General features: G+C 47.3%; 4 protein-coding genes across 14 annotated transcripts; 2 read left to right on the top strand and 2 right to left on the bottom strand.

Moving 5' to 3' along the window:
• Nucleotides 1-2,780: 2,780 nt before the first annotated feature.
• Nucleotides 2,781-43,736, bottom strand: CLMP (CXADR like cell adhesion molecule). Its single transcript, XM_005528470.3, has 8 exons — nt 43,614-43,736; nt 42,555-42,899; nt 11,205-11,362; nt 10,366-10,567; nt 9,315-9,482; nt 8,827-8,949; nt 6,799-6,940; nt 2,781-5,862 (listed from the first exon to the last, which is right to left on the bottom strand). The coding sequence occupies exons 2-8, from the start codon at nt 42,580-42,582 to the stop codon at nt 5,568-5,570; spliced, it is 1,116 nt and encodes a 371-aa protein (XP_005528527.2). The 5' UTR covers nt 42,583-42,899; nt 43,614-43,736; the 3' UTR covers nt 2,781-5,567.
• A 24,070-nt stretch (nt 43,737-67,806) lies between these two features.
• Nucleotides 67,807-189,695, top strand: GRAMD1B (GRAM domain containing 1B). Of its 11 annotated transcripts, none has more exons than XM_088066936.1 (23): nt 67,807-67,858; nt 106,486-106,560; nt 152,390-152,600; nt 153,968-153,988; nt 157,332-157,355; nt 159,828-159,848; nt 160,768-160,791; nt 168,086-168,170; nt 169,730-169,833; nt 169,956-170,051; nt 170,382-170,462; nt 173,162-173,277; nt 173,705-173,861; nt 174,463-174,652; nt 175,480-175,623; nt 176,228-176,346; nt 177,516-177,658; nt 178,238-178,341; nt 179,081-179,284; nt 179,447-179,537; nt 181,742-181,849; nt 182,826-182,943; nt 183,586-189,695. In XM_088066936.1, the coding sequence occupies exons 1-23, from the start codon at nt 67,848-67,850 to the stop codon at nt 183,673-183,675; spliced, it is 2,337 nt and encodes a 778-aa protein (XP_087923062.1). In that variant the 5' UTR covers nt 67,807-67,847; the 3' UTR covers nt 183,676-189,695. The 11 variants fall into 11 exon arrangements, with proteins under 11 accessions (XP_087923062.1, XP_087923059.1, XP_087923058.1 ...); XM_088066933.1 differs by lacking the exon at nt 67,807-67,858 and adding an exon at nt 96,147-97,107 and having other exon boundaries at nt 106,489-106,560; XM_088066932.1 differs by lacking the exon at nt 67,807-67,858 and adding an exon at nt 96,147-97,107.
• Nucleotides 189,696-189,701: 6 nt separating this feature from the next.
• Nucleotides 189,702-197,762, bottom strand: SCN3B (sodium voltage-gated channel beta subunit 3). The gene is made up of 6 exons (XM_005528468.3): nt 196,976-197,762; nt 195,377-195,540; nt 194,002-194,227; nt 193,008-193,146; nt 192,419-192,515; nt 189,702-191,957 (listed from the first exon to the last, which is right to left on the bottom strand). Exons 1-5 carry the CDS (start codon nt 197,028-197,030, stop codon nt 192,452-192,454), a joined length of 648 nt encoding a protein of 215 aa, XP_005528525.1. The 5' UTR covers nt 197,031-197,762; the 3' UTR covers nt 189,702-191,957; nt 192,419-192,451.
• Nucleotides 197,763-223,634: 25,872 nt separating this feature from the next.
• On the top strand, nt 223,635-243,782 carry ATP12A (ATPase H+/K+ transporting non-gastric alpha2 subunit). Its single transcript, XM_005528467.3, has 23 exons — nt 223,635-223,877; nt 225,560-225,706; nt 227,049-227,108; nt 227,889-228,092; nt 228,694-228,807; nt 229,320-229,454; nt 229,977-230,094; nt 230,623-230,891; nt 231,621-231,819; nt 232,251-232,360; nt 233,094-233,228; nt 233,484-233,676; nt 234,272-234,447; nt 235,458-235,594; nt 236,226-236,376; nt 238,228-238,396; nt 239,064-239,218; nt 240,010-240,133; nt 240,445-240,590; nt 241,207-241,340; nt 242,384-242,485; nt 243,015-243,106; nt 243,304-243,782. Exons 1-23 carry the CDS (start codon nt 223,869-223,871, stop codon nt 243,330-243,332), a joined length of 3,108 nt encoding a protein of 1,035 aa, XP_005528524.2. The 5' UTR covers nt 223,635-223,868; the 3' UTR covers nt 243,333-243,782.
• The last annotated feature ends 464 nt before the right edge of the window (nt 243,783-244,246 follow it).

Genomic DNA, 244,246 nt, shown 5'->3' with positions numbered 1-244,246 from the left:
CAGGGCTGTGACCTGCACCCAGTGCAGCCAATGTTTACATGGAATAAAGGCTGAGTGGAAAAGCCAGGAGCAGGGAACACAAACACAGAGTCCTGGCCAGGCTGGGCTATACTGGGAAATCAGGCAAAGGAACTTCCATTTAAAGGGGTAAAAACTGCACAAAAACAGCATTTCATGTTCTCCCAGGTTGACTTTAGACAAAAATGCTCTTGGTAGCACTTAAAAGTCCAATACAGGAACAGATGTTCCTTGTGTCTCTCTGTGATAATTTGCTGTGTGCAAGCCACATCCTGAGACAAGGGCGGCCACATCGCTTTCCGTGGCAATTTGGGGTGACCTCGGTGAGGGGACGTGATGCAGAGATCTGGCTCAGCTGGTGACCCAGTGCCAGCCGCCATCCTGTACCCCAATAACACCCTGCACCCCTCTGACACCATCCTGCACCCCAATAACACCATCCTGCACCCCAATAACATCCTGCACCCCACTGACACCATCCTGCACCCCAATAACATCCTGCACCCCACTGACACCATCCTGCACCCCAATAACACCATCCTGCACCCCAATAACATCCTGCACCCCACTGACACCATCCTGCACCCCAATAACATCCTGCACCCAAATAACACCAGCCCTGTACCCCAATAACATCCTGCACCCCACTGACACCATCCTGCACCCCACTGACACCATCCTGCACCCCACTGACACCATCCTGTACCCCAATAACATCCTGCACCCCACTGACACCATCCTGCACCCCAATAACACCATCCTGCACCCCACTGACACCATCCTGCACCCCAATAACACCATCCTGCACCCCACTGACACCATCCTGCACCCCAATAACATCCTGCACCCCACTGACACCATCCTGCACCCCAATAACACCATCCTGCACCCAAATAACACCAGTCCTGTACCCAAATAACACCAGTCGTGTACCCCAATAACACCATCCTGCACCCCAATAACACCAGTCCTGTACCCCACCAGTGGCACAGGTGCTGGCCCCATGGGAGGTCACCGCTGTCGAGCCAGTTTGTGGCTCCTGTTCCTGCTCTGCCATGCACAGGGCAGATTTTGAGGTGACATCGAGGACAGGGTTTGGAGCTGGAATTGGGGTGCAGAAGGTTGAAGGCAGGACAGGGGAAGGGGTGCTGTGTCAGGGAGCACCAGCTGTGCCTCTCGTACAAACCGTGGTACACCTGGCCAGGTAAGGCGTGCAAAACTTACTCCACCCTGTCCAGAGTCCAGGCTCCTGTGCTATTCTGCTCCAGGGTTACTCCAGAGATGCTCCTCAGCGTAACTCGCACTGAACCCATCTTACTGTTGGCCTTTGGGGTGGTTTTTTGAGGTTTTTTTTTTTTAAAACCATGGGCAGAATTCCGGTAGGACCTAAGAATAGCACCTTGGGATGCCACAGTGACATTTAGATGTGCAAGCACATTTCACAGAGCAGGCTGAGAGCAAGGGGAGGCAGCCTGAAACTGCAGTGAGTCAGTGCAGGGAGGAGGGCAGTTTGCAAATGACTCATTCCATCAGAAATTAGAGGCTGTTAAACTGGACAAAAGGAGCTCATTAACTTGATATCACAAACATTAAAGCTTGGCAGGTTGGACGGGGTTTACTTTGAGTATTTAGTGTGGAGTTTTTTTTCTTTCCAAATTGTGGATTGAAACGTTACTTTTGGGAGTGAATTTAGGATATTAAGGATCTAGCACTGCTTCTCCTTTCAGTGTTTAAAACAGAATTGGGAGGAGAAGGGAGGTTATCAAAGGCATTCCTCCTGCTCACCACAGCAGCATTTATTTATATAAAACTTTTGCATCTGCTGAAGCTTGAAAATCACACATTTCCAAGGCCCTCCCTTCCCTTTCCCACGGGGTTCCCCCTCTCTCAGTGTGTCAGGACAAACTGCTCGGGGTTAAGAATAACCCCAAATTCCTCATCCTGTACAAAAGTCTGCAACTGCACCTCTCCTCTCAAAACGTGTCACCTAATCAGGGTTTTTAATGTCATCAACTCCACCGGGAGCAGGAGCAGCGTTTGCTCTGGAATTAGGGACACACCCGTGAGACCACTGTGTTATCACCCTGCTTTGTTTTAAATACTGCCTCATTAATGTTGCAATTTTTGCTCCCAGATTTCAGCAAGGAGGATTGCTGATGTCTGGGCACTTCTGCAAAACACCCTGGGGGGAAAAGAAGGCTGAGACAAACCAACCACCAGCTCCCTAAATCCCATCCCCAGCTCCTTGGCTGGCTCCAGAGGTTTATCTGCAGGGATCTGAAGTGGCTGAGCACAGCTCAAGGTTTCCTCCTCACCTCAGAGCTCATGAGGAAAGCCAGGCACGTGGGCTGCTTCAGCAGGAAGGTCACAGCAGGGCGAGGATGAAGCCACCAGGGCTTGTTTTGCTGGCATTATTTATTTACCAGGTTGGCTTCCAGCACCTGCATCCTCAGCCAAAATATCCCAGGTGAAGTGGCCTCGTGGAAGATAAAACCACTTTTACTTCCATGTGTCACCCCGGGTTTCACATCTTTTGTGAAATATCACCTAACTTAGAGTGAAAAATATCCAGGAAAAAAAGCCCAGCTTCCCCACGCTTCCCATGCAAATATGCACATAGGCCTGCTTAGCTTAAAAATGGTATTTTTAACTCCATCTTTTTTTTTCCCCTTTGGATTCAGCTTGACAGCATGAAGTACATCACACCACAGAAAGTGGTACGAGTTGAGTTGAGCTGCAGCACTTCAGCTGCAGCACCTTTATTTATAAAACAACCAACCAAAAAAAAAAAATAATAATTATGAAATCATTGATTCGAAGGAATCAATAATAAATATTTGCTTTCCTCTGAGTTGTTCAGACACAGTACAAGTACACCAATCGTAGCAGGTAGCAGAGATGGAAGCTTGGTTTAGCTGCTGCGAAACAAAAAGCTACATAACATTGTAGGCATTTAATCACACGAGTAATAGCTGGTATATGACAGTAAATGCTTTAATACACTATTTTACAAAACGGGGTTTGGCTTATCTGCTTCCCTTGTGCAACTCCTGATCAGCTGGAGCTTGGAAAATAAAACCTTTGGAAAAAAAACCTTTGGAATGATCCCTTTCTCCTGTTTCCTTCGGGTGACGAAGTCCTCCCTTCCCTGTCAATCCCTGATGTGTGGGCTGTAGCAGATACCTGGACAGCTCCTGCATCCCAACAGGGTTTGGAAATTCCAAGGCAGCAGGGTTTGGAGCAGCCAGGATCCATCCCCCAGGCCAGGCTTCAGCCACTGCACCTCTGCCTGACCTTGCCCAAAGCTCTCAGCACAGGGAGGTTTAACAGCAGGAGAGGCTGCCAGGGCTGCCCGAAGGCTCCAGGAAAACCTCCCGGGGTGAATTCTCCTCCCTCCAGGCTGCAGAGCCTCCTCTCTGCTAATTACCAGCCCGGGCTGTGGCTCAAAGCTGCCCCAGAGCTTTTGGCTGAGCTGTGGCCAGCTCAGCTGCTGGAATTGTCACCCTCGGTTTGTGGTGAGGAGCTCCTGGAGGCTCAGGCACGGGAAAAGCGCTCCTGGGTCTCTGCACAGGGTGAGGATCCTCAGGTGCAGCACAGGGAAGGTTCAGCACAATGAGCACCCACAGAAGAGCCCACAAGCTGTTTTCACCATCCTGTTCCTGCTTTTGGAATTTTCCCAGCTCTGGAGTGGCTTGGGAGTGCTTTGGAGCCTTCAGGGCTCAGGAAAGAAAAACAAAGCAGAGGAATGACAGACACCCAGAGCTGCTGCTTCACACACAGCTGATCCAGGGATGTGCTCCTGGAGGATCCACCACCAGCAGCTGTCACGGGAGGAGCAGCTTATCCAACACCTCAAGGTCTCACTTGTTTAAAACTGGGATTGCTTTCCCTCCACAGCATCAGCAATTTGTCCTGCCAAGGGTTAATCCGGGGTAGAGAAAGCAATGGAATTTTGAGGGACTGCTCCTAGGAAGAGAAGGTCTCATACAGTGTAGGGCAAGTTTGAAAACTCTTTCCCATATGGAAGTAGCCTGAGCACGGCTTGGCTTTGATGAGGATGTCAAAGATCTCAAGTAAAGAAATTAGAATTCTGGGTCTCAGTCAGAAAAGGAGAATAATGACGATCCTGGAGTGAAAGAATTATAGATCTGTGGTTCTTCTGTGCTCATCCATCTTCTGTAGGCTCTTCCCACAAACTGGAGAAACCCTTTTCCTCCCTCAAATGGGGGAAAAAACCCCAAACACCCTCATTCTTTAAACAGAAAATCACCAGGAATACAGGAATCTAGAACCTCAGTGTCTTGTGTGTAGCAGCAGTCAGAGCCAAATCCTTCAGAGGAAAATATCAACAACAGAATTCTGCATCTGTCCCTACCTCCCATCCTTTCCTAACTTCATATTCCATGGAAACGCTTAACCTGGCTGCTCACAAAAAATATTTTTTACAATTCTTGCAATTCTTTAAGAGTCTTGCTAAAGGTTTAAGCCTCAGCTCTGGCACATGGCCCAGCATTTGGGGTGGGAGTGGGACAAAGCACACAAAGATTTCCTAATGGGAGCAGCGCTTGGTGCTTGTTTACCTGTCCCAGGTGTGTTTTCCTGTCTGGGAATCCTTCAGGCCTTCCCTGGGGGTCAGCTCGGGACTGCTGCTCGTTCAGCCTCGGGAAGAACTTTCCATGAGACTTCTCCCTCCAAACCTGGCCAGTTCTCCAGCTGGCAATAACCAAGAGCTCTTCCAAACTCTCCATCCTGTTTTTGGTACATTGGTGGCGTTCCCCGTTCGGGCATTGCCTCCCTGCTGGATTCAGTGCCCAGTTCTCCTCTCTCTAAGGCTCATTAGCCATGGCCACCCCTCCAGTGGGGCTCCCGTGGCTCTGCAGTGCTGCCCATGGAAGCAGATTCAGGCTCCTGGCCCTAAGTTTATTCTGGCAACTAAAGCACCTCTGTTTTCTCGACAGAAAAGGTCCTTTCCCTTTAGTACAGAGTTCAGTTCAGACACTTTAATACTGCATCTCTTGTCCTTTGGGAGTGATCCTTTAGTTGCAGCCTCCAGTATTTCACTGAATGCAGGAAATGTGAAGCGCCTGTCAGTTCCCTTTGAGGCTGGACACCCTCAGCCCCAAAATCTTCACTTAAGACAACTCATCTTTGAGACACTTCTCCAAAACCAGCCCCAGGGGCTCCTCCCTCCCCACAAAACCTGTCTGGAATATTATGCATCTTTAAGTCTCTGTTGATCCCTTTTAAAAAATCCTGAGGTTTGGCTTCTTTTTACTCGTACAGCACTTTGCTGTCGTAGGTTTTAAATGCTCAGTCAAAGGAAAAAAAAATAAAAAAGATAATTTAAAAAGAAGCTCCCTTTTCCCTCCAATATATCTGTCAGTATCAGAACCTCAGAAGATGTTCAGAAAGAATTGAGTGGGAGGGCTTCTCGTGGTGTGAATAATCCCGAGTGATTAAGATTAAGCTGACCAGGAAGAGAACTAGCTACCCTAAGGATGCTAAAGTGGCTGGTGGTGTGTGAAGTGTTGCTCTGGCTCCCAGGATGCTCACACGGTCTGGAACGCCCGGCTCTGCGCGGGCACCATCACCGCTGGCGCTCCCAGCTTCACCAGGTTGTTGTAATCGACTTTCTTTGGCTCGGGGTCTTTCCTGTCCAGCTGCCTCTGGCTGTACTGGGGAGGGGTCAGGTGCGGAGTGGCCTCGGTGGACAAAGTCCGCTGGCTGCGGGAGGCACTGTTGGCTGTGGACCTGGTGGAGGAGGAACCCGAGCGGGAGCTCCTGGAGCCGGAGGAGGAGGAGCTGGGTTTGACGAGGTGTGCCTTGGGTGCCTCTGCATCTTCCCTGCAAGGGAACACACACGGGGCTCAAACACCACGAGAAAAGCTCGCCCCTCGCTCCACGCTGCTGCAAATCACCCGGAGTGGGGGAAAGAAGGGGGAAAGGAAGGGGGAAAAGCAGGGGAAAGAAGGAAGAAAGAAGGGGGCAGAGAAGAGGAGAAAGAGAGAAGAAAGAAGGGGGAAAGAAGGAAAAGAATGGGAGAAAGAAGGGGGAAAGAAAGGAAAAGAAGGGCAAAAGAAGGGGGAAAGAATGGAGAAAGAAGAGGAAAGAAAAGGTGGAAAGAAAGTGGGAAGAAGGGGAAGAAGAAGGAAAAGAAAGGGGTAAGAAGGGAAGAAGAGGGGGAAAGAAAGGAAAGAAAAATAAAGAAAAAAAAGAAGTGGGAAGAAGGGGAAAGAAGAAGGAAAAGAAAGGGGTAAGAAGGGAAGAAGAGAGGGAAAGAAAGGAAAGAAAAATAAAATAAAATAAAAAAAGAAGTGGGAAGAAGGGGAAAGAAGAAGGAAAAGAAAGGGGTAAGAAGGGAAGAAGAGGGGGAAAGAAAGGAAAGAAAAATAAAATAAAGAAAAAAAAAGAAATGGGAAGAAGGCAAGAAAACCACCTCCAAACCCTCTCAGAACCACAACTGACAAGCAGCTTCAATTTAACACCACAAAAGAATATGCAAATAATTCAAAATACCGAAATTGCAAATGTGAGAGAAAACAGTTGGTTGAGGTCTGTGCTAATTTACCAGGGGAAAGAAGAGGGGACTTTAATCTAATTTTCTGGAAAGTCTTCACAAAGATTCTCACAGAGAAATTTGTCGGTGATATTTCACCGAGACTTTAAAAGCTTTTTAGAACAACCTTTGAAGAGACTTAAATCTACTTCCAGTTAGTTAAAACCGTGGTGGGAAACTGTGAGAAGGGAGTGTGGGAGGTGGGATTAAATAAAAGGCGTTACCTGATTTCGTTTGGTGCCTCCTCTTCCTCGTATCTCTTCTTTTCTTTCCTCCTTATCGTCAGCCTCACCACCAGGAAAAGGAGGGAGAGCCCCACCACCACTCCACACACTGCCCCGGCGATCATGCTGATATTTTGTGCATCTGTCGACCAAAAAACAAATTTATTGGTGAAGCCTTGTTGGTGTGGTGGGGTTTTAGTCCCAGCACTGGGAATAACTCAGGACAGAACGCTGGAGGTTATTTTTTTAGGTGTGTCTCCACACAGAAGTTGAACCAGTTTATCCTCAGCTAAAGCTGAGCTGGCAGGGAGTGAAGCACTCACCTCTGCAAAGGTGAAACCGCAAGTGCTGGGCCTTCAGCTGTGGGGCAGAGTTGAAATAAGAGGGAAAATCCCCTTCTAAGAGCATAAAAGTGCAGAAAATGCCAAGACAGGAGAGCCCACATGTGAAACACGGCAGCAGGCAGCGCCCCAGAGGAACAGGAATATTTGATCTGTTAATGTTTCCCCATGAGGATTTTTATTTTCCCCCTTCAGCTCCCCTTGAATGATTAGAACCCAGTTCAGGACAGAATTATTCAAACGTGGAGAAAAAGTGACCTGACTGAGGAAGGCAGAGGAGGAAAGGAAACCATCCTGTGCAGGGCACTTTTCATCCAAACCAGCCCAGATAATGAGAGAACATTTCCCAAGGGTCATGGGCCCTTTGCTGATAGCTCATCACAACCTTTTTTGATAAAAGAATCAGGTTGGGCTTGGCTGAAAGTTGTTTCTTTAAGGCTCAGTCCCTCTGGAGGGTTTAGCAAAGCCAAGTGAGGTTTTAAAACTGTTTTAAAAACCAGTTCAATTGCCATAAAAGCTGCCTGGACGCTTTTACTCCACACGCCTCAGGCAAACCGGTTTTCCTTATTCCATATTCCACTCATTTCAGGCTTGGCTGTGCAGAAAAATTCCAAAGCTTTGGAATCTCCAAGAGGAGACTTTTTTTTTTTTAGTTTTATCACAGCAGGTCCAGCTTTGAGAGGGCTAAACTCCATTGTTTGTGTTTGGGTGATAAACTCCACCCTTTTCCTGGTATGCAGATGGAAAGGACACCCTGCCCAGAGCTGCATTCCTGGGGTTAATCAGGGAATTTTGACCTCTGCTGTTCAGGACACAAATGGCTAAACCTGATTAAAACCAAACTGTGACAAAAGTTACCTTTTTATCCTGCAAAATTATCTGCAGTCAGCCTTTCCAACTGACTTTAGATATTTTGCTGTCCTGAGTGCAACAAAAATTTGGATTGCTGTAATATCCACAGAGAGAAATCATTCCTGAGAGTCACCTCGTGCAATCACTCCAGCCAGAAGAACCTCTAACTTACCATTTTCCCTGCTTGTATTTCATGAACCATTCTGAAAATCAAGGTTTCTAACAGATCCAGACATCTAAAATGATGAAACCATCATTTGGGCTCAGGTTGTGATGTTATCATTTCAGGTGAGGGCTGCTGTGTGAATCAGAAGTGCAATAAATAAGAATATTTGATGTGGTGGAAGTATGAAAGGGCAAAGCACAGAATTTTCCAGGTGGGAGAGCTGGGAGGCAGCGTGTCCCCCCTGGAGCAGGGACACGGTTCTGGGTGAAAGGAATGAGGGGTTTGTCTTTACAAACAGACTGCTGATAAATAAAATTGGATGCTGAGGATGAAAGAAACAATGGGAAGAATTCCATAAATTCCAGAGGAATTCCATTGATTAACACAAGGAAAAGAAAAGGGGGGGTACACATTAGAAGGGGTCTGTATTGGGTGATTTGGGAAGTCTGTACCTCCCAAGTACCTCAACAAATAGGTGAAGAGAGGGAAATGTGGCTGGGAAATTGGGATAAAAAGGAGGCTGAATCCTCTAAAAATCTGAGAGCCCCCAAGAGAAATGCCCCATGGCCTCTCCCTTTATTCCAGCAAAGTTACAGCTCCTCTGTCTCGTTTTTGCACACAAATTCTCGGTGTTTGTGCATGAATTCAGCTGCCAAGGGCGGTACTTACGCTGCACTGTCACCTGCAGCACGCAGCTCTCCTGCCCCGCCTCGTTGGTGGCCACGCACTGGTACAGCCCCGTGCTCAGCTGGGTCAGGTTCTTCAGCAGGACCTGCCCGGGGTTCGAGATGTCTGGAATGGGAAAAACATCCCTGGGATTAATCACATGGAGTGAGAAACTTCAACTGTGGGTAGCGCACAATGGCACAAATTGATCTGTGGGGTCAAGTCAGCTCCAGGACAATGCAAGGGGGAAGGAAAGAAGAAAGAAGGGGGAAAGGAGGAAGAAAGAAAGGAGGAAGAAGAGGGAAAGAAGAGAGAAAGAAGGAATAGAAGGGGGAAAGAAGGAAGGAAAGAAGGGGAAAAGAAGGGAGAAAGGGGGGAAAGGTGGAGCATCCCCCCAGGTGCAGCCGCAGCAGTGGGAGGAGTGCTGGAGCCTCAGTGTCGCCTCCAGGCAGTGTTCCCGGAGCTCGGAGGGAAGGAATGTCCCCACTCACTGACTCTGGAGTTGGGAGGGAGGTGCTCGGCTCTCTCGTCCTCCTCGCTGATGCGCTGCCAGCGGTACGAGATGGGGGCAGTGCCCGAGGCGGAGCGGCACTGCAGGGACAGCTCCTTCCCTTCCAGCATCTCCCCCTCCAGCCAGCACTTGGGCTTGGAGGGTTTCTCTAGAAGGAGCAGAAGACAGGTCATGCGGACACAGCAGAGTCTGTCACTGGAAACCCTTCCTTTGGCATTTAAACAGCTTCCAAGAGCTGCCTTCCGTGGAATGCCTTAAGGAATCACACCAGTGATGGTTTTTAGGGGACTAAAACCCCTTTTCTCCTTCCTTTCCCTTTCCCTTTCCCTTTCCCTTTCCCTTTCCCTTTCCCTTTCCCTTTCCCTTTCCCTTTCCCTTTCCCTTTCCCTTTCCCTTTCCCTTTCCCTTTCCCTTTCCCTTTCCCTGCCACCCCACAGAGGAGCAGGCTGCCTCAGCCCTGGCACTGACATTCTAACACTTTTTGCCTCGTTCTGTGCAGCTCTATCACCTTTCCTCTTCCAGACACAATTTGGAGAACATCTTTCCCTCCCTTTACTTCCCCAGCTCTCCCTTCTGCCCACAGCACCTGGCAGGCCTCGGGATTCTTCCATGGGATCACAGAGTGTGGAAAGCTGAGCAATCAGGGCAGGGAAATGCCAGCCCCAGCTGCTCATTTGTCACCTCCCCTGGCTGGGATCGGCTCAGGGTGCTGGGACATGAAGTGCCAGTGCCCAGCAGGAGGTGATGGCCAGCTGAGATAGAATATCAGCCTGCTTTGGGTGATGAGCTCATAGCCATCATTTGGAAAGAATGGCTTTGCATTTAATCACACCAACCTCAAACCGGTTCTTTAGGCTCTTCCTGTGGCCTGTCCTTTGCCAAAAAATGCAGAGGCAGATACAAATTGGGCACTGAAACCTGATCTTGAGGTGTCTTTGTGTATTTATACCCCTCTGAAACAAATCCCTCCCCAGGAAAGTGAGTCTGGATTTCTTTTTTCCCCCTCTGGGAGAACAAGAAACTGTCCTTACCTACAACCTTGAGGGTGATGCGAGCCCACTCGTACTGCCCAGCGTTCTTGACCTTGCAGATGTATTTCCCTGCATCGCTGGACTGCAGGGAGATGATCTGTAAGGAGGCATCTCCTGCGAGGAAGTTGGAGGTGAAGGAAACCCGTCCCTTCTGCTCCTCGTTCAGGTCATCATAAACACGGCCTCCAGAGTAGGTGATCACCTGGGGAGCAGAGCAGACATGAGCTGGCCTTTTATTTTCACATGAAACAGCAAATCTGAGCGTTTCCATCCCAGTTAATCGATTCGTCAAGGGTCACACAGGAAACCTGGCGCAGCGTGGGAAAGCAAACCTGGGTTTCTACCCTGAGCACGGTGCAAGAAGTCTATTTATTTCTGCTTTATAGTAATAATTATATTAAAAATAGATTTATATTTATATTGGGCACTTACACAAGGCATCAAAGCAGTCTGGAGGTTTGGCTGTGCTAATTTAAGTCTCTGCAGACCTAATTTTTATAAGGACTAAACTACTGAGTTTTGTATTGAAACCAAGGGTTTGAAAACCAGGCCTGCAAAATCCAAAGTTATTTTGAAAGCCTTAAGGCCACTTCTGGACTTGATCTAATGAGGACTCAGTATATTTTAAAAAGAAATCCATTGTAACACAACCCGTTCCAACACAGCACATGTGGATATCAAATAACTTTTCCACGTTCTCAATCTCTCTAAATCAGCTCTGTTTTCTAAACACTGCTCTCATCACCAGAGGAACCTGCAAAGCTCATCACAGGCGTGCTGTTAAACCGAGGGCTGGCGGCGTGAAGGCAGAAATAAAGTGATTTTCTCGGCAAACCCACCGCTTTCTGCACGGTCTCGGAGATGTGCAGCAGCCACTCGATGTCCAGGCTGCCCTGCTCCAGCAGCCCCAGGCGGTGGTGGCAGGGCAGGGTCACGTTTTCTTCAGCCACTCTCTTGAATTCGGTCTGAGCCTCACAGAGCCAAACGGAGCAGGAGGCTGGAAGAGAAGGGCTGGAGGTCAGAGGCCAGGCTGCATCTTTGCTGTTTTGGTTTTTTTTTTTGCTGGATTCTTCCTCATTTTCTTCACAGCAGCCAAGCAACCCCCCCAGCTCGGCTCCCTGCACAGGTTGCAGCTGATTTAAGGAGACATTTCTACAAACCCAGGCGTTTTCAGTGATGCTGAGGCACGAGCAGATGGCTTCACACTCCCGAGCTGTCAGTGCTCCCGTAGCACCCACACCCTCTGCACACTCCCAATTTCAAATAACCTCCCCAGCTCTGCTCTCACCTCTTATTACCTGATTTCTGAAGTATTTCCACATAGAAAAGCTTAAATTTATCCCTTCATCAATCTGACAAAGGCTTGGAGTCTCTTTCCTAACACTGGATTATATTTATGTATTTCAGAAATAAGAAACCAGCCTGGGAAGAAGAGGGTTAAACTTCAGAAAAGCGTGGAAGAAGTAGGATTGGGAAGGAACTTTGAATAGCAACACCCTGAAATAAAAAAAAAGTTGTCCAAAATGGTTTGTCAGGATCTAAAAATGAAATAAAATTGAAGTGCCAAGCGAACTCGCTAGAGGGAAGCAGAGCCTTTGGAATGTGAGACAAAATCCCCCAAAACGGACGTGAACGCCCTAAAACGTGGCCCAGGAGATGATGCAGGGCAGGGAAATTGGATGTTCAGCCAGTGCTGCGTTAGGCACTGTCTGCTCCATGTGAAAACTGGACAAAAACCCTCCATCAATCCTTGTCTTTGCCCATCTCCCACTCGTAAATGTGGACTCAGCATGGGAAGTTCAGACTCAGTTAAAATTGACCCAGGAGATCGGAAGAAGGGAAAGTTACAGGCAGATCCCCCAGGTCAAAATCAAACATTTCCCCACTCAATCTCCGTGGGGCACCGATGCCATTTGCCTTTGGGGTGTAAATCTTCACGGGGAAATTGAGTTGTTCTGCAGTTTTGATGTTCGAGACAAAACCCTAAAACCGTTTCTTTTTTCCCCTGTGAAATGAAGTGGGAGGAAATATTCTGCTTTCTGGGCCAAATATTGCGAAACTGCTGAAAACTGGGGAAGTTTCGAGCACTGGGAAGTCCCACGTGTGACTGAGCACACAATCCTGGGAGGACAGAGCAGGAGCATGAGAGGTTCCAGTTACACAGGCTGGATTTATCCCTATACTTTTAATATTATTATCCACTCTTTATATACTTTTATGCTATTTAAACAGCGGATCCTGAACCTTCAGGTGAAAAACAGACAGAAAATTTGCATCCAACGCGATGCTCTCTCATTCTTTCTGTTTCTTCAGGACCAACTTTCAGAAGGTTCCTTCTCCCATTCTCAGCTCTGCCTCTGAGTCACCATGACCATCCCTCAGCTGCTGAGATTTTGATATTTAATTTATCCTTCCCAAAAACTTTATCAAGAATTATCATCCCCTACATGAAATACCCAGAATCTTCGGACGGGTGGAGCCTTGCCAAAGCTTCAGCTCTCCTCCTGAGCTGCTGGCAGTGAAAGCTCCTTTCCAGCCACGTTACCTGCTTGCTTTAAAGGGAAAAGTAATCCAGTTTATCACTGGATTCGCTGCTCTCAAAGCTCCATCTGCCAAATACAATTAGAATTCCTGCCCAGGACGAATCCAGCTTTTCCCTGGAGCCTGCTTTGCTTGGGGCTGCCCTCATTAGCACAGCTAGCTCCATCGCTGATCAATAACCTTCATTTAGGCACCACAACAGGGATGTTCACACGACATTTGCAACATTTTCCAAGCCCTGTGGAGCTCTGAGGGTTCCTGCACAACCTCGCAGGTGTTCTGAGTTTTAAAACTTAATCCTGCTCCAGGCTTTTCATGTAAAATTAGAAATATTTCGCGAGATTCTGAAAATTTTTGTTCCTTTCTGGCTTAGACAGAAAGGATTTTTGGTTTTTGTTCCTTTCTGGGTTTAGCAGAGCTCACACCTTCGAGGGATTCTTGCAGCTCTCAGGAAATAGCTGTGGATTTGAGGAAGAGCCCTGTCCCTATAAACTCATCATCTAAATGGGGAGAAAAACCAGCGGGAGGCATCCAGTGGAATAGTGACAAATTCCTACAGCACCCTTTATTTTTTAAAAATATCAGAAATAATTTGGAGCTGATTCACTATTGAATCAATAACCAAACTCACACCCCATGCAAAATCTTATTTAAAACCCCCTGATTTGTCTCTTCATTCCTTATTGATGCTTTACCAATGCTTGAAAACTCCCACAGGAGTTTAAGTTTTGCAGGTTCTCTAGACAGGAATCTCACTTTATTTCCTTCCAGTCACCCATATGTTGAAAGGAAGATAAAACAGCCTCTTGCAATAACCCAACAAAAGAGACAGGTGAAGAAATTACCCACAAAAAAATCCCAAGAGACCTCAGCATGAGCACATCTCAGAGTTTGGGTAGGGCCTGGCTGCAGCCAGCAGGGATGAAATGGTGATTTGGGTTTAGTGCAGGAACTTACGGCACATGGGAGAAGGAAGGAGCTAGAAACAGATACTAGGCTTAAAACCTTCTGGGTTTTATTATTCAAAGAAGAATAAACCCTCCCTGAAGTTGTATTTGTGTAGGTGAGACCTTGCAGGGCAGTCCAAATAAATGAGATGGTTTTAACCATTTTTCCCATGTCTGCCCCTTCCTGCAGCACTGCCCAGGACACAGGGGCTGGGTTACAAAGGGATTTATTTATCCCTTTGCTCTTCCAAACCTTCCCTCACACAGCTCCACAGCCCTGGCTGGCCTCAGGGGCTGGATCCTGCACACAATGGATGAAAAAAAGGGGATGATTTTCCCAGAAATCACATCCAAAAGTAATGGCACATTTCTGCAGGCTCCGCAGTTCTTGCCCAACAAACCCTCTTCCCCCTTCCACATCCTGTGGGCAGCTCCGTGTGCTGTCAGGAATTCGGGAATTGCTGCTTTTGGCTTTGCTCAGCTCCCATCCCATGACTCCAGGAGGAGGTGGGATTGGTTTTTCTGCTTATCCCAATTTTTTTTTTTTGGTTGTTTTTTTTTTTGAGTTTTTTAATTTATTTTTTTTTTTAATTTACCAATTTTTTAATTGTTTTTTTCTTTTAATGCTTTTGGAAGCGTTGGCCTGAAGGCCTTGGGTGGCACAGCAGAGGGGAGGAGCAGTGACCCTGTGTGACTGTTCCCTGCATTGTTCCGAGCACAATAACTCACCCCACACCCTGCAGACCACCACAACCATCCTCTCATCCCTCCCCCCGTTTCAATCTCCAAGGGAAACACAGCCACAGAGATTTTAATCAATCCCAAAGGCATCCAGACAGTGCCAAGGTTGACCAGGGGAAGGACTCCAAGGGGTTTTTAGCCCTCTCAGCCTCTTCTGCCTTGCACACATGGCAGAGTTTAAATTAAAAAAAAATAAAAGAGGACAACAGGCTGGATCCCTCAGCAAAGATGTCAGGCTTGAGGAATTCCTCAGAACTCATTTCAACATTTTAAAGACCTCTCATTGTGAGTTTATGTCATGAAAGGGTTTGAATTTCAGCAGAATCAGCCCTTTGAAATGGTGCAGGGGGAAGGAGCCGGCGCAACACAGCGAGCAGCAAATGCTGAGTAAACCGAGACCGTGTTTGGCCTTATCACAAATTCTGTCCCCCCAAAAGCAGTGTTTCCATGCCTGAACCCTTCCAGGATCCCACATTTTCATGCCCATGCTGTTCTGATGCCCAGAGTATTTCCATACCCTTTACAATTATATGTATGTACACACCCCTACCACATACCCCAACATCAAATATACATTACCAGACAAGCAGAATCAAAGGGGAAATAAATGCTTTGCTGACGTTTTTATTTGTAGGCAAATTCTCATCCTAAAAGCTAAAGAGCTTCCAGACTTAAATCTTTCATTAGGTTCAGAAGGTTTGAATTAGGGAGCAATGCTAAAAATAGATTCTGCTATTTAAAAAGTAATAGGTTGTGCTGTATCACTTAACTGCTGGAATTAGGAGGAACAGCCTAGAAAAGATTCAGAGAATCAAGATAAAAGAAATCCACAATAATACTTTTTTTAAGTTTAGCCCAAGCTAAACTTAAAGCTTTTAAGGTTTTTTTTAAGCTTAGCCTAAGCCATACCTACACCAAGCTCACTCAAAATGTGAATATCCAGAAAGGATTTTCCAAAATTTCAGCTTCTTCAGGAAGATCAGTGCGGTTTGTCCTTTAGCAATGCTTTTTATGAATTATTTTGGCTTTTTATCAAAGATGAGATTTGCAACAGAATATCCCTGATGTCCAGGGAGGAGCAGAAATGCAACCTGTAATTTTCCTGCAGCTCCAGAAGTGACTCAGGAAACGCCTGGAATCTGCTGCTGAGGAAAACTTCCCTCCACACAGCAGCAAGAGCAGGAATTCCAGTGGTGTCCACACACACAGTTTGTACCCTGTCTGAACAATTCCCAGCTCCCTGTGATGGCTGCTCTGCCTGCTTTTGTTCATCAAGATCAAAGCGTTTCCTGGGTGCAGGTGTGGCAGGAGCAGGGGGCCAGCCCTGGTTTCAGGGCACATCTCGTCCTCCCTGCAACAGGAGCTGTCCCCTGCGGATGAGTTCTCCACTGGGATCCTCCTCAAAGTCATCCTCACATCTGTGTGACTCCTCCGAGTGGAAGTGGGACCTTTCCAAGGAGGAAGGTTTGTCCCTCTGGTCCTGACTCACCCACTCTTCCCAAAATCCAGGCTGTTGGAAAAAACACAGTGCGTGCAGAAATCCTGTGCTATAGCTGCTCTCAGCCAGACCTGAACTGCTGAAATGCTTCATTTTAGTCAAAACAACCCAAATAAGCAAGAACTTCCTACTTAAATCAGCCCAGAGAGAATAAACATCCACAGAACTACACTAGAGTGTTCCTTCAGCTGGATAATCCTTCATTTGCCTCACTATTTTGTGCTAAAGCATCTGAAAACAGAATGTGTCTAAGTCAGGCATGTGCAGGAATGACATGTTTGGGAGTTAAAAACAAAAAGGACAGCCTGCCATGTTGCAGCTCTGAACCACTCCCTCACGCCAGGAATTTAAGATGTTTCACATCTGTTGCAGTCTCATCTCACTGGAGTCCTTTAGGAAATGATTTACTAAGTTTCTCTATGTAAAAAAAAAAACAAACAAGAGCTTGCCCCCCATCCAGTGCTAACGAGAAAAAAACCCCGAGCGTTTTGCAATCAGCAGATTCAGAGTTTGAGCTGCTGGAGCAGGAGGCCGACAGTGACTTTTATGGCCAAGGAATTACATCTTGAGTCAAACTTGCAGGGATGCTTGCGTGACCGGCGAGTTCAAGCAGTGAAGTGCTGAAGACACCGCAGACGAGTTCCACACTCATGTAAGGCTCAGTGGGCCTTAAAATTAAACTCTTGAGGAATCAAACATCTTCCCCCACTGGTGCTGTTCAGGGTGATGACAGACACAGGCACACAGAGGCTTTTATGTCCCCCTGGACTCTCTTCCCCACTTTTTGCTGCGGCCGAGGGAAAGCTGCGTTGTTTTATCCCAGAGTTATGAGGAGAACCCAAAAAGGTCGCCAGCTCAACTCATGCTCAGACCACACCAGCCCTAACAGTTACCCTGACAGCATTTCAGGCCAAAATAAACACCAAGCAGCGTCTTCTTACAGACAGCTCTGCTGCATTCCTGGCACGAGGGAGGAGAGGCCGGAGGCGGCCGCAGTCTCCTGAGGGTCATTAAGGGAGCGCAGGCTGTGCCCTGGGACATCTGCTGCTTGTGTCCCTTGGCTGGCACAGACACACAGGCCAAGGGCTGCCTTGTCCCGTGGGCTCCAGTGCTCCCAGTGACCACGGCTGGCCCCAGCACGCCGCCTGCAGCCGCCTCCCCTCCGCCAGCCTTCGGCTGCGGGAGTTTGGTTGGGAGGAGAAAGCATCCCAAAGAGGGGCTCCCCCTCCCTGAAACAGGCCAGGGGGGTCAGGCCAGCCCCATCCCCATCCACGCCGCGCTGCAGAGCCTCTGGAATTGGAAGCACATGTGCTGAGCCCGGGGGAGGCTGTGCAAACAGAGAGCAGGGGAGAGGCCTGCCCGCGGCCGAGCTTCCAGGCGGTGACGTGAAGCGTTTGGAATTGAGGCTGCAGAGGCCCAGGGAGAGCAGCAAAACCAACATCTCACAGAGCAAAGCCTCTGGTTTTAGGGGTTTGCAACAGCTGAGCAGGAGTGGGGATGGAACTGGGCTGGTGGTGCAGAAATACCAGCAGTGCCCAGCAATCCTTCCTGTGGAAATCCTGGATAGGGAAGGGATGCGGGATGGCTTCAGCAGCACAGCGTCAGTGCACGCCCTGTGGGAGTAAATTCACAATTCCTGGTGTCTAAACGAGGTGGTTCATCAAATGCCTCCAGCAGAAAAGGTTCAATATTCCTCAGGGAAATCTTAAGGATTCCTTTGTGGATTAAAGACAAGTGGAAAACAAATCCTGCAGTACCCGGAGACCACATGCAACTAGAAATCCTACCTGCGATAAAAAGGCAAAATGCTGTCTCTGAAAATGCCAGAGTTAACTTTCAGCACCAACCCACATCAAATCCAAAGTTTAGAAAAGCTTGGGAATATTGAAAAAAACCCCAACATTGAAGCACTTCCTTAGCCAAGGAGCTTCCCAGGCAGCCAGCAGCTCTGGATGTGCTTTCCCTTTTCTCATTGCACTTTTGAAAAATCCAGTGCAAGCAGGAGATTCTGGCTTTCCATCCCTGGAGACTCCAGAACAGAAAACAAGGCACCAGCGCTGCATCTCCCAATTTCATGGTTCAAGGAGTGCCTGTGCACAGGAATGTGTGAAATCCTTTTGTCTTTAGTCCAGGCAGTTTTATCAGGGAATTGGTGCAGGTGTCTCCTGTTTGCAGCCAAGCCTTTCCAGCTTGGGCTTTGTCAGTGCAGATCTCAGACTCCTTGGAGGGAAGAAGCACCAGTGGCTCTCTGAAATTCCCTTTTTTTCCAGGCATCTTTGGTTGGCTTTGTGTACCTTAAAGATTTGAAGGGAAGAAAACCAAAACATTCCATCCCTAAACATTAGAAATTTCACCTGGTTTAAAAAAGATTAAAAGAGGAGGATGATGGTTTCAGTGATAATTTCTAGGATTTCTTTTGTCTGAGGGATATTCTTAGGCCTCAGTCTCCCAGGGAATCTCTTGTTGCTGTCAGTTCAGGGACACACAAATGAAGGCACACAGAAATGAAGTTCTCTGCCCAAGGCAGACACGGAGCAGAATCCAGAATACAAATCCAAAGAGACAGCAACAAAACTGTTTTCAAAGCAGTATTTGTCCATCAGATCTTTCCTCACCCATTTTGAAATCCAAGGAGAAGGTTGCATCAGCTAACTCTAAAAATTGAGGAGATTGGAAGAGACTTGAGAGATTGATAAGGATTCCCAATAAAAATGTTATTGTGCTGAGGATTCCCTCTTCATTTTTTTATCCCTTTGCATCAAGGTGTAAGATTTTAATCAGAAGGCAGTGAACTGATCTGCTGCTCAGTGTCCTGGAAATTCAGCTTGTTCTAAACTTGCCCAAAAAGGGACCAGGAAACTCAAGGTGTTTCACAGGTGAGCTTCATCCCTCCCTGCAGGAGGGAATTGAGGCAAGAATTGGGGAGCTCAACCAGCCCTGTTTGCTTCCTTTGGCTCTTTTCCCTCTTGTGATCCTGGAAATGCAAATAACCCCAGGTTTACATCTACAAACCCCACAAAATCTGCTTTCCTGCAAGGAATTGGTATTGTTGCAATTTACTGCTCCAACAGGTTCATTTTGGCTTCGAAAATTCCCAATGTTCTGGGGCCAGAATTAAACTCAGCTTTCCCTCAGATCCCATCCCCAGCAGGGTTGGATGGAGTTTTAAGGCCCAGCCTTCACTCCCTGCTCAGCCCATCCCTGTTACCTCCACGGGATGTTCAATTGTGGCTCCTAATTGCACATAACAGGCTCTGACATCTCGCTTACCCACTACAAGCACCACTAATATGATACAAAATGAATGCCTAATGTATTAACACTCTGTCACTTTTCATCTCCACTCAGCCTCAAACCCTCGGCCACAGCTGCCCTAAGGCACTAAATGAACAGCGGCAGCTCCTCCCCATCACCCCCAGTAGTCTTGTAAGGGAGAAATCAAACTCTGCAAGACTTCAGAGATGGAGCCAAGGTATGACCTGCAGGGGCTGAGCAGCAGCAGCTTCACTCAGAGCTGTGATGGTCACACTGGTGCCTTTTTGGGCTACCTAAAAACAGAGGCCAGACAAAATTCAGAGAATAAAAAAGCAGTTTATTTATATTTATTGAAGGGCCTTCAGGTACATTTAGGGCAGACAAAACTCACCCAAAAATGGCTCATGGGTTTTGACACTTTTCTAAGTTTGTTCCATTTGCACACTGGGGGTTCATCCCCCAATTCCAGCTTCAGGGAATGAAGGAATTTCCCCCAAGTTTGCTGCCCCCAACTCCCTTTTGTTTCCATCTCTGGGGCCTGAGGCAGTGAGGTGTCCTTGATTGCCAGGCCTGGAGAGGAATTGTTGTGTCTGCCCAAAGTGGGGAAGCAGCAGCTCCCAGTGTGTGTGGAGTTTGGAGTTCCACACTGAGGAATGGCAGGATTACAAATGTGTGAGAAACAGAAAAGCTGAAATCCTGAGGCATCAACACTGTCAATCCACTGCTTGCAGCCTCTCCTCAATTCTACTGTAGGCAGGATCAATTATTTTGTATTAATCCAGAGGTAAGAAAACGAAAGGGACCTCATTCTTTAATCCTCATCCTTCACTGGCTTTAGTGTGAACCAGAAATTCAAATAAAAGATGGAGATTTTCATTCTCATCACGGAGGTTCCCTCCCTGCACTTTCCCTGGAGCTGGACACAGCCCTGTCCCAGCTGCAGATTCAGAGGGCATGAACAGCTTTGCTCTCACTTCTTCCACTGTTAGCAGGGTTTGAAGCATCTGGACACCACACCGAGCTCTCAGGGTGGAGGTGGAGCTCTCAATCCAGTTTGTGAATCAGCACTGCCAGTGGGGATTACTGAGGAATGCAAACCCCACTGGAAAGGCTGGAAGAGACCCCCAGCTGCATTTTAGGGGTTGGAATCTCACAGGGAATTCACTGCAGCTCTGCACAGCTCTGTGTGAGCTCACCTGGCATTCAGAGAGGCCCCCTGCTCCAAATGATCCCAAATTTCTTCCCAGTAACATTTACAAGGCAAGGATTGGACTGAACACTGCTCCTGAGAACTTCAAAATGAGACAAAACACCATTTGGAAAGAATTCTCCCTTTCCAAAGGGGAGCACAGCAGCTCTTTTAACTGACAGCACCACACAGCTGCTGCAAATGATCCCAAAATCCTGAAATTCAGGAAAACTCAGACACAGGAAGCAAGGAAATGTTATTTAACACAAAGTATGATAAATTCCTGCATGTTTATATATATATGCTTTTGATTTCGGTGTCCCAAGGTGTTCTCCTGCAGTGACAAGAGCCAGAGACAAAAGTCTGGGGGGGATTCTGCTCCCCACAAAGTTCCAGCATGGAAGCTCAGGGCCAAATTCCAACTTCTGGATCCATTCCACTTGACAGCAGCCCACAAACCTAAAAAGGATGTGACCATACACAATAAAAAGTGCAGCAACACTGCTGCAGCCTAAGAAAATGAAGAAATAATAATTTTTATTTTTTGCATCTGTCAAAATTTTGGGAGATTTAAAAACGTCTGGGAAATCGTGTTTGTTGGGGTTTTTTTTATGTTTGTTGGTTGGCTTTGGATTTTTTACTTATTTACTTAAAAACCTGCACAGTTTTAGTGTAGAGGTATCAAAGTCCTGATCTTTACAAGTTCAAAGCATGAGTTAAGTCACCAAGTAAGATGTCTGGAAAAGGCATAAGGACTAAAGCAGAAAGCAGCTCCATTTCCCTTCCCTCACAAAGACTCTCAAATTACAACATTTCAATCCCAGTTTTAGCAGCCTGTCAAAAATACAGGTGGGAAGATGCAAAATAAAGCTTTGGTATTCCTCGAGGTAAAATAAAACCTACAAACAATTGGAGGGGACAGAGAGGGACGATATTCCAGAGGCAGAGAGCTCAATCCATCCCTCTGAACTCATTCCTGGTGGTCACATCCAACTGTTTTGGGTTTAGGGATGAGGTTGGGAAGGAAGCAGATGTTCCTGCCTGCCCACCACGGGCTGCCCTGCCAGCAGCTGAGATGTTACACAGATTTTTCGTGTTTGCAAATACCAAGGGTCCTGCAGAGCCACCGGGTCTGTGAAAGCCCAGGGCCATGGCTGGGGGGGACCCCGAGCGAGAAGATTTTGGGCATCGCGCCTGCCAAATGTTCCTGTGACCTTTGCTGGGAAAGAGCAAAGCAGTTCCCTGGCACGGGGCCCTCCCTGCAGAGAGGGATGCCCCGAGTGAGGCTGGAGAGGCAGAGCTCTTTGGAAGGACAGGAATTGGGGATCAGCCTAAAAAAGCCCTGGCTGAGAGCTACAGCACGTCACGGAGCCCTGGAGAGCCAGCACGGAGCTTCCAGGATGCTGGTGGGGTTTGGAGGGGAGGAGGAGGAGGGTGAAAGTGGGATTGAGGCAGAAGTTAAACCATTGTGCTGATTGGATGTGAAAAGGTCAGGCATCTGATGGGGAAACACGCTGGAAAGGTCGGGTGGAGAGGGAGGAGTAAGGCCGGCAGGAATGGGGGGATCTCAGGCTCCACCACCAGGCTGGGTCTCCGTCCTCCTTCCCAGCCCATCTCCCTTGAAACCACGAGTGAACTTTTCCTGTGGCCTGAGTCACACTGAGGTCCCCACCAGGGCTTGGCCAACTGATTTCCTCACCACCAAGAAGGGTTTTAGCCACAGCCCTGACCTGTCACAAAGGTGATGCTGAATAAAGATTGGAAAGCGTTGGAGAAAACCAAACCCAGACTGTGCCACGCTCTTCCCCTCTCGGGAGAAGCTATTTTGGATTCTGTTTGATCAAAACATCTTTCAGAGCCACTTTTTGAGGACAAGAGAATACCTGTGACACAGCTGGTATCTCAGTTTTACCAGAAGTGCTTTAGAACCTCAGGACAGAAAGAACCTCCCAAGAAACCCCAACCCGAAGTCCTGCTCCAAGATCCATGATCACTCAGTCCCTTGTGATCATCTTTGTGGCCTTTGGGACTCATTCCAGCATTTATCTCACATTGGGGAGCTGAAACTGGCCAATATTTTAGCTCAAGTTAAAAAAGAACTTTAAGCCCTGATGCACAAGTTGGGTTTCCTGGACAAGCTGCAGCTTCTCTGATCTCACTTCTGTCCTTTCCAATCTGTGTAAGAAAAGCTGCAGTGCCTCAGGGAGGGAATGTGTAAAAGCTGACAGAGGGAATAAGAAAATTAATCAGAGCCAGACTTCTCAGAGGTGGATGAGAGAAAACCTAAACAGGGGAATCCCAGTCAGATTTTAGGGGAAAAAAGTCAGAATGAGAGCAGTCAAGCACTGGAATAAGGACTCACAGGTTGTGGAATCAGCATCCTTGGGACTGCCCCGAACTGGACTGGCTGAGCTGATGTGAACTATCCCTGCTTTGGGCCAGACACCCACAGAAATCCCTTTCAGTTTAATTTGTTCTCTGTCAAGCTCCAAGTCTGCATCCATGAGAGTCAAATCCCACTCTTTAAACCTTCAGCTTTTTCTGCAACTTCTAAACCTCCCCACAAAAGCACAGAAAGCTTTTCTCCTGCTGCAGAGAAGTCCCTGAAGTGCCCCAGGGGTCTCAGCCACAGTGGCAGCTCCCACCAGGGAGGAGGGGGCTCCTGAGGAGCTCCAAGCCCAGCCTGGGTGGTCTTTGGGATGGCTGAGCTCAGAATGTGAAGAATTCAACCTCTTTCCCCACTGAAATTTGATGACTTCAACCTCTTTTTGTGCTGACAGTATCTGTGAGCAGGTCCCAGCTGTCCCCACTTTCACTCCAGGACCAGCTTTTTCCCATCTCGTGGAGAGAAAAATAAACAAGTCAGTGATCAGATCCATCACCTGATATTGTTTTATGATTCTGCAAGTACAAACATCCAGGAAATACTGGGGTTTTACTGGTATTTACTTGGGCAGCATGGAAATTTCAAGGTGCCAGAAAAATGACTGCTAATAAATCACAGACTGGCCACAAAGCAGGACAAAAAGGGGCACAGAATGTGCAAATATGAAGGTTTTACCTTAGCAGAGTCTCTGATATTATTCAAAGCTTTAATTTGGGGAATTGAGGCAAGAATTGGGGAGCTCAACCAGCCCTGTTTGCTTCCTTTGGCTCTTTTCCCTCTTGTGATCCTGGAAATGCAAATAACCCCAGGTTTACATCTACAAACCCCACAAAATCTGCTTTCCTGCAAGGAATTGGTATTGTTGCAATTTACTGCTCCAACAGGTTCATTTTGGCTTTGAAAATTCCCAATGTTCTGGGGCCAGCATTGCCACGAGAAGCCACCCAAATATTTGGCTGCTCTCTGCAGCACTCCTGGGGTTTTTTGCTGGCTTGAATTGTCTAGGAAAACCCATTTTCTGTAATAGGAGCTGACACAGCTTCTCCCCTTTGCTTTAAAAAGGCATTTTCAAGGAGAAGAAATCCCAGAAGAAAGCACTGAGCACTCTGGGCTCTGCTCTTCACCCTCACCCCCTTCACCCTGGGCATCCCCAGCTGGAAATCTCCAGCAGCTCTGCAAAACAGCCTCAAAAAAAGCTCATCTCTAACTGGTTTTTAATTCCCAAATCCAGGAGTTGGGGGTGATCTCTCAGGGGGGATTGGTGGGGTGTCCTGTGCTGGGCCAGGAGTTGGATTTGATGATCCTGATGGGTCCCTTCCAATTCTAAGCCTCTCTCAGGGATGTGGGGAACACCAAAGAGTAGAAAATTGCCCAGGAAAGGAAATACTGTGTTCAGTAGTGTCATTATTTACTGTTCATTATTTACTGTTCATTATTTTCTGTTCTAAACCTCCTTATTTTCACTTTTCCTTCTTGCATAACCAAAGAACATCCCACAGGGCCACCTGTGCAAAAAAGGACAAAAATCACAACAAATCACAGCTCCCCCCTGCTAAAACCACCCTGTTCTCTTCCCTGAAGCTCCCAATTCTCTCTATTTACAGTTTGCAAGGGAAAAACCAGATATTGAAAGCATGGTGGATAACTCAGGAAGACTGACCAAGTTTGGGAGGAATATGGGGCAGATTTTGGGATAAATCTACAATCCACAAAGTCCACACAAAGGAAACCTCTCACCTGGCTGCTTGCAGGGAGCAGATTTCAGTCCCCTAACCATGAGGCCAAGTTTTAACTCCAGATTAATTTACGGCACAGTCTTTCTGCTTAAAAAATTATAAACTTTATGGAGTTTCATGCAAGGTACCCATGGGAAAAAAGCTGTACCCACACAGAGATTGGCACCTTACACAGCCCACAGTGGAAAGGGAAAAAAACCCCAAATCAGCTAATTTCTTCTGGTTTCCAGCTAGGAGAGCAAGTGTAGCCAGCCCCAAGCTCAGGCTGTGAGGAGGTACCTGGCTTCCTGCCCAAAACATCCCTTCCTTTTTCTGAGGCCCCTCCAGCTCCACATGGCTAAAAAAGGCAGTTGGAAAATGTCCTGGAAGCACAAAATGCTGCATCTCTCCCTCTCTCTGTCTCTCCCTGCCTGGAGGGAGCAGCTCTAGGTGAGCTCTGGGTGAGCTCTTCCCACTTTGGAAGAGTTTTTTTCACACAGTCCTTGCCCCCAAAAATAAGGAATTCATGACTATTTCTGGCAGTCCTGGCTGTAAAATCCAGGTGTCAGGTTATAGCACGGCCCCTGCAGCTCTGAGGAACTTCAGGCTCTGAAGAAAAACAGCAAAAAGAAAAATTCCTTTTTCACTCTGTGCTGGTGCCACAGGAGCTGAGCTGGCAATGTTTCCTCCTGAGCCTGGCACCCAAGTTACAGGAACAAAATATTTCCCCATTATTACTAAAAATGGCAACAAAAAGGGCACTGTTTACACTGCAAGAGCCAAGGGGGGTTTTGTTGGGATTGGAGGGAGGTTTTTCCAAGGTTTTTTCTGCCTGGAATTGTCACAGCACAGGGAACAAAGGCTCCACGGCAACTCCAGCAGCTCTGCCCCAACATCCCAAGGATGGATGGAGCAAAATGATCCCTCCTGTCTTCATCTCATGGTGCTAATTAAGAACCCAAAATGATCCTTTTTATCTTCATTTCATGTTGCTGATTAAGAAACCAAAATGATCCTTTTTATCTTCATCTTAGTGCTGATGAAGAACCCCAAATGATCCTTTTCTCCTTCATCCCATGGTGCTGATTAAGAACCCAACGTGGCCATTTCTGTGCCAATCCTGGATGTCTGACACAGATTCACTGGATGGGGAAGGAAAAAACTCTTCTACCTCACATTCCCACGGAATGTGGAGAATTTTCCTTGGAGAATTCCAAGGAAACCCCTTCTCCTTCCCCACCCAGCCACCCCTCCCTCCAGGAGCTCCCAGTTTCGGGACCAGTGGTGGGGAAAGCAGTTACATAAGTGCTGCAGGAACTGAGGGGGAGAATGAATGTCAAAGCTGGCTGGAACATGAACCCGGGAGCCTTGTGGATTCAGTCTCTAACATCCATCAAACATGATTAATTTTAATGTCACAACATTTTAATGTCAATTACTTTTAATGTCACAGCTTCCTATTTACTACCGCAGCCACAGTCCCGAGCTGATAAGAGATTCCCCCAAAGAACTTTTAAGATCAAATAAATAAACAATTCAGGATAAATGCTACAAACAAGCAGCAGCCTCCCTGCTTTTGGAAGGATGTGGGGATTCTATTCCAAAGGCATTGAGAAATGGAGCATCTGAGGCTTTTTTAAGGCCAAATTACTACTGAGTGAAAATTCTTTTTCTGGCTATAAATTTGGAAAATTCTAGATGCCAGCTGGAGATGTGGCTTGATAATATTTACATTAGCCAAGGATATCTTTTATTTAGGTGCTGCATAAAGAACAGCAAATTTGTGATTGTGGCCTCTTGAAATTTGTGTGCAAAAAGAGACACCAGGCAAGTTAAGACTGATGAAGAAACTCAATAAAGAGTATTTGAGGCTTGAAATCTTTAAGTTTTCAAATGACTGGGGGAAGAAACAACAGCTGAAGGGTTTTTTTTTGCAGTGCAACTCCTCACAATTTCAAACCCGTTTAAATGCCACCCATTTAGCAGCCTGGACTTGCATCCCAGTTCCTCTGGCTTTATATTTCTCCTGAACTTTTGTTTGCTAAATGTTATTTTAAATAGCTGGTGAGGTTGACAAAGCCTCAAACTCCCTGGGGTTTCTCATGAGAACAAAAGCAGCCTTGTGGATATCTTTAGAACAAATTATAAGACAGAGGAGAAGTCAGGCCTCTAATATGAAACTGAGATGGGTCATAAAAGATATTTGACCAGACAAACTAAAATGAAACAGGAAAGTGAGTCAGACACCTGCATGGCCTTTTTTTAGAGTTTTAAATTAAAATAAACTTCTGCACCTATATTTGCATTTAAAGGTGGTGCACGAAGCAGCTTGATCTCAGAAAAGGGATTTTAAGCCTGTAACATTTTAATGGGACCTTCTAAACGCACGGTTCCACCAATAATCAAACTGCAAAAATGAAGAGCACCATTTAGCAATAGGCCTGTCAAAACACAAGAGGAGATTTTGATGGAGATTCAGCAGTTTTTAGTGCAGCAAAGGAGGAGATTTTGATGGAGATTCAGCAGTTTTTAGTGCAGCAAAGGAGGAGATTTTGATGGAGATTCAGCAGTTTTTAGTGCAGCAAAGGAGGAGATTTTGATGGAGATTCAGCAGTTTTTAGTGCAGCAAAGGAGGAGATTTTGATGGAGATTCAGCAGTTTTCAGTGCAGCAGAGACCACACAACATCAGCACGGTGTTTGCAGCTTGACAGCCTGCAGTTCCAGCAGGCTGGAAATTCAGATTTTCTCCTGCATTTACCAAACTTCCAGAGCTTAAAGCCCCTGATATTCCCATTCTGAAGAGTTCTCAGAGGGCTCTGCAAAGGCAGCAGGGGCTGTCCTGATCCCGGGGAGGCTGAGCATGAACCAGCCTCAGCTGTCAGATGCTGTTACGATCCAGGACTCATTAAGAAGCGAGGCTGGAATCTGCATGACTCCATGAGTTTTGATTCCCTGAAAAGAGGGAGGATTATCCCAGCACTCTCCATCTGGGCTGGCTGTAACACAGCCTTGTGTTCACCTGGACACTCAGCCAGGAATATTTGCTCTAAAAGGTGAGCAGGTAAAGCACGAGGTGCCAGACAGCACAATCTGACAAAATTCTGTGTCTGACAGCAAAGCCAGCCTGGAGCCATCTCCAGCCTCATTCCTTGAGCTGCTGAGAGCAGCCCAGGGTGTGCTGCAGGGACCTTGCCCTGACCCAGACTGAGCAAGGGCTCTCCAGGCACCAGCTCCTGAACAAAGCCCCACATTCCCATTATTTACACATTTCTTCTGTCCTGAAGCAGCCAGAGATAGAGAGCATGGCTAGGAGGCTGCAGGGAGATGAGGCAGAGCAGCTCTTCACCCCACAGCCAAAGCCCAAACCCCTCAAAAGGTTCCTCACACTATTTTTGTTTCAGGGTTCTGATTGCTCCAGGGGTTTTTTTTTGGGTGGTTGGAGGTACCAGCATGGCTGGAGCAGGCAGGACAGGGTGTCCTGAGCAGGGTTTGGCTTGTGCTGAGGCAAATTCCCCTGCTCAGAGCTGCTCCTGGCATCCTGCAGGATCCAAACTGCTCTGGGGGGTGTGCAAGGATGGAGGAGGTGGCCATGGGTTTGCTCAGAAATGTTTTATTCAGGCTGTTTATCCTCAAAAGAGCATTTTCCTTTTAGATTAAATTATCTGGACTCTGTTTATTCTAAACACAGGAGACAGCACTCAAGCATTTCCTCTTTTAGGAAGTATGGTTGAGTGTATTTCCTACAAAATTTATAAAGAATTCAGGCAAGGGCTTGTGTGGCTCCTTGAGATTTCAAACCCTTCTTCCCTAAATGCTGAAAGAGCTGCCTCTGTCAGGGCACAGCTCCATCCCAGTGACACGAAATACAAATGCAAGCAGACAGCAGCTATCAGCTCTTTGGAAAGGGCAGCCTGATAAAAACCATAATCAAATTATTTACCAATACTCCCCATTTCGTCTCAAGACCATAAATTCCATTATACAATGAGACATTTCCCTGTTTTTGTTGATTTTTACAGCTGGGGAAGCCAAAGCTCCAAAAGGACTTGTTAAAATCACCTCCTGGGACTGGAGGTGAGATGAATTGATCAACAACAGAATTGAATTTTAGCAGGGAAAATGTTCATCCAGTAGATGACAGAGTCACCACTGGAACTGGGAGAAAAACCACAGATTTCTGTCTTCCCATCCCGTGTCCTTACAGAGAACTCTGATTTTTTTGCCATAAAGATACCACATTTTAAACACCATTTTCTGTTCTTTAGTCCATACTGCTCCTGCAGGAAGTCTCTACCTCCACCTGAAGCTCGAGGGAAGTTCCCTGCTCGGTTTTCCAGGGCAGCTGAAGGCCAGATCCTGCTCAGAGCTCCAGTTCTCCAGGAGAACCTGCTGAGCAGCCAGAGCACAGCCAGGCCCGATGCTCCAGGATCTTGCATCTCTCCCAGCTGCCCAGGACATTTTCCTTGGCATCTCCCCAGAATGTTCATCTATTATGCACAGCTCCTGGATCAGAGAGGACGGGAGGTGATGAGCAGTGGCTGCTGTTGGAAGTGGCTGCAGGAATAACATTTATCTGCTCTGGGTTCTCCAGCAGTGGGGGAAGCTGTTTGGGCACTGCCACCATCATCACCTGCTCGATTGCTGCTCTCAGAGGAGCTTCCCATCCTGCTGCTCCACCAGCTGCCTCCACCAGGGGAATTCTTCCCGGTTTATTTTTAATTCTGCCTCATAATCAGGCTCTAATTTTATGCATATTGGCTCAGGATATTTTTTCCCTTTCTTCTACATTGTCAGTCTGCTTGTCACATCCTTGCTGAAGGGGATTCCTCACTTTAAGTCCTTCTCTTGCTAGGGTAGGATGGCCTCTTTTGCTTGAGGATTATAGGCTCTGACAGTGCTGACACAGAAAAATAAAGCCCCAGAATGATTTCAAACCATGAGCAGGGCTGTTTCCTGCAGAGCAGGAATACAGAGCTACTCCTGCCCTTTCCTCCCAACACCCAGACCCTAAACCCAGCTCCTTCTCCTCACCCAGAGCAATCCCAGACCCTCTGACAGCCTCTCCCTCACTTGCTGATAAGATTCTCGAGTTTTGGTAACAAGGAGACCACACACTGTGTCCCCTCCATGAACTAAAGCTCTCGGTGCCACAGCAGAAATTACAACAAAGCTGGGACATTAAATCAGCAAGGGAAGAAGAGAACTGGATATCCTCAAAGGCAAGAGCATCACAAACCTCCTAAATCCAGGGCAACAAACTCTCACTGCCAGGCAGATCCTACCTCCAGGTGGAAGACATCTTTTCTAGGGGAGAGAGTATTGAGTGAGCTCTGTTCCATTCCCCACACAGATATTTTAGAAAAACGGAATTTATTTGGTTTTTTAATCTTTGGAGTTTTTTTCACCTCTGTTCTGCTTTCACAGGATGACCATAAAAAATGAAGCAGCACTTAAATCAGCAGCAAGGGTGGAGGAGCAGCGCTAATTCCTGCCTGAATCAGCTCCCTCCTTGCAGGAACTGCAAACCAATTTGCCTTCCAGGAGCTGAAGCTGCTCCTGAGCTCGACTTGCTAAACCAGGAGCTTGCAGTGTGGAGAGATGAGAGACTCTGCGAGAATCAGAGAATCCTAGACCCCAACAAAGGCTTCCAAAAGCTCCAAATCCCCAAGAGAAGATGAGCACACAGAGTTAAAAGAGCTCCAGCACACTCCCAGCCTGTCTCATCAGCACCAAGGCTGCCAGGAGCTATTGGAAATGCTGTTTTTTCTGGGCAGGCTGGGTTTTCCACGCTGCAGAAAAGGAAATATTGAGAGGACAAGCCCGAGGCCAGGAACTCGAAGGAAAAGCTCCAGCCAGCAGCAAAGGGATGCTGCACACATGGGTTTGCATCACAGGGTGGGGGAGAGGCTCCGAGCCTGCTCTGGGAGTGGGGAAGGCAGGCAGGAGTGGCTCTGGAAGGGGAAATGTTCCTGCATATGTCGTGTGCCATTGCAAAGTGATAAAAAGGATTTGCATTCCAAGGGTTCTCCTCGGGGAAGGCAAATTTTGTTGGTCAAAATAAAGGACATCCTTCTGCCCAGCACAGCCTCTGTTAGGTGATGGTAAAAAAGGGTATGAAAGCACGGTAGTAAACCACTCACAGCAAATAATTAGCTTTTAAATTCATTTAATATTCACTGAGGTGGGATGGAACAAGCCCTGCACCACCATTATAACCCTTAAAACCAAGCAGGTCATGCTTGATCAGAGCTTTGGTGCCTGTGAACAAAGAACAGTGCTCAGAAAACCACTAAGGAGGCAGGAAAATGTCAATATTGCCTAAGTGGATAGTTAAAATCGTTCTGCATGCATGGATAACCAGCTTCTCTTATCAGCTTTGGTTTATCCCCCTGCATGTTCTTTGATTAAAGGTGTTTCTCAGGAGGAAGGGAAGGAAGAAAAGTATTCATTTAAGATGGATATCTTCATTTCCCAGCTTTTCTGCAGGAATTTACTCCAGAAGGACACCGAGAGATGCTAAGCAGGTGTCTGGATTGTTTGGACAGCAGGCAGGGACAAAACCAGGTTTAAGCCTGGTTAAAACTTAGGATTTCCATGCAAACCTTGAAGACTGCAGGGTTTTAAGGCAAAGAAACAATCCTTGCCTCAGAGCACTTAAAATCCAGAAAAATATTGATATAGGCAGGAAAATATAGATATATCCAGGAACATATTGATATAGCCAGGAAAATATCGATATAGCCAGGAAAATATTGATATATCCAGGAAAATATCAATAAATCCAGGAAAATATTGATATATCCAGGAAAATATCACCCTAAATACTTCTGGCTGGTGCAGTAAGGCCAAATTTCCTCCATTCATGTCCTGGTTTTGGCTTCTCTTGTGGAGAGGTGAGGATGCCTGTGACAACCCCACAGCCTCCTGCATTCCTGGCCTTTTCCTAATGGGAATTCATTCCTTTTTGCCCCACAATGGGAGCAGCACGCTCGATAGGGAAAATGCAGTCATTAGAGGAAGAAGCCTTGTGTAATTCAGCATGGTTATCTGCAGAGCAGGAGTTTCCAGCCTCCCTCCCTCCTACCAGGTCACTCTGGATGCTCTGCCTGCTGCAGGATTTTGTGGTTTTTGTTGACTCCAGGGGTAGCCTCGGGCTAAGAGGAAGGAGCTGACAAAGGCAGAAAAGCAGGGATGCATTTGGCACATCATGGGAAGCCTCTTCCCCCATCAAAGCAGTGGCTGCCAGGTGGAACAGCCTGGCTGGGCTCTCCAGCCCCATTTCAGAGCACTCTGCAGCTCGGGAGGGAAAGGTTGGCACGGTCTGAGTGTTCTCCCTCTGCAGAACGAGCTCAGAGTGTCAAACTCAGCCTTTTCAGGTCTCCAGTGCACCCCCAAAACTTGGCATGATTAAAGGACACCTCCTTTGGTGTGACCCAGCCCAGGTGTCCCCACCCCCACAAATTCCAGAGTGCTCATCCTTTATAACACTGGAAATGGAGACACTCAAAATGAGCAGGCACTTAAAAATGAGGCCTGAATCACTAAATCATGAATCACTGGCAAAATCCAGGCTGGAACCTCAACATCCTGAATGCTTCTTTGAGCAGAGGACACCACTGTTTCAAATCCCTCTTTGAATAGAAAAAGAAGAAAAGAAAAAATCGTGGCATTTGTCAACACAAAAACTCTGCTTTGTCTGGTTAAAATTCCCTTTGTCTCCAAGCAAGAGCTTGAAACAATGGAAACAGGAGAGGTTTTGCCCAGAGCACAGACAAAGCTGCACTGTGGGAACTTCTCCATGGCATGGGATGGATTCAAACAGCTCCTTCTGTCACATGCTGAGGCTCCTGGGGCACCCAGCTGTCCCAAAGTGTCCCCTCAGGGACACTCAGCCCGCACTGGAGCCACCCTCACCAGACAGAAAGTGCCACAGAAGCATCAGAGCTGATGAGCAGGAATCCTTTGAAGGTCTCCACACAGGCACCATGTCAAATTGCTCAGGTGGAATTGAGCTCCTGAGCTTCATGGACAAAAGGTTTGTGGTCTGCTCTGTGCTCAAGTGACAAATAACTCGTGTTTGAATGTCACAGCAGCATCCATCCTACAAAGACACGCTGGTTTTCCTGCCAGGAAGGGATGGAGCTGGCACAGGGGGCTCCCAGTGACATCCAACACCTGCAGACCTGAGTACACTCAGGAAAAGCCACGCTCCCAACACTCCAACAGCAACAGGAGGTGAAGGCAGTGAGAAACAATCACCAGAACACCCTTCAGCCAGGTCACTGATAAATATCATTAGTACTTTAAAGGTTGTCAGTCACCACATAAAGCTAAATTTCATTTGCTGCTGTTTTGGCAATGTTCAGGTCCAGTGTCCTAAATTAACTCAGGTTCTTCAAATCTGGCTCTGAACACCGTGCCAGGTGCAAACAGTAAACACACAATAATACAATATACAGTTAGTAAATAACCATGAATGCAATGGACAAATGGTAAATAAACATTAATACAGTGTCTAAATGGTAAATATACATTAACACACTATAAAAGCCCCTTTGTGCAGAGCCCAGCTCTGCAAATGAAGCAAAGAGCTGCCAACACCCAGCAGAGCCTCATGGCCCATCACTGAGGCAGGGAGAGGCTTCAGGAGTGTGACTGAAAGCTCTGACACCATTTTAAAACTGCTTTGATGCTCGAGGAGTCCCAAGTGAGGCTGCCAGAGATGTCTGGAAACTGGGAACTGCTCTTGCTTCATTTTTTGAAGGATGCAGCAGCCTGGGCTCATCTGGGCCTAACACGCTGCACCAAATCCTGGGTTTGGTGTCTCTGGAAATCACTCAAGCTCTCCCAGCAGATTTTTGGTGTCCCTGGGCCAAACACACTGCCCCAAATCCCAGGTTTGGTGTCCCTGGAAGTCCCTCAAGCTCCCACAGCAGATATTTTGTGTCCCACAAGCTCTCCCAGCAGATTTTTGGTGTCCCTGGACCAAACACACTGCCCCAAATCCTGGGTTTGGTGTCCCTGGAAGTGCCCCAAGCTCTCCCAGCAGATTCCTGTGTCCCACACAAATCCTGGGTGCACCAAATCCCGGGTTTGGTGTCCCTGGAAGTCCCTCAAGCTCTCCCAGCAGATTTTTGGTGTCCCTGGACCAAACACACTGCCCCAAATCCTGGGTTTGGTGTCCCTGGAAGTGCCCCAAGCTCTCCCAATGGATTCCTGTGTCCCACTTGGAGCTGCTGCCTCTCCACGAGCAGCTCCTCTCTTAGGAGGGGCAGGGAGGTTCTGCAGCCTGATGCTGCTGCTCTGAGACGAGTGCTAGTGCCAGCCAGTGCCTGGGGAGCGTGAAGCAATTTCCTCCCTCCTGCTGGACGAGGCAGATCCTCAGCAGCATTCCCAGCACCCCTCCAGACACTGCCTCTCACTCCAGCAGATTCGCTCCGGAATCACCGCGGCTCCAAATCTTCTCTGCGCCTCTCCCTGCCCAGCTCTGAGAAACATTGCTTTGTTCAGGGAAAAAGGGGAAGAAAAGGAAAGGGGGGGAAAAAAAAATAAAGCCCTGATGTTGGAGAACGTGGTTCCTTTTTTTCCCCTCTTGTCCCTGGAATTGTGATTGGAAATAATTGGAAGTGTCACTGGAAGTAATCAGAAGTGACAGTCCCTGGGCTACAAGGCTTTTGCTTCAAGTCTAACGATCCCCCCGCAAAACAAAACCTAAATTTAAACAATGAAGTCATAAAGTGATTTGCCTTCAAGGTTGAAAACCCTGCAATATTTTTTTTTTTAAATTAAAAAAAAAAAAAAAAAAGGAAAAAAAAAAAAGAAGTGCCTGACTGTGGTTCAGTTCAATATTCCAGGCTTGCTGTGTGAGATGAAAACACAAAACACACACAAAGACACCCCGTGATTCCTGGCCCCACCTGGCCAATAAAGGTCCATATTTACATTAAACATTCCTGTGACCTTTCAAATTCTATCAGATCCGTAAGGAAAAACACAGACTGAGTAATCTGAGCTGTGAGACTCATCCAGCACCCAGCTCAAATATTCCAAATACTGGGAAACCACCTCATTCCAATATTTTGCTGAAGCACAAAGGGAATGGAACGGTGTCAATATTTTTTTTTTTTTTACATTTCTGAAAAGGCCTCCTCACAGCCCATCCAGGCACTTAGGGAAAGAATCTGTTCAAAAGACCTCTCAGCCACAATAACTCCATGCATTTCCTAGACAGAAAAGCCTCATTTTCCTTTTTACATGTGCAGCACGAATTAATTCAGAGACCCAGCACACAGAGCCCAGGATTTCCCTTCTGTGGGGTTCCTCTGAGAGCACAGCAGCACTTCACACCACGAGTGGAGCACAGAGCTACCAGAAATCCATTAATATGTGATAAATATCCCACTAGAAAATAAAGATAAGGCCCTCCAGGTGGCAGGTGAAGGATTTCAGCTTGGCTTCAGCTGTTTGATGCACATCACCACTGTGCCCACATTTGGGGGTGTAGCAGGAGGAACAGGGCTTTGAAGGTTTTAGCCGTGTTCCAAGTGCTCCATCACCACCAGCAACGTGCACCCACCTGTGTCTGAGCTTCCTCCTCTCCCAGCTGTGCTCTAAAGTGTTCCCTGTTATAGATACATTTGATATTGTTGGCTTTTCGCAAATATTAAAATGAATGTTGTGTGTATAAGAATGAGAAATTTTGTTGTATTAATATAGTTTTCTTTATTTCTGTTATTGATGAAATTTAGAAATAGTAGTATAATACACGTATGTTAGGCTATGGCATAGTATTAAAATAAAAACTGTCTTAGTTTGTGTAACCCAAAGACTGAGAAAAAAAAAATAGCTGGAGAACTCCTGCATTTGTAAACTCTCTTATCCAGATGAAGACAGCAGTGACCAGAACTCTGGGGGAGGAATTTATTGCATTCCTGGTATCAGAGAATGTAAATCTCGATGGTGCCAAGAAGATTGATCTGTTGGGAAGGGGGCAAGAGAAAACTAAACAGAAGAACACCAAAGATCCTAAGAAGAATGTCTGAATATGTGAGAATTTATGGATATGTAGCAGGGTTCTGTTTTTAAGGGACAATCCTTTGTCAGTGAGGTGAATGCAGAGACACCCGGCCAGATCTGTATAATTTATTTTATTCTCCTAATTGTCTTTTTTATTAAACTTTTAAATTCTATAAAAATGATGTGAACCTCGTTTTTCACATTCCCTGTGCAATATGGCCCTGCTGGAGGCAATAAAAGCTTTCTCTCAGTGACCCAAGCCCAGCCCAGTGGTCATCCCTCGCCTCTAACCCCGCACGCTCCAGTTCAGAGCGGCCAGGCAATGTCACAAGCACACCCCAGTCCTCGCTGACCTTTTCCCTCCAAAAGCAATTCAGCTGCAGGCACTAAGCTGAACTCCAGCCTTTCCACCCAGTCAGTCACATCTGGACAGGGTTCAGCCCCGTTTTCCTGCACAAAAAAGTGAAATAAAGTGGCAGCTCCTCGGCAGGAGGAGAGGCTGGGAGTGTGCTGGGATGTGAATTGATCCTTGTGGGACAGCAAATCTGACACCGTGGGGCCAGGGCTGGGAAAGTGGAGTTAAACATTTGCCTTTTTCAGCTGTCAAATGATTTCCTGGAGAAAAGGAAGGAGCAGATGAGGACAGGATGGGTTTTTGTGACCTTCTATCGCATCCAGCACCTTAGAGCTGCTCTGTCCTCTTTCCAACTCATTGCAAAGAAGAGACAGAGCTCATTAAGGAGTCAGATAAATAAACCCAGGTGCCAAGGTGTGACTGAGGAGAGCCTGGCCTGGAGCCCACCCTTCTCTTCCAGGGCTGGGATATTTGTGGGACGAAGGAGCAGCTTTATTCTGGGTTGATAACCCAGTGCAGAGCTCCGGGTTCCTGCTGCATTCACCTGCCCTGCACTCTGGCCAAGGAAACACATTTTAGCCCTGGCTGGCAGAGGTGGCTGCAGGAGAGGGCCCAGGAGATGAACAAGTTGGAATTCAGCACCGTGCCTGTTGACTTTTCACACATTTTCCATTGTTGTGCTTCCTGCACTGTCCTGTCATTTGAGGCTCTATTTACAGACCTCCCTGACCTGACTTCACCCTTGACTTTTTGCTGGGCTGCTTCTGTAAACCAAGCATTTCTAAAAACGGATGAAGACACAGCTTTGGGGGAAAAAAAAAAAAAAACCCCAAAAAAAAAGAACCCAAAAAACAACAACCAAAACAGACCCATTCATCTTTTCAACAAGGCACCACCAATCTCCCTCTGCTCCCAGAGCAGCCTCTTCTGTAGCACACAAGATGTGCACATAAAACACATTTCAGAGGCACAAACACTGCCTGCAGCCTGGGCTAACACAGGGATTGTTTAATTAGAAATTTAAAATGTATTTTGACTAAAATTATGGGGGAAAGGCACAGAAAACAGCTTGCAGCACCTCATTCTATTGCTGTACACACAGGTTTTAGTCCAGCCTAACAAGGAATAAAAGATTTTTCCAAATGCATTTAAGAGTGGCAGAGGGAGCGTTAACATCTCTTTCAAAAACAAATCCCAGATTGCAAACCTGCTGAATCCCCTACAAAACCCCGTGTTTGCCTGGAGGAGAACAGGGGTGTTTGTTGTGATCCTGAGGATAAACACCAGGATATCTCCCTGCCGGTTGTGCCATGGCATTTCTGGGAAGAAACTTGTGCTGCTCTTACACAAAATATCCAAAAACCACTAATTCTATGTGGAGGAGACAAGGCTAGGGTGGGTACAAAGGCAAAACACCACTTGTTTCCCATGGGAAATTCAGGAAAGTTGCCTTCCCTCTGGCTCTGCTCCCCATAAAAATGAATTCTTCTCCACAGTTTTGGCATGCTGTTTTTCCTCACTCTGGCAGGTTACTCTTTTCTTCCTTGTGGTAAAGTGGAAAAAACAGAAAGGACAAAAAAAAACCTCCTCCAAAATAAACTTCTTTTGTTTTTAGATGTTAAAAATTCCAACTATTTCATACAAAACAAAGCACCACTAGAGGAAAAACAGGCAATATATCATCAAGGGTTTAGAATGGAAATATTTGATGCAAACCATCCTTGGCTTTGGAAGAATTGGAGTGTCTCATGAGGAGTGTTAACCCTGATATTCTTCCAGAGAGCAACTCAGATATGTCTGGCTCCTTTGAATTCCCCCTGGAGTTCCAAATAGATCCTCTGCTTTCCTTTATTCCCTTTTTACTCAGGTATTCCCAGAGCAGCAAGACTTGGAATAAAATCCACTCTCCTCTAACAGCCTGAATATCTCACACAGTCAATGTTTTGTTGTCTGCTCTTGGAATTTGAGAGGAATTATTATCAATTCCATGAAGTCCTGGGGAGAACAGTACTTTTTTAAATCTAAATACACCACTGAGTTCCCTGCATTCCTTCAGGAGCCAGTGACAAAGGGGAGGTGAAATCAAGACACAGAAATCACACACAAAACCCCCTTTCACAGCTGCAGGTTGGTTTTTCACACCACTCCTGAGCCAAGGTTTGTGATCAATGTTATAAGAAAGTGAGGCAAAGCCCTTGTGCCACCAACCTTCAACACCATGGGACAGTCAAAGGCAAGAGAAGGAGCCACAGAAAACTGGAAAATAGCAAATACATTTTAGTTATCACTGAGAAATTCTGGAAATACCTGGAAAATCAGCAGAAATAGACCTTTGTTTTTGGCAATTTGGAAACAGTCTCCTTTGGTTTCTTCTATTTCTGGGAAATCAGCAGTAATAGAGGTCCACAAGCTTTGTTTTAAACAACCTAAAAACTGTCTCCTTTGGTTTTTACTCCTGAAAAATCAGCAGGAGTAAAGATCCACAAGCTTTACTTTAAGCAACCTGAAAACTGTCTCTTTTGGGTTTACTCCTGGAAAATCAGCAGGAATTAAGGTCCAAAAGCTTTCTTTTAAGCACCCTGAAAACTCTCCTTTGGTTCTTTTACTACTTCTGGAAAAGCAACAGGAATTAAGGTCCACAAAGTTTGTTTTAAGCACCCTGAAATCTGTCTCCTTTGGTTTCTGGGAAATAAAGGTCCACAAAGTTTGTTTTAAGCACCCTGAAATCTGTCTCCTTTGGTTTCTGGGAAATAAAGATCCACAAGGTTTGTTTTAAGCACTCTGAAATCTGTCTCCTTTGGTTTCCACTACTCCTAGGCAGCAGCATCCCATTAAATTCACAATTCCCTGAGAGAGGAGGGCACTCCTTTAAAAAAACCCCAAATATCCCAGCGGGTTTTGCTTTGCTGTGGCACAGGATAGGAGGGTTTAGGGAGCAGGATGCCAAGGACAGGGTTTGTAAAAGGGTTTTCCACCAGAGCACAGCCCCGGGCAGCCCCGGCGCTGCATCATCTCGGATTTCCCAGTACCAGCCCGTGGATACCTGGGCAAATGCCTGCTGTCAGAGGCAATTCCTCACTCCAGCAGCCCTGCAAGGAGCTGCTCCATAACCTTTTTCCCTGTGCAGTGAGACAGGAGGAGGCTGGGTGCTCAGCACCCTGGGACAGCGCTGAAAGAGACTCCTCGACCTCAGAGCTTGCAGGGCAAGGCTGAGCTGCTCAGGATTTCTGCTCTCAGCACCACCCCAGCTCCCACAGGTAATGATAATAATAAAAAAAGCACTAATCAGATGGTTATTTTGTGGTGGAGGAGCCCTAACAGCGCTGGGGAGGGGCGCTGCCCACAGCAGGAAGGTGGGTGAGTGGGTTGGGGTTGGCACAATTCCTGCTTTGGTCCCCAAATCCAGCAGTTCCTGCAGGGCAGAGCGCTCACACCAGCCAACAGCTATGGGAAAAGCACATGGAACCAGTGACAAAGCCAGGCACCAATAATCACCCCTGCCAGCTGCTTTGATCAGGAGAAAATCAGCTTTTTCCTTGAATGGAAGGGTCATTAAAAACTCATCATTTACTTGGAGTGGGGGAAACGCAGAGGAGATTTCCCACCCCATCAAATTTAAACCAATTCAGAAACACATTTCAATGAAAGCATTGGCTACTTCCTCATTGGGTGAAAAATGCAACATTCTGTTATGAACTTCTACTCAGAAGTGAAGAACAGCTTCAAAATCTTGATTTTCAAGGGTGCAGTGTGTTACAGAGGGAGTTTGGGACAGCTGATTCTCACTCCTCAGCCGGTCACACTCATGTCACACTTACAGGTAGAGCCTGGGCTGCCTTCCCTTCCTCAATTCCCTGCCTCAGCCTCTCCTGACAAACTGAGCCTGGCCCTGCTCTTGTCCACACTCAGCAAAGTCTTTCATCTTGTCTTGTTTTAATAAAGTCTCCCTCAGACAGATTGGCTCTCGTTTCCTGTCTCCTCACAGCTGCTGGTGTGCCCCAGAGAGGTAAACAGTGCACAAGACAAGAATTCTGCATATTAGCCATGTTATTGGGATGTTCAATGATGGAAACACAAACTTTCCTCTCAAGGCTTCTCTAAATCCCATTTTTTCCACATTAGTTTTCGTTTTATCGGGGAAAAAAAAAAATTAGCAAGAGAGCACTGGCAGTTCTGTAGATTTTAACTGCAGAAAAATCCAGGCTTTAGCCAGCAAATCAGAGTCCCCAGCCTCCTCGTGTTCAGGAGGGAACAGGGAACATTTCCCTGCTTTTCCCTGGACTTGTTCCTAATATTGGTGAAGCTGCACAAGGAGCAGAAGGACCCAATCCTCTGCTGGCAAGGCAGGTAAAGCTCAGTGACCGCTGCAGGACCAGGAAACAAAACATTCCAGGTTCTGCTCGGGGCTTTGAACACAATTCTCCCCTCACCAGTGCTTGGACAGGAGAGGCTGAGAAACCTGACTCCAGGTGAGGGCAAAGTGGCTTTTGTTGGGCATTCCTGTGTTCCTGTCATGGTGGAGATGCTGAGGATACCTGGATAAAACCACTTGTGTTTTATAGATAAAAGCAGCAAAGGTAAGCTGTCATTATATCCCAAACAAACCCACCTTTTCTGTGGCAACAGTTTGTTCCTTCTGTTATAGATACATCTTGTATTATTGGCTTTCTGCTGATATTAAAATTATTATTATTATATGTATAACATTGGAAAAGCTGGCTGTATTAATATAGTTTCTATTATTTCTGCTGTTGATGAAACTTAGAAATAGTGGTGTGATACATACATATATTTCTTAGGCTGTAGCATGGTGTTAAAATAAAGATTGCTTTTGTTCATATAACCCAGAGAATGAAAAGATAGTCAGAAACCTGCCCTACATTCTTAGATTATCTTATCCAGATGAAGACAGCAGTGACCAGAGCTCCAAGGGAGGAATTTATTGAACCTCTGTTAGTGGGGAGTGTGAGACTGCAAGGAGCCACGAGAAAGATTGATCTGCTGGGGGGAGCAGCTGAAACTAAACAGAGGAACATCTAAATTTAAGAGGAATGTTTGAATCATGCATAAGAATCTATGAATATGCAAGAGATCGGTGCTTTTAAGGAACAATCCTTTGTTAGTAAGGGCTGCTCTTGGCTGAATGCTGAGGCACCCAGATGGATTTGTTCATTTTGCTTTATTTCTGTTGCCTAATTGTCTTTTTATTAAACTTTTTAAATGATACAAAAAAAACCTGAACCTCTTTTTTCACACTTCTGCTCCAAACCTTCAACATACTGGAATATTCAGGATCAAAGGCTGCAATTCCCATTGTCTCCATCGGCAAGGTGAGCGACCAACCCTTCTGTGTCCCAAATTTCCACTTTTGGAAGGGCTGAGCAGCCCCTGGCAGGAGCTGAGCTGTTCCTAACCCTGCTCTCTCCTCTCCTGGAGTCCTCTTCAAGCACCACAGAGAGGCACAAATGGCCAGAGCAGATGTGCAGGGCACAAAGTGCTGCCCAGATCCTCCAGCACATCCAAACCCCATCGCATCCCTACGGATAAAACCTTTGCCAACAGCAATCCCCAGAGCAAAACCACTCCTCCATTTATCAGCAGCCGTACAAACATCGAATTTGGTCACCAAACCTCCCTCTCTAGCCCCCATTCCACACCTGGGAGGCTGGAACTGGGCTTCTCCTGCCACAATCCTTTAGAGCTGCTGGAAAACCCTCCTGTGCCTGTCCCGCAGCTCCTCCCAGGGCAGCCGAGGCCAGCCCAGTTCCCCACACCTGGAGCCAGGTTCCCAACACCCAGGAGCCCTGGGATTGCCAGGCTGGGCCCTGCCAGAGGGCTGGGCTGGTGCCTGGCAGCAGCAGGGAGGCTCAGCTCACCCTGCAGTGTCCCTGGAGGAGCAGGAGCCTCCTCAGGGCTGCCAACTCTTCTCACAGCCCTCCAGCTTTCCTTCACTCTCCTTTTCCTTCCTCTTTTTCCATTCTCTGCTCCTCTCCTCCTCAACAAATCTTTCCCCTCCTTTCAGCCGCCTTTTCTCACCTTCCCCCCTTCTCCCATCCTTTTCTCCCCCAACTCCTCCCTCCTGCGCTCCAACACATCTGTTTCTAATCTCAGCCATCCATTGGAAACAATAACCCCTTTTTATTTTCAAGGTCTGAACACCCAGTGCCCAACAATTCAACACAGTTGCACAAATTTGACACTCTGCCTGAAACAAAGATATTTTATTCACCTTCTTTTGCCCCTCTCTGGTTTATCCCTGAAAAGCGCTGCCCTCTTTAAACAAGAAACAAACATTCCCAAACGAGTCTGTTTGACTTTTTAAAATTAATCTGGATAATCAGAGGTCTCTGGCTGTCAACCTGCTCATAAAGAGACCAGGAAAGGACCAGAACTCAAACACCACTGAAATTCCAGTTTTCCATCAAAGTTTCCTCGTTACAAACCCCTTTTCTCCAGCTCACCAGGAATGAATCTCAGGCACACGGAGCAGGCTCGTGGAAGTTTGATTAAATAAAAACTGAGCAACACCAAAAAAGCCAACCTACCTAAGAAGAGGATTGAGAATGCAGACATTCCGTCTCCCAGCAAGAGGGATTTTTCCTCCCTTTTTCTTCCTCTCTCCCAGGGACGGCAGGCAGACCTGCACGGGATTCAAAGGAACGCCTCTGGAATGCACTGAGCGTAATTGCATCCATGTGCCAGAAAAATAACCAACTTCACCCTTTCTTCCCTCCTGCTATTCATCCCCTGGACCATCTTCCATCCACATCCAGCCAGAGACGCTTTAATTTGGGATCTCCTGCAAATTCTGGGAGTTTCTGGGCGAGAAGAGGCAGAGGCAGCGCGGCAAGGACTTCACATCCACGGCAGCACGGAACAATTTTGCCTGTCTGGAGAGGAGAGGAGAGGGGGAAAACACTGAGCTCAATGTTCACCACATGGCTGCCTCCCACCAGAGCCCCTCCCTGCCATCAGCTGGGATTAATAGTGAAGACCAGTCATGTGGGTGAGGTAGATTTCCAGCAAGAATACAGATATTTAAAAGAGAAACATGAGGATTTCTCCCGTGGCAAAACAGTTAAGTTTGGAGGCAGCAAAAAAAAAAAAAAAGAAAAAGAAAAAAATCCAGCATGGAAAAAAAATAAAATAAAATCTGATTTGTCACTCAGGGGGTTGGAGGGAGACTCTTGGAAAAAGCTTCTCAGGAGGATAAGCACACTCCCCTGGATACATTAGCTTTGGGCTCTTTTCTGCACTGGAAATTGGAGATTTCAGGCTTGCTGGAGCACTCTCTCTGCCTGCTGCGTGGTTTTCTTCTTGCGTTTTGAGGAAAGAAAGAAATCCCCCCCAAAAATGGATTTAATTTCAGGTTGTAGCCGTGCTTCACCGATGAGGGAAAGCTCAACCAAGCAGAAATTGGTGGCTCTGGGCTGTGAGTTTTAACTCCCTCCCAAAGGGCATTTTAAGGCACACAGAGAGACTTTTACAGCCCATCTTCAGCTTCACCCTCCTGCAGGGGAGCAAGTTTTAAAAATTACCTCAGGTGCCCCATAAAGAAATAGCCAGCACATGCAGCAGAAGGGAAATTAAGCAGATTTACCCACCTCGGTGCCTCGGAATCCAGAGCAAAAATTCTCCCCTTTAGAACAGTTATGAAAGTGTTTGTAGAGCCTGGAGGAAAGCAGCAAACCGTGGGCAAGGCTGCCAGCCTGTGGTTTGGGACATCACACTCCAGTTTTCCAAGCTTTCTTTCCCCGTGTAACTCCACCCACACACCATTTCTCTACACTCTCCCCCAAAAAATCAGGGGTAAAAGGCTGCTCTGCCTCTCCAGGGATGAAGACAAACCCTGCACAGAGCCAGGAGCTGGATTTGGTGATTCTTCTGGTCACCTTCTGTTCAGGATATTCTATTTTTTGTGAAATACAGAAATATTTATGGAGCTCTCAGCGAGGCCACAACTCTTGGAAGCTCTGAAGGAATTTGGGACCTTTGGTGCTCATGACAGAGCTCTGTAGGTATTTATGGGAAGACAACAAAGAGTGCTGCCAAAATCAAACCCTAGATTTGGGCAGATCCAGAGAGAATAAAAGGGATAAAAATCATCTTTCTGCATCCAGTTTCATGAAAGTTTTATTTGCCCCTCCCAGGCTCAGATGGAGACAAGAGCAGCATTTGGCTCCTCCTCTCCAGAGCTGATTTTCTCTCTGTATCATGTTTTAAACAGCATTTTTATCTAATATAGACTATCCAAACCCAACCTTGATTAGGTGAATATCACAGCTCTGTCCATCCCACATAACCAAACCCTGAGATTCCTCCAGAACCTTTCCCCCCGTGCTTGACCAGACCTGCTGCTGGTTTCCCTTTGAATGGGCCTAAACCTCTCTTGATTCTCAGAGCAGGACATGAATCAGTGGAGAAAAATTCATTTAATGCCTCCCCTGCTCTGCAGGCCAGGCAGCACCGAGCTTGTCTCTGTGCATTACAAGTGTGACAGAAGATGTCCCGGGCTCTGCTGTGAATTCCCAGCATCCTGATGGATTTAATGGGATCAATTCCTCCCCAGGGAGATGGAGAGGAGTGCTGGCACCCTGCACTGCCTGCCCAGCCTCCCCCAAATAAAGATTTATTTTTTTAAATAAAAAATATTTTTACTTTTTAAAAGCTGCTCTCTGCAGCACTTTGTTTTCCCAGGAGGGGAGAATTCCTTCCAGGGGGTTTGTGACAGCTCTCACCTGGAGCTCCATGGGATCAGGAATTCTCACCAGGGAGAGCAGGGGAAGGGAAACTGGTGTTGGAGACCAGCATTAAAGCAAAAAAAATTGTTAAAAACTCTGATAAACTGAATTAGTTTTTCAATATTTCAGAGTTCCTGTACTGCTGGTGACAGAACCCAATTTTTAAGCTCAGATTAAAACACCTGGCTCCAAAAATCTGCAGAAATCCTCTTGGGCCACAGGCCAGTTTATGTGCAGCTGCCCCTGTTTCGACCCCTTGACATTTGGATGATCAAACCTTTCAGAAAGCACACAAATCTTCAATCTTCAGTCTTAAATTTTAAATTTTAAATCTTGAATCTTCAATCTTGAATCTTCAATCTTCAATCTTCAGTCTTAAATTTTAAATCTTAAATCTTCAATCTTCAATCTTTAATCTTCAATCTTCAATCTTCAATCTTTAATCTTAAATTATAAAACTCTCCCATTCCAAGAGCCTGTTTAACATGGTTTTATACCCCAATTAGCATCTGTGGGGACTCTCTCTAATCCCAACTGATTTTTTTTGTTGGTCAATTGATTCCTTTCACTTTGCTCTTCCTCCTCCAAGGAAACACCTCCTTGAGCCTGAGTTGTCTCCCAGTGCTGCTCATTCTCTTCTTAGTGGTGTTTTAATGTCCCCATCACCCAAAACATATCCAAAAGCTGCATTTTCTCCCCAAAACTCCCACTATTGGTGCTGGTTCATTATGGTCTCTTCTCCAAGATCCCCTGTTATCAGTTTACCTCTCTCAGTTTAAATTATCTGAGCAGCTTCTTGAGAAAGGCACTAAAAGAACAAAATTCATTCATCACGTTGAATCTCTTGAGCAAACACCATTTCTGTTCTGTTTTTGGGCGTGCAGCACCCAAATGGCACAAACAAACCTCAAAAAAATGTTAGGGGAGGAATAAAAACCCTTCACACAGATTTCTTTTCACAATCAGCAACTGGAGAAAAGGCTGCCTTGTGTTTTGTGGGAGCCAGACTCTGCTTTGTGAAGTTGCTGTTGTTGAAGGAGCTCTCTTCTCTCAGCCAGGCTTCAATAATTGATTATAAAAGCACAATTTGTCATTTAGTATCAGTAGGAAAATATCCCTTCAATGAGGCTTAGCGCTCACAGTGTCAGTAAATGTATTTGAGGGAAAAGAAAACAACTAAAAAGCTCTTTAAAGCTCCAGCTCAGGATCTCAGTGCACACAGCTCCGAGGTTTATTTTTGTTTGAGGGGAAAACACCCCTATTATTCTTTTATAGTCTTCTTTTCCCCTGTGAGGCTGTAACTCAAGAGTCAAGGTAAATTGTTCCTCACACAAAGAGCATTTTTAACCTTCTAACTTCACTCTGATGCTTCAAAAACCAAGAAGTGAGCACAAACCACTTACATTGAATCCTTACTAGAAAGCAAACCAGGCCAAAACCTACAAGGTTTACCTTTTATCACCGTAAAAATCTTTAAATATTTTTGCAATACAAGACCTTTGTTTACAAGCCAAGCCCTAAAAACACTCCTGAGAAGAAAACATCACCCACTGGCCTAAAAAAAATGCTCCAAGGCATCATAAGCAAACAATAATTTCTCTTTTATTTCAAGTTTCAGGCCCCAGCTACAAGGGAAAAATGTGAGGGTACAGAGGAATGCAGGTGTGGTGTTCAGGGGATTAAACAAGGGGGCTCAGGGACAAGTGACAAAGAAAATTAATGGCTTGCAAGCCTGAAAATCTTCATTTTTTGATTAATTTATTCATGAATTTATATGTAATAAGAATAGAAACTGTTGGAGGAAAAGCTGAATGAAGTGGCCAGGAAGAGGTATTTATGTGGAAGTAACGGCTCTGAAAAAGACAAATTGTTTCTTTTAGTGCAAGGTAAAATCTCTGGATGTTTTAACATTTCAAAGTGTGGTCTTTTAGTGCTGGGGAGGGGTTTGAGTGCACAAACTGAGCTTTATTGAGAGTGAAATACAGGAAAACAGCAAGAAAGATGCTGAAGGGCTGAAGAAGGTGTCACTGGGCCTAAAGCTCAGCTTTAATTGTGCTGCTTACCACCAATGTAACTGCTCTATTTAATTACTGCAAACCCTCCTTGGAGTCCTGTTGCACTAATAAATAAAGGATGAAAACTCTGTGTAGGTGACCTGAGGTATTTCTTTTAAGATTTCCTGAAATCCCCGAGATTTTTGGGTGCAAAACTCCGATTTTTGATATTTAAGGGAGGTGGCTACAAATGGGAGGCCTCCAGGCTATTTAAAAATTACAGTATCCATTATAAAATCCTGATTTTCCTGTTGTTTGGGTGTCCATATGCTTCAAAAACTGCTGGACCCATCTCCACATGCACAGATGTTGTTGTACACTCATGCATAGCTGAGCTACATCATCCCTCAGCTCCTGCTCCAGGCAAACGTCCTGTGAGGTTATGTTTAAATAATGCCATCTAAGATCATCATTTAACAGCTATTACTAATTTAATGTGAAGTGGAAGGAGTGAGGGATCCCAGGCCTGCTCTTTCAGCTCCTGTCAGGACGCCAGCGTGGTCACTGGGGCTGTGACGCTGACTCTGGGTGGCTGAAGGACACTTGGGGAGCTTCCTGCTCGCTTGCTAAACCTCTCCTGACAGTCCCATTTGCACCAATCAAAGCCATTTAAACCCAAAGGACACCGGAGAGGAGAGAGGAAATGAGCACAAGGAACAGGACCATGGGATCTGTGCTGTGGGTGATGCTCTCAGTTTCCCTTACAGCCCTGCCTGCGCTTCAGGACTGGGTGAAATTCAACCCTGGCCCTCAGAGGAGCTGGAACACTGGAATAAAAAGGGCAGGAGTAGAGTAGGAAATGTCTCAGCTCTTCCCTCACGCTCCCATGTTCTTCTCTGTGCTCTGAGCAAATTGTGTGGAGGAGGCAGGAGTGTGTAAATGGGAATATTGGGATATGGCTCCAGGGCACCAGGGAGCAGCTGCTTTTCTCTCAGGAGCAGGACAGGAGCTGCCCCTGCTGCCCCTGCCAGGCTCCTGCTGCTCTGCCTTAACAGGAACATCTCTTCTGACACCTGATCTGTTTCTCAGTCTCTGAGGCACTGGAGCCAGGTTCTGCTGGAATTTTCATTTCAGATCAGCGTGTTGGACTGATCCATCCAGTGCCATTCATGTTTTGTAGGAATCCTGTTCCCTCTTTTTGCTTCTTAATATGGGGCTGATAAATCACCCTCAGGAGTTCCTGTTCTGTTCCTCTCCTCCTTCCACCTCCTGTGACCATTCCTGGGTCAAGGATTTGGAAAAGCCCTTCCCACGCTGTGAATTAGTCATTATTAAATGAATATTTCTCCAAGCTCTTCCTGCCTACTTGAACCTGGATTTCTGTGTTTACTCAGAGCAGATAACCAGGGTGAGTTTATTTCTTGGTATCCAAATGACAATAGCCCAGCATCTCAAAGGAAACCCATTTTTTCATGGTCCCAGCAGAAAGGCAAGAAGCAGAAGGATCTCCTTCCCCTGTGCACAGAAATATTCATGAAGATGTTGAGATTGCTAGGCTGGAGTGAGAGCACTCCATCAATAAATAAAGAGCATCAGTATCTTATGACATTAGTGAGGAAAAAAATGACATCTCTTTTGCTTTTATTTCCTTCCATTTTGGAACATTCAGGTTGTAATAATTCAGCTCCAAGTGGCACTTTTGGAGCACTGCTCTGAGGACTGGATTAAAAAAGGGAATTTGTGTTGTGCTAAAGGAATCCATTAAGCTGAGAGAGGGCTGGGACCTGCCCTGAACCCTCTCCATGGGCTCTTCCATGCCTGATTTGGGGCACCCAGACCTGCCAGGGAGCTCAGCCCAGGCTGGAGAGTCCTGCAGGGATCCAGGGAATGCAGGAATACCCGGTGAGCCCAGGCAGGGAAGGGAGCAGAGAGAGCTGGTGGATTTTCCATGTGCTGCCAGGGATGGGAGCTGTGGCAGAACTTAAATCCAATTTTTTTCAGAAGGCTCAAGGTTTTTAAAAAGTAATTAGTCCAGTACTAATTAGGAGATGAGCCTTATTTACTGTGCTACCTGCTAAAATCATGCTCTAATCATGCCACAACAGTTCTTGCTTGTACAGACAATGAGGGAACCATTTCTCAACTATTCTGTTGCTGAGTTTCCTTCAAGAATTCCTTTTTCTTTCCAGATTTCCATGTCTGAGTGATCTGATTGTTGTCGTGGTTTTAAAGCATTAGCTAAAAAATCACTAGAAAACTTACTCATTTCTTGTTGTGAGATATGGATTAGAAGAAGGGCAAAACAGGCTTAAAACTTAAAAGGAATAAAGATATAATTTAGGCATCCTACAGGCTTTGGATTGAGCCCTGATCAGAAATGCCTCACCTCTGAGGCAGCATTATTCTGATTTGGAATTGCCTGTTTTTCTTGTAGGCTGGCACAGCCCTGATGATTCTGTAGCTCCTTTCTGAGGAAGAATTCTGCCCTGTCAGCTCTTCAGTCTGTGCCTGCTCTGCTGGGCTGGAGGTGCTGGACTCTCCAGGGAACTGAGGAGGGGATCCAAGTGTTTTCATGTTATTCACTTTCAATCCAAATATATTTAAACCTAAAGCTGAGCAAATGTGGAATATACCAAATAATTTTCTGGCTCTAGGAAGCTCTAATAGAGCCTTAGATGCCTTTTCCTTCCCTGGTTTGAAGCACAAAAAACGCTCTTGAAGTGCTGGTGTGTAGAAGAAGAGGAGGCTGTTCATTTATTATTACTGCAGCCCAGCCTGGGGAGGGCTAAAACACACAATCCTATAGATTTGGGAACAAACCAGACTTTTTCCTAATGAGATTCTCCCCTTGAAGACTGAGAATGGCATTTGAGACCTGTTAAATACCTGTGGAGGTTCCTGCTTTGGCATCTCCTCCAGCTCCAGAAACGAGCTGGTGTTATTGGGAAGGAGTTTCAGAGAGGACACTCTGCTCTGTTCCTGGTGAGGAGAATCCCATCAGGATTGGGTCCTGTCCTCACAAATATCACCTGAGAGCAGAAATCCTCTCCTGTCCTCTTCCAGCTCCTGAAATGAGATGGCTTTTCTTGTGAAGGATTTCAGAGAGGACACTCTGCCCCGTTCCTGGTGAGGAGAATCCCATCAGGATTGGATTCTTGCAGCCCAAATTCCCCCTGAGAGCAGAAATCCTCTCCTGTCCTCTTCCAGCTCCTGAAATGAGATGGTTTTTCTTGTGAAGGAATTGCAGAGCACACATCCTGCCCCATTCCTGCCCAAGAGAATCCCATCAGGATTGGGTTCTTGCATCCCAAATTCCCCCTGAGAGCAGAAATCCTCTCCTGTCCTCTTCCAGCTCCTGACACGAGCTGCTTCCTCTTGTGAAGGACTTGCAGAGGGCACAGTGGGATCCCACCAGGGCTGGTTCCTGGGCTCCCAAACACCCCCTGAGAGCAGAAATCCAGGCTGTGGGGGCTCCCCCGTGGAGGATTATCCCTGGAAAAGCCGGAGCTGTGGAGCAGGGGAGGGAGGGGTTTGGCAGGCAGCTCCTGTTCCCAGTGACTTTACCTGAGGTAATCTTTTCCGCCAGGCTGGCTCTGACATTAAAAATGGAAGAGGCCAGGGACATTTTCCACCCAAAGCTCAATGGAAAGTGGCAGGTGTCAGATTTTTGCAAATTTCTTTCTCTTGACTCAGAGGCTTCTGCTGACAGGGACGTGAAGGCTCCAACCTGGAAAAGCTCCAAACTCCAAAAATTTTTTTCGCGACCAACTTAAAATGCAAAATATTTTTAAAATAGGGGAGGGGAGGGGAAAAGGACAGAGAGGTCAGGAATGGAAATTGCCCAGCGTGGGGGAGAAATGTGGTTTGTACACTGCAGTCAGCTGGAGAGGCTCACTGCTGGTACAGCCTGAGAGCACGGTGCCTTTGCCAGGAACACGGAACTGGGAGCAGGATTTTCCTTCTCCTGTCACTGGAGCACAGATGGAGCTAGCTGCTCACCAGCCAGGCCCTTTGGCTCACCCCTCCGGGGTCACCAGCTGCACCTCCCTGTGTGTGCTGGATCCAGCCTGGCGTGTCCTGTGCGTAAGATGATGCTCGGTATCACTGCTCTGCCCTCGGATGAGGAGCAGATGCTGCAGGAAAGTGGATCCCAGATTTAGGTGACTCATTTCCTGCTTCTAACACACGCTTGACAGATCTGTCTGGGGCAGCACTCGTGTCTTTTGTCATGGCAATGAATTTCAGGGAATTAATCAACCCTTCGAACCATGGCTTGGGTGAGATGGAGTCTTTTAGGGCTTGAGGCATGTGCTGAAGGTGATGTGCTGTGAGCAGCTGAGGGCTCCCGTGTTGTGAGCGCAGAGTTTGGGCTGTGCAGGGAGGCTGCAGCCCCTGGGGAAGCTCAGAAAGCAGGGCAGGCTCCATGGCAGCTCCAGCCTTGGAAGGAGACTGTAAATCCCCACCTGGGAGGGAGCGCTCTTCCCTCTCCTGCTCCCACCAGCGCTGCCTCAGAGGAATAAAACCAAACATTAAACCTTTGATTTAAGAGATGTAGAAAGCTGAGGTGTAATCTGGAATTTTTTCTCCTGTGTGTTGATTGTTTTGCTCTGAACCAGCAGAGCTTACAGCTAATTTCTGTACACTGCCTTTAGAGACTGGAAAAAAATTAAAGTATTTTCACTCCACAGAGCTTGGGATATTAAAGATAAACCAAATTATTTTGATCTGGTCTATTCATGGCTCCATTTTTTATCTCCCACCCCACGCCAGCACTCTTGAGGAATTTCACCAAGCATAAACAGTGCTGAGCTTTAATCTGAGTGGCTGTGTGCTTGTAACTCTGTGTTTAGATAAGGTGGCCTATCACCCTCTGCCTGTGTCACAGGATCAAGGACTCCTGTGCACAACTGAATTCCTTGAAGCACCTCGTGTGTGTTTTTTGTGCTGCATTATTGCTGTGCTTGAGCAGCTTTCCCTGCTGTGTGGAACATCAGATGATCCGTGATCCCTCCTTCATGGAAATCTCTCTTTTAGCTCCAGTCTGTGTCCAAAGCTGAGCTTTGCATGTTCTTTCAGTATGTAGCTCTGAATTATTTATGAGTGACCTTCAAAAAGGGGAAAAAAAATAAAAATAAAAAGAATAAAAAATAAAAAAAAAGGAGGAAAAGCTAGTTAATGGAAATGCTTTCAAAATCTTTCCCCAGAACATTGTGTGTCTCTTTGGAGCTGAAGACAAAATAAAATGTCTGGGAGATGATGAAGCAAAAAAGCTCCCGGGGAGATAAATTGTAGGAAGTTGTGCCCTGCTGTGTCTGAGCAGGGGGATGCTGGGTGGTCTCACCCTGGGGAGGTGAGTTCTGCCTCCTCTGATGGAGCCTTCTCTGCTGCTGGATGCCATTCCTCACAGAAAAACAGGGAGAAAATTCAGCAGGAAGTTCATTTTCTGGGAGAGGGGGACACTGGATTACTGGTGCTGCTGTGGGTACCTGAAGGGGTTTTGCTGACAGATGGGACAGGCCATGCTCTGCCCTTTGCCTGGAGTTTAAATTGATTTTAGCCTTTCAGAATAAAAGGATATCAGCTCCAGCTTTTCTATCACATTTACCTGGCTGTTCTGAGTCTTAGGATGGATGTGGCTCTCGGTGCTCCGTGCAGGTTGATTCTTGGCCAAAGAATTAATTTAATGATCCTTGGGGTCTTTTTCAACCTTTGGTGAGCTTTTCCTGCACCACCACCCATAGTTTGGCAGATGATTTTGATCCCCTCACTGCATAACTGGAGTTGTGAATCCTCTGAGTTTGGGAAGAGAAGTCAGAGTTTACTTTGAATTCCACCCCGAGCTGGGGCAGAGAAAGGTTGCAAAAAAGCAGCTGTGCTTTCTAACACCTGCTAGGAAATGAAATCTGTGGTGGGGCCTTCTGCTGAGACAGCTCTCACCTGTCCAGGTGATCATAAATGTAATAAAATCTCTTTTTCTTCCTTCCCCTGCCCCGTGTTTTGTTCAGTCACGTCCAGGTGAAAGCTCTGCTGTTGTTGAAGGGTTGAGGATGAGGATGGAGCAGCAAATATCCCTCATCTCTGGGAATCAGAGAGAGCTCCGAAACAGAGACTCGGCCCTGCTCAATTTGCTGTTTGTTCTGGTGATTGATGCCCTGAGAGTGGCTGTTCACTCCAAATTCTGCACTGACAGCTCTGCAGCCCTGGATTCAGCCACTCCTGGCAATAATTTGGCACAGATCTGACAGGACCTGGCTGCAGAGGGATGGATGGGTGGCTGAGGGGCTGAACTGGGCTTGGAGTTATGGAATGGAGCAGGCAGGCAGGGAATTAACTGGAATGTCTCCTGTGCTGATAACCAATGGGGATTTCAGGCTGGATGTACACCTCAAAAATTGGGTTTCTCAATGTTTTTTGGGACTTTTTGGGAGCTGTTCCTTGGTGCCTGGGTAAAGCTCCCCACTCTACTGAACATGATTAAAAGCCTGTTAAAATGGAAGAAGTGTTCCAGCCAGACATGCAGATTGTTGCACATCATCTGCCACATCCTGTGGCTTTTTCAATGCCACAAAAAGGAAAGGAAAAACGTTGCTTGGTGAATAATTCACCAAGTGCTGTGTTAGGATTAGTGCCTCTAACCAGAGAAATGAGCGTCAGCGTTGCTGTTTCTGCAGCCTCTGTTGCAATCTTGGTTCCTGGATGTTAATTTTTATAAGTTTCAGGGTCAGATGGAGGAGCAGTGAGGAACAGTCAGGAACCAAACACATCACCCTCATTTCTGAAGGAGCTGAGTTGTTCTGGTGAAAGACAAAAGACAGAAAATTCCTTTATCTTCCAGAACTTCTGATGAACAGATCACGGACTTGAGAACTGCATGGAAACCACCCATCAATGCAGCATCGGTTTGACTGAGATAAGTTTTGACTTGAAGATCCCCAAGGTCTATTCACACCTAATTCAATCCTGTGATTCTGTGATCCTGTGAACATTTTTAGCTTCTGCTCCACGTGTTAATTAGAACTCCCAGTTTTTACAAGTTAATCCTCTAATTTTGACCAGAGGGAAAACTCTTCTCCCATTTTATTTTATTGCCCTCAGTCTGGCATGAGAACAGAACTCAAAGCTGCTTTTTCAAAGCTGTGTCTTGGCATTAACTCATTTTGCCTGATGAGAAAGGACAGGTAATTTTTGGGAGAAGGGATAGCACTCTCTTGGAACAGCTTTTTGGCCTGGCTGGGGGCTCTTTTCCACAGGAGCTCGGGGAAAAGCTGTTCCAAAGTGGAAAATGATGGGGAGGAGACACGAGGAGGTGACCGCAGCCTGCCTTGCAGTCAGGGGAAGGACATGAGGTGAGGGAAGATTTTAGTGGTTGAAAAAGAGGAATTTGGCACAGCTGGTGAAAATCTGAGCAGGTTTTGGGCCTGGTTTTGTCATTCCTCTGGAAGGAAAGCTCTCCCAGCAACTTTCCGAGGGCTTTGCCATCCGTGCGTGTGCCCGCGCCCCGCCTGCGGCGCCTGGGATTTCTCTGGATGTTTTCCCCTCAGCTGGAAAGGTGCTCGTGGTAATTTGGGAATGCAAACCCACTCCTAGCTCGTGTTTTGCACAGTGAAGTAGAAAATGTCACCTTGTTTCAGCTTCTCCTCTGTCACATCGATTACAGCCGGCCTGGAGAAGGGCAGGGTGATCTTTAGCAGCACAAAGTCAGGATTCCTGCAGCTTTCATGCTCTGCAGGAAACCCTTGGAATTGTTCAGCCTGGCTGGGAATATCCAGTGGAGTTGAAGTAAAATAAGACCATTTATTATTAGTTTTTATTTTGTTACAACAGTTTTGTTAATTGGGGATAAATTCTCTTTTAGTGTAATATTGATAAATAAATCACCCAAAATAGGAGTTACCTGTCCCTTGTGCTCAGAAAAATGAGGTGAAGGCAAGAGCTGATTTTAACTTTGATCTCAGCTCTGTATCAGCTGAAGGTTTTGAAGGTGAGGTTAATTCAAGGGTGGCATCTCATGGTTAGATTTTCAGGAGTTAGGACATGTTAATTAGATGTAATTAATGCAGGCTTTTAAATTCTCTCCTTATCTGTAAATTTGTAGTGGGGACAATTTTATTTTCCTGAGACACCTGCAGGAAATGGTCTGTGGGTTCTGATGTTGCTAAAGCACTCCTGGGAGAGGGGGAAAAAACTGCATTATTTTGCAAAATGGAAATGCAGCATTTCTCAACACTTGTTCAGAAAAATTTGGGGGCGTATTTATCATTTGGAGATGGAAATAGGCAAAAAACCTGAGGCTTGGAGTGAGGGACAGGAAGATGGAAGGCTGGGGCCTGTTCCACTCATTAAATATTGAGGCAGATGTCAAAAGCAATGGAACTGATGAGGGCACCTCTGTTGATGTTATTGTTATGAAAATTAGGGCTGGAGAGGAGATGCACAACAGGAGGAGAGCTCTGGGGCACGACAGGCACAGGTTTATTAAAGCTGGAGTCCAGGCAAAAACAAAATATTTCTATTCTAGATGCTGAAGTGAGGCTCATCCTGGCCCTTGGAGGGGGTGCCTGAGTGTAATTTGATTTTTAGGAGCACTGAAGAGCCTCTCTGAGCTCTCTGCTGACAGGAGCTGCTCTGGAAAAGCAGAAAGGATAATCTGAATTTTTATTTATTTCTTGGTGTTGGTTTAAGGGAAAAAATTGGATTTAAAAGCTGTTTCGCTGGGTGAAAAGGCAGCTCCCAACTTCAAGCAGAGCTCGGGGGTTGAGTTTGACCGCTGGTTAATGGATTATGAAATAATTAATGCCTGAGCTTTTATTCTTTTAGTAACGGTGCCACCTCGTGGGCTCTGCCGGGAGGAAGGGGCTGGAATCCAGGGAGCAGGGGATGCTCCCGGCTCTTTAATTCCCATTTTACAGCCTCATCTTGCAACAATTTTCCCCTTAACAATTATTTTTTACTCTTCTTTCCAGCTCCTCGCTGCTGTAGCGGCACAAGAACTATTTGGTAGATTTTAATTTGCAGTTTTCAAAGTATTTCCTGGGCAATTCTATCAAATTGATATCAAAGAAATGCAGTGCCAAGTGCAGCTTATTAGTTGGGAATTTTAATAACACAGATTTCCCGGGCACTGAGTCTTTGCTGAAGATTTCAAAGCGTTTTTTAACTACTTTAATCAATGTAGTTCCATCCCACATCCCGCTGAAATGGATAAAAACGAGGCATGGAGAAGGAGCTCCTTGAGATTCCCAGCATCTGGGTCTGTCCTGTAATGCTTCCCCTCCCCAGGACTGATGAGATGCCTTTGAAAAGGGAAATAATTTGATTTTTTTGTGATATTTTCTAGAAAGAAAATCAGTTTGTGACAAGAATGAATGTGTATTTCTTCATCCTTGTGAAAATACAATAATTTTTCATCGTATGTCTTTCATCCTTGTGAAAAAATAATATAATATAATATAATATAATATAATATAATATAATATAATATAATATAATATAATATAATATAATATAATATAATATAATATAATATAATATAATATAATATAATATAATATAATATAATATGATATGATATGATATGATATAACATAATATAATATAATACAATATAACATAATATAATACAATACAATACAATACAATACAATACAATACAATACAATATAATATAATACAATACAATATAATATAATATAATACAATACAATATAATATAATATAATATAATATAATATTTAATATTATTATTTATATTATATAAAAAATAATTTTTAAATAAATAAAATAACTCCTCAAAGCCCCTCAGCATTGCTAAACCTCAAGACAGAGGTGATAGAGGCAACACCTCATCTTTCAACCTTTATTCCATATTTTTAGTCTGTTAGGAACCCATCTATGCCTCTCAAGGGATGAACTTCTTGTTTTATATTTATATTTAAATATATTTAATCTCTTTTATATTTATATTATTATATATTTATTTATATATTTATTTATACATTTATATTTCTTTATATATTTATATTTACATTTATATTTATATTTATATTTATATTTATATTTATATTTATATTTATATTTATATTTATATTTATATTTATATTTATATTTATATTTATATTTATATTTTGATTTGCTAATGTGCTGGGGGTGTGGGGTATATTTATATGATTTTTATTTGCAAGCTGGATCTCTGTATTTCTCCTACAAAATATCAGATACATATATATGATATAATATAATATCAGATACATAAAATATGTACAAAATACAAAAATATGGCAACCTGGAAATGTCCTGGATGTTCCTATTACAAGATGAGTTTGTGGCCTGAAAGAATTCTCTGCACAACCATTTTTTAAAAATACATTTTTAATATTTTGATTGATTTTTTTTTTTAGGATTGGGGTGTTTTTTTTGTGTCTGGGGTTGTTTTTTTTGTTTCATTTCTGCAGCACAGTCTGGTTCTGGAAGGAAAAATGTCTGTTAAAAACTTGTATTTTTACCTGAATGCTGGCACAGAGAATTAATTCCCTTCAATGTAAAAGGGTGGGAAGAAACCACAGGAATTCCTGTTTATCACTCCCTGCTGCTGCTGGAATCCCGGATTTCCCTGCCAGAGGGAAAAGTGCAGGTGAGGGAACCTGTGGGATGCAGAACATCCCTCCTGCTCCCATCCCACAGGCAGAATTCCTGCAGGAGCCTCCAGCAGCTCAACTCCAGCCACAATTAATTATCCTGGAACACCCGAGGGGGAAAACCTTGCTGGAAAATGTTCTTGGAGCAGGAAATCCGAGTGCTGAGAGGGGTGAGGCTCAGAACGGAGAGGATTCGCTGTTCCAGAGGGGTTTGCTCCAGCCTGGAATCAGGTGTGGCCCTTCCCAGCTGGGATTTGTTCTCAGCTCCCACTCAGGGATGCTCCAGGGAGCAAAAAATCACAGGGGAAATGGGATTTAGAAAGGCCCAGAGTCTGGATATGGACAGGATACGGAATTTCTCTCTCATCCAGGTGTCTTCTCCTTAAATCTGCAGCTCTGTGAGATAAGAAAAGTCTGCATGGATGCTGCGACTTCCAGAGGCTCCTGAATTTCCTGAATTTCCTCAGAGCTCTTTTGGTGAATCCAGAGCCCAAGACACTCTGGGAGGGGTTTGCTCCAGCTCTTCCCAGCTGGGATTTGTTCTCAGCTCCCACTCAGGGATGCTCCAGGGAGCAAAAAATCACAGGGGAAATGGGATTTAGAAAGGCCCAGAGTCTGGATATGGACAGGATATGGAATTTCTGTCTCATCCAGGTGTCTTCTCCTTAAATCTGCAGCTCTGTGAGATAAGGAATGGCTGCACCCATGCTGTGGCTTCCAGAGGCTCCCACTTAGGGATGCTCTGGAGAGCACAAATCACTTCAGGGATGAAAAGTGGTCTGGATATGGGCAGGACATGGAGTGTTTTTCTCATCCAGGTGTCTTCTCCTCGGACCTGCAGCTCTGTGAGATAAGAAAAGTCTGCATGGATGCTGTGACTTCCAGAGGCTCCTGAATTTCCTGAATTTCTTCAGCCCTCTTTTGGGGAATCCAGAGCCCCAAACAGTCTGAGAAGGGTTTGCTCCAGCTCTTCCCAGCTGGGATTTGTTCTCAGCTCCCACTCAGGGATGCTCCAGGGAGCACAAATCACTTCAGGGATGAAAAGTGAGATTTAGGAGGGCTCAGAGCTTGGATAAAGAACGACATCCAGTTTTTTAGGAATGTCCACATGGATGCTGTGACTTCCAGAGGCTCCTGAATTTCCTGAATTTCCTCAGCCCTGGCTGGGGATGTCAGAGCCCGAGGCTGTGCCGTGTCCCAGCAGATGGAGCCCCTGCCGAGCCTTCCCATTCCCAATCCTGCCGAACACATCCGGGGAAGCAGAAAGTCCGGGAAGAGTCGCCAGGCAAGGGTTAGTGGGGCAAGGAGGAAAGGGCAGGAGCTGAAGATTATTTCTTGGCAGGAGCTGATCCAGGGGATAAAGGAATCGCTGCATGGGGCGAGCAGAGATTCAAAACAAGAAAATAAATAAAATAAAAATTGCCTTGGCAAACAAATGCAGTGCACTTCAAGAGCTGGAGAAAACAGAAGTGGTTCTGACCAGAGCCTGGTGCTGCATCCCTGGAATTCAGGGAAGAGGATGCAGGAAGCTGGATCGTGATCTAACAACCATTTATTAAGTCTGCACATGTCATCCCACATTAAAGCTTAAACGTGTTTCTCCCCAGGCCTCCAAAGAAACTTAATTCCTTTCCCCAGTGCTTTTATCTTTCCTTTCCCTGTATTTCAATTACGAACATTGCTGCTTCCCACAGCAAAAATCCTTTTCTAGGTCACGATTTTGATCTGGAAGTGGAAGTTAAGCAAGGCTAGCCCGGGTTAACAAGTGAATAAAGACTTTTAAATGAAGCCCAGAGAGTCTAAGGATTGATTATTTGTGTTGGATTTCTTCTTCATGGCTTTGGGTGAGCATGAGATGCATTTGTGGTGTTGATGGCTGGTGTTGATGGCACTTCTGAATGGAGTTGGTTTTGGCTTTATTTCAGAGATTTTGTCTTGTCAGCTGGGTTATTTCACCCAAAGGAAACTTTGCCTGGCCTCTCTTTGTCCTGCAGAGTTTGTGACCTGCACTGGTGCTGGTTAAAAAACCTCTGAGGGGTGCTGTGGGTGCAAAATGTGCTCTGATTTTGGTGCCAAACGAAAATTCCTGGGGTGCAAAGAAAATTCCTGGGGCCCTGCAAACCCAGGATGAAGATGTTCCTGGAATGGCCACTCCCTGCACAGGGAGCAGATGGCAGGGAAAGCAGATGGCAGCCTCAGCTGCTCCCAGATGTCACAGCAGAGCTCTGCAAGCACCTGACAAAAACCCGTGCCCGTGCTGGATGCAACAAAACCCCCTGCAGGCAAAAAAAACAGGAGGCAGGACTTGTGGTTTAACAAGATCCATGCAAACCTTTGCTTTTTGGGCCAAAGTCCTTTGTGTCAGCCTGGCTGGGAAGGCTGTGAGCAGGAGAGAAAAGCAAATTTGAGCTGGAAGGTGATGATGAAGGGCAGGTCTGGCTGTGTTGGGTGCTGCTGGTGGGGAAAGGACATTTTTCTAGTGAAGAGGAATTTCATGCAAGTAAATACCCCCTACTCAGACAGGGGAGTGCGTCTGCACTTTTTTTTATTATATTTTTTTTTGTATAAAAAGGGAAATTCAGCCTCTGGGAAAGCACCGGCTGTGCTTATGTAACAAAGCCTAGCAGGGCACAGCTGCAGCAGGAACACAAGTCTGGGTAATACCAGCAAAAAGAATTCATCCTTCTGTGTTTGATGCATCCCCTGTAGCTACAAAAAGATGGTTTGGCACGGATTTTTCCTTGGAAGGTCCATAATTTACCGTAGAACTGGAAATAATTGTGATTGTTCCAGGCTGGCAGACCTGCTGCTGCCACAACCTTTAGGAGTCAAAGCAAGGGATGAGCTGCTGGCCCTGCCTGCCACAAATTCTGACCCCCAGGGCTCCAAATCTCCTCCTGATTTTCCTTCTGCTCTCTGGAGACTGGCTGAGCACATCTACTTTTTGATTTTAGCAGACACATCTTTATGCTCCTTGCCATCCAACCTCCCGTCAGCCAAGAGTCTGCTCTGGAGCTCCCAGAGCCTGGAGGAAGGATGGTAAAAAAGTGAATCACGGCAAGAAGTCTCAGAGTGACTCTGTCTTTGCCTTCTGTCTCCGCTGACAGCTCACACTCGTGTTCTTTGGAGCATTTCACCCAGAAAAGGGCCTTGGGGAAGGATCAGTGTGACCTGAGTGGGCATAAAATCACAGCAAAGGAGCCTAAAAATACAACAGAAAATAGAGGGTGAATAAAAACTTGCTAGCCTGGCCTCTGTGTTTTCTTAGTTTAGGTTTGATTTTGAATTTGTCAGACTGAAGGGGAATGCTGGCAGAGGCCAGCACATCTTTCATCCTCCCCGAGGCTCTTTGCTGATGGATCATCCCAGAGCGATTGCTGTGAATGTTTTACTTTGCTGTTCAACAGCCTGAAATGCTGTTACCCCAGGAAACTGTGCAACATTAACATTTTGGATTGGGTGAACAATGAATAAATCATCTCAGATGGGAGGTGCTCAGATAGTCTGGATCTAGATAACAGAAGAAAGAATTTGCATGTAAATGTCTTGTACTGGAAAGCTTAAAATCCAAATCCTGCACTTCATCCTGGAGGAACTGAAGGGAATTTTTCCTGCCAGGCTTCTCCAGCTTTTTTATTGAGATAGGCAAGAGTTTTCTCTCTATCAATTCTCCCATGTAGGAGCTTGTCTCTTGCATTGGATTAGTAGAATCCTCAGATTTCATATCGAGTTTTCTCTGACTCCTACTGAAATAATCAAATCTTTATCTCCAGAAGAAACAAATTTGCTGCTGCATTGGATTATTTGTCCCTGATATATTGTGTTAAGGAATGACAGGATTTTCCAGCTTTCCATAACTAGGGCTGCCATGCCTCTCTCATTACTTTTTCTTCAGTGACCGAGTTTCAAAGTTTGTTTAAAGAATAATTTTGGGTTTGGTTTTTTTTTTCCCCATAGTCCATCTCACAGGAATGTTTGCAACAGGTTCAACATTTTCTGCCAAGGCATCTCCTCTGTGTGTGCCAGGAAAAGCCAATCCATAAGGAAATGAGGGTCAGAAGGGAACTTATCCTGGATTTCAGCTTATTTGCACTTCACTGATGCTCCTGAGAAGCACATCTTGGAGTTCAAGGAATAAAGAGTTTTTCAGCTTTTTTGCCAAGTCTCATGTCTTGGAGTTTGAGGAATAAAGAGTTTTTAAGTCTTAAAGAATTTAAGGGGTTTTTAAATTTTTAAGGTTTGGGGGCTTGGCATCTCTGTAAAAAACAATTTTATTCCCGAGGCCAGGCTGGGGAAAGTTTATTGTGGTTTTATTCCAGAAGAGCAGGGGAATTTGGAGCTCTGAAGGCAGCTGCTCTCCCCATATGCTCCGTGTGAATCCTCCTCTCACACTGGAAGTCTCTCATCATCTTATTTTGAAGAGGAGAGCTTTTATTGCTTAGCAGGAACGACGCCCTTGATATCCCGGTGATTTTTCACTCTCTTTGTTCTTTTTGCTGCTGCAAAGATCTTTTTCTAGCAAGGTTTTGGTAGTGGAAGTGCTGGAAAGAGGGGGGAAGTCATAAAGCTATAATTGGGCTCCGTGTTGATCCGTGTGGGGCGGCTTTGGGATGCAGCAGACATTGGGAATATTCTAAATGGCTCTAATAAAATCAGAGTTCTCCCCCAGGGCCTGCCCTGCTGATGGAGAGCTGTATTAATCTCCCATTTATTATTAAACACCCCAGCCCTTGAAAGAAGAAGCCTTGAGGCCTCGTGAACTTTTATATCTCTGGTATTTATTGTTTGCTGCTGCCTGCCTGTGCCTGATGTAATTTCAGGTTTCTGCTTTTCCCAGCCTGGATGGAATGACCACTGGGATGGGGGGACAGGGCCACACTGGAGATGTTGTGACTCTTTTCTCTGCCTGATTTTAAAGCAAAAGTCCCCAGTTGTGGCCATGACTCTGGAAAATAACTTGGATTCTGCCTCAAGAGGTCAGCTCCTAATCCTGCCCTAAACTGGGATTTATTTTCCCTCCCCAATGCACAACTAAGCAGAATCAACTTTTTGGGCACGGAGTTTAAATCTGGAGTCGCACCAGGCTTTTATTGGTGTGAAACTTGGCACAAAGCTCTGCCTTTTCACAAAAAAAATGAACTTCAAAAAAGGTAAAAATTGAGGATGAAGGGCTGGAGCTGCAGCCCCAAAGCTGCCAAAGGCTGAGGCGTGATTGGAAGTGTCTCAGATCTGACTTGTGTCATCCTCTTGGGTAAGTCCAGACAGCTCAGCCTGCTGGGACATGGGACCCTTCCTCAGGTGTGTTTTTTGCAGCTCTTTTTATTGCTGGGAATGTTGGAAGGCCCTGGCTGGGATATTCAGTGGCCTTGGCTTCCAGTGCTGAGCCCAGTTCCTCATGAAATGGGAGAGTGAAGAGGTTCCTCAACAATGCATGAGGTAATTCACTTAAAAATCTCACTGTTACTATTAATAGGAAGAGAAAAATCCTTTTCAGAGGTGTAGTGAGGGAAAACATCTGATTTGATCACCCCAAGGAGCTGAGGCTACCCCTGCATTTATGGGACTAGCACATCAGATTGGAATCTGCAAGTGTGATCTCAGGTTTTTCACTGTTGGAAACAGGTAAATGAACAATCTTATCAAACCAAAAGGGCTGTGTCAGACAGCCTGTCAAGAGCTTGATTGCCTTTATATCTTTGTTTATTCTCTTCCTGGAAGTGTTGGGGATTGCAAGGGGAGCTGATACTGGAAATGTTTCACTGATAAGGAATGTGCCAAGTAAAGACAGAGGCATTTACAGCATGCAAGGCTTAGATAATGGCTTTATTTCCTGAGAAAAGAAACCTCAAAGCTATCACAGCCTTTTGCTGCCAAGTCTGTTTTGCCCAGCCCTGTTGTCAGGGCATGAGGGCTTTTCTTGGGGATTTTTTTTGCCTCCAATTTCTCATCTGGGCTTTTTTCCTTGTTTTAAGTGGGTAGACTGAAGTAAACATGAGTTCAGAGCAGCGTGCAATGGTTCACTGGAGAAATTCTGAGTAGCTCTACAAAGAGTATTGAACTGGAGAAAATATAAATCTGTTAGAAGTGTTCTGACAGAATCAAATCTGTCCTGACTTCCACAACCTGAGGAATGTTCAGTTTTTCTGTGGAAAATGGCATCTAAACCAAGAATGCTGCATGGAAATGGTTCAGAGGGAAAATTAATATTTGTGTGTTCAAGTCCTCCACAGCCTAAATGTGCTTTAATTTCTCTGCTTCAGCACTCACAGGTATTGGGGAAAATTTTGTCTTCTGATTTATTTGAAACTAAATCTGGTCATATGGCAAAAAAATACAGAAGGAAATGGGAACAAAACCTGGGACCTGATTCTTTAATAGAAACACTGGGTCTCAGAAAAAAAATCCCATTTCTGAGGAACTGCTTTTATGTTTGTGTAGCAATTATGAGCTGACAGATTGTGAATTCCACCTTGTGATCAGCTGAACAAGGTTTTTCTTTCTGTGCAGGTGTTTGAGCAGTTTAATTTTATAATATGGGCCAACAAACAAGAAGGTTTTTGGGGCAACATTGTCCAAGAGCAGGGTGTGAGTGCACTGTTGATTCCCAGGAGAGGAGGTGAATCCAGTTTTGGTGTGAAAGGACACGGCCAGACCCTCCTGAACACTGGATTTACACATTCCACCCATCCCCAGTGGGGATAATTCTGCCCAAGGGGATCCAGTTGATGTCTAGTGACCTCTTAAATCATATAAAATCACTCAGATCCCCATCCCAAACACCAGAAGCTGCTCAATTTCTCTTGAATTTCCTGTTTTTCAGGACTCTGCTTGCCTTTCTCCCTGCTCCAGTCCTCACATTCAAAATTATTAATTTAATTTAATTTATTTTTATTTTTATCCCACTGCTCTCCTGCTGGAATGAGAGCCCCAAATTTCACTTTGCTCAGGTCTCCCTGAAGAACTTGCAAGCGAAGAATGAAGCTTTTTTATTTATTTTATTTTATTTTTTTTTTAGCTTTTCCCTCTAATTGGCAGGTGAGAAAGTAAAAGTGAATGCCAGCAGTTCCTGGCTGGATGGAGCCAGTTGGAGCTGGGATAATTTAGGAGTTGTACTTGCAGTGCTGAGCTTCCAGCTGCGTTCCCTGCTTGCTCCAGGACAGAAATGAACCTGTGGCCCTAAAATAACCACGTCTGAAAAGCAAAGCCATGGGATAACTGGGAGTTCCTCAGCATGGCCAGGGGTTTGCTCCTGAATCCTAATCCCATCTCTGCCAATTTGTTTTCTGCCTTTCTGGGGTGCTGCACTTCTGCCTTGAAGAGCTGCAACTGCAGCATTTTGTGATGATTTAAGTGCTAATTCTGCTCAGAGAATAAAGAATATTCTGGTTGTGTAGTAATAAAGCAGCATTTGACTTGATTTTTTTTTTTTACTCATTTTTTTTCCTTTGTTAAAACCCAAATGCTTGGGTTTTTTTTGTTACTTTCAACTTGAGTCTTAGCAAAAAACTCAATTTTGAGGGGAATAAATACAAACCTGTTGTGCAGACAGACTTAATCCTGTGTCTAGGTGGGCTCAGTTGAATGTTTGAGGTTTGGGGTTTTTTTTCCTGCTTGTGAAACTGTTTTTCTTTTGTAGTTTATCAACATCCACATGAGTCTCTGAGGTCAAATTCCTTTCTCAGAAGCCCTGGGCTGGCTTTGTGTTGACTCCCTGCTTTGCAGAAGAGAGATTAGAGCCTGGGGGAGTTAAAACGGGACACAGATTTTTTCCCTTTTCCAAGGGAAGAGATTTAGATCTGAAAACAGGCGGGTGGAAACCTGATGTCCGATTTCCTACTGGCTGGGAGCACAAGAAATGTGATTTTTGGTGCCATTACTGTATTTTCCACCTCCAAAAGTCACCGTGTCTGCTCCCATGGAAATCCCCATGTAACTCTGTCATCCTCAGAATATTTTAAGCTCTGCATTGACAGCTGCCTTCAAGGATGTTTTTCTGAGCTGGCAGGTGTTGCATGAAGGAGTTGGCTTCTGCAAAGGGTCAGCTTTGCTTTTTATAGAGGAGCACACAAAGCGAGAGGGATGGAGATAACAGAGCGAACACGCCGGAGCGAGGCTTGTGTTTGAATAATGGCTGCATTTCCCTGATAAATTTTGGCTCCTCGGCACCATTTTTTATTCATGTCTGGGTAGACTAACCCAAGACTGATTAAAATGTGAATTTGCAGGGTGGCTGGATGGTTTCTTGCAGACAGACTGATGGTTTTGCCTGTAGAACAGAGTGAGGAGTGAGGAGCCATCATCCTTTTGTAAGGAGTCCAGGCAAAAAGTTTGCTCAGTGAGACACCAAGGGATGGGGCTGTGCTGTGTTTGTTGTTAATGCTTGGTGCATGGGATTCATGTTGTTTGTTCTCCTGAGAAGGAGAGCAGGAAATTCACAGGAAAAAGTTCATTAAGAACTTTTTTATTTTGTCATTAAGAATGTTTTTCTGGACTAACATCTCCGGAGAACAGCTTCAGTGAGGTGTTTGGGGTGGGTGTGCTGCTTGCTGAGCGTGTCAGCGTTCGAGGAGCCAGAGGTAATCCCAGAACTGGTGAATCTTGGCTGGTTTTCAGCATTAAATCCCAGCAATGTGGAAATCCCACCCTGTGTGAAGTGGGACTTTCATCCTGGGAATCAGAGACTCTCTTTTCCACTTGGAGGAGTTGGGGAATGTCAGATTTTCCTTGTTCTGCCCATGAGGATTGCAGCAGCTCCAAAGGGTCAGGCTGGGCAGGGTGAAGGATCCTGCTCTGGCTGCTCTTGGGGGGCATTTCTTGCCTGAGATAACCTTGGGATGTGCCTGCAGAGCAGACAGGACCTGCAGCCCCTGTCTGCAGCTTTGTCTGACGGCTGGGATGCTCCTCTGTGCTGGACAAAGTTGTTTTCCAGGAGATCTCTGGCTCCAGTCTGCTCAAATCCTCACAAAACCGTGGCTGCACCCGGCCACGTGCCCCCACAGGCATCAAAGAACAAACACTGGAGTTTGCCAATGTCTGCCTTGAAACTCTGAGAGGAAGGCTGAGGTTTGCTTTGAGAGCAAACAGGAGAGAGGAAACCCTGAATTAGACTGTCTTGGAGGGGAAGGATGTGATGGTTGGGGTTTGCTTTGTGAAGGATTTTTTGCCTTCACCATGTGCTTTATTTCCCTGACCGTGGTGTGTTTGTGGTACGAGTTTGGTCCTGAGCAAGTCCCTTTGAGGAAATGTGCTTTTTAATTTTAATTTTTTTTCTTTCTCTGATTAGTGTGGACCGTGCCAGCCTGCTAAAAACCAGTCTGTTTTCTCTGACATGGTACAAGTCAGGCTGTCCCCTGAGACTTGGCAACCCCAGGACGGGAGCTGGAAGTCTCAGGTGTTGTATTGAGCCGTGGTTAAAAGCAGGACCAGGCAGCTGAACCTCAGCCCCCACCACAGATTTTGATTCATTGCAGTTAATGAGAGCTTGGTATCCAAGCCCCCAGGGCGTGTTTTTAAGCAAGGAATATTTGGTCTTGTCACTGAATTAAGGCAATGCTCAAGGGGAAAGTGATCCCGGTGGGGAAGAGAGGATCAGTCCAAGCTCTGAGCTCATGCTGGCAGCAGGGGTGGTGTGCTCCAGTGCCAGGACCTGCTTACCATTAACCGCATCTGCTCCAGCATCGGCGGCCCCTCTGACATTTTTGCCAGGTACTTCTCAGGTGTTGCCCTAAACCCTTTGATTCTGGGAAGAAATAAATCCTTAAACTCCCCAAAAACTCTTTCTTCTTGCCGCAGATGGTGATCACTGATGCTCAAAACCTCTCAAATAATGCTGTGAAAGGAGGAAATATAAATATTCAGACCACTCTGTCAGATCCAAGTCTCCTTTCCACCTCCTGTCCTGTGTGTTTGGGATTCACTTGGTCCAGGCACCCCCTTTCCATGGGTGGAAGCAGAACAAGGGGTTCTGCTGATAATGAGGGGGTTTGGGGTTTTTTTTTGGGGGGGGTTTGAAGGGAGGCTGGCTGGTTTGACAGCTTTTAAACCTCCGGACTGCCACATCCCAGCTGCTGTGGAAGAGGGGCGGCTGCGAGGGGCTGGATTGGGCGGCACGGAGGGAACATCCCCGGAGATCGGGGAGCCCCCGCTCGCAGCGCCGCAGCCGGGGGAGGGTTAAGAACCTTCCCCCAGCTCTGAGCCGCCGTGCGGGCTCTCTGCGTGTCCTTGGAGCTGAGATGAGCTCCGGCACGGGGACCTGTGCTGTCTGGGCTGCCTCTCGCCCCGAGCCCGCATCTCCCCGGAGCGTCCGCGCATCCTCCCGGAGCGTCCCCGCATCCCGGAGCGTCCCCGCATCCCGGAGCGCATCATCCTCCCCCTCCTCCTCCTCCTCCTCTTCCTCCTCCTCCTCCTCCTCTTCCTCCTCCTCCTCCTCCCCGCGATGGGATGCCCAGCTCGCCGCTGCTGCTGAGTGAATGAGAGCCAGGTAAGAGCCGAGCTCCTGCTCCATCCTCACGGCAGGCGCTGCCACAGCACCGGGAGCCGGCTCTGCTGCCGGAACGATGGGATAAGAAGTGCAGATCTTTGTGCACCGTCCCCTCCGGAGGGTGCAGGGAGAGCCGTGCCGCTTGTTTGGGGCATTGAAGTTGCTGCGAGCCGCTGGTAAAGCTATTAACATGGACTGAGGAACAGGCTGTGATGGGGTTCTTGTGGAGGGGATGAGAAATTCGGTGGCTTTTGGGCTTTGTTCATCCCGCAGGGTTTCAGTGTCTGAGACAGGAATCAGAGCAGTAAAATCCTGCAAAGCAAGGGCTGACACAGGAGGGATGGGGTGTTCAGACAACTCTGATAACAGAGTGGTTTTTGGACCTCTTATTCCAAACCACTTGTGCAGCTACTCAATTTTAAAACCAAACCTTTACCTCTGCTCTTGTGTCGGTTTTCCTCTGATTTTCTTTTCTTGAACAGCTTTTCTGTGTCAACAAGTATTCTCAGCTTCCTTTTGGAAGTGATTGCCTTGGAAATAGCAGCTAGATGGGAGTTAGCAGGCTTAGGTTGGTCCAGACCTCTCATTTGAGTTCTCAGAACAGCTTTTGCCACCAATCGGTGAGACCACACTTTTTACAGCCAGTTGTTTGTGTGCTTTCAGAATGAACTCAAATATATTATATAATTCACACAAATATTGAGAGGAGGCATCACTCAGAGCAATAAACAACTGCCAAAAATCCTTGGCTGGAGTGTGGGCTGAGCTGGCCCAGGATTTTGGCCATACATTGATTATTCTGTGAGCACACCCAGCTAATCTCATTAATAGTGATCCTCCTCAGGAGCAGGCATTAGGCCTGGAATAAAAGATGACACTGTTAATCTTGGGGTTTTAGCCAGCTGGGATTCTCTGGATGCTTGACAGAAAACCTTTGTAAAATATTAGGAATGCAGGAATTGCAGACTTGCTATGCTGCTGGGATCTGGGTACAAATGTCAAACTGAAAGGATAAAGCTTGACTCCAGCTCTAGGAAACATTCCCTGTTTTCTTCTTTTGAATCTTTTCCACAGCTTCGTGTCCTGTTGCTCAGAGCAATTGCAAGCATGTAAATGGAATATGAGAACACTGATTGGTGACCACAGCTTGTCTTTTATTTATCTTAAACCAAAATTCTCTCTAATTTGATGTCTAATCCATTATGCTTTTGCGTATTTTTCATGAGAACACGCTGAAGCAAAGAGGGAAAAAGAAATTTAAGGTCAATATGGAGATATCAGGTGCTGTTACCATCATCTGCTTTTGACCTTTTCCATAGAAGCCTGAAACTATTGGGAAAATGTTAAATAAATAAGAGCTTTTTACAGAATTTCATTTATTTATGGATGACCCTCATCTGTATCTTGTTTTATCTGGATTAGATGAGCTCTGAATAGTTGTTTTTCCTTTCACAACTTATATTTTTTGAATATTAACAACAAGGCTGGAATTTGGTCTTGGGAAATCAAAAGTTTGAGCCCTGAAGCTCCTGTTGCCTTTTTTTTCATCCCTAAACATAGAAGCAGCAGAGTTGAATAATTCAATTTTTGGCTTATCCTTTAAAAGAACATGGTCTCAACACCTCAGAGCACCAGTTTTCCTTTGGGATATTAGAATCCATCTGCCAATTTATCAGCTCCTTGCTAGGAAGGCAGAGATCAAGGGCTCCCAGACAAAAGCACATCAAGAGGGAACACAAATCAAGCTCTTGAAGGTTCTGAGTGTGCCAAGGAGTCAGGGGGAAGTCAGGGGGAATTCTTGGCAGAGAGGGTGGAGGAGGAAAATGATGTCAAAATGGATGGGGCAGCAGCAGGGACAGGAGCCTTGAAGGGGTGGAAAAAGTTGAATTTCTTGGGAATGTGTGGGGTTTGCATCACTCACCTTCCAAACATTGTGCTTTCCAACTCATTGTGCTGTTGGCTTCAAGTCTTCATTCCTTTTAATTTCACAAAATAAAGAGGATTCTGATCTTTCATTTGAGAAGCAGGAATGCATTTGGAGCCCTGATCAAGACCAGGATAACCAAGAAGTGATTTTTAGAATAATGAGCTGTTTTGGAAAGGCTTTGGAAAGCAGCAAACACAGGAGTGATTCCCTGGTGTCTTCCAAAAATTCTGAGCCTTGAGGGAGACCCTCAGGAAGAGAAGGAAAGAGTGAAACACCTGAGAGGGAATAATCCTGTTAAGGTTCTGCTAAACTTTCTGCAAAGCTTCCATTCATAAAAGACAAATAACTTGCATTCATTACTGTGAATAAAGTGGGTTTTAGGCAGTGATGTGCAAATGTCAGAGGAGAATTTAAGCAATGAGTTTGAATTTGATCTCTTTTAAAGAGAACTCAAAGCATCTGTTGCTCTTTAAGAACATGAGTAACTTGTAAATAAATCTTACTTAAATACAACTATTCACACTCCTCTGGGGTTTTTGGGGTGTTTTCTTCATGATTTTTTTGGTGGGATTTTTTTGTTTGTTTGTGTTATTTTGAGGTTTTTTTGTTTGTTTGTTTGTGGTTTTTGTTTGGTTTGGAATTGTCAAGCTTTTCTTTTGGACCAAATCTGATTTATGCCATAAGGGCTGAGGTGGCTGGAGTTGTGGGCTCTTGGTTAAGGAAATTAAAATCTCCTGTTGGTTTGGAGATGAGCAGAAATATGAAGCAGCAAAAAGTAAAAAGCACAGTTGGAAAAGCAGAGGGAGGAAACACAGCCATTCCATAAGGAATTGTCACATTTTCAGCGTTTTTATGGCATGTTTAATTTTTTTGAGCCAAAAAGTAAAATTGCTGATTATTACACTTTCTTTTCCAAGTTTTTATATTCCCCTGATCCTGCATTTTGGAGCTCACCTGCCCTGTGCACTTTGCCTGTCCCTAAGGATTGTGGTGCACAAGTTTATTCCAGTTCTGCCCTGGGATCAGAGCTGGAGCTGCAGAGTGCAATAAACATCCATGGAAATGAGATGCAAATCAGGAACTCTCCTGTGCTTCCATGCTCTGATAAATCTTCATTGGGATGCAGGTGTGGAGTGAATTAAAAACATTCAGGTTTAGTCCTGGAGTCTCTGAAATAATTTATTTCCTTACAGGAGAGCCCAACAAAACTCGAGTGGGTCAGGTGTGCACTCCCTGGGCTCGTGTGGGGAATTCTCCTCTTTCTAAACCTGCAGATTAGCAAGTGCTTATTTGTAATTATCTGAACAAATAATATGAATTTGTAATTATATGTATTTATCTGAAATTCTGGCCTTGATCTCAAAAGCCTGGGGTTTGTCTGCTGTCTGTCCATGAGCAGCAGGATCCACCTTGCTGCTCGAGGGTGGGATCTGCATTTTAAACTTCTATTTAAAGATAAAATAGAGAGACAAAAGGGGGAAAAAGGGTGTGGAGCTCTGTCCTTGATCCACCACAGATTCCTGCACTGACAGGAACTGGATCATTTAGGGTCAGGCACTCGATGATTTGGCTGGTGCTGATTTTGGGGCTTGATTTAGGGTCAGACACTCGATGATTGTGCTGATTTTGGGGCTGTCTCAGTGCTGAATGAAGGGGGCTGTGCCTGTGGCTGCCAGCACCATTCTGGAGGATGCTGGAATGATAAACACAGACAGTGTTCCGTAGTTTAGTGGGAACCAGACTGGCACTACAGCTTTTCCTTTCTCCTGTTCTCCTCCAGATTTCCTAAATTTGCCTGGTTTAGGCACATTCTCTTCTCTTACTTGCAGCTAAACCAACGACAGTCTCTAAGACCTAAACCCTAAACCCTTTTCCTTACCTTTGGATAATTCCAGACCTCTTGCTGTGCCATCCCCATGTCTGGTTGTGGGACGTGGCTTAAAACCTCGATGGGACCATGGTGGTCCCATGGCCTGTGCAAGCTCCTGCAGTTGTTCCTTTACAGAGAATTATTCTGTCCCAGTTCCATTTCAGCCCTGGCTTTGTGGCTGTTTCCCTGCTGCTGCTGTGGGATGCTGCCCTGCTGTGTCTGAGGGTTCTCCTGAGGTGCTGTTTGATCCAACTCTGGAATTGTAGCCCCCAAAACGGGGGTGGTGTGTCCCACATGGTGTCTCCTGTCTGCACACCGAGGAGAGCTGCTGTGCTTTTCAGCCTATCCAGCTCCTGTGGAGGCACAGTTTTATTTCTGTTGTCGGCTCTGTGCAGTTTCCAGCACTTCTCACAGCTGCCCACGCCTTTCTGCATCCTCTTCCCAGCCTGTCCTCCTCCCCTGGGGGCTTGGCAGGATGGGCACCGAGGAATTGTACTTTTATAAAGGCTGGTGATACCTGGCTGTCTAAGCCAGGTGAAAACGGAGTGACAACTGTAAGGGATGGAAAATGCTTTGGGCTGCTGACAAGGGAAACTTGGGGCTGGAGGAGCTGGGAGTCTCAGATCTGTTCCCACAGGAGGCAGGAGGGATAGATGGGGTGCTATGCTGGGCTCTAGTTCCGTGCTGTGGTGTTTTAGGCTTTTCTGTGACCTACCCCCAAATTCTGAGCCGAGCTTTTCCACCACCTCTTCCTCGTGAAGAAAACCTGCTGCTGCCCGTGTCCTGTGCCCGCTGTTGTGGGGAGGAAGAGGGGCTGGAATTCCTGCTTGGAGACACCTCCAGCCCTTCTGTCTGCTGTGGCTGCCCGAGGTGTGACACTCCTGGCTGTGACACATGGCACAGAGGACAGGGCAGGGATCCTGGAGCCGCAGAGCCCCCTGCCCTCCTGCCCCCCGCGGCAAGAAGGGACCCATCCTGCCGGGAAGCCCTGCCTGCTGGGACAGCCCGGCTTTCCCAGCTCATGGCACCGAGCATGGAAGGCCCCACACCAAGGGGAGCAGGATGGGTCCTGCCCTGAGCTCTGCTGGCCCGGGCAGCTCCTCAGGACCCCGAATTCTTGGTGCCTTTTGGGGGACAGCGAGGTGAGAGCCAGGGCGGGAGCGCTGACGGAGCGGGAGATCTCTGCGGCTCTCTCGCTCACATTTCCATTCCTAACTAGGTCATTCCCTGCACACAGCCACAGGTTTGCTCTACCCCAATCCCCCAATCCCCCCAATAAAGTGTTTATTTGAAGCAGCTCTTGTGAGAGTCTGCAGCCTGCAGCCGGGGGGTCAGGAAGGAGGGACATTGGGTTATGTGATGACACCACAGGACAAACTCACTCCTGGAACTGCGTGTTGCTCTTTGTTACGCTTTTAATTAACTCTGTGGCAGGGAAAATGGACAAATAACCTCAAATATTAACAGATAATCTGTGTTGAAATCAAAGATTAATCAAGGAGCTGCTCTGGTGGAGCTGCAGAGTCCAGCTAATGACTTACTCCTTGCCTGAGGCCACAGTCCCAGGAGGGAGCAGTGCTGGGTTAATATTCTTTCTGTACCCAAGTGATGAATGATCTCACAGCTTCCAGGATTTTCTGGCAGAGCATTTGTAAGAGCTAGGAAGGGAGGGAGAAGGGTGAGGAGGGCTTATTGTGCCCAAAGCTCCTCGGAGCACTTCTCCACCTGTAAGGCACCAGCTGGGTTTGCACTTTCCAGAAGCTTCCCCAGCACAATTAATTGTTGCAAGGGAGGGCTCAAGCTCAATTAAGTGATGGGTCTAAAAGTGGCTACTTCTAAAAGAGGATCTGAATTTCGTGGTACACGGAGTGGGTGCTCTTCCTGTGGATATAAATATCTGTGGAAACAACTTGTTCTAATCTGATGTTGTCATGTCCATATTGAAGGGGACAATTCCCCTTTTTACTTCCATGGTGTCATTAAGGATATACTTGGATCCTCCTGTCAAAGCCAGAGCCTTGCACCCCGAGTTTGGATAGCATCCTGAATGCCTGGAACCTGGCAAAGCTGCAGCCAGGGGGATTTTGTGACACAGCCTGGGCTTTGTGAGAATTTGTGTCAGGGATTGTGGCCTTGGAGCAGCGACTGGGAGAATTGAAAGTGGGGTTTTGGTGGAGTTCAGGCAGCCCTGGCACTGTGGGGCTGGAGATGAGATGCTCAGGGTACTTGTGAAGCCAAAAATAGGAACTCTATGCCCAGTGAACACTTCACAGGCAGAGGAACAATCAGGCTGGGGCCGTGGGTTGCTCTGAAAACTCCTTTTGTTGAATGCAGCTCCAAGAGAATTAAGAAATACATCCATCCAAGGTGATTTCTTGTGCTGAGAGCTCTCAGTAACGTCTTTATTGCAAACAAAATAAGAAACTCACCCAAGCTATTTTTACAGCCCTGGCCCCTGCTGCCTGTTCCCTTTTGTCCCTGTCCCCTCACTGATCTTCCTTTGAAGCTGAGCACACCTTTCCTCACACTTGGAACGTGCTTGGTCTGCATTTGCCTGCCAGGTGCAAACCCATTTTCTGTTACCAGTTTCAGTCCTGAAACCCGAAATTCTGCGGAGGGAAATGACAGCTCTGTTAGGCCTGGATCAGCATTGCCTCTCAGTGGGGGTGCTTTGACCTAGAATTTATGGTCCTGATGCTTTTTTTATGCTTTCTCCCTTTTACAGGTGAGGAAATCGGTGGAGAGAGCATTTAATTTGTGTAATTTCATGTTAAGGTGTCCACAGGCTGTTCTCTTTGGGGTATGTGCCCTTCTTTTAGTGGATTCTCTTGGGATTTCCCTTGTGGGGTGCTTCAGAAGCTCACAAAAAAGTTAATTTAGTAATTCTTACCTGCTTTAGTGCGAGTTCCGAGATTCCACTCAAGAGGGAACAGAAATTGGATTTGCTGTAACCCCATTCTGAATCTTCAGAGCACAAACACTGGTAACTACTGAGGGCCTAACTTAACTAAAGAGCAAGAGATTAGTGGGATTAACAGAGATAAAAATGAAAAGCTTGGTGACAGCAGCGTGCTCAAAACCCCTAAGCCAAACCAGGCAGGTTTGCCACCAGCCCTGCTGGACAGAAGCTTTCAGGACGTGTTTTCAGGGCCAGGGCAGGTCTTTGATCCCACTTAGGACTGAGAGACCCTGTGCAGGAAAAAGCTCTGGGAACAGGACACCTGGAAAAGTTGGGAAAACAGGATGGAGAAAATCAGCAGCTCCTTCGTCCCACCCATGTGAGTGTTTGCTGTTTTCCATGCTTGTGGTAGGACTGGCCAGCCCTGATGAAAATCAGGGAATAATGGCTTCTTCCCACAATGAGACCCACCCTTTGTGCTGGGAAGTGGTTACAGAATAATCTGTTTCAGATCACCAGGCTGGGAATTGCAAACTTTTATCTGGATCCAGGTTTAACCAAAGGCCTGTAATCCTTGTTTGTGTCTCAACCCACACACCTCACCCACCCTCCCACCCTCCACTTGAGCTGTGTTGTGACTGAAAGAAACATCCACAGAATTGTCTTGCTTCGTTTTAATTCAGTTTTTCCTTCTTTCCCTCCCTGGAGACCTCTTCAAACAACTCCATTGGCTGGGTGATGTTTTATCTCATGAGTCACCCAGCCCAGATGTACACATGTAAACCTTTTATTCTAACCCAATTTATCAATTTCTCCTTGCCTCTTCCTGATTTTTCTTTCTTCCTTCTGCCATTATTCTTTTCCCTTCTAATATTTAACTTTTCCTGCCTCTGGGGTGACCAATAATTAATCAGGATTTCACACTTCGGTTTCTGAGTCTTATGAGTGGCTGGCAAGGTAAAATCAAGGGAGTGGAACCAAGTTCCTCAGGCCAAGGTAATTTTTGAAGCAAAGTTCCTTGGTCCTGCCACATTTTCAGCCTGGTGGCAGATTTGGCCAGTTTCTTGTCACTTTTAGCAGCAGAACCAGTTATCAAATCTGAGATCTTCCCCCTTGACTTTCATTTTAGTCTCTACCTTTTCTTTTACAGGATTGGGAAAGCAATATGGAACATTTCCCTTTAATCTCACCTGAACTGAACATCTGCTCTTCCTTGCCTTTGCCAGGGAAAGCTTTGGGGATCTAGGCTGGATAGAGAAAGGGGAAATCTAATTATTTAGTCTTAGAGAAGCCTAAGTGCTGAAAGAATTCTGCCCTGTGCCACAGGGAGGGGAAAGTCAGAGAAATGCCTGGTGTGTGCAGAGGCTCTGGGCCACCTTGGTAGCCTGATAGAAACTTCTAATTTTATTTTAATGAGACCTTGGGGTGCAAAGGCAGCTGGAGCTGATCTCCCACGTAACAAATCTGGGCGAGAGCAAAACAAGGCCGTGTCCCTAAAGCTTTTGGCTCCAAACGTGTGTGAGGCAGTGCTGCTCTGGACTGGGAATGTTCCAGTCTCTGCCCTCGTAGAACACCTTCCACTTGTGGTTTTTGTCTGATTTTGAGAGTGTGTGGCACCTCAGGTCTGGAAATTCTCTGTCCCCATCTGCACCAAGCACTGCCCCCAGAGAAGGAGCCTCAGAGAGATCAGGGGTCTTTATTCTCCTTTTCAAAACCCCCAGAGAGCTCAGGGGTCTTTGTGCTCCTCTCCAAACCCTCAGAGAGCTCAGGGGTCTTTATTCTCCTTTTCCAAACCCCCAGAGAACCCAGGGACACTTTGTGCTCCTCTCCAAACCCTCAGAGAGCCCAGGGACACTTTGTGCTCTCTTTGCAAGCCCTTCCACTCCCGAGGCTGGGGTAAGCAGCTCAGGCCAGCTGGATGTTTACTATTTGTGTAGATAAGCCTTTTATCTCCTAATGTGTCTCTGAGGAAGGGCCGGGCTTTCAGGAGTGGTTAAGATTTGAAAGTGTGAGGCCCTGGCCTGGACAGGAGCTCCTTGTCACAAACCTGGTGTCCAATCCATCACACATGGCACTGTGCTGGTGACATCCCTGGGTTTGGATGGGCACGAGGACCTTCCTGGGGAGCAGCACATCTGAGATAAAAACGAGCTTTTTGATCTCATTAGCGGTTTCTGCTCCAGCCTGTGGTGTTTTTCCAGGAGTGCCCTTGCAGCAGAGCACGGCTGGCCTTGGGTCTGAGCTGGGGACAGAGCCTGCTCCCCACTGCTCCTCACCTGCCCATGATCTGCTGGGATCATGGAGCTGCTCCATGTAGGGATGCACTTTTTCATGCACTTTTTCATGTGTTTTTTAATGCACTCCTGCAGGCCTCGTCTGGCACTGTCAGGCTGTGCTTTCATGTGGTCACATCCTTCCATTCCTCGTCTCCTCCAGCTGGCAATTCCCAAAACTGAGGGCGAGCCGAGCAGCCAGGTGGGATCCTGGCAGTGCTTTATGGGGTGTGAAGAACAAAATGTGTGTGGGATAAGGGATATGTGCCCTGCTTCCTTCCTGCAGGCATTGCAACTGAAGGCAGAAATCGTTTAAAAATAGTTCTGAGTGCTGCTCCTAAGCTGATTGTGTCTTAGACTTGTTGAAATGGCAACAAACAGCAAACAAAGCTTCTTAAATTTGGGTGTGAAAGTCTCAAGATCTATTTAAACACAGAAGGGTTTAGACTGTCACTACAAGGACAACACAAGGAACCTTCTGGATGTTTAAATCACAAAACTGGAGAGGCTTTTGCTAAAGCTGGTGTCAGTGAAGTGCCATGGCTCAAATTGAAAGCCATTCCCAACCCAGAGCTGCTCTGTTTATTTCTGAACTTGGGAGAGGTCCTGCTGTGGCTGCTGGAAGCTGGATGTGGTTCAGAGGCAGCTCAGCTCTCCAAGCAGGGCTTCTGCAGCTTCCCCTCCCCATTTTATGGGGCTTTCATGGGGAGTTCAGCTCTGCTCTGGTGTCAGCCTGTCGTTCCTCCCTGATGTTTATTGATGGTTTTTATTTCTCCCGTTAGTCAGGGAAGGCCTAAACAAAATTATTCTGGGATTAAATTATTATTTGAATGCCAAGTGTAATTATGGCTGAGATGATCTGCTTACTAATGCTCTGCTCTCTCTGGAGACATCCCCTCTTCCTGAAGGGTGGGCAGGAACTGAGATTTGCTGAGGCCAGAACCTGTAAACCCAGCCCAAGAGCGAGTGTTTTCTTTTGCTGTTTTTGAGACGTGCTAAAACTCTGTATAAAACTGTGTGATTTGGGGCATGGCAGCAGCTGAGTCTCTGGGTTTTGGCACAAACCCTGCAGGAGGGCTCAGGTGAGCTCAGCACAGCTGGGGTTTACAGCAGCATTTTGGGATTCAGCATCTCCTGGGTTATTCCCTTCTGAAGATGAGTGTTGGTGACTGAATGGATGATTTTGCACAACTCTGGGCTCAGAGCAGATGCTGCTGAGTTATTTTTTGGAATAAAATTGCTTGATAAAACCCAGAAATTCACATATGTGTCCTATCCCTTGCTGCTCTGGCAGCTGGTGGACTGCCAGCTCTGCTTGCTCAGTAAAAACCCCACTATTCATAAAACCTTTTGTCTTAGTTTAGGGCAAATTAGGAAGGAAAACTCCAAGTGGCTTTTATTTAATAAGCGTATTTCAGTACTCATAAATTTGACGTATTAGTGCTGTGGAGTGGGGCTGTGCTGGCTGCAGAACTGCCAGGGAGGGTTTGAATCTGATTTTAGAAGGGGAATTGGGCATCTTCATTTGGGAAGAATGAGGATGGCAAAAAATGAGGATGTCTGTGGTGTGCAAAGAGAGCACAGGACTGCTGGATCTGTTCTTACAGAGCTTTAACAACTTGGCAGAGGCATCTGAAAGTCACTTCAATCACCACTTCCAGGAATAAAAAGAATTTCTGGAGGGGTCTGATCCTTTAGGTCTCCTCCTCATGGGTTTGCACACTGATTTCCTTTTTCCATTGGCTTCTGGCTCCCTCCTGACTCAAGAGGGAGAGGCAAAGTGATCACAGCAACATCCAAATCCATGTTAATAGTTTTACTACAAGCATGCTCAAAGATCTGGGCTGTGGGTGCGTTGAAATATGAAAATAAACGAGGCAGAGTTTTGTTGGTGGCAAAATAAAAAAGAGAAAAAAAAAAAAGCAAAGAAAAGAGAAAAAAGAAAATAAAAAGGTCTGAGTAACAGCTTGGGGTATTCAAATCCAAATGTGCTGCTTCCAAAATGTCATGAAATGTGTGTGTAGCATTTGAGTGTCTGTGTACCATCTGTGTGTTTGCTGGGAGAGCTCTGCAGAGCTTGCTGATCATTATTGTGTGTTGCTCCTTTCTTTAGCACCCTTGCACCCCAAGCAGAATCCCTGAGATGATATTTATTTTTTTTATTCTTAGGGGGGTTAATTCAGCTGATTGTTCTGCTTTACTGGAACTCTGATCTGAGGAGGAAATGAAGTCAGGAGCTCCTACACCTCCCTGAGTGTTGTGGATTAAGGAATGAGCCCATAAAAAAGCCCCAAAAGGTTCTCATTAAAAGGGGAGAGCTCAGGTTTTACAAACGAGCAACAAAAGGCACAAGTTCATGTATCAGCATCAGAGAGAAATGGAAATAATGAAGTGATTGAAGGGGAGAAATGAGGAGATAACGCAATGTGGCAGCCTGGAGAAGATGGATTTGGGGCAGAACAAATAAACACTCCCACACAGTCTGGCAGGGTCATTCGGGGTTGGAAACTCAGCCCTGGAGGGTGGCTGCTGCTCCTGGGCTGCAATCCTGATTGTCACTGCAACCTGGGGACAGTGGGCCCTGCTCGTGGCTCTGAGCTGCCACCTCCACGGTAAAAATGCATTTGAAAATGGCATTTAATGGTAATTGTGCAATTAAATTAGCAGATACACGGAATTGCAGTGCTGGCCCAAGGAAAGTGGGCAACAAACGGAAACATTTGGAATAAAAGAGGGGATTTCCCCTTAGGAGAATTGGGTGTGTCTCAGCTGTGGAAGCACCGGCTGGGGGATGAAGCTGTGGAATAAAAATCCTCTGCTTTGGAGACTGGGAGTAAAAAGGATGATTTTATATCTGTATTTCTTTCCAAAGAAATGTTGTTCTGACAACAGCACCTTGTGTCATTCCCCTCCAGTGCTCGGCCCTGGTGTTTGTCCTACACACTGAATTTCACTTTTGTGAAGATTTACATTTATTCAACAAGATATCTTAAATTTTCAGGTGTAGATGGGCATAAATACTTGGGAAAGAAATATCCTGCTGAGGTCTGGGGCAGAGTAAGCAATGCTTTAATTATCTTAAATTCTTTTCTGTTTAAAGCCACTTTTGAGTTTTACAAGCTCTGGGAAAAATGGGAAAAGGGTTTGGTGAGCAAAGTTCAGGCGAGCTGGAGAATCTGAAACATCCCACCAGGGAAAATGTTTCTTTAACTCCTGTAATTGTGTCAAGGAGAGAAGCACAATAGCCCAAGAGCTGGGAATGTTTTCCAGCTTCCTCTGGAGGACACTGATATCCCTCCTGCCTGTTTATCCAAAAAATCCTGTGGCTCTGTGATTGGCAGGCCAAGATAAACGAGGTTTGTTTGTTTGGAGCTGTGAGAGGAGCACAGGTACCTCCTGCAGCTGCTCACAGCAGGGATGGATCTGGGAGGTGTTTGCTTGGAACTGATTTGTTTGACTGATGAATTCATTCCTGGTGATGACAACAACTCCTGATTAAAACTGTTTGTCTCAATGAGGCCTCCATGGAAAATGTAAAATCCTGAGTCTAGCTCTTGCTGTAACAATGCTGGTCCTGAATCCAAAGCTCAGCTTTGATTCCCTTCACAAGCACATGGTGAAAACCAAGTCTGAGATGCCCCATGAAAAAAATAATCCTGGAATTTTGATGGCTCTGTTCCAGTGAAATGATCATTTGCCTTTTGGCTTTGTGATGCCTTTTCCCCATAGGTTTAACTTTTTGCAGAGGAGAATGCAGAAATTTCCAGCTGTAAATAGCAAACCTGGCTGGAGAGAGGGGCTAAAACACTGGGTCTGCTGATGAGACAAGTAAGGCTATTCCTGAGCCTTGGAGAGAGGGGAATTTTATAAATCAAGTGTTCTGTGAGTTAGGTTTTGGCAAGCAGTGGGGAGAATGTGAAATCAGGGCAGGAAGAGGTTTGAGGGTTGTGTGGTGTAAGATTGCAGAGCCATGAACTAGCAGGGGCTGGAAAGCTGGGGCAGGGCAGGAGGTTTGTGTGCCCTGGAATTCTGGTCCCAGAGAAGCTTTGCCTGACTTTAACTCCATGAAAAATAGGAACAGCTCCCGTGGAGCCTGGCTGGCCCTGAGCTGAGGGGCTGTGGTTTCACAATATCCACCAAGCTCAGGGTTGTGTCCTCCAGCTGGAAGGAATCCTGTGAATCCCCAAATCGGTGTTTGGATACAGAACTCTTTCCAGGGAAATATAACCCGAGAGAAAGAGTGGGAAAAGGGAGACAGAATGGGAAAAGAATGGGGACAAAAGACTGGAATTATAACACGTGTCTGTAACTCAGTACCTTCCATAACCACACAAAATGCTCCTCAGTGATAAAGCAGCCAAATGCTGCAAAAGCTTTTTTTTTTTTTGTATCTGGAAGGATTTTTCAGGCACTCCCATATCTGTGTGGATGTGTTCTATGCTTTCCTTACCCTCATCAAAGCTTCATGAATGAAACTGGCTGGGACCAGCTGGGGAGGGGAGCTGCAGATAACCAGCTGCTCTGATAGTTTCAATAAACAGCATTAAATAATTTGTCTGGGGTTAGTGAACTAGCAAGTGCTGATTAAGGATTAGATTTGACTCATTTGCTGGAGGCTCCTGATCTATTTAAATGCTTATTTCACCATGAGAGAGCAGCATATGTTTACCTCAGAGTGTCATTGAGGGAGCTCGGGGTAACAGCATCAGACTGAGATGTTGAGGGTGGCTGACTCTTGGCCTCGGTGACTTCAGCACCATCTATCAATAATACTCATGGTTGTGGTTTAATCTTCTGGTTTATGCAGCAAATGGGAATTTCCAGAAGGTTCCTGTTCCAGAGCCTGCACTTCTAACATCCCCTTAAAGAATAAATTTCATGTTTTTCCAGAGAGGCTGATCTGGTGATATTTGTAGACAAGTGGGATGAAAATTTACCAGGAATATCTCGAATTCCTTTCAGTGCAGACTGGTGTGTCTGTAAGGCTGAAACCAGTCAGGGCTGTGGTGTGAATTGACAGACTTGTCCCAGTCCCTACCCTTTCCAGCCTGGATCACCTTTGACTTGTGCCAGGCTGCTCCAGGTTTAGGGGAGCTGTGGGAGGTGTTTTGGGCACATGGGCACCGCAAGCCTGGGCCAAAGCTGATCCCCAGCGTGCCAGGAGCTCCTGTGCCACAAACCCTCCACCCCAGGCACGGATCAGACAGTGATCCCAATTCCCAATTTCCTCTCCTGGCTGCCAGGGCTGGCACTTTGCATATTTAGCTGATGATCTTCTCGTGCCTTCCCACACAAACTCCCTCCCTTCATTTCCTCTGACAGCCAGGGCTGGTTTCCATGGAGCTGCTTCATCCATACCTTTAGGAAACCTTATTTTTCCTCTTCCCCTATAGACATAATTCGAGGTTTCTATGGCAACACCTCGGGAAGGACGGGCTGTGATGTCTTCAGCAAGGCTGGAGTGATCCCTGGTACCCCCGAGTGTGGCTGTGTGCTCCTGACACACATGATGGCACTGTTCCCTGCCCTATCACTTATCCTGGAATTCTGCATCCTCTCTAATATGCTGGGAAAAAAACCCAAAACAAAAACCTGAGGGACTGCCTGGCTTAATAAATCTCAAACTCTGAAAGTCACCGTTCAAAAAGAAGGGGAAAAAAAAAAACCCAACAAAAAAAGGAATTTCAAGATTTGAGCTCAGCTGTTCCACGTGTGCAGCCATAAAGATGTTTGAGATGGAAAAGGAACGGTGTAACAAACTTCATTCAGTGGCAGTGGATATTCTAGGAGGCCAGTGATTCCTTGAGATAAGTTTTGGGTTTTAATATTTAAGGACATCTGGAAAAAATAGATTAAATCTGAATGAATTAAATTATTTTAATTGATTGTATATCTAGAGAAAAAGAGTTTAAAAGGAAAACTTCCAATATTTTTGGGAGGAGGAAGAAAGTAAAATATTCAGTGTAAATTCTGCAAAGGCCAGAACCAACAGAATTGTGTAATTTCAGGAGAAGCAGGAAGTGGAGCTGGTTTGTGTTGGAAGCAGAGCAGAGATCAGGAAACGACTGGAGCTGAAATGTCTGATTTGAGCCTCTGAGAGTGATGGGGTTGATCTGGAAAATCTGGAAATCTGGTGGAAAATCTGTTTGGGAGCTGATTATAAAAGGATATTACACATTTTTGGGAGGAAACAGGAGGGCGGGTCTTAATCTCCCTAAAATAAAGGTTGGCCACATTCCTTCTTACAGCACCCAGCTTCTTGAACTTTAATTTGTGCTGATTGGGGAAAAAATTGTATATTTATCTTTATATAAAGATATTTAATTTATATTATATATATTTATTTAAATATAATATTTATTATTATTAATATAGAATATATAATATTTATTATATTATATATTATATTATAAAATATATTATATTATATATTATCTATTATATATTATCTATTATCTATCATATATAATATATAATATATTATATATTATATATTATATATTATATATAATGTATTTTATATTATATGTTATATATTATATATTAATATTATATATTATATATTAATAGTATATATTATATATTATACATTATATATTATATATTGAACATTATAGATTATATATTATCTATTATCTATTATCTATTATCTATTATATATTATATATAATATATAATATATAATATATAATATATAATATATTATATATTATATATTATATATTATATATTATATTTATATTTATATATTATATTTATATTTATATATTATATTTATATTTATATATATTTAACAAAAACTTCTGATCTCTTATTCGTGTCACCAAAGACAAAGAGTCAAGAGCAGCCACATTCATATTCCCACATTCTCCACAATTCCAGGGATGTTTCACTCAGTTCTGATGGGGGAAAGAGAGCTTTGGATGCCAGCAGGGATTTCTGAATCACATCCTGAGGCTTTAATCATGCAAGATTATTTGAAGAATTCTAGAGAAAGAGAAAGGGGTAGAAACTCCCCCGAGGAAACCGGTCCTGCCTGTGTCACTCCAGTGATTTGGGATTGTATTCCAGTGGAGTTAAGTGAAGGTGGAAATGCTCTGTTAATGACTCATCGGTAGAAGGGAACCTCTGTCAGGTTTGGTGAGTTTGGCTGAAGTGCTGAATTCACTGGAGTGTCTGGAGGTGGATCAACAAACGCTGCATTAAAGAAATGATGGAAAATGTGAGCCTTGAGTCTCCTGCTGGAAAACCACAGCTCTTTTGTGTTCTTGTCATCCAGATGTTCTTGTCATGGCTTTTTCTGGAGCTGGAGCTGGAAGGGATCAGCTCAGCACTCACAGGTGGATGATGCTGGGATTGCTGCTCTGAGAACCTCATCATTTTCAGCAAGTGAAGAAACTGCAGGAAAGTCAATCCACAAACACCAAAAATTTGTGTCCAAAAAGGAGACAGAGGAGCTGTAACTTTATTGGAATAAAGGGAGAGGCCATGGGGCATTTCCCTTGGGGGCTCTCAGATTTTTAGAGGATTCAGCCTCCTTTTTATCCCAATTTCCCAGCCACATTTCCCTCTCTTCACCTATTTGTTGAGGTATTTGAGAGGTCCAGACTTCCCAAATCACCCAATACAAACCCCTTTTAATGTGTACCCCCCCTTTTCTTTTCCTTGTGTTAATCAATGGAATTCCTCTGGAATTTCTGGCTCTTCCCATTGTTCCTTTCATCCTCAGCATCGAATTTTATTTATCAGCAGACCCACAGTTCGTTTGTAAAGACAAGTCCCTCATTCCTTTCATGTAGAAGCCAAATTCTTGCTCCAGTCCCACTGATAATTTCGGGGAGGTGGGAATAAACCCCTTTTTTTGAAGTTTTTACACATCTATACTCAAGCTGCTGATCCCCCTGCAGTGAGAAAGGATGGGTGGAATTACTGCTGGCTCCCAAAAAATCGTGTCTTTTAATATTCTTTGTATCAGATGAGCTCCTCTCACATCTCTTTGTCTTGTCCTAAAAAACAGCTGCTGGGGACGAGGGGCTCCTCCTGGGGGGACACACCAGGGTGTCAGCAGGACATGTCTGAGACCCTCCTGCAGCTGCTCCTGCTGCTCCTGGCAGCTGCAGGAGGAGCACTTGGTGCTGCACTTGCTTTCTGAGCTGGCTGGAACTCCAGGGCAGGCCCCTGAATTTCCTGCAGATCAGGGCCAGGGTTGTTATAAATGTGAATTTCCTTGGTCACAGCCTCGTTTGGTGTCTCTGGCTCCGCCACAACTCCTGGGGTGCTGCTGGGAGGGGAATCGTGGGATCTCCTGCCTGGTTCTCCTGATTCCCATGAGCTGCTGATGCTCCCATTTCCCCCCTCCCTGTTTTCTGTCCTGCCTGAGTGTGCCTCCCCTCCAGCATCCCCCAAAGGGGCTGGGGTAAATAACCCCAGTGCTTTTTGGGGGGGATAAATGATCCCAGTGCTTTTTGGGGGGGATAAATGATCCCAGTGCTTTTTGGGGGGGATAAATGATCCCAGTGCTTTTGGGGATAAATGATCCTGGTGATTTTTGAGTGATAAATGACCCCAGTGCTTTTTGGGGTGGGATAAATGATCCCAGTGTGTTTTTGGGAGAACAAATGACCCCAGGGCTTTTTGGGGGATGAATCATCCCAGTGTTTTTTGAGGGGTTAAATGACCCCAGTGCTTTGTGGGGATAAAGGATCCTGGTGTTTTTGGGGGAGGGTAAATGATCCCAGTGCTTTTTTTGGGGTGGGGGATAAATGATCCTGGGGTTTTTGTGGGTAAATGATCCCAGTGCTTTTTGAGGGATAAATGATCCCAGTGCTTTTTTGGGGGAGGATAAATGACCCCAATGTTTTTTGGGGGATAAAGGATCACACAGTATTTTTTGGAGATAAATGATCCCAGTGCTTTTTTTGGGGAGAACAAATGACCCCAGTGCTTCCCTAATTCCTGCAGATTCCCCACTCCCGGGGGCAGTGCTGGGTGTGTGCTCTCAGGACTGGGCTGTGTGTTCACTCCCCCAGAGAACAGCTGGAGTTCCTGGAGCTGAGATTCCCAGCTCTCCATGAATCCCTGCTGCAGAGACTCCAGGCTGACAGATGATGATTATTTTTATTTGTGTGACAGGAACCTTCTGGATGTCTGGAGCAGATGCTGTTGAATCCTCACTTCTTGAGGGGGAGAGACTCAGCCTGCTCATCCATCTGTCTGGGCTTCTGCCTCCTCATTAGGGGCTCTGAATCTGGGGATAAATGGGCAGATTGTTGGGATCTGAGCTGCCTGGGCATGCATTTTCATGGCTTAAGCTCACAGCTCTTTGTATATTCAATTTATCTGCCTGGAAAAATCCTGTAACAACTCCTGCACAGTGCTGGATTCCACTGAGCACAAGGCAAGAGCAATTAGCAATTAGTCTGATCCTTATTTTGGTTCCAGCTGGGATCAAATTCTGTCCTAAAACCAGGACAATCCCAAAAACTTGGTGTGGAAGTGGAAATTTCAGTGATACTTGGTGAAAGTTCTGTAAAATTCAAGGATTATCTGAGCTATGACTGGGCAGGAACCAAGACTGGGAGCACACACAAATCTCTTTCCCCCCCACACCCCAGTTTTTTTAGGTAAAAGATGGTAAAATTATTAATTACTTTTACCGTTTAATGAATTATTAATTACCTGTGCTAGAGGGGGAAGCTTAATTCACCATCTGCAAATTCTCTCTGGGATTCTGATAATAATCCTTTGTATGGTCCAAGCAAATGCTCGAAGCTCCTGAGCTGTTTTCAATGTGGTTAAACCCAGGGATAACTCATAAACACACTTAGGAGTGATAGCAGAGACAATTTAACATCTTTATGTGAAGATCAAAGATGCAACAGGTCCAATGTCTTAGGGATGAAATTTAGGATTATTCTCTTGGAAGTGGAAGAGGAAGAAAACCAACAGACCCCCCCAAGAAGTGAACAGATTTGCTGCTTTCTTGGTACACCAATTAATATTTAAATAAAAAGTTTTATTTATAAAAATATTTATATATATATTTATTTATATTTTAAATAAAAATATAAAAATAAAAAGTTTTACCTTTGAGAAGTGCCTTGAGCAATTGGAAGCCGCCCTGCTCTCAGCACCACTGTAACTATGCCTACTTATAAATCCACTGGTTATTTTAGACCCAAATCAGCCCCTCAGATCAGCTCTGTGCCTTAGATTTAATTACTGGATGTTATTCACGCTGATGTGTGAGGTAATTGCCAGATTCCAGTGTATTAAAAAAGACATTTATCTGATGCTTCACTGAGCTTCCACTTAGTGGGGCTTTTCTTTCTCTTTAATATCTGCTTTTTTATTACAACCTTGCAAAGGTGTCATTGTGCAGCTCAGCCCGAGGCGAAGTGACGAGAGAGCCCAGGAAGATGATTTTTTATTTTTTATTTTTTTTTTTTTAGAAAATAATCCTGTAAATGTCATTGTTTGCTCAGATCTAATAGTGGCTGGCTGGGAAGAAGTGGGAGTGAAAGAGCACGGAGGCAAAAATGAATGGCAGATGTATTTATAACTAATGAAAAGATCCTGCGAGGAGCTCGGCGTTCATCCCTGCAGAGGTTATTGACTCAGATGCTGAGTCTGGGCTGAATAATTTTGTAACTTCGAGGCAGAACTTGGGAAACCTGAATTCGTGGTTCAAAGATTTCATCCCTGCTCCAAATGGGGTGGCATCGTTTGGAACTGGCTTTTTCTCCCACACCTCTCCTTGCGGGAGCTGGAATTTGAGCCTGAAAAGATGTTCTGCTTGTGAATTATTAGTTCAAACATGAAAATAGCTTTATGTAGAAGTTAAAAAATAAAAATCCAAGCACAATAACATCTTAAATAAGACAAGTTCAAATTAGGGGTGTCTTGGAAGGATTGTTCTTCCACACAGGTATCCACACACCCTCCCTGAGTCCTCTGTTCCTCCTGCTCCACGTACAACTCCAAAACGAGCAGTGGTTCATATCTGGAACACCCAGAAACATCTCTGCTCTGAGAAAGGAGCCCTCCATTTCCAAACTGAGCAGACTGGACCAAAAAAATGAGAGATGTGGCTGCTTTTGAAAGCTCTGAACCAGCTGATGTCCAGCCAAAGATGCCTGAGGCAGTTGGTTGAGAGGTTTCTTGAGGTTAAAGAGATGATTTTTATGGATGGCTGGTGAATTCATGGGAGAAAACTGTCCAGCATGAAATCACCTGGCAATGTTTCATAGCAACTACACCAGCTCAGGGTCTGGAGATGCTAAAAGTAATATTTAAATTATTCAAAAATAATACCTGTGCTTAACAGGGTGGCAAGGCAAGCGATGCTTGTGAAGGGATCCAGTCCCAGCTGGGTCCCAGGAGCTGTTTGGGTTCTGCCAGCCCAGAAGGGTGGGGTGGGGACTGGGGTGGCAGGAAATGCTTCTCCTTTTTGGGGTTCAGGACCCAGCCCTGGGTGAAAAAGTGATCCCCACAGGAGCCCCAGTCACCATTTGGATGGTGAAGGAGATTTGTAACGTGAATTCCAGACCTTGGGATCACAGAATATTCGGGGTGGGAAGGGACCCATGAGGGTCACTGAGCCCAGCTCTTAAAGGCACTGACCCCACAAGTTTTGGGATTTTAGCTCTGACCAGTTGAGCCAATCCCAGAGATGCCCCTTTTCAAAAAACATCTGACAAATAAAAGCTCCTTTTTAGGTGGATGAAGGAAAAAGCACAACCTCTGTACCGGGGGGTGTTTTGTTGCTGGGACATCCGGCTAATTTGGATTATTTTTAAGATTATCTGCTTTTCCTCTCTTCACACAGAGTTGCATGAAAGAGCATCACCTTGCACTTGGCAAGGAGCTTGGTTTAAGATAGAATTTGAACATGAATTTGTGTCCTTGCGTTTGGGAACTTACCCATGCCTGGAAATCATGGTAAACACACAGCAGTGGCCATGAAAGTTGGCAGGAGCTGTAAATCAAAAAAGCAAAAGCAAAAATAAAGAAGAGACAAAAGCAGCAGAGGTGCAATATTGAAGAAGCCAGATTTATGTTAAACTTGAGAATATTTTCCTGCTCCCTGCAAATTGAGTTATGTTTCAGACAGGGTAGGAGAGAAATTGCCATCATGTGTATGGCAGAATTGGAGAATTCTGAGAATTAAAGCTCAGAAAACACTGGTGGCACCCCCCCTGCCCAAATTTAATAAAGAAAAAAGGAGATTGTCAGGCACATGAATTATTCATTTTCAGCAAAACAGATTTTCTGGCTCACAAGCAGTTGGATCCCAGTGTCTGCCTTAGCTCTGATCAGGAAGGAGAAGCAATAAAGAATTACTTATTTTCTGTTTTCCACCTTGAAATGGGTGCTTGTTTTTCACTGAAGTTGCTCTCGTTGGTGACAGGAAATGGAATTTTCAGCTCCCAGAACTCTGGAGATCTCCTGGACTGTACATTCTGAGAGACTTTGGAGATCACCACGTGCCTTATGTTCTTTCTTAAATTAAACTTGCACAGTTCCAATCCATCAGGCAGGGCTTAATCTCAATGTTATCTGCAAGGAAATTGGAGACAAAATGTGAAGTGGCTTTCCCTGAAGGACAAAGGAGTAAAATGCAGGAGCCCTGATATTCAGGCTCTCAGCAAGAGTATAACCAGACCTCATCTGCCTGGCTTTAAGGAAAAATAAAGCATTTTTTGGGGTAGTTCTCAGAATATTCACAGGGCAGGGCAGGTGGTGTGTGGTGCTCCCTCTGTGCTCAAACGAAACATCATTTCTGGGTACAAATCTTGGTGTATAAAGATAGGAATTGTGATTGTTTAATGGGATTTAAAACCCCAAACAGCTGGAGAAGCATCACCTGTTGGCTTCTGTTGCTATTTGTATGTTAAAAGGGAAGAAAAGGAGAAAACAAATGATTTTGGGTGCTGGATTGGTGGAGTTTGTAGCTCTGGGGATGCTTGGAATTGAATCCTGCTGGGCACTCAGTGACTCCCCAGAGCTCCTGACTCTGACTTTCACCAAGATTCTCTGCAGAGTTTGAGCTTATTTTCCCCAAGAGCCTCAGTGGGACATAAAAATGATAATTTTGGGGAAAAAAAAGCAGATTTCTGGTGACACAACCTGACAGCTCCACGCTGTTCCATTAAACAATGACCATTCTGTTAAACAATATCCTCAGCACCTGCTGGGATCTGGGTCACAGAGACATTCCCTTCCCCGAGATTTCTGTAGGACAAAGATGTGTTCTTCCTCTTGAAATTCCACAGAGGAAGATGATGCCACTCGTTTCAGGATTGTTTTTGTCTTCAACATAAGACAGAAAGCAGAAATACTCCAGAACACTCCACTTCCAACCATGCTGTGTGAAACCAGGACCCAGAGGTAGCAGTGATTTATTCTCTTTAGGCTCTGCTGTAGAGCACTGGGTTTCCTGGATCTAAATTTCCTGGATTTGGGTTTTCTGGAGCTGAATTTCCTGGATCTGGGCTTTCTGGATCTGAATTTCTTGGATTTGAATTTCCTGGAGCTGGGTTTTCTGGATTTGGGTTTCCTGGATCTGAATTTCCTGGATCTGAATTTCCTGGATCTGAATTTCCTGGATCTGGGTTTTCTGGATTTGAATTTCCTGGATCTGAATTTCCTGGATCTGGGTTTTCTGGATTTGAATTTCCTGGATCTGAATTTCCTGGATCTGGGTTTTCTGGATTTGAATTTCCTGGATCTGAATTTCCTGGTTCTCAATTTCCTGGATCTGAATTTCCTGGTTCTCAATTTCCTGGATCTGAATTTCCTGGATCAGCCAGGGCAGCAGCAGGGAAGGCACAGCCAGGAACGGGTTCCGGCCCTGTGCCAGACACGAATGTAAATTGGAGTCAGGCCATCCCGAAAGGACAATCCAGCATTGCTGAAGCACCTGGTGGGTTTTGTTCTGAGCTGAAACAAAGGCTCGGGTGGTGGCAGATCCTCACCACCGCTGTTTATGGGATGCAGGAATTGAAATTCCACTCCCTGCTGTGCTGGGCAGGACAAGCACTGGCTTCTCTTTGTACAAATAATTTGCTGCATCTCCCTGGAATGAGAAGTTATGGATATGGTGAGAGGCTCAGTCGCTGGCCTGGAGGGTGTTCTGTAACAAAACCTTCATTTTTAACTTGGGAAGTGTTTGTTTTGTCCAGGTGCTGAATGGAAGCAAACAGCCCAAGCTGGGTGCATCAAACCAGCCAGGGTTTGTGGAGCAGGGGAAATTTTACCTGGAGAGGGGAAATTCCTTGCTCAGAGCCTGTTTGTAGCCCCAGGCTTGTCCTCCTGTGCTTAAGGGTGTGCTGGGAGCTGTGATCCATCGAGTCACTGCTGTGCAGGGAGAGGAATCCCATGGAATTCCTTCACACACTGCACACCCAAACCCAGGCTCCAATGGAAATTCACTCTAATGAATCACCCATTGTCCTGTGATGGACTGAATTTAATTAATCCTTGATCCCCTCGTTAGATTTAGGAGGAGAAATGAGCTTCCCTTTCTGATGCTCGAGCAGAATCTCTGGATCAGTGTGAACAGGCAGTGCCAAATAGTTCCTTTCACTTCTGAAACGTAAAGAGAACTCAGACTGTCAAGCAGGTTCTGAAACCTGTGCCCTGCTGCTGTCTCCTGATGGATTATCACTGCCAAGCCATGACATTGATTTAATTTGTACTGTTTGCTATCTTTGGCTCCACTGTCCCCTTGAATTTGGAGAGAGAACAGCGCCTAAAGAAATTAACTGTGAAAGTTCTGCCCTAATGCTGAGAAAACGCTCCGTGTGCCCTGCTGCTGGAATCACATCTGACAGCTCCCGGAATTCTGGGGGGTGGCTGAAACATCTGGGGGCTGCTGCTGGGCATGAGGTCAGAACTGAAATGCCTGGTGAAGGTGGTGCTCTCTCAGCAGCAATTCGTGGTTTGGAGCCTTTAATGGCTGTTGCTGACATTTGAATTGTTTCTTGTGAAAGGCACAAATAGATATTAATCTCTGATTAATTCCTTCCATAAATACAGAGTTTCTATATAAAATAACCCCAGAGAAAACCCTTTTTCCCCATCTTTTCAAGTTTTGTTAAAATGGCCAGGGACCAGTGTGTGATAGAATAAATATTCCTCAAGTTCTGGCTCTCACAGCAGAGAAGGGACACAAATTGTTGCCCACAAGGTTGGGGATGGCAAGGCTGTGATCCCAGTAGGACCAGATCCCAATTTTTTGGGGTGGGGGATGCACTTGGCACTTGTGGGCTCTGGAACTACAGGGATGTGCACACCTGCTTTTAATTCAGAGGCCAAAACCCAGATAAATTCAAGTTCTACAGCAGAAAGAACTGATCTAATTTATCCAAAAGCTGATTTTCCCACCGAGTGGAGTTTGAATTAAAAATATTGCACCGAGGAGGGAAAAAGGGAGGTGAGGATGAGCCAGAGGAATGTGTGAACCTCTCTTTGTCCCAGACTGTGGCTGGTATTTCCAAAAAACAACACGTGCAGGGATCAGGTGTCACCCAGCCCAAACCAAACCAGGGACAGCAACTGCTGGCAGGGAGAGCGCTGAAATAAGAATTTACTCAACAGGCACTGCTTGCAGCAGGTTCTCATCTGTCAGATTGTAATAGAACTCATCTCATTTCATGTGCAAAGAGCAAAATGGGGCTGAAGGCGCTGTCTGAGATCCAGCTCCAGAGACAATGTGTGTTCTTGCAGAAGGATGTTAGAATGTGAAAGTAAATGTGGATAAATGTATTGAGTTTTCATTCAAAAATCACAAAATTACTCCAGATTTTTCACCAAAACATCCCCCAGCCACCAGCACCCTCGACACCATCAAAAAAAACCCCAAACAAAAACAAAAAGAAAAAAAACCACAAAAAAAACCCCAAAACAAAAAAACCAAACCAACCAACAAACAAAAAAAAAACTTTCCTGTATGTTTTTGAACTTAAAAAAAATCAGAGTTTTGGCTTAGCAGGGTCATGCCTGAGTTGCAGATTCCTCATGCAGAACCTGCCACTCTCAGCTGTGTGCACAGGAAGGGAAATAAGTTGAAAATGATGTTGAACTATGGGAAAAAAGGGAATTCTGCTTGAGTTCCTCCCAGGCTGTGAGTGCTCCAATCCCCCTGCCTGGCCTGGCAGAGCCTCTGCAGCCAGATGTGCATCTGAGTGACTTGGTTCAACTTCTGACAAAGCTGTAATGTATTTCCTGTGCTTAAAAATAACTGCTTTTAATTAATAAAACTGTTTTCTTACTCTCAGTGCCAGCTACTACTCTGTATTCATCCCCTATTTTGCTATCCCTTAAACCCACGGGAAAGCCCTTATGGAAAGGTTTGCCAAGGAGTCTGGGCTGCCATTAGTTCATGTTTTTCCTTCAGGGAAGGGATTTTAATTTTTTTATAGGATTTTTCCTTTCCTAATTGCTTCATTTGCAAGCCCTTTTCCGAGGGCACTGGAGCACCCAGAATATCTGAGGAGGAGAAAAGCTGTTGATCAACCCGAGGTTGTTGCTGGAATGAATCCGTCATTAGACGGATCATTAAACTGCAGGAATAGTCATTAACCCAGGCTCTGGAGGGGGTGCTGCTGTGGCTGGGACAGAAATAGTCCTTGCTCAGGCTGGAATCTCTCACTCTGGGTCAGGTGCTGGAGCTGGCTCTCATGGCACAGCTTCTCTCCTTTCCCAGAGCATCAGGCAGGTGCCCGGCATCCCTTCTCCAGGATAAAAATGTGCTGGAGTGCAGATGGGGGCTGGTTACTAATCCCTGGATGTTTGGAGTTAAAGGGGCACTCACTGTGCTGGTGCCTCCCCCCAGAGCAGAAGGAGTCCCTGGCTACAGAGAATTATTTCCTTTTTCACGTTTAAAGGAGGTGGGAAAAGGTCTTTCAGTGGGAATCGGGGTGAGAAACCAGCCTGGTGACAGCACCAGCTTTTCCTTGGGTAACAAAGTGGCCACCAAAGCTGCTCTGGCCCGTGGATGAGTCTCTTGTGGATTAATTAGATAATTTCTGTGGGCATTCCGAGGGTTTGCAATGCCCACTGTGCTAAAGGATGGTGCCAGAGTGCGAGCTCTGACCCTCATCTGTACTTGTGGCTGCAATTAAATGAGGCTCCTGTGCAGCTGATGAAAGATTCCACGGGAGCTCAAACTCACCAATGCATGGAATAAACCTTCATGATAACCCCCAAAGGGCTGCTCGTCCCTTCCCCAGGGCAGGGGGGTGCTTGGGTGAAGGTTCACGTTCTCCTGGTTAAAATTCAGGGGTGATGCTCTGGGGGTTTGACTCGCAGGTGCCCTGGGGAGAAGGTGAAATGTCATTTTTGGGATTATGAGGTAGGCAGGAGCGCTGCTGACCGTGTGGTGACAAGGTAGAAACCACAGCAGGATGTGGGAGAAAAGGGACATGCCCCCGAGGCAGAGAAGAGGCAAAGCCACCCAAGCTCCTTTTGAAATATTGACATTTTGTCTAAACTGCAGACTTTTGTTTTTTGGACTTAAAAAGAAAACAACATTTATTTTGAGTTTCTCTTTTGAAGTGGGTGTTTGTGGAAGGCATTCTGTTTGTGTGTGTGCACCTGGTGCATGGATACCGAGGTGACAGATCCTCCAGAAATCCATCTGAAGAGCTGTCAAGCTATTAACTTACAGAATGAGCAGAGCAAAAAGGACAGTGCAGAAATTAAATATAGCACTTGAGCTTTTAAACTGCTCTGTCATTTGATTGAAATGTTTCCTTCCCCCTTGTTCCTGCTGCTATAAATCTTCCTTTCCTGACACATTATCCCTGTCCTAGATGGAGTTTCTGATGTTCACAGTTCCTGTGAAGTTTATTTTCAAACAAAACCGAGGCAGTCCGTGCAAGAGTAACTATTTGGATTTGGGTTGACAAATATTTTCTAACTTGAAGCTAATATTTTTAAAGGTCCAGGCTGTTGAACAATGAAAACTAAAGCTGTGTCAGGTTGATTTAGAGATGTTTTTGTGTTTTTTGTTTGTTTTTTTTTTCTTTTTAAAGCACGCTCGAAATTCACACAGAGGAGTTTTAGTGCCTGTCTTAGAGGATTTTAATTTTATATCCCCTTTTTTCACATGAAAATAGGGCCTCATGCAGGATCAGCCAGGGAAATTCAGAGGGTACTGATGGAGAATCTGTCACAACACTTTCTCCTGATTTGATTTCATCACCAGAATTTTTCAGGCCGTGTCCTGTGGCTGCTGCTCCGAGTGTCTGACCCTCGCTGGGGCTCCCTTGGTGTGTGGATGCCTGAGAATTTTCCCTGCAGCGCTTTTGTCCCGTGTGAAACCTGTCCTGCACCTGTCCCTGTCCTCTGTGTCTCGGGGGTTCCTGCACCCCACACCCTCCATCCCCCACGGGCATTTTGGAAGCAGCATCGTCCCACGAGAACTCTTTTAAATCAGTTTTCACTCGTGTGAAACTGAGCTAAAAGCCCGACCAGTTCTGGGGCCACCTGCTGCTGCTGCTGCTGCTTTTCTGGCTGTTCCTCAATCCCCCTCCTCCCTTGGCTTCTCTGCGAGCAGTCAGTGGGGACAAATAAAATAAAAAAAATATTAAATGAGATGAAATTAAAGGAAATAAAATAAAAATGAAATAAAATAAAATGAAAATGAACTGAAATAAGATAGAAATGAAATGAAATAAATATAAAATAAAATAAAATAGAATAAAATAAAATAAAATAAAATAAAATAAAATAGAATAAAATAAAATAAAATAAAATAAAATAGAATAAAATAAAATAGAATAAAATAAAATAGAATAAAATAAAATAGAATAAAATAGAATAAAATAGAATAGAATAAAATAAAATAGAATAAAAATAAAAATAAAAATAAAATAAAATAATAAATAAAAATAAAATAAAATAAAAACAAAATAAAAATTAAATTAAAATAAAATAAAAATAAATTAAATAAAATAAAAATAAAAATAAAAATAAAAATAAAAATTATAAAATAAATTACATTAAAATAAAATAAAATAAAAATAAAAAAATAAGATAGAATAGAATAGAATAAAAAATAAAATAAAATAAAATAAAATAAAATAAAATAAAATAAAATAAAATAAAATAAACCCAAACAACAACAAAAAAAGAAATTATTGTGAAAGAAGGCTGAAAGTCCAAGTGCGCTCTCTGCCAGCCCTTCGGGGTGGACTGGCTGAGCAGGAAGGTGGGACAAAAGGGACAACCCCGCCCAGCTGGCTCCTCCGGGAGGCTCTTCCCCCTCCTTCCCCCCTTTGCAGCGGGAGGATTTGTGGCAGCAGCAGCAATATTCGGTAACCCGAGCGCTGGCTCCGGGGCTCGGGAGCTGCCCGTGTGTGTCTGAGCCGCCGCACAGACAGAACTGCTCCCGCTGCTCTTTTCCCTGATTTTTATGGAGCCTTGTTCCTCCCCTCCCTCTGTTTCTCTCTCTGCCCTCCCCACAGCTCACGCCGCTCCACTCCATGCTTGCCTCGCCTCCCGAGAAGAACCGCAGCCGAGTTTTCCTAGAGCAGCCCCGGCAGCTTTTCCTTTGCTGAGCCAGGAGAAGGCAAAGCGGGCAGGGCAGGGGAGCTGAAGCCCGGCCAAGCCTCGCTCCAGCCCCCGTGCCAGGGCTAAACCTGCTTGGAGAGAGGGCAGGGCAGGCGCTCGGTGGAGGGGAGAGAAGGAGAAAGGAAACTTGAAACTGGCTTCCCTTGTGGCGTGTCCGTGTCCCGGCCATCCCCTCCCCGCCGCTGGTTAAATGAGAGCACGTGAAGAACATGAGGTTTCCTGCCTGAGAGGGAGGGCACGGAGGGAGGAGGAAGGCGAGCCGTGGCTTTGCGGTGTGGTTTACACCGAGATCGGAGCTACAAGTGCCTGGGGGTGGGAGCAGGAGGAGAAAGGGCGTCTGATGCCAGCTGCCAACATGACAGAAACCCTGCAGCTCCCGGCGCTGCGGGTCCCCGAGCAGCAGGTGCTGGAGGGCGGCTGCGCCTGGTCCAGCTCGTCCACCCCGACCCTGCGCAGGAAGCGCTTCAAGATGAGGAGGATGAAGAACGTGCAGGAGCAGAGCCTGGAGGCCGGCAGGTACCAGGATTCTCCTTCCTCCAGCAAGGAATACCTGCAGCTCCCATCCATTGAGATCACCCCCTCCAGTGACGAGGACACCCCCTGGTCCAACTGCTCCACTCCCAGTGCCTCCCCACGCCGCAAGCGCTTCCTCCTTCGGAAGTGGCTGCGCGTCCGAGAGAAGAAGGAGTGCAGTGAGAGCAGGTAGGTTCTCCGGCCGCCCCCCTTCCCTGCTCCCAAGGTGATGCTGTCCAGAACAGGCTGGAAGGGTCTGTTGTTCCCCTGGATGTGCCTCTTCCTGGAGTTTGTCCTCGCCTTGTTGGCTGGAACGTGGTGGTGTTGGTTGGATGTGCTGGTGCCGGAGGAAAAAGGCCTGGGAATTCTCTGGGAACGGCAGGGCAAGGCTCTGTCCTTGGTTGTGGCCTTCCAGGTGACACCGAGCCAGTGGGTAAGAAGATTTAACTTCACTAAGGTGTCCTGAGGAGACCCCGAGAGAGAGGAGTGACCTCTCTGCTGGCACTACCTGTTTGGGAGCGATGCTGCCAAACCTCTGCCGCTGTTTTGTGGTGATGCTCACTCCTACCACTGGGACCTCCCTTAGTTTGGGACAGAGGACGAGAGAGAGAAACCAAGCAGCCCAGTGGGTCTGTGTGTCAAGGTGTCCGGGCTCAGCCCTTGGCAGCTTCCCAGACCTGAAAGTCGCAGAGTCCTTTGGCTGAAAAGGGCACAAGTCATTCCCAAAGACCTCCAAGAGCCTGTCAACGCAGGGAATTAATGCCCAGGCATTGTATTGTGTGGCCACACAGAGATAAATGCACCTTGTGTAACCCTCTGCAGTTCACCCCACATGCAGTGGGATTAACTCTTCCTTTGGCAGGGCACTGGAACAACCTGCCTTTCCTGAAGGCCCCAAACACACAAGACATGTCGAAGATTTCTCCAAGAAATGACTACTTTATAAATCCTTGGGCTGGCTTAGTGTGGGCCAAGTTTTCTTCCACTCTTTGCAGCTGATCTGGGGGGTTGTGTTTAAAGGATGTGATGCACTTCCAGAAAAAGAGAAACCTTTATCTTTTCTGCACCCACCAAACCACACTGACTCACTGCCTGCTGTGGTCCTTGAGTGTTTACAGGGCAGAGCTTTGAATATCCACTCTGATTATGTGATAATTTTTCTTGCATCAGGTCCCTTTAGCAAGGTCAGTCTGTCAGCTTATTAATTTTTAAAGAACTTTCATGAATGAATGCATGCCACTGAGGATCTGATAATCCCTCTGTCAGCAAGTTAACATGGAAAAACCTCTCTTGGTTTAGGAAATAGTTCTGATTTTCACGTAGCAGTGATGGTGCAAGTAGGGATTCAGGCACAGCACACAAAATGGGAAAGATAATGCATGAGGCACATGCTGAAGTGTCAGAATATTGAAATTATGGTCTGAAGTTCAGAGGATGAAGGATCCAATCCTTCAGCTGAAGGACTTAATTTGGATTTCTTGATGGTGAATGATTTTCAGGCAGGCCAAGGCACGTTTCTTTTGGTGTGAAGGCAGAAAAAAGAGCCAGGTTCCTTGAACACATGTTATTTACACGGCCACGCTGACAACTTCCTGCTTACTCATCTCCAGGGGATTTTTTGGTGATGTTTCCGAAACAGTGACTGGAAAAAGGGTGAAGTGGTGGATGGCTTGGGTGGCATTAACATACCAAAGCTGGCACCTCCTTCCTTCTCGTGCAGCAGGCTCCAGATCTTCCCTTTGTGCCAGGGGAAATGCGATGCTCTCAAATGGAATTTTTGCCTCCCTAGCCCGGGTTGGTGCTGAGCCTGTGGGCTGGCAGAGTGCAGAGATCATCCCTGGGCTCTCAGCAGAAAACAGGGAGAGGAACCTGTGGGGAGCTGGCCGTGGAAAAGGGTGATAAACCCTGAGGGGTTTTGTGGCTTTGATTTGAAAGAGACGTGGGGTAAACTTTGCTGTGCCCCGAGTGAAATTCACACAATTCACAGAATGACCAGGTTGGAAGAGACCTTCAAGATCATCGAGTCCAACCCATACCCTAACACCTCAACTAACTGTGGCACTGAGGGCCATGTAATGTAACTTTTTTTAGTCAAGAAGCTGTTTTCCTATAAAACAGATATCAGATATTTCCTATAAATCAGATATCAGAGAGATCACCTGCTCTGTGCTGCTGCTGCTGCTGTTGGGGACAGGTTTGTTTGAGGGCAGCAGGGACAGCTGTGCTGGAGGCTGCAGGGTTTTGTGCAGCAGAATTCCTTCATTCACCAGGCTTTCATTGCCTTCATTCATCCTGTCCAGGTGTCACAGGGATTCCCAGCGTGTGCTGGGGGTGCAGGTGTCCCATGATGAGTGCAGCTTCCCAAATTTCACCTGGTGGCAGGAGCAGCCATCAGGCTGTGGCTCCCGCTGGAGAAATCGGTGCAGTTTGCCCCCAACCACTCCATTTCTCTGGCTGAGTTGCCACCAAGCTGCTGGAATTTCGATTTTGGAGCCTTTTGGTAACTTTAATCCCCATTCCGTGGCCAGATACCTGTTTGATGGCAGGGTTTTCCCAGGAAAGCTGGAGGCTGGGGAAGAGCAGGCTGTGCTCCAGCTGAGCTGCTCCTTGCTGTGCTCACATGGCCCCAAGCAAGGGCTCTGTGACCATTAACATCCATCGAGCATCCAAGTGAATAAACAAACGCTTTCAGCGCTCCCAACGCTGTCTCTAATGCTCCAGGTCTGCTTTTCTCATCCGGAAACTCCAGCGTGCTGGTTAGTTTTTAACAGGCTGGATAACGGTGAGGTTTGTTTACCTGCTGGTTCTCTAAAAGCTGATACTGTTCTTTTCCTTCCATTAAACCCCAGGGATGGCTGAGAGAGCCTTTCCTGCCCCTGACGCTGCTTCGTTCAAGGTGAGAGAGCAGGGAGAGGCAATTCCAATTCCAATTCCAATTCCAATTCCAATTCCAGTTGGGGGTAGGACTGTCCCTGGAACGTGTCCTTGTTCAAGGAATGAGGATCCAAACCTCAAGGCTGCTGTGCAGATGATAAATGGGATGGGTTTTATGAGCTCCTCCTCTACCCCTCACCCATTTGCCAGCCAATTTATTGGCTTAATTTACCTTTATAAACTATCAACCCCGCACACAGGTGCACAAATTGATTTTATTTTTTTTATTAAGACACGATGATATTTCTTTCTTCAGGGGCATTTTGCTGTGCCTGCAGCCTGCATGCATTTATTGATGTGGGCATAAGGCACTTGATCAGCTTCAATTTATTATTTCCCTCTTCAAGCCACCCTTGCTTGTAATTTCAGGACCTGCACGTGGTTTTGGGGCAAGAAGTGCTGAGTAGATCATTCAGGCTTAAATTTAAGGACAGCTCTCCCTTTGGCCTAAGATCAGGACTGGTTAAGGATGCTCTTTGCACTGTTTGGTGCTTCAAAAGATGCAAAACTTGTGAATTTTGTGGCATCAGTGGGGAGCAGCTTGTGCAGCAGCTCCTGGCACTTCTGTGGATGAATTAACTCAGGTTGGATTTCTGCTGGAAAATCTGACACTCACTGTGGATTCATCCAAAAGGAAAGACTTGTCTAAGTCCTAAATTCCTCTAACACATTAAAAATGAGGTGCATTATGAGATGAATTCCATCCCAGCTCAGAAAAGTGTCTGTGCTGAGGAGCTGGAGGTTTCTTGAGCTGCCAGCTATGCAAATGTGGAGGTTTTTCAGATGAAATCCTGATAACTTATCTCTAAGTGTGGAACAAATGAGGGGAGACTCCAGCACTGCTCAGCACTGGGCTCTGAGGCTGCTTCCCTTCACGTTCTGAGGTAAAAATTCTCCTTTTTTCCTTAAAAAAACTTTCTTGATCCCTCTAGTGATATAAATCAGTTAATAGTGAATCGCTGATTTGTTGGAACTTGAACTAAAATTATTATTTACAAATTGGTGGCTTAGATATTTTGAGTTGGCTTATAAAGTTAAACAAGCCTTTAATTTCAAGTAGCCCATAATGCTTTTGCTTTCCTTAATTAAATTGAAATTCACCCTGAGCATTTCTGGGAGTAAATTAATGGTCATTCCCCTTTTTCTGACTTTGACATGTGTGAAAAACATTGTGGTATTTTCTAGAGGAAAAAACCTGAGTGATGTGATTGTTTTTTGTTCCCCCCTAAGAAACTGCTGACTGTGAAAAGTAAAAAAAAACCCAAAAAAGCCACAAGATTAAGGTTATAGAGCCTCTTCCATTATGGAAAAGTGATCCAAGTGGTTAGGAATATCATGGAGGTGTTTACTGGTGAGGAGGGAGCTGCTCCAGCCCTGTGCTGGGGAGTCTGGGGAGCCCTGGTGGGGTTTTAGAGCAGAATGAGCTGCTCTAAATTTTGCAGTTCTCAGTTCTTCAGTTTTTGCTGAACTTCCACTTCCCAGCTGTGGCTCAGGGGGGAGGAAATGGGGCTGCTCCTCTCCGACCAGCACTGCAAGAATTGGGAAGTGGGTGTGTACCAGGCTTGTTATTTCTGCTAAAATTCCTGTTAAAACCTCATTTGTGTGAAGAACCGATGGCTCCACTGGGGTTTCATCATGGGACAGGCAAATGTGGTTTTTCCCCCCCATTTTTGCTGGTAGCTGGAGGTGGTTAATTGAGGATTTTGGGAAGACAAATGTCACATCGGGGAAGCTGTTGGTGTCTGAGGGAAGCAGCTGCTCTTCTCTGCTTTTGGTGGCTTTGGAAAACCCAAGAGCACAAAATTTCCTCTCTGTGGTGTCTCTTCTAATCTGAAATTTGAAAACACACAAACGATGGCTTGGTAGCAACTCAGTATTAATGTAACTTTTTCCTTTTTTGAACCTGCAGGTTCAGATGAGGCCTAAAGTGCTCCCAAAAAAGTGGTTTTGGTTTTTTTTTCTTTTTCAGCTTCTGCATTCCTGTCTCCTGGGAGCGCTGATGTGCTGTTTGCTGTGACTGCAGATTTTTTTTTTTTTTTGCTGTTTGTTTCTGGTAGTCTGTGCCAAGTAACTGTGAATTCCACCGGTCCCGGTATTTTATTTGATTTATTTATTTATTTATTTTGGCTGAATCTCACTGCCTTTGTGCAGTAGTTTGTGGTTTTCTTTTGAAATATTTGCCTTCCAGTATTTGTGTGGTTTAGGGCAACCAGTCACCCAAGAGTATCAAAACTGAGTGATTTACAAACAGCCTGGGACTGCAATGCTGTTGATCTTATCTGGTCAGCAAATATTTGCCATTGGGCCATCTGAGATCCGTGCAGATGGAATTTAATTCATTCCCATGTTCCTTATCTCAGTGGTTTTCCACAGGTTTCTGCTTCCAGGCCAAGGCTCTGCTGCTGGCTGGTAAATAAGATGTTGGTGAAAGGGCTTGTCTGGGCAGCAGGGGAGGTTGGTGTTGGTGTTTTCTTTGTGAAGTGAGTGAGGTGAGAGGAGAGGACTTGGCCATGCTGCCCCTTTTAACCCTTTGCAGCGAGGAGAGGTGATGGTTTCTCTGCAGGTTCACACCCAGCTGAGTGAGACACCCCTGGTGGGGCTCAGGTGACATTTACAGCTGTGCCTCCTCTTTTTTTCGTCTTTTCTAAAGGGTTTAGGCTGCAAACACGGCTTTACACCCTCCCCATCCGTGGGAGGTTTGGAGCAGGAGGTGCCTGCTTGGTTCTCAGGAATCTCTTGGAGACCTGAGAGATCTTCCAGGACCTGAAGGGGCTTACAGGGATGGGGAGGGAGATTTCACAAGGACAGGGGGTGATAGGACAAGGGGGAATGGCCTTAAACTGAAGGAGGGCAGGTTCAGAGATGGGATTTGGGGGAGGAATTGTTCCCTGTGAGGGTGGGGAGGCCCCAGGGAAGCTGTGGCTGCCCTTGGGGTGGCAGAAGCAAAGCCCCCCTGAGTGTTTTCCCACAGGGGGCTTTAGGAGCTTCTCAAAGACAATTTTATCCTTCAATTCCCCACTTTCAGAATGCAGCCCCGTGTTTCCCACGGAACAGCAGGAATGTCCCTCCCATCCCTGCTGCCTCATTTTGCCTGGAAAATCCCATCCCTGTGCCCCAAAGCCACAGTGGAGCAGGGACTGAGCCGCGACTAACGCCAGGGAGCTGTTGGTGCGGGAGGAAAACGAGGATGGAGGGACACAAAGGGCAAATCCCTGAGCCCAGTTCCAGGGATACCAGTCCAGGAGGGCTGTCCTTGGCAGCTCTGAGCCTTTCAGCCCTAAAATTCAAAGCCAAAGCACCTTCAGAGCCGGATTCCCAGAGAAGCTGCAGGTTCCCAGGCTTGGAGGACACGAGGAAAGTCCCAGAATGGTTTGGGTTGGGAAGGAGCTTAAAGCAGAATCTTCAAAGATTTAATGGTTAAAAGGCCTGGTTAATCTGTGTTGAGGATTTTTCTTCATTTTCTAAAGTAGTAACTAATGAGTTTGCATGAGAATTAAGGGAAAAAACACAGGGCACAAACCTTAAAGTATTTTTATTGTCTCAGAAATTGTAGGAACAAAAAGGGCACCCTGGGCTCGTGCACCTGAAGATTTAAATCTTGTCCAAATTCAGGTTTATCACTGCTGAGCTTTGGAATGAGACAAGCTTGTTTTGCTGATTCCCTGAAAGTTTTATCCAGCTTTTGACCTTCCCTGTGGATACAAAATTCTGTCTGAATATTTCTTTCCCTGTTATTCCTCAGTACAAATCCCACCTTTCTTTATCTCCTTTCACTACCCCATCTTTTAAATTGTCATTATACTGTTCCAAAGGAACACTTAATAGCAGGTTATCGTCAAATGGACTGAAAAACATCATAAAACTCCGCATTTCTACCACTCTGAGCATTTTAGCTAATTTAACAGTTTCATTGCCTAATAACCAGAAGGTTGAAATAATTTTATGTTGTGTGAAAAGCACCCAAATTTGTATGGAAATCACTTTTCTGGTGAACAGCTCCTGCTGAGGGGCCAGGTGGGTTAAAAGTGATTTTTCTCTGAGAGTTTAATTGCTCACAAGCTCGAGCTGAGGTTGTATTTCAATGAGCTGCAATACCTGGGTTCTGTTAAATTTTAAACCTTCATTTGGAATGTGAACTTTATTGGGTGGATGAGCAGGAAGAGGTCTAAGGTTCATTTTAGCTGTCCCAAAGGGAGGTTTCATATGTTGTTCCCAGCATTGCTGGGCTGGGATAGACTGGGAATTCTCCTTGGGTAAGTTTGGTTCCATCTGCTCCATCTGAAGTGAAATGGGAAGGTTTGGTGGGAGGGTTTCCTATACAGAAACAAGAAATTAGAGAAATAATCCCTGCAATGCTTTCTCTGATCAAAAGGGGGAATTCCTTTGGCAGAGGAAGGTAAATGTGGTTCCCTGGGCCATAATGAAGCTCAGAAGTGCAAGAAAAAGATTTATTTGCTTTTAGGAATGTATTGTTCTTACCCAGCTGTGGATTTCCAGCTTGGAGCCAATTCAGAATTCCTCCCTTACTGCGGGAGTTCTGTGGTTTCCCATGCCCAGCCTCAGAGGCTGATTTCTATATTGGTTTTGCAAGGATTTTCATAATTACTGATCACTAATTACCTTTCCTGAAAGCTTCAGCCTGCTCTCCTCTCTCTGCTGACAGTAACAGCGTTCTGTCTCTTGCTCTGGGGAAGCAGGAACAGTGGGCAGTGCCAGGTGATGGCTCCCAAATTCCAAATGTGTCCCCAAGGCAGGTGCTGTGCTCTCAGAAAGGTCATCTTCAATAAGGTGGAGCCCTTGAATGAAATTAAGATTCACTGACTTTTTATTCTTTGCAGAAAACTGCAAGTTCTTAGGCAAAAATTCTCCCCAGAAGGGAGAAAAGACATCCCTTTATTTGTTTTAATTATCAAATACACTTGATGGAAATGTGCTATTTGCAGCTTCGGTGCTGTTTCCCCCAAAATAAACTGGATAAAAATTACTCTTTAGAATGAAAAGATGTAATTTGGTGGAGGTTTTTTTTTTTTTTTAACCCCACATTTGCCTTTCTGTGGCTCTGCACAGCGTGGTGTGCAGCTCTGTGTCCAGTGCAGCAGAGCTGGGACTGCAAGCAGGTGACACAAACTTAAACTCGTTTGATTTAACGATTTAGATCCTGCCCACAGAGAGATTTACCCTGCTCTGAGTTCCCAGACAGGTTTGTGGTTTCAGAGGCAGTGGTACCCAGCAGAGCAGATGAAATCTCACCCAGGAACCCCTGCAGCCTTACCTGGAGGCAGAATCAGCTCTCCCCGTGCTCAGGAGAGCTCCTGCAAGGCAGTGAAGCTGCAGCAGGAATCCTGAGGAGCCCCTGGAGCTGCCAGAGGGGGATTGAGGCGAGCTGCACAGGATAAATGTGCAGGAAATACAATTATCCCCCCACAAAACACCCATTTCAGGGGGGACACTGACATCTTGTGGGCTCAGCTTGCAAGTCTCACCACAAGTTCAGTGCTGGCCACGTCAAAAGTTTTTACTGCTCTTTTCTACTTCTGCCTGGGGCTGGGGTGGGTATGAACACCCGGCAGCTTGGTGCTGGAATGTTTGGCTGTTAAGAGATTGTGAGATGCTATCCAGGTGATGTGCAAGGTCACTTTTATATTTCAGAAAGTTCTCGTGAAAGTGTCACAAAGAGAGACTCCAAAGCCTCGTGCTGGTTGTGAATCAGATGTAAACTTAATGCCTCCTGTTGCTTCCTCTTTTCAGCCCCGAACATGGAGCGTGAACCTTGTGTTTTCCTCCATCTAGGCTTGAGCTGAGTGCTCCAGAGGTCACAGAGATCTGTTTTCTGTAATCTGAAATTTACAGCTGAGTGTCCCAAAGGAGGTCAAACATCCCTGTCTGTGTTTCTTTTTTTTATATCTGTATTTAAGCTGAGTGTTCCAGAGGTCACAGAGATGTTTTCCTCCATCTGGATTTAAACTGAGTGTTCCAGAGGCCACAAAGATCTGTATTTTGTAATCTGGATTTAAAGATGGGTGTTTCACAGGACTTCCCCAGCTCTGTCTGTGTTTTCTGTGACCTGGATTTAAGCTGAGTGTTCTAGAGGAGGTAAAACAAATCTGTTTTCCTCAATCTGGATTTAAGATGAGTGTTCCAGAGGAGATTCCCCAGCTCTGTCTGTGTTTTCCTGCACCTGGATTTGAAGCTGAGTGTTCCAGAGGAGGTCAAACATCTCTGTCTATGTTTTCCTCAATCTGGATTTAAGATGAGTGTTCCAGAGGTCACAAAGATCTGTTTTCTATAATCTGGATTTAATCTGAGTGTTCCAGAGGAGATTCCCCAGCTCTGTCTGTGTTTTCCTCGATCTGGATTTAAGCTGAGTGTTCCAGAGGAGGTCAAACATCTCTGTCTATGTTTTCCTCAATCTGGATTTAAATTGAGTGTTCCAGAGGAGGTTTCCCAGCCCTGTGTTTTCCTCAATCTGGATTTGAGTGTTCCAGAGGAGGTTCCCAGCCTTGTCTGTGTTTTCCTCAATCTGGATTTAATCTGACTGTTCCAGAGGAGGTTCCCAGCCCTGTCTGTGTTTCCCAGGTTTAGGCAGAGTGTTCCCAGGAGTTCTCCAGCTCTAACTGTGCCTGTCTCTTGCAGCAGCCAGCAGAGCAGCCAGCAGAGCAGCCACGACGATGACTCCGCGCGGTTCCTGAGCCCCTCGCGCGAGGACAGGTGAGTCTGAGCCCTGTCAAACCACACCTGCTGAGCTGCTCCAGCTCCTCACTTACTTCCCTTGTGTTTCTCAGAGCTGTTTAACAAAAAATGTGATTTAAATGGGTCTCAGCAATTTAAAAAGCTGCGTTTTTCATCACCTTGAAGGTGGGACAATGCATCCAGCCCCTGAAATAGCCAGAATTTTCTTTTGAGGCTCATTCCCCAAACTCCAGCTGCTGTAGCAGCATCATCAGACCTGCTGTGTGTTGGTAATTATCACCTCTGATCCTTAAATATGCACAAATGGAATTTCCTAGGTGGATCCTGTCCTCAGCAAAGACACCTCTGAGCCTGGTTGTTTTATTCACTTTCGATGTGTTCCGGCAGTCCTGAGCTCTGGAACTTGTGTGCAGCACCTGGGTGCTGTGAAGTTCCCGAAGAAACTTTAATTTGGGTTGATTAATGACCATTTCAAACTGCAGCATTGGCACAAAAGCTGTTGAAAACCGATTTTTGTCGTTTATTTTTGTGCATGATTTATGAATGTTGCTCTGCTCAGAGCCACGTGATGAGGAGCTTTGCTGCATCTCGTAGTTCAACTTTTGAGCCTGAATTTGCCGAGTTTTTCTTGAGCTGTGAGCCCTGAGTTATCACTGATTTATTTTCCTTGCACTTCTCAGAGCCATCTAAGAAGAAATGTGATTTACATTGGGTTTAGCTATGTTTAAAAAGCTGCTTTTTTCATCAGCTTGAAAGTGGGAAAAATGCCCCTGGAATAGCAGGAATTGACTCACTTGAGAGTGACCCTAAGGAGCCACTTAATATCCCACGAGGGTTTTTGTTTCAGAAGCAGGGAGGTGTAACTCACTTTTCATCCATATTTCACTCCAGTTATCCATCTCCCCATGGCTGTGGAGCTGGACTAATTAACAAAACATCCCTAATTGACTGGCAGGTGTTTGAAGCCAGGAAATAGAGAGTGGGACAGCGAAGTGGGGGCATCACCTCTGAGGTGCTGTTATTCCATTTCAGCTGGAATTCCACAGGTTAAACAGGGGTAGGATTTGTTAATAAATGTCTGGGTGGAGCAGAAGGGAATCATTTAGCAGTGCTGCCTGTTTCAGATGGATTTTAAAGGGAGCATTTAGGTTGGTGCTGAATGTTCCTGGAGCAGATTTCAGCTGCACAGGCAGATCTCAAAACTATTTATGCAAAGCCAGAGTAACTGACCTCTTACATTTAGCAACGTTCCTGCTGCCTAAATTTAATTACTGTTAAATTCTCTTTTCATGGATCCTAAAATTCTCCATTTGAGGGATAGTAAATTACCTTTTCTGCTGGTTTTTTTTTGTCTCATTTGCTGATGTAATTCCCTCAGCCTCCACTGGCTTCCTTTGGATATTGGTGGTTTGTGCTCATAAAACTTCACCAAAAAATAACTCAAACACACCTTTTAGTGTAAGCTGGACAGGAATTAGTGAGAAGAGCTTGCTGTCTGCTATGATAAATAGCACAGATGAAAGTTGTTTCTGAGGCATCTTGAACCTTTTATACCCCCTCCAGCAACTGAATGAGGATTTATTTTTGCTGCTTTTAGGTGTTTTGTTCTTTTTTTTTTTTGACCAGTAACAAAGAGTCCTCCGTTTTCATTTGAAGATTTGAATCTCTGAGCTTCAAATCTTTGATTTGAATTTGATTTGATTGCGATTTGAAGCTCTGAGCTTCCGTTTTGAAGGATTCCAAGGCAGTTCTGGTCGCTTAGCCATTGACCATTGTACATCAGCTCTTAGAAAAACCCCTAAAAACCCCAGAGCCATGCAGGATTTTATCAGAGCTGTGGGATGGGAGCAGAAGGAGGGCAGGGAGCCGTGTGCTGTGCCCTGGGAAGGTGCACCTTGCCTTGGCACGCTGCCCTGGCATCCCCGAGGAGGGCAGGAGCAGAAGGAGATGCTTAGAGCAGGGAACGAGCTGCACCCGCCTCAGGACAGCTGGGAAAGTGCTGAAAGAGGCTGCCCCAGCCAAAAACAAAGGGCTGCTGAGCTGCTGAGTTGATTCTGAGATGAAAAAAAATGAAGAGCACACAGCTGAGGATGGCTGGAACACTCCCAGCCAGGATCTTCACCAAAGGCGCTGCTGGTGGAGTTCCCTTCTCAGCGAGGGATTTCCAAGGGCTCCTGGATCTTTGAGGAGAAGCCTGAACATTTTGCCCTGCTCTGGGTGCATCTGGGGCTCTCTGGCAGTCTTTTCTCCAGAGGTGTGAGTGCTGCTGCTGGCTGGAGGCTTGGGAAGCGCTGCCATGGTCCAGAAGCCCTACCCTGGCACGGCATCGTGTGGCAGCGTGGCCAGGCAGGTCTGCCACCCCTGTGTCTCCTCCCTGAGGAAAAAGCTTTCCCTCTGCAAATCCCTGTAAGTTATCCTGGCTCTGCCGTGCCTGGCTTGTGCTGAGGGGGAGCCACGCTTCATCTCGGGGTAACAGCGTCCTGTACCGGGGTTTTTAGGAGGAAGGATTTAGTGGAATGTGCTGGAAAGAGGTTTTGTGTGAGTTTAGGGCTCGGTTCTTTGCTTGCTGGTTGCCTGGGTGAGTCACTTCATTTATGAAATCAGGAGAATTCCTTTTTTACCTCACAGGAAAACAGAGGTGGTGAATTAAGTGTGAGTTGCTCAGATGCTGAAACATCGCTTCTGTGTAAGCACAGACTCAGGCAGAGGTGAACTAGAGGCTCCAAATAATTGTGCCTGACTTAAAATAATTCCAGGGGTGGGATGTAGTCACAGATTTGGATGAGATTTGTGCACAGAGAGACCCCACAGTCACTGAGAGGAGACAAAGCCATGCATGAATTACCTTGAATTTTCACCAAATTAACCCCAAATTCATGAGCCTGTCCCTGCTTGGTCCCAGGACTTGTTCTTTGTCACGGCACCGAGGCACCCGTCAGGTTCAAGGGTGCAAAGTGTGTTTCAATTAAAAGTTGAGCTAATGAAGCAGAGATAAAATCAGTCCTTAGACTCAGCCTAAGGAGGAGACAAACTTGAAGAGAGGAGAGCATGGAAAGCAAGGCTGGAAATGGAGGAGAGGGAAGTGAGTGGCAGTTTACAAGAGATAATAAAAAAACTATTTACACAAAAAAATCAAATAAATCAGAATTATTTACATTTACAGGGCTGTAAATCCAAATTATTTACATAGAGATCATATCTAATGGAGGAAATGGGGAAGCACAGTTAAATTCAAGATCTCTGATATCTCCTGCATCTCATTTTAGTTCCTTAATCTGTGCAGCTCCTAATTCTGCAGTTCCAGGGCTTCAGGGCTTGCTGTTGCTCTGAGCAATCCAATAAAAATTTCTCAAATAATGGATCAAAATTCAGAAGACAGCTTTCAAGGGAACTGGGGAAAAGCTCGCAACAGAGACAAGTTGAAGAAGTTCTGTTGGCTGCTTGAATTTCCCCAGGAAGTTGTGGGAAGAGCAGAAAAGAGGTCAAAGTTTGAAAATGGATAAATGAAGCCTCATAAATATGACATCCATATTATTTATGTTTTTAGGGCTTGTTTATTCTGCATCTTTCTCCCTCTGTCTTTTTCCCTTTGGCACAACATTCTGAGCCCCTTTTCCTGCAAAGATCCTTGGTAGGGAGAGTCCTGATCCAAATCCCTGAGAAGCTTTTGTCCCTCCCAGATGGATCATCTTCAGGGGGTTTTAAAAGTGTTCTGGACAGGACTTGGAGGCTGCTGAGCTCTCACAGGGTCCCTGATCAGAACCTTGATGCTTTTGCAATAACTTGGAAGTGACTTTGGGTTTGGATCCAAACTCTGAGTCAGTTTGAACTAAATATTAAATAGGAGTTTAACCAGGATGAAACAAGTTGGGTTTTTTGGTAAGAAAGATGGTTAATATTTAGATTATGTCCCTTTTTTGCCCCTCTCACCTCTGGCTGACAAGAGCAGCTTAAGCTCAGCTCTGTTCCCTTGGCTTGAGTCAGTGAAAGGGAACACCTCGTGCTCCCTGTCCCTCACATGCCATCACTGTTGGGTTTTGGGTTTTTTGGTGGAAGTTCTGTCTCTGCTGGGCTGGTTTAGCCACGATGAACTCATCCTGTCACTGTCACTGTCCCCTGTCACTGGGTGCAGGGGAGGCCTGGCAGACCTCACTGGGCTGTGTCACTCACTCCAAATGCTCAGGAACACGAGGAGGAGGTGCAGAGGTGCTTTAATATCCCTCTTTTTCCTTCTCTGAGACACTGGGCAGGCTCCTTACCCTCCCCTCCTGTTCCCAAGAGCAGAAGTTTGTTGTGTAACCACTTTCTGGAAGTAGTGGTCACCCCATCACCTCTGGGTCCCGGGAATGCTGGGATTCTCGGAATACTGTGGTGGGGAAGTGGCAAAGAAGAGGTTGGGATGATTTCTGGGGCCTGTAACTTGTTGTCAGTGACCCAAAGGTATTTCCTGTGCTCCCTGAGTCTCCAGGTGTGACTCTGCTTGGCAGAGCCCAGGTGTTGCTCACAGCAGAGCCCTGCCGCGAGGCAGTGCCCCTGGTACAGGATTACCCATTTTAGCTCTGTTCCCCTGCTCCCATGCCCTGCTCAGGGAGGGTTTCCCAAGCTCTGAGGTGCCAGCTGGCTGTGGAGAGCAGGGCTGCTGGCTGAGGGGATTAATTCAGATTTGTTCTGCCCGCTCCTCCTTCCGTCCGGTACGCAGCGGAGAGAAGGAGCCCATTCTGAGAGGGGATGTGTGGCCCCTCAGCCTGTCTGAGGCTCTCTGAGATTGTCTGAAAATGGTCCAATTGTTGGCCAATCAAGGGCAAGACCAGGAAAGAGAGACAAGGCCATTGTGGGCTCCTGCTGCAGCACTGAAACTTCAGTTCTGCTATAAAATAACCATAGAGGGTCTCACGGAAATTAACCGGTTCCATCCCCTCCCAGCCAGAGCTGGGGGTTTCAGATGCACAGAAGGGAGGGTTCACTGGGCAGCCTGATGTTAATTCTGCTTGTGTGGCCAGGTTTCTGCAGGGAGTGGCTGTTTTGGGCTTTAAATCTCCAGGTCAGACTTGCCCACCTCATCTCACGGGGTTGCCTTTTTAAGCTGGGATGCATTTAAGAGTTTATAACTGTCCTCCCAATCCTACTGCATGTGCCAGAAAACCCAAAGGATTTGGGAATTTCAGCTGTGCTAGTCATGATAACAGAATGAATGGGTGCTGGAAATGAGCACAGGGTTCCCTGAGAAAGAGCAGAGTGTGGGCAACACCTCTTTGTCTGCCTGTCACAGAAACCCACCTTCCTTCGTGCTGGGAACATTTCAGCTGGGCTGGCATCAGAAAGATGTGAGTCATGCCTTGAGTGTGCTCCTGCTGCAAAAATAAAAAGCCCTGGGAGTGATTTTTCCCTTGAGTGCAGTGACACAAAGGTGGTGTCCAAGTGAAATGGGGTGGGATGGGGTGCAGCTCTTCAGGAACTCTTTTTTTTTTTTTTCCTGACGTCCTTTCCTTGTGAATCATTGCAAATCCGGTTTGCTGTCTTGGCAAAAATATTTTGTTAACGCTGCTTGCGTGTAGAATTTCCTGGGGGATGTTCTGGGACCTGGTGTGCTGCTTTAGGGGAAGTAAAAAGTGATTTTAGTAGCACAGAGCTCCATCTGTGGGTTTAAACAATAGAGAAGACAAATAATATGTGAGGATGCACATAATAGAACGTGTCCCTTAGCTTATTTGCAGACAAAATCCAGCTTAAAAGGGGAGTTTCCCATTTCAGAAGTTTTCCTGGGAGGTGGAAATGGGCATCCACTTAATAAAACTCTAAAATGTGATGTCCCACATCCCAGCTGGACCACAGAGTGTCTCTTCTTGTGCTGAAGAGTCGAGTTAGCAGATGGAGCTGCTGCTGGTGGTGCCTGTGAGGAGTAAATGTCGTCTTTTCCCACCCTTTTTACGAAGATTTTTAACTCAAAGCAGTGGGGTGAAAAGGGTGCCTGAAGGTAGGAGGCCCTTGTGCTGTCACAGCTTTAATTTGCTTCTGCTCTTAATAAAATCTCAAAGATTTCAAGCTTCACCTGATGTTAGGGATGAGATGGGGCAAAATCTCTGAATTTACAGTGACCTGTTTGATGTGCAGAGGAAGGATAAAAGCGCAGGTGAGGAGAAATAGTGCAGGGATAAGTGGGATAAAAGCCACTTGTGGAGCCAGTGAATGGGAGGGCAGAAACAGAAGGTTTATCTTTTAGGGCATATTTTGTTCTCCCCCTTCAACTTTTGGAGAATCTGGGCCCACAATAAACTGGAATTTGGCTGGTCACAGCCCTGGCTGAGGGAGGCTGAAGGCACAGGGGGATGCTGATCCTCCTGCCTAATCAGCTGGAGGAGAAATTGCTCTTGAGCCACCCTGGTGCTGCCTCAGCTTCCCCTGGGACTCGTGCAGGTTGTGAGTGGTGGAAAAGGATCTGGGAATCGCTTCCTTCAGCTGGAATGCTCCTGTCCTTACAGAGACCTTTGGATGTTACAGCCATCAGCTGTTTCTGAAATGCAGCTGCTCACTGCAGGGCATTTCTTCTTAATTCTCTGGAGGAACAGAAAATTTCCACTGGTCTGAACTGGGAATTGGAGGTGTTTTGCACTGGTTTGGTGAAGGATCCTCTTGTGCTATAGAGATTGCTGTCAGTGTGAATCCCTGAAGAAATCAGCTCTCTCCTGACTTTGCAGTCAGCACACACACGCTTCATCATGGCCTGTTCCATGCTTTTAGTGCTGTATATCTTTGGAATGTGAAAAGATCTGCAATGGTTACCTTGGGAAATACGTGCATCTTCACATCTCGTAGTCAGCTGTCAAAAAGGAGAGGTACCAGCCATTCAAAAGGAGCTTGGAACATCCTTTTATGGATTTTACCTCTGCAAGGCATCCCCTGGCTTCCTTCTACTCTTTTCACCAGGTGTTTTCTCCTCTGTTTCAGGAGATTTGGGAAAAGCTGTGGGCAGTCTGGTTGGTAAGTTCTGCCCTGGAGAGTTTCACTCCAGTAATCACGGCCCTCCAACTCTGTTTCCACAGAGAATTCATGCTCTCAGCTTTCTGCATCTCAGCCACAGCATCAGTGCATCTGGCCAAAGGCTTCAAGGCAGCTGCTCCTTTAAAATGGAATTGCCTGTGATGGGAGAAATCTGAGAGCAGAGCAGAGCCCGGTGCCTCTTGCGCAGCTCCGGCTCGCTCGGCACAGCTCTGCCCTCTCATCAGCCTCGTCAGCGCTGCTTCCTCTGGGGCCAGCCTGCAGTGGCCACAACAGCCCCAAAAGCCATCCCAGGTTTTTGGCATCCCAGGGCTGCCTCCATGGCAGCTCTGCATCCTTCCACGCTGGATTCTGAGGTCACGGCTCTGTGCTGCTTTTCCCCCTGCCCCACTGTGCGTGTGTAACCCAGCTGGGATTTTATCCTCTTTGAGTCCAGCGGTGTTTCCTCCCCTGCTGCTGAAGGGACGCTCCCTCAGGTTGCTGGGAGCTGGCCTGGGACAGACTCCCCCCTTCCTGCCGATGACTGTAACCGTGTGAGTGCTCGCTGACCTCTGCCTTTCTTCTTCTGCTTGTCTGCCTCCCCCTCCATCCCTCCCTGGCCTGGGCAGAGCATTTCTTGTGCATTCTGGTGCTGGCGTGTGTGGAACAAGGTCAGGCACTGGGATGGAACCAGCCAAGCTCTGCCCTTGAGCCCCTCTGCTTTTTTTCCCCTCTTCTCCTCCAACTTTAACCTGATACTTTTCCTTCAGCTTTCCCTGCTGCCTGCTTTTCTTTGTCTTGGTGAGCCCTGCCCCAAACCTTTGGCTGCTGAACCCTTTCCTGCTGTTTTGATGCCAGGCCATGGGAATATGGGCCAGTTTGGGGGTCAAAGCTTCCAGCACTGTAAGATTTCATTATTTCTTTACTCTGGAAAAGGATCTTTGACTTTATGTGAGTTTGGGCTTTGCGCAGCACCTGCCACCCATCAGCGCCCTGAGAAACCAGGGTTGGTGCTGGGGTCCCCGAGGGACTGTGGCTCTGTGGAGCGTGACACTGTGGGGAAGGGGAATCCTCTGCTGCTCTCTGCAGCCTCGAGTTGTGTTCTTCAGCTGCTTTTTTCTGTCTCAGGTTTCAGAAATGAAGGATTCAGGATCTTTCTCCTCCTCTGCAGTCATCCCTCTAGTGGCTTTTACTCCTAAAGCCAAAAAAATATCGTGGTGTGTGTTCTTCACCACTTTATCTAAAACTGGAGGTTATTTTTTTTATAGGATCTTGCATGAGATACCCCACAGGTCCAGATGGGAACAGAAGGTTTGGTTTCCCCAGTGTCTCCATGGATGATCCCTCAGGCAGTGCCAGGGACTCCAGGCTGTTGGACTGCATATAAAGATTTCGCTTCATGGACTGGAAAGACTTCAGTTCCAACAGGTCTAAAGGCTTTAGGCATTTAGAAGCACTCTGATTTGGGGAGTCTGTGTGCTCAGCATTATGCTGAGTGAAAATCTTGGACTGTTCAGGTGTTGGGCTGCTGTGTGATGGGAATTATTTCAGGCCATGAGGTAATTCAGAATCTCCTTGTTTCTAATATTTCTGCCCAAGGTAGTGACGTCTTGCTGCCTTCTCACAGTGGCTGCAGGTTCTTGGCAATGAAGAAATTAGGAAACCACTTTCCTTTGGATGCAGCAGCAATTGAGAAGGAGGATTTCTCTCTGAGGCATGCCATGAGTCACGGTGCTCTCTGTTACCCAGCTTTGCAGAGTGACTGAGCCTTTCCAGGCTGGGAGAGGTTATTGCACCACCTCAGGCAAAGGGAAAGCTGAGTTCAAACAGGCAGGACAATGAGGGGAGGGAAAGAGCCACAAGGCAGTGTGAGAGCAGCATTTTTTTATTCTGATATTGCTCAAGAAGGCAGCGGTTACGATCTGAATCATCCCACTTTCTCTGCCTTCCTGGTGCTGCCCCTCATCCTCCCCACACAAATATTCTTCCTGTTCCCAAGTCTCTCTGGGGAATTATTTTTCTCCTTTTGATGGAGGGGTGTTTTTCTCCAGTCTCTAATTCCAAGTAGCTGAAGGTGCTGTGCTGCTGTCCCACTTTTCTCTGCCTCCCAGGAGCCCAAGCTCCAGGTTGCTGCTCAGGCCAGAGGCTGCAGTCACAGCTCAGAAATGGCTCTCAGGCACTCTCTGCTCTGGCCATGGAACTACAGCTCCCAGCATGCCCAGAGAGAGAGAAATGCATATTTTTTCTAGCTGGAAATGAAGCCTCATGTGACTTCCCAGCTGCTGCAGCACAGAGTCCCTGCAGAGGTTTTTTTTCCCAGGGAAATGGAGGTGTGCCGTAGCTGGCAGATGCTGTGATGGCATCTGTAACGCTGCAGATCGCTGCTGACTTCGGGAAGGACTCGGGATTTTGCCCACCTGCCACATTTTCCTGGGGATCTGTACACCTGTAACCAAGGTGCATTCCAGTTGAGCTCTCTTCTCCTTCCATCCTGACATTCTCTGTAGCAGTTCTTCCTCTCTCCCCGTAACATTTCCTGATTTGTTTCTAATTTCCCCTCCCACTGGTTCTGTCACTAACAGGTTTTGTTTTGCATGCACTTCACATACCCACAGAGGGCTTTTTTCGGTGCTTTCCTAACTCCTGCAGCCTTTTCTCTTTTTACCATATGGGAGAATCCCAGTGTGGCTGAAGTGCCTCACAGGCAGCACATTGAATTCTCTCCCTGCAGGTCAGGCACCTTTCCTGGCAAATTAATCTGTCTGAGCCTCCTCAGCCCTTTGTTTGCACTGCGTGGGCACTTGGAGAAGGGAATTTTTTAGTCCCTGGGAGTCTTTGAGAGGTGAGGCTGCTCTGGGGAATGTGAAGCCATAGAGAGGATGCCCTGCTGGCTGTGAGTTGGGACTATTTGATGGGTAACACTTAAACAAAAACAAACAATGTTTTCTAATTTTTAAGAAATCCTTTTGGAGGCAATTATGAGTTCAAACCCTGGGCTAACACGACCATGGCTGTGGCTATTTATAGAGCCTGGAATTCCTACCCAGAGCTCAGGCATTTCACAGTGGGCTGTTCCCTTCCGAACACTGCACTTCCTCGGGAGATGTTTCCTGTTTGCTTTTCAGTTCAGGAGCTGCTGCAGCTACAGTGAGCCTCTGCTGTAAAGAGGCTGAAAAAAAAAATGAAAATTTGACTTTTTCTGAATTGCAAAATTATGATTCTTTAGCTCAGGATTTGCTGAAAGTCCTTCATGAAGCTATTGTGTTTTTTTTTTTTTTCCCTTCCCACGCCGCTGTGTACTTGGAGAAAATCCCAGAAGTAGAAAAATGTCATTAAGGGACATCAGTGGCTTCATGGAAGAGGGACTGGGGAGCAGATTGTCCACCATGTGTGGATTTGCTGTTAGTGGATTCCTGTGTCTGCACTGGATGCCTTAGGAGGTTGAAGTAAGTGTTCAGAGGAGTGGCTTTATGTCCCTGATAAGGCTGGATTTCATGGAATGGTTTGGGATGCAAGGGACCTTAAACCTTCCACCATCCCAGGGTGCTCCGAGCCCTGGCCAAGCCATGGGGCAGCCACAGCCTCCCTCCCTGCCAGGGAAGGATTCCTTCCCAACATTCCCCCTAAACCTCCTCTCCTGCAGAGGATTTGTGTGTTGTGAGCACAGAGGTGTCGTGTGCCAGCCTGGGTTTGTGCAAGCACGCGTGAACACAGCACAAACACACGGCAAAATACACATTTTGTGTGTGCCAGGCTGGGGCCATTCTCTGTGCTCTCCGTGGCCCTTTCCAGGAGATTTCTGCCTGTTCCCATCCTGCTGGACCCTCTGCACATCTGCAGGAGGCTGACATCTGTCCCTTCTCCCTCCAGCACAGCCTGATGGCAGGGCTGGAAAATACTGAATATACTAAACCTCCATGGGTCTGCAAAATATTGAATGTACTGAACCTCCATGGGTCTGCAAAATATTGAATGTACTAAACCTCCATGGGTCTGCAAAATACTGAATATACTAAACCTCCATGGGTCTGCAAAATACTGAATATACTAAACCTCCATGGGTCTGCAAAATATTGAATATACTAAACCTCCATGGGTCTTCCAGGGCTGTAAAATATTGGATATACTAAACCTCCATCTGGAACAAATTGAATATAGTAAATTCCTGTGGGTCTGCCAGAGCTGTAAAATATTGAATATACTAAACCCCCGTGGGTCTGCAAAATATTTGATATACTAAACCTCCATGGGTCTGCCAGGGCTGTAAAATATTGAATATACTAAACTCCTTTGATATTAGAGAAATGTTGTGTGGGGGACAGAGTAATGTGTGGGTAGATGAGAATTTATCTTCAAGAGTAGTCTGCTGGGGCTGTAAAATATTGAATATACTTAACCCCTGTGGATCTGCAAAATATTGAATATACTAAACCCCCGTGGGTGTGCCAGGGCTGTAAAATATTGAGTATACTAAACATCCATGGGTCTGCCAAGACTGTAAAATATTGAATATACTTAACTTCTGTGGGTGTCCCAGAGCTGTAATATATTGAATATACTAAACCCTCGTGGTTCTGCTGGGGCTGTAAAATATTGAATATACTAAACCCCATGGGTCTGCAAAATATTGAATATACTCAACCCCTGTGGGTCTGCTGGGGCTGTAAAATATTGAATATACTTAACCCTTGTGGATCTGCAAAATATTGAATATACTAAACCCCTGTGGGTGTTCCAGGGCTGTAATATACTGAATATACTAAACCTCTGTGGATCTGCTGGGGCTGTAAAATATTGAATATATTCAACCTCTGTGGTTCTGCTGGGGCTGTGAAATATTGAATATACTTAACCCTTGTGGGTCTGTGAAATACTGAATATACTAAGCCTCTGTGGGTCTGCAAAATATTGAATATACTCAACCCCTGTGGGTCTGCTGGGGCTGTAAAATATTGAATATACTCAACCCCTGTGGGTCTGCTGTAAAATACTGAATAAAGCTCTGTGGTCTGCTCCCTGGGGCTGTGTGACACCAGTGCCCAGGGGAGCAGCTCTTGGGTGTGCTCAGAGCCTGCTGGAAATCCATCTGCGGCTCTCTGCTGCGCGCCTGAGCACCGGGGGATGAATAAGCACTTTGAAGCAGTGATGTTCCTCGCCCTCAGAGGTTCTCAATCCGCCTGAGCTCTGCAGTGTTTTTTCCCTGCCTCCCTCGCAGGCAGTTCTGCTCACGTCTGCCCGGTGCCAGGCGCTCCGGGGAGCTGCGAGCAGCCTTGCTGCGGCTGCCTAGGCTGCCTCACGGGCTCCAGGCTGATTTCCTGGGGCAAAGCAGGCCAGGAGGAGCGGCAGGGAGAAGCTGGGGGATGAACGGGGCATGGGATGAAGTCAGCGTGCTGCGCCAATCCGGGCAATGCCACGCAGCTACGGATGCCTCTTGATGCTGGCACCAAGCGCACCTTTCTCCGGGGCTTTGGTGCCTCCAGCCCGAGCTGAGCGTGCACCGAGGAGTTACTAGGTCAGGCCCAGTCGTTTGTGAGTGTTGTGTGAGGTGAGTGTGTCCAGGGGGAGGCAGCTGAGGAGCCTGCGCCCCCCGTTCTGCGCCGCACCTCTCAGTGTGCCCGTACACGCTCCCTGGTATGGCTGTTCTGCACCAGCGCTGCTTCACCTGCCTGCCTGTCCCCCCTCACTCTGTTCTTTCCTCCCCACATCCATCCCCCTCGTGTCTGAGCACTCCCAGAGCCCACCTGCTTCCTTCCCTTCCTCCTGACTCCTGACGTGCCCACCTGAGGGGTTGTGGTGTGTGACTCTCCCTTCCCGCAGGGTGAGAGGGAGGATGAGCAGCTGGAGGATGAGCTGAGGATGAGCTGAGGATGAGCTGGGCTGTTCCCCTGCTCCCCGCAGAGCTCAGCCTGGAGAGGGAGCTGGGAGCAGGAGCAGGGTCCTCTGTGTCCCTCAGCATCCTGCTCGACCCTTGGGTGGTGGCAGCGGGGAGGAGTCGGGGGCACGGCAGTGACTCAGGTCTTGTGCCAGGCTCCAAACAAGCTCCTGACCTGGGGCCATCTGCTTGGGGTGCTTGTCCTGCCCTTCTCAGGGTGGGGGCAGAAGCTAGGGACCAACCCCTAAGCGACTTTCATTGTTCTCATCCTCCTGTCAAGTTGTTTGCCTGTTCTTCTTCATCCTCTTTTGACTTTCCCTTTCTCTCCCCTCCCTCCCTCCCTCCCTCCCTTCTCCCCCGATGCTCTCGTTCACTGCTAGGCCAAGCAGAAAGCATGGAGACGTCTGATATGGCGACAGCAAAGGTAGGATGGAAATGCTGCCGGCCTCACTGTGCGTAAGTGGTTTCGCTTGGCACCTTCTTACTCTGTCTCTCGACCCTTTTTCACTGCCCCTGGCCCACCCTCCCTGCTGCTGGGAGAGCCCTGCTGGGCTGAGCACGGGCTTTAAGCCCTGGGAGGATGTTGCAGTGGTGAGGCTGGAGGAAATGCTGGAGGAGGAGGTCGGGGGTGGCAGGGAGGGAAATTGGGGGTTGTGGTCCCTCCGTGGGATGTGAGGTGGGAGCAGGGATGCTGGCAGGGCTGGCTCGGCTGCTGGATGAGGCAGTGACACTAGATGGTGCTTTAGGGGCAGCTTTCCACTCCCAGAGAAGGTTCTGTGAGGAGAAATTCCTTCTGGCAGCCTCTATACTATTTTTTTTTTTCTTTTTTTGTTTTCTGGAAAGGATGTTGGGGGAGTGTCAAGCGAGAAAGTAATTCGAGTTTATGGATGCATCCACCCGTTTCTGTGAGGCTTCTCTGTCGCCTGTGCTTGGCTTTCACCGGGCTGTGGGTTCTGCTTTCCTGTGGGCTGGCAGCCTGGAAATCTGGGAGTGGAACTGGGTGGATCCAGATGGATTTGTGGGGTGGGAATGGCTGGGAGGCCTGGGAAGCACCAGGCTGGCACCATGGAGTGGCTGAACATCGTGGCACGGTGCCTTTAGAGCCAAGGTTTATTTTCCTGGACTCTCCTTGGGATCAGAGCAGGGTTAAAGTGCAGGGGATGTGTCTGAAAAAGGTGTTTGAGGCTTTATCTCACCAAGTGATGGGGTTCAGCATGGCTGGGGAGAGCCATGGCTTGCAGAGAGTGGGGAAGGGCATAAATAATTATAAAACCCTGCTTTTGAGGCTGGATCCTCGAGCATGGCCATGTGGCCTGCTGTATTCCAGGAAAAAAACTCCTTCCTGGGCACAGAATTCCACGTGGAACCCCTGCACTGTTTCCCATGAGGAGCTCTTCAGACTGAAGGGCTCAGCTGGAATCCAAGCTGAGTTTTCCCTGTCCTTTATCCAGCCGTAACACCCCACCCTTTTCAGTTCCACTTCCCTGGAGCCTGGATGATTCTGGGGAAGGTTTTGCCCTGGGAATGGGTTGCTCCTTGATGCAGGTTTTGAATTTTTTAAGCGTTTATCAATAAACTGTATGATGTGCTTCTGGATAAATGTTGCTTTATAAAGGTGAACTGTCGTATTTGCTGAAACCACAACTTCTGCAAACCCTCTTCAAGCTGTAGGGCTTGGGAAAAAACCCCACTGAGGATGCTGAAGGGGCTGTGGCATTTCAGTTGGAGTTTGTGGTGGCGTTTTGGGGAACTCAGTTTTTTCTCTGGGTTGGAAAACAGACTTTTTCTGTGACAGAAACAACAGGGTCACTTGAACATTGTTTTTCTCTCTACCTGTTTTTTGTAGTTTTTGGTTTTAGTTAAAGGGAAACGTGACCTGTAGTGTGAAAGCACCATCTTAGTGTGAATGTAGTGGAAAAAAATCTAATTATCTTTTTGGACAAATGGAAAACTGAGTATCTTCTATAACAGATACAACTTGGGAATTAGTTATGTAGACATTCCTGGAGTGTGCACAGGTTTATTTGGATTTAACCTTGGTGAGTGCTGATGTTTAGTCCCCAATTCTTTATTTAAAACCCCAAAATTCTGTTTTCTTCGCTGATTTTGAGCAAGTTACCCCTGTAAGGAGTTTGGTGCATTACAGGGATGTTGTTAATTTTGCTTAATTTCTGCTGGGGTCAGTCTGGAGGAATTTCTGAGGTTGAAGAGATTTGTTTCCTCATGCTGGAAGGCTCCAGAAGTGGCTGGAAAGTGAGGATTATTCCGTCACAGCTCTCCTTTGTGTCACCCTGCTGCTTCCTTCTCTGCTGAGGCACCTTCCAGCCTCAAGAACTGGCATTTCCTGCCATGCCAGAGAATACCCCCCAAAAAATAAACCAGTGCTGTTTTAATCCATCATTCATCCTCCTCTTGGGGTTTTTCAGAGCTGTTGGTGGGCTTGGAGAGCTGCCCTGGGACAGGGACACGGGGCTGGGTTACCTCCAGCTGTGCTTGGCCTGATAAAAGCAAAACCCCTGGAAAAACAAATTAAACTCTTGCAGAAGGGGGAAAAATCAGGTGGAGAAGAAGAAGTTTCTCAAGAAGTTTCTTGAGAAAGGAGGGGTCATTTCCCAGGTGAAATGAAGATTTTAAAATCAGTGAGCTCCTCTCAGGCTGCCTCTGTGCCCTGCGAACACACACGTGGAAATGCTCTGAAGTTTCGGATGTTGGAGAGATATTTAATGTGGATGTAGGAGATATTTAAGAGATATTTAAGCTGATTTGCTTGTTCCATCTTGAGGGAAATGTGTTCCTCTGCTGAGTGAAGGCGGCCAAGGTGCCTTTTTACAGCATCACAGAGGTTTTTAGAGATGATTTCCTTGGCTTTTAGCAGGCAGCACTTGGCTGGGATTGCTTGGAAAAGTGTCTGCGAGGGGAGAAGGACAAAACAGCTGTGTGTGAACGAAATAATGCTAAATATTAAACATTATTGTGTGACTTTTACCTTCTGTGGGTGCTTCCAGCTTCCCCCCAGGTCCTGACTGGGGCAGAGGCAAAATCCTGTGCACAAATTACCATTTTTTTCCTCCAGCCCCAAGCCCTAATTCCTGCCTGCCTGTCCCTTCGTGCAGATGTTCCTGCCTCTGCTTTATCTGGACAGCACCATCCTGTGTTCCTTTCATCCAAGTAGGGGGCCAGGAAAAAACAAAACAAACCAAAACAAACTCTGGTTTTGCGTATTCCAGACCTAACTTTTAAAATTCATGAGGCCTTGACAGTTTGTACTTTCAGGTCAGGAAAACATCCGGTCTTTTTTTGTTTTTTCCCAACCCCTTTTTTTAAATTATTATTTTTGTTTTTTCTGCTGCTCCTGATCTCCCAAGTTTTTCTTCAGTTTGAGAAAGTTCTGCCTGGTTTTGGCTTTGTTGCTGTTTTTAGTGTTTGTGTGTGTGCTGCTGCTTGATTTCCTCCTCCTGGCTGGTGCTGGAAGCACCCAGGAGCCCCAAGGGAGGTTTTATTCATGGAATTCTTGATCTGGACCAGGAATACTCAAAATGTTACTGGCACGAGGCCAAGGTCCAAATTATCTTAATTGTTTTTGAAGTTTATGAGAATTTTTTCCTGGGAGAAAGGACAGGGATGAGGCAGGACAACACAACCACATGAACTTGTCTTATTATTATTTATTGTTTGTTCTGAGCAAATGATGCATCTAATTAAAATATGAGATTCCCTCCCCCAAACAATCCAAATGGTATTCCAATAAAATCATTGGATTTACAGCCTTTGTGGCTGGAGGGGAAAATGAACTTCTGGTCTAACATCCTGTATGAAGGATGAAAATGGTGAAAATATGTATTTATGGCTCTGTGAGGACACCTGCACATCTTTCAGAGCTGCTCTTCAGCTCAGCTGTTATGTTTATTTTCACAAAACATCAAAACAAACTCTAAGGAATCCCAGTGTTTACCCTTTTATGCCTATTTTTAATATTTTGCGTGGAAAAAGAATTTTTACCAAAATACCAATGGCTTGGGAAAACTCTTTTGAATGCAAAAGATGATCATGAAAGATATTTGCCACTTAAACTGATGTTTATACAGACCAGGAGAATATATCAGTGATGCTTTTTACGACCGTTTCCTGAATTACAACCTGCAGTTGCCCAGAGCAGTGAGAAGCCAGGGATTTACAGGGCTTCCCTTTCCAAAACAGAGGCCAGAAATGGGTTTGGACCCCTCCAGCCACAGCTCTGACTGGGTTTTTTTTTCCTATTTTCCCCTTAAGTGGGAAGGAGTAGGTAGATAATGAATCTGGAATTCAACTTGCATGTGACTGATAGGTATTCTTAGCTCTGAGGAGGTGGCTGTGCACATCCCATCCCTCCCCATACCTAGAGCTGCTTTTGGGTTGCTTTATTTCAATTTTAATGTCTTTTTCTCTTTTTTTTTTTTCTCCCCCATGGGAATTGTTAAAGGGGGGAAAGTGAAGGGCTTGTCCATGCAGCTGGCACAGCTGGATCAGCCAGAATCTGGGATTGGGAATACCTGAGCGGGGGGTGAGCCACAGTCCCTGCGAGCTCCTGCTGGGAGGATTTTGGACAGCACATTCCAGAGGTGGCCAGCCAGACATTTAAACAAACACCTCCCCAGCAATCCTTTGATAATTTCCCCACCCCTCATATTATTTGGATAAAAAAAGAAAAAGTGCATGACTGCTTATCTCTTAATACCTTTCTTGCCTGAGCTTTGATTTCCAAACATGTGACTCTGCAGCATTAGTCTGTCCTAGATTTGCCAAGCTTGCAGGTCTCCTGACCCATTTTACAGCATTTGTGATTTGCCTCCCTCCTTGACAAACCTGCAGGCCACAGTAGCAAAGCTCCTGCTGGGGAAAAGCCCAGCCCAAAGCCCAGCCCAAAGCCCGGCCCAAGTTGCTGTAGGTGGAACCTAAGAAGGGCTGAGTCTGCATGGGGTGAGATTTGAAGGTGTTTTTTCCATGCTGTTTGTCCTGGGGAAACGCCTGTGCCCAATTTTATGGTTAAATGACTGCGTTTTTTGGTCTGGAAATACACCAAAAAATGCGTTGCAAAGTTGTTGTGGGAGCAAATTCCCAAGGCAGGGATTTGGGATCTCCCCACCTGCCCTGGGGCTCTCCTGCAGAATTCCCCATTTCAGTGTTCCTTCCTCAATTTCTCAATCTTCAGCCCAAGATGCTGTTTCATTTCACCTGCCCTGGAATGATCCAGACCCTCCAAAAGTGATTTTCTGCTGCGTTCAGAAGTGGAACTTCGCTGTTCTTCATCTCTTCTGGGTTTGGGAGAGTCAGAATAAAAAAATCTTTATTGTTATTAGGCCCAGTAGGAAAGCAAAGAAGCACACTTGTTACTTTCCAAAGTGGATCAGAATGCCAGTGTTTCCTTGGAAAAATGTCTCTGAGAACTTTGCAAACCAGGACAGAGCTGTGGAACTGCCCCAAGCACTCCCTGTCCCCTGAGCAGTGAACAGAACAAAGGTGGTGATTTTACAGATGAAGGTTTTCGTGTCAGTCCACTCATAATTATCTGTAACCATGGGGATGGGGGTGTGAGTGCAAGAAAAATTGACAAAATACCATTTAAAGCCCGTCAAGAGAGTAGAATCTTTATTTACACACAGCTGTCTGCTCTCTTTCCTCTCCCTCTCCTAAAACTGATGAATTCCTGCAGGGTTTATAACCCAGACTGATCCTATCCCAACCCAAACCCCTTCAGAACTCTCTGTGTGGAATAAGAGTGTGGATGTCCATCCCTGGACACTCCCAGGCTTCACTTTTTGAAGCACTTTACGTAGAAATAATGAAATTAAAAGTTATTTGAAACACTGCCCCGCTCCCTCCCAAGCTGCGTGCAGGAGCAGCAGGCTGTGCTCAGATGCTGTGAGATGAGTGGAAGAATTCCAAGGAAAAGCAGCGTCTCTTGCAGGAAATGAGGGTGGGAATGCAATAATTGGAACTTTTCCCTTCAGGCCAGGCCTTGCCCCATGGGTGAGGGGTGCAGGGGCTCTCTGCTGCTGCTGTGGGGGGCAGAGCTCTGGTTCTGCTCTGGTCAGAGATGGTGCAACAGCGGCTCTCCTGCTCCTCGAGCGCCAGAGCTCAGCTCCAGAGAGGGCACTTGGCCCCTGCCTCACTGAAGATTTCGGTTTTCCATTAGGAAATGCTGTTTTCCATTAGGATGTTTGGCTTTCTATTAAGATATTTGGCTTTCCATTAAGATATTTGGCTTTCCATTAAGAAATTTGGCTTTCCATTAGGCAGTTCAGTTTTCCATTAGGAAATTCGGATTTCCATTAGGAAATTCAGTTTTCCATTGGGAATTCTGGTTTTCCATTAGGAAATTCGGTTTTCCATTAGGAAGTTCAGTTTTCTGTCAGTTTTCACAGCTGCCAGGTGAGCATGGGCGGGGATGATGCTCTTCCCTTCGGGAAGATGCAGAGGGGATGGATCTTTGTCAGGAACTGGAGATGGGACAGGGAGAAACGGGTACAAATCGTAAGAGGGGAAATTCAGCTTACATGTCCCAGCTTCCAGAGCATCACCAGGGATGGAATTCTCTTTTTTGGCCTGAAGAAAGAGCTCATTCCTGCCCTGGGATAGTCAGGGAATTGCCGTGGTGCTTTGGCAAATCCCCCCACAAGCATCAACTACCAAACACCGCAGCTCTGGCAGAGGGAGGAGAGGACTGGGGCTCACTCTGCCTCTTCCTCCAGCTCTCCTACATGGAGAGGAAAAGTGCTGCAAGAGAAAAGCAGGGAAACCTCTTGCTGCAGAAAAAGGCCAAGGGAACCCAACCCACGAGTATGAGGGGCCTTCCAAACTCCCCTCTGTTCTTGCTGGCCCCAGAAACTGATTTCACAAATGGGGAAGTAGGGCCAGGAGTGAGGGGAGTCTTCAAGAGGGATGGAGAGGAGCTTTTATGAGAGTGAGGAGTGACAGGGCGAGGGGGGATGGCTTCACACTGCCAGAGAGCAGGGTTAGATCGGATAATAGGAAATATTCTTTGCTGTGAGGGGCATGGACTGACAGGGAAAGGGGGGGATGGCTTCAGACTGCCAGAGATGAGGGTCAGGTTGGATAATCGGAAATACCCCTTGCTGTGAGGGAGGTGAGACCCTGGAACAGAGAAGCGGTGGCTGCCCCATCCCTGGCAGCGCCCAAGGTTGGCCAAGGCGCTCTGGCAGCGGGGGCTGGGGCTCGGCTCGCCTCGCTGCCCATCCGCACTCGCGGGGCCGGGAGGGGCTGCGGGCTCCGGGGGCGGCCGGCGGAGCGGGGCCGGGCGCTGGCGGTGCCATGGCCCGCTGCTGCCGCTGCTGCACATGCTCAGCAGCCAGCGGGGCGGCTCAGCCCCAGCCCCCGGCGCTGCCGCTGCTGCTGCGGGGAGCCCTGCGAGCCTCGGCGCGGCTCCGGGGGCGCGGGGCGCGGCCGGGCCCCGGCGCGGGGGGCTCGGCGCATGGGGCTCGGCGCTCCCCGCGGGACGCTCGCCGGGGCTGCTCCAATATGTGCTGGGACCTCTGGAGCTCTCAGTGGGCAGACAAGGGCACGGGCAGCGGATTATCGTGGCTGTACTAATGAAAGGGTTCAAGCTCGCCTGGTAAGCGCGCGGTGGGGAAAAGGGGGTGCGGGGAGTGTGTGTGTGTGGGGGGATGATGCTGTGGCCCCCTCCCCGAAATGGGGGAAAAAAAAATGAAAATAAGGGATGAGCTCCTCCAAGTTGCTGCTGCGGCCGCTGCGGCACGGCCGGGGGGATGTGGGTGCGGGATGCGGCGGGGAGGGAGGCACCGGGAGAGGCTCCGGCGGGGGATGCGGCGCTGGGCCGGGCAGAGCTGCCGTGCCCTGAGCCCCCTGAGCTCCGGCTGCATCTCCCGGCCCCGCTCCGCATCACCCGGGCTCGGGGACAGCTCTCACCCGGGCTCGGGGGCAGCTCTGCCGTGCCCTGAGCCCCCTGAGCTCCGGCTGCATCTCCCGGCCCCGCTCCGCATCACCCGGGCTCGTGGACAGCTGGAAAATAAACACGGGCGGATTTCGCCGAAGAAAGGTGGGGGGATAAAACAATGTTTTGGATGCTGCGTGCGTGGAATGGCTCCTGCTCGGCTTGTCCTTTAAATAGAGGCTTTTGGGGACGCTCCTCAGCGGCTGTAAGAGCGCAGCCCAGTTCCGGGGAAGCGAGAGCTGCCAGCCAGGTACCCGAGTGCTCCTTAATTCTTTCATCGTTCCTGGGTGTTTTGGGGGGAAACTCACCGGGTTTGGCTAAAGAAAACATTGCGTGGGTGAAAGGTGATTGATAAAGCTCGGGGGGGTTGTGTGTCTAAAATGTATTTTGTTGGTCAAGTTTGTATTTTACAGGGGTAGGTAAATATATATATATTTACGTAATAGAGGATACAATTATATATCCGTATATAAACATAATATAAACTTGGCCACCAAAGGCTCACTTAGACTCCTGAGTGTATCAAAACTATTTTAAATTTCCCGTAAGTCAAAGCCACTTAGTTGGAATGAATAGGCTTTGAATTATGATGATGAAATTGATTTAACCAGAACTTTATCAGATGGGAACGGTTCCACGGTTAACAGTGGAATGTGACTTTGTAATTTGGGTTGAATTGGATGACAAGAGCAAAGGGAAGGCCTGTTTCTTTTCCTTAATCCTTTATTTTCTGGGATGAAAAAGGAAGTAATCGCAGAAATAACAGCCTCCCTCTCAAGTGCGCTGGTTTGCATCAGGATGAATGTGGTGCTTTGAGATCCTCGCCTGTTAAGTGTGAGAAAACAGTGAAGTTATTTTACATTTGTTATTTTACTTATAGTTGCTATTTTAATTTTATATTTATTTATTTTTTTTCTGTGTAAGAAATAAAAGCACTACAGTATAGAACTAGGAAGCATCTTCTACTGGGCCCCAGGGGACAGACCCGAGCCAGGGATGACTCAATAGGTCATTTCTTTTTCTAATTTCTCTAATTCTGTCTTTTATTTAATTACACTGAGAGCCTTTGAATTTTCCCTGTGTGTACATGGCTCTGTCTCACACAGGCTGTACAAATGATACGGATATTAGCATTTGAAAATATTACACGATTTTATTTTTTGGGTTTTTTTTAAAAAATAAATAAATAAAAAAAAGCCCGTCTCTTGCAGTGATCTGCTGCCTTCTGTGCTGTGCAGTTGGGCTGAGGAGTTGCATAATAGCTCAGTGTAGTACCAGGAGAGCAAAGCATGTGCTGGAGATGCTGGAAACGCCGGGATGGAGCAGATCTGCAGTGACCTGGCCCCCACTGCATCCCCACCCCTGCCTGCCCACAAAGCCAGCAGGGAGATCTCACCATGGGGAGATAAACTCACCCGGTTTATCCCAGCGTTTCTGACAGCTCACGCTGGAGCATCCTGGCGATGGTGCAGGCTGGCAGCTGAGCGGGGAGGCTGCTGGAGGATTCCTGGGGACATAAGCAGATTACAGGGCTGGAGGAGGTGCTGGCCTGGCTTCAGCAGGTGACGCTCTTCCCTCTCCATTCCTCGGGCTCCTCTGGGCAGTCCTGGGCCCCTTTGTTCTGCCAGGGTGCCAAAAAGATCCCAGTCAGTTCCCTTGGCTCTCCTGGAGTCACTGGACAAGCGCTACCCCAGCCTCTTCAGCATCCCCCTTCGTCCCAGTCACAAAATCAAATATTCTGATTGCTTGCCTTATTTAATTATACAGCATTCTGGATCTCTGCAGCTGTCACTCTGTTCCCCAGAGGATATTTACAGACAGTTTTGTTTATTTGGTTGTGCTGCAATATCCAGGCACAGGAGGGTGAGTTAGGGATGTTATTTCAGGTCCTGCTTTGCCCAAATCTCTGTGTTTGTCTGTGCTGGATCGGTTGGAGGAGCACAGATTTAAGGACAGAATGAATACATCGCTTGGGGTGTTTTATGTGGGCTGGACAGCCTTGATACAAAATGAGTTTATAGGGTTAGTGTTTATATAAAGAAAAAAACCATCCAGTGCATGGGATGCAAACAAATCCTCTGGTCCTTGGTGCGGGAGTGGCACTGCTGGGGTTAACCCAGATTTCTTCACGAAGCCAGACACATGATTTCTGTCTGTACCGCGAGGGACAGAGAGCTGTCAGCAGGAGCAGCCTGCTCTGACCCTTAGGGACGTGCTTTTCCCAGTTTCCAGGCCCCACATCCATCCTGTGCTGTCTGATCACACCAAATCCCACAGTCAGGGGTGTCAGGGAACCTCTGGCTCCATCCTGGCCCATTGCTGCTCCCTCGCACCGTGCCTGCATTTCCTGCAGCTCCCCATCTCCTGCTGCCCAAAATGATCTCATCCCCATCTGGCTGCAGCTCCGGGGACAGCCAGAGGGGCTGGGTGACATCAGAGGGTGACAGTGGCGTGATGCAAGGCCCTGCTGTGCCGTCACACCGCTCCAGCACAGCGTCCTGCTGGCAGGAGTGATGCTGCAGCCCCCCAGGATGCTGTCAGGACAGATGACAGCAGCGATTTGCCTCGTCACAGTCTGCTGTCTTGCTTTAATCGGGCATTTTTGTGTTTCAATGGTGTTTTTTGTGAGCTGGTATTGTGAGAGAGGGCTTCTGCCTCCAGGCTGACATCACTGTTATCTCACAGCTCCTCAGGGACTGCAATCAGCCAGGCCTCCAGCTTTAAATCTCCGGAAGCCAAAAAACCACAGCAGCTTTTCCCTCCCCTTCCATCTCAGGCCGTGCTGCTTGCCCTGCTCTTCCTTCTTAGGAGTTTTGGGGAGTTCATGATCCAGCAGAGATGGAAACCAATTTAGGTCTTTGATGAAAAATGAGAATCTAATGCCAGAAGAGCGTTGCAGGGACAAAAACAAGCTGGTAGCTGAACTTGATGTCCCATAAATGGGATACTGAATAAAACTCTGCTCGTCTGATTTTCCTTCTTTTGTGGCTCCCTCTGCATTGCTTGTGCTGCTGTGCTGGTTGGAATAGTTCTGAGCTGCAGAACCTGTGATCTGGAACCTGCAGAGAAAATAAGGGCCAAAGGCTCCACTAAAAATAAATCTGTAATTCATTTTTCTCCTAGTGCCTGTGGGTGAGGGAAAAAAAAAAAGAAACCAACAACCTCTCAATGTTCCAACACCCTACTTATCTGAGGGAAGGATCTATTATGTAGTTGTGGGGGTGGGATGGGAACTAGGTAGGGTTATAGAACAGCAGAGCTAAAATTAGAAGTTGTTTGATGTCAGGGAGCAGTGAAGATTGACTTGAGGCAGTTTCACTTCTGCATTCTGGAGGCTGCGGCTGCAGGGGCCCTTTGTGCCTCCACCGGGCTGACCCCTGCCCTTCCCCTGCCTCTGGAAATGGATGTCTCAGGGGGTGGAAGAGGGGAGGGAGGGGTTCCTGAGCTCTCACACTCATCCCACCAGCTCTGCTCTTCCAGCCTTGCCACTTCTTAGCGATGTGAAATAACAGGTTGGTGAGACAGGGAAGGAGGGATGGCTCTGTCCTCACTTCCAGGCTTTGAGTCCTCGCTGTGACACGCAGGGGTGACAGACGTGGGTGTTTGGGATTCGTGGCTCCTTGATTACCCAGGGAAATGATGAAGCTGCTTAAATCACTTCAAAGCTGCAGAGCCTGAAAGAACTACTGTGTGCAGCGACAGTGAACTTCGTCCTGTGGCACTGCAAATAATCCCAAATGAAATTGGATTTCCAAACCAATTCTTCCTCAATTCTCGGAGAAGCTTCGCAGAATAGTTCTGTTAAAGTTCCATAATTGTGCTGCTGTGCCCATCGTGCCGCTCGACCTTCACGTTACAGGTTCAGGTGTTGTGTTTTCAGTCTTTCCTGTCTTCATTGATTCTTCTGCGCCCACATCTTCCTTTGTGCCTTTTATTCAGGGGGCAGAAATAGGTGCTGATAATCCTCGGCTAAAAACCACCAGAGCTGACCCACATACATATAAATATGGCTCTGGTGTTTGGGAAGGGAGAGGCCTTAGCTCCTTATGAATTCTGCAAATGGATCTGAGGAATCACAATGTTCCCGTTCGCCGGCGGTGCGGTAGGAAGAGCGAACCTCATTAATAGGTCGCTGGTCTTCCCCTGCATCCAGAACATTCTGAGCTGGCCATACGTCCTGAACATCCTGGCTGTCCATAAAGTGCAGTTTTTGTCCTTTTCCAGCTGGAAGGTGTCGTGCCAGGTGCCTGGAAGAACAACTTGGAGCAGCGTTGGCAGGTCGCTTTTGTAGCTGGTTCTGCGGCACGCAGTCACTACGGGGTTATTAGCAGGTTTTGTGCTAATTTCTCTGGCTTTGATGTTGTTTTTTCTGCCCTTTTCCGTAGTGGGAAGCCCTAGGAAGCAGTGAGGAGCCTAATCTGAGTGTGCTAAAGTCAAGGAAAAGCTTTGCACACAATTCCCGTGCTTGTGGGCACCAAGAGAGGCAGAAATAGAAGCAGGATCAGCCCAGCACCAGTTTTTGTCCTGGGCTGCACAGTGCCACACTGGACTAATACCTGCAGTGGCAACAGCCTGTGAAACACGGCTTCTGTTTTAGTAAAAGCATGAAATTACAGTGGAAGGAGACCGTCTGAAATAAAACCAAAGCCTTTTGAAGCCCTTCATCTGAGACTGGCAAAAACACCCCTTTAATATTTTTGTTTCTTATGGGATTGGCTTCTGGCAATGAGTTTTGCTTTAAATTTGGATAAACATCTGTAATTCTGTTCTCTAATATATATATGTGCATATTGAAACCTCTCTGAGGACAGCCAGACAGAGCAGTTCTTTGACTTAGGCCATGAAGAAGCTGCACTTTGCAGAATTCGCTGCCAGCACCCAGAATCTCTCCCCCAGATCTCTCCTTGGGCTGCAGATTATTTTGGCTAATGGAATCCTAATCGTTTGTTTTGCTGGGAAATTGCCTTCCCCTCTTGTCAGATCACCTTGCTGTCTGCCTGCAGTCCTTGGGCAGCCTCAGAAATGTCAAGTGAAGGGGCCAAACTGCTTGGAATGGCTCTGGAATTCTGCAGCCTTTGCTCACTCAGGGCCTGGAGCTGAGGTGAATGAGGCAGCAGTGGGGCTGTTCTGGAGGTTCTTTTCCTCACTAAAAAGCCTGAAAACGTGGGAAATTCAGTGAAGAAGAGATAAAAAGTGGAGGTGAGGCTGCTGGGTGCTGTTTGACTGCTCCGAAGGGAAGGAAGGTGCTGGTTGTGGCAGCTGAGAGTCACAAGAGGCCCTGGACCTGTCATTGACCATTTTTATCCTGATTTTGCCTCTTCCCCACTTTCCCTGCTTGAAAAATGAGGCAAACCAGCCTTCCCTTCCATCTCCCTCTGCCTGGAGCAGAGATTTTCATGGGACAAGTGCTGGAAGGAGGTGTTGGACAGCGTCCCACCTTTTTAAGTGTCTGATTCACCCCATGTGTGATGATAGTTGTGTTGGACTGAGGAGAAGCACTCACATAGCTGGAATTTCTGTTTCATTTCTGCTCAGCAAGTGGACAAGGCCTGAAAAGAGGCAAAAATTGCCATCAAAACCCTTGTGGTGCTTCCTGACAGAATCACTGTGTGCTGGTCAAGGCCTCTTCTGCTTTTTCCAGCTGAAATTCCAGATTTCTCTCTATTTTAACCAATTCATGGTGTTCTTTGGTTGATTGAGCAGCTCCTGTCTTTTTGCTTGAACCTTCCCTTGAATGGCTCTGAGTTAGAAAGTTCATCTTAATACCATTATTATTTTAATTGATGCTTATTATGACTGGTAACTACTAATTTCAGGGTTTTGAGGCTGTTTGAAGTAAATTATGAAAGTTGCAATATAGCAGTAACAATATATCCAAGGATACCATATCCAAGCTCAGGAAATGGAGACACCAAACCCAAAATGCTGCACAGAATTCAATTTTCTTCTGGAAAGAAAAGAGCCACATGCTAAATACAAGATGCTGGAACGTTCTCTGAGCTTCTCATTTCCCCAGGTTTTCCTTTTGGCCAGATTTAGGCCTTTGCTGTTGATTATATTTTGCATTTTCCAGTGGTTTATTCCCCTGTAACCATTTTTCCAGGACAGAATGCTCTCTGTGGTCACAGCCAAGTGATCTGGGGGCAGATGCTCTGCTTTTTTCCCAACTAAAAAAAGATGCAAAATGCTGCCACTCTCCTTTGGCAATGTCACAGCCACTCCATGCAAGTGGCAGAGGAGCAGAGAAAGAGGAAATTGTGGGGTTTTTTTGGAGATTCATATATTTGGGCTATATATTTTGATATATATATATATATATTTGGGGTATATATTTTGAATAATTTTCAAACCACTCAGAATACCAGGTTTGGTAGAATGTGGTTTGGACCACAGCTAATTTCAGGCCTTGGAATTGGAAGGAGAAAAACGGAGGAGAAAATGAGTGGACCGAAAAAAAAGATTTTTTGGGAAAAGGAGGTGCATTTTGAGGGATAACAAAGATTTGGTAACAGAAGAGATGCCTGGATAAGCACATGGAACTAAAATAAATTAGCTGGAGGGGGAACACACAACTTGTTTAATTCAAAAACCAGCTCCCTCTAATTAGAGCCATTCCCTTAATGAAATACTGAGCAAATCAGGCAGTGTTTAAAGGACAGGAGAAGGAGGTGGCCAGGCCAGAGGATTGCAGAGATCATTTGCAAGGTCTCAGCCCTGGTGCAGTGAGGACACACGGGAGCTGTGGATGAAAAGCTTTGCACTGGAGACAGAGCAGCTTGAGAGAGCGGCTGGAGAGGCAGAGCTGTAATTTTGGGGTATTTCTGACCGCGCAGGACCAGAAATAAAGCAGCTCTGGAGATGTGAAAGGAGTGCCTTTTGCTCTGGGAGATTGGTTTGTGGCTGGGCAACCTCAGAGCTGGAGTTTGGCTTTTTCCAGAGCTGTCAGCTGTTAGAGGAATGTGATGCACAACCTGATGCACATTTTGGGAGTGAGGTTTGGGAGGCAAAGCCGTGCTTAGCTGTAGGCCAGGAAAGAAGGATGTGTCTGGAGGCCAGGGCTCGCAGAACCTGAACAATATTCAGTGGCTGCTCCGGGGCACTAAAGCTGCATCATTGCTTCAAATACCTGCTGTATTATTTTTCCAGCAGGAAGAACAAGTTCCCCATGGATTCTTTTCTGTTTTGAAGGCAGCTGATAGCACAAGTGATCTGGGAAATAGAACTGTTTCTAAAATAGTGTTGTTTTACAGCAAAAGAGGCTCTTGAAAATAGAGATTTGCTGTGCTGGGAGATTTTCATCCAGTTTGTGGGAAGAGATTCCATCCTGAATAGTCAAGATGGACAAAGGGCAGAAGAAAGGAAGTGGAATTAGTCCTGGTTTGCAGATGAGGCACATGGAGATTAAAGGTGTTTTTCCTTTTAATGTGTTTATTAATAGCTGTGTCTTAATTCCCTACTGGAAGCTTGGCTTAGAAGAGCAAAAAATTATTATAGTTTAACCAATTCTGCAAAGAGAGCAAACTCTACTGAAGTAAGAGCCAGGATGAGAAACACAGACATCCATCCCTGTCCCCTGCACTTCCCACAGGGGACTTCCCAAAGCCACAAACTGAATCCTTATAATTGTCCCAAAACAACCTGTGCCTGGCTCGTGTTTGGAGATTCCATAATTATCCTGAGGACATCTGTTCTCTCAAGGATCACAGCCCAGATTTGGAACTCGGGATGATTTGGATGTCACTTTGCAAGATTTCCCACATGGAACTCCAGATCACGTGGATGTCTGTGCGTGTCTTGGAAGTTTTGGGGACAAAAATGCAGCAAATCAAAACAATCCTTGAAATTGTAGCGCTCAACCAGGCCTAACACCAAGCATTGCAAACCTTCAGAGTCCTGTGTTGCTGCAAACTGGGCTGCTGCCTCTTTAAAAAAAATGGAAATTATGGAAAGCAGAATTAGAGACTGAAGAAAGTGTGATATTATTGAGGTTTTGATCCATGCTCCTGCCAATGGGGTGTCCTGTACAGGGCCAGGAGTTGGACTTCAGTAATCCCTGTGGGTTCCTTCCAGCTCAGGATATTCTGTGGTTCTGTGGTTCTGTTTTGTCTTTTATAAACAGTTACTTCTTGCTGTTTATGAACATGACAAGTGAATGAGTTTATTCCACTTCTGCTCCTGGGTGCGAGGATTTGACTTCAGCCCTGTTCTTTTCCCACAATTTCATATAATCCCATTGCTCATTGTTCAAAGAAAAAAAAAAAAACCCAAAACAAAACAACCCAAACCTTTTCATACAGCTTCTCTTTCTCTCCAATATTTACATTCTTCAAATATTTGTTGACCACTGCACTTTGTTTACCCTTGAAGTTTGTTTTCACAAACGAGCCTCATGAGTGCCGTGATGTTTTTGCTGCTTTCCTTTGAACTCATTGCTCCGTAAGAAAATCTTTCTGCTTGTTTGCCACCCTCCTAACGTGTTCCTGGTTGGGATTAGCTGATCATACAGAGCAAATATTTCCTCATTCCATGAGGTGTGATTGATGGGCTCCGAGTCACATCAGTCCCCCCTGCTCCTATGTCACGTTGCATGAACATTTTTCATTTGCTTTCTGCTCTTCCCCCATCCATCTGCGTTGATTTCTTGCTTTCTAAATTCTTTAAATTGCTGGTCATGGCTTTGTTTCCTCTCTTGCACCTGCCTGGAGCAGCTACAAACCCAAGGACAGCAGCAGGGTCGCGTTCTTGCTTTTCCCAGACGGGAATCAGGCACAAACTCTGTTTATTTTCCCCCAGACAGGTTTTTAAAGTGTGTTTATATACACTTTCAAGATGAGTCACATCGTTACCTTCTGCATTGTAGAACCTCCCTGCAGAAGATGGGCCTTTCCCAGAGTTTGTATTTGGAAATGCCCGAGTGTTGAAGGCAAATATTTCTATTTATTCTAAATAATTTCCTGTTGCTGCCTGCTGTTCTAGCAGGGAAATCGATGGTTCGTGTTGCCTGATGAGGTTTAGGAGGGTGCACAGCCCCTCAGGGTGAAAACTCAGAGCTTTGTGGGAGCGAGGAAGTGGAATTTCGAGGTAATTGGGATGTTTATGTCCACACTGACTTCTCTGCTCCTTTGTCGTCACAGAAGTGCTCCCTGGTGGTTTGCACGGCGGGGAGGAGGGGGATATTTAATAAATCCCTGCTCGGGGTGCCAGGGCTGTGCAGCAGCACCGAATATTTAATAAATCCCTGCTCGGGGTGCCAGGGCTGTGCAGGGCGGCGGAACAGATGGGTAAGAGCAGGAGAAGAGCAGCAATGCCGGAATTTCTCCGGGGTGACAGCAGCTCGGAGCAGCCGGGGTTAAGCGGGTGATGCGGGACATCCTTCCAGCGGCCCCGGGAGCTTCTCTCCCCTGCCAGAGCCGGGCAGCGCATTGCAAAGCCGGCTTTGTCCCAGCCATGCCGAGCCGCTAGCAGAGCGGGGAATCTTATTGTCATCTCCTTTGGAGGCTGTGAAATGGCTCGGAGCAGCAGCAGCGAGGTTCCCGGGGGGCTCCGGGGTGTTCCCCCCGGCAGAGCAGCGGGGAGGAGCCGCAGGCAGCTCCCGGGAAGGGCGGTGCGCTGACAGGTGGTGGAATCCTTTAACTCCTCGTTTTTCATCTCCCAGGCAGGCGGGGGACTCCTTCCTCTGTGTGTGTGTGTGTGTGTGTTTGTGTGTGTATATTTGTGTGTGTGCTTGTGGTCAGGCAGTTCCTCGGGAGAAAGGATGCGGGGCTGGGATGGAGATGCAGCCGGATGGGGAATCTCAGTCGGGGTGGAAGGAGTTGGGGGGGAAAAGATGGGGAGGCTTAAAGTGGAGAAATATTCTGTTGTCATGGGAGCAGGGGCTGAGCACTGAGCAGCTCTGTAGTGGTTTTGGTGAGTTTTGGGGTGAGCCCAGCAGGTTTTGGGAGTCTGGAAGAAAGGGCCAAGCAAAGTTAAGGAAGTCAGTGGGAGCAGGGATGGATGCACTTGGACTGGGATTGGGGTAAATCTGAAGGTACAGACTGGGGCAGTGCTGTGCAGAAGGCTGCAGGGGGCTGGTATCTGTTTGGATAAACAGATTGGAACAGCCGGGAGGAATGGAGGAGTTGGAATAGCCATGACAGAATAACACAATGCAGAAGCACACACTGCACCAGCCAGTGCTGGAGAAAGAGACTGGACCATGGACCATTTTTGGATAATTAGGATAATTTTCCTTCTTTTTTTATGAATGAGCTGCGAGCTATTCCAGCTCAGTAGAGCAGGGAATAGGGAGCAGAGGGGTGCTGGGTGCTGGATGGGGCCTGTCTGTACCAGGAGGCTCTGCAGCCCAGCCCCGCTGATGTTCATTCTGCTCTCCCCAATAGCAGCTATTGAAGCTTTGGCCAGATGTCAGGGAGCTCTCCCTTTGTGCTGAGCCTGCATAGGAGCAGCACAGCTGAGGGTTGCTGCTCAGTTCCTGGGAGCAGAGAGGGGGTGGCTGTCTCGTATTCCCAGCGGCACCCCAAGAACTCGTTTGTTTGTGTTGGGTTTGAGGTGAAATTTTGGTGCTGCTCGTGCCTTCTGGCTGCCCCTGCAGTGTCACTGGAAGTACAGTGACATAACATTTAACTCTGTCCTGAGGGAAGAAAAGAAGGATAAATAATGGAGGCACTATTGTGATGATTTCACAGGGACCTGTAATTAGCGTGAGCTCCCGTTTCTGTTACTGTTCTTTGTGTGTAGGGCAGCCTTCCCTCATTGACCTGTTCTGCTTTTCCCTTCGTCCTCCCTGAAACCGGGAGCTGATCCTGCTGAGATGCACTCAGGCCCGTGTCTGCCTGATCTTCCCAGCCCTCAGCACAGTGCTGTAACCCCAATAAATGCAGGAGTTCCTTTTATTAGTGCTCCATCTCAGAGACATCTGTTGGCGTTACTGATGTGCCTGTTAATCTTCATTTTCAAGTGCACTGACTGCTGGATCCATTATCTGTCAGTGCAGAGCAAGGGCTTCTGGGGTAAAATATGCACCAGTGCAGGAGAACAGAACATGCAGTGGCTCCACAGGAAAAAAACCTGATGGATTTAGTACCAAGCAGAGGCTGACAGGGAACTTAAGGTGCGTGAGTGTCTCTGTAATACATGGTTAGAAATTCCAGGCAGGAGATTTGTAGGTGGGCAGCTCAGCCAGCCTTTCCCACTGCATCATTCCAAACTGGCAGCTTCCAGGCAGGATCTGCTACCTGTCCGTGATGCTTTGTGCTCTCTGTTTATCCTGATGTTTATCCACATGTTGAGATGGGATTCTCTTGGCCTCAACCTACAGGAAAAAAACTGGTTCACCTTGTGCTACTCTTCCTGCTCATTTTCAGAGGTCACATTGATTTAAAGGAGGCCAGAGCTGCATCAAGCATCCTGATGGGTATCAGTGTTTGTGAAGTGGTAGCTGTGGTTTCCTCAGGGATTTGGGGCAGCCCATGGCAGTGGCTGATGAGGAAACTGTCTAGACAGATTCTGGCCATGCTACAAATGCTTGTCCTGGCTGGTGGAGGCTCCAGCTCTCACTTCAGCACTTGTTGATGCTGAACCTCCCCAGAGCCTTTTTCCCTCCCATCCATCCCTGCACTTCTCCTGGCTCTCCACGTGCTGGTGTTGGGGACAACAGGTAGGGCTGTGTTTCCTGGGTGAGGTGGGACCTGCTGCTGGTGAATGTCTTTAATTCTGTGTGGTTCCTTTTGTGCAATTAGGGAGAGCTAATTAGCTCCTTTTAGTGCAGTCTCCTTGCAGAGGTAGCTGACCTCTTGTTAATCCTGGATTAAGTTCTTACCAAGAACTGGCTCTTTGTGTGTCCCAGTTAAGATGTTGACACTTTGTTCTCTCTCTCCCCTTGTTCTCCTCCTCCCCCTCTTCCTCCCCATGCCTGTGAGCACATGATTCCCTGCCTCCTCCAGCCCCCACTGCTGCAGGAATCCATGGACTCTGTGAAAATGCCACTGCCAGCTCAGAAAGAGTTTTGCTTGGTCTGGCACCTGTCTAGGAGCCCGTTTTCCACAAGGGAAAAGGGAGAAGTGCTTCTTGTTGCTTGACAGGGTGGGAGTCCTGTGGGGTTTGAGGAGTAGCAGCCGTGGGCTGAGCAGGAATTATCAAACAGGACCGATATCCCAGCCAGAGAACTCCCCCTGTCCATGCTGTGTACTCAGGAGTCCTCCCTTTCATTCCTAAAGAGGGTGAGGAGCAGAAGAGCAGCTGTGGAGCGAGCAAAGAGCAAATTAAACTTGTGCAAAATGCTAATTACCACCCGGTTACCCACCAGTGTTAATCTTGCTTGCACACTTGGAGGTTGTAGCACTGAGTTTTCCCTCAGGACATGATTTCTTGACGTGTCTGGTGTGTCTTTTTCAAAGACAAGGCTGGAGATACAATGGGAGTGTGTCCCCTGGTTGTGTTCTGAACAAGCAGAGATGCTGGGGAATGGCTGTCCTGGTGGCTTTAAGTTTTCAAGCCAGGTCATATTAAAGGTGGGGAAAGAATTATGGGGGGAAATGAGAAACCCTACGTTGTTTACCAATCCAGGTGCTCATTGTTGCCTGACATTTTGCAGACAGACTTCTTTTTGTTGTGCACCGCTGGTGTGGCTTACAGGGAGGCTAGGATTGCTCTGGAGAGTCGATCCCAGCCCCACCTGATGCTCTGCAGGCCTGGACATCCAGGCCCTGCTTCCCACGGCTCTGTCATCAGCCCCGGGCTTTAATTACTCGACAGTGCCTCATTTCCTCGGGGCTGGGAGATGCAATATGCATGAGAGTGCTTGTGTTACAGGCAGCAGAGCAGCCCTGCAGGCACGGGAGGAAGGGGCACTTTGGGGAAGGAGAAGGTGCTGCCTGCCTGGCACTGAAGAGCCTGACACAAACTGGAGCATCCTCGAAGGGAGGGATCCCCAGATGTGACTCTGGTCCTCCTCTAGGGCTCGGTGGAGCTGTGGTGTCCGGGCTGAGGTGTGTGACCCTGTCACATCGTCCTTCACACATGAAATAAAGTCCTTATCTTGAGCCTTGAGCACCAGACTCGTGCAAAGGAGCCCAGCTGACATAAAATGCATTCTTCCAGCTCTTGAACAAGACAGGAACTTGCAGCTTTATGTCCTGAAGAGCTTCCTGAAGGGCTCCTAAAGATCCTCTCTCAGTGCAGTATTATCTAACTTCCATCACCATGATGGGAGCTGCCTTCAGTGCCAGGGGTGGTGCTGCAGAAATGTGAAATCTGTTTGTCCTTCCAAGAGTTTTGGGTGAAACTTTGCAGGTCTGATGAAGTTTGTAAAGCTTTTGTGGTGCTGTGTGGTTTTCCAAATTCCCCATACCTTTGCCCCTTTCATGCCACGCCAGATGAGCCTAAGAAGCTTTTCTCTAAGTAAGTCTTGCATTTTTATTACTGCTCTCAGTGTGCTTTTGGAAGCAGGACTTTTGTTTGATTCATCTTCTCTCAGTCTGAAGGGTGAGTTAGACTTAACCTCATGTCCATCCTGCTTTGAGCCTTTGTGTGCTCCAGATCTGAAGTAGCCATTATATTGAATTTATCACAGCCTTTGGGTCAGTGTAACTCATGTGACTATTGAAAAGTAGCATCTGTTCAAACCTTAATAGTCATCCAGACTAAATATATCAAAATTTGTGGAGGCTAAGAATTATGTTTTTAACTATTTTTTCACTTTCTGGAAGAGAAAAAAAAACCACTGAAATATCCATAGGCTGTAAAACAAAATGGGACCATTCAGATATCTCGTTCCAAGTCCTGCTGAATGCAAAGTGTGAGGCTTGAATTGATTCTGGTTCGAGGTACAGAACAGTGTTTGGGAGAACACAAACCCTTGCATAATAATGTTTGCCACAGATGGGTAATTGAGCCTTGAATTAGTTACAGTGGTTAGTTTTGTTTGCTTCCCAAAATAGGTTTCTCTTGTCTAGTCAGGATTCATCCAGCTTCAGCTTTCAGCACTTCCAGCTGATGCGCAGTGGGATCAAACCTGGATTCCAGGTGAGCATTTAAATCTTGCCATTCCTTGGTCTCCAGGCTTTGTTGAAAGGATTCAGTGCCACTGCCTTTAGTGCTGGTTGCTCTTATCTGAGTTTATCCAGATTATCCACTCACTGAGCCTGGATGCAATCCTAGCCTTGGTGTTCCAGTGGAAACCACACAATCCTTGTGCAGGGGGAGTGGGAAAATTTGGAGGTAAAATGTCATTTCCTTGAAATAAATTTCTAATTCTCCAGCCAGCAAACTTTGGGAAGCATTTGCAACAACAAAACTGACGTCAGGCTGATGGGTGCAATGAACTTATTGGAACAGTGGCACATAAACAGTGAATTCATGTGTGATCTCTGAGTAAAATGAAAGTGATGGTGCTGTTGTGGTATCCAAACATGTGTAGGGTGGTGGTGTTTCCAGTTTAAAATCCTGTGCAGCCTTTGAATGGTGCTGGTCTGAGGCTGCTGGAGCACCTCCTGCTCCCACTGATGGTGAGTAGCGCCCAATGATGGATAATCAGCCTTCAGGGAAGGTGCTCTGCTAGGAATTAGCACTCAAAGACTGATTGTGAAGAGAAGAGAAAATACTCAGCCCTGGCTATGGAAGGGGCAAAATGCAACAAAAGCAGGTGAAGGGCAGAGTGCTTCCAGAATTCCAGGAACAGCTCCTTGTGTTGGCAGTGGGGAGCAGTGTGGCCCTGAGGGGGTCATTCACAGCATCCCGAGTGCAGTAAATTCAGTGTAATTCCACTCCTGGACACTTGTTCTCAAAGCAGGGGTGTTAGCACAGTTCCAGTTCAGTTCTGCACTGTGTCCTTCACACACAAGGCCTGATTTCACAGACTGGCAGGTAAAGTGCAAGCTGGGTGATTGTTTTGCTCTCTTATCACCCTTCAGCTTAATTTTTATTGTGCTAAGAGGGAATTACTGCCCCTTATTTATTTTATAGAGAGGGACTGAAGTCCATCTGCTTATTCTGGAATAAAGATGTCCCCGAGCATTGGGGGGATACAGTGTCCTCAAAAGAAACACCACGTACTAGTGCTGAAAAAGCTGTAAACTTCGCCTGATAATGTTTCTTTAAATACCCCAGGCCTGTTTACACATGGATAAGCACGGCAAAAAAAAAAAAACCAACCAAAAAAAAAAAAAAACAAGGAAAAAAAAACCAAATTAACTTCCTAGACAGAGCAGGCTAAATTGAGTTGAGGTCACCTTAACTCTGAATGAGCGTTGTTTAATTCAGCTCAGATAATCCACGCGGCCACTTAATTAGGGTTTAATTTTCCTGGCTCTTCTTGCTTACACGCTTTGAAACTTTCTCCCAGCAGCGCGTGTGCGGCAGGGAGGACAAAACACAGTGTTTCCAACCTGTCGGATTTTAACTCCTGGGGGTTGCTGAAGTCCTTGAAAAGCCTTTCGGAGAGCTTTTTTTGCAGGGGAAATGCGAGATTTTTTTGAATCCCCGGGGAGAGATGCGAGATTTTCTGGATCCCCGGGGGATATGTGAGCTTTTTTGGGTTCCCGGGGGGAGATGCGAGATTTTTGGGGTCCCGGGGGATATGGGAGATTTTTTGGATCCCCGGGAGGTATATGAGCTTTTTTGGGTCCCGGGGGGAGATGCGAGCTTATTTTGGTCCCTGGGGGGAGATGCGAGCTTATTTTGGGTCCCCGGGGGGAGATGCGAGCTTTTTTGGGTCCCCGGTGGGAGATGCGAGCTTTTTTGGGTCCCCGGTGGGAGATGCGAGCTTTTTTGGGTCCCCGGGGGGAGATGCGAGCTTTTTTGGGTCCCCGGTGGGAGATGCCAGCGCGGCGGGCAGTGCCGGTCGCGTTATGTAAAGCGCCGCTCACGCAGGGAGGACAAAGCACGTTTCCAACCTGTGGGATTTTAACTCTCCGGGCTGTTTGGATGCTCGCAGAGCCTTCGGGGGGTCCCGGGGGCTCTCGGGGGAGATGCGAGCGGGGCGGGCAGGGGTGGGCGCGTTATGTAAAGCGCTGCGCAGGCGTGCGCGGAGCGTGTGCGGCCGCACCGGGCAGCATCACCGGGGGGACGGGCATGGGCACGGCCGGGACAGCGTGTCCGCCACGCCGGCCCTGAGAGCCCGGGGAAGGAGGAAAAGGCCCGTGCCATGCTGCAGGGGGTGAGGAGCCTCCCGGCCGGCCGCTCGGAGGAGTGAATGAATGAAGCCGAGCGAATGCCGAGCGATCCCGAGTGAATTGCTGGCTGCCGCCGCCGCACGCTGCCGAATGGCTGCCAGGTTAGTGCTGTCCCCGCTCGCTGTCACGCACATGTGGCACACGCAGGGCTCCTCCGGCGAGCACAGGCAGATTAAAGCTGGAGTCCATGTTGGTTGCTGCTGCTGCTCCTCTCCGTTCGGGGGACTGGAAAGCAGGCGGCGTGACATCATGGTGCGGAGATGCTTCGTTTCTCTTCCTTTCCTTCCTTTCCTCTTTTAAATTTTAATCTATTTTATTTTATTCTATTTTATTTTATTCTATTTTATTTTATTCTATTTTATTCTGATTTATTTTATTCTATTTTATTTTATTTTATTTTATTTTATTTTATTTTATTCTATTTGATTTTATTTTATTCTATTTGATTTTATTTTATTCTATTCTATTTTATTCTATTCTATTTTATTCTATTCTATTTTAATTTTCTCTCCTTCTTCTCTTCCCCCCACCCCCCGCACGTGCCCTGCCTCTCCTGCAGGGCGGAATTGCTAAAACAGCCTTTTCGATTGTTCAAAACAATGGGCAAATCTGATTGTTTGGGTTCTTTCTTTTTTTTTTTTTTTCTTTTTTCCCCTCAGCTTTCATTCCCCTCGCCCTTCCTGGTTTCCCCTTCACGCCCGGCTGTGTCCCCCATCCCCCATCCCCACCGGGACAGTTATTCCTGCCCTAACATCTGGGTCCAGGGAAACAGAGAGAGGCAGGAGGGGGTCGGAGTTGGATGCGTCACGGAGCTGCTGCAGGAACATGGTTGGATTTGTTTGCCCATGTGCTCCCTTGCCTCTACAAGGGCTCGTGGTTCCGCTCTGCCTTCCCCTCCCGGTGTTTGTGTGTTTGCACTGATGGGGAGAAGCAGGATTTGGTGTGTGCCGCTTTCCCAGGCTGTGCTCTAGAGTCTGTACAGATGGCTTTTTATTTTTATTTTTTTAAATATTTTCTGCCAAGGGAGAACAGTAGGAAGTGAGGGTTCATTGCACTGTGTGTGTTTATAGACAGGGATAATCTGCTGAACGCCCTAAAAAATTGCTTTTTCTTAGATTCCTGGTGGCTGGCATTGTCCTGTGCATCATGGAAATGCTGGTGCAGAAAAGAGAATGTGTTCCTGTTCCCTTGCTCCATTAAATCACATGCATCTGCAGGAGAAGCTGGTAGATTTAGGATGGAGCTTGTGATTTTGACTCAGTAGGATGGAAACTTCAGGTCAAATCTTGGGGATGTATTTTACAGCAGTGCAATAACTTGGATTCCCCAACATTCTCTTGGAGAAGCCCCCAGCTGATCAACAGCTGGATCAAGCAGAGAGAATCTGTTAAAGGGGTGTCAGGCTTGGGCCAGGTCCTCAGGACAAAGAGGAGTTTGTGACTCTTGCACTGAGGGCTCTGACCCTCTCTGGTTTTAACTGGGAGCTGCCCAGTGCTGCTGCTGGCTGGAGCAGAGCAGGGGGAACGCACGCAGGATATCAATCAGAAATTGTTGAACTGTTATTTCCAGAAAGGTAAAGGGAGGAAACATCAAGGGCTGAACAAAGGGAAATCGCTTTGATCCCAGCTTTGAAGATCACAACGTCTTCCATTAACTTGTGACGAGCTGTGGGAGTGAGTGGGATGATGCAGAGCTCCAGCTTTGTCTCCTGCTCCTGCACAATATCCCTGTCCTCCCCCGCGCTGCCTGCCAGGCGTGCTGGGAGCCTTCCTCAGAGCCTTCCTCAGAGCCTTCCTCAGAGCCTTCCTCAGAGCCTTCCTCAGAGCCTTCCTCAGAGCCTTCCTCAGAGCCTTCCTCAGCCTTCCTCAGAGCCTTCCTCACAGCCTTCCTCACAGCCTTCCTCACAGCCTTCCTCAGCCTTCCTCAGCCTTCCTCAGAGCCTTCCTCAGAGCCTTCCTCAGAGCCTTCCTCATAGCCTTCCTCAGAGCCTTCCTCACAGCCTTCCTCACAGCCTTCCTCACAGCCTTCCTCATAGCCTTCCTCATAGCCTTCCTCAGAGCCTTCCTCAGAGCCTTCCTCAGAGCCTTCCTCACAGCCTTACTCAGAGCCTTCCTCAGCCTTCCTCAGGCACTTCCATCTGGGCTTTGTGAAACCCCTGCCAAGGCTGGCTGTGCTCAGGGGGACAATGCTGTGTCCATAAAGCCTTGCTGGAGTTACAGCAGGAGATGGGCAGCAGGGAGAAGTGCCTGAGCTCTTCTGGAGGGAGTCTGGGAGTTGTTTCACACCTACATCCCCACCCAAAAGCGGGCCTGGGTATTTATCACCAGCCCTGTTGCTTTATCTCACTCTCCCTTGAAATAAAGCACATATGACAGCAACATTGCTGAACCACTGAAGGATTCTGATGCGAGCTTGGAAACGATGAGGATTAAAATAAACAAGCTTGGATTTAGTTTAATTTTTATTTTTATCCTTTGAGCTGTCAGGTTTTCAAAACTTTCCTCACATCAAAGAAGGTTTAACAGTGTCTGTTGCTGTTTCGTTTATTTTTTAAACAAGGCCTGCGAGCTCTGTTCTGCCCCAAGTTCCAGGCCTGGAGATGTTGATGGAAGCATCAGACATTGCAGTTCTTGCTGTTAATTACCAGAGCTGTTGGTTTTGTGGTGGGGAGGCAAGGAAAACAAAGCCTGGATCCATTCCTCCTGGGGAAGTAGAGCTGTAGAGCGGGTGACCTGTGGTGGGGCTGTGTCTGTCACCTTCAGAGGGATGTGAAATTCTTACCTTGTGCTGTCTCCCCTTTACTGCTTCCCAGATTTCTTTGTATTATCCATCATACTTCGTTTTATCGGGCTTGCCTTCCTCTGGAGCAAATGGAATTATAATAATTTGTGACTGAGGGAGGGGTTTAGGGTGTGATTTATAAGCCATGGTGGTTCCCTGCACATTAATGACCCTTCCCAAGGTGTGACTGGTGCGTTATTGGGCTCTCTTATTAAAATCTGTCTTGTTGTATTTCAGAAACATTTTCCAGCTTTTCCTGGGGATTTTTGCAGTCACTCCAAGCAGGAAGGGAGAGGAAGCTGGCTGGGGGGGAGTTTCTGTGAGAGATGAGGCTCCATGGGTCTGTCTCCAGTGGTAACCAGGATCGGGTGATCCACGGGGACAATGACATGGTTAATAATGCATCTGCCCATCCTCGCACTGCTGGCTGTGGGCAGAAGGCAAATTCCTTCCTAATGCTTGCAGTGATTTGCTAATCCTCTGAGGCATAATAATTGCATTAATTTTATTTCATGAATATGTAAACATGTGATTGGATGTCATGGGAGGACAGCATTCTGCAAAATGTCAAAATAGAGTAAATCTTAAGGCTGGACTTTTCTGCTAAAAAGCATGCAGAAGGCAGGCTATTTTTATGATTCTTTTCAAAGCACTTGCCATGAAACACTCCTTGGTTTCTGCACAGCCCTGCAGGTGTCATTGCTTTTTTGACTTACTGCTTTCTTTTTTGTCTCTCTTGCTGGGAGATGTAATAGAAATATAACATTTTGTTATTGCTTGTAGAGCAACGGCGGGCCTAGGGAATTGCTCCAGGATCTGAGCAGGTTTTCATTCCTGGATTATCAATTTGAAGGGAGTGTAGGTTGGTGATCGAAAGTTGTTGCCATCTGCTTGCTGTTTGGGAGACTGCATAATGAGCTTCTGAATCTCCTCGTTTTCCACTGATGTCAGACTGGATGGCAGAAAAGTATCTTTGTAGGCGTCTAATTAACCCCTCTAATCGCTGTTTCTGAGGAGAATTAACTCTTTTCAGTGCTGCAGCCAGGCCTGAGGTGCCTTCTTGACCTTTCTGCTCTTTTCCAGACTGTCAGCACAGTTCTGTGTTGTCCTCCGGGATCTCCTCTGGTCTTGTGCAGGAAAGTGTAGGCACGGGCTCGCCTTTGCACAGACCATAGATTTCAGACAGAGAGAGTTCAATATGTGCTTCAATGTGTGCATCTTTGCTGGTTTGGGGACATCCTGCTCAGCACATCCAGCATTCAGCTCAAACTGCAGAGCAAACCCCAATTCTGGGCCTGGAAGAACACCTTACCAGGTCAGTGCTGCAGGCAGAAGTGAGTAATTGCAGGATAACTCTTGGAAAGCAAATTCTTTTGAGAACTGAGGGAGGACTTGGAAGCCTTTAAGCTTTCCAGATCAGGGCTTCCTTGAGGAGATCCAAAGGGCTGAGAGATGCACTGCAGGGAATGGTGCTGCTGGTGTTTTTCTGCCCCCTGAGAAGCTGGTGGTGGTCACAGCGGATGTGGTGAGTGCTGTGTACCTGAGGCTGCTGCTCGTTTAGCTGAGCTGCTCTAGTTGCAAAATTCTTTGGTGCTTTTCCTACTCCTGGCTGAATTCTAATCCATCTCCTGCAAGTGGCAGACGCAGAGGGATTTGCTGTGTTTTTTGTGTCACAGGTGCTGTGACAATGCTGCAGGTGGCTGCTGGCTCTTGGGGTACCTGTGATTTGGGGAAGAACTGCTGCAGGGTGCTTGTGTCAGTCCCAGGGACGTCTGCAATTGCAGATCTGTGGGATGGACAGACTTCTGTGTCACTTCAGGACTGCTTGGGTGTCATTCCTGCAGAATTCATTTAACAGAGTGCAGCAAAGTCAGGTTTCTTGTTGAGTTCTCCATGAAAGCGTTGTAGAGTTTCTTTATAGTTTTAAGAACACCAAGCTTAACTTGTGGAATGCCTTTCCCAAAAGTGACTGCTTGGTGAAGCTCTGTTCATCACCTGGTTCAGATCCTTACAGGAAATACTCTGTTGGAGGAGGAAATTTGGCCTTTCTGTGTCTTTGCCTGGTGTCTCAGGGCAGGGTATGACCAGGGGCTGGTGCATGCATTGCCAGATGTTCTTTTCTGAAGGAAAGCTTGTAGAATCCCACAATGGTTGGGCCCTTAAACATCATCTGTCCCATGGACAGGGATTCCTTCCACTATCCCAGGTTGTTCCAAGCCTTGTCCTTGGAATTCCAGGAATGGAGCAGCCACAGCTTCTCTGGGCACCCTCTGCCACAGCGTCCCCACCCTCACAGGACAGAATTTATTCCATTTATCCAACCTAAATTCCCCCTCTTTCAGTCTGAATCTCTTACTCCTTGTCCTATCACTACAATTTCTGCTGAAAAAACCTCTCCAGCTTCAAGATTCTGGCAGGCTACAAATTCTTTGCTACACTGCTGCAGGTACTGATGCTTTTCCTCCACGTCTGAGCAGAGTTTTGGCCCCTTCCCATCCACACCACGCTTGCTGATGGTATTTTGATGAGGTTTTTCCTTTAGAGACAGCAAGGACATAAACCAAGGAGACAAACTCAGCCTTTTGGGCTTTCAAATGAAGGGGTTTTCACCTCAGAGCAAGGGGGCTGCTGCTTAGGTGGGCTTGTTTGTGTTCTGTCCCTCACTTCATCTGTCTCATCTGCTGAAGGCTCCTCTGCAGGGGGATGCCAGGCCCTGAATGCGCTCTGGGCAATTAGCTCTCTAAAGCGTTATTTATTACAATTATTTTTATTTCAAAGTGGGTCAAGCCGTTTTGGCATTTCAGGCGTTGATTCCTGGTTCAATTGCAGGCCGTGGTCGCCATGGCAACTGCAGAAAGCGTTCGTCATGGCTGTGCCTTGGGCTGGATTCAAAGTGCAGGGAATGAGCAGGAGCAGGGAGAGTCTGGAGGGGCTCGGGGCAGCCCTGTGCTCTCTGTGCCCATCCTCGCTGTCACTGATTAACACACACGTCATTTTCTCCGTCTCAGGAGCCCTTTGTGTGAGAAATATTCAGCTTTTCCCAGTCATCAGGGAGTAGGAGGGGAATTCAGCCCTCCTGGGTTTCGTATTTGTGCCATTCAGGGAGAGCCAAAGAAGGAGCCCTTGATGTTATTTTCCCCCCTTATTTCTGCAAAGGTGAGAATCCACACACGCCTACCACGATACATGTGGATGGATTTAATTTTTTTTTAACTAAAATACGAGCTTGAAGGGCAGAATCTGCCCAAGGTTGTGCTTGGCAGAGCTGGCACCGAAAGTTGTGGCTATGGCAGTGTGAGCTGGGCAAAAATAAAATGACCAGCTGTAAGCAAGTCAGTGCTTATGCTGCTCCTGTGCAGCTGCAGTGCTAGGTCTTGAAAAACCCACCTTGAGGAGCTTGGTCTGACCTTAAAAAGAGTAAAATAGCACCAAACCTTCCAGCATTTTTCATCTTGAGTTTCACCTGCACGTGAAGGCAGCTGTACCCTGCTTTCAAGCTGCTCATGCTGAGCTTTAATTGAGCAGCAGCAAAATCCCACAACTGCAAACTGAAAGCAGACAGAGCCTGCGCTGAATTTGGCTTGGTCTTTACAGAGCTGCTCTAAACTCAAGCTCAAAGTGAAACTGTGGATTCACACAAACTGAAAATGAGACGGAGGTTGGGCATGGTAAACTCAGGTTTTGTAGAGCTGTAGAGGGAAAACTCGTACATCTGTTCAGATTTAGTGCTGGGCAGGGACAGGGGCTTCAAGTTCTTGCCTTGTGTTTTTGGGGACCTCTCACATAAATCAGCTTATGTTGCACGCTGGGGACAAGCAGGACCAGCACAGCCTCAGAATTCTGAGGTTTTAACTAGAAGTTACTTTTTCTGTGGTCTGTAAAAATGACAATTGAGAACCATGTCTGTCTCTGGGACCACTGCTGATGAACTTGGAGTCACTAATACAGCTCTGCTGGGCTGCTAAAATTGAGTTTAGCAGGAGAAGGAGCAGCAGGAGCACAGACAAGGTGAAACACCCAATTTTACTGATCAGCTGAAAATCTATGGAGGAGCCTGGTGCTTTTTAATACTTCAATAAACTAAGAAATCCCTGATAATTTTACTTCATGTTTTACCTAAACTGCTGCTGGGAGAATGGTTCAGATAATTTTTTTAATTTGTGTTTTGCTTCAATTATTATTTGGGGGGATTAAATCTTGAATATTGTTACAGTTCTTGCTGCACTGGTTTAACATTCAACATTCCTGTGCCTTGTCCAGGGAAAGGGAGGGCACAGGACAAGGTGATGTGACAATATTTCACCTGGGGATGTGCCATTTCTCCTTGTGAAGAACCCCAAGCCAAGTGGGAATTGCTCTGCCTGTCTTTGCACGGAGCTGCCTTGGGGTTTAGGTGATATTTGAACAGGTTTTTATTGGTCTATAACTATATTTCTCATCCTACTGAATAGAAATAGGTAGCAGAGCAGAGTTTAATTTAATCCAGCTCTCTGCCTACAGAACATTTTGCAAACCCATTTTCCCAAGCCTGTTCATGATCTGTATGAAATTCCACACTTTAGAGTGGTGAAAGCATCTTCTCAGGGGCTCCTGTGAAGCTCCTTGCTGCTGCTCCTGCCCGGTGCCAGCTCCTAGGAAATCTGATTCTGGCCCTGTTTGCATAAGCAGCTTGGCTCTGTGCTTCCTGCAGGCTGTCCAGGGAAACTTTCGTCACTTGTGCATTGACACAAGCAGTGAGCAAATAAAGGATAATTTAGGAGACCGGTTCATCCAAAACCAAACCAACCCAAACCTGGTAACTGCTGGAGGAGCGCGTGACACAGGCTGCTCACATCGAACTCACGCTTGTAAAATGGCTTTGGAATCTTCAGGGCTAAGAAGAGATGGACGTGGTTTTTTATCTGGGAATTAAGGAAACCTCAGCTCAGCTCTTCTTAATTTTCAGGGAGGAAATGATCCATTTGGAGTACCTCGCCGTGCAGCGTTGTGATTGCTGTGTGTAATTTAAATCATAGCCCTTAAGAGTCTGATTGCAACAACCTCTTTAATTCAGTCCCTCGCAGCTGGAATTCCTCCATCCTTTTCCTGCTGCCTCTGCTGTCAGATGTGGCCTGTTTGGTGTTGCCCATGAGATAACAAGGTCCTGAAGAAGTTAGCACAGACCCAATCCTGCATGCCAGGCTCCTCTGTAACCTGCTGACTTGAGCAGCACCAGCTGGAAAAGCCTTGAGGATGTCTGGGCTGGTCAGAAATAGATTTGACTCCTGGAGGAAATGAGTGACAGAGGGAAAATGGGTGTAGTGTGTGGTATTTTAAAGAGTCTGGCAGGAAGGAGAGGCATCAAAAGAGAAGGAGCAGTGAGGAAATCTGAGCTTTCCTGTTCTGTTACTGGCTTGCTGATCTGGGTGCTGAGGCATTTGCTGAGGAAAGGGGATGAGAAGTTCCATTCCCTTCATAATTTCTGTAAAACTCTGAAAGGCCTTGCTTTTCCCATTGTGAAAGAGGAACTTAATTTTTATTATTATTATTTTTTTTTAATCACAAAAGCTTTTAGGTGACAGCAAACCATTTTCATGCCCGGCTCTAGGTGGTGTGGGAAGGGACGGTTCTGTACAGGAAATGCTGCATTGAATGTCATCATGACTCCCCTCCCAGAGCCCCAGCGTTTCTGATGCTCTTTGATGGGGTGTTTTCTGAAAGGTGTGACCCCGTTTTTGTGCATCCTGTTGAGGAGAGCTGCGCTAATACAGGAGGGGCAGAGCGGGGCTGTGTTGAGGACAGGCTGACACCTCTCTGCTTCTTGAGTGCACATTTGATTTTTCTAAGCTCAGGTCATCGTTGGAAACTCCAGGAGCGCACAGGAGTCAACGAGTTTGTTCTCGTGGGCATCGCTCTGTGGTCTGAGGGTTTGAAGGGCGGGTGGAGAAAGGCACAGCCAGCAGTTCCTCTGCCCCTGGTGAATGAGAACTGCCTAAACCCACCGGGGGCAGCGGCTGAGGAAGCAGCTCTGCCTGCTGCTCTCTGGGGAGACCCGTGGGGTGCAGCAGTTTCAGTTTGGAGATGGTTTAACCCTGTTCTCTTTTCCCTTCCTCCCCTCTGCAGTACTGCCAGTAACTCCAACCGCAGCACGCCCGCCTGCTCCCCGATCCTGCGCAAACGCTCCCGCTCGCCCACGCCGCAGGACGCCCCGGGGGACGCCATGGTGGAGAAGGGCTCCGACCACTCCTCGGACAAGTCCCCGTCCACGCCGGAGCAGGGCGTCCAGCGGAGCTGCTCCTCCCAGTCAGGCCGCAGCGGGGCCAAGAACTCCAAGGTGAGGGCGAGCAGAGGGCTCTGGCCGCTGAGCCGGACCTGCACCACGCCAGCTTTGTCCTCTGCCTTTTCTTTCTCTGTCTCACTTCCCTCCCATTTCTGAAGGTTCTTCTGACTCAGAGTCCTTTGCTTCAGTCAGACTTCAGCACAGAGTCTACAGCTTTCTGTAGTCAAGGTCCTGTTCCTTGGGAGGCTCTGTGGTTCTGAGAAAGACCTTGAAAACCGGCTGGTGCAATTACTTTTTATCACCTGGATCGTGGAGGGGCATGAAATAAATAAGGTTTCCCCTGTCAAGGGCCTGTGCATTTCCCCAGTCCCATCCAAGCCCTATGAGATCAGTTCAGATGTCACAGAATCAGTTTTGCAGCCCTCTGCCCATTCCTTGCATGGCTGCAGTGTTATTATGACTGGCTTGCCCAGGGTAGCTGATATGTTCCCCAGGAAGGTTTTGTGTCTTTGGGCCATATTAGAAACAGCCTTGTCTTTGCTGTGCAGGGCAAGAGGGTTTCAGGTTTGGCTGTAGGTTTTTGTGTGAGCAGTGGGACCTGGTGAAACACACATGGGAGCCTGGGGTACCAAACAAACCTTTGACCCTGGTATCAGGGATGTGTTAGCTGTCAGGAGCGCTTGTGTTTGCCCAGATTTTTGAAGTGAGATGTTTCAGCCTGAATAATTGCACAGGCAGAACTCTGATGGCTTGTGTAAAATGAATTGTTAGCTCTTCGTCTGATTAACTGCTGGATTGTGTCACAGACAAGAAATCTTCATCCCCTCCCCTTTGTGGCCACTCAGCAGAGGGAGCAGGACTCGGTGGCCCACATTCTGATCTCTCACCACTACGGGGGGGAGTCTGTGAGTTCAAAAGAGGGGGGGAAAGGGTTTTTCAAGCTGAATCATTGGCGTTCTGAGGTTGCCCTTGAGGTCAGCCTGGCTTCCTGTGCATGCAGTGACCTACAAACCCCGTCCCTGGGCTGGTGACACCCTCAGCACGGGGTTGCCAGCACTGTGCTCCCAAAAGGAAGCCGTGGGATGGGATGGGAGGCAGGCAGGGTGCAGGGCACGCTGTGCTCGGAGCCACGCTGGGGATGCTCACAGGGAGATGGGCTCCTTGGCAAGGGGGAACCACAGAGAGGAGCTGCACCGCCCTGGCCCTCAAAATGCTCTGAGTTAAAGTCATGGCAGTGAGATTTTTGCCAACACGGTGACTACTAAAGCTTAACTTCAATTCCTGGTGCTTTCCACAAGGAAGAGGGGGTAAAATGCTCTCTGTTGGGTGTGTGGGTTTTCCTTCTCTTGATCTGCGAGGTAATTTTTCTTCTTTCCCTAATTTCTCTCTTTTCATTCCTGCATGCTTTCTCTCCGATTAAGTCACACAAGCGCCTCTCCAAAGTAAGCCTTCTTTTTTCTCTCCTGTCCCCCACTGTAGAGCTGTCTCATCACTCAGAAGCCCTCCCTGTGGTGCTGAGTGCTGACCCCAGTCAGGCATTCTCCTGCTGTGGCTGCGAGAATGTCAGCAAGAGCTCAGCCCCGTGCCTGTAGCTGGAAGCTGGGTTCACTTACATCACTGGCATCTGGCTGATATTTGCTCACACAGGCTGAGCACTGGCCTGTTCATCACACCCCTTCAGCTGCTTCCAAATCACTTCAGCCTTTAAGTCCTCTCCCTTGCAGTGAGCTGCTGTCTTTGCCAGGGAGAAATCCTCTGGAGTGTTGGACACGAAATGATTCACACAGACACAGCTCAGTGTGTGATAGGAAAAAGTGTGATTTATTCTTGGTTTCAGTATTTATAGATTCTCCACAACGGCCAGGGATTGGATAGTCAGGTTACCACAACCACACTGGTCGTGGGAGACGTCCATCAAAAGACATTTCTTTAATGGAATGTATAAGCACCTATGTTTATAGTTACTTTCCTGGGAAAGTGGCTAGAAACTATGAAAACAAGATCAGAAGGTTTAATTTTCAGGGTGACACTGGAGTTGGACAGAACCATGATCCCTTCTCTCTCCTGTCTTCTTCCTCCCTGATTTCAGAAAGGAGAGTTGTTCTCCATGACTTCTTCCCTGCTTTTCATGATGGATAGCATTTTTGTGGCCAGTGATCTCAGCTTACTGCCCTTGCACGCTCTCCTGTGTGATGTAAATATTAAAGATCAGTGATTTCAAATGAACCCAGCTTGAACCTGGTAGAACAGACCTGTCCCAAATGAATTGTGAGAATTCATGGGCTCGCTCTGAGAGGTGATAAGTGGAAGATCCCTCTGTGGGTGCTTGAATTGGAGATAAGATCATTTGGGATTTGATCTCACACCTCTGTGCTACCCTCAGAAGAGTGGAAAAATCACAAACGCAGGTGGGATGTTGTTGGAGAAAGTGCCAGGCTGCTGGCATTTCCACTTGATGAAAGCAGAATGGCTTGGATGGCTTCACAGAAATCCACAAAATCCTTGTCTTGGCCTTTCCCCAGTGGATGCCTCAGGTTTCCTTCTAGGCAAGTTCTCAGAGAGCAATGCTGGCTCACGTCTTCCCTTGGTCGTGGTCCTTGTGACCAGCCTGACCTTGCATGATCTGCTGGTGTCTGCTGGAAGCTTCTTGACGTCTTTTTTTTAGACAGATTGTCTTGTGCTTGGTGTCTGTAGCTGGGATAACTGCAAAGGAGCACAAAGGGGGGACTAAAGTCTCAAGGTGAGGTGTGAAAGAAGTGCTGTGGAAGGTCTGGAGTAGCAGAGCCCTGACAGGATTGCTGGTGAGTAGAGGTGTGTGAACCACACAGGCTGTGGGAAGCTGGAGGTGCAGAGGGTTTTAGGAGAGGGATTGGTGGGAAGAAGCCTGGAACAGAGGGATGTCTGTGTAAAACGAGTGTGCAGTGGTGCTGTGAGGTGCCTGCAGCCAGCCCCTGCCCCTCTGAGAGGGAAAAGCCCAACCACTGTGAGGCACCTGGAGAAACTGCAGGGAAGTGGAGCCCAGCTGAGCTCAGAGGGAAGGGGATGCTGGGCAGGACCCCCAGCAGCCTGTCAGAGCCTCCTGCCCTGCTCACACTGAATATTCTGAGCTGGATCCATCGAGTGTGCAGCCTGGAGCTCTGTTCTGTGCTCCACAAGCTGCTTCCTCTGGCACAAATGAAGAATTTCCAGGCATTAAACCCCCTGCTTCTCCCACGCAGATGATTCTGTTGCCTGCTCATACAGGGAGAGGTTAGGAACAAAAAGCTGCAGGGCAAAGATTTTAAACTCTCCTTTCTCAGCCTCTTCTCCTCTCCCCACCCATCTCCTGCAGGAAGAATGGTTTGGTTTCCCAACCTGTCTGGCTAATGAGGTGGAACAGCTTGAGCCCATGAGTTTGCTGCTGTGTCGGTACAATTGCTGACAGATCTGCTTGAGTTCCCTGCCCTCTTTTGTCTGTGCTGTTCTGTCGTGCTGCAGCGCTGCCGTCAGAGGGAGTGCTCCGCCAGGAGTTTTTAAGCACTGGAATTGCATCCCAAGGGAATCTTTCTGCCTTTGCCACCTTGATCTGTGCCACAGACCAGGGTCTGAGTCAGCTTTTTGGGACAGCTTTCCAAACCCAGGAAAAACCCATCTTTTTTTTTTTGCTAGTAGCCAACGATGAAATATGTATTTTTTAACTATTTTGCTCTTGCCCAAGGATAAAAGTGGTTTCCTTTAGATTCTTCCCAATGCCTGTAGCTAATGGTGAATGCTGAGGGTTAACATTAAGTTAGGGGGAAAATGTGAATTTTGGTGCAGGTCCTGGGGGGTGTAGAACAGTTTAGGTGGGGAGGGATCTCAGGAGGTCTCTCACCCAAGCCCCTGCTCAAAGCAGAGTTAAATCAGCTTGGTCTGAACCCTCGTCCAGCCACATTTTGCAGCCCTCCAAGGCTGGAGATCCCACAGCCTGGCCAGGCCCCTGCTCCAGTGCTTAACCACTCTTGTGAACAGGCTTTTTCCTCCTCTCCAAGTAGAATTTCCCCTACTGCAGCTTATGACTGTTGCACCTTGTCCTCCCAGTGTGCCACGATGAGAAGAGTTTGGCTGTGTCTTCTCATTCACCCCTCCCACCGGGTGGGACAAACCCCCTTGAGGTAGTAGGCAATGAATTCTGATCCTTTGGGGCTGGGGTGAGGCTTTGGGGAATAAATTCCATCAATTTCCTTGAGTTCTGGCCATTTAGAAGCCGGGTGGGCAGCGCAGCTTTTGCAAGTGCACAGATCAGGAGAGAGGGCTCTGGGATCTGCTCCGAGCTCTGGTTCTGTGCCTCTGCTATCCCAGGTGTGAAGGGGATTTAGGGATGCTCCTAGAGCTCTGTGGCACGCCATTCACTTGGCAAAAGGTTTCTGTTCCCCTGGGAGCAGCAAGGAGTGAGTTGTGGTGCTGCTGCCAGTGATGCTGAGAGGTAGAAACCATTTGGGTGGAGTTCTGGAGGTGTTCTGTGCGCGACCCGTGTGCCCTGCAGAGCTGTAACCTTCCCTAGCAGAGCACGCAGGTGTCAGGGCACTAAATCATGACTGGTTAGAGGCAGCAGTTAAAGGCTTAGAGAAAATATCCCGTTTTTCACATTCCTCCAAAGCTCTTCTTGGTTACAGGCCCCTTGTAACCACGAGCTCTGCTCTGTGCTCCTGTAGCATTGTCTCTGCAAGCCAGTCCCATCTTCTCCCTGTCTGTGTGCAACCCCCTCCTTCTGCTACTTATTTATTTTGTCTTTTCAGTTCTAATGCTTATGGTTTCTTTTTCCAGTATGACAGACTTAACCTGCTCAAAGTAAGAATATGTTTTTCCTTTTTCTTTTTCTTTTTTCTCCCCCCTCCTCTCCATTTTACTGTCTCTTGATTTTCACAGTTCGCATCTCCCTCTCAGTGAGCTTAAAGAAAAGATAAAATAGAAGAGAGATTTAAGGGCTGAGGTTGTTTGGACTTTGAACAAGTCTGTTGAACTTGGTGGAGACAAAAGACAAAGTCTGAGTGTTGGTATAATTAAGGATGTTGTTAAAATCACGGACATCAGCATAATTACGGATGTCACTATAATTTTTTTGTGTGGAAGAGCTTAAAGAAGAACTTGCCGAGCTCCTTTATAGAGGACCCTTGATTCAGGGAAATTCAAGTGTGAGGAGGGAAAAAAAATTACAGTTCCTGCAATGAATGCAGCAGAGATGAAATGCTGCTGGGCTGTGCTGACACCACAGCATGGGCACCCTGATTGAGAAGGCACAGTGACAGCAGTGCCTCTGTTGTGCTTGTGCCAATTATAGTTTGATTATGAGGGGTTTTTTTTTTTTATCCCAGGAATTTCTGAGCTACGCCTTTTGCTCATTAAAGCAGACAGATGGCAAAACAAATCTGCAGGAAAATCGCTCCATCTCAGGCCCTGTGCTCCTGAGGACAAGGTGCTGTGTGCACGGTTCAGATTAATTACCCTGGTTCTTTTTTTAGTGTAGACTGGGTTGCATAAGGCTTTTTTCCACGTCCTACTTGCAGGGAGGGATGACTTCAACCCAATCCTTTATGAATGGATCAGGTATGGCCAAGTATGGAAAGGAGTGGGAAGTAAGAGGAAATTCCTCTGGTTGGAGGAACGGGTGTGAGATATGAGCCATACTCTGTGTTCAGTCCCTCAGCTCATCTCCCTCCCCCAGGATTTGGGGAAAAAAATGTAAAAATTTTGTATTTTAGCCTGTGTACTGTGTTAGTGTGGGGCTTTTCATTAGAGTCTGGGAGCTCTGCAAAGGATCCTTCAGAAATGATGGCTCCAAGAGTGGGATCCAGCGAGGTTTTGTGGCTGGAGTGGCCACAGGGAACTTGGAGCAGAAGATCCAGGGGTGGGAACAGAGCAGCCCCTGTATCTTCACCGAAATCTCTGGTCCAGTCTGACCTCATTAACACTTCTCCTCCTTTCCTGTGGCAGAACACCCTGTGTGTCCTTGGTGGGCACAGGCACTTTGTGTGTCCCTGTGAATATTCCAGGGAATTCCCAGTGAAGCTCCCGCAGCCTCTGCGGTGAGGCACAGCACAGAATGTTTCCCTTCCTATTCCAAACCGAGTGCAAAGCCTGGAAAATCCTCCAAGGTCAGGAGCAAGATGGCTTCAAAGGAGGAAGGGCAGTGGAATATTGCTTCTGTCCTTGAGTGTTATCCTCAGCTCCCACCAATGGGAAGTGTTTGGGAGAGGGGCACAGCACAGCTGGAGCTGTGGGAAAGGCTCTGGTGCCCCCAGGCTTCACTGCCCTGAGGGAAATCCCCCCCAAAAAAGGGGATTCCTGTTTATCCTGGCAGCTCTGCCCAGTGTCCTGCTGATGGAAAGCCAGCCTGGCTGGAGTGGGAGAGGGGAGCTCATTTCTTCCTCTCCCTGTGAAGATAAACCTCACCTCCAGCTGAAAACTGCCAAGTGACTTTCCAAGCTGAGCCAGCTCTTTTGTGTGCTCCAGTGTGGCGTGGGGTCTGTCCTCTCCAACCATCTGAAATGCCATAAGGATGGAAAAAACATACATATATATATATATAAAAAAAAAATCACAGATGCAGATGATGCAAAACACTCTCCACTGAAATGCTGAAAAAAAAAAATCCTAGCCTTTTATTTTTTTTTTCCCCTTGCTTAGCTTCTCTAGGGATTCTCTACAGCACTTTTCCTGGCTCTGTGTGCGTGTGTCTCCCTTCTGAAATTCAAAATACTCTTGGGACATTTGTATTTTGTGAGCTGAGCTTTGTCCCTGCCCTTAGCAGTGCTTGGGGGGCTGTCCAGGACAGTGAGAGTTTTGTTACCTGGCCAGTGGAAGAATGAAGCCCCTGAAGAGGTGGCTGGAAGTGCTGATGATGTGATGGTGATGATGATGTGATGGTGATGATGATGTGATGGTGATGATGATGATGGTGATGGTGATGATGATGATGGTGATGGTGATGATGGTGATGAGCTCCTCTGTCGCTGGCTGGCACTGCTGGTCTGCAGACAAGCTGGCAGCATGTCTGTGTGTGTGTGTGCATGTGGACATGCACACCTTGGCCTGAACTGTTTCCTGTTCCAGACTCCTGCTGCTGGATTTGTCCCTTGCTCCTGTAACTTGGGATAACTCTGTTAGACCACACTGTGAAATCCATTGAAATCTTCTGTTTAATCCCACTTTCACTCCACTAATGATCCAAACCAGATTGGACCTGCTTTCTCTGTCCCTCTTTCCTTTTGATCCTAAGATCTCTGTGCTAACTAATGCTTCTCTTTTATTTTGTCCTTACAGAAAAGCCAGAGTTGGTATAATGTAAGTACTCCCGTTTCTCTTGTCCCTGGGTGGCTGGGGCTGGGCGGGGGGAAGGTGCAAAGGGGCTTTGCAGGGGCACCGGGGCACTCTGACCATTTCCAGGAGGAGCTGGGAATGGCTCAGCACTGGCAAAGGAGGCCTGACATCCTGAGGGAAGGGATGCCAGAGACAGAGAGCAGGAGCTTTGTCCTTTGGGTCACTCTGGTGGTGCTCCCCACATCTCACAGCCCCGCTGGCTCAGCACGGGGGATGTGGGGACACGTGGGGACAAACAGAGCTGCCACCCTGCAAAGCCTTTGCATCTCTCAGGGCGGTGCAGGGGCCACAGAGGAATCATTCTCTACCGACCCTGGAGAAACACCAACCACCCTTTGCTTCTGCCTTGGTGTTTTTTCCTTCTGCCAGCACGAGCGGCCCCGCTCTGGGCACGGCGTCACCTGTGCACGGTCGAGGCTCTGAAGCAGCCATAGGCAAATGCAGCAGCCCTCCGTGGTCAGGCACAGCTCCTGCAGCTGTCAGAAATGCGAGGTTTTGGCTGCAACAGCGAGGTCAGGATTGCCAGAGGGGAGAGGCAGAGTTAGGAGCCCGCTGGGTGCCAGCACAGCACGGGCAGGACGAGCTCTCAGGGGCACAGAGGGACCTTTGAGAATAAAGCACAAACCAGGGTGGGCCAAACTGGTGGAGAAGTGGCAGATAAGGACTGAGCAGATGCCTGGGCCTGACCTGGCTGCTGCCAAACCCTGACTGTGTCACCAGGCTAGAGGTGACTTTGGCTCTTACTGCTTCTGCCTGTAGCTGCTGAGCTCCGTTCCCTGCTGCATGGTGCTTTGCTGTGCTCTGCTTCTGTGGGTCTCTTGTGTTTTCATGTCCTCTCTATCTTATCTTTCTGTTCTCTTGTTTTTCCTCCATATATTTTCAGCATGAGAGACAGTACATCCGGAGAGTAAGCACTGGCTGCATTTTTTTGTGGTTTTCCCCACCCCACCCCGTTATTTTCCTTTGTAAACAAAATGAAACAAACCCATTTTCTAGTTAGCAGAGACATTCTGGCCAGATAAAAGCAGCAGTGTGAAAATATGGATGAGCCACAGACTCCAGGAAGTCAGTCAGTCCTACCTGGCAGTGTTATTTCCCTAAAAAATTTGCTAATGCATCTCTTTGATAGAGCTGCCCTTTGCCAGCTCCTTCCAGGCAGGGTTTCTCTTCCATTTGGACCATTCTGATTCCTCCATTCCCCTCCCCTCTGGGAGCAGCTCTAGAAATGAATCTGCCTCTTCATGAAACCTCACAATTCCCTTTGCTGGCTTCCCCCCACTCCCATTTTACACAAACCCCACCGTGCCCAGAGCAAACACCCTCCACACTGTTCTGTGTGCCAGGCACTGTGCAAACCCAGCCCAAAAAACAATCCCTGCCTCAGAGAGCACATGGCCCTCAAAGATTTGCAGTGCATCACCAGTTTTTCTTCATTTTTTTGCTGCTTTTAACTGGTCTTCTTGTCTCTGGAGCACTGCATTCCTCTTTGCCAGTTGGAACCCTCCCTTTCCCCTCTCCTGGACTCCTTTTTCTCTATTTTTTTTTTTTTCCTTAAGCTGCCACCAGCTTCTCCTGCCTTGTGTGTTCTCCATTCGATCCCACCAGTGCTTTTTTTGGGATTGCCATCCCTGCCCCGTGGAGAATTGGGAGGAAAGGGGTGAAGTGAGGTCATGGATTGGTTTGGCAGACCTGCCCCTCTCTCTGGTTGTGCTTTCTCTGCTTGGCTTTGCAGAGGACAAATGCAAACTCTGGTGCAGGTGCACTGTGAGATTGAGAAGAGAACCCCAGTTTGGGAATAAATGCACTCAGACTTTTTGGGGTTTGCTTTGTGTTCTTGTCATCGTGGTGGAAGAGCTTTCCAGTGGAAAGGAAAAATCCCTGAGGTGCTTCTCATGCCTTTAGTGAGGAATTGTGTACATGGAGACTTTGGCTTGGGAATATTGTGGTTTTTAGGGGGGAAAAGATCTGTTGGTCACTTGTGGTTTAGCCATCAGTTGTGTTGCGTGTCTGCATGGTGAATTAATGTTAATGAATTTATTATTTTAAAATAATTTACAAAAATAGACCTCAGACCTTAAAACTGAACTTCCTTTGTCGTTTTGTTTGCTGAAGCAGAGATGTGCCTTACTCTGTACCCGAGGTGCTCGGAGAGGTTGGGAAATTTGTGTTTGGCTTCCCTGAGGACACCAAGGAGGAATTGCTCTGTCTGTGGGGTGTCAGTAACACTTGGGAGAAGGCATTTGTCACCCTGCAGATGTCATTAAAATGAGAGACATACTGGAGATATTTTGCTGCCAGGGATAAAATCTCTCTCCTTCTTTTCTCTGGGTTTTGGGCAAAGGGCCCCATTTCTGAGCGTGGGAATCTCTCATTTCCGTGTCCCAGTTGGGGCCCTGAGACTGGCAGATCTGCCATGGTTTTCCTGCCTCATTCTGTCTCACTTGGGCTGTGAATTTTCTACTTCCCTGTTCCTAAATTAGGGTGTGTGTCTCAATATCCTGCAGCATTTCTGCTGCTCTGTAGCAAGGCTTGCTTCTTAAATTCAGCACCAGGCACCAAGAGAATCCAGAGGACGCTCTGGAAAAGAGAATGAATAAGATGGTCTTGAAATTTAGAGGAAACACAGGGATAGAGGTGAGATTTAAATCCATGAGGTTTCCACTTCAGCGTTTACATCCCAAGGTCTGCCTTGTTCTGTATTCCTTTATTTTTATCTATGACACACCTGAATATTTTTCTTCTTCCTGTAACTGACCTGAGCAGTGAAAAGACACCAATTGTCTCTTTCAGGTGCTCCTAAATATTGAAATATTAGAAATATTTGCTGTCCCAGTCAGTGTGGGCAGATCAATAGGAGCCCAGTCCTTCCCAGCTGTGTTTGGGAGAGCAAAGTCTGCGCTGAGGATTGCAGGGACAGGGACAGGAACCCAGCTCCTGCAGCTCTGCAAACAAATTTCTGCACAGAGGGCAGCCCTCAGGCTGGCAGGAGCTCAGAGTCTCAAAAACAAACCCAAAATGCCAGTGGGGAGGCAGGTAAAGGGGAGAGCCCAGGGTTTTCCTTTGGGAAAAGAGCAGGGAAAGGCTGTGCAGGAGGAGCTGGCTGAGGATCTGTGGTGGAGGGTGATGCTGCAAAGGGCCTTTGTGGGAACTCTGAGCAGCTCTTGAGCTTCTGAAGAATGACCAGACATCACAAGACTGATAAGAAATCAGCCCTGGCTGGTCTCACAGTGCTGGGTTTTTCCTGGAGACCTCGTGAGTACCACAGTGGAGAGGAAATTCAGCTGCTGGAAGGAGTAAAACATTCCCTATAAAGGCAGAGGGGAATTATGCCTTGTTTTAGGGGATCATCAGGAGCATGATGGTGTTTTTAGGGGAACATCAGGAACACCTTTCCCAGGGGTGTCAGGCTGAGCCTCCCCCAGCAGCAGCAATCACGTGAATGGAGTTTAATGCAAAAATCCAGTCCTGAGGAGTGAGCAAGGTGTTGAAGAGCCCTTTTCTCTGTAAATAAGCACAATCATCTTTTAACTCCCAGTAACCATTCCATCAAATTATTTCTGCAGCAATGTTAACTCCCTGCCTTGCAGGAACTTTTCATCCTGTCAGATTTTCCATGACCTCAGCGTGTGGATTCCCAGCCTGGCTGAGTTGCTGGGTTCTAGAGGCACTGAATTAGCAGTGAGCTTTTGGTGCAAGCTCGTGTGATGATGAACTCAGATCCGTTTTCCAGCCCAGATGGCCAGTGATTACTTTGAAGCATCTTCCTCTTCTTTTCATTCACTTTTAAAGGGAGAAAAAGGAAAAAGATGGAAAATCTGAGCAACCAGAATGGCTTTAGAGGAGGTGCTGTTGGACAGGTGGCCACTTTCTTTGCTGGTTTTTCCTGTCAGCCCTGCTGTCAGCGGGGTCTAAACTCTCCCACACAAGCAGGGAACGTGTTCTGTTTATTCCAGTGGTTTTCCAGAAGCAACATATATCATAAAAGTCCATCAGTCCTGAAAATTAGATGAGGTTTTCCTTTCCCCTCTCCCCTGTGGCTCCTGCCATCTCTGTTCCCTGCTTTCTGTGCTGTCCAAAACTCAACATTCCTCAGGTTTTGTGTTCTCAGACTTCCCTGTCCTGTCCCATCCTCCAGCAATGTTTGCTTTAAGATTCCCGTGGGGGATTCGTTTGTGTGGAACAGGGAAATGTCACCCTGGGGAGTGGCCCTTGTGTCCCCATTTCCCCACGGAGCAATTCCCCCACCTTGGCACTGCTGTCCTGTCCCTGTTTGCAGTGGAGTTAATGTTTGTTAATGTTATTAACAAGGAGTTAATGTTTGCTGCCTCCAGCTCCAGGTCAGCTCTTCCCATCACTGGGAATTCCTCACTTCGAAGAATTCCCATCACTGGCCCTCATCTCTGCAAAGGCAGGTGGCTGGGGGTGGGTTTTTTCCTTAATTCAATCCCATTTAGAGTTCCCAGCCAAGAGGGGCATCCAGCAAAGCAGTGCAGGTGGCTGTAATGCCAACTCTTTGTCCTTCACAGGCTACAGAAAGGTTTATTTTTAGCTATTTCCTCACCTTGGGGTGCAGATGGATGCAGTGCTGACTGGAGACTCCTCTGTGCTCCCTAGCAGCAGCGATGGTTTTGGGGGTCTGCCAAACTGGCAGAGCTTGTCAGTGAGCAGAGTGCAGCCCTGGCCTGGAGCCTCTGCAGGGGCTGCCTTGGTTGCTTGGTGCTTTTTTGAGACCTGTGTGCCCAGTTCTGGAAGAACCAGGGGTTTATTTCAGTGTTTGCTCACAGCTGAGCAGATCTGGTGTTATTTTATATGTGTTATGTTCTGTAAGTGCCCTGCTGTGGGCATTTACCTGGGCACCTCCACACCTGGGCAGGGAGCTGGAGAGGCTGGCACTCAGAGCAGGGGGGCACAGGGAGTGCCAGCACCCCAAACAATCTCCTGGACCTGCAGGAAGTTCATTCCCTGGAGGAATCCCTTCATTTCCAAAGTATCCTGACTAATGAATGAATCCTGGAAAACACTGTTCTTTGAGAAGAGACACTCTTTGAGAAGAGTGGGCTCAGAGATGCACCCAGGAGTGGTGCAGCCCCTCAGATTTCTGCCTGTCTGGGTCTCCCATGGCTGGTTCCTCCCTGCCACATCCTTTATTTTTATCTATCACGTGCCTGGGTACTTTTCTTCTTCTTTTAACTGACCTGAGCAGTGAAAAGACACCAATTGTCTCTTTCAGGTGCTTCTTAATATTATAAAAACCTAATATTTTTCTAAATATTAGAATATTAGAAATACCTAATATTTTTCTAAATATTATAATATTAGAAATACCTAATATTTTTCTAAATATTATAATATTAGAAATATTTGCTGTCCCAGTCAGTGTGGGCAGATCAATGGGAGCCCAGTCCTTCCCAGCTGTGTTTGGGAGAGCAAAGTCTGCGCTGAGGATGGCGGGGACAGGGGCCCCCATCCCGGTGTCTCCTGGCTCCCCTCACGCCTCCCCCAGCACACTCTGTCCAGCAACTTTCCATTACAGGAAACATCTGCTGGGAGGCAGGGCTGGGTTACTGCAGGGCATTGGCCGCCAGAATTCCCCAGCTCCAGGAACTCCAAGCGTGCGCGAGTCATTTTGGGATCTTCCCCTTCCATGAGAAGCACCGAGAGCAGAGAGGGACTGCAGGGCAGAGCCCGGGGTGGGCACTGAGGAGTCAGAATCGCCGCTTTTCTGCTCCCCAAGAGGGGGAGAAGCCGAGCTCGGAGCTGTTTGCCTTCCCGCCGGGTCCTGGAAGCCGCGTGAGTCGCAGCGGGGCCGGAGCTGCTCGGGGCTGGGTCCTGCTCTGCTGGGCACTGCCTGGGGACACACCTGCACACACCTGCCCTGCTCCTGCAGGGGATGCCCACAGCCAGGAGCTGCTGAGGCTGCAGCAGGACAGCACAGAGGGTGCCTGCCAGCACCATCACCCCCATGAACCTCTTTGGGAAAAGTCCTCTGGAGGGTAAATCCTCGCTCAGATCCTCAGGGGCTGCCTCAGACGAGCTGGATGTGGGCAGGAAAGCAGGGGAAGGCACCTAAACTCCTGCCAGGCTGCTGCAGCTCTTTGGCCACGAACAAGGAGCAGGAAAAGCAGAGTTTGAGTGGACACGGGGAGCTGTGCCAGTGCTGAGGGGAGGAGATGGATTCCCTGCTGGAGTGCGGCTCCCTCTGGGATCTGTTCCTGGATCAAGAGCTGCCGTGGCTGCGGTGGGACCTGGAGGGACTTGTGGACTTCTCTCGAGGAAATACCAGCCCTGGATCTGATGAAATCCCCGCTGTGAGTGTCTCTGAACAGAGCTGTTTGCACCCTGGCAGAGCTGCTGGGGCTGAGCAGAGCCTCTGCTAGGACAGGTCTTGGTTTCTGCTGAGCGGGGCTGCACTGAGCCCAGAGCTCAGCCCTGCAGGGGTTATAATCCCCTTTCCCCGTCCGGGCTGCTTGTTCCTGGAAATCTTGGCCTTGGGCTCTTGCTGGAGCCCATCTCAGTCCAAGATCTTTTCCAGATGTTCAGGCTGGGAGTTTGGTAAGTTAAATTGATATTTCTGTCATCTGCTGGTTGGCAGGTTTTACTCGGAGTGAGATCCCTTCCTCTGGGCCCACGGGGCTGGAGCAAGGCTCGGAAGTGCCGAGCTGACGTTGGAATATTCTGTTTCCAGTCCACTGAGTCGCTGTGAGGAGCAGGGAATGCTCCTGGGGGCGAGGGGTTGTCTGTGATTTGACAACCAACATCAAATCTGCCGCCATCTGACAGCATTTGGCAGCGCTGTGAGGCTAATTCTAAATAAACTCAGCATTCCTCCCACCCCTGTGACTCCACCGCCGTTGTGAAGCAGAAACTGCCTTCTCTAATCTCAGATTTTTGGGGCCCTTGCTGGAAGACTCCCAGCCTTCTGCCCTAGGAGATCAGTGCCTCTGGAGCAGGATTGTTGGATAAAGAGGGAAAAGGTTGTACCCCAGGTGCCGCCTTCTCTGCATTTGTGGGAGAAGGAACATTGCAGATTCTCTGGGAGATGTGAATTTGCAGCTGCCTCTGTTCTGAAGGTGGTGTGGCTGTCGGGAGGAGCTGGCACGGGGTGTAGGAGGTGTGGACAGTCACATCATGAACCCCAGAGAGGAGCCAGATCTCCCTCCAGCCAACAGCCCCGTGTTCCCTGAGCCCTTTCCCGAGGCCAGGACACAAAACGAGTGCAGGACATGGTTCAGTCCCTGGGAGAGCATTTTTGGAGCCCCACTGAAGTGTTCAGACCCTGAGAGAACACGGGGCTGTGTTTGCCTGGTGGGGAGAGGAGTGGGAATGGGGAATCCTGAGCTCTCGGTGACAGTGGGTGCTCAAGCTCCTCTGGCAGGGCCAAATCCCCCATTTTCTGGGGGAAATCACCCCTTTTCTGTGGTTAATCACCCCTTTTCTGGGGTGAATCACCCATTTTCTGGGGTGAACCCCCTGTTTTCTGTGGTAACCCATTTTCTGTGCTGAATCACGCCTTTTCTGGGGCAAATCCCCCATTTTCTGTGCTGAATCACCCCTTTTCTGGGGCAAATCCCCCATTTTCTGTGCTGAATCACCCCTTTTCTGGGGTAAATCACCCCTTTTCTGGGGTAAATCACCTATTTTCTGTGCTGAATCACCCCTTTTCTGTGCTGAATCACGCCTTTTCTGGGGTAAATCACCCATTTTCTGTGCTGAATCACCCCTTTTCTGGGGTGAATCCTGCCTTTTCTGGGGTGAATCCTGCCTTTTCTGGGGTAAATCACCCCTTTTCTGGGGTGAATCCTGCCTTTTCTGGGGTGAATCCTGCCTTTTCTGGGGTGAACCCCCTGTTTTCTGGGCTAGCTGTGCCGTTCCTGGGGGCTGCCAGGTGTTTGATGCCAGCAGAGCACACCTCGTACCTCGTCAGCGTAGGGCTGCAGGCAGAGAGAATTCCTCTGCTTCTGCAGGCAGGGCTGCAGCCTTTCTAGCCTGGACTTGCTCTTCCAAGTCAGGTTCTCCTCTTCCTCTCCTGCCTGCACTAAACCCAAACCATCCCATGGCTGGGCTGTGGTGGGAGCTCCTGGCTCTCTGTAAGTGCCTCTGACCCCCTTCTCCTCCCGCACCCGAGGTGTTCCCGTCTCTCCCACTCCGTGCCCCGGCTCCCCTGGCTGCCCCTCTCCTCACCAGGCCCCTTCTGTCTGCAGGTGCTGAGCCCCACGTACAAGCAGCGGAACGAGGATTTCAGGAAACTCTTCAAGCAGCTCCCGGACACGGAGCGCCTCATCGTAGGTAAGGCCAGCTGCCGTGCTCTGGGCAGGAGAGCAGCACAGATCCATCCACGTTTTCATTGCTGGTGGGAAAATTCATCCACAAACACCAGAGGGTTGTGTCCAGAAAGGAGACAGAGGAGCTGTAACTTCATTGGAATAAAGGGAGAGGCCATGGGGCGTTTCCTGTGGCGTCACTCAGATTTTTGGAGGATTCAGCCTCCTTTTTATCCCAATTTCCCAGCCACATTTCCCTCTCTTCACCCATTTGCTGAGGTATTTGAGAGGTACACACTTCCCAAATCACCCAATACAGACCCCTTCTAATGTGTACCCCCCCTTTTCTTTTCCTTGTGTCAGTCAATGGAATTCATCCGGAATTTTTTGTTCTTCCCATTGTTCCTTTCATCTTTCAGTATCCAGTTCTGTTCATCAGCAGACCCACAGTTTGTTTGCAAAGACAAATCCCTCATTCCTGTCATCAATCAGTGGGATCCTTCCTGTTGTTTCTTTTATCTCTCAGTGCTCGTTTTGTCTCCCAGCAGACCCCACAGTTTGTGAAGTCCCTCCTTCCTTTCGTTCTCCAGACACTGCCACTGACAACAAACCTGTTTTGTCTGCCTGAAGCCCAGGCACAGCCCCATTTCCAGTGGATTTTGCATTTTATGATGGGTTTTCCTCATTTGGTGGGGAATGATGGGATTTTTTCCTTTCCCTTTTTCCTCCCTTTTCCCAACATCCCTGCTCACACATGACTGCCCTTCCCAAACCTCCCCTCACAGCTGCTCCTGTGTCTTCCATGACTGGTGATCCCCTCCTGTGCCCCAGAAATCGTTTGGGACACTTGAACTGGGGCGGGGGGGAATGCACAGTGACAGAAAGGAAAAGACAGATTAAATCTGGAAATAGCAGGTGGGATGCTGCAGAGTGGCCAGCTGATGAGGCAGGATCAGCAGTCAGGGGGAGAGATTGTCTGTGACATGCCCTTGAAGGAAACAGCAGCAGCTGGGGCTGGTCCTGCCTCTGCCTGGCTGTGTTGAGTGGTTTCTCTTGATGCTGCTGCTCATCCTCACCTTCCAGCTGTCCTGATGCCCTTTCTCAGGCTTACCTAGGAACAGAGGCCAAAGTTGAAAGCATTTAATTATTAAGTGGATGTATTTAATGAAGGGCTTTCAGGTACATTAAGGGCAGACAAAGCCTCCCCAAGGGGCTGCACCCAGGCTGGACAATGGTCACAAGTTTTTCACACAATTACAAATTTGTTCCTTTTACATATCAGGGGTTAATTCTCCAGTTACAGCATCAGATAATGAAGTCATACACCCCCAGTTTGCTCCTCCCAGTTCACTTTTGTTTATACATTTTGGGGCCTGAGGCTGTTGGGTGTCCTTGAGTTCCAGGCCCAGAGGAATTGTTTTGTCTGACCCAGATGTGTGGACAGCACTCACACTTTATATGGAGTTTAGAGTTATCCACTAGCTCAGCACAGGATTTGAAAAATAAACAGGCAAAAGTCTTAAGGCATCAGTTGCATTTTGTGCTGTTTGTGCTCCTCACTGACCACGTGCTGTGCTCCCACAGATTACTCATGTGCTCTCCAGCGAGACATTCTCCTGCAGGGCCGCCTCTACCTCTCCGAGAACTGGATCTGCTTCTACAGCAACATCTTCCGCTGGGAAACACTGGTGAGGCTCTTCCTCTGCTGCCCTAAACCTGGCATCGTGCTCAGGTTTGCTTTGGAAGGGCTTTTCCTGCTGCCTCTCTCACCAGTTCCTCCCTTTCCTGGTGTTCTCCCTCCCTGCTGCAGCTGACAGTTCGCTTGAAGGACATCTGCTCCATGACCAAGGAGAAGACAGCACGGCTCATTCCCAACGCCATCCAAGTTTGCACTGACACTGAAAAGGTACCTCCACCTCCACCCCTGTGTGGCTGGGAGTGTGTGGGGGGCGGTTTTTCCAAACTGGGAAAAGGGCTTGTGCTGAGCTGGGCTGAGGCTGGAACTCGGATGTGGGGGCCAGGTAAAATATCCAGGTTTTCCGGCAGCATGTCTCTGTCAGGGCTGTGTCAGTGCTCAGTCCCTGGTGAGAGCCTCTGGCCTCTCCATGAGCTTCACTCTGTGCTGCATGGATGGCTTACTCCAGCTGGAAAGTGACCCCAAACAGCCTTGTTGTGTTCTTCTCCTATTTTCTGGCTTTTTCTGAACTGATTTTTCTCTCCCTCTCTCCCCATCCAGCACTTTTTTACTTCCTTTGGGGCTCGAGACAGGACGTACATGATGATGTTCAGACTCTGGCAGAATGCTCTGCTTGACAAGGTACAGAGAGAAACCCCAGGGCTGGGCTGGGACGGAAGGGTGGTGATGGATATGGGCAGGAGCATCACTTCTGACTGAAAAAAAACACCCAGGGACACCAAACACAAGTGTTTAGGGAGTAGGGACATTAAACACAAGTGTTTAGGCAGAGCAGGCTCAGGACTGCAGATGCAATTCCCTCTTTTTGCAGAGAATTTTTTGCTGGGGTCAATCACCTGTTTTCTGGGGTAAATCACCCATTTTCTGGGGTAAATCACCCATTTTCGGGGGTAAATCATGCACAGTGGGTGCCACTCTGCCTCTGTTGAGGAATCAAGGTCTCAGGAGGGAAGTTTTTTTTTTGAAGTTTGCAATTCCACAGTGGAGCAGCCCTCAAGAAAGCAGTTCAGAAAGCAGCAGGAGTAACTCACTGTGCAGGCAGAGCTCTCAGCAAATCAGAGCTCCAGAAGTGTGGGGTGTCCAGACAGGACAGAAAATGAGAGTTCAAGGCATCCCAAATCCAAGTGGGAGCAGCTGTGGGTGCAAAGTGCACTGGCTGAGGGCTCAGTGGGTTGGATTTTAAAATAAATCTGCTCCTGCTGCGCCAGAGGCCCTGGAAATCCTGTATTTGATCCGAGTATCTGTTCCACGGTGGGGAGGGTATTTCTGGCCTCCCTGCTGCAGCAAACCTGATGTTACAGCACCTCGGGGTGGCCTGGCTGGAATTCAGAGCAGGCTGGGGGAATGAGGCAGCAGGAACAGCCTGTCCTTAAATCGGGGCAGGATTTAGGAGGAGAAAGGATCACCTTGCCTGGGGCAGGCTGTGTTGTTCCACCGGCTGTAACCTGAGCAGCCCTTTGGAAGTTCCCAAGGAAATTCAGTGCCCTTGGTCTCAAGGTCAAGACAAATGGGAGCTGAGACAGAGATAAACACAGGAAACACTTCCAGAGCTCTTTTTTCCAAGTGTGGGATCCCTGGCTGGCAGGAAGAGGGGGGAAAGAGCTGAGTGCAGTTTTCCTGATAAGACATGGATGTGAGTTAATGTGTGTGGGAAGGAGGTGGAACAGACAGATTTTTCTGGATGAAAATTCCTCATTAGAGGCTTTTTTTCCCCATGCTTTCAGTTCCTGCTGTGGGGAGCTAGATGAAAAAATTCCTGCCTTATCCCATGCAGTTACTATGGGAAGAAATTCAAGCCAGCAACTCAGAAAAAGTTCACTGGATCTGTTTCCCCTCATTACCAAGAAATCTTTGTCATTGGTCATAAGTTTCTTATGGGTAAAAATCCCCTTTCATCCCTGTACTGCATCTTTAAATCACAAGTTTTCCTGCCCCATTTTCCAGAGCCTCATGTCAGAATCATGTGGTGATCCCTGACCCACATCCCTAAAATCTGGGCTTTTCTCAATGGTCTGGATAATTAATTTTCTCTTTTTCACTTTTTTCACTTTTCATAGGGGTGTCTGGTGACACAAACTCCTTTTGATCCCAAACTGCAGCGGGAAATGTGGTTTTTTTTCATTGCTGTTTTAGATCATTTTCCCTGCAGCTGGGATTCTTCAGGCAGCTTTAATTTAAACAAAGCTGAAGGGAGGGGACAAAAAAAAAAACCTCATAAGGTTTTGGGGTTGGTGGAGCAGCAGATTTTAAATGGAGGCACAGCAGAAGAGGTGGGAAAAGTATCTGTGGAGGGAAATGCAGGTTTAGGGTTTCCATTAGTGCATTCCAGCAGTGGGAATTCTCATCCATGTGCTGCTCTGGCTGTAGCTTGCTGATATTTTTGTAAGTAACAGGAGGCTGTGGCATGGGAAAATCAAAGTGTCAGATTTTGGGGCAGAACCTGGGCTGATGGTGGAGGATTATTGGTGACAGGGCCTGTTTGTGCTCAATGGGGGCATAATCTCTAGCCCAGAGATTAAATTATTATTACTATTATTATTATTATCATTATCATTACCATTATCATTATCATTATCATTATTATTATATCATTATCATTATCATTATCATTATTATTATTATATCATTATCATTATCATTAATAATAATATATATAATATATAATAAGTAATATATAATACACATTATATAATACATAGTATATAATGTACATATATAATATTTAATATATAATATAAAAATACAATATATAATATAAATATATAAGATATAAGATATAATATAATAATAATAAAAGCATATGATTGCATATTTATTCTATAATAAAAATAATATATCTTTATGGAATTTATAATATATATTTATATTTTATATATAAATACATACAATATATATTATCTCTTCTATATACATTTATAACTTAAATATGTATTTAAATATATATGATTATTATATATAAAATATATTCTATAATTTTTATATATTATATATTATGTATATACATACAATATAAATATATTAATATATAAATATATCTGTTATATAGAATATATATCTATCTATAAATATGTTTAATATATAATATATAGATGTATGAATATATATATATTTAGGAAAAAATATGTAATTACAGATAAATAATGATAAACTCCATGAAATGGAATTTCACAGAGCTGAGCCCACGGAAGGGCTCTCACCTCAAGGATCAGAATCTCTCCCTTCTCCTTTCAGGGCAAGGAACATCCTTTAGCAATGGTAATTTCGCTGTATTTTGGTATTGTTGGCTGCAAACGTGTGATGTTGTGTGTCCCCTGCTGCAGCCTCTGTGCCCAAAGGAGCTCTGGCACTTTGTCCACCAGTGCTACGGGAACGAGCTGGGGCTCACCAGTGATGATGAAGACTACGTGCCTCCTGATGATGACTTCAACACCATGGGGTGAGTGGGGAGGGCTGAGCTGTGCCTGGAGGGAGCTGCGGGATGCAGGATGAGCTGAACCCCTCCGAGTGCTGCTTGCCCTCACACATCCTGGCAGCTGGCTGCTCTGGAGTGTGTGGGGCCTAAAGAGCTGGAAGGGGAGCGTTTCCTCATGGAAGCTGGGAGGGACTGAAATGAGTGCTGAGCCAGCTGAGCAGTTCTAGAAATGCCAAAGTCACGAGGCCAGGCAGAGCTGCGTGGCCAGAAACCGCTGATGCTTGTCAGCCCTTGTGTAAACACCCAGAAAACTGGGGCTTGCTTTCTCCTGCACTGAGCTTCTGGACAGCCTGGAAACTTCATAGAAACATTCTCACTTGCTCTGTGTGTCCAGCTGTAGCTGTTGTGAGAGGGGTAACCATAAAAACCTGTGTTCTCTGTGGCGTCCCAGCTACTGCGAAGAAATCCCCGTGGAGGAGAATGAAGTCAACGACAGCTCCTCCAAGAGCAGCATGGAGGCCAAGCCAGAAGCCAGCCCTCAGCTGCCAAAGAAATCTGTCACTGCCAGCACCCTGACCTCCACAGGCAGCAGTGAAGCCCCAGCCTCCGTGAGTTTTCTCCCTCCCCTGGCAGCAGGAATTTGTTTTCCCTGAAATCCAGCAGTGGATGGTGGGAGGTCTGTTCGTTCTCCAGCTCCTCTTCCGCTGCTGCTGATTTCAGTCCTTTTGTCACTGGGACTCTCAGCAGCAAGAACATTTTTCTTTCTATACTTCTGGGTGAAAAGTCTTGGACATTAAAGTGTTATAATTTCTTCTCTGCCTTCAGTTATTCCCTGGAATATTCCCAGTGGTTATTCCTGGAATATTCCACTGGTTATTCCCAGTGTGTACCCTCCTGGAGTTATGGCAGAGCAGGCCTTGTTCAGATGTTTCCTCTGGTTGTTTTAGCCTGTTCAGGAGCAAAAGCAGGGTTGGACAATATTGTGCTTGTCTGAGCAAAAACCCTGGTGGTGTCCAAAGCTTGAACACTGATTTTTTGAGGGGAGGTTTTACAAACACTGTATGGCAATTGTCCTCCTCTCTCTGTTTAATTTCCAGATATGTCAAGGCCAAATATTCAGAAATTGGCTCACAGATGTGTGGTTTTTTTGCAATAAAGCCCATTTCCAGGTGCTGATCTTGCCCTTGTTGTGCCCTGTCCTTGCTGCAGTTCGATGGAGTGCTCCCAGAAGAGGAGGAGGCAGTGGCAGAGAGTCCTGTGGAGAAAGACCTTGGCATTGCCAACATCATGGGAGAGAAGATCGACATCATTGGCCCTGTGAACTCCCCCTCCCTGGACTTCAATGACAACGAAGACATTCCCACTGAGCTCAGTGACTCCTCAGACACCCACGATGAAGGTACCTGGGGAATTCCATCAGGGCCATTTCCAGCCTTATCCCATCCCTCCCTGGGAGGGAATGGTCACTACTGAAATCCTTTCCTGCACCCTGAAGATGCAAAGAATTCCCACTGTGGGCTGCAGAAAGTGAATGTGCCTAAATTTTAGGATGTGCCTAAAAGTTATAGGATTGATGCCTGGGGAAGGCTGAGCTAGGGCAGAGGCTGGACAGATTTCAGGATAAAGCAGGGATTTATTGAAAGGCCCTAAAGGACACACCTCGGGCACTACAAGAGCCTGGCCAGGGCTGCACCCAAGATGGACCTAAAAATGGTCACAAAATGGATGATTGGTCACGAGATCTCACATTTTTATAAGTTTTGGTCCATCTGCATATTGGGGTGAATTGTCCAGTCCCAGCTGCAGGTTATGGAGTCCCACCCTTCTTGTTTTCTCTCTCCAGCCCAGCGCTGTTCCTGCTTTTGGGCCTGGAACTTGTAACGATTGTCCTTGGTATTGAGCTGGAAAATGAATTGTTTTGTCTGCCCACTCTGTGAAGAGAGCTCACTGACACCTCATGTGAGGCTCAGAGCTGCACACTGGGCTGGGCAGAATCTGAGAAATATGAAAGCTAAAACTTAAGGCATCATTATGTCCCTAAAATAAGCTGTGTAATTAATTATCCCTTCTGATGTCCCAACTCGTGCCCTGGGATCAGTGCAGGAAAAGGGTTGAAGTCCCTCCTGTAGGTTCTTTTGGAAATACTGAGGTCCTGGTGCTGTGGAAGCACATTTTTCATCATCCTGGAGGGTCGTGGCTGGACCTTGAGGGTCTCTTTCCCCACAGGGGAAGTCCAAGCGTTTTACGAGGACCTGAACGGCCGCCAGTACGTGAACGAGGTGTTCAACTTCAGCGTGGACAAGCTCTACGACCTGCTCTTCACTGATTCCCAGTTCCAGAGGGACTTCATGGAGCAGCGCCGCTTCTCTGGTGAGCTGCTGCTGCTGCTGGAGCTGCCACAGGGGCTGTAGAGGTGAAATTTGTTCTGCTCAGGTGACATTCTGAGCACATTTTGGGACAGCGTGCCCCGTGCTGGCGGTAACCAAAAGCAGGCAGGAGCTGTGTGCCCATCTGGTTTCATTCTCTAACAGCTGGAACAGCTTTTTTAATGGAAAAAAAGCTGATTTTCTTATTTTTTATCATCACCTAAGGCCTGATCCTCTGTTCAAAACTTAACAGTTTTGAACTGTTTGAACTGAACAGAAGCTCTTCCAGCTCCACACCTGAAATGGCATGGACAGAGCTGCAGAGAGAGCCCCTTGGCATGTCAGAGTCTTCCTTTCCCTCTAACTGTAGATTTGCTGGAGGAGATGAATCCCCAGCTTCTCCCCCTTGCCCTGCACTTGAAAAAGGGGAAAATATTCACATTTAGCACAGGAGCCCTTAGTTTCACACTGAGCTCTAGAGCAGCCAGGCTCCCCAAAGGGAAGGAAATCCCATCCCCAGCTTGGTTATATGGTTATCCCTTTCCCCAGGGGACTGACCACAGATCCCTCCCCAGTTACTTGACTGGAATGTTGTTTTGTCCTCTCAGACATTATCTTTCACCCCTGGAAGAAGGAGGAAAATGGCAATCAGACCAGAGTGATCCTGTACACCATCACCCTCACCAACCCTCTGGCCCCCAAAACTGCCACAGTCACTGAAACTCAGGTAAGGGACAGTGGAGCAGGGCTGGGGTGCTTGCAGAAACTGCTCTGAGAGTTCTTTTCTTGTCCTGAGCGTGTTTTCATCGTCCCTGTCCATTTTCCTGTTCACTTTTCCTTGATTTAACTTGCTGCCCAGTACCACTGCAGCCATGAATAGTTAATCTTACGCTTGCAATGGAAGCACCACAAATTCCCCAGCAGAAGCAGCTGAGTTTGTGAGCAAGGCAGCACATCTTAACAATGTTTTTCTCGCCCAAACTGGTGTTTTTTGAGCTGTGCTCAGCCCAGCAGATACTACTCAAGGAAGTCAGGTACTGCCTGACCAGTCCTCCTCACAGCTCTGCAGGGTGTTGTGGATTTTTTACTGTGGTGAGGACAGTGAGAGGATCTGTTTAGAAAGGCAAAAAAGGGAAAATCTGCAGTGCACTGGGAGGAGCCAGGCTGGCTGTATCCAGCAGGACCTGCAGCAGGAGAGGGAGGAAAAGCCTCTTTCCACATCCAGAGATGTGGCCAAGGGGAAATACTGAGAGTGAGCTTTAGGGATTGCTAAGAGGGAGCCAGGAAAAGGGCTCTGAGCACCCATTTCAGAGAGGAGGATGCCAGCAGCAAGGTGGGACTTGTGAGGGTGTGAGGAAAGGTGCTGGAGAGAAGGAAAGGTGCAGGGAACAGAAAGGAAAAGGGAGAGCAAAGGGAACAGCACACTCTCTGTGTCTGTCTGTCTGTCCGCTGGGTGGGGTTTGCTCTGGATCAAAGGGAAAAGCACATCAGCAGCTCTTAAAAGAACAAAATTATGTGTTTTTATGGTGTTTAGAATCACAGAATAATTCATGCTAGAAGATTTATTAGCTGGAATTTACTCTAAAACCTCTGATTTTAGCTCAGGTGGGTCCCTGACAAGCCGAGGAGGTCCCACTTGGGAAGGTCTCCCCACGTGGTGTGTAACACCTCTGACACAAAATCCTGGAGGCTGGAACTGAGTGCCCTTTTAAAACAGAAGCATCTGGGTGAAACCCTTGCTTTCCTCTGCCTTCCCTTCGGGGTGAGCTGCTCACAGCAGAGCTGCAGGGGCAGGGCTGGGCCACAGGGGTGTCTCCTGTTCACAAAGCGCTGCTGAAGGTGCCACTTGTGTCCTAGCCACGCTCAGAGTTGCCTTGCACGCTGTTTTTCCTGCAGACAATGTACAAAGCCAGCCAGGAGAGCGAGTGCTATGTCATAGATGCAGAGGTGCTAACCCACGACGTCCCCTACCACGATTATTTCTACACCATTAACCGCTACACGTTGACTCGTGTTGCCAGGAACAAAAGCCGACTCAGGTACCTCTCCTGGGGAGTTCCTGATGAGCAAAAGGCACCCTGGGGAGGGGGTTTTGCTGTTTGGGTGTGTTAGGAGGGGTTGAAGGGGTTGTTTCTTTGTCCTGTTGCTGGGATGTTGCTGTCAGGAAGAGTAGGGGCAGGATTTTCACCTGCTGGGTTGGCATCAATGCAGAGCTGCATCAGGGAGAGGATTTACAGATTTTTCGTGCCTCTCTCTTGGGTGCAGGGGTTTGCAGAGCCTGTTATCACTGCAGGCTGTGATAAGCAACAGGATAAACTTCCTGGGGCTGTGCTTTGGGGGCAGAAGCAGAGGAATTGGGTACTGGGCAAAGCTGTATCCGTGTGACTTCAATAATGATAATCCAAATGGTCGTGGAGTTCTCTTGGGAGAGGCCCTTCCTGCCTTTGCAAGGACTTTTCCAGCAGTGCTTCTCCTCTGGACACGTCAAGGGCTGAGACCATTCCAGAAATAACAGTGGACACGATTATTTCCCGGATTTACACTGACAAAAACTGTGAATTGACATCACCCCTAGGAAGCAAACCCAGGGGAATGACTGACCTTTTTTCTCCTCACAGGGTTTCCACAGAATTACGCTACAGAAAACAGCCTTGGGGGCTGGTGAAATCCTTCATTGAGAAGAATTTTTGGAGCGGCCTGGAAGATTATTTCCGTCATTTGGGTAAGAGTGGCAGTGACAGTGGCACTCGTGCTTCCCTGGGAGTGGGCAGCAGGATCCAGCCTTCTGGTGGCTTAGGAAAGGGGCTACCACAGCCAGAATACCTGCTGGAATTAATCAGGGCATCAGATCCTGCTCCCTGCCAGGCAGTTGAAGGTCAAATTTTAATAAAATTTGTGAGTAATGTGGAGCACAAATCTCTCAAACTCTGCCAGCCTCTTTGGCCCAGCTGGTGCCTTTTTGGGCTACCTAAAAACAGAGGCCAGACAAAATTAAGGGGATAAAAAGCAGTTCTATTTATTGAAGGGCCTTCAGGTGCATTTAGGGCAGACAAAGCCCCCCAGGGGCTGCACCCAAAATGGACCATGGGTCATGGGTTTGACACTTTTCTAAGTTTGGTCCATTTGCACATTGGGGTTCATCTCCCAATTCCAGCTGCAGGGAATGAAGGAATTTCCCCCAAGTTTGCTGCCCCCAACTCCCTTTTGTTTCCATCTCTGGGGCCTGAGGCAGTGAGGTGTCCTTGATTGCCAGGCCTGGAGAGGAATTGTTGTGTCTGCCCAAAGTGGGGAAGCAGCAGCTCCCAGTGTGTGTGGAGTTTGGAGTTCCACACTGAGGAACGGCAGGATTACAAATGTGTGAGAAACAGAAAAGCTGAAATCCTAAAGCATCACAGCAGAGGGGTTAAACCTCTCTCCCTCTTCAAAACCCCACCTCTTAACGCTCCCCCTTGGTGCTGCAGAGAGCGAGCTGACCAAAACAGAGAGCACGTACCTGGCTGAGGTGCACAGACAATCCCCCAAAGAGAAGGTGAGCAAGCAATCCACGGTGCGCCGGCGGAAACGCGCCCACGCCCACCTGCGGGTGCCACACCTGGAGGAGGTGCTCAGCCCCGTCACCACCCCCACGGATGAGGAGGTTGCCCATCGAATCAAGCACGTGGCAGGTGAGCAGCTGCAAACCCCACAGCCTTGAGGGGACAAACAGGGGCTTTGTCACACAGGGGCTGTGATGTGTTGGGGGTGTTTGGGTGAGGTGGAGGTAGGGGGGAAAGGATTGGGGCTTGCCTTTCCCTGTTTCCCATCCCAAATTCTTCTCATCTCCTCAGGTTCCACTCAGACACGGCACATCCCTGAGGAGAGCCCCAGCGGCTTCCACCTGCAGAGTGTCTCCAAGCTGCTCCTTGTCATCAGCTTTGTGTAAGTGATGACTTTTTCTGCTTTCCTTCCCAGTCAGCATTGAACACCTTTGGTTTATCTGTGTTCCTGGAGTTCTGTGGTCCCTTCTCTCCTCTCCCTGTGGTTTTGCCCTTGTTTTAGCCAAACATGGGCTTTGCAGATCTGTTCTGGGAGTCCCTAAAGGCAGATCTGGGACCTGTCTGGGACAGGGACAATCAGGACCGAGGCAGCTGTGCAAGAGGAGAGGAGTCAATACCTACAAGAGGAGGAATCCAACAAGTAGAATCATTTTATCTTTTATTTTTTTACTTCAGGGATGCAGTTTACAGATTTTTAGTGACACACAGAAAAACTGGGCAGTGATTTTGATGAGAGGTACAGCCAGAAAGCAGCTGGACCCTTCAGAGATGATTTCTGCACAGTCAGTAAAGAAAACACCTGAGGCACGAGAGATTGGTGTGATTTCAGCAGCACAAACTGTTTGGTTTGGGGTTCTTTCCTGCCACACCTTTCAGGATCGGTGGTCTCGGGCTGGGATGTGCTCTCCAAGTGAGCTGGGAATCAGCCTCTCATGTCCCTGTGGCTCATTTTAATACCTGAACTCACTGTTTTTACTGTTCCTCTGCCCTTGGGCTGAGGGCAGGCTTCATTTCGTGCTGTGGAGCAGAACAGACTAAAACAGTGATCCAGGCTTTTCAGACTTGGGCCCAGCTTTTCCTTAAGCTGCACCTGGCTTTTAGAGAGGTGGGGAGGAGCTGGGGTTTCAGTGCTGAAATTACAGCTCCAGCTGAGCTCCTTTTGTGTTTCCTGGTGCCAGAGGGGGCACAGAAGCAGAGGTTTGCAGCAGCACCCAGCCAGTGACAAATGAGGTGCAGTAAGGTACTGTCATGATGAGAATGTAGCACGAAGGTACCAAAGCTTTGTTCCAAGGTCTCCTGAGAGCTTCACTTGGGTCACAGAACCCTCTGTGATGTTTCCAGATTATTCCTCTGGCCAGTTGCCATCCGCCTGACTGAGCTGGCCATAGTGGACCATTCTTCCAGCCAAATAACTGCACTATTCAGAGCCAGGCACCAGCCTGGTGTTTTGGAATCTCTTCCTGGGGAGGAGCAGAAATGCCCCTGTGTGGTGAGGGGTGAGAGTGATGCCTGGAGAGGCTCCTGGAGCAGAGGCTGGCCAGAGTTAAAGGAATAAAGCAGGGATTTATTAAAAGCTCTTCCAAGGATCACCCTGGGCACTGCAAGAGCCCGGCCGTGGCTCCACCCAAGATGGGCCCCGGCTCAGGAGTTTCACCCTTGGATCAGTTCTGGTCCATTTCCATCTCGGGGTGAATTGTGCAATTGCAGCTGCAGGTGATGCAGTCCCATCCTCCCAGATTGCTCTCCTCAATTCCCTGCTGCTTGTGCTTTTTGGGCCTGGAGCTGCAGCGCTGCCCTTGGTTGTGGGGCTGGGGAAGGATTGTTGTGTGTGCCTGAGCTGTGAGGAGAACTTGCTGACACTTTGTGTGGAGTTCAGAGTTAGGGACCAGTGCACAACCTGGAAACTGTGAAAGATAAAACTGAAGGCATCAAGAGGAGCTGGTCAGGGCATGGCTGGGGTGTGTTCCCAGTGCCAGGGGTGGGAATGGGGAAGGCTGGATGTGAACTCTGTGTGTGTGTGTGTGTCAGGCAGCGCCTGCATGGCCACCTGCCGTCCCCAGGAGCTCAGCTGTGGTGAGGGAACTTCACCAGCAGTGCAGGCACATGGATCCTGTCTGTCCTTCCTGCCTCTCTTCCCTCTGCTCCTTTCTTCCTGCCCCCTGTACCTCCTGCAGTGTCTGAGCCTCTTCCTCTCAGCCCAGTTTGTGTCAGTCCGTTTCTAACCTGCAGCTGCTCCGTCTTTTCTCTTCCCTGCTCCCATTAGGATCTGTTTCAGGTAGTGTCTCTCTTTTTTTACCTCTTTACTCTCCCATTTCCCTCCCTTTCTCTGCATTCAGTGCATCCACTCACCCAGCCTGTTCTGTCTGAGCTGTCACCCCTGTCTGTCTGTCTGCCTCTGTCCTCCTGGCTCACGCATTTCTTCCACGAGGTGAAGTTTTGGTTGCTCACTCCGATTAAATCCCCACTCACAGCATGGACTGGCCCTCAGACACCTTCCTGAAGGCCTGGCTGTTGTCCCAGGTGTTCCTGGCGAGCAGTGGGCTGTGAAATGCTCCTACACTGGCTCTTTTCCTGCTTCCTTTGCAGTCTGGTGCTGCTGGTCATTCTCAACATGATGCTGTTCTACAAGCTCTGGATGTTGGAGTACACCACGCAGACGCTCACGGCGTGGCAGGGCCTGAGGCTGCAGGAGAGGTACAGCCACACCTGCCGGGGCTCTCCTCCTTTCTCCTGGATGTCAGAGGCTTTCCCGTCACACCAGAGCTCTGGGCTCTCACTTTGGTGTAAAAGATGTGGAGCTGAGGGGCCCTGTGCATTTCCCCTGCAGCTGCAGAGTTAAGGCTGCAGAGGATGCTCTGTGAAGAAATAAATGTTCAGCGATTTTGGGATGAGGTGGTCCCTTCCCCTCCTTGGATGGACAAACTTCCCTCTCTATGGGAACAGCCCCTTAGAATGATCCCTTTGTACTCAGGAGAATTTGGGCTGTTAGGTTTGTGTTTTGAAAGGTGTGGGTCCAGATATCAGCAGCATGTCCTGCCTGAATGGTCTCTGGTCTATTTTTAGATGCTGAAAACATCCTTCATCCACTTTTCTGAGGTGTTTTTGTCCCCTTTGTGTCCCTTTTTTGGAGTCCCAGTCGCTCCCTTGCTACACTGGGTTTAACTTCAAGCATTCATAGCCATGTGCTACCACTGCATTAGAGTTTTTTTGCTCCATTTGTGTCATTTCTCCTCATTAGGAAAGGGAATTACCTTCCCTGTACCAGCCCTGCTGCTTCCCCATGGATAGATACTTTAAATGATTATAAATACTTCAGGTGATTTTATCTTTCTCTGGTGCTTATTTAGATTACTACAATAACGTTTAAGTACAGAACTTATGTCCTGTTTGCACAGTGTGATGTGCAAGCGCTGGAATTATGTGGGTGGCTCCACATGGGTAATTTTTATGTTGCAGCCACGGGTGCTGTGGAAGCATCTGAATTCATCCAAGCCCCTGGAATGCTCCCACCTGTCCTGATTCCACTCCCCTCACTTCCGTGTTGGGGGTTTAAATGGGGCTGAAGGGAAAGGCTTGGAAAAAAGAGCCAGTGCAGCTGTTCCTCACAATAAAGAGAGATCTCTGTACGAAGGATGGGGTTTTATGACTCTTGCCTGTGTTTTTCTGGCAGGTTACCCCAGTCTCAGACAGAATGGGCCCAGTTGCTGGAGTCCCAGCAGAAGTACCACGACTCAGAGCTGCAGAAATGGCGCGAGATCATCAAATCCTCGGTGATGCTTCTGGACCAGGTGAGCCTGCACAGCTCCAGGCAGGGCTGTGACCAGGGTGTCACTGTCCTGCTCCCCATCCTTCAGCATCTCCTGCCTCCACCACGGCCCCTCAGCTGTGCCAGCTCCTTTAGGTCCTCCCCTGCTGGTGGTGGCACCACAAGGGCTGTCACAGGGTGCCAGGGCTGCTCTCTGCCATCAGAGGGGTCCAGGCACACCAAGGAGAGAACCCTACAGGGCTAAAAATCTTACATTGGCACATTTGGTATCTAATCTCTGTCATCCCAGCTTGGGGAGCAAACTGGTTTTGGCTGAACCCTGGATTTGCTGCAGCTTTCAGGGAGGAGGGGGACACGCTCTCGTAGCACAAAGCCAGGAATTTCAGGGTGTGCTCCCTAAAAAGCACAAAAGAGCTGCTGAGAGCACAGTCCAGAAATGAGAGCTGCTTCCCCATAAGTCCCTAAATGTGAGCTCCCTAAGGAGAGAGAACTCCCTGTGCTCTGCTCACCCCTTTTCCTTGGTGCCCCACATTCCCATTCGCACATCCCAGCCCTGACTCCCAAAACCACAACGATGCCATCAATATTTCACAGGGAAAAAGGGAAATCCCCAAGTTCTCCCCTCTAGGGCAGCACCACAGTGGAGAAATCTCTTGTCTTTCAGATGAAGGATTCACTAATAAATCTCCAGAATGGCATCGGCTCCCGGGACTTTGGGTCAGATCCAGAGGAGAAACGGAAACGTTTCCATTAACAGGCAGGAATGCAGGAGGCCAGAGGACGGTGTGCAATATGTGTAAATAGGATATATAAATATATATATAAATATATATATATATATATATATACACAGATATAAATATATATATTATATACAGATTTTAAGAGAAAAAAAAAAAAGAAAAAAAAAAAAAAAGCCTAAAGAGGGGAAGGAGTGATCTCCAACACTGGCTGAACTGGAGCGTCCCTGGGAGCGTGGGGGTGTGTGTGGGAGGGCTGTGCTCTCCCAGCACTGAGGTGTGCTTAGGGCCGTGCCCAGCTCTGCTCCCTGGGCCCCTGCACGGCTCCTCTGTAATATTCCTGTCTGTCTGTCTGTCTGTCTGTTCTGTTTCTGTTGTCTCAAAGGGAAGCATCGGTGTGAGTGCCCCCCCTGCCCGTCCCTGTGCCCTCCCTGCTCATGGAGGTCCCTGGGTGGCTCTGTTTATCTCTCAAAGGGGACACTGTCACCTCCCTTACCTTGCTGGCTTCAGGGGGTTTTGGCAATCGCAGTCAGTCCTTTGCAGAACCGCTCTGGAGAGGAGGGGGAGTTGCTGTGGGTCTGTGGAGGGCAGATGCCCCTGGCAGGCCCCTCCTGGGAGCAGAAATTTGCTGTCAGGGCGGCCAGGCTGGCTCAGAGAGCAAAGCACAGAGCGTGACCGAGCTGCAATCCCTCCCACAAACCCCGATTTGCTGCCTCCTGTCCTGGCTGCTGCAGTGAGAGCGAGGGGAGTGTGTGGGAGGGGGAGAGCCACACCTGTGACAGTGTTCCCTTTACCTGTTCTCTGCTTTCCCTGTGCTTGGGCCCCTGCCCCTGAGCCGTCCCTGCGGGTCTGCATCGCTGCTGGAGTCACCGCGGTGGGAGGACCCAAATTTAAACAGAGAACCAAAATTAGGATTGATTTGCAGCCACTCCCACTACCCAGCTCAGCAAATCTCTTCTCCTGTTTGTTCACCCAGGCCTTGTCTTGTAAAATCTGTGGGAAAACAGGGGGAGAAACAGCAGCTTCCTTTCCTTGCCTGGGGTAGATTTACATAATTGCATCTATGCAGCAGCAGCCATCACTGTGGGTATTTACATGACTGCATCTCTAGAGCAACCAGGCTTCCAGAAATCCAGGAGAGGTCAGGAAGGGTCACAGGGACCAAGGGAGGAAAGGGAGAAGGGCCCTTCAGAGTCAGGCACCTGAGGGGTGTCTCCCACCAGCTGGGTTTAGTGCAGCCAGGTGGCAGAGCTGCACTAAAAACAAAGCCAGTGTGCATTTTCAGTTCTTCTGGGGGATGATTCCAGGCTCCATTAGCAGCCAGATGAGGAAGAGGAGCAGCTTGGCTGTGCTGTGCAATGCACAAACTCCACAGGGACTGGTGGGGATGCAGGCTGCTTCTTGAAGTGTTTGATAAATGCTTTGGCCTCTTCCCCAGCCAGGCAGATGAGGGGAATGTGGGTCCCACTTTGTCCAACACTGGGATTTTTCCACCTTCTGGCTGGCAGGAGGGAGGCAGCTGCACATTCTCAGTTTGGAAATGGAAATGGAAATGGGAAGTTGTAGCTCCTCCATTGCCCCCAGGATGAATAATTTGTCTCTCACCATTCTGTAGCACAGAATATCCTCAGTACAGTCTGAGGAAAACCTCAAGGTCCCACTTTCCAAGCAGGGAAGGGCAATGGATGCAGGAATAACCTGCTGCTTTCTCCCAACCTGCATGACCAAGTGCTAAACACATGCCCCACACGTGTGCAGGAGCATGGATGAAGCCAGGCTATCAAAAGGACATTTCAGACTGTGAAAGCAAGGTCCAGTTGGGGAAAAACAGAGAGTAATGTGTATTTATGACTATTTATTTAATTTAATGCTGCTGACTACTGTACTGCTCCCTGACTTTTTTCCAGGGAGGCTGCTGAAATGGCTGCTGTACCATGAAATTGAGGTGCTAGGGCCTGGGAAAGGCTTTCTGTGGCTCATTTTCTCCACTGTGACTTGCCAAACTGTCCCAGAGTCCCTTTTCCCCTCTTAGTTAGTCCCACAATTACTAAGCACACAAAATTCCCCTGCTGCTGGAATTTCCCTCTTCCAGAATTTTATTTCAAGCACCAATCAGGAGGACACAGGGGAAGCCCTGGGATTCACCCTGCCCATGCCAGGAAAGAGAAAGAGCTCACTGTGAAAGAGGAGCCTGGAATGTGGGGTCTCCTGCACCTGGAGACAGAGAAATCAGAGAGGGTCACAGATAAATGCTGCTGGTCTGTATTTGTTGCTCACCAATATCACATTCTCTCTGTTAGGGAGGCAAGGAATCCTTTTTCTCATCCTGAATCCTTTCTCCTGTGCAGATTTCCAGCTTCAGGCTCGGGCTGTTCCCTCAGGCTGGGCCCCAGAGACAGAACTACACAAACTGTTAAATCCGTGTCAGGCCAGGCAGCTGTAGCAATCTCAACACTAATATTTGTTGAGATATTTGTCTAATAATTTGTCCTACCTGTCCAATATTTGTCCTCCCTGCACATTAAGGTGGGTTTTTAACCTGTTTGACACCTTTCCTGACACTCAACAGTGTGAAATCCTTCAGGAAGAGCTCAAGGGTAGTGGGCACCGAGCAGAGCCTGGTGCTGCAGTGTCCTTCACACCCAGGGAGGTTTCTCTTTAGGGTTTTGGTTTTTTTCTAGTTACTTCCTTTTCCCACTTGGCAGCCAGTCTGGCTTGGAGTTGGATGGGATTCACAATCTTTTTTTTTTTGCCTCTTAGTCTCACAGTAGTAATAAAAAGGGGAAAAACAAGGTCTTAAGGCACTAAGGGTGAGGGTTTAAACAAAAACTTGGAGTGTTTTCACTTCCTCTGGAGAGCTGGGATAGAAATCAGCTGCCCCTGACCAGTCCCAGCTGACAGACTAATTCCTTCCAGAGACAATTTTGGATTACATTTCCTGGAAGGATCAGTAACACTTTCTAGGAGTGAGAGGCCTGAGTAATGTTTCAGAGGGTGGTGCTTCCCTCAGCACTCACAGCCAAGCCTGGCTTCCACCATCAGGGTTTTCCTTCCCCCTTTGCTCACCTGGGCCAGAAATTCCCCTGGGTTCTTTTCACAGCAGGTGCATTTTCCCTCCCAGTCTGAGCCTTCCACCTGCACATCTGCTGGGGTTTTATTTACAGGATCTGAACAAACACAAAAAAACCAGGGAATTTCTTATTTTTTTTTAAGGCATTTCTCCAGCCAAGCATGCAGAGGTAATGCCAGCTTGTAGCTTAATTCCTGCCAAGGAAAATGCTTCCTGTTGGGAGGAGAGGGAGCAGGAGGCTCTGATCCACCAGTTTGTGACATCCTCACTGATCTTAGCGTGGCAGAGCCTCACCTCTGATAAACACACACCTTCCAGGGCTTATCTTAGAGCAGTTCTGGCAGCTGGGATGAGGGGATTCGAGTCCTGCTGTGCAACCAGGCATTCCCAGGGTGGATACCAGAGGTTTCTACAGCAGCAGCTGCCTGTAAAGTCTCTGAAGGACCAAAAACCAGGTTATTCCAGGTGGTGAGCTGCCCAAGGCAGGGGCACTGCTGGGCCTGCACATTCCAGATAGTAAATATGGGAAAATAAAAGACAGAAAGGCACTTGCAGTGGGAAGGAGTTGGCTGTGGGTTAACAGGATAATGAACTTTTTTGGGTGCTCTGCACTTCAGGCACTCTCCAGTCAGAAAACTGTGCTATTAACTCATACTAACTGATACCGACTGCTGTCTAAAGCCTTCCTGGCTCCCTCGAGTCCTTTGGGAGAAGAGAAGGAAGGCTCATGACTTTGATCTCCCCTGAGCTGCCTGCTCTGCTGTGACAGAGGCTGCATTTACACCTCTGGCTGCTGTCCCTGCCTGCTGGCTGACACCTGACCCTGCCTGGATGCTTCTGATCTTAAAAGCAGAAACCTTAGGGACAGGAAACATCTCTAGTGTAATGTGAGCCTGGATTGGAAGAGGAAAGGTTTCAAAGCACAAGGCTTTGCTGGATTTGGAGCCCTGAGGGCACAAAACTGCCTCTGAAATAACAGGGCATGTGTTGGGAGATCTCCTCTAGGAATGCTGGTCCTGGAATGCTAATCCATGTTCCTGTCAGACAGTTCCAGCTCACCTGGGTGTAGGTAAGGACAGACCTTTCAGCCTCCTTGGCTCCTCAGCACTGTCCTGGTAGCCACATAGGAGTTTTTTCTTACTTTTATGCAAGAAGGTAGAAGTTGTTTTTTTTTTTTCCAGAGAGTGGCTGGAAACACTTTTGGTCTGGGTACTTGAGACCTTTTGGATTTGCTCTGCTGTGCTGCAGCAGCTGCTCTTCCCCACGAGCACAGAAACAAACTCCTGATTTGCAGCTGGAACTGTCTGGTTCCACATTACGCAGAAAATCAGTCTCAAAGTCACTGTTTGAAGCAGCAGTGCCTGGCCCAGGGGAGGCAGCTCTGCCCTGTCTGCCCAGGCAGCTGCTGCCACCCCCAGCTCTTGACAGATGAGTGCTTTCTGCAGCGCCTGCTCAGCTCCCAGGGGCTCCCACGGGGTCTGTGCCAGGCTGCCACGGTCCATGGCACAGCCCCCTGGGCTCTGGCTCCGTCTGTTCAGTCTCAGCACCACTTACAACACCTGGCAGGGGCTTGCTTCAAACACAGCTCACAGCAGAGGCTCTGGAACCAAAGCCCCCGAGGGAAGTGGCTCACAGAACACCTGTGTGGTTCCTGTGCTGGTTTTCCAGCCTGCTCTGATCTCTGTGCTTTGCAGTCTCTCCAGCACGAGTCTCTCTGTGCCATAAAACCTCTTTTTTTCTAGATGTGCACACTGGCCAAATAATCTCGTGTCTTGGGCGACTGCTGGCCAAGGCCATTCCCTGATCTAGGCAGACAGCATGGGCTTCTCTCAGCATGGATCCGTGGCATGCCACGTCCTCCTCCTCTCCCACACGTTTTGCAGTGCTTGCTATGGCTTTTCCCTGTCCCCTCCCACCTCTGCTGCTGGACAATCATTACCTGTGTCATAGATGGTCTGACCTGGTGCTGTCCCTGCCTGCCTTCCCCTCCTGCAGTCTGTATGCTCTTCAAGTGAATGTGTTTTGGTTTATTTTTATTTTATTTTATTTTTTTCAGTAGGGAAAAAGACTTCCTTCTGCTGAAGGAATTATATTTGCACATGGCTCGGGGGGGGTTCCTCCTCTGGCCGTTTCTGTTACCTCACTCATTTAGGCCAATTCCATTGCTAACATTAAAGGCCACCTTCCCTGACCCAAACCCCGAGCGTAGGTAGGGAACAAACCCCGACGTGCAGCTCCGCTTCTGGAGCCGCGTGCTGGCATCCCTGCTGGAATTAGGATTTGGGACAGCAGCTGTTCCAGCTCCATCCAGCAGAGAGGTGGAGCCTGTGCCACGCCATCCCCGCATTCCCAGCTCCCGGGAAATGGTCCTTGGAGAGCAGGGATGGAGGCACCCGCCTGGCTCCGGGCTGGACGCGGAGGGAGGGAAGAGCAGCAGAGCAGTGGCAGCGTCACAACCTCCCCCGAGCGGCCTGGCCTGGCCTGGCACCTCTGGGACATCTCCATTCCAGTGGGATCTCCTCTCCCACCACGTGCTCCAGGGCTGGAGAAAGCTGCTAATCCCCTGGGGCGTGTTCTGCCCACCCGGATCCTGCAATCCCTGTGCACAGCTGATGATGAACGAGGCTCTGCTCTCCTCGGCGCAGGAGCGGGTCCTACCACCACCACAGGCACGTGCTTCCCTCCTGGAATCCCCTCCAGAGCCCGGGAAGCAGGGGGCTGATGGCTGAGGTGACTCTGGGGTGGGTGGGGGAAGGATTTTGCGCTTGTTTTAGGAGTTGTCCCGACTGTCAGAAACTTTGCGCTGTGCGCAAAAAACACAAAAAAAAACTCAACCTGCGGTTAAAAAACGATACTGGAACGGACGTGCTGGAATGTAGGAATTGTACAGGCTCTGCAGCCAAACTCCCTGTAAGTAGTTAGTACCATGGAAGTACAGTATCAATTAAAAAATCTATCCAACAACCAGCGTGGCTCTTTGTTCTTTTTATTATCCTGCCTGTTCCGGAGTCTCCTCTCATTCCAAACACACACACACAGAGTCTTTGCCAGGACCATCTCTTCCAGGTCTTGAAAAAATCACCAATTTTTAAATTATTATTCTTTTTTCCCCTGTGAGATTCTTGAGCAGAACTTTGCACCCCGTTTCCTCCCGCTAGGAGCACCACGTGGCAATGGTCACCTCTGTCTGCAGGAACTGGAAAAGCGGAAGATTTGCCCAAAAAAAAAATGAGGGTCTGCAGAAGATGCCTGTGGGATACGGGGAGTTGCAGGACAAGGGGACAGCCCTCCTTTGCCACCTGAGGTAGCTCTCAAGAAGTTCTCGGGTTCACTCCCTTTTTGATTTAACAGTAACATCAGAGCGTTTCCGTGGTTCACAGGGAATGAGCTGAAGTGGGAGAGAGGTGTCCTGAAATTCCCCCTGGGCTCAATGCTGTGGGCAGTGCTGGAAACTCCAGAGTTAACAACCCAGTCCCTCTGTTGAGTTCAGGATTCTGCCAGGCAAACTGGGACAGGGAAAAAGATGATATCCAGCTGAATCCAAAGAGGAGCTGCTTGGATATTCTTTTGGATATCAGGTTTTTGGGAACTGGTGCCCAGACTATTGAGTGTGCTTCATCTGGAAAATGTGCTCCCCTTGCCAGGCTTGGCTCTGGATTTGGGAGCAATCCTACTACCAACACTGCACTGGAGTAGTTTACTAAAGTTGACACCCACTCTGAAAAAAGGGTTTTGAACAAGTGCCAGTTGGAAATCTGGCCTGGGCCCGACTTCCCAATGGGGTAATTTCCGTGATTTTAGCGAACAAGTAAAAAGCAGCAGAAGGAAGCAGAGGGGATTCCGTGGGTGGGGAGCATGCCTGGAGTCACGAGCGCTTTGGGATCGCGTACAAGCGGTCAGTGGAGCAGAATTTGTCAACTCTGGCAAAGCAGCACAGGCTCCATTGCAGCAGGGATGTCACAGCTCTGCCATACAACAAACACAAACCCTCCCCAGCTGGTTTTGCAGCACAATTCCACCCTGGCCAATGTTTCTGCCTTTCCTCCTCTTCTAATCCCAGCTGCTGAGCTCAGCTGGTCTCCTTGAAGGGTAGGAAACAATTTTTACTCTGCTTAACCCTCAGAAAAGGTAAGTTGAAAAGGAAAGATGGGATTTCCAGGGTGATTCCTGGGCAACAGAGGATCATTTAGGATGAATCCGGACTATTTAGACTGGTGATTAATTACCTCAAGAGAGAATTAGGATTAAGTGGGGAAAGTGGGTGTTTTCTGTCTATCCCTCTAGATGGTGCTGCTACAGCACCAGAGAACCATCACAGTTGTAAAACTGCAACCATTTTACTAAGCTGCCATCCTGTGAGGTCTTTGCATCCTATTTATTTCCCCTGCCCGAGGAGGCTGCCTTCCTTGCTGGGTTTCCCAGGAAAAGGTGGATCCCGTACCTTGCTCTGCTGTGGCAGGACGTGGCTCTGCAGGTTCCTCCTCCCACTGTGTCCTCCAGGAGCAATCCTGCTGTGCCAGGCAGGTGGGAGGGGATGGGGATGGACACCGAGAGGGACACAGGGGATTCCTGTACTTACATCATCCTGCTTCCCAAAGCAGGAATATTTCAGGGTCTGTGTTCTCAATTCCCTCCGGAAGAAAGTGTGAACATGGCACGGAGACCTGTCCTTCCTACTGTACATTTCCAATTTTAGTGCATTACCCTACTCTCCTTGTGCATAGATAGCCTAAGATTCAAAGTGACTTCATTAACTAATTAAATTCTTCCTGTTTTAACACCAAGAAAACTGCTTTGGCCACAGAATGTGGTGGAATAACCCCCTAAGAGAGCCTTGTTCACAGTCCTGCAGCTCAGAGCAACGTGCCGTACATCCCCCTAACCTCTGCAGTGGAGAAGGAGCATATTTAGCAAATAAAGGTGGTGGTGAGAGCAGCTAAGAAGTGACAGGTAACATTTACAAAGCCATTGAGGTGATGATGGAAGTGAAACTCGGGAAGGAGCCGTGCTGCCCACACCCCTGTGCTGTTTGCTCAGCATGCTTCCACAGAAGAGTCCTTCAGCACCGGGCTGGCAGCTCAGATGGGGTCACAGGACCAAAGTCAAGGCTGTACAGAGTCCAAGGCAAATGGAAGAGAATTTACACTTCCCCGTGTTCCTCCCGACGGCGCAGAGCTCCCCCTCAAACCTGGCTGGCGTGGCATGGTCCTTCTGTCTTGAGAGCCCCTGCAAGGGAGACAATTCCTCTTGGACCTCACAGGAGTGAGGATTGCAACAGAGTTAGCGCAGGAACTGACGGGAGGTGAACGAGAGAGTAAAAGATCCAGAACTTAATCCTTAGATTTAGATTAAACTCCTTCCTAGAACGTGTTTCCTTTGGAGATAGAGCCCTTCCAGTCCTCAGCTTGCCCCTGTGCAGGGGAAAGTGAGCTCCAACTCCACAGCAATAGGTAAAGGCATAAATATATACATAATACATAAATATATATATATAAATATATAATAATACATCATGGCCTGTGTTGGTTTGGGGTTCAAGCAGTACAAGTACACCCCACACCTAAAGACACCTGTATGTCTTGGGAAGCTCCAGAGGAGCACAGGCACGCTCCAGGAGTCTCCAGCCCCACCACAAGGAAGCTGAGGGGTGGACAGACACAGGGAGTGAGCGCCTGTGCATGACCCACCTCGGTGCCGTTCACTCCGCTGCCTCCTCTCCGCTACTCCTCCACAGGCACAGCACAGTTCTCCTTGTTTTCCGATGGAATCGCGAGATAATCTGTCCTGTAGTTGGAGGGAAGGAGGAAAGCACACTGTGTAAAGCCCAGTTTGGGTAAACTCACCTCTGCTGAATGCCTGGGAGCATCTCTGAGGTAACAAACGTCACCTGTAGATGCTCACAGTGGGAAACTCCTTGGCCTAGGCAGGAGCAAACACCAAGACTTCCCTGCTCTGAAACCCTACACACCCAGCCTTCCTGTACAGAGTGCTCTAATCCCAGCCAAGTGTGTGGAAAGATGGGAATGGGCCAGGATGAAACCAGACCTTCCAGGAGAGCACCTCCACATGGTCCAGACCACCCCCCCTGGAGCGCTGTTCACTCCTGACCTGGTGTGTGGTCACAATCTTGGTGCTCCTGAGCGCTGCAAGGGCTTTGGGCAGAGCAAACGCGGAGCAGCCCGTGCCATAGCAGAGTTCAGCCTCCCTGCAGTCTGCTCTGGGGCATGGGCAGAGCTCTTGCAGAACAGATCTCATCTCCAGGGGTTCCACACTTACGCGTTTTCCTGGGCAGCCTCCTCTGCCTTGGACACCTTCCTGTAGCAATAGACCATTTCAATCAGCAGCCACAGCGTGAGGAAGACCAGCAGAATATACATCATAATTTCTGAGATGACAGAGGTGAAGTCTTCTCCAGCTGTGGATAAAATGAAATATAACCCCTGATCATTTCCATGCAGCTCCACGGACACTTCCCACCCTTGTGTCATCCTTCCTAACCTGCCAGAATCTCCGGGTGCCTTTAGGCTGTGAGGGGGCCAAAGAGAGGGACCTGCAACAGGCAGGGATGGCAGTGCGTGTCTCCAGCGGGCTCCAACACGCACAGCCCTGTCTGTGCCACCCCCACATCCTCACGGATTGCTCACCTAGCTCATCTCCACGCTCTGTTTCCCCCCGTGTCCCACTCACTGGCTCTGCTGTGCCACCAGTGATTTGTAAAGGCTCAAAACACCGAGGTGCTCGTGGGGGAGAGGGAGGAGAAAGGGCAGAAAAAAGGGCTGAGAGCAGCAGGATCCCCGCTGGCCTGTGGGATTTCAGCACTGAACCCAGCAGCACCAAGAGGAACAGAAAGGCTCGGGAGCAGCACAAAGGGAAGAGGAGAAGGAGGAGGCTGGTATCAAAATGGAGAATGAATCGTTGTTCCAGGAGGGAGGGGGCGGCAGCAAGAAACGCTGCGGCTCCCTGGGAAAGGCATTGCTGTAACATCCCGGAGCCGCCACGGGAGGAGCTGGAAACCTCTGCTGGCGCCTGCCCAGCTGTGCCCAGCTGTGCCCAGCTGTGCCCGGCTCGCCGTGCCTTCCCACCCTCACACACAGCCAGCCCGAGCCTAAAAAGAGCCTCCAGCCATCAAACAAAGGACAGGTTTTCCCTCCTGAGCCCTGTTTGTCACTGACAAACCCAGAGCCCTCTCCTGCAGTGACAAACTCTATCCCCGGGTGACAACACCCACGGCCGGTGACAGCACAGAACAGCCTGTGGCAGCCGCTCCTACCCTCCTCCACCACGGTGAGGTGGATCTTCCTGGAGCTCTGGAAGAGGGGCCGGTGGATCTCGAACTCGAACTCGCGGGTGATGTTGCAGGTGTAAATGCCCGAATCGTTGAGGGTCACGTTCTGCACGGTGATGGACACGTCCTGCATGTCTTTGCTCCCGTTCCATTGTATCCGCCCGCTGAAGCGGCTGGGAAATTCGTGGTTTGTTTTCCTGTACTCGTAGATCTGTGAGGAAGTGTAAAGGGTGTGCTGGTTAATCTCTGCCTCGGACAACACCACGGCACGAGCCAGGGACAGCATCCCCCTCCAGCTGCGCTCAGGGATGTTCTGAGCTCCCTTGGTAACAGCAGCTATTCATATTCCATCCTCCTTTGCCTCCAAGTATCAGGTGACTTTACAAAAGACAGGAAAATGAGTGATCAGGAATTCAGTATCTCCATCAGAGAGGGAGAAAAACTAAGGCACAGCAAAACACAGACGTGTGTGGACACGAAAAACCAGCAATGGAACATAAAACTGGGATTCTTCATGCCTAGCAGTGCACCTGTGAGGAAAGAACCACAGAATATCCCCACGGAAGAGAAACTGCCCTTTTTGGGAAGCCCTGGGATATTCAGCTGAGATGGAAGTGCTGCAGGACAAATATGACATTCTGGCTGACCACAGTCCCCAGCACGACCCTGCCCACCCCAGCTCACTTTGGTTGGTGTTCTTTGGGTTGCCACTGGTGAATGGACCCCCCCACAGGGCACTGGAAGTGAATTCCCATCTTGTTCCTTAGCCTGATCCTTTTAGTTCTCACACAGAAGGTGAATATTTGCCATCTTGCCAGGCCCTGCTCAATCACAGCCACTGATTTAATGCCTCAGACTCAGATAAAACAGTTACAAAGAAGGGTGCACTCAGCCTTTATTTTGTTCCTCACTTCACCTTTCTCTCTTGAATTCCAGCTGGCCCTCATCTGTCCAATTTCCATTTTGATTCACTCTGAGAATCAATTTTACCTTTTCCTGACAGGGATCCAAAGCAGCTCCCAGAGATCCTCCCAGCTGAGATAACACTGCTTTCTCTGAGGCAAAAAGAAATCCTGCCCTGCAGATCTGTTGGAAGCCAATTTCACCTCCAAAAGAACAGCTTTGGGACTCAGAACTGATTCAGACAGGGGTACCAAGTGTCAGTCATATCTGACATCCTTAGATACTGGGCTTGAGGTATTGAGGGAATGGGACTGGAAATCAGCATTGATGAATTTACAACCCAAATGTTCGAACTCAACAACTTCCAGCTTTTTGCTGCCAGGAGTTTGTGCTGTGCCCGGGTGTGGAAATGGGATAAGCAAGGAAAGAAATGGACTCAGATCCCAGACATACATACAGGCTCATCCTTTCCCCCATCGGGCTTGTAGAACCACTCCACCACCGTGCTGGCCGTCACCTCTTCCCTCTTCATGCAGGAGATGCAGAGCAGCTTCATGTCCGTCCCTTGGACAGCCTCTGTCTCAGATGGGACCTCCACACACACTGAGGAACAAAATCCAGCTGGGGGAGAGGAGCAGCAGAGAAAGAAGTGTTAGGACAGAATTAGAGAAACATCAGTTATTCGCATCTGGGCATTAATGTCCCCAATGGAAAATGGTTTGATTTATTATTAGTGCTGCCTGAAAACAGATTAAGCCTCAAATGTCAAATTTTACCAAGCTTCCTTCTCCTGAGATATTAATAATTCATAATAATTAACAGAGGGTGATCACTTCACACAGATTCACCTCTCCAGCCTCTGCCTTGCCACAACTTTCATCTTTCCCTGGTAATTAATGCCACTTTAAAGGCATTGTTCATTCCCTCCCATGCGTGATGGGCATGCTCCTGTTAGAGCAGCAATTAGTCTGGGATGAGGGGGAAGCCCAGAATTCCAGAGTGGAGGAACAGCTCGCTCTTTGTGCTAAGTTGGAAGGTCTGGATGCTTTAATTCAGCAAAATTGGGAGGGTCCAGCACCCTTCCTGTCCCTGGGCTCCACGGGCACTACTGGGAAGCAAGGGGAGTGAATTTGGCAGCAGGAGGAGTTATTGATTTCCCAGGTATTCCTGCTCAAAACGCTTCCAATCAGAGCTGTGCTAACGCTGGCAACTCTCAAATACTGCTCTTGCAAAGAGGACAGAAATCATGGCATGTGATGCCACACGCTCGAGCAGAAAAGAATCATTTCAGCACGACATCTCTGACCAAATCCCTGCTGACATTTGTCCCCGGGCTACACAATCCCGGGCTCTGTCTGTCCAAGGCTGTCTCCAGAGCCCAGACGCTGACTTTGCTGGCTGCTCCCTCCTCCCCAGCCTCTGAGGCACCATTAACCCGCTCTCTCAAACAACATATTATCCCGGGACTATTCCTGGAAGCAGCCTGGTTCCAATTCTCCTGTACTACCAGCTCCACGGACAGCAGCAGCTTTCAGGGAGAAATAAGGAAAAGCTCCTGGGTCCTGCTTTACTCTGAGAAATGAGATCTGTACGCACAGACAGGCACCCACTCACAGGGCTGAAGGCACACGCGCATCGAATGTGGCAAAACCACCCAACCTCCTCTCGTGGCAGGAATCAAACTGCAGTTGCAATCGATTGATTAACTCCAGTTTACACGGAGTGCACGGGAAAGCGGCACTAAAACACCGCTTGATGGGCTGCACACCCTCCCCGAGGCAACTCGATGTTAAAATACGCTGCAAACCCCGGACCAAGAGCGAACAGTAAGGGCCCGGCACACGCTTTGTGCTCGGCACCGCGGTGTGTTCTCCGCTCGCATTCACTCCCTCACACTCACACCAACTCCGCACGAGCGAAATCCCCTTCTCCCGACAACAAAAAACCCACTCGGAGGGCAGGCGCGGAGAGAGCATCCTCCCTTCTCTCCGGCAGCATCCTGCCCAGCGGCAAGCCCCGGAGGCGCTGGGGCGGGAGAGGCAATGGCAGCACCTACCCCAGAGCAGCAGGGCGAGCGCGGCCGAGCAGAGCAGCCGCGGTAGCGCAGCCATTGTTCCAGGCGGGCCGGAGCTCGGGATCCTCGGCAGGATGCTCCTCTTCCCCTCTCGCCGTGCTCCCGGCGCAACAGGAGGAGCGGCCGCGGCGGGCGCGGTCCGGGGGCTGCGCTCGGCCGCGGGGGCGGCAGCACCACGGACAGAGCCCGAGCCTACACAGAGCCCGCACAGAGCCCTCACACAGCCCCAGCCCGCACAGAGCCCGCACACAGCCCCAGCCCGCACAGCACAGCCCCAGCCCGCACAGCACAGCCCCAGCCCGCACAGCACAGCCCCAGCCCGCACGGCTCCGCCGGCTCCGGGGCTCCGCGGGCGCGGCCGGCGCTGCGCAGGGCGCGGGCGGAGCGGAGCGGGAGCAGCGTTGGATCAGCAGCAGCGCTGGATCGGCAGCAGGGTTGGATCAGCAGCAGAAGCAACAGAAGCGACAGACAGCAGCGTAGCAGCAGCAGCAGCAGGAGCAGCAGGTGCCCCGAGCCGGGAGCGGCTCCGCGGGGCGCGGCCGCGGCGCTTTTGTTGCGCGGGCTGCGGAGCGCAGCGCCCGGCGGGGAGGATGCCGAGGAGGATGCCGAGGAGGATGCCGAGGAGGATGCCGAGGATGCTGGAGGAGCCCGGGCGGGGGGCACGGCCGGCACATGCGCGGCCGCCTCCCCCGGCCCCGGGCGCGCCGGGCTCCTCCCGGCTCAGCTCACGCAGCCCGGGGCTCCGGTGGTCCCGCGGGCAGCGCCCAGCTTGGCTGCAGACATCACATAGAGGATATCACATCATCACGGAGTGTTAAGGCGTTGGAATAGACCCTAAAGCTCGGCCAGTCCCACCCCCTGCCATGTGTGGGGACAACTCCCACCAAACCACATCCAACCTTGCGGCACGTCCAGGGCAGCCACAACCTCTCTGGACGCCCTGGAACCACCCTCACAGCAAAGCATTTCTTCCCAAAATCCGAATTTCCCCTCTTTCCATTTGCACCCCTCTCTCCTCGTCCTGTCTCTACGGATCAGCACCACAGATCAGCATCACTGTCCTGCCTCCAAAAAGAGCCAGGGGGCGGGGGGGGAACGGGGGAGTTATCCCTGCGGGGTCACACAAAGGCCTCTGCTGCTAATAAGTTTAATACTAACATTTGCACGGCTCTGAAGGTCACAGTGGGAAATACTGGGAAATCCTCTCGCCTCATGTTCCTGCCTGATTCCAGGGAATCTAATGCCAGCAGCAGGCTGGGCTTTCTCTCCTTGGATGGGGGCCATGTGCCCTGGAGGGCTCCTCCAGCTTTGAAGGTCACAGTGGACAGAGAGGGGGAAATGAAGCATTTGTTACATGTGCTCCTTTTAAAGCACCTGCAGCTCCACACACAGCACAATCTGCTGGGTTAAACCCGAGCAGCCCCACCAGGGAATGACACAGGAGTGACTGGCAGTGCCAAAACTCAGCGTGCAGGTGGCCAGAGCCACCCAGAGATGTTTGCAGCCAGCAGAAAAAATCAGCTTCAGCTACACTGGGCTCTCAGCTGGGCACACACCGCTGGCAGTGGCCACTGCCACAGCTCTGTGGCCTCACAGGGGTGGACACAGGGACCCACACGAGAGATCAGGTCCCTGCACTGCTGGAGTGAAGCAGGCACAGAACAAAGCCAGAGCTTTTCCTAGACATCACCTAATTGTGTTTGTGTCAGCAGGCTGCATTCATCATCTGCCAGCGGCCACACACAGCAGCTGCCTGCACAACGCCCTGCACAGCTCCGGTGACTGCTCCGAGTCATTCCCAGCTAAGGACACCCTCCTGCCTCACTCTGCTGACTGCACAGCTTGCTCTGCCCTGCTCCAGCCCTCAGCTGACTGGGATTCCCAAAACCTTCGCAGCCTGAAGTATCCCAGCAGGGACTGGTCAAAGCCATGCTCTGGCTGTCAGGTTGTCCTCACTGTCCCCTCTGCTCCCAGGCTTCCTTGGGTTCCTGAGCTCTCTTCCAGCAACCCACCAAGAGAAAATAAACCTGTTTAATGTACCTGCAGGTGTGAGCAGGGAGAACAAGAGCTTGCAGGTTGCTGATGCCAGCGCCACAATTCCAATCTCCCCCTTAGAAGTCATCCATCATGGATATGGAAATCTTAAAATCTGATTTTCTCCCCGGGAAGACAGAACAGCAAACGTGATACCCAGAGCTGCATGAAGGACACTGAGCCATCTCTTTTGTCCCATTGCCCCTTGTTATCATCACAACAGCACAAAGGGAAGGGCAGGTTAAGCCACAAGGATTTGTTCCTAACCCTTCTGGAACAATCCATCCCCTGCACAGCAGATGAGTGATGGGGGTGGGTTTTTTACAGCCACAGGAGCTGCTGGACAATGTCCCTGGCTCTCTTGTTTGACAACCACCTGTTCCACAAAGCACCATGGAAATCAGAGCTATTCCCAGGCAGGCAGGTGCCCTGCCAGAACGCAGAGCAGGGATCAGCAGGGCTGCACTGTTTGTGCTGCTGCCGCTCTAATTACATCTATTACAGACAATCCAGCCAGGGATGAGACTCAGGGGCCAAGAGGATTAGGAGGAAGCAGCAGCTCTACCACACTGACTCAGTCAGAGTCACTGACTGACCCCCAGTCCTTTCTGCTCCTCCCTGCTGCTCCCCAGGCAGAAACAGAAGCCTTTCTCTCCTCTAACCCAGGCACCCCAGAACCCACCTGCCAAACAATCCAAATTACAGTGGCAAACAAACATCCTGAAAAAGTAATGAGTTTTCCCTCAGAATCACTCACGTACCAACCTCAATTACTTCATTCCAGACCAGCGTTGTAGCTGCTATTTAAAGAAGGGAAATGGGGCCCTGAGGTGAAGGAAACCTCTGGAGAAACTGGCCTTGGATTTGGGTGCATTTTGAGATGAAAAGTTACAGGTCAAGGAGGTCACACCCTCTTCCCCAGCTCTGGAGAAGTTGTTCCTTCACCTGTGATTCTTCACCTTGAGCCTGCCTCGTGTACCACAGACCCAAGTGGAATTTGGAATCCCCTGTAGTCCATCCAGTTTCTTAACCTGCCACAAGCTGTGCTGGGTTTTGTTTTCAGAGCAAACTTCTCTGGGCTTGCTCAGAGAGGCTGAGGGAAAGGATAAGATCATTTCACTCTTGCTACAATCTGGGTTTAGCTGGGAACCACTCCAGCGTCACCCCGTGCCTACAACAAACACCTCCCTGCCCTCTTCAGGAAAACTTGCAAATAATTGGGATGTCACACTGGGAGCCTGTTTCAGTTCTGGGGGATGGAGAGCAGAGATCCTTCCAACCCCATCCCACACCAGGATGAGGCACAGGCTGCTCCTTCCTGCCCTGAGCCAGCCCTGGTGCCCCCAGTGAGGAGGCTGGAGGGCAGGGGTGGCCTTCAGGGCACCACAGAGGGCACTGGCACTCCAGGGGAAAGGGGGAAGGGGATGCAATGTTGAAAGAAAGAGAAATCTTGACTGTTGAGACAGAAATCTCTGCAAGAAGCAGCCCAACTTCTCATGCGGGGGTTGCTATGGCAACCCACCCAGTTACTGCTTCACAGGAGGAAAAAAAAAGAAAAAAAAAAGGCAGAAAAGGCTGGCACTTGTGCACAGGCACAACAAGACGAGGAGATAAAAATAATTTCAGCACCCTGCCCCCACTAATCCCTCAGTGTCATGGTCCCTGAGGCTGGGACGGGGCACTGGGAACAGAGCCCTGCGTGTCTGGGCTCCCTGGCATGGCCACAGCAGCACACAGCAGCAGCTTCCTCTGCCATCCCCAGCACATCAGCCCGGCCCCTCCCGGCTGCCAGGGCCAGAGCCGAGCCACCATCATCACCATCATCACCATCACCATCACCATCATCACCATCATCACCATCATCATCACCATCATCACCATCACCATCACCATCATCACCATCATCACCATCACCATCATCACCATCACCATCACCATCATCACCATCACCATCATCACCATCATCACCATCACCATCATCACCATCATCACCATCATCACCATCACCATCATCTGGTGATTCCCGAGCCCCCGGACAGAGCCCCCAGCCTCCAGGATGAAACCAGCAGGGCTTTGCCGAGGAGCCCTACGGGATAATGAATGCCATTTTCGAGATGTTGGATTTAATAGATGTAGGCACCCTTCCCACGCACCCCAACATCCGTGTGACAAATCCCTGGTGAGGGAGGGCTGCTCTGGCTGCCTTCACGGGGTGCCTGGGGGCTTAGAAAGGCTCATTCAGCTTTCTCTTTTCACACTCGAGGTTTAAAATGAGCTCCCTGTGTACCTACCAACACCTGGATCCTCTGAATGTTCTAGAGACAACTCCAGCTTTGCTCTTCACACATCTTTGCACTGACAGATCCGCTGCTGAGGAATTGACCTGCGGTATCCAGGTGCACCCAGCCCCTTCCCACCCAATATTCCAGAGGGGGGATCCTCATTGATGCCTTAAGATGCAGGTCCCCAGAGTGCCTCTGCTGCCCAACGTGCTCTCCCCACACAAACACCCACCTGCATTTGTGTTGTACTTTTCTTTTTTTGCCGTTCTACCTCCCCATTATGCACATTTTAACAGTGTGAATATCCCCACGAGTCCCAAAACCTCCTCTCCATGCTGAGCAGCCTCTGCCATTTCTGTCACACACACCCTGCAGGACCTTTCTCTGCCAGATGCACATGGAGCTTGTCCTTGATTTACTGCTCTCCCTTCCTGCTTCCCCCGAGGGCCCACACGCCACAGTTCCTCTGCCATCCTCCCCTCCCAGCCCAAACCGGCGTGTTCACCCCCCTCTATTTATCCTTGGCTCCCAGGGATGTTTTTCCATCAGGACAGAGAAGCAGAAGAGCTGAATTTTAGCCCTTCCCTCTGTGACGGAGAAGTGGCTGCCCCTGTGAGCATTCCCAGAGCATTCCCTGCCTTCCAGAGCCAGGGAAATGCTTCCTCAGAGGAGGAGCAGCCTCACATCAGGCAGAGCCTGCGCACGCACAGAGGCCTGGCAGGGTCAGGGATTCCTTGGAACAGCAGCCACACTCTGAAGGCTGAAAATTCCCCTTTCCACATCCAAGAAAAGCGTGGAGCACATTCCTGCACCTTGCAGTCAGCAATTAGATAAACATTTATTTTTTTCTAGCCCCCAGACCTTTAATCCAGGCCTTATTTAGAGGTGTGCTGTTGTATCCATCCTGGGAATTCTAAGCCCTGGTGTGACTCCAGGTGCTTTTGGGCACTGTTTTCTGGGAATGTGTTATAGATACATTTGATATTGTTGGCTTTTCGCAAATATTAAAATGAATGTTGTGTGTATAAGAATGAGAAATTTTGTTGTATTAATATAGTTTTCTTTATTTCTGTTATTGATGAAATTTAGAAATAGTAGTATAATACACGTATGTTAGGCTATGGCATGGTATTAAAATAAAAACTGCTTTTGTTTGTGTAACCCGAAGACTGAGGAAAAAAAATAGCTGGAGAACTCCTGCATTTGTAAACTCTCTTATCCAGATGAAGTCAGCAGTGACCAGAACTCTGGGGGAGGAATTTATTGCATTTCTGGTATCAGAGAATGTAAATCTCGATGGCGCCAAGAAGATTGATCTGTTGGGAAGGGGGCAAGAGAAAACTAAACAGAAGAACACCAAAGATCCTAAGAAGAATGTATGAATGTGTGAGAATTTATGGATATGTAGCAGGGTTCTGTTTTTAAGGGACAATCCTTTGTCAGTGAGGTGAATGCAGAGACACCCAGCCAGATCTGTATACTTTATTTTATTCTCCTAATTGTCTTTTTATTAAACTTTTAAATTCTATAAAAATGATGTGAACCTCGTTTTTCTGGGAATGGACGCCAAGGAAATGAAGCAGTGCACAGAGGGAAGCCTTTGTGAGCTGGGACTGAAGCTCTGCTTTCCCCATCCCAGCCCAATGAGGTGGCACTTGCAGAGATTTGCTTTTCAGCCTCTCCTTCACCTCAGAGCTGGATGGAAAACCATTAGCGTGTCAGGTTGCCACACAAATTCATTCACAGCTGCTCATTTCATTTCGGGATTCTCACTGCTTGTAAAACACACAAGTGCATCAATTATTGTAGCTCTGTGTGAGGATTGTGTTGTGTTTGAGGATTGTGTGTGGAGGAAAGCTTGGTCAGCAATTGTTCTTGTCTTACCTTGGCTACTGCTTTTCCTTAAATATAAATAAAGGAAATAAAGCTGAATCTCCTCCCAGCTGTCAGTAAACATGGACATAAATCATTCCCACATCCCTTAAAAGACCAGGAGACTGCAATGGAGGATTTTTAAGGATGCCCATTATTGCTTATTCCTTCTATTCACAATCCATTGTGAACCAGAAACTTTTTGGGGTTTTGGCTGTGTTTTGCACCCTCCATCTGTGGATTCCCAGCTTTGACCTCCTCGTAGCACATCGTCAGCCTCTTCCATCTGAAATGACAAACGCATTTGTAATAAATTAGACAGAAGAGAGGAGGAGGAAGGAGGAGGAAGGAGGAGGAAGGAGGAGGAAAGAGGGACAGTTTTCCAGCTTAAATACAACAGAATTGAAAAGTCTTTTGTTTTCTGTCAGTGAGGAGCATCTCCCTGGTCATATTTAAAAGTGCTGTTTAAAGTAGCAGAAGCTACCCAGAATGTTGAATCTGTAAAATATCATTTTCTTTCCCCAAAACACCAATTTTCCAAAGGGAATTCCTTGCTGGCACTTCAGCCTCTAATCAGGCACCTCCTCCTGGCTGGGTATTCTGCTACAGTTTATTTTAGTGGTTGTTTTATTAACATTAACAGAGTTAATAAATTAAATAATTTACTTTTAAATTTAAAATTTATTAAAAATTTATTAAAAAATAAAAAATAAAAAAAAAATTGAAAAAAGAAAAATAAAAAATGAAAAATAAAAAAATGAAAAATAAAAAAATGAAAAATAAAAAATGAAAAATAAAAAATGAAAAATAAAAAATGAAAAATAAAAAAATGAAAAATAAAAAAATGAAAAATGAAAAATAAAAAATGAAAAATAAAAAATGAAAAATAAAAAAAAGAAAAATAAAAAAATGAAAAATAAAAAATAAAAAATGAAAAATAAAAAATGAAAAATAAAAAAATGAAAAATAAAAAAATGAAAAATGAAAAATGAAAAAATGAAAAATAAAAAATGAAAAATAAAAAAATGAAAAATAAAAAAATTAAAAAAAATTCAAAATAAAAAATTAAAAATAAAAAAATTAAAAATCAAAAAATTAAAATAAAAAATTAAAAATAAGAATTAAAAATAAAATATAGAAATTAAAAACAAAAAATAAAAGATAAAAATTAAAATATGAAAATTGAAAAATAAAATTTAAAAAATTAGAAATTAAAAATAAAAATTAAAATAAAAATATATAATAATTCGTTCTTTATTTAATAATTAATATTTAATAATAAGTAAATAAACTATTAACTTTAAACAAATAAGCAATTAGAAAAAAAAAATAAAAATAATAAAAGGAATTTAGTCCATCGTAGGTTTCCATGCTGAGCCCAAATTCTCTTATGAAATTCCCGCATTCCCGGCAGGTCGCGCTGTGCCCCCGGGGCCGGCCGGGCTGCGCTCCCCGCCCGGACACGGAGCTGCCTCCCCGCCTCCTCCTGCTGCTCCAAACCCTCCTCCGGTACCCACAGCAAACTCTCCAAACCCCGAACCGAGGGCTCGCTTCGTGCCCGGCATCCTCAGCTGGAATTCATTTCTTTAGGAAAACTCGCTTTAATTTATCTCCAAGCAGCTGCAGGATCCAGTCCCCATCGCACCTTTCCCCAGCTGCTGTGAAAAGCTACAGAAATATATTGGTGCTCTTAAATAAAATAACCAAATTGGGGGTGCAATTCTAAAAAATTCTAAAAGAATGTAGAAAAAAATCTACATGAAAGTGTCACATGGCAGCTAATCAGCAGCAGAAATTAATATGTAGTGAGCAAATGCAAATTATCCCCTTTCAGGCCAAAGATTTGAGCTTCTTGGTTTGGCAAAGCCAAGAAATGTCTGCAACAGAACAGCTCTGACACATTCTAAAAGCATCTGGCCATAAAGGACTTAAGTGCTGCATCATCATCTCTGAGCAACCTTCAGGATTAGATTTCCACGGCACAATAAAAGCAAAAGGGATGCAGAAATTCCTCTCCAGCAGAGCCCTGGTACCAAAACTGCACGTGTTTGCCTGGCTGTCCTCTCCTTGCTCCCCTGCAGGAATGGTTTTCTGGGGAATGACTCGGTTCCCCAGCAGAGAGGAGCCAGGAATCGCCTGGAGGTCACCGAGGCAGCTGGAACCGGGTCAGCAGCTCCAGCCAGACTAAAAATCGGCCAGGACTAAAAACTGGTGCCAGCCATGTGTGGGGGATGAATCAAAGGATCCAGGAGCATTCCTGGCCTTAATGGTGCTGTGAGTGCCTGCCCTGCCCCAAAATTAGCAGCACCAAAAGCGCCTTTTTGGGTGGTACTTTGGAAAAACAGGGTTTCCTTCTGGTGCTGGAGGTGCTCCAGGACAAAGGGACACTGTGAGGGTCAGTCCTGATCACCCTCACACACAGAGAAATGCACAATATCAGCACCATGCTCTCAGAAGGATTTTGTTATGAGCAAAAATTCCTACTAATGGAGAGGAAAAAAAGGTTTTTGTTTGTGCTCTCCTGAAAGAATTAATTTTATCTCCTTCTGTTACTTTCATAACATTTTCTTTATTCTAATGCATACATTTAAATCTTAAAGGTCCCTTCCAACCTAGTGATTAATTGAATTATCAAACCAGAAACCATTTGGGCTCTAATCTCTTTTTCTTCCCCATTTGTGTAGATTCAGCACGGAAGGATCCTTGTGCAGGAACAATCAGCCAGCTATCACAGCTGAGCTTTGACACGGAGCCACCTGATGATGTCAGAGCACAATGAAATATATTCACACTGATAAAAGTTTTATATCAAGTGATACCTCGGGAGCATCCACAGGGCCACAAATGCCCAGGAAGAACGAAGTGAAAGGTCACTGGTGTGACCCACTAAACGCAGCCATTCCCATTCCAGTGGCACTACACAGCAGCAGTTACTGAATTGTGACCATTCCTGTGCTCACAGCACACCTGCAGCACCTAATTCAGACTTTCCTCAAGCAGTGCAAGCTATCCTCGATTACAAAGATTTCTGGTTTTCATTGGAAAGCCCCAGATATTTTACATTATCAGGTTTTTCTGCACAGGATCAGCAGTGGGAGGCAGAGCTCAGAACCCTCAGGGATGGTGAGAAAACCAGGGGGGGTGCTCACTTTTTGTCACAAATGTGTTTGAGCAAAGCCTTTGAGGGGGAGAGAAAAGAAAAGTCCTTTTTCTATAAAGCACATAAGCTTTAGGCCAGCAATTTCATCCCAAAAAGAGCCAAGCAATGAGCTGTAAAGGAGAGGTCTCCCAGATGTGCTGAGCCAGCTGCACGAAGAGTGATCTGTTTGTCTGGCAAGGACCAGGTCCTCATCTCCTGCATGGAACCCTTGTCCAGCTGCTCCACCACACAGGGCAACTCCCTGCCCCTGGACAAAAGTCCTTCCTCCTCCTCCTCCTCCTCCTCCTCCTCCTCCTCCTCCTCCTCCTCCTCCTCCCATGCTGCTGCAAACAAGGAATGGCACTTCCCAAGCAGTGAGATGTTCTATAAAAAGCCTTTTTCTCATGTACCACAGGCATCACCACCCTTTCCCAGCATCTCAGAGCAACAGCAAACAAATAAATATCAACACTGGCTGTTTCTGCGAGAACTGAGGCAATAAAGCACATTAGTGCACGCTCTGAAGGCACAAGGATGAAGCCATTTCTGAGGCAGCAGCAATAAAACTTCACACATCCTCAGGAAAAGCTGGAAGCTCATCTCAATTTACAAAGAAATGTGCTTCCCCTAAAACGCCAGAGAGCTCCTCAGCTGGAATAAGGAGGATTAAGTATTAAGAGTATTAAGGATGATTTTTCCTTTCCCAGCTACTCTGGGGGTCTGTAAATATTGAATTTGAGATACAGTGTCAGTACAAGGAGGGTGAATGCTGCACCTCCTTCTGTGGGCACTGGGTGCACATCCATCCATAAAATAATAAAGCCCTTTATCTCCTGAACCCACAGAGTGTCAAACCCTCCCTCCCAGGAGGAGGAGTGGGAACAGGGGTAAATCAAGGTGAGGTGATTTGCTCAAGGCCACACATTAAACCTGGGCTTGGGGTGAGGGCTCTGCACTTCCCATTTCCTGCTGTAATGACCAGTTTATGGCACCTCCACCCCCGCAGTGACCCCCATTCCTTCATTGCTGCCCCATGACCACGCCAGGGATGCTTTAACAATGGCAGTCTGCCCCTTCCCTCCTTCACCTTGCTCAGCAAAACCTCCTCACCTCATTTCCCTTTCTAGGCAGAGCTTTACGGGCTCTTCCCCACCTCCTAACACACTCCTGGAGCAGCCAGCACACAGCAGGGAGCACTTTGGTGTTTTAAAGTCCTGAAAACTTTTGTCTTTTTAACTTTAGAGAGTCCTTGACTGACTGGCTTCCAGCACTAAAATCAGCTTTCCTCTTGGCAGTACGTTTCATTGTGGTTTTTGTCCTCTTCCCATGCCTTTTTCCCTCTTGAGGCATCAAATCACCTGCAGTTCATGATTTGCAAGTTATTAAATATGCAAATAGCCACAATTCTCTATAAGCTGACTCCGTGTCCTGCTAATTTAAGGGTTTTTTTTTTCCAGCAAAAGATGCTCATCAGGCAGCTTGAAAGGCCTCCCACAACTCTCACCCAGCACGGAACAGAGCAAGGCTGACCCCAAATCTGGGAGCCCATGGCACAATTCCAAACACAGGAATGGTTTTTTCAGGAAGATCTGGGAGCCCATGGCACAATTCCAAACACAGGAATGGTTTTTTCAGGAAGATCTGGGAGCCCATGGCACAATTCCAAACACAGGAATGGTTTTTTCAGGAAGACCTACTGCAGCCAGGAGCATTTCCAGCAGAATACAGATCCTCCTGTGGGTTATTTTAGTCTCAACACCAAAACGCTGCCTCAGGAGGTTCCTACAGGACAGGCAAAGCTGTGAGGAGGAGCTGCCTCCTTGTCTTGTCCTGGTTTTGGACAAGTATTGGCATTGCCACCACAGGGATCTGCTCACTCTGGCAGTGGCAGCATTTCCTGATCCCATGGAAGCTCTGTCCCAGGGAAAAGCAGATCTCAGCTCACTCTGAAGGGTCCAACCCAAACCCCAGCCCTGTCTGGCCCAGCAGATCTCAGACTGAACCATGGAAAACCAATAATCAGAGCAGGAAAGCTCCCCAGCTGCAGGATAACATTGCTAGTTCATAATTCCTTATCTCCAGCTGGTTTAGAGCTAATTAAAAAACACTTTCTTAACAAAGTAATAATTTATGCTGATCCCTTCAATGCAATTATTAAGAATTTGAAAAACATGGTTCAGTTTCAATTCCACCAACTCATATTTCATGGGGTGGCTCTGCATTCCTGAAAAATCTCCCTGAACACCAAAATGCAAATTCCTTTCAGCTCCAAATGACAGTGCCACCAGATTGGACGTGCCAAACTGCATCCAAGAGCTGAGCAGCTGCTGAGAGGAAACTTCAGAAGGGAGAAAAGCAGGAGAGAGACGTGACTAAAGCAGGCTGTGGGAGAAGACAGAATTCCTGCTCAGGAGAAGTGCCTGGAGGCGTGGAACAGCAGCCCCCAACACTCACCTCGGCAGCAGGAAAGGCTCCTTGGGAAAGGAGCTGTTTGGTCGCCTCTAATGAGGTCAAGCCAGCCTTGGCTTCCACTGGAATTTATTTCCTCCTGCAACCCCAGCAAAGCTCCCCAGCCTTTGCCTGGAGCTGCTGACATGTGCTGGAGGTTCTTGTTTTGGGTGCAGCTGTAGGAAGTGGGGAGGAAGCAGCGTTCCCACAGTCCCTGCTCCATCACCAGCTGCCTGGGCTTTGTCACCCACCTGCCTCACGTGGCTGGGAACGCTCTCCATGAGGAGGCAGCTGGCAAACAGCTCTGAAATAGGGCACAGAGAGGAGCAGCAAGGCAGGGATGGCACAAACACCACTGCCAGTCAGGTTTCCAAAAGCAGAACCTGCATGCTCTGGTCCAGTGGGGAGGTTGAACCCTTTCTGGCAATTTCTGCAATTGCTAATTGGCTTTTTCTTCCAGCAAATTCTCCAGAGGCATCCTGATAGCCCCAAATCCAAGCCACTCTCACATCCCTGCTGAGAAAAATGCATTTTTAGCTGCTCGTTTTTCCCATTTCCCCATTTCTCCCCCACTGCTTGCAGGCAGGGTTTTTCCCAAGTCTTGAATTTGCAATCCACCCCTTTATCCTTGGGGTTTAACCACCTGCACAGCCCAAGGTTTTGTTCAGAGTCGGTAGGAGACAAATGACTCTAATGGGAATGATGTCTGTGGGTGTGACAGGATTTACGGTGCTGAGACAGTGACCAGACCATGGAGCATGTCCCCACGGGGTCACAGGAGATCCCTGCAGGCAGCAGAGCATTCCCAGGGAGCCAAACTCCTCAAAAGGGAGATGGATTTCCAAAAAGGAGGAAGGGAAGACACAGAGAAGCAGAGAATCAGGCATGGAGTTCAAAAATTAGGAGGCAGCACCATGGTCTGGGCCATGCTCCAAGGCAGCCCTGATGTGCTCCAGGAAGCCTCAGCTGGAATCAATGCCCAAAAAATGCCCAAATCTCATTTTTCCCCAAGAAACAGGCTCAGAAAAAAGCTGTGGCACACATTTTAACCAGGACTGCTCGCTGCCCCGAGCCCCAGGGCAGGTGCTGGCAGCCCTGGGGAAGGGATGATGCCATCCCCAGACATGCACAGACTGGGAGGCCAAGTTTTGCTGTTTATTGACTTATAAAGCAAGAACTGAAAGTAGGTCAGAAGGCAGGACACCCCAAAGGTGCAGAGAGCCATCCTCCAGTCCCTCTTTCCAGGAGGGTTCTGCCTGATGGCTCTGATTGATGCTTCTGCATGAGCAGAGCTGATTTTTAATGAAATTTTTAATGAAAAACCAGGAGCTGTTTGAGCCCCAGGCTGCAGTGGTCTCCCCCAGGCAATTCAGCACTCAAGAAATAAAGGAAGATGTTCACACCCCACTTCCTGGGCGCCCCAGGCAGAGGCACGGAAGCAATCCTGCATCAAAACTGAATCAAAAATCAAGCCCATGTGCAGCAAAGCAGAGATTATAACAGCAGATCCAGCCCAGCACTCACAGCTTTAAGCTATTCTTCCTGACTGTCCTACATAACAAACCCAAACAAATTAAGGAATGAGTAATGAAAAGGTAGGAGGTGGCAAGGCTTGTTTTGGTTCAGGAAAGGATTCCCATCCCTTGCTTGGAATCTAAATTAGATTCAATTTAGATTAGAGTGAGGCAAGGCTAAATTCCCCTGATGAATGGGTTGCTGCAGTAAATCACTCAGATTTTGCAGCCATTCTTCAACAAATGTTGAAGAATGTTTCCTTTTTTCTTCTTCTCCTTTTGTTTCTGATCCTGTCAGCCTCATGCATGGCCCTGTTCCTCTGGGTTAGGACATCCCTTTTTATCTCCCTCAGAAAGGGAAGAACTAATTTGTTGTCTGGTAAGGAGAGAAGGTGTTCTTGGCCTGATAAGTGGATTATCTCCCTAAACAAGCTCTGTAATGCAACAAACCCCACACACTCACAAAACCAAAGGAATCCATCACAACCAGGGATGTGGCATCCAAAAGTGAAAGCTTCCTCTCCTGCACAGCACACCCAGCACCACAGCCAGGCTTTTGCTGGAGCAAAAACCCAGGGAAAATGCACAAAACCAAATCCATATTCAGGCTTGCTGTGGCTGCAAGTGTATCTCTGAACTCACAGCAGCATTTGTGGGGTCACAGCACCTGCATGTGATTTCTCTGCCAGCTGGAAAGGGTTTAACAGCCTAAAAATTGAAAAAGAGAAATTATATCAGGAGTGTAGTGTGAGAACACCCCAAAAAAAGATGGGAATTGGGGAAATGGAGTCACTAACCCCCAGGAACTCGGCACTGCTCAGCCTTTATCCATTTGCTGCAGTCCAAGCTTGGGATTTTTACTCTGCTGAGTTTTCACTCTGACCCTGCACCCCACAGATTATCACTGGAGAGGTCAGAGATATCAGCTACGAGATCCAGCCCCTCTCAGGAGGAACCAACAACGTGTAGCAACCTAAAATAGAAACTGGACTGAAACTCTTTAGCCTCTGACTCAGCCCCAGAGGAAGGCACGTGCTGATCCAGAACCTTGGAGCTGCCACCTCCAAGGGCCACAGGAAAGGGACTCCTGAGTGTAAGAGTGGCCAGGAACTGATTTACAGCTGGTTCTCCTGGCTGCTGGGGTCTGTGTGAGCCCAGAGGCCGCTGCTGACCTGTCCTGCAGGAGGCTGGAGAGCTGGAAAGCTCCTGGCTCCTCTTTCAGCCCACAATCCAGTGCCTGAGGTAGCTGAGATGGTTTGGCATAAGCCAGGGGTTCTCCAGGGATAATGGCTCTCTCTGATGGATCCAAATGAAACTGCTTTATTTCACTGGCCCAGCTTCCTTTGGAACCACCCTGATATCTGCCTCTTCCTCGGAGAGGCCAATTTCACAAAGGGCAGCTGCAGAAACACGGAGCTTTCATTTTTAATGCTTACCTTGTGCTTGAACACACTCCCTTAGGCAGAACCAGCCCATTCATCATCCTGATGAGAAGAAACACCCAGAATTACTTCTCAGAGTACAAGACAATTCCCACAGGACTGGTAATTTATTAAGCTCGATTTTCTTTATGGTGCATTTTTCCTTTTCTGAACTTTGCAAAACTGTTTCACTGCTGTGCTCCAGCCTTTGTTTCCTGCTAGCACTGCATGTAATTCCTCCTTTCTGCTGTTTGGCTTCACATGGTGGCAAAATTACGCTCATTTTGTAGCATCACTTCAGTAGGTGAATAAAATCCTTTGGGGTGCAAGACAGCAATATCTAAATGCAATGCTGATTTTGTGCAATAACCTGATAAAACCAGACATTGTTCCAAGGAGTTGTTCTCTTGAATGGATGGCTAGAAACTTCTGAAATTATTAATCTTAAATTTTATTATGTTAAAGAGTAATCTGCTTCCAAATGATGCACCAGCTTTAACTCCTACATGTTGGGGAGCCAGAGCCAAGTAGTGTCAAAATTCAGGGTTCTGAAACAGCTAAATTGAAAGTATTATTCTGTGCACATGAAATATCGAAGTATCTGACTTCCTTTCCAAGGAGGAAAGCACAACCTCATGTATTTTAATTTGCTGTGATTACAGTTTTCATAGGAGAGAGGAATAATAATAAAATAAAATAAAATAAAATAAAAATAAAATAAAAATAAAATAAAAATAAAATATAATATATAATATATAATATATAATATATAATATATAATATATAATATATAATATATAATATATAATATATAATATATAATATATAATATATAACATAACATATAACATATAATATATAATATATAATATATAACATATAACATATAACATATAAAATATAATATATAATACATAATACATAATATATTATATATTATATATTATGTATTATGTATTATATATATAATACATAATACATAATACATAATATATAATATATAGTATATAGTATATAGTATATAGTATATAGTATATAGTATATAGTATATAGTATATAGTATATTAATATTAATATTAATATTAATATTAATATTAATATTAATATTGATATTAATATTAATAATAATAATAATAGTAGTAATAATACACATTTTGGATGTGTTTTAGTCATCCCACCACACTCTCTGTGCTGCTCTACAATTTCAAACAATCACAAGGAGATAAAGATGGAGTTTGTTATTGCTGAGAAGTGCCTGGTTCGTGCCCAATAAATCCCTGGGTCAGTAAGTGAGCTGTGCACGCCCCCAAAATTAAATGGATGTCGGCACTGAGGGTGAAAACTCAAACTCTGCAAGCCTCACGACACAAGAGCTCCCATGGAATAAATCACAGGCTTTTCCACGGCTTTTAGGGCACTCTGTGGGATCAGATCCCAAAGTGCTGCACAATCCTCTCCTCAGGGTTTTCTGAGCTCAGCTGCCTTTGGAGGGGGATGAGCCCATCCAGACAGACCCCAAGTCACACATTTGATCCAACTCCGTTATTTCCCACTCATCCCAAATGCCTGCCTGCCTCATTAGCAGAGAGGCCAGGCTCCAGGGGCAGGCTGGGCGCCAGCCTATTTATCATTTGCATTTCAGCATGGCTTTCATATTTGCAGAGTGCTGTGCAAACACCAATTACTGCCGGGGCTGATTAACCCGTGCTGCTTCCAGCTGCAGCTCCATCCCCGCCAGCACCCAGCTGGCCCTGCCCTGTCACATCCCCAGCAGCCTGGCACTGCCGTGGGAAGGCTCTGCACTCAGAGTTTATCAATAATCACCCAAATTGGCAGCCAAAAAGCATCCAGGCTGAACACTGCGCTCGTGGGGCGTGGGAGCTCTGCAGGACAGGCTGCAAACAGACACAAGGAAGCTCATTTGAGGATAACTCAGTTTCCCCCTGCTTTTTCCATATTTTCCCAGGGTTATCAAGAACATAAACATCTTTTGCACCTCACAGTCCTTGTCCTTATTAAGCTCAGAGCATCTCCAGTATTTTGGTTCTCTTTTGTCTGCTCTCTTCCAGCTCCAAAGCCACGGAGCAGCTGTTGTTGGTGGCAGGAGAGGAACAGCATCCTGCACACTGGGAACCACTCAGGTCAGACCCACCCCCAAAAGAACTCTGTTCTCCCTCTAGCCAAAAGCCTTAAGCTGAAGGAAGACAGGTTGAGTTGGATATTCAGAAGAAATTCCTCCGTGTGAGGGTGCTGAGGCCCTGGGAAAGGCTGCCCAGAGCAGCTGTGGCTGCCCCATCCCTGGCAGTGTCCAAGGCCAGGCTGGAGCAGCCTGGGATAGTGGAGAGATACTGGGTTAAGATAATTTTTAAGGTCCCTTCCATCCCAAACCAGCCTGGGGTTCTATTTTGGCTCACAGCTCCCAACAGGGTCACTTACTCATCACAAAACTTCGCACACTGAGATGGATTTGGTGACACACAGGGAGCCTCTCATTCAGCCTTAGCTTTTCCACAAATCATCTCACCCCAGATGCATTCAAAATATTTGACTCTTGGAGCAAAACTTGATGGGATTTGCCAGATCCTCTTTCAGTAGAAGTCAGCATTAACTGCAAGTATTTCTGCAGTAAATCAGTGTGACCAGCACGAGCTTAATTCCCAGAAAAATGTGTTCCCAGGAAGCCCAAGGAGCATGCATGCTCCCGTCTGGGGCTGGCTCAGACACGTCTGAGCACAAACACCAAATCAAATCTTCTTTTAATATTGAAACAATGTCGTCTGGACCCATCCCTGTGCATTTGTTCCTCAGGACAGGCGTCGTCTGCCTGCCCTGAGAGCAGCTCTTTCATCTGAAGTGTTCTCTCTTTATCCAGGCAGAGGATAAATGCCTCCACGGGGTAATTATCATCTCATCTCTGCCTGCCACGCTGAGAAACTGCTGGCTGGAGGTGCTGCTTTCTTCCTCTTGGCTACAAAGGCAGGAGGAGTGATGAGTGCAGAGTTAAATTAGATGAGCTGCATCCCATCCCAGGCAGCTCTGTGCTCCTGTTCTGCAGCTCTTTAGCAAATTAAGAGGGCAAGGGACACACAGAAATCAGGCAAGGAGGAGAGTCAGGGCTCATCCTTTCACTGGATCCTCCTGCTGAGGATCACACATGGACAGGACACAATTCTCAACCGGATTTCCTGGCTGATCCTGCACAGATCACTCTCCATGACCCTTTTCTCCATCTGCAGACTGCAGATGATGCTCCCAACCTCCTCTGCCAATTCCTCTTCACTTTACTGATGAAAAGAACCCCAATCCTAACACAGATGTTCGTTCTCACTCGCTAAGGGCATTTAAAAATGCTTTTTTTAAAACCATGATAATAAAACCCTGTGACATTCCCCGGGCTGAGCACAGTAAAAACAGATCCAACAGACATGACTTATAGAACAAAGAGCTGCAGGGAACATCTAGACCCAGCTAACCTTTTCTATTCCACATTTCAGGGCTGCTCAACACAAAATGCTTCACTAAACCAAGGCTGGGAAACACTGAAGCACATATTGCAGCTAAAAATTTTGCATTCTTTGTGGGTAGAAGAGCTTTACAAAACATTATCCACGCTATCCTGAGCCACTTCCAAAGGCAGGCAGACTGAAAATCAGGGAATTCTTTGCTAGCCAAGCCCTGAGACTGTAGCTTTAGGTATTTCTTAACTAAACTTTATTCTGGTGTGCATGGAGTGGGTGGTTGGACTGGTTCTCAGCAGCACTCAAACAATACCCGGTGTAAATCACAGTCAAGGGCATTTTCCCAGGAGGAAAGGAGGGGAAAGGTGAGGCTGGATTTTCCTGCAGCTCGAGGGGCCTCAAGATGGAGAGCAGGAGGCGGAAACTGCCCATGGATGGGGCCAGTTCAGGATGGCACTGCTGGGCAGGGCTGGCAGGTTCTTCCTCTCTTCAGAGCAGCAAAAACCTGCCTGGGGCACCTCTGCCACCTTCCAGGGGCCTGGGAATGGCATTCCCAGGGAATGGCAGCGTTAATCCCTCCTGCTCTGCCTCTGGGCACCCACAGCACCCAAAACCTCCTCCCCTAAGTGCCAGGAGTTGGTCCACGGTGGTTCCTGCACCCAGGCAGGAGTTTGGCCCAGCCAAAATGTTTGGGACTTCCAGAGGCAAGGGAGGATTTTTCCCTGTTGTTATAAATGCATATAATATTATTGGCTTTTCACAAATATTATAATGAATATTATATGTATAAAATTAGAAAATTTTGTTGTATTAATATAGTTTCCTTTATTTCTTTCATTGATGAAACTTAGAAATAGTGGTATAATACACATATACATTAGGCTATAACATGATATTAAAGCACAAACTACTTTTTGTTTAACCCAGAGACTAAAAAAAATATTAAAAATAGTCAGAGACGCCCCTGCATCCTAAAATTATCTTGTCCAGATGAAGACAAGCAGTCCTCCAAGCCCTCCAAAGGAAAAATTTATGGCACCCCTTATTGGAGGACATAAAACCCAGTGATGCCAAGAAGATTGATCTATAGGGAACGGGACAAGGAAAAATTAAACAGAGGAACACCAAAAATCCTAAGAAGAATGTCTGAATATGTATGAGAATTTATGGATATGTAGTAGGGTTCTGCTTTTAAGGGACAATCCTTTGTCAGTGAGGTGAATGCAGAGACACCCAGCAATACCTGTATATTTTACTTTATTATTATTATTATCTCCTAATTGTATTTTATTAAACTTTTATATTCTATAAAAAATGTGTGACCCCCATTTTTCACACTGTGAATTTCTTACTCTCACTCTCATGGCACCAGCCCTTCCTCCACATCCTCATTTTACCTTTAATTGTCGATGTCCATCCCCAGACTGGGGGAAAGGATGCTGTGGCACCTTTGGATGAGATGACCATGGAGGCCTGCCCAGCCCCTCCACAGCTTTGACAAACATGAAACAAGTTTTTCTTGATCCCAAGTATTTTCTGCAGCAGGCTGAGCTCGAGTGCAGGCAGGATTGCACACTGAGCTGTGCAACAAACCCGTGTGACCCTCAAATTCCACAGGGAAAATGCTACTTGCAACTCAGATCACAGCCTCCTTGTGAAACACTTTGAGCTATTTCAAGGCCATTTTCTCTGACCCCTGGAGCCTTCTCTGAATTTTACTCAAGAGCACGAACGTGACCATTACAGTGAAAATGTCATTTCTAGAGACAGAATTTCTAGAGTTTCTAGAAGGTGGGGTTTCAGGAGAAAATACAAATGAAAGATAAAACACATACAGATTGTCTGAAATACCTTTTCAGAAGGTATGAGGAACTGAGTGGAGAATGTTTTCCTTCCTTTCCTTGCAAGCAGCCAACAGAATTCCACTGTGATGATAATGCATGGAAATGAGAAATATTAAAAAATAAATTAGGAGAATGAAAGAAAAGGGGGAAGCAGACTTCTCTTGAAATGCTTCCATAGATGCTTTTCCAAGCTGCCTGTTCCAGGAGCACCTCCACAGAATCCACCCACTTTTCTGGGAACGCAAAAACGCAAAAATAGCTTTAAAGCAGTCATTCCCAAACGTGGCTGGCTTCATTCTCCCACTGAGCCACTGAAACCCACGGCTCTCAACACCCTTTTCAACTCCTGCCATTTTAACTCTGCTTCCTCCTGCAGAGCTGGCAGTGCCAGGGCTGGGGGTGGCAGAGGTGAGGCTGTGCCAGCTCCGGCAGCTCCGGGAGCCACGAGCCACCCCTGGGCCAGCCCCAGCCTCGGCAAGCCGTGACTAAAGCCCTGCCTGGCTCTGCCAGCAGCTGTTGCAAGCTGTGAGCCAGGATTTTGGCATTCCCAGCTGAAACCCTGGCCACCTGTGCCCTGCCAAAGTGACAAGTTCAGCGGGGTGACACGGCAGGACGGGGGATGCTGCTGGGCTGACCCACATCCAACCAACTGAGTCAGGTCTAATCCCTTTCCAGGTCATGCAGCTGGTAAACATCTGGCTGTGGCACCTCAGCCACCTTCCAGGGGGAATTATCCTGCAGGTCTCGTCCTGCTGAAGCAGCTGGCAATTGTTTGTGCAGTCACATTGCTGCGCTGACCTGCTTTCTGTCACAAAAACACCCCAAAAAAAGCCACGGGACGGAGATTTCCCAAGCAAATCTTTGCCAAATAAGGCTCAGTTTGGCTCCACGTGAATTTGGGAATGAATCCCTGCCTGCTCAAAGTGGTTTTTGGTGAAAAATGGATGTGGCTTTCCTGCAGAGTGGACATTTGCTGATCACCAGCAGCTGTTTCTAGACCAGGTGTTCCAGCAGCAGGGGCTGGGAGCAGCCTGGGACAGGGGAGGTGTTCCTGCACAGGGCAGGGGTGGAATGGGATGAGCTTGAAGGTCCCTTTAACCCCAGGGATTCCAGGGTTCCGTGGTGCTGTGATGGCTCAGGACACATCACACATACCAGGGCTTTTACAAGCCTGGCCACTTCCTCCCCTGGATTTGCAGAGGTGCTTCGGGGTCAACACACCCCTGAAAAAAACCCCTTTTTCTCTTCCTGTGTGTGCAAATTCGGCTGCACAGAAGCCCAAACTCACATCCCTCTTTTAACCATCTCATTTTTCTGATTGCATCCCAAAGAATTCCTGCCTCTGGCACTCTCCAGGCTGTGATGCCTGTCAGGAATGGGGCTGGGTGTGTTCGGGAGCAGCAGATTCTGGCTGCAGACCACAGGCTGGCTCTGGGAGTTCCTCATCCTGCACATCAAGACATTATATTTTTAAAAAGTTAATTTTAATTTCAGATTTAATTTTAATTTTAAAATAAAAAATTTAATCTTTTAAAAGGAAATTTTTCTTTTTTTCACCTAAGAATCATCAAAGCATCAAGACAGCAGCTGTTTGAAAGAATGGAATTTAGAAATTCCTATAAATCATGAAATGTTGGGAATATCACCGTGTTTAAAGAAAGAAGTTCTGTGTTTTTGCATCAATTTCCAGTCCTGGCTGTTCCTGGCAGCCTCAGGAAGTTACAAGGAGGAAAATCAATTTCCTTTACTGTTTTTTAAAGCAATATGAATCCAGTAATGCCTCATACTTAGGAGCATGAGGAAGCAGGAAGATAAAATATTAAGAAGAGTAAAACAGTCCTGGATGCTGTGACTCGCTTGTGATTTGTTTTTCTTCCTCACAGACAGAAAACATCGACAGAAAATTGATTCTCAGTGATATTCCCTCTAACAAGAAATGTGTCAATTCTGATTTTTGAACTCTCTTTGGGCAGGCAGCAGCGAGCTCAGCACACCCTGATCTATAAATTAAAGACAGCCTTTTTGATGGCCTACATGAAAATGTTTGGAATGAGCTGTCCACGTCAAAAAGTGACCAATATTTCTGCAGAAACCCAAAAACCCTCAGCAAGCAAGGGCTAGAGGTGAAAAACCAGTCACTTCCCCCAGGATTCACCAGCTTTTCTTCAGGTGATGGGAAGAAATAAAGGTTATGTGGAAATACATAGACATGAAATGCTGAGTCCCCATCTCTTTGTGGGTGTTCAGAACCCACCTCAGCTTCAAAAGGCTGAGGGAAAGGCCAAATCCTTCTGGAAAATCAAAACCTTGTCCTGAAATGACCCAAAGCTGTGGTGGCTGTGCCAGAGACACCAAGTCATGGTGGCATTTCTAATGACATTATAACACAGTTCAGCACTGCCAGCTTAAAAGCTGGGGATGATCTCCCCTGCTCATCAGCATTTCCTGCTCATCTCTGATTAACAAGAATGGAAAAATGAGGAGGGGAAAAAAAGAACAGAAATTCAGGTTTTCACGAGCTCCATGGGCAGCACTAAAGCAGAATGTGCAATTTCCTCTCTCGGGGGGTGGATGCTCAGACAAGGAGTGGTTTACAGCCAATGTCTAAATTACCACTGTCCAAATACCACTTAAGCTTTGTCTTAATTTGTCTCCTGGGAGGTTTTTACAGGTGCTTGGCTCATTACTTATGGCCTCTGAATTACGGTTTAACATCTTTGGGTTAAATTAAGGAGAAAAAAAGGTAAAATTTGGCACTCAGCACTTAGAGGGAAGGGGAGTTTCTGCTCTACACTGAGCAGAAAAACAAGGAACCTTCAGAACTTTTCTCCTGGGCAGTGGATGGACCCAGAATGAAATCTCAGCCCCTTCCACTTGTCTGTCTTGGAGAGTTTAGGGTCGGTTTTACCCTTGGCCTTGAGGGAGGGAACAAACAAACCCCAAACAAAGCCAAACAAATAATTTCTCTGTAGAATCACAGAAACCCAGGAGGGTTTGGGTTGGAAGGAACCTTAAATCCCACCCAGTCCCACCTCACTGCCGTGGACAGGGACTCCTTCCATGATCCCAGGCTGCTCCAAGCCCTGTCCAGCCTGGCCTTGGGCACTTCCAGGGATCCAGGGGCAGCCCCAGGGTGGTTGCTTTGTGGATCTGTGAATTGTTGGATGCACGTCCTTGTTTTCCATCTAGCTCTGGGTGAGAGGTCTCAGTCCCCACTTCAAACCTGGCAATGAGCAGGGTGAGATGTGCTGGCTTTCACATTTTGCAGGGCACTGCTGTTACCCACAGACCTGATGTCATGGGAGCACATTCCTGGAAGGCATTTCCCCGTCTCTGAGGCCATTTCCCATCTCATATCCCCCAAATTCCATTGTCACAGCTGCTCTGGGCACCCTGTGCCACCCTCACAGGGAAGAATTTATTCCCAATATCCCATCTAAACCTCCTGCCTTTCAGTTTGAAGGCGCTCCCCCTTGTCCTGTCACTCCAGAGCATTGCAGAAATTCTCTTGAGGGCACGGGAAGGTCACAACGAGGTCACCCCTGGTCTCTTCTCCAGAAAGGCTGAAAAATCCTCATTTTCTCATCATCCTGGAGCCTCGCTGCCACAGCTCCACCTTCCCCCCCGTGCTGGTCCAGCACTGCAGCGGATGTGCCGGGACACCAGGGCACACTCGGGCTCATTCCTGGGCAATTTGGGGAATTTTGGGGGAATTTTTCAGGGCTTGGCTGTGGAAGGCTGAGCGCAGAGATTCTTGCGCCCTCTCCCGTCCCGCAGCCGGGAGCTGCAGCCAGCGCGCACCGCCCCTGAGAAAAACAGGTTTATTTAAAAATCCTTTCAATTGGAGCAAATGTAAACAAACCTGAGCAAATCCGAGCAAACTTTAGCAAAATTTGGCATCGATTTACCGTCCTCTCTGCGGCTTCAAGTCCTTCCAGCTCCCGTGCTCGTCCTGCTTCATCCAAGACGTGAAAGCAGCACTGCAAAGCTCCTCAGGTAGAGGCAGTGCATCCACAGTTTTACTTGGAAACCTGCGGGAATTTGACACTCTGAGCGCTGGGATCAGCCCCTACGAGTTCAGAAATGCGGCCTCCCTGTGCTAAATAACATCCAAACATTCTCCTGGATGTCTTTTCCCACGCAGGATCCCGATAGGTCTTAATTCCAGTGGATAAATGTGAGACAATAATCCAGAAGGACGGAGTTATGTTTCTAGAAGGATCTTTAGGAACCAGCACAATTCTAGCTCATTCTCCCCTCAGCAGGGCCCAGCTGTGGCTGTTGTGACACACCAGGAGCACACGTGACAATCCCTCAGGTATGTTCCTCTCAGCACATGCCACGTCTTGCCAAGCCAGGGGCAGGATTTGGTTTTTGAGCAGCCCTTGCCCAGAAATTCAGCCTGGGTTCACATCTGGGTTCTGTTCCCGGGACCTTTTCGGCACAGCCAAATGACAAAACACAAATTTTGTCGTGACAAGTGACCCCAGCTAACAAGGAGGATTCAAACTGTGCAACCACCTTCTGCTGGCTCATGAAAAACAAGAGATTTGTCCTTTTTTTTTACAGTTCTCCTCATCCTTGCTTTATAACTCACAGGAAAAAAAAGCCCTTCAGCAGACAGACTTAATGGAATTTTGGCCACAGAACCTTAACATCGAATTTTCCCTTTGAGCTTGGCAGCTCCACACAGGGGGTTTGCCAGCAGCAAATCCTCTGTAAATCCTGAGCTAGGAACATCCACAGAGACGTTCCTAGCTCAGCTCCTCGGCCACAGAGCCATCCTTCAGCAGGCAGATGTGGCAGGGTAAATAAATTCCCCGTGTGGAGCAGGTTACTGGCTGCTTCACTGCCAAACACTTTTCTCATTTGCATTTCTAGCATTTGTCCCCAGGCAAAAGCCATCACGGTTTATAGAAGACAAAAACTGCCCAAGTGATCCAGATAAATGTCCTGAATCACAAACCATTGCTAAAAAGCACACACTGGTTGCTTTGTGGATCTGTGAATTGTTGGATGCACGTCCTTGTTTTCCATCTAGCTCTGGGTGAGAGGTCTCAGTCCCCACTTCAAACTTGGCAATGAGCAGGGTGAGATGTGCTGGCTTTCACATTTTGCAGGGCACTGCTGTTACCCACAGACCTGATGTCATGGGAGCACATTCCTGGAAGGCATTTCCCCGTCTCTGAGGCCATTTCCCATCTCATATCCCCCAAATTCCAGCCTGAGCATTCCAGCTGGATGCCAAATACACTCACATGTCCTCTCCATCACTGCTCTGGATCCTTTCCAGAACAGAGAGGAGGATCTCAGTGCTGGCTATCACACAACACAGATTCCCTGGATACAGCCAATGCATCCCTGCTCTTGCCACATTGGGAAACCTCAGACTCACAGATGCAGGGAAAGGGAGATATTCCAGGACAAAACCCAGCTCTGAGTACATCAAGCAGCAGAAACTGAACACGAAACCTTTCCAGACCCACTCCTGCACCTTGCGCAATGTTCCAGGGTTGAAGAATGCCATGGAAAAAGACCAACACACATAAACTGAGAAGTGGGAGCAGCTGGAGGAAGTATGATACTCAAATTCCTGTGAACTTGATTTGAATACAAATTATTCTCTTGTGGAGATAATAAATGATGTCCATTGGATTTTCCCTCCAATAACAGGTTCTAGCTACGGTTTGATAAAGTGAGTATTGATTATCTCCATTAACATGTCATATCTCTGACCACAATTTGAGTCATTTACTGGTGCCACCACACGGTATCTCCAGTACATTTAAAGTTTATGGATTACGTGGTACTCTATCTATAATAGCAAAGGGTAAAGATCATAATATTAAAGACCAAATGCTGTTGGTCAGCAAGGTCAGATGGATGACAGACAAGTCTTTCCCCAAATAATGTTAAATTACAGAAAGCCATTCTGGTTTTCTCAACTTTTCATCAGTTCAGTCTCAGAGGTGAAGCAGCAGCTTTAATCCTAAATGATGAGACTTGTCAAGTACCAGAAGTGTCACAAATCCCATTATCACTCCTACCTGGAAATTGGTAATTGGTGCAAGACAAACCAAGGACTGTTCAGGCAAGAGTCCTGCTGGAAATAAAGCACCAGGAAGTTCATTTCTCCCAGCTCAGCATGAAGGTGGAAAACACATGAAATAAGAGGCAAGGATTAAGAGTGAAGTCCAAGCTATGAAGCTTCAAAGAGCAGCACTGCATTAAATCCCTGCTAGCACCCAAATGAGGCAGGGATTTGACTGAGGGACCTCAGCAAAGAGAACATCACCTGAGCAGGTGAGACAAAATGTGCAGAGCCCTCCTTTAGCCCAGGAAAGCTGGGATCCCGAGGGGAGCCCAGAGCTGGAAAGTCTCTGGAGGAAACTCCTTGCTTCCAGCAAGATGAATAATACACCTGTTCCCTACTTGTGAGCAAACACTACAAAGGAATAATTAGAACCTATCTGACCTGAAACCCACATGCCCATTACTGTGGTATTTTTCCACCTACTCCAGGTGAAACAGAAGATGGGCTGGACCTGCAAGGGGAGGGGTGGAGTGGCAGCACAAGATGCTGATTTATAAAGCAGCAGCAAGCAGAGCTCTTTCTCCACAGGCTTGGGACAGGGAGCTCGTCCTGCCTGGAGGATGCCGAGGTGGGAGCAGCACTCCAGTTAACACCCGCTGGCCTCAGGAGAGGGACCCACCACCTCGGGGAGATTCTGCACTCCAGGACTGCTCTGAGCCACCACAGTCCCCAGCTGGGCTTGGGCTTTTCATCCAGAGGTTTTGGTTTGTGATCCAGAGGTTTTGGCTTGGCTGCTTCCCCCCATCAGGAAAGGAATAAACTCGCCAAGATGGTCAAGGTGGGTACAATGCCCGAGGAACTGCCCCTTGTGTTTCTTCTGAGGTTTTCTTTTGTGAATCTCTACTATAGTACAGGCTAAGTAAAAACTGAATTAATACCAGACACCCTTGAGCATGAACAGTTTGGACTGGGAAGAATTCTTGGACTGGCTGAGCCAAAAATCTGAGCCAAAATCTGAGATTTTATGGAACTCTGAAGGTTAAAGGTTCACATAGGTCGTGCAAGTGAGCAATAGATGTTCCTAACTTCATCAATTTTTTAATTTTTCTCTTCCATCTGCTAAGTTCTCCCAGGAGAGATCTGTTGCTTTTCTCTCCTGGTTTCTGTGCTCTATAGGGATTTTGAAAAGCTGAACAGATTTTTTGGGTGGGAGAGTTAAAGAGAGGAGGAGGAGGAGGAGGAAGGTGAGGAGAAAAAAACCCAACAGATAAAACAGATTGTGAATCTTCAGCATGGCAGGAAAAAAATCAAAACTTATAGCAGGCATGCCCTGTCCCTGGGATGTGCTTCACCAAGCAAAATCAGGTGTTTAGGAACAGTATTTCAGTCTTTAAAGTCCTCAAACTGCTCAGCAGCTCTTTGCTTTCCCCTTCATCAAGGGACAATGTCAAGATTTAAATACTCCTTTAATTACAGAACAGCTGAAGATGCCAGTTTTGAGTTCAGAACAGTGTTAAATAATAAGATACCCCGATTATTATTTGTTTTTCTTGTTTCCATTATTTGATCTTGCTTTATGTTATGGAGAGATCTTCCTTCATTGCTGAGAGATCTCACAGGAAGCCAAGCACTGGCAGAGCCCCTTTGAACTTTGGGGACATCCAGGGGGGCTCTCCTGAGCTTTTGGGGCTCAATCCATAAGGAAACCTCAGGAATGGGGTCACCCAATGGCTCTCCCATGGCCTGGCACGTGGTTTCCAGGATAATTGGGAGCTGGAACGTTATGATTACCCAGCAGGTAAATCAGTGGCACGGGAGGGCAGCTTTACCCTGCACCCTGCAGAGTTAACCCAGGTTTTGGGAACAGCACAGCTCCTGAGCTACCACTGAAAGCAAAACATTCCCTGAGGTGCAGCAGCCACCCTGGGTCAACAGCTTCCTGTGCCCGATATTCCACTGGCAAAATAATGTGAATTGATGGCAAAATCCCTGCCAGTTCTCAGCTCTGTGTGAGCAGAAACAGAGCAGCTCCTCCTTGGCTTTCAGTCTGCTGTTTGCCTCCATTCCTCACTTTGATTCAGTGCAATTGCATTACAATTAATTGTAATTAAAATTTAAATCTTGAAGTTCTGGATCTGGAAAGCTCCAGGAACAAGCAAGTTCTCAATGGATAATTTTCCCCTCCCCTTTTCTTTCATGAATATTTTGTTTTTTCACTGATCTCTTCTTGGAGCTGATAAATAAATGAGTAATTTTCACTGCTGAAGTCCTGGGAAGTATTTTCCTACACTTGTTTTAGATCATAAACATCTGGAAGTATTGCACATCCCTAGAGGAATCCCTGTAATCTGCACCTGATGAAGTCCTGACCACAATCACAGTAACACAAACTGGATGGATCTCTGGATAAGACAGGAAAAAAACACCTTAAGCAGCCAGGAGAAAGGGACAGTAGAAATTTGTAAGCTGTCAAAAAAAGTAGATCTGCAACATTTTGACTTTTTTTGTGGTCCTTTACAGAAAAAGTCCGATGTTTACTCGGTTGAGATCTATGGGACAAAAGATCTGCATAAAACAGAGATTGAAGATGAAGAGGAGAAGCACAAAGACTTAAAAGGCAACAAGAAGAAAAAGAAGGCAGAAGATCTTAAGAAAGAACTGGACCTGGTGAGTGTTCCATTACACATCCCCTGAAATCCAGGGAATGTCCTGCACTGAAAATCCTGGTGCAGGGAAGGATTTGCTTCCTCACACTCCTGGAGTGTGCCAGAAAAATGCTGTGCAAGATTAACACCTAAAATGAGAGGATGATTCTGGTGTAATTAAGCCACCAATGGTACAGAACATTATCTGCCCGAAAAGAAACCATTTCCCAGATGGAATCACTGCCATCAGTATTTCCTGACAACTTGCACAGCCAGCCAGGAATCAGAGGGAGAGGCAGAACCACAGCATTGAGCTCCAGAGATTCCAGAGCTGAGAGCATTTCTCAGCTTTAAACACAGGGGTTTTTACCCAACCCAACTGCTCTGGCCATCAAGAAATCTGTGTTTTCCTCCTGGCTCTCCACTGACTTGCTGGCTGCTCTTGGAAATGTTGCTTCCTCTCCACACATTCCAGTTTCCCAATCTGAAACATGAGGGTAATTATGCTGACCTCTTTTCGGGATTGCTGTGAGAGCAGCTCAGAGGAGAGGCTATTTACGGGCTGGATGGCATTTCAAAGCTCAAAGAACGCCAAAATAAGATATTGATTCCATGATTCTCTCATCCACTCACCCACCACGTTTCCAAGATCTGCCCAGCAGCAGGTAAATATTTCTCAGTCCGTGCTGTCTTTGCCACCGGGGGATGTAACTCCACTCCTGTGTTTCTAAAGAGAAACCCAAGCACAGACAGGAGAATTGACTCACCCAAGTACCCATGAATCACTCTGAGAAAACAATTGGGAGATCTCTCAAATTCTTGGCTTCGAAATCTCAGTTCAGCACAAGATATAATTAGGCCAATGATACCACAGAGGTGTCACTGCAGGCCAAGGAGAAGAGCTTTGAGATTTCCCTCTCCCACACCCTTTTTAACTTAGAACCTGTTGCCTCTTTCCACCAGAGTGAGGATAATTCACATTCCCTGCCCTGGCAATCAAGGGCAGAGGTTGTTGTCACACACACTCTGAGCCCTGCAGCATGCAGAGAGAAATGATTTATCCAAAAGAAGCACAGCCCCTCGTGGCAAGCAGCAGAAACATGAACACACCACCCTGTTCTTGTGACAGATTTGCTGGAGGAGGAAGCTATTTACAAAAGCACTCTGCAAATCAAAAGGGAAAAAATCTCATCTTCCATTGGAAGATGTTTTGCTTATCAATATGCAGATTGGTCTAATTAATGAATGTGGGGTGTCATACAAGCAACTTCATCCACATTCTCAGATCCAGGCAGTTTGGAAATAAAAATTTCAGCAGTCTGATGCTCTGCTCACTGTAATTTTCTGTCTCTCTTGGAATGCAGGATGACCACAGGCTCAGCACCTCGGATCTGGAGAAGAAGTACGGTACCAGCATTGACAAAGTAAGTCCGTAGGCCTTCGTTAAGGAGCTGCCTCAATCAGGTGCCTCTGGCCTCCCCAGAGCTCCCCAGGAGCAGGAATTTTGTTATTAGATGTGTGTGGGTGCCTGCATTGATGCTGCCAGAAAAGCCTAAACCAGCAAGCCAACAAGCAGTGACCTGGATTTTAAGAGGAGTTTCTCTCGAGTCTGAAGAAGCCTGAGCTACTACTTTGAAATCAAAAATGGGACCTCAGGGTTTTGCACCAGGACCTCATATTTTTTCTAAAGCTCTCATCTGATCTTTTGATTTCACCACAATTCACTTTTCACTGTGACAATCTATAGCCAAAGACTGCATGGATTGAGCTGACTGAAGGAAAATCTAGATTTGAGAAACTACACCTGAGTCCTTTGACACCTGACATTTGAATATCAAAGCACTGAACCCTGGCCAGAGCACAGACAAGAATTTCAAGAACCCCCTGAGCTACAAACATCTTGTGGAAATACAGAAACAGCAGCAAAAGAATGTCAGTTTTCCCCTGGTTTTCCAAACCAGGTATATTTAATTGATAACCAACAGAATGGAAACTCCTGGATGTGGCTCTCAGTTCAGTGCTCCAGTAAAGAAACAGCTCTTTCTCCATAGCAGATAATTAATAGCAGCCTCTCTGAAATCAGGAGGTTTGGAAATCAGAGTTTGTGACACAAACCCTCAATGAAACAGCAGCACGCAAATTTTGTTCTGAGCTGGGGTAAAAACCTGGTTTTCTGTGATTTCATTGTAAACCTCCTTCTGCAGGGTCTCTCGAGTGCAAGAGCTGCAGAGATTTTGGCTCGGGACGGCCCCAACGCGCTCACTCCTCCCAAAGCCACCCCCGAAATCGTGAAGTTCCTCAAGCAGATGATCGGGGGCTTCTCCATCCTCCTGTGGATCGGGACCGGCTTCTCCTGGATCTCCTTCGGCATCCAGCTGGCTCAGGGGGTGGATTCAGCCTTTGACAACGTGAGTGCATGAGTGAGCACCCCGCCAGCCTTGGATCCGCGCTCCGGCTGATTGAAATACTCCACAGTTACTCAGTAACTACAAGGAGGCCTCTTGTTCTCCCAGGGCTGAACACTTGTGATTAAAGTTCAAATGCCTCGCGCACCCCGCGCTTAAAGAGCGCCTGGGCAAAGGTTTTATCACCTCTGGGCAGAATCATAATTCTTGAGTACTCTGAGAGCAGTAAAAAGTCTAAAGGCTTTAGACTCTGACTTTAGTCAGACTGAAGAGTCTCTGACTAATTCCCTTTGGAGTTATACTCTGCTCCTTTTTTGTTGTTGTTTTATTAGTTTGTTACACTCTAACTTGGTCGGGATTGTGTCAGTTTAGAGAAGGATTTAAGATGGGGAAATCACTATTAAAAAAACTTTTTATTTTATACACACACACAAAAAATGCTTTAATTGATCATTTGCAGGCCAACACTTGAAAGTTTTTTTCTTAACCTGTCTTTTAACCTGGCCAACACTTCATTTTAAACAACACAGAACTGATTTATTCCAACAGAGGAATTGATGAAATCTTGTCTTAAATTAACCAGATTATATCTTTTGTTGATCAGCTCTACCTCGGAGTAGTCCTGGCTCTGGTCGTCATCCTCACTGGCATCTTTGCTTATTACCAAGAGGCCAAAAGCACAAACATCATGGCCAGCTTCAGCAAGATGATCCCACAGGTGAGAACAGCCAGTGAGGCAAAAATTCATCCCAATAATGCATGAGGGAAGCCCAGCAAGCCCAATTTGAATTTATCTCTTGGCAAGTGATCCAGATAAATGTCCTGAATCACAAACCATTGCTAAAAAGCACACACTGGTTGCTTTGTGGATCTGTGAATTGTTGGATGCACGTCCTTGTTTTCCATCTAGCTCTGGGTGAGAGGTCTCAGTCCCCACTTCAAACCTGGCAATGAGCAGGGTGAGATGTGCTGGCTTTCACATTTTGCAGGGCACTGCTGTTACCCACAGACCTGATGTCATGGGAACACATTCCTGGAAGGCATTTCCCCGTCTCTGAGGCCATTTCCCATCTCATATCCCCCAAATTCCAGCCTGAGCATTCCAGCTGGATGCCAAATACACTCACATGTCCTCTCCATCACTGCTCTGGATCCTTTCCAGAACAGAGAGGAGGATTTCAGTTTAGAGTGTGGCACAAAGCTAATTTTTGTCCCATTTCTGTCTTCCAGCAAGCTCTTGTTCTCAGGAATGCTGAGAAGAAGGAGGTGCCAGCAGACCAGCTGGTGGTTGGAGACATCGTGGAGATCAAGGGTGGGGACAGGATCCCTGCAGACATTCGCCTCATCTTCACTCAGGGCTGCAAGGTAAACAGGGCTTGGAGGAGCAAAGGAAAGAGGGAAAACAGAGTTTGGAGCCATTTATCGCATAGAAAGAATTTCTACACAGCCAATATGTGTTATTGGAGCTTTGATTGAACATAATTAATGAAGTCAGAGAGCAGAAGCCTGAGTGTGACGGATGCTGAGCTCCTCTAGGACTGACACCTCCCTTCCTGAACATCCAAAAAACCCATGCCATGTTCTGGCTCTGCTCTTTGCCAGGACAGGGCAGGTGCACCAATACATGATTGAGAGTTTCCACTGGAGGCAGATCCTCAAAACTGTGGGGTTTTCTCAGGCTGAAACTCCCACTGACAGGCACACAGCATTGGCTGAACTGAATCCCCACAGAAACAGGTTCTGCCAGGGACAGCAGCAGCTCAGAGGAGAGGCACTGAGAGATGTTGATGCCACTGATGTTGAAAAAAAACTGTCACCTCCCCTCCTGGACTGGACACCGCTGTGTACTGCTGACTTTAATCTGGGCATGTCTCCCTTTCATTAAAGGTGGACAATTCTTCACTCACAGGGGAGTCAGAGCCACAGTCCCGCTCCTGTGACTTCACCCACGAGAACCCCCTGGAGACCAGGAACATTGCCTTCTACTCCACCACCTGTGTGGAAGGTGAGCTGATCCCAAACCTGCCCATGGAAATCCAATTTTATCTCTTTATCTGCTTCTCCAGTGGCTCCAGCTACGTTTATCATCCCGTGTGCACACCTTTACATCCTTTTATCTTTTTTCCTAGTTAGTCTTTGACCTCTATTCAGCAGCTTCTGGGCATCTGAATGTTTCTAATTTTTATTATTTATCAGTGTACAGAGAGAAGGGCCCCCAAAAAGGCACCTGCACAGCTGCATCTTGGTCTTGCTAAGTCATTTGAGCAATTCTGCTTTGAGGAACTTCAAAGAAGTTTTATTGCTCACATGAATTTTGGCCTGAGCAAATGAAAGCGTGACCTTGGGGGTGGTCACACTCAGCATTTGCTCCAACACACAGCGTGGTTATGGCTGCACCAATCAGTGAATTGATTTGGATTTGAATTGACTGCAGTTTCCTTGCAGTTTTTCCATCGATATCTGTTGGAATGCCAGGCTGCAGCTGTCTCTGAGTGTCTGTGTGTCCTGGAGGTGACAGTTTTTGTCCCTGCAGGCACTGCCACCGGCATTGTCATCAACACCGGGGACCGCACCATCATCGGCCGCATCGCCTCCCTCGCCTCGGGCGTAGGCAACGAGAAGACGCCCATCGCCATCGAGATCGAGCACTTCGTGTACCTGGTGGCAGGAGTGGCCATCTCCATCGGGGTCCTCTTCTTCATCATCTCCGTTTCCATGCGCTACAAGATCCTGGACTCCATCATCTTCCTCATCGGCATCATCGTGGCGAACGTGCCCGAGGGGCTGCTGGCCACGGTGACGGTGAGTCTGTGCTGGGATTCTCTGCTTGCCACTCCAGCTCTGGGCTGGCTTTGAAGAGGGGTGGGGGTTCTTATTCCAAGGAAAAACCCTTCATTTGGGAATTCTGGTCTAACTGAGTCATTCATCTCAAAGCCAGTTTGGGTTTAAGCTCAAGTGCGGCTCTGCCTCGACGGCTGCGAGAGCGATGATGTGACTCATTTCCTACCACTCATTCCCTCTTGGAAGTGGGGACATTGTACCCTGAAAGTCTCATGGAAATTCCACTTATTACCACATGTCCAAGGCTAAATTCCCTGCCTGAGGAGCAGCATGCCTGCTAAGCACTGCTGGCTCCAAAGCACCCCAGCAGCAAACAATGAAGGGAATCATTGCAGGATTCAAGGAGCTGGTGACCAGCAGCTCCCTGCCCTTTGCAGGTTCTTCTGTCTCAAACACCCTCTTGATTGATAAGACATCCTTATTTCTATCAGCAGGCAGCAGGTTCCCATCATCAGCAAACCTACCTGTGCTAGTTACAGCCAAACCTCAGCTTCTAAATTAAAAAAGCGGAGAAAAATAATGCACTGTAACCAACAAAAACAACAACAACAAAAAAATTAAAATATTCTCTTAAAAACCCCAAACAAACAAACACCAAACCCTACAAAAGACCTACCAGGAGAAGGTAATCTCATTACACCTCTGAGTAACCACACCTTGGTGACAGCTGGACCCCTTCCCTCCTGCCAGGTGAGCCTGTCCCTCACGGCCAAGCGCATGGCCAAGAAGAACTGCTTGGTGAAGAACCTGGAGGCCGTGGAAACCCTCGGCTCCACCTCCATCATCTGCTCCGACAAGACAGGCACCCTCACCCAGAACAGGATGACTGTTGCCCACCTCTGGTTTGACAACCAGATCTACTCAGCCGACACCAGCGAAGATCAAACAAGTAAATGGGATAATGAGGGTGTGGGAAGGGCCAAATACTTGGATCAGTCCTAGGATGTTCACTTTTGGTGGCTAAATCTTCCTTCTACGCATGGAAATCTCTCCTCAGCCATGTGGAGATGTGAGAAAAAGAATGAATATTGGATTCCACTCACAGAAAGAAAACCTGGAGGAGGTTCTACTCCAGAGCCTTTTGCCAAGAGTACATTTAGTAGGGAATTAAGCAGAGAAACATCATCCAAATCCCTTTGCAGCACTGCCAACTGATGGATAAAAAAACTTTACATCAAATTTTCTTTTCTATAAAAGAACCTGACAAAAGAATAATTTTTTTTCCTGCAAATAAGTCAATTCTTGTTTTTTTCACTCTTAAGCTTCTACCTGTGTCATGCAATGTGCTAAAGGATGCAATGTGTGTTTTGCTTCTCTCAGCCCAGCCCTTTGATCAAAGTTCCCCCTCATGGACAGCGTTATCAAAAATTGTCACTCTCTGCAACCGGGCGGAATTCCGGCCAGGACAGGAAAATCTCCCCATCATGAAGGTACTGCTGGCTTCACCTCAGCTTATTTCCCTTCCTCTGAAAAAGCAATTTTCTGTCTTTGGCTTTAACAGTCTCCATTTTACCGTGCCAGCCCTCTAAGTTCCTACTGACAGCGCTTTTACTGCTGTACACTCACAAAATTTAACACAGGGTAAAAAACCCGCACAGCCAAGAGCAGAGAAATGCAGATTATCCTGAATTGGAAGAGATCCACAATCCCAACTCCTGGCCTTGCACAGGACAATCCCAAGAATCCCCGTGCCTGAGAGCATTGTCCAAACCCAACTGTGCCTGCCTGGAAAAAGGCAACACAATTAGCAGGAGCAGTAATTACTGCGCTGTTAATTTATTATAGCAAAGGTTAACGTGCCTTAATTAATGTCTTGCCACATGACTGCTTGAAGGTAGTAAATTCTCCTGACTGGACTACCAGAACAAATCTGCTGTTTATTCATCAATGCCATCCTCAAATTAATTTGGGTTTGAGCCTCAGCTCACCTGTAGTGACCTGAATGTGACCCCAAATCTGCTTTACAGCACCAAATGCTTGCTGGGGCTCAGTTCTAACTCCAAGAGCAAAGCAGACATCCTCAAATTCTATTTTAATGGGTTTTTTTAATGTTTTTCCAGGATAACTTGAACATAAAAATGTAGATTCCTTGTTGCTGAAGTGAGCAGCATGTCATGGAATTGTGGAAAGGCAAAAATATGTTTTCTTCCTTTGTGCCCACAGAGGGTCGTGGTTGGAGATGCCTCTGAAACAGCTCTGCTGAAATTCTCTGAGGTCATTCTGGGGGACGTGATGAGCATTAGAGCACAGAACAAAAAAGTGGCTGAAATCCCTTTCAACTCTACCAACAAATTCCAGGTGTGTTTTTCATTTGTTTTTTTGGAAATCGTGCCAGATTGTTTCTATCACTGGGCCTGATGCAACAATGGGTGATCTGTAAACCTTAACGGGGTAATTCAACAACAGAGGAAATTCAAGTTATAATAAATACAGCTCGTTCCATTTGATGGAAATGATGATTTCTTCATGGAAAAGAATATTAATCCCATGGAAAACTAGAAGCAAATGAGGACAATTTGAGCTCTTCCAACCCATTTCCTGTTTGTGGCACAGCTCTCCATCCACGAGACCGACGACCCCCACGACAAACGCTTCCTGCTGGTGATGAAAGGTGCCCCGGAGAGGATTTTGGAGAGGTGCAGCACCATCATGATCAACGGCAAGGAGGAGCCTCTGGACAGCGAGAAGGCAGAAGCTTTCCAGACAGCCTACATGGAGCTGGGGGGCATGGGGGAGAGAGTGCTGGGTGAGTGCAGCTGCAGCCACTGCCTGGGAGAATGGGGGGAAAATGAAAATGGGGTAAAATCCAGCTGTAAAACCAGTGAGATGGGGTTTAAAGCCTTGGCATATCAAGCAAGCCTGGGAGAATGGTGGGAAAAATGAAAATGGGGTAAAATCCAGCTGTAAAACCAGTGAGATGGGGTTTAAAGCCTTGGCATATCAAGCAAGCCTGGGAGAATGGTGGGAAAAATGAAAATGGGATAAAATCCAGCTGTAAAACCAGTGAGATGGGGTTTAAAGCCTTGGCATATCAAGCAAGCCTGGGAGAATGGTGGGAAAAATAAAATGGGATTAAATCCAGCTGTAAAACCAGTGAGATGGGGTTTAAAGCCTCGGCATGTCAAGCATGCCTGGGAGAATGGGGTAAAAAATGAAAATGGGGTAAAATCCAGCTGTAAAACCAGTGAGATGGGGTTTAAAGCCTCGGCACATCCGGCATATCTGGAAAAATGGTTGAATGCTGGAGTTCCATGGGCTACAGCAAACCCTGATGTTTTATCAAGCTCTCCTCTTTCTCCCACATTTTCCCACCCATCACACCAACCTAAATGTCTTCTCAGGTTTCTGCCACTTGTACCTGCCTGAGAAGGAGTTTCCAGAGAACTTCAAGTTTGACACAGATTCCATGAACTTCCCGACCTCCAACCTGTGTTTTGTGGGGCTCCTGTCCATGATTGACCCACCTCGTTCCACGGTGCCTGACGCTGTCTCCAAGTGCCGCAGCGCTGGCATCAAGGTAAGGGTTTTACAGCAAAAAAAAAAACCACAGTGGGTCCACTACAGAAAGACTCATTGTGATTATTTTGGGTATTATTTAAAGTATTTAAAATGTAAGATCTTCCACCACATCGTTGCTAATTATCTTTCTAACAACAACTACCAAAAATCTCAACCTTAGTTAAGACTATCCTATAATTTTAATTTAGAAAGTTCCCAGAGGGAAAACATTCTCATTTAAGTGGGAATCAGAATGCACAAACCCCTCAGATTGGAAATCCAAATTTGCAAAAGCTCAAATACTCTCTCATCAGATCTATTTCTAGAATACAGAACCCACAGCAGCTGGAATTATTTGCTTGTAAACCGAGTAAGGTGATAGAAACAACTCTAGAGAAGGCATCAGGACACTGCTTTGAACATTTATCAAAGGAATCACTAATTTCAAAATTATTCAAGTGGAACCTGAAGCAGTTTCCCCTCATTTCACTCCCTGGGGATCCACAATTAAACTTTCAGCTCAAAGCAGAGGTGAAATCTATCCAAATCTAGGAAAATCATATTTGGAATTACAGATCTCAGACAAGATGAATCTCAAACCCTAACCCTGATGACATTTTCCATAGCCTGAAGACAGATCTGGCAACTTTTCTTCAAGAAAAGCAAGAAAAGGCTGTGTCTTATCTGTCAGGACACCTCAGTCACAAGGATCCATTTTAAGATGCAATATTCTAACAAACCCTCCCCACTGAACAGCCCTAATATAGATCCTTATGTAAAGGCTCCTTTATTCTGCATTATTCTAATCTGGCTGCCTGTGATGAGTAAGGACTCAGATCAAGCAGCCTCAGCAAGGAGAGGCAGAGCCCAGATGTGGGCAGAGCTGGGCAATCACTGCCCCTAACCTCCCTTTGCTGTGTACACAGCACTGCTCTGATCCCAGCCTGCTTCCTGCTCCTCAGCAATGCACATTCCCCCTGATCTCACCTCCTGCTTTGGCCATTCGGCACTCCCTTGTCCCTTGCCCAGGTCATTATGGTCACTGGTGACCACCCCATCACGGCCAAGGCCATCGCCAAGAGCGTGGGCATCATTTCAGCCACCAGCGAGACCGTGGAGGACATTGCCAAGCGCCTCAACATCCCTGTGGAGCAGGTCAACAGGAGGTGAGAGCCAGCAGAGCCTGGGCAGCCCCCAGGGCTTCGTTTCCCTGCTCTCTCCACGGTGCTTTGATTCCCCATCCCCGCTGCTTTCTGCTTTTTTTCATTACACATTCCCGTTCTTGAGTCATCCCCACCTAAATGTGTCCACTCTGAGGTTTTCATCTGTGCTGCCCGTGAAGGAAATCTGGCAAATTGTGCTTTGCAGGTCATGTGGAAGTGGCTGTCGCTGCCTGTTTGGCAAAACACACACAAAGCAAAATCCAGCATCACACTACCCAGTTTGGACCATCAGCCCAAACTCCTCCTTCACCCCTTAAACGTGGAAAAAATAACATTGCAAGGGAAGGATAAAAGCTCTTTGCAGAAGTGATGTCTTCCCATGTTCCCCCCAGTGAGAGGCCTCCTTAAAGTGCATTTTCTGAAGCTTCAGTGGGACCCCTCTGTATCCAGGTGACGGTGATCCACTCTGGATTTCTGCAGAAACCATTCAGCTCCCGCTGATTAATAACAAATGCCTCTGCAATTAACTCAATTTACTGCTTTTCCCCATCCAGCTGCTCCCCCATCCCACGAGTGCACTATTTTTACCCTTTTAATCTGCAAATCCACCCCTCTCTGTCTGTGGCTCTTGCAGGGAAGCCACGGCAGCCGTGGTGAACGGGATGGAGCTGAAGGACATGAGCTCGGAGCAGCTGGACGAGATCCTGCGCGAGCACTCCGAGATCGTCTTCGCTCGCACATCGCCCCAGCAGAAGCTGATCATCGTGGAGGGCTGTCAGAGGCAGGTGAGGCACGGGTGGCAAAGGTCACACCCAGCCCTGAGAGGCTGGAAGCCAATTCCCAGTGCTCCCTAAGCTCTGTTTATACTCTTTTCCCCGTGCCAGAACATTATCTAACAGATTGCCACAAACGCTGCCTGGACTCAACCCAAGCCGCTCAAATTCCTGCTGCAGACACAGCTCCTGGTGACAAAATGAGCTTTCCCTGGGTTTGGAGCTGTAGCCAGGCCATGGATTGTCCCTGTCACTCTGAGAAGCACAGAAAGCCTCCTGTGCCCTGTTTGGGAAGGAGAATTCCTTCAGGAATTCTTTAAACCCAGATAAAAGCGATGGGTGCTGCCATATCCTCTGCTCTTATCTCTTGTGGCCGCTCAGAGCCGCGTCCTCCTGCCCACAGGAATGTTTGGGAGTGGAACAGTGGCAGTGCTGGGTGAACAGGTGAACTCCCAGCTCTTTTCCAGCCTAGACTATTTGTGATTCTGAGGTATGAACCCCACAGAATGCCAGAGCATGATTTATGTACCACCAAGCCTTATCTGTGCTACTTCCCAGGGCTGTAAATCAGGCAGCAGGATTTAAAGGGAGTTTGTCCCATCCATGGACAATATTATGTAAAGCAGCCTGGAGTGCAGCCAGCACAGGAGGAACTAAAAAAAAAAGACATTTATAGGGCTCTGTAAGAGATGAAAATTGCCATCAAAAGACTCTCTCCTCAAAAATGACATCTTCCAAGTAGATTTTGTGAATTAAAGCCACGCTAGTGCTGTGCCTGGATTTTGTAGAGAAGATGTAGCACAAGATATTATTTTATTTTTGTAGTTGTGCCAGCACTAAGCTTCCCAATCAGCATTATCAGCTCGTTGGGTTTAAGCCTGGAGGGCTCTCCAGAGAGTAAAAAAAAAAAAAAGAGAGATAAAATTTTTCAATTTCATGTGGTTTTTATTTTTTGAATGGTCTCTGTTAGGCACACGGTGGGTAAACGTGTTCTGCACTGCTCAGACTCCCACACTGCTGGCAGATTTGGCTCTTTAGGGATGAAAAGGAACACCCTCCCCCAGCCAGTCCCCAGCTATGTTTAGTACTTAGAGCTCATAAGCCCTTCTGTACATGGCATTATTTATAGGTAGTGACACTGTGCTCAATCCCCCCAGGGACAGGAAATTCAGCATTTTATTAATCAATTTGCCAGGCTTTGTCCCCACTCTGAACACCCTGCCCTGAACCAAGCCAGGAACTTCTGCATCAGCCAGAGCAGAGCCTGGAGCTGCAGGAGATGGTTCAGGAAGATAACAAAGAAGCTGAGTTGGATAATCAGAGATTTCCATCTTTTGGATTAGTAGGGAAATTCTAGCACAGACTGAGGATGGCCAGAAGCTGTTGGGATAGGATGAGGATGGGCTCTAACTCAACAGTTACATAATTCCTGATTCAGATGAGGCCTGGCTGTTTCTGTAGCACTTCCTCAGAAAAAGACAGGATATTCAGATGTCAGAAGTGAACCTGCTCACACAGGGATGGACCACATACACAGAGCTGACATCCAAATCTAATCTCCTCTTTGTATCCAGATTAATTGCATTTGAAATACATCTAATTGAGATGTCCACTCTTTAGGATGCAGTGAATCACATCCCTGGATTTTCCAGGTCTCTGCTCTAAAGGAAACCACACAAAACTCTGAGGTTTCTCTCCCAGCCCTGCCCAGCACTCTCCTGATCCCAGGCTGTGTCTGACGTGGGTACAGCGAGGATCCAGAACTTGCTATCAGCATTTTCCTGCTAGAAATGTAAAGCCTGGTGATGGCAGGATTCCCCTTCTCCTCCCAAGCCCACATCTGGGTGCTTTTGTGTGTTCCAGGGAGCAGTGGTTGCCGTGACTGGAGATGGAGTCAACGACTCCCCTGCCCTTAAAAAAGCAGATATTGGGATTGCTATGGGGATTGCAGGTTCTGACGCAGCCAAAAACGCAGCTGATATGGTCCTGCTGGATGATAACTTTGCTTCCATTGTCACAGGAGTGGAGGAAGGTAAAGATAATTTTGTTTCCCACTTTTTGAGCTGGAAGCTGCTGGCAGGGCCTCCTGATCCTTCCCTTCTCTCTTTTCTTTCTGGATTTGTGGATTTGATATTTGGGGAAGCTGGGAATTAATTCCATTTCTACACATGACAATCAGAGAATAAGGAAATCATCTCCTTCTCTCACCCATCATAAAGATTTGCTGTCTCTGTTTGATCAAGCTTCAGATAAAAGCACTTCCTGACTTGTTCCAATGCAGTTTGAAGCCTCACAAAGATACAAATTATTTTCTCCACCTTTTCCCCTCTATTATTTTCTCACACATCACCTTCACTGTGCTCCACCTATGACAGGAACACTCATCCCACTCTTCTTTCACTCTAAAGAGCTTGTGGTTTCCATTATAACCACAGCATTTTGGGGAACAGGACTTTTCCCCTCAAACTGCCTCATTGAAAGAAATGTTTTATTACACTTGAGTTTTCAGAAGGCTCTAAGGGAGGATAGCTAAAAAAAAAAACAAATTACAAAATGCATGAGAAAAACACATAAGGAAAGTAGGAATAAGCAGTAAATGTTTTCAGTTCATTTAGTTAAATTTGAACTCTTTTTTTTTTTGGTCTGGAAAACACTGATAAAAATTCCCTTTGACAGAAAAGTATTTTCTCTTCCCCCAGGCCGCCTGATCTTTGACAACCTGAAGAAAACCATTGCCTACACCCTGACCAAGAACATTGCTGAGCTCTGCCCCTTCCTCATCTACATCATTGCCAGCATCCCAATGCCCATTGGCACCATAACCATCCTCTTCATCGACCTGGGCACCGACATCGTGAGTTGGGAGCTTCCAAATCATTTCCTGCTGGAATCTCCTGCCAAGGGAGAGGGGCTGGGGGTGAAGGCACAACCAGAACAGGGGGTTTTGTGGCTCTAGCCTGCAGCTGAGGAATGCAGTGAAAAAGGGGATTAAAAGCAGCCAGGTAGAGGCAAAGTAGAGTAGAAAACAACACAACCTGCAGAGGGGGAGCAGAAAGCAAAGTCATCTGATCCAGGCTAAAATCAGCTAAAATCAGAACAATCATCAGTGTGTTTTAATAAAGAGGGCAGAGGGATTTCTGCAGTTACACCTGACATTCCATCCAGCCCAAGGGACCTGGAAGACCCTTTAATTTTAAATTGATGTCAAATTATTGTTAATTTCCTCTAGCCTTTAGTATCAATCATCAGATCCATGCAAGTTTCAGATTTCCCCCAAACCCTTCACACATTGATAAGAATCCACAGAGATCATCCTCTCCTCTCCTCTCCTCTCCTCTCCTCTCCTCTCCTCTCCTCTCCTCTCCTCTCCTCTCCTCTCCTCTCCTCTCCTCTCCTCTCCTCTCCTCTCCTCTCCTCTCCTCTCCTCTCCTCTCCTCTCCTCTCCTCTCCTCTCCTCTCCTCTCCTCTCCTCTCCTCTCCTCTCCTCTCCTCTCCTCTCCTCTCCTCTCCTCTCCTCTCCTCTCCTCGAGTCTCCTCTCCTCTCCCATCCAACAGAAACCACTTGGGAACCACAAATTGCTGCTAAACCTGTGAGAATCAGGCAAATGCTGTCCCCCAGCCCCTGAGGGTTTGTTTCTCTTGCAGATCCCCTCGGTGGCATTGGCTTATGAGAAAGCTGAGAGCGACATCATGAACAGGAGACCTCGGAACAAGAGGAAAGACAGGCTGGTGAACGAGCAGCTGGCTGTGTACTCCTACCTGCAGATTGGTAAATTGGCCTCCCAAACACTCTCTGGTGTCACCAAAGAGAAACACTCAAGATGATTCATTAGGAAAAAATAAATAAATGAGGAGTGGAAACTCAACCCTTTCCTCTGCAAACCCTCCAGCCCCCTCCTGCTGCTCATTATTCATATGATATTCATATATCATAGCAATAAAATGAGGTTTTAACTACAGAGGGCAAGAAATTCACAGCACCAAGAGCTCTCAAACTTTGGCATGTTTCAGATATCCAGCACATCCCCCAGCGCTCCTTAATTTCATTTTTTCCTCATTCCTGCCCCTTTGTTTCTGCAGGAATCATGCAGTCGGTGGGGGCCTTTGTCACCTATTTCACCGTCTATGCTGAGCAAGGGTTCCTCCCCTCCACGCTGCTGGGAGTGAGAGTGGACTGGGAGAGCAATGCCATCAACGACTTCGAGGATTCTTACGGGCAGCAATGGGTAAAACAGCCCTGAAAATTCCCTGTCTTGTCCCTGCCCACCTGCTTGCTTCCAAACTCCCCCAGAATAAAGGGATGGGGAATGCAAATGATGCTTAAATGCAAATAGAATTGGTTTTCATCCGATGTTCCCTCAGGGGGAGACTCTTTAGGGTGTTCAGGGCTTCCTGCCACACAGCTCTGTCATTCAGCCTCTGCTCTTCCATTCATTCTTTTTGCCACCTTCTCACTCTCAGCCTCTGCAGATGCACCTTACTCTCTGCTCTGGGTGCTTAAACCCCTCAAAATCCATCATCACCATCCTCTCCCAGCCCTGCTAATGAACTCTGCCAAATCCTTTGCAGCCTCCCCCTCCCTCAACCTGCAGAATCACAAGGCACAGGAGGCATTGATAAATCCGTATAAACATCCCTCACCCCCAGCTCGTGCTGCAGCCTCGTGACTCAGCCAAGGAACAAAACCAGGCCCAAAATCTGATCATTCTGTGTCTAAATCGGGAGCAACTCTGCATTCACACCCTGGGAACTGAAATAAAGCCTCCCCTGGAGGTTTGCAGTCGCCTGTGGGAGACGGGAGGCTCTGATTGAAAACGTTTTGGTGTTTCCTTGGCCCTGCAGACCAAGTACCAGCGGACGTACCTGCAGTGGACTGGCTACACCGCCTTCTTTGTCAGCATCACCATCCAGCAGGTGGCTGACCTGATCATCAGGAAAACTCGCAGAAATTCCATTTTCCGGCAGGGCCTCTTCAGGTGAGTTTTGCAGATGCACAACCCCAGAATGGTTTGGGTTGGAAGAGAGCTCGAAGCTCATCCCACCCCACCCCTGCCACTGTCCCAGGCTGCTCCATCCTGGCCCTGGGCAATTCCAGGGATCCAGGGCCAGCCCCAGCTGCTCTGGGCACCCTGTGCCAGGGCCTCACCTGAACGGAATTTCCCTCAGAGGGAGGAATTTTTTCCTATCTAATCTAAACCTGCAGTTCAAGTTAGCCTCCTGCCCTGTTGAAGCAGGTGAACTCAGTGATTTGGCCCTCTCACTTTCAGTCTTTGCACAAAGATTAAGTCTGGCCTTAAACAATCACAAATCTCAGGCAAATATTTTATTAAACCTCCCCTCAGTCCCTTTTCTACTTCAGGATAGGGATTTTCTTTAAGAACATTGTGCTGGTTATTCTGAAAATGCACCAGCTTAAAACCGACTCTCCATTCATTAAAATGTTTACTAGAAAAAAAAAAAATGGGAGTTTCTCTTCCAGATTACTTTCTGAACTCGTTATCAAGAGATAACGAGTCAGGACTTCTCTGAGATAACCTGGGGCTCTGAGGAGGGAGATAGCAGCTGGCCAAACTCCCCCAGCCAGTGCCGGCCGCCCTCTGCAAACCACCCCGCAGTGCCAGGAGAATTCCAAATATCAGCTGGGACAGAGGCCAGCAGGAGAGCTGGCACTCACTCCCGGGTTTTCTGATAGCAGGGCAATTTGTTTTCCATCCTTTATCTGCAGCTACAGGGCCTACACCTATGTGTGCTTCCTCCTTGCATGAACACCTGAGTCACCCTGAGCGCGCTCCCAGCGCGGCACAAGCCGTCACTGGCTGGGGCTGGGTGTCTCCCACAGCTGGATTTGGGCTGGGAATGCTGCCAGGAAAAGCAGGAGAGCGTGGGATACCAGGCAGAGCTGCCCTGTGTGGGCAGAGGTCACCTGGAGCAGGGATGGAGGGAATCCAGAAGGTTCCTGCAGGCACAGAGGGGTTTAACTCCCTCAGGGTTTGACTCTTCCTCTCTGCTCTTCCTGCAGGAACAAAGTCATCTGGGTGGGGATATTTTCCCAGATAGGGATTGCTTTGATTCTCACCTATGGCCTTGGACACGTTACAGCCCTGAACTTCACTCCACTCAGGTGAGTTCTGGGGCCACTGAGCTCCCCCTGCCCTCCTCGGGGACACAAAACGGGAGCAGGAGCCTGTGCAGCACCTCTGCAGGATAAATATTTTAAAAAAACCATTATATTCATCACTATTTCTTGACCAAAAAGATCATTATGGCCATAATTTCCGCATTATCCTCCTAGATTTCCTAGTGCAAAACAAACATTTAACTATTTCTTCCAGCATCTCTAATGTTCTGGTGAGCACAGACAGCATTTAACTTTTACTTTAAACAAATCAGTCAGGTGATTTATTGCTGTGATAACACCAGGCAAAATTTCCTTCTGAATAGGACCTGGGATTAATTAATCCAGTAACTGTTTAAGATTGGGAGGCTTTACATGCACATCATCAATTTGAGAGACTAATTAAGAAAAAGAAAAGAGACCCAAGGGGACAGATTTGTTTTGGTGACATTGAATAGCACAGACAGAGGTCCCAGACCTGCAGCTGAGACGTTTTCAGATGTTTCTGAACCAGACTTTTTGTCCCCACTGCCAGGTTCCAGTACTGGTTTGTGGCTGTACCTTTTGCCATCCTGATTTGGGTCTACGATGAAATCCGAAAGCTGCTCATCAGGAGATACCCAGGAAGTGAGTGCATTGTTCTAATTAACTTTTAATTTAATATTTTCATTTCATGTGTCTCTTCCTACCCTTTCACTCCCACTCCCCCCACCTCAGCTCCCACTCTGAAAAATGAACCATTTTTCTCCAACGATCACTTTTCCTTTTTGAGTAAAAATTAACCATTTCTTTAAATAATTATTATCCCCTCATTTCTCCTGCAGGTTGGTGGGACAAGAACATGTATTACTGAACAGTGCTGAGCACAGGAGAGCTCCTTCCCCACCTGGCCCAGCCTCTGCTGCTTTCAAGTCCTGTCTGTGCAATATCAAGCATGGATCCATCCCGTGCTGGGGTGAAGAGATTTCATGAACTCAGTGAAGAAATAAGGACTTTAGAGGCTGAGAAATTACCTCCCACTGTACTGTAAAGCCTAGAAATTGAAATACTACCTATTTTTGTAACTACTACGATTTTCCCTCCTTCAAAGACGGAGCTGAAGAGCACTCTGAGACGAAAACAATCCAAAGGCAGGAATTCCAGACAATCCAAGGCATTAATTTGCACTGAAGGTGTTGTTTGCTGATTTTTGTGCGGGTAGAACTGAATTCCAAGTGAGTGCATAGATCTGTTTTACCTTGCCATGGGTAATTGTGCTGTATAGGAATAATTTGATAATAAAACATTTTTTTTTTCCAGAAAATTGTTCTCTGTCTTATTTTTTTTTTTTGTAAGGACTGAGAGAAACTGAATGGGATGGGGTCACAGAGGAAAGAAGTGCAGCCCTGCTTTCTTTGCCTCCATTAACAGACCAAACATTTGACACATTCTGATAAAGGTGTCTTGAAAATCAAGCCACAGCCAACCCTGAGATCCAAAATTCAGTCCTCACCTCCCAAAGGTGACAATCTCCAGGGCAAAATAGATATTAGAGTCATTAATTTTAGGATTACTCAGGTACAGGTCAAGTTCTTTTCAAAGCCAGGCCTTTAATATGGTCACTTTAGCAAGAACCAGTAAGGTCCCACTTCTTGTTTAGACAAACTATTTCCCAATTTTAAAGCAAAAAAATAAAAAAAAAAATATTTCATGTTGCTATTTCACTTTTAAATACGGGTTTAGACAAGACAAAAAAAATCCCAGACAAACAAAAAAAAATGGGGAGGA

This window comes from Pseudopodoces humilis, chromosome 25 (genome assembly GCF_049639895.1).
Source record: "Pseudopodoces humilis isolate 2021_Gansu_Grassland_sample_001 chromosome 25, ASM4963989v1, whole genome shotgun sequence".
In the NCBI taxonomy this organism is placed as follows: Eukaryota; Metazoa; Chordata; class Aves; order Passeriformes; family Paridae; genus Pseudopodoces; species Pseudopodoces humilis.
This window is presented reverse-complemented; position numbering and strand designations above follow the sequence as displayed.

Excerpts from the sequence above, each read along its gene's own strand:
- SCN3B (XM_005528468.3), bottom strand. The coding sequence starts at position 197,030 with ATGGCTGCGCTACCGCGGCTGCTCTGCTCGGCCGCGCTCGCCCTGCTG. Across the intron at positions 195,541-196,975 it reads GCTCGCCCTGCTGCTCTGGG|CTGGATTTTGTTCCTCAGTG; the intron begins GTAGGTGCTGCC and ends CCTCTCCCCCAG. Across the intron at positions 192,516-193,007 it reads GAGGCTGCCCAGGAAAACGC|GACAGATTATCTCGCGATTC; the intron begins GTAAGTGTGGAA and ends CTCCAACTACAG.
- CLMP (XM_005528470.3), bottom strand. The coding sequence starts at position 42,582 with ATGTCTGCATTCTCAATCCTCTTCTTAG. Across the intron at positions 10,568-11,204 it reads CCGAGACCGTGCAGAAAGCG|GTGATCACCTACTCTGGAGG; the intron begins GTGGGTTTGCCG and ends TCTGCTCCCCAG. Across the intron at positions 6,941-8,826 it reads GCTGCAGGTGACAGTGCAGC|ATGCACAAAATATCAGCATG; the intron begins GTAAGTACCGCC and ends TTTGGTCGACAG.
- GRAMD1B (XM_088066932.1), top strand. The coding sequence starts at position 96,596 with ATGAGAGCACGTGAAGAACATGAGGTTTCCTGCCTGAGAGGGAGGGCA. Across the intron at positions 170,463-173,161 it reads AGAATGCTCTGCTTGACAAG|CCTCTGTGCCCAAAGGAGCT; the intron begins GTACAGAGAGAA and ends CCCCTGCTGCAG. Across the intron at positions 179,538-181,741 it reads CTCCTTGTCATCAGCTTTGT|TCTGGTGCTGCTGGTCATTC; the intron begins GTAAGTGATGAC and ends CTTCCTTTGCAG.
- ATP12A (XM_005528467.3), top strand. Across the intron at positions 238,397-239,063 it reads TGTCACAGGAGTGGAGGAAG|GCCGCCTGATCTTTGACAAC; the intron begins GTAAAGATAATT and ends CTCTTCCCCCAG. Across the intron at positions 242,486-243,014 it reads CTGAACTTCACTCCACTCAG|GTTCCAGTACTGGTTTGTGG; the intron begins GTGAGTTCTGGG and ends CCCCACTGCCAG.